This window comes from Crocodylus siamensis, chromosome 13 (genome assembly GCF_052110815.1).
Source record: "Crocodylus siamensis isolate JL-2025a chromosome 13, ASM5211081v1, whole genome shotgun sequence".
Lineage (NCBI taxonomy): Eukaryota > Metazoa > Chordata > Crocodylia > Crocodylidae > Crocodylus > Crocodylus siamensis.
Window position 1 is genome coordinate 37,540,846 of NC_143407.1, and position 260,557 is coordinate 37,801,402.

Sequence of the window (260,557 nt, forward strand, 5' to 3'; positions counted from 1 at the left end):
AATTTTCAAGGGCAGAAAGGAGGGACCGAGTAACTATAGGCTACTTAGTCTCACCTGTATCCTTGGCAAGACCTTTGAGAAAATTAAGGGTTACATTTGTGGGGGAGCAGTGGGTAAAATAATGCTAAGGGGCAACCAGCATGGGTTCACAGCAGGCAGATCCTGCCTGACTAGCCTGCTTTCATCTTACGACCGGGTCACAAAATCCTCGGATGAAGGAATAGAGGTAGATGTTATTTACTTAGATTTTACAAAAGCCTTTGACAAAGTGTCGCACCCAGTTCTGATAAATACACTAAAGAGCTGCAATGTAGGTTGGGCGGGCGGAAACTTGGCTTATGGGATGTGCCGGGAGAGCGGTGGCGGACGGGTCGGTCTCTACCTGGAGAAAGGTGGGCGGCGGAGCCCCCGAGGCGCTGTCCTGGGACCGGTGCTGCTCAATATCTTCATTAGTGACTTGGACAAGGACGTGGAAAGCAGCCTGGCCAGGTTTGCAGATGACACCAAAGTATGGGGGCGGTACACAAGCCAGAGCGGATTTGGACAGGCCGGGGAGATGGGCCGAACAGAATAGGAGGCAGTTTAACAAGGATAAGTGCCGTGTGTTGCACTGAGGGAGGACGAATCATCCACTCTCCTGCAGCCTGGGAGGGACCGGTCCAAGCAGCACAACTGCGGACAGGGATCTTGGAGTCGTAGTCGACTCCAAAAAGACCACGAGTCACCGGTGTGATGGAGCAATAAGTAAAGCACCCGCACCCTTTCTTGCATTAGTAGGTGCATCTCAACCAGGCCCAGGGAGGCGATACTCCCCCTCCATGCGGCACTGGTCAGGCCGCAGCTGGAGGACTGCGTCCAGCTCTGGGCGCCGCACTTCAGGGGGGATGTGGACAGCATGGAGAGGGGCCTGAGGAGGGCTACATGTATGGTTAAAGGCCTACAGAAAAAAGCCCTATGAGGACCGACTGAGGGACCTGAACCTCTTCAGGCTGCAGAAGAGGAGACTGAGAGGTGATCTTGTGGGCATCTACAAACGCATCGGGGGGACAGCAGGAAATAGGGGATACGCTGTTCACCAGGGCGCCCGTCGGGGTAACGGTAGCCACAAGCTGAAGGCGAGCAGATTCAGACCGCCCATCAGGAAAGATTTGTTACAGCGAGGGTTGCCAAAATCTGGAACAGGCTTCAAGGCAGGCAGTGCTGTCCCCTTCCTCGGAGGTGTTGAAGAGGAGATTGGCCGGGGTCACCCCCCTGCCCAGGGCGGGGGTCGGACTTGATGATGTAGTGGGTCCCTTCCAACCCTAAAATCCGTGAAAGCTGTGACTGTATCAAGGTCAAGGCCAATGTAGGGGCAGAGGCATGACAGAAGCAGGTAAGAAGCACGGTCGACCGGGTGCTCTTGGCCCCCCAAGGGTCAGCGAGTATGACTGGAAGGGAAAACATTGCCTGAGAGCATCTTTGTACACGCAGTGAGCAGACAAGCTGAGGTCTCCGCTGACAGGCAGCACGGGCATCTCTGGCATATCAGACGATACTGCCAGCGGCTCTGAACCCGCCGGGTGCAGTGCAAGAGCAGGGCAGCTTTGCCAGAGCAGCACGCAATAAGCTTTCCTGGCAGTTTGCCCCGGAGAGTGGTCCGTGCGAGAGGGGAGCTGCCGGACTGGGTGGCCACAGGTTACCCTGCTTCTGTGCGCTTGGCAGCAGGGGAAATACCCACCAGACAGGGCTGCAGGGAGCCGTCTGCCTGGGGCACAGGACGTGGGCTGCACCAGAGCTGTCCTCTCTCTCGGCGCTGGAGCATGTGTCTGCGGTAGGGGCAGACTACCTCCTGGAGCTGCTCTGTCCCCAGAGGCTCAGCCCGTGACCGGCCAGGCGTTTTGCTTGGCTCAGGCTCAGCGGTGCAGCATGGAAACCTGGCCTGGCAAGCGAAGGTTGGCGGACCTCCTCCGGCGGGCTTTGAACTAGGGTCATCAGGGGAAGGGGAACATGAAGGCGGAGGAAACATCAGACTGCCAGACCAAACAGCACCCACAACTACAGCCCAGCCCAGCCCAGCCCAACGAGCGAAGCAATCAAACAGGTAAGAGAGAGGGGCCAGGGTAACGCTGGGACGAGGGGGTCAGCACACACGCCCACGGGAGGCCTCAAATGCCTCTACACAAACGCTCGTAGTATGGGCAACAAGCAGGAGGAGCTCACCCTCCTGCTAGCCGACACCAGCCCGGACATAGTGGGGATCACAGAAACGCGGTGGGACGAAATGTATGACTGGGCGGTGAATGTCCAGGGCTATAGGCTGTACAGGAGGGACAGGATAGGAAGGAGAGGTGGGGGCACTCTATATCAAGGAGGAATACACATCCTCGTCAATTAGCAAGGAGCCAGGGGAGGGGCACACTGAGGTGCTCTGGGTTAGAGCACAAGGCAGTCGAGGGGAGAGAGACTTAACGGCGGGGGTCTGCTACAGACCTCCCAACCAGGGGGAAGAGCTCGACCAGGAATTCTTGGGTCAGCTCACAGAGGTGGCGAAGGCTAGGGATGTGGTAGTCATGGGGGACCTGAACTTCCGGGATATCTGCTGGGAAGAGCAGTCAGCCAGGTCTGACCGCTCACGTCGGTTCTTGGCCAGAGCGCAGGACCTCCCTCTAACCCAGGAGGTGCACAGCCCCACCAGGGGAGATGCCTTGTTGGACCTAGTGCTGGCCACGGGTGATGACCTGGTGCGGGGGCTGCGGGTGCTCGACTACCTGGGCGACAGCGGTCATCGCCTGCTGGGATTCACCATCCAGGGCAAGGTGGCAAAGGCCTCCAGCAAGGTGGTGGCCCTAGATTTCAGGAGGGCAGACCTCAATGAGGTAAGGAGGATAGTCGGGGAAGTGCTGAGGTCCCGGAGGGGAGGGGAGCCGGGTGTCCAAGGAGAGCGGTCGCTACTTAAGGAGACGATCCTCCAAGCCCAAAGGAAGGTAATCCCAATGAGGATCAAAGGGAGCAGGAGGGCACACAACCCTCCGTGGCTCACCAAAAGCATCCGGGAATGTCTCCTTGCTAAAAAGGAGGTGCACACCCAATGGAAAGAAGGGGTCATCACCAGGGAGGGCTATTCTGCAGTTGCTCGGGGATGTAGGGGGGCAGTTAGGAAGGCCAAGGCAGAGATGGAGCTGGGGCTAGCTTCCCAGATTAAGGACAATAAGAAGTCCTTCTTTAAATACGTAGGGGGTAAAAAGAAGGTCCCGGGTAATGTGGGGCCCCTGCAGGACGCATTGGGAAACTTGGTCGTCACACCAGACAACAAAGCTAACATGTTTAACGATTTCTTTGCCTCCGTCGTCCTAAGTAGGGGCCAGAACAGCCACCTCCCTGCTGGGCCCCCCTCGGGCCCCGGGGGAGGCACACCTGGGCCACGGGTTAGCGAGGATTTAGTTAGGGAGCTTCTGGAGGGGTTGGACGTGTTCAAGTCAGCCGGCCCGGATGAGCTCCACCCTAGAGTACTAAAGGAATTGGCCGAGGTCATTGCAAGTCCCCTGGCACGGCTTTACGAGCACTCGTGGTGCTCTGGTGAGGTACCAGAGGACTGGAAGAGGGCCAGCGTGGTCCCCATCTTCAAAAAAGGCAGGAAGGAGGACCCGGGAAACTGTAGGCCGGTTAGTCTCACCTCGATCCTAGGCAAGCTGTTTGAGAAAATTATGCTGGCACACATCCATGAGGGGCCAGCGGGGGACTGCATGCTGAGGGGCAACCAACACGGGTTCATCAGTGGCAGGTCCTGTCAGACCAACCTGGCGGCCTTTTGCGATCAGATCACCAGATCGTTAGATGCGGGGGTAGCAGTGGATGTCGTCTTCCTGGACTTCCGGAAGGCCTTCGACACTGTCTCTCACCCCGTTCTCATTCAGAAACTGGGGGACTGTGGTGTCGACACTCACAGTCAATTGGGTCGCCAACTGGCTGGAGGGCCGCACCCAGAGAGCGGTGGTGGACGGGTCCTTCTCAGCCTGGAAGGACGTGGGCAGTGGGGTCCCCCAGGGCTCGGTCCTCGGGCCCGCACTGTTCAACATCTTCATTGGTGACTTGGACGAGGGGGTAAAAAGCACCTGTTCAAATTTGCTGATGACACTAAGATGTGGGGGGACGTGGGCACACTGGAAGGATGCAACAGGCTACAATCAGACCTAGACAGGTCACAGGGGTGGGCGGACGAGAACAGGATGGGATTCAACACGGACAAGTGCAAGGTGCTGCACCTGTAGGAGCCGGCACCATACCTACAGGCTGGGGAACTCCCCTCTTGTCAGCACGGAGGCGGAAAAGGATCTGGGGGTCATCATTGACTCCAAAATGAACATGGGCCGGCAGTGTGAGGATGTGGTCAGGAAGGCCAGCCGCACCTTGTTGTGCATCCACAGATGCATCTCGAGCAGGTCCAGGGAGGTGATCCTCCCCCTCTGTGCGGCGCTGGTCAGACCGCAGCTGGAGGACTGCGTCCAGTTCTGGGCGCCACACTTCAGGGGGGATGTGGACAGCATGGAGAGGGTCCAGAGGAGGCCACTGGCATGATCGGGGGCAGCAGGGCAGGCCCTACAAGGAGAGGCGACAGGACCTGAACCTGTTCAGCCTCCACAGGAGAAGGCTGAGGGGGGTCTAGTGGCCTGTTACAAACTAGTCAGGGGGGAGCAGCAGGCACCGCCAGGAGTGACCAGGAATAACGGTCATAAGCTGGCAGAGGGGAGATTCAGGCTCAACATCAGGAGGCGCGACTTCACGGTCAGGGCGGCTAGGATCCGGAACCAACTTCCAAGAGAAGTGGTGCTGGCTCCTACCCTGGGGGGCTTTAAGAGGAGGCTGGATGAACACCTTGCTGGGGTTGTTTGACCCCAGTACTCTTTCCTGCCAGGGCAGGGGGTCAGACTAGATGATCTGCTCAGGTCCCTTCCGACCCTAGAAACTATGAAGGCTAGACGCGCTGCCCTGCATCCAGGCCTGACCATCCAGGAGGAATCAGGCACTGCCCTGAAAGCGTTTGTTGCCTCTGCCTTGCATTGCTGCAGCCGGGTCTGCAGAGAAGTGAGTAAAGCACAGGCAGGCAAAGCCCATGGCCCAGGTCACCTGCTTGCCTGCCACATCCCCACGTGAAGGGAGACAGCTGTGCAACTAGGCAGCAAACACGCCTGTGCGCCGTCTGCTCCCGAGGCTGACCGTGACACCACTGCTGCTTTTTCACTGCTCTTTTGCACTTTTTTCCTCTGCCGTCTTAAACGCGATGTCTGCCATAAGGTGCGGCTGCTTTCGAATAGCTCCCGCGGAGAGCACTTCACCGCCGGAGGGCCATGAAATGGGCAACTCGTGGTAATGAGCAGCGCTGCAAGACATGTCAATTCAGTTCCTCGCTTTGCAATTAGCGAAATCTTGCACTTCTCTTGCAATGCATGAATTTAAATGTTAAATGAAGCCTTAAGCGCCTCTTAACCTTAACACGTTTGCATAATTAGTTCTAAAACCAGCTTGGGAAGGCACTGCAGGGGACTTGGCTGCGCCAGCCCGGGATGGAGACCAGCTCCGAGGGCTCACTGCGGATGTGCGCCTGAGCCTCTTTGAAAGACACTCAAACCTCAAGCGGAAATAAAACAGCTTCCTGGAAGTACACGTGCGGGGCAGACTTCCCAGCTGCCCGACGGGAGTCGCTGTACCGGCGCCGCGGCCGCCCGCGCACGCCCGCGGGAGCCGCCGCCCGGCGCAGCGCCACAGGCCGCACTCCCGGGCTCCGGCGGCCGGGGCAGAGCGGCTCCTTCTGCCCAGGCCCCGCGGCGCGGGCACTGCGACGGGCGCAGGCAGCGCCGAGCGCGGGGGCCGTGCGGGCGACGGGCGCGTGCCGGGCAGTCAGCATCCGCGCCTGCTCCCGGCGGCAGCACAAGTCCGCCAGCCCGGCTCAGCCCGGCCCCCCGCCCCGGCAGCACCCCCGCAGCCGGCGGCTCTGCAGGCCCCGCCCCGGGCAGGGAGGGCCCGGCCCCGGCGGCAGTGCCGGCTCTCGGGGCTCCTCGGGGCGGAGCGCGCCCGGCCGGGGGGGCGGGGTGCAGGGGGCTGCCCCCAGCCCCGGGGGGGGCCCCGGCCGGAGCAAGGCTCTGCCCCAGCGCGGGGCGCAGGTCCCACAGCGGCCCCCCCCGCCACGACCGCGCGGGGCGGTGAGCGGCCCCCCGGGCGCGGCGTGGGGCCCCCGGGCAGCGGGGGGGGGGCTGCTCTGAGCGTGGCCGGTGCCCGCCCGGCTCGTGGCCCTTCGCCCGTGGGCACCTCGGGCCGCGCCGGGCCCGGGGGGCGCTCGGGCAGGCGGCTGCCCCGGGCCCACGCCGCGCGCGGCAGGGCCACTGCTGCCCGCGAGCCGGGGCTGGGCACGGGGCCGTGAAGCAGGGGCAGGAGGCCCCCGAGCCCCCTTCTCTGCCCCCCTCGGCCGGGCTCGCGGGGGAGCTGGCGCCCCACGGCAGCCCCTGCCCGGCAGCCGGGCCAGACCGGTCCCCACGGGCCGGGGGACGTGGCGCACGGCCTCGCCTTGTCCCCGCCGCTCCCGTGCCCGCAAACAACGTCCGACGTCTCCGGACTGGAGCGCGAACGAGCAAGTCCTCCCGGGCACGGCCGCCACGCCGGCCCTCGGCCCGCAGCGGCTGGGCAAAGCCAGAGCGAAAGCCGGGCCCGGAGGCCGCTGGCCCTGCGCAGCGCCAAACCCACGGGCCCTGCCTGACCGCGCGGGGCCTGGGCCACGAGCCAGGCCGGGCCACCGCCGTCCCGGGGCTCCCCTTGCCGTGGGGCCAGCGCGTGCGCGGGGCAGAGTCGAGGGGCCCAGAAGTGAGGCAGGAGTCCAGCTGGGGCCTGTGGAGCGCGGTGCTGGGCCCCTGGGTGCGGTGCTGAGGGCCTGGGTTCAAGTCCTGGCCTCTCCCTGTTTTGCAGCGAGGCGCCCTCCTCTTTCTGCAGCGGGGCCTGGCCGCTGCGCCTCAAGGGGCCCACGGCCGGAGCAGCTCTCGGCCTTCCCTGGTGCTCCAGCGGTAAGGGTGCTGCCCTAGGTGGCAAAGGTGGTGGGTTCCATCCCTGCCCTGGCTGGAGCCCTCAGTGGGTGCCTGTGACTAGGTGCACACAAGGAGGTTTGGGGGGGATGCCCTGAGAATGCAGGGTTTTTTTTTTTTGCACTTTGAAGCCCAGGTTTTCCTGGTGCGCCACAAAACCAAGGCCAAAAAAACCCGGCCGGCTGCCGGGTGGTTCAGGACAGATCCAAGTGGGCTACAACCTCCGGCCCCCGGCTCCTCGCAGCCAGCCCGAGCGCGCGTGCGCAGAGCCAGGCTCCGGGCACGGCCCCGCGCAGCACAGCCCCGGGGCAGGACGCGCCGCTCCGCGCCCGGACGAGCTCCGGGCCCCGCGGGGAGGCGGCTCCTCGGGCCCGGGCTGCACCTCCCCCGCCGGCGGGGCGGGGAGGATCGTCCCGCCAATCACGGCCCAGCCGGAGCGTGCGCAGTAGAGCCCGTCCCGCCCCGCCCCGCGCTTGAACCCGGGCTCCAGTCCGTGCTCAGGAGGCCCCGCCCGAGCGGCCTTGATTGACGGGAGCGGCTCCCCGCCCCCCGCGAGGCGCGGCGGCCCCGGGGCTGCACTCGGCGCCTGCGAGGAGCCGCTCCCGCGGGGCCGGGCTCGTCCGGCGCGTCCTCCCCGGGGCCGGGCGGGCAGGGGCGGCTCGTGCCGAGCGCAGGGCCCCCCCCGCCGATGGCCCCTGCCCCTGGGGGGGGGGTGTCCCCGGAGCCCGGCTCTGCGCACGCGCGCTTGGGCTGGCTGCGAGGGGGCGGGGGCGGGGGTCCGGAGCGCGGAGGAGGCAAACCCTGGTGCGGGCGGGACGGAGCGCGGGGCCTCGCGGCCCGGCCGCTGTGTCGGGGCGGGGAGTGTGCGGGGGCGGCCCCTGGCCTGGGAGCCCCCCTTGCTGCGCCGCGAGGCGGGGGGAGCCGCCCCCCCGGTAGGGGAGCCCACCCCAGCAGCTGCCCCGGGGTGTGTCAAGGCCGTGCCTGGCGGGGCCACACGAGGGGGGGGGGGCAGCTCCCCAGCCTGTGGCGCTGCCCCTGGGCCCTGGGGGGGGTGACGGCCCGGGGGTGCCCATGTGGTGGGCCCAGTGCAGGGGGGAGGCGGCAGGGGAAGCGGGGCCAGGGCAGGTGGTGCAGGGTGGTGGGGCGCTGCCCTGGGGCTGTGGGTTGAAGTCCCGGTGCCAGCAGCACTTTGCTTTTAAGGGCGGGGGGAAGGCCCCTATGACTGTTTGCCTGCAGGGCGGCGGGCGAGGCGAGTCAAGAGGGGCGCGGGAAGGGGCGCTGACATGCTGGCCCTTTACGGCTGGGTGGCTCGGGGCACTGCCGCCGGTGGCAGGGGCTGCAGGTTCAAGTCCCTGATCGGCTTGAGTCCCCTGGCTACCATCTACTACGCAACCGTTTCCCCCTCCGGCGCTTGCCTTCTAGCTGGAGCTCAGGGGTGATCGCAGTTGCAAGTCGGAGGGGACTTGAGGTTGTAGCCCACTTGGATCTGTCCTGAACCACCCGGCGGCCGGCCGGGTTTTTTTTTGGCCTAAACCAGGAAAACCTTCCAAGCGCCAAAAAAAAAGACCCTTGCACTCTCAGGGCCTCTGCACCTCCCCACAAAGCCTCCTTGTGCGCACCAAGGTACAGGCACCAGGGACTCACTGAGGGCTCCAGCCAGGGCAGGGATTGAACCCACCACCTTGGGCAGCACCCTTACCGCTGGAGCACCAGGGAAGGCCGAGAGCTGCTCCGGCCGTGGGCCCCTTGAGGCGCAGCAGCCAGGCCCCGCTGCAGAAAGAGGAGGGCGCCTCGCTGCAAAACAGGGAGAGGCCAGGACTTGAACCCAGGCCCTCAGCACCGCACCCAGGGGCCCAGCACCGCGCTCCACAGGCCCCAGCTGGACTCCTGCCTCACTTCTGGGCCCCTCGACTCTGCCCCGCGCACGCGCTGGCCCCACGGCAAGGGGAGCCCCGGGACGGCGGTGGCCCGGCCTGGCTCGTGGCCCAGGCCCCGCGCGGTCAGGCAGGGCCCGCGGGTTTGGCGCTGTGCAGGGCCAGCGGCCTCCGGGCCCGGCTTTCGCTCTGGCTTTGCCCAGCCGCTGCGGGCCGAGGGCCGGCGTGGCGGCCGTGCCCGGGAGGACTTGCTCGTTCGCACTCCAGTCCGGAGACGTCGGACGTTGTTTGCGGGCACGGGAGCGGCGGGGACAAGGCGAGGCCGTGCGCCACGTCCCCCGGCCCGTGGGGACCGGTCTGGCCCGGCTGCCGGGCAGGGGCTGCCGCGGGGTCCCGCTCCCCCGCGAGCCCGGCCGAGGGGGGCAGAGAAGGGGGCTCGGGGGCCTCCTGCCCCTGCTTCACGGCCCCGTGCCCAGCCCCGGCTCGCGGGCAGCAGTGGCCCTGCCGCGCGCGGCGTGGGCCCGGGGCAGCCGCCTGCCCGAGCGCCCCCCGGGCCCGGCGCGGCCCGAGGTGCCCACGGGCGAAGGGCCACGAGCCGGGCGGGCACCGGCCACGCTCAGAGCAGCCCCCCCCCCCGCTGCCCGGGGGCCCCACGCCGCGCCCGGGAGGCCGCTCACCGCCCCGCGCGGTCGTGGCGGGGGGGGCCGCTGTGGGACCTGCGCCCCGCGCTGGGGCAGAGCCTTGCTCCGGCCGGGGCCCCCCCGGGGCTGGGGGCAGCCCCCTGCACCCCGCCCCCCCGGCCGGGCGCGCCCCGCCCCGAGGAGCCCCGAGAGCCGGCACTGCCGCCGGGGCCGGGCCCTCCCTGCCGGGGGCGGGGCCTGCAGAGCCGCCGGCTGCGGGGGTGCTGCCGGGGCGGGGGGCCGGGCTGAGCCGGGGCAGCCCCCGGGGGCACGCGGCCCCGCGCCGGGACGAGCTCCGGGCCCCGGGGGGCGGCTCCTCGGGCCCGGCCGCCCCCGCGGGGGGTCCCGCCGCCCGCCACGGCCTCGCCGCGCGGGAGCACGGATTGGCGGCGGGAAGAGGTGGGCGGAGCCGGGCCCGGGCGGCCCCGCCCCCCGCGCCAGCGGCCGGCCCGGGGCATGGCCCCCCCGTGTGGGCACACGGCCCGGGGACCAGCCCCCCCGCCGCCCGGGGCTGCCGGCCCCGCCCCCCCCGCGCAGCTCCCGCCGCCGCCTTCCGCGGAAGGGCCCGGCCCCGGCTGAGTGTGGCTGAGCGCTCGGCGCCGGCCGGGCCCGGGGCACGACGCCCACTGGAGCCCGCGCCGGGCGAGACGCAGGGGCCGGTGCTCGCTCTCGGCGGCCGGCCCCGTGCTGTGACACCTGCCGCGGCCGGCGGGAGTCGGCGGTACCAAATCCGCGGCGCCCTCCCCGTCGGCGTTGCCACGTCCTGCCCCCCCCCCCCGGTGCCGACTCGGCTCTCCCGCGAGCGCCGCTGGGCGCAGGGTCTGGCCGCGGGATGGGCAGACAGGGTGCGGGGGTGGGGCAAAGGGAGCGCTGTGGCATCCACTGCCGCAGCCGGCGCCGGGTGCAGGTGGAGCTGGGCACCGGCAGCCCGGGGCATAGGGTGCCAGGTCCGTGAGCGCGGAGGCGCAGGCGGTCGGCCGCTTCTCGGGGCTGCCATAGCTCCTACTGGGCGGCATCCATCTGCAGTGCAGAGGGAAAAGGTCCCTGGCCCCTGCTCCGAGGCAGCGATGGCCGGGTGCTGGGCTGGGGCCTGCACGGGGGTGACAAGCTCACTGGCAAAGCTGACAGTAAACTGTGGGGAAGTGCGGCCACGCGTCGGGGAAGGCTGCTGATCCAGGTGGACCTAGACAGATGAGTTAGACAGGCAGAACCTGACGCTGCTCCATCCGGGGGGGAAACTCTGCACAGCTGTACAGGTTCAGTGGTGCTGCGCTACCGAGCACCGCGTCCGAAAGGGACCTGGGCTCATCACTGGCCATACAATGAGTATGAGCCACCAGTGTGGTGCTCCAGCTAGCAGAGGAAACAACACTCCGGCATGCATCAGCCGATGCGTCTCCAGCAAAACTCCGCAAGTCGTTCTCCCACCGTACTCGGCATCGGTGAGGCCGCAGCTGGAGTACCGCATCCAGCTCTGGGTGCTGCACATCAGGAAGGATGCGGAGAAGCCTGAGAGAGGCCAGAGAAGAGCCGCTCGTATGATTAGAGGCGTGAAGAGCAAGCCATGCAAGGAAAGGCTGACAGATACCAGGCGTGTTTGGCCTAGAAAAGAGAAGACTTTGGGGGATTTGGTAGCAGCTTACAACTATATCAGGGGAGAGCATCAGGGGCTAGGCAAGCAACCCCGGGGGAAAACCCGGAGCAATGGTCATAAACTCCTGGGAGAAGGTTTCGGACTGGATACAAGGAAAAGCGTCTTCAGGGTTCGTGTGACCAGCGCCGGGCAGACTCGCAGCGGGGCGGTGCAGGCGCCGAGCCTGGAGGCCTTCGGCAGGAGACTGGGCGCGCACCTCGCCGGGCCGTGTCCCCGCAGCCTTTCCTGCCCAGAGCAGGGGCTGGACGCGATGGCCGCGCGCGGTCCCCTCCAGCCTCTGCGAATCGGAGTCGCCGCTAGTCCAGGCCCTGGCCAGACCGTCCCGCAACGCCCCGTCAGCTTGCCCCCGCCCGCCCCGGCCCGCCGCCGGGAAAGCGGGGCCCGCAGCACCCGCCGTCCCGCTGTGCGAGCGCTCCCCAGGCCCCTGCCGCCCCCCATCTCCGACCTAAACCTACTCTGCCGCAGCGTCACGTCCTCCCCGCGCCACGACACTGAGTGGGCCCCTTCGCGCGTGGGCGCCGGCCGGCTGGCCAGTGCCCGAGGAGCGCGGCAGCGAACCGCGGCTGTGCCGCCTGCTCCGGGGAAGATGGGCCGTGTCGGCACCTGGGCGAGAAGGGGAGCGGGCAGCCCGTGGCTGCAGAGGCGCTGGTGGAGGGAGGCGCGGGGCTGCACGCCGGGACAGACTTGCCCCGGCGCTGCATCTTTCCTCGGGCATCCCAGGAGGGCAGCGGCCAGGCAGGGGCATAACCAGGGGGTGGGGGTGGAGCAGCCCAGCTGCCCCTGTTCAGAGCTCTCCCCGCGGGCAGCCGCTCCCCCCCTGCCCGAGGAGACAGGGGCTGGTGGTGCAGCTGGTGCGACTCCCCAGGCGGGGGCACGGCGCCCCGGGGCTTGGCACGGAGCTGCCTTGGGGCGCACACAGCCCCCGGGGCTTGGGGGCCCGGCCCCGCAAGGCGGATACGGCGGGCCGGGGGACTGTGCATGCCATCGCAGCCCGGCGCCAGCAGGGGGCAGGGCACGACCGGGCCGGATCCTCACCCCAGCCCGGGCCCGGGCTCCGAGACCCCTGTCCTGGCTGGCGTGGGCACAGAGGCCTGGCCCCTCTCCCCGCTCCCCTCGCCCAGACGCGGGGAGAAAACAAGCCCCAAGGTCCCGGGCAGCAGGAGGAGAGAGAGCGCCCCACCCCCGCCCAGGGCCCCCGCCCCCACCGCCCGGGACAGGGCAGAGCCCTTCCTGCAGCGCCAGACCGGGCAGCTCCGCCCCCCACGGGCACTAGTGGGGGGCTCCTGGCATGCCCGGCCCCGGCCCCGGCCCCGGCGCAGGCTCCGGCGATAAATACAAGAAGAGTTTATTGGAAAGGAGAAGGCAGCAGGCGCGGCCCGGAGAGCACCGCGGGCAGGGGCCGAGGAGGAGGCACATCCGCAGCCCCGCCGGCCCAGCCCGGAGGGCAGGCGGGAAAGGCCCCGAGTACAAGATATGGCTATGGGAGACCCCACCCCTCCCGCATCCCTGAGGCGGGCCCCGGGCCCGGCGGCACCCTGGCTCCCGCAGCGTCCCCCGGACCCCAACCCCAGCAGCACCCGGGGGCAAGGGGCCCCGGCCGGCCCCGCAACCCCCGCGCCGGTTAGCACCGTGCTGCGGGTGCAGCATGCGCCGCTGAGGGCGTCAGCACCCAGGGGCGGGGGTGCCGGCCCCGTCACGGCCCCAGCCCACGCCCGGGCTCAGGCCAGGATCTTCTGGGGGATCTCCACCGAGGCCCGGATGAAGATGGCGTCGTCGCGCACGTAGTTGCGCTTCCTGATGTCCTGGTGGGAGACGAAGCGCGGGTAGCCGAAGCCCAGCGCGCTCTCGTCCAGGGAGCCGCGCGCGGCGCCCGGCTTCTGGAAGTTCTTCCAGTTGGGGTCGGGGCGGAAGGTCTCGGTGACGTGCTGCGGCTTGGCGAGCGAGGGGTCGCTCTGGTCCAGCAGCGAGAAGGTGACGCGGTGCGAGAAGGGCCACTCGAGCAGGTTGTCGTAGGCGCCGGGCAGGACGCGGATGTAGACGGACAGGTGGCTGCCCTCGCCGCTCCCGTTGCCGTCGAGGAAGGCCGAGACCTGGAGCTTGTAGCCGTAGCGGTGCGTGTAGAAGGGGGCGCTGAAGGCCTCGTGGTTGCTGCGCGCCTTGGCCTCCTGCAGCCGGCGCGCGTAGTCCGGGATCTTCCACACCAGCGTCCCGTCGCAGCGCAGCGCCAGCTCCTCCACCTCGCGCCGCAGGTCCTGCAGCTCCTGGCGCTGCCGGCTCACCAGCGCCGACACCAGCCCCAGGTGCGCCTGGGCGCTCTCGTCCACGTGCCGGCCCATGGCCAGCTTGGGGCACTGCGGGCAAGCGGCGGGCGTCAGCGGGGCGCAGGGAAGGGGGCGGCGGGGCGGGGCGGGGCGCTGGCACTCACGCGGTGTTTGCAGCCGGCCTCCTTGAAGGGGCACAGCACCAGCGCCGTGCTGCACTGCTCCTTCAGGTGCCCGGGCAGGTCCTCCCTGGCCACGCTGCCCGCGCCGCACTGGTTGGGGCAGGGCACGGGGTAGCGCGGGCACTGGTACTGGTGGTTCTGGGGGCAGAGGCACGGGTGAGCCGCTCCCACCTCCGTGCTGCCCCCCCCCCCGCCCCGCCCCGCCGCCCCGCCGGCCTCACCTGGATGGTGTCGAAGACGAACTCCTTGGAGCAGTAGGCGCAGGGCTGCGTGCGCTTGGGGCACTCGGCCAGCGCGTGCTGCGGCAGCAGGCGCCGCGCCATGCGGGCGCCGCACTTGTTCTCGCAGTACACGCTCTCCTGCGGGCAGGCGCCTTGGTGGCTCTGGGGCGAGAGCGGCGCCGTCAGCCCCGCCCGCCCCGCGCCCGCCCGCCCCGCGCCCGCCCGCGCCCGCCCCGCGCACCTCGTAGGCCTCGCCGGTGAAGTCGGCGCCGCAGAAGTCGCAGCGCAGGCGGCGCTTGGCGCAGTCGTGCTGCAGGTGGGCCGGCAGGTCGCGGCGCTGCAGCTTCAGGCCGCAGCGGTTGGGGCAGGGGACCACGTTGAAGCCGCAGGTGTTGAGGTGGGCCTGGGGGGGCACAGGCGGGCATCAGGGCACGGGCCGGGCGGCGGGGCCATGGCACGGCACGGCACGGCACGGCACCCCCGCCCTCACCTCACCTGCAGGTGCTTGACCTGCCCGCTCCAGCGGCAGCCCTCCTCGCTGTGGATGCAGCGGATGGGGAGGCTCAGCACCTGCGACTCCAGCTCGGGGTCCGGGTAGATCTGCGGGAAAGGCGGCGAGGGGCTTGCAGCCGGCGTCCTGCACCCAGGCTCGCCCCCGGGGCTGTGTCCCTTGCCCAGCCACCCCTCTCCGCCTCCGGGGGGGGGGGACCGCGCGTCCCACTCCTGGTGGGAGCCGCAGCCCCGGGCCGCTCTCGGCACGGCTCCCGCCGCCTGGCAGGCCGCTCGGACAGCCAGACAAGCCGGCTTTGTTGAGCGACGGTGTCGGTTTCCCGGCGCTGCGGCACAAAGGGCCCTTGCTTTGGCGCTGGATCGGGCTCTGCCGCCCAGGCCAGGGGCTCTGCCAGGGACGGGCGGGGGCCGGGGCTGCCAGTCCCATCCGCTCGGACACGGGCAACCCCCGCACCAGCCTCCCTGCGCCGGGCAGACGCGGGAGCGCAGACCGGGGAACCCGCCGCACGGAGGCCGCAGCCAGCGCCGCGTGGCGAGGGAGCAGGCCCGGGCGGCGGGCACCGGGCCGGCACGGGGCCCGCCGCCCGAGCCCTCACCTTGGCGTAGTCGAGGGGCAGCTGGTCCTCGGGGCACTTGAACACGCCTTCGCTGCAAGGGAAACGCGGCAGTCGCGGGCGCTCGCCGGGAACCGGCCCCTGGCAGGGCAAGCCGCCAGCGGCCACGGAGCCACCCGGAGGCAGTGCCCCGCGCCCGGCCGCGAGCCAGGGGCGGCTTTGGGCAGGAGCCGCTCTAATCCCACCCGCGGCGTCGCCATCTGTCAGAGCAGACGCCCCCGGCAGCCCAGCCCCTCCGGTCCGACCCCGGCCTGGAGCGGCGGAACCGGCCCTCAGGGCCCTTGGCGGAGGGGCCTGGGCAGCACGGCCCACGGCCGGGGCTTGGGGCCGCCCAGCGCTGTCCGAGCAGCCCCGCCGCCGGACCCGGGACAGGCGGCGGCGCTGGAGGTGCCCTGGGTGCGCTGGGAGCCCGTCGCCAGGCTGGGGCAGAGCCGGGACGCGAGCGTCTGACAGCCGGGTGCGAAACACCCCGGGCTGAGGCCAGAGATACGGCCTGCGGGCCCTGGCTCCCACCAGCTGCTCCCCAGATGTGCCGGCAAGCGGATGTGCAGCCCCCGAGGGGGCTCCCGCTCCCCCGCGCTCAGCCCCAGGGCAGCCGGGCACGGGACTGGGACCACGGCCACGCACGCGCGTGCGGGGAGGCTGGGAAGCTCCCCGCGGGGAGCAGGAAGCAGCAGACGCCCGCCCCCCTCCCCAGCCGGCAGGGCCCAGGAAGGGGAGGCAGGGAGCCAGGCCTGGACCAACCCCAGCGCCCCCCCTGAGCCTGCCTGCCAGCCCCCGGAGGCTGCAGGAGCGCCGCGGGCATCCTGCCCCAGCCCGGCCTGCAGCAAGCGCGCCCTGCGCTGCCCACGACGCCGGGACGAGCGCCCAGCAGCTGCGCGTGGGGCCAGATGTTGCCCCGACCCTGGGCGTGGGAGCCGGCAGTCCCGGCCCCAGCACGCGAGGCTGGCTCCACATTTGCTGGCATCGCGGGGGCATCGCAGCCTCATTTGATGCCTGTGCCAGGGGCCTGCTAGCTCCCCGCTGCTGCCCTGGCCTGCAAATGCCCTGGGAAGAGGTGCCCTGGGGCTGGCCCCCTGCCCCGCGCTCCACGCCCAGCTCCGTGTTTGTTTGCGAGCAGGTTCCCGTGGGCAGGGTTGCCAGGTGGCTCCGACTCGCCCTGGGGTAGCAACGACCGGCGGTGCCACTTCAGCTGCGTGCACATGCCACGTGGCTGCCGGGGGTGTGCGATGTGCCCTGGGCATGGCGGGACCCCCCAGCTCGCGGGCCTGCTCCCGGGGGCTCTCGAGCTGCACGTACGTACAGCGCCGAGCGCACGGCGGCGGCAGGAAGGGTTGCGAGTGCCGCTGGGAGCCGGGGGCAAGGTCCCCGCTGCAGGGAGGGGCTGGACACATAATCCCCAGCAAAGCCCGCTCCGCGCTCATGGCTGGCTGGGCAGGGAATGTGCTGAGCCAGCACTTCGGGGCGGGGAAAAGTCCTTGCCTCTGACCTTCACCCAGCGCCGGCGCGGGCTCAAGGTGACGCCGCGCGGGGGGGCACGGCCCAGCCCCTGGCACCCGCAGGCCCCAGCACGCCCAGCTGGCGCATGGGCAGGGCAGGGCACAGCCGACCCCGCAGGCCTGGGAGCAGGGGCGGCAGCAGGAGCCCAGCCCCGCGGCCCCCGTGGGGGCACGGGCACGGGGCTGGGCCCCCTTCGCTCCGCCGGGGCTGCTCCTGCCCAGCTCGAGCGGAGCGGGCACGGGGCGGCCTCTGCCCGCCCGGCTCAGCGCCGCCGACACACAAAGGCTGAGCGCCGTGCCGCGCGGCAGTGCCAGCCCCGAGCCCGCGGGCGCGCGAGCAAGTGCCACCCGTGGGCTGGAGCCCGGCCCGGCCGGCGCTCGGCCCGGGACACTGCCCCCCGCCCGGAGCGGCGGCCCGGCCGCGGGGGAGCAGGAGCCCTGCGCAGTGTGCGCGCGCGAGCCACGCGGGGCGTCCCCGGGCAGGGCCGGGGCCCGCGCCGCCCGCGCCGCGTGGAGCCGGGGTGCCCCGCTCACGTCACAACGGGGCTCTGACATCACCGCCCTCGCCCCGGCAACCGGCGGCTCCCCCCGCGCCCGGACCCGCCGCCGCCGCCGCCGCCGCCGCCGCCGCCGCGCGCGCACACAAAGGCGGCCCCGGCCCCGGCCCCGGCCCCGGCCCCGGCCCCGACCTGAGGAACTCCTGCAGGCAGGTGTCGCAGAAGCGGTGGCCGCAGGTGGAGACCTGCACGGGCTCCCGCATGGCCTTGGCGCAGAGCGGGCAGAGCAGCCGCCGCTTCGGCTTCTCCAGGAACGAGTAGTCGAAGCCGGGCATGGCCGGGCCGCGCCGCCCCGGGGCCGCAGTGAGCCCGCTCCGCCCGGCCGCGCCGCCCCGCCCCGGCCGCGCCGCCCCGCCCCGCCCCGCGCCCTCGGCCCGGGGGCAGCCCCCGGCCCGCGCTCTGTGGTGCTCGGCCCGCGCCCGGGCGGCCGCGAGGGGTAGGAGGAGCGGCTCGGCACGGCGGCGCACCCTGCTCCGTCCCTTCCGCGGCCCCGCGCCCCGCCCGCCCGCCCGGCGCCGCGGCTCAGGTGAGGCCCCGTTTCGCCAGCAGCAGCAGCGCCGCGCCGGGCCCCCGTCTGGGGAGGAAGCGGGCTCGCTCCGTCTCGCTGCGGGGACGACGGCTCCCGGGCGAGCTTCCCTCCCGGCGGGGCGGGGCGGGGGCCCGCGGGCACGCCCCGAGGAGCCTCCCGCCGGCGGCACCAGCCTGGGGCCACGGGCCGCGGGAGCCCAGAGCCAAGCGGGCAGCGGACGCTCCCCGCCGGCCGGCCGGCTCCGAGCCCTCGTGCCGGGAGCCGAGGGCCGCCCGGGGCAGCGGGGCGCGGCCGGGGGTGCCCGCCGCGGCCGGCAGGCACCGCGGGCCTGGCTTGCCGCGGGGACAGGCCCTGGCTTGCCGCGCTCGGCGGCTGCCTCTCAGGCCCCGGGGCCCCTGGCTCTCCCCCACCCCGCACCAATCCTTCCAGCACCTGCGCTGGGCTCGGGGGCACGGGGGGGCGGTAAATACAAACTGTGCTGCGGCAGCCCCAGCCCCCAGGGGCCTGAGGCTGGGCAGTGGGAGGACAGAAGGGTGCATCAGTGTAAGGAGGCTTTACTGGCTCCCCCCGCTGCTGGAGCAGAGGGAGAGGAGCGCTGCTTGGCCCCAGGAAGGCGCAGCTCCTCAGGAACCTGCCCCGACTGGGGACTACAACTCCACCCCTGCCCTGGGCAGCACCGCCCTTGCTCCTGGGGAAAAGCCATGCTCCCCTTCCAGGCTCCCCCGCGTCAGAGCGTCCATCTCGCAGCCTGCCCCTGCCCTGCAGCTCAGGGAGGACGTGGAGCGAGCCGTGCTCGAGGAGCCCGGGAGCAGGAGAGAGAGCGCCCTGCCACGAGGGCCCCAGGCACACAAGGGTCACGGACACAAACCACTCCTGTTGCAAGCAGCTTAGAAAAGCACCACTTTATAGGCAGTGCCTGGCAACGAGCATGACAACAGCCCAGAGGGAAACACAACTGCCCTCAAGACCCTGGCCCTGTGCCCCAGCCTTGGCCAGCGTCACCCTCCTGGGGATGACAATAAACAAAGGAAGCGCCTGTTACTCGTGATGGCTGCTGGCTTCCAGGTGCCAGGGTGCCGGCCACTGAAGAGCAGCCGGTGGAGGCTGCAGCCGGCTTTACGCTCTGGCAGGTGGGGGCAGCAGGTCAGGCCCGGGCCCCTTGCTAGTGTGCAACCCCCGGGAGCTGGGGCAGCTGTTGGGGAGAATGCTCCAAAGAAGAAATAGACTTTGGGAGTAAGAAAAGCCAGGAGGTTGGTGCTGAGTCACCCTGTGAGGCCAGGACCATGGCAGCAGCTGCTCCCACGGAGCCGCAGACGCCGGCTGCCAGCCCACGCGTGGGGACGAAGCGGAGGCGGCGGCGGAAGAGACACTATGGCCCTGCGCGCTGGCACCGCACAGCCCCTGGCCCGGCTCTCTGAACAGTTACGTGGTCAGGGGCAGCCCCTGCAAGGAGGGGACAAGGCCTGTCCTGGCAGGCACTACCCCGTAGGCGCTCGGAGACGGGCGACCCATGGAGACAGCCCCCAGGGAGCCCGGTGCTCCGGGGCCTCTGCAGGAACGACAGGGGACCCAACGCTCAGTCACCGTCCTAGTGCTCTCAGGAGCATCCTCCAGCACAGCCCTCCGGTGCAGAATCCAGCCCCGCTGGGGCGAGCAGCACTGGCCCACGGGCCAGAAGTGCAGGGAGAAGCCTCCTGCAGCCATCTGGGGGGGCTGCAGCTCCTCCTCACAATGGGGCCGGCTCTTCTAGTGCCGCTGAAATGCAAAGGACAGAGCTCGGAATCAGGTGGGCACCATCCCCATAGCACCCGGGGGTGGGATGACTGGCAGTGTCCTGGGGCACGAGGCCAGCTGTCAGGCCTCCCGCTGCCCCGTGGCAGCACTCTGTGGGTAGGCGGCGCTGAGGGGCGGCTGTTGCTTCTGCAGCGTCTCCTGGGGAGGAAGGGACTGTGACCCCAGGGGTTGCACCCCCCACACAGGGGAAGTTGCAGGAGGGAAGGGCCTGGTTTCTGCAGTGCTGCCCCTGTCGTGTGCCCACATGAAACCTCCTCCCGACTCTAGGATCTGCCCGGTCCATGGTACAGGGAAGAGACGGGAGCAAGGGCTGGGCTGCAGGTAGCTGTAGTGCAGGAGGGACCTGGGAGAGCCCCTGCCAGGGCACAAATGAGGGCAGGGACAGGCCCAGGCCTTGGCCGCTGTCAGCGGCAGGGCACATTGGGCTCCCCTCCAGGCCGACCTAGCTCTCTCCCCCATGCTCCAGCCCCGGAAGGGCTGGGTGCACCGTGGCAGCTCCTGCCCACACAGCGATGCTGCCTTTAGCAGGGCAGGGGAACCACAAACCAGCGGTAGGTAACTGTCCAACCCACAGCGAGGGAACCGGCAGCCAGAAGAGCACCTCAGACCATCCCCATCCCGGCAGCTTCAATTACCCCTCCCTCTCCCTCCAACTGTGGCTGTTTTTGGCTCCATAATCATGGCTGGCAGCTTCCCGTGAGCCTCACCCTGGCCAGCCCACTGCTTGCTGAGGCACAAGAGCCTCAGACCTCCCAGGCTCTGTCCTGCCTGCGTCCTGGGGCTGGCTGGCAGGCGCTGGCAGGGCAGGGGTGTAGCGGTCACAGCATGCAGTGAGAAGGGGGGCCCACTCAGTGGAACCAGCGGAAGTGAACCAGAGCCCCTCACGGGTTCCTCCGGCCTCAGAGTGGATGGCAGGGGAAAAGGAGAGGGACTCCCAGCTCTTGGGGGCTTCCATGACCTGTCTGGGATGTCCCATCACTCTACCCAGCTACACAGGACGTGGGTGGTAGCAGCAGCTGCAGGTGCCAGGAAAACCCCAGAGAAGTAAAAATGGGAGAGGCCAAGTCATGAGACCACGAGGTCCTGTGATCACAGCATGAGCAGCAGAGCCTGGGCAGCCCCCACCCCTGTGCACTGCAGGGACATGGGCAGGCCTGCAGCTTTGGCGAGCTGAGCCGAGCAGTGCTCTGCCCACAATGCCTGGCCCTCTGCTCCCAGCAAGAACTGCACTCACGTTTTACAGCCAGCAGCGTGTTCCCGTGGCAGCAGGCGACTGAGGTCACCACGTAGGGGTGCGTCTCCTCCAGCTGCACCGGCCGGGGCATCCTGGTCTCCTCGTCCTTCCTTCCCAGGCGGCCCCTGGCTCCCTTTCCCCAGGTGTAGACCTCTCCATCTGCAAAGGACAGGTCTGTGCTGCAGCCCCAGCTCTCCCCATCTCCCACTGGGGCACTGCAGCTGCCCGAGCAGCCCCAAGAAGCCAAGCTTAACATGCCTGCATCCAAGCCACAGGCAAAGGCTCCCTGGGTCTGCTGCAGTGCCTGCCTCCAACTCACCTGCTCCAATGGCCACAGTGAAGGCATCGCCGCAGGCGACCATGGTGACCTTCACGGCTTGAAGCCCCACAACCGGGTAGGGCACACGACTGCTGCGGCAGGTGCCGGTGCCAAGCTGCCCATGCTGGTTGCTGCCAAAGGTGTAACACAGCCCGGAAGCTGCCAACAGAAATGGAGGAGTCAGGGGCTGGCTGTCACCTCATTGTGGGGCCCTCGCTGCTGCACCAGCCAGCCCTAACCCACCAGCTGGGACTGAGGTACAAGGGGCCCAGGGCTCACTGGGTCCCAGTCCTTCCTGGGGGACTATCTGGGTTCCAGACGAGGTATTGGAAAGAGCCTGTGCCCTGCCTGCCCAGCCGTGCCTCCCACCATGCCAGGGCTCCTCAAGCCACCCCCCGGCTGCCCTTACCTGTGACTGCGGCTGAGTGCGCCGTGCCAATGTCAGCACACACCATCGGCTCATGGAGCAAGGGAGCAGAGCGGATGCAAGTGAGGGCAGGGGCCTCTTCCACCTGGTTCTCCTGAGAAGGCTCCTCCTCAGCCGTGATGCAGTCCAGGCCCAGCTTGTTGAACCTGCGGGAGACGACCGTGATCTGGGACTGGCTGACCCCCACAGTGCCGGCACTGCTGGGGCCATGGCCGTGACGGTGCTGGGGCTGCTGGAGTTCTGCCAGGGAGGCTGAAATGATGCCTTTTCTGAGCTCCCTCCAGGCACGTGGTCACAGCAGGACACCGGGTTAGAGGGGCCCTGGGCCACTGCACAGTCCAACACTGGGGCACAGGGAGGGGCCTGAACAACTTACCGGTTGCTCCCACAAGCAAGGATGTGGCCACTGATGGTCAGGACCATGGAGGCATCAATGCCGCAGATGACTCCCTGCGCCTCGTGCTCCGACGGGACTGGTACCTGCTGTGGGGAATTGTGGGACTCCAGCGTCCCCAGCCCCAGCCGACCTGGCAAAACACGGGCCAGAGAAGCTGCACGGTGCCCAAGGAAACCCTGGGTGACTGGAGGAGCCCTGGTTGGGAGGGTGCAGCGGGGCAGGGCCCAGCTGCAGGGGGTTCTCAGCTGCTTCAATCCCCACCAGATACACCAGCAGCTTCTTCTCCGTGGGGAGCATGCAGGAGGACAAGCGATGACCCCTGGCCACATGCAGCAGTAGCGGTTCCAGCCTTTTACCATTATCCCCCCGGCCCCAGGCAAACACTTCCCGCTCGTTGGAGACAGCCAGGACATGTGATGCGCCACAAGCCACCTGCACGATCTCGTAGCCCAGCAGTGCCTCCACGATCTTGGGCTGGGGGGAGGGGAGAGAGCCACGTTAGGCAGTTAGCGAAGAGCTCCTGGCCCTGGAACTCGTCCGCCTCCCCAAGTAGCCTGGCAGTGCAGATGTACGGGGGAGAGGACAGCAGTGGGCAGACACCCAGCAGCACAACAGCTAGGAGAGGGCGAAACGATGGGGCAAGCCCGACCCTGGGATGAGTGCCAGGGACTGTCTGTGCCCGCTCTGAGCCGACACAACTAGGGCTGATTAAGGCCTCGTTGGAGACAGCCGTCCCCATCCCCCACCCCAACAGGGCCAGGGGCCAGCTTGTCAGCTGTTAGCTAGACCTCCCTGGAGGCTGAGGACCAGATGGAGAGCCCCCCTCCGCCCCTCCCCTGCTGTGACCCAGACTCAGACCTGACACCTCCCTTCCTCGCCCTCTCAGTAGAAAGCACCATTTGCCTATACACAGCCCCAGCCATCGAGCCCTTGTTCTAGAAGGAAATGGGCATGCCCCTCGGAGAGAGGGTCAGGGGGACACCCTGGAGAGGATCTTGTGAAGGAGCCCCTGGCTGGATCTCTGGGGCTGTCACCACCCTGGGAAGAGGGCAGGGGAGCAGCGTGTAGCTGGGCTGGGGGGCGGGACAGCGCCAGTGCGGGGTGCCGGTTGGGACACATGGCTCTTCCTCACATACTGGCCCCTTTTGACAAACAAGTTTCTCTGTGAACCGCAGCAGCTGCCGGCCTGAGACTGAGACAGCCAGGTGTGTAGGGGAGGCCAGGCAGAGGCTGGGCACCAGCCAAGAGCAACCACAAGGCAGCTCCTGACTTCCCCCGCCCTGTGCTCAAAGGCAGCATTGTGCAGTGGGGGGAGAGAGGCAGGCAGCCCCCAGCAGCAGCAGGGCCAGGCTGGGGGAAGGGCCAGGGCCTGCTTCTAGAGCAGGCAGCAGCTGCAGGGTGCTGCATGTGGGCTTGGCCAGAATGAGCTGCCACACGCGAGGGACCCAGCATTTCCCCTCCGCCCCAGTCCCCACCCCACACACCTGAGTCACGTCTGTGAAGTTCCCATGGCCTAAACAGCCATTGCTGCCACTGCCAAATGTCATGATGATCCCTCTGTCTGGGGGAGCAGAGCATAGCCCCTCAGTACCAAGAACCATGTGCTGGGAAGCATGCAGCGCAGGCTGGCAAGCATGGACCTCAGCCCCAGGGAAGGCTGCTGAGCCAGGCTGCAAGCAACACATTGGTGCCCAGGGCCAGTTGCTCTAGAGCTGCCCCAAAGCCTGGCTCCACTTCTGGGCTCAGGACTCAGGCAGCCACAGATGGGCTGTGACAATGACTGACACAGATGGGGTGGTGGATGGGAAGGCGCTGAGATAACATTATTCCAGCTGTGTACGCAAGAGCTGCTAATCCCACAGTCTGCAAAGGTGCTAAACACACAGGCCTATTCATTTAGCAGCTCCCTCCACCTCTGCGCAGGAGCCGCAGGAAGCCCTGAGCAGAGACAGGACAAACACATGCAGCCAGTTTGCCCCTGCAAGTCTCTCACATATCCCCACCCCCAGCAGAACTACAAACACGCAGTGCCCTGGGGCCAGCAGAAGGATTTGTGCAAACATCGTGCATTCCTGACTGGTGTCACGGGGCAGGCAGCTTGGAGAAAAACCAGGGGTTTGAGACCCGCGGGGGCTCCCAAAGCCCACCCCAAATGGGTCCCTTGCTGCAGTGCTGGCCCCAGTTTGCTCCTGGGGAGAAGCTCTCCCCGCCTCAAGGCCTTGGGGATCAAGGTGGGGAGGGCACTGCCATGATGTACCCTTTCTGCCCCGGTCACTTGGATGCCTCAAGCCACACAGAGTGCAAGGTGAGAAGGAGCCTCGCTCCAAGCATTCCAGGACAGGCATGGGCTCAGTGTGCGGGAAGTCTGGAGCCAGTGTGCAGCTGTCGCCTTTCGGGCCTTAGCTGGCTGGCGGGTGGTCTCCACATGCAGCTGATCTCTGTCCCTTGTTGCACGTTGAGACACGTCACTGAGTGGGGGCAGCTACTGCCAGCTCTGGGGCATACCTGTGAGGCAGGCGGAGAAGAGGTCACCGCAGGACACATGTTTGATGGTCACTCCTGACTGGCCTTCCAGGAAGCGAGACACAAACTGTGGCTGGAGCTGTTCCACGGCCCCTGGCAGTGAGGGCCCTCCAGCTGCGCCCATAGGGGGAGCCTGGCAGAAGGCCACAGGGAGGTCAGAGGCACGGGCCTTGCAGCAGGCCCGGAATGGGGGAGTGAGTGGAGGGTACACTGGATTCCCATGGCCCCTGCAGATCTGCCCCACTCACCTCCCACATGACCAGCCTGCCCGACTTTGTGACACCGGCCTTCTGGGTCCTCCCTGCTGACACCTGCACCACCTCTGTACTCAGCATGGGCAGCCGGAGCGGGGTGCTGATCCCGCTGCCCCAGGCATAGACAGATGACAGGGGAAGGGGGATTCCGGTCCTGGAAGAGCCGCTGCGAGCACCTAGCGCGTCACACACAAGACTGTCAGCCCTCCCCACCTCAGCCTGTAAAGTGGGGGCCCAAGGGCTGCACTACAGGGCTGGGTCTCAGTACCTCTGCCAGAGGGTTACTAGGGGCACAGGACAGCTCTGCCATCCGGTGCTGTCAGGGGAGAGGATGGGGACGGAGAATGAGAGCACGGTTTGGTCAGGGGGACTGAGCGGCATCGGCAGCCCTTGCTGTTCATGGGCCAGTGCCTGCAGGACAGCTCTGTGCTACCATGTTGCATCCCCATGACTCTTCTGACTGACCCTTGGGCTGTGCGAGTTGGAGCAGTAGGGAATGCAGGCTCTGGGGGACAGGGGTAGAGAGCCTTGGGGTGGGGTAAGACTGGAGCTACAATGCCTTACTGCTCCCTGCAGCCCCCACAGCATGGTCCTTCCAAACCAAGTCCTGCTGAATACACTGCACTGGTCTCACCCCTGAGCCTTGCACTGGTCACTCGTCTGCCTGCCCGGCTGTGGGTCACTGATGGCACTGGAGCCACGGGCTTCTCAGGCCTGTCAAACAAAGGCACGGCTTCATCCTGCTAGTACAGGGAACCACCCAAGCCCCAAGCCGCCCTGCTGCAAAGTGAGGGGGACCAGGGACATGGCCCTGTGGGTGCCAGCAGAGGTGCAGCAGAAGATGCCATGCGTGTCCTGGGGCTGGTCATGTGCTAGGCCCTTCAAGCCTGACTGCCTGGCTCAGCCAGTACCATGGTGCCCAGGGCAACTGCTCTGAAAGCAGGGGAGTACGTGCACAGTGTTAATGACTGGCTGCACCTGCCCTCCCCCTCAACCCCAGGCTCCATATGCAGCAATGCACCAGACACCAGGAGGATGAAGGGGAAGTGGGTCAACCCCCAGCTCTCAGTCTCCTCCCCACCCTGAGTGGCTGGAGGGAAGCCCCTTGCCAGTGCAGAGCTGTCTGCTCAGGGCCTGCATGCAAGGGCTAGCAGCATGGTAGCTGCGAGTGACCCTGCCCCTGGTGAGCTGCGGCAGCCTCCCTTGCCTGACTGACTCCCATCCCAGCAGCACCACTTGCCTCTTCATTTTGACACTGCCCACGTCGGTGTAGAGGTTCAGGAGTGGGCGGATGCAGAGGGCCTGGGCCATGATCTCGTTCAGAGGGGGCCGTCTGGAGGGGTCCAGGTGGAGCATGCTGAGGATGAGCTGCCGCAGGTCTGGGCTGTACTGATCGGAGACAGGCGCGAATGTCCCGCTCATGATCTTCAGTACCAAGGCGGGAAGGTTCTGGAGGGCAGGAAAGGGACACGTGGATGGCAAACCCTGGGGCCTGGAGGTGACAGGAGCAAGGCTAGGCCCAGAGCAGCAGGGCCATGCCTTTTGGCACACATACCACCACTCAGCCCCACACCCTCCATGACTGCCACCCCAACCCCCTTCCCCTGCCTCATCTCCTACTCTACCTTTTGCTCCCTGGCCTGTCTGCTGCTGTGCTCCCCCCTGCCGCATGCCATACAGCAGCTTCCCACCCCAGCCTGGGGCACAGCCTCCCCCTCCCACAAGCAGATCACAGTCTGATCAGACGAAGTTCCCCATGCCATGAAGAGGAGGTTTCCCTGCTCTGAGCATCACCCCAGCCCTTGGCCTTACTGCAGCTTCAAAGGCCCTCTTGAGACTGGCGAGTTCATAAAGCACGCAGCCCAGGGCCCAGATATCGCTCTTCTGGTTGTACGGTTTCCCTTCGCACAGCTCTGGAGAGATGTAGCATGGAGTCCCCACAACCTGGAAGGGGAGAGACCTGTATCATGGCACCGCAGGGCTCATGGAACAGAGCCACGCGCTTCCAATGGGAACATGGAGGGGCTGGGACAGGCCATAGCACCCTTGGCAGCAAGTGCTGCTCAGGACTGTGCCACCACAAGGCCTGCCTGCTGCCAGGCAGAGATGGCCTCCTGCTGCCCCTCTGATCCTGCGGCAATGAGCCTGGCATAAACCATCTGGACAGATTAGGTTAGATTAGACAGGGAATGGTACCAAAGCCTCATGCAGAGAGATTAGAGAGATACAGTGGGCCAGCAGGGCCTCCAGGAGGACTGCAGGCACTTCCAGCAGCTAATGGATCAGGCAGGCGGGAAAAGTGCCTGTGACACTCCCCCCCCGGGTGACACCATCTGCTGTCCCCTGCCCCCCCACATCGACTCCCAGGCCTTTGTCACCCCTCTGGGATGCTGAGCTACGGTGCAACCAGCCTGAAGCCCCACCTCACAGCACAGGGCGGATGTCACACCAGCCCTCTGCTCAGCTTCCTCCAAGGCCTGCCTGAGAACACAGTCCTGACTCCCACAGGGACCGCCCCAAAGCCCTCTCTTACCGCAGCATGCTTCCTCAACTTCCCTCCTCTACCAGTGCCAGGCAGCATATGCACCTAACAGCAACCTGCTCCCACACCGACCTCTCCCTGCCAGGCAACGCTCCCTTGGAGAGGGAGACAAGAGAAGGAAACCACACGACAGCTGCAGTTCACGCGTGGCTGGAAGTTGCTGGGAGGCCCAGGTGAGGACAGAGGCAAAAGAGCTGCGATCGACTAGGACAGAGCGCTCTTCACTGATGCAAGAAAATGGGACCTCAGTGAGTCGGGGAGCCAGACACCTGGCGTGTACGCTATCGACCCCTGATGGCAGCAACTAACATAGGCGGATCTAAGTTTCCAGAGAGGAGTGTGGGCCTGAGAAACAGGACCGCTTAGATGGAAAGACCCCGGGACCGGCCTGGGCGTGCACCCACCGTGTAGGCTTTGCTTTTGCTGCTCAGGATTTTGGAGATGCCGAAGTCCCCGACCTTAACGATCATGCGGTGCTCATCCAGTAGGATGTTCTGCGTCTTGAGGTCGCGGTGTAGGATTTGCTTGGTGTGTACGTGGTGCAGGGCCAGCAGGATCTGCACGAAGAAGTGCAGAATGGTGTCTTCATCCAACAGCGAGCTGCCCCGTTTGTGGATGAACTCTGCCAGCGTGCCCCCTGCAATGGAGCACAAAGAGCAGGCGGCTCAGTAGGGCTGGGCTGGCCCTAGGCCAGAGGCAATAGGACACAGTAGCAGCATCATAAATGCATGGGGCTTGCAGCCTCCGGATACAAGGCGCGAATTCCAGCTCTGCTCCTGGCTCATGCCAAAGGCAGCCCCCAGGCAGGCCAGGTGTGAAGGGACACATGCTCACTTGGGCAGCGGAGTCAGAGGCAGCCGGCTGTGATCCCTGCCCCAAGGAGCCCTGACTATGGATACCAGCATGCCTCCTCGCTTGCCCGAGAGGTGGGCAGGCATGAGCAGATCTCTACTGATTGCTTGGACCTACAGTCCAAGCGCGTCCAAAGTTACGTGCAACCGTGGACCGCACTGCATGCTCTCCACCGTGCCAGCGACTACTATGAAAGCAACAGAGCCCGGTAGGCACGACGCAGAAACCACCATGGAGGTTCGTGTTAGCGTACTGCCTGCAGCAGCTAGAGGAAGACTGCAAAAACCACATGAAATCTCAGCTGCTGAACGAGACGAGCCTGTTCTGCTGTGGGAGGCTCTCGTCATCGAGCAAACTCATGTGGCGTTTGGAGGGGCCCCATGGGGAGCCCAGGTTTCATGCCGCGGGTCTGCAAACCCTGCTAGAAGCAGTGTCGATTTGGAGGCTTTGCACTTGCTTGAACAGGCTCCTTCCCGGCTGCAGCGAAACCGGCCGGAAACAGAAGCGAAACCAAGAGCACCTAAATGAGAAGCAGGAGGTAGCGGAGCAGAGAGCAGCGAAACCTCTTCCTGACCCTGGAAAACCCGCCTCACGGCGTGCAGCATGCTTGTCGCACCTCGAGCAAAACCCTCCACGACAGGTGGGGCCGCGCCGGGTCCTGGGCACGGGGGGCCGCACCTGGCGCGTACTCCATGGCGATCATGAGGGCCTTGTCCTCCAGGAAGTTCTCGTAGTACTCGATGACGTTGGGGTGGCTCAGCAGCTTGAGCACCTGGCACTCGTTCTGCGCCGCCAGCCGCTCGTCCTTGCTCATCTGCTCCACCGGGATCTGCTTGATGATCACCAGCTTCTGGTCGGCCTTGCGCAGGCACAGGTGCACGATCCTGCAGGCGGTGCGGGAGGGGGCTGCAGCCGCCGCACGTGCCCCAGTGCATGGCGGGGCACGAGGTGCGGCGCGGCCAGTGGGTACAGCTCGTGCCAGCCAGCCAGCCAGCCTCCCTTCCCCTTCCCCCTCCCCCTCGGCCTCCCATCCCCCGGGAGTTGCCCGCCCCAGTGTCCCCGGGCAGGGGTGGAGGTGCTGACCCGAAGGCCCCCCTCCCCACCACACGGATCCGCTCATATTTCTCCATGGCGGCCCAGGGCCCCGTCTCCATGGAGACACTTCCGGGAGGCGCTACGGCGGCCGCGGGCGGACAGGCCGGGCCGTCCCGCGACCGCGCCAAGCTGGCAGGCGGCTCCCCGGCCCCAGCCCGGCCTCCAGAGCGGGGGGAGTTCATGTGCAACCCGCCTAGCGCCCTGCAGCCGCCGCGAACGCTGCCAAGGCAAGCTCCGGGGCCCTGGGGCCGGCCTGTGCCCCGCTGCCCCGGGCTGGGGGCGCCGATCGCCCCCGGGGGGAGGTGCACAGGAGGAGGAAGCTGGCGGGCGGCCCGGCTGGGACCCCGGAGGCCCGGGGCTGGGCTGCCAGGCAGGTGCGACTGGTTTTGGGGCACGTCTGGGGGCCGGGACGCGGAGCCCGGCGCAACCGCGCAAAGGACGGCGCAGAGCTGGGGCGCAGCGCCGTGCACCCGCGCAGGAGACCGGCCACCGCTCCGTGCCTCGGATGAGCCGCGCGGGCCCCGCCTGCCCCCTGCCGGCGGACCCAGCCGGAGCAGGGGCGGAGCCAGGGCGTGGGGGCGGCGCCACTGAGCGAAGGGAGGGTTGTGGGCAGAGCCGAGGCGCAGGGGCGGGGCCAGGCGCGCGGCGGGCGGAGCCAATGAGCGAGGCGGCTGCAGGCGGGGAAGGAGGCTGTGGGCGGGGCCGAGGCGCGGGGGCGGGGCGGGGCGGGCGTCGGCGGCGCACGTGGGCCGGGCCGGGGGCGGGGGCCGAGGCCGGAGCCGGAGCCGGAGCCGGCGTAGCGGCAGGGTCGGGCATGGCCCCGGGCTGGGGCTGGGGCTCGAGCTCGGGCTGGGGCTCGGCCGCGCTGGTGCTGGGCTCGGCGCTGCTGTTCCGCGCGCTGCAGCGGGCGCTCGGCCGCCTGCCGCTGCCCGCCCACGTGCGCGGCGACCGGACGCGGACCTGGCGCTGGCGCAACCTGCTCGTGTCGTTCGCGCACTCGGTGCTGAGCGGGCCCTGGGCCGTGCTGGCGTGAGTGCCCCCCGCCCCGGCCGCCGCCCGGTGCCCCGGCGCCGCTCACCCGCCCTGTCCCCGCAGCGTGCTGCAGGCCCCCGAGATGCTGACGGACATCGAGCGGCCCTGGTCCGCCTCGGGCCACGTCCTCGTCTGCTTCTCCGCAGGTAGGGCTGGGCCGGCGGGCGGGCGGGCGGGCGGGCCGGGGGGCCGTGCCCGGGCCGGCCTCGCCTCGCCTCACCTCACCTCCCTGCCCCCGCAGCCTACTTCATCCACGACTCGCTGGACATCGTGCTGAGCCGCCAGGCCCGCGCCTCCTGGGAGTACCTGGTGCACCACGCCATGGCAAGTACCCGCCCCGCCTGCCTCGCTCGCGCCCGGGCCCGGGGGTCGCGCTGCCCGCCCCTGCCCCAGCCTCCCCTGTCGCCCCCAGGCCATCTCCGCCTTCCTGTCGGGCACCTTCCAGCGCCGGTTCCTGGGCGCCGGGCTGCTGTCGCTCTTCGTGGAGGTGAGCAACATCTTCCTGACCATCCGCATGCTGCTGAAGCTCAGCAACGTCCCGGCGCCCGTGCTGTACCGCGTCAACAAGTACGTCAACCTGGTGATGTACTTCCTCTTCCGCCTGGCGCCCCAGGCCTACCTGAGCTGGTGCTTCCTGCGCCACGTGGAGCAGCGCGGCCTGGGTGCCTTCCTCACCGTCAACCTCTGCCTGCTCAACGTCATGATCCTCACGTACTTCTCCCGCCTGCTGCGCTCCGACTTCTTCCCGCACTGGCGCAAGTGCCCCGGGGCGGGCGGGGAGAAGAAGTTCCTCACGGAGTGAGCGCGGCCGGGGCCGGCCGGGGGCTCGCACACGTGTCCGCACCGACGTGCCTTGGGGCCGGGGCAGCCGCGGGCCCTGCCCCACGCGCCCGCCGGGCTCCCTGCGGCGCTGGGCGGGCGCGGAGGGCCTGTATCCCGGGGCTGGGGGAAGGGGGTCTCCTGCACCCGGGCGTGTTGCACACATTAAACACGGTTGTTCACCGCTCCTGCGGCAGCTCCCGTGTGTCCTTTCCCGGGGCGGTCACTGAGCCAGCGTGGCGGGGAGGGCACTGGCGGGGGGGTGGCCGGGGCAGGACTCTGCCCGTCTGCTTCTGCGCTCCAGCCCTGTTAGCAGGGCACGCGGCCTTCACCGAGGGCCTGCCCCTCACTTTGCCGCCTGCGCGTCCCAAGGACCTGCCTCTGGAGCGGTCTCTCCCTGCAGTCCTCCCTCGGGCCCGTCTCCCAGCCCCATGCTGACCTGCCCTGGACAGTGGCCCCTGTAGGGGTCCTGGTCCTGGGGCATGGAGCAGCCCCAGCTCACGCCATGGCTGGGCTGGGTGTGGTTGGCTCTTAGGGCAGCCGGGGCCAAGCAGCAGAGCTGAGAAACCAGTTCAGCAGCTGCCACCTCCTGCCCATCCACCCCCAGCAGCAAGGTGCCTGTATCAGGTTCAGCTCCAGGCAAAAGCCTGGGGGCTTCCTGTGCACTCACCCCCTTCCCTGAGGCTTGAGCCCAGCCAGGTGCCCCAGCCTGACCCGCGTGCCCGCCCGCTGCTGATCCAGGTGGGCCCGGCCAGAGCACTTGTAGCCACGAGCTCCTGAGGGCCGAGCTGCTCTGGGCATGCGGTCACTGCCCCGGGGGACATGCGCTTTGGGTAGCTCACCTGGGTCCATACGGGTGCTCTGGGCCCCTGGCCCTGGGTGAGCCAGAGGGGCTTCTTGGAACAACTCGGGGCTCCCCTGGGGAGGGTGAGACCACTGGGCTGACCTAGATGGGTCCCAGGGTGCGCCTGCCCCTGGCATCTGCAGGCTGCGGGGAGTGAGGGCTGGCCGTGTGGGGGAGGGGGTGGCCCTGGCAGCAGGGCTGGGAGAGCCTCGGCTGCTCCACGTGCATGGCGGGTTCCCAAAGCACTGACAGAGGCAGCTTTGTGCACTCTCTACCTGCTCCGCTGCCCGGCCTGGCAGGGCCCCATGAAGGGGGGCCCTCGTTCGCTAGCTGGGCATGGAGGAAGGCGTCTGGCTGTCTGAGAGGCAGGTGGAGGTGTGAGCTGCCTATCTCCACCTTGCCCTCCGCCTGGAGCCTCTTGCCCTGCTCCTGTGAGCCCGGCTGGGAGCGGTGGCAGGAGGCCAGGGGGTCAGGGGCAGAGCGCCGTGCAGTCACATGCTCTGCCCAGCCACCGGAGCAGGCACCACTTCCTTTGTGCACACATCCTCCTGCACAATGCAGCTCCGCGGGCTCCTTCCCTGCGAGGCTGCGGCCAGCATGCCAAGTGGGCAGAGCAGCATGGGGCAGCCTGGGAGCTTGTTGCACCAGGCTCTGGGCACAGCCAGCAAGTGCAGCACCCTGCCACTGCCCTGAGAGCAGGGGGCTCCCCGGGTGCCTCCCTTCCACCGGCTCCCAGCTGCATGGCCCCCTTGGTACCAGCGCTCTGCCAGGGCCACGACAGCTGGGCCCAGCTCAAGCTAAGCCATACACACCAGGATGCTGCCTTGGGTCAGCAGCTCCTGCCCCAGCCCTTCAACGTCTGCTGCTCAGCCCCAGGAGAGCTGCTCAAACAGGCCCGGGCCAGGACCACAGCCCCTGCATGCCCAGCTGCGGGGGCATGGATGGGAGGAGCCGCACACCCACCCCCTTTCCCAAGGGCAGCTGCTGGATCAGCAGGAACAGCCCACAGGGGGTTCCAGCCAGGGCTGCAGTTCCCCTGGCGAAAGAGAAGTGGTAGCTGAGGCCTCGCCCAGGGCTGGGATGAGCACGCACAGGTCCTGGAGCTCCTCCACTCCCAGCCTTATCCTTCATGTAATGGGGGCAAGTCTCACAGCAGGATCTTGCTCCCTGAAGCAATCTGGCATGTGAGGGAAGATCCCAGGGTACCTGCCCCCTGCCCACAGACAGGACACTGTGGTGTGCAGTGCCTGCACCTGCACGCTTGGCACCAGGGCCAACCCTGGGAGCTTCTGACAGCTGCAGAGCAAACGCAGTCCGCGGAGGCATGTCTGGACAGGCGTCACACAGGACGCTTCTTACTCAGGAATGGTTACTGCCTGGAGGTCCTCAGGCACTGGCTGCCAGGAAAGCAGCCCCAAAGACACGCAGCTCATCTGCAGCAGGACAGTTTCAGAAGCCCGCCTGGCAGCCTGGGACCCCCTGGAGAAGCACAGCATCCAACTGCTAGGGCATGGGGGCAAGTCTTCTTGTGAAGGCTGCCATGGAGCTGGCCCCAGCTTACAGGGAAGTCAAGCCTTCCACAGCTGCATGCTTGCACTGGCCAGTAGCCCTTGGGATCCACCTCCTGTTCACGCTCTTGAAGAAGCTGGCTTCAAATAAGGAGATCTGTGAATCCCTAACCCTAAACCCCTGCTGCCTGCTAGCAACAGGAGCTGGGCTGACAGCTGCCTGCACACAGGCCTGGGGCCCAACTGGGGGCCTGTGCTAGCACATTGCCCTGAACTTCAGTGAAGTTGGGCCCTGCCTGGGGAGAACAGAGGTGCCCCAGCCCACTGGCTTGCTCACTCGGGCATGGCATCTCCCATAACACATGAGCTTTAAAAGGCTCCAAGATCTTCCTTCTACTTCTGCTTGCACCTGATGAGGAGCCACTGGCCCCAGCAGAAGCATCGCAATGAACTGCCGTTCTGCAAAGATCCCTCACCCAGCACGCTGTGGCCAGATGAGGGCAGCAACAGCCGGCCAAGGTGTCAGAGCAGCCCAGTGAAGTGCCCTCACGCAGATTTTGAGGGGGGTCTGGCTGAGACTAAGGGTTAGGTGGGAACAGCATCGCAGTTCTGCTAACTTAAATCTTTCCCCTCCCAAAAAGAGAGATCACCCTGCCTTTCACAGCTTCAGCTCATAGTCAGAATAACACAGTAGTATTATTACAAATGAATGGATGTTGGGAAACCCAGCCAGGCAAAGACTGGAGCAGAAGAAACAGCCAAACGCAGGACAGGTAGGGCAGAAATAGCAGCCACACAAGGCCCCTGCCTGGGAGACCTGGAAGGGGCTGGCAACTTCGCCCACAGGCACCACTTCTCCAGGCTGGTGCCATCACTTCCCCGCAGAGCAGCTCCTGCAACCCCCCCAGGCAGCAGCCCCTTCTGCCTCCCCTGACCCAGCTTTGGGGCAATACTCTTTGCCACCGTGCCTGCACATCTCCCCTGATCCCTCTGCGATTTGGCTTCACCGCACTGAAACAGCCCAGGTACCAGCCTGCCCTCCACCCCGGGGCCTCTGCTGCGAGTTGAGGTCGCTCAGTCATGAGGCAAGAGCCTGCCTGTGGTTTTCCAGAGTTTATTAGCTACTCTGTACCGCTCTTGGTGGGCGCCGCTTAGATGATTCCAATCTAAAAGGAAGCAGAAGGGGTGACATTAGTGCGTTGCCTGGGCACAACGGGCCCCCACGTACCTCCCCAGAAAAGTTCAAGCCCTGGGCAAACAGCCTTCCTCTATGGCATCCCAGGTGCCCCCAGGCATACCATTGCTACCCTCACAGAGCACCTCCCTACGCAAACATCCCATGATGCTCAGCCTCCAGCTACTCAAGTATGTTGCATCCACTCCTCTCCATCTCGCCCTACGCAGCCAGAGGGGCATGGCCCCGTCTCCCTGGCGCTATACGTACAGCTTCTCCCTTTGCAAGAAGCACAAGATTCCCACGCCCTCCTGGCGAACCTCTGGGCTTTATGTTTCAGAGTTTGCTGGAAGTTACTTGAGCATCGTTCCCTTTCTCTAAGGAAAGCTAGAGAGACAGGCTGGTCCTTGCCAGCAGTGCTACGCAGCAGTTATTAGAAGGGCAAGCAAGTTACTCCTCCAGCTGCAAGTGCTGGGAAAATTTAGACAAGCAAGGGGTGGTTATACACCATGGGGCCTGGGCCCCACTGCCCTCCTCACCAAGGCCCCTGGATTGCAAGTGGTCAGAGCCCCAGATCCCCCTGCACGGGTAGGCCTGTGGTGTGCGTGAACTCCAGTTTTGCTGGGTATCATTACTTCAATCCAGGGAAACATCCAAGTGAATTAACTCTTACAACTCTGCCCAGTGACGAAGGCTGCCCAAAGCCTGTCAGAAACCCAGCTCAAGGAAGCACGTCGGCCACTCCCTTCATGCAAAAATTGCTTCTCTGCCACGGGCCACTGCAGACCCCATGTCACCACCAAACCGTGCAACAACTGCAACCAAGGGCAGGACAGAAAACAGCGTCATCCTCACCTTGTTGGCTACATCCAGCGCGTCATAGTCTGGAGCAAGACGAACATAAGCCTTCTTCTCGCCGTCGGGCCTAGAACAGGGGAACAAGTGTCAGTGCCCAGAGCCACAGCTGTCCGTCTGGCTGTACCGCACTGCCTTGCGCATCAGTGGTTCCTTTGAGAGCATCACGGGACTCAGCTGTGATCTACTTTACATCACCTGCACAAGGAACAGCCCTTCGCTGCTGGTCACCCGCTCACCCCAGGTACTAGGGTCTGTGCACCCCAGATGCATTAAAGGGCTTCTTAAGCCCCCGCCTGGCCCACCCACCCCTCCCAGCCCTCACCCAGGCTCACGCACCGAATCAACGTGTTGACTTTGGCCACGTCGATGTCGTACAGCTTCTTGACGGCCTGCTTGATCTGGTGCTTGTTGGCTTTGACGTCAACGATGAAGACCAGCGTGTTGTTATCCTCGATCTTCTTCATGGCTGACTCCGTGGTCAGGGGGAACTTGATGATGGCATAGTGGTCAAGCCTGGGGGGGGGCCCACGGCAGAAACGCTGGTTAGAAAGGGCAGAGCACCCCCAGCCCTACAGGGCCCGCACCGTAACCCCAGCGGCTGGGGAGCTCAGGGTACATCAGTCGCTAAAGCTGCAATCACGAGCTCTCAGGCTTTGGTCGCGTGTAATCATCATCTGTACCCCCAGCATCCTGTGCCAAGACATTAATTTGAACACGGCTTCCGCTGCCCCCCTCTAAAGCAACACGGACATTGCACAATGACCCCCGCACGCCCCAAAAACCAGCATCAGGCTAGAGCCCCGGGTGGCCGCGAGGGACAGGGCGGAGGGGAGAGGCACTGGCGTGGCCGTACTTGTTCCTCCGCGGAGCGCTCTTCCGGGGGTACTTGGGCTGGCGCCGGAGCCGCAGGGTCTTGGGCCGGCGGAAGGTGGGAGATGTGCGGATCTTCTTCTTCTTGTGACTGTGGACGCCTTTCAAGACGGCCTTCTTGGCCTTCAGAGCCTTGGACTTCGCCTCGGTCTTGGCAGGGACGGCTGCCGGGGGCAGAGCGGGGTCAGGGATTGCATCGCCTCGCCCCCCATCCTGACCCCCACTCGCCGAGCCTGCCACGTGGGCCTGATCCTGGCCCCGATCCTGCCATGCGATCCTAATCCTCGGCCCAAACTCCCCGTGTGGGCCTGATCCTGGCTCCAACCGCCCGCCCCCATGTGGGCCCGATCCCGGCCCCAGCCCCAAATCCCCCCATGTGGGCCGGACCCCCACCCCAAGATGTCCTGATTCTGGCCCCAGCTCCAACCCCCCCACCCCGCGTGGGCCCGATCCCGGCTCCAAACCCGCCACGTGGGCCCGACCCTGGCCTCAGTCCCGCCACGTGGGCCCGATCGTGGCCCCAGCCGCAAACCCCTCCACATGGGCCCGACCCTGGCCCCAGCTCCACATCCCGCCCCCCCCGGGGGCCCGATGCTGCCATGCGGGCCCGCCGCGCGGAGACGCCGCTCCTCACCCTCCTTCTTGGCCTTCGGCGCCATCTTGGGGAAGGAGGAGAAAGGGACCGGCGCGGCGGCCTGGCACGGGCTTATGGCCGAGCCGATCTCGCGACAGGACGCGGGGCAGGGCCGCGAGGCGCGCGGGGGCCGCCGGGAGATGGAGTTCTCCGAGGGGGAGGCCGGAAGGCGGTGGAGCATGCGCAGAGCGGCGGGGGGGGGTCCGTGCGCCCTCTAGAGGCAACGTAGGGCGTTGCTGGGGCAGGGCTGCGGGCGCGGGGCAGCCCTGTGTCCTGCACCGAGCACCGTGTCCTGCCCAATGCTCATGCATGCGCCGTGTCCCGGGTGCGCCCGTGTCCTGCACCGAGCACCGTGTCCTGTCCAGTGCTCATGCATGCACCGTGTCCCGGGTGCGCCCGTGTCCTGCACCGAGCACCCTGTCCCGGTCGTGTCCTGCCCAATGCTCATGCATGTACCGTGTCCCGCACCGTGCACCGCGTCCGAGGCGTGCCCCGTGCCCCGCGCCAGGCAGTGTGCCGGGCCGTGCCCGTGCCCCGCGGCAGGAGCGGGAGGCGCGGGCAGGGCAGGGTGCCGGGGCTGAGCGCGGCGGCAGCGCGCCCGCGGGAGCGGAGCAGGGCCGGGGTGGAGGAGCGGGTCCGCCCCACCGGGGCCCGCAGCAGCGGCCGGCCCGGGGGGTCCGGGCGCCACGTGCGGCCCCGCTGGGATTTCCGGGGCTCGGGCCCGTGCCCCGCCGGCGCGTGCGGGCCGCCCCTTCCCCGCGCGGCCCCGCCCCGCCCCGCCCCCGCCCGCCCGCAGGAGCCCGGCGCCGGGCCGAGCCCGTGGGGCGGACGATGAGCGTGCTGGCCCCGGTGAGGCGGGACCGCGTCGTGGCCGAGCTGCCGCAGGTGAGCCGGCGGGCGCGGGCGGTGCGGGGCCCCTTGCGGGGCGGCGCCGGTGCTAGCGGCGGGCGCCCCTGCCCCTGCCCCTGCCCCTGCCCCGCTGCAGTGCTTCAGCACGGAGGCCGCCCTGCACCCGCGCGCCGCTTTCCACCCCGGCGTGACGAGCGCCTGCCAGGAGCAGCGGACCGGCACCGTGGGGTAGGCGGCGGAGCGGGCCGCGGCCGCGTCACGGAGCAGGAATGCGGGGGAGGGCGGCGGCGGCGGCGGCGGGGCCCGGATGGGCTGCGGCCCAGGGAGTCTCGGGGGCGCCTCCCTGGGCTGGCTCCTGGCAGGGGGGCGCCAGGCAGCCGTGAGACCCCCGCCGCAGCCACGTGGCAGCGGGCGGCTCTGCCGGCCAGCGCCGTGCCCCCGCCCGGGTGCCTGCAGCGGCCGTCCGGCCCGCGGGGGGAAGGGAGCGGGCGTGACCCGGGACAGGAGCGGCGGTGGACGTGCCCCCTCCGCCCGGCAGCTTCAAGATCTCCAAGATCATCGTGGTGGGAGACCTGTCGGTGGGCAAGACCTGCCTCATCAACCGGTGCGTGCGGCCTGGGCGGGCTCTGGGGTATCCGCGAGGCCTGCTTCCCCGGGAGGCCGTGCGGGGCTGGTGCCCGGGGCTGCCTTTGTCCCGACCCGGCAGCCCGGCGCCGGCTGAGCCCCCGCGCTCCGGCCCAGGTTCTGCAAGGACACCTTCGACAAGAACTACAAGGCCACCATCGGGGTGGACTTCGAGATGGAGCGCTTCGAGGTGCTGGGCGTCCCCTTCAGCCTGCAGCTGTGAGTACGGGCCCCCTCGCGCTCGCGCCCACGCCCGCACCCGCCTCGCTGACCCCTGCCCCTGTCCCCAGCTGGGACACGGCCGGCCAGGAGAGGTTCAAGTGCATCGCGTCCACCTACTACCGCGGCGCGCAAGGTGAGGGGCTGGGGCTGGGGCTGGGCGGGCGAGGACGCCCCCCCAGGCCCGGGCTCCTCTCACCCCCTCTCGCCCCCCCCAGCCATCGTCATCGTGTTCGACGTCAACAGCGTGGCGTCGCTGGAGCACACCAGGTACGGGGCGGGGGCTGGCGCCGCGGGCGGCTGTCCCCCCCGGGGCCGGCCGAGCTCAGCCGTGAGCTGGGCCCGCACGAGCCCCGCACCCAGCCGTGGCTCCCCCCTCAGGCAGTGGCTGGCTGACGCCCTGAAGGAGAACGACCCCGCCAACGTCCTGCTCTTCCTGGTGGGCTCCAAGAAGGACCTGAGCGTGAGTGCGGGTCCCCCGAGCCAGCCCCGCGACGCCATCACCCCCTGCCCCTTTGCCCTTTGCCCCTGGCTGGGCGCGCGCCAGGCCTCCGCTCACGCCCGCACCCTCTGGCAGCCGCCCGCACGGTACAGCCTGGTGGAGAAGGACGCTCTCAAGGTGGCCCAGGAGATGCGGGCCGAGTACTGGGCCGTCTCCTCCCTCACGGGTGAGCTCTCAGCGCCGGGCGCGCGGGGGCCGGGGGAGCGGGGCGGCGCAGGGAGGCCGTCACCGAGCTGCGGCCCGCCGGCAGGCGAGAACGTGCGCGAGTTCTTCTTCCGCGTGGCGGCGCTGACCTTCGAGAGCAGCGTGCTGGCCGAGCTGGAGAGGAGCAGCGCCAGGAAGATCGGGGACGTCGTCCGTGAGTACCCCGGGCCCGGGCCCCCGCCCGCCGAACCCGGGGAGCAGCCCGCTGCTTGCGGCTCCTCTGGGCGCGCGCCCTCGTGGCCCCTGCAGCCGCCCGCACCTCCTGTCTCCTAGGCATCAGCAGCAACGACAGCGACTTGTACCTGAGCGCGCAGGGGAAGAGACCCAAGTGCTGCCGCTGACGGGCTGCGCCAGCCCCCGCAGCTCCGTGCCCCGGCCAGCGCGCGGTGGCCTGGGCACGGGGGCACGGCTGGCCCAGAGGAACACCGCCCCCAGGCTCGTGGGTCCTGTGCCCGCCCGGCCAGCACCGCCAGGCAGGCCGCGGCTCGGTGCCTGCTCCTGCCTGGCACGGACAGCTGCCCATACCCTCTGTGGCCTCTCCGCGTCCCCCTGCACTGCTCAGAGCGCGGGGAAAGGCTGCCCTGGCCTCTCCCATGGCTGCTGGGAAGCCCAGCCTGGGACCGCGGGCCAGGCTGAGCTGTGGGGTGCTTAGAAGGGCGGGGGCCGAAGCCCCTGGGCACAGCTCCAGCCTATTTCCTATGCAAATTAGCATGTCATTAGCAGGCTTCCTGGCTTCCTCTCTTAATAAAGTCTAAGCTTTTATTATTTAAAGACCAAGCTCCTACTGTGCGAGATGGGGAGGGGCAGGTGCCCCAGGCATGAAGTGCTGCCCGGATGGCTGGCATGGGACACCATCCCCAGGCACGCGGGGAGCCCTTGGGCGGGCAGACAGATGCAGGCAGGAGCTGCCCAGCGAGGTGGGCTATTCATGGAGGTCCACAAACCGGTGGTGCCACAGGAGCAGACGCCCCTGTGCCCGGTGCCGCTCCCGCGGGCGCATCTCCTGCCCTGGGCGGCTCCACGCGCCGGCCACGGGGCAGCACAGCCCCAGCACCCGGGGGGGGTGGCTCCTCTCAGGCAGTTGCGTTGGGTGGGCAGCAGGGATGGCATGGTCGGGGCGCCGTCGGCAGGGCCGGAGCAGCTCGGTGCTCCAGGCTGAGGCTCCCGTGCAGCCGGCCCCGGGTGCCGTCACACCAGGCTGTGCCTCAGCCCGAGGGCGCGGAACGACTCCAGCTCGTGCCGGTTGAACTGGGGCATCAGGTGGTCGGGGACGCAGTGCGAGCACTTGTACTGCGCCTGGATCCAGCGCCCGCCCTCGCTGTCCTCGATGCAGATGGCGGCCACGCCTGCGAGGAGGGGGCCGCGTTGGAGCCGGCCGCCCGCTCGGTGCCCAAGCCCCGAGAGGAGGGGCCCCGCCGGGCCTTCCTGCAGCCAGGCTGCTGCCCCTTACCGGCCGTCGGGACGCCGGTGCTGAGCCCGGGGCCAGGGGTCCCGGCCCCATCCTACCTGCGACGATGCCGCCCTGCTGCTCCACCAGCTGGATGGCTGCCTGCATGGTGCCCCCCGTCTCGATCCACTGATCCACCAGCAAGACGCGCGAGCCTGGGGAGGGGGCTCCATGTGCCAGGTGCCCCCGCGCCGGCCTGCCCGCCCCAGCCCCTCTCTGCCAGACTGTAGCCAAGGGCTGCGGGCCCCCGGGGATGGACGCAGCCCCTCTCCAGAGCCGCGGGGCTGGCTGCTACTCACCTGGGGTGATGGCGTCGGTCCTGACCTCCATCACTTTCTGGCGCGAGGAGTAGTCGGTGTAGGGGTGCGCGTAGGTCTCCACACACAGGTGCCCAGCTTTGCGGATGGCCAGGAAGCCCTTCTGCAGGGTGTTGGCGATGGCGGCGCCTGGACGGGAGAGCGCAGCGTCCGGGGACATGGGCATGGAGCGGGCAGCGGGGCCAGGGCAGATGGCCACAAGGACACTGCCCTGCCAGCCCCACGTAGCACCCTCCCCGGGGGAGCTGGGCCAAGGGGGCGAGGGGTTACCAAGGATGAATCCCATGGCGTCGATGCCAGCCACCAGGTCAATGGGGTCCTCCCAGAAGGGCTGCAGCAGGTCGGTGATGCAGTCCTGCAGGCCCTGGGGACGAGGCGGAGCTGCTGCGGGCTGGGCCAGAGCCACGCACGGGAGCCCCCCCGCCATGGGGCTCGGACCTGGTGCAGCAGCTGCCAGGCGAGCTGGGCCTGGCCTGTCCTGGCACAGCCTGTCCTACCCCCCGGCAGAGACCCCCTCCCGTGCCGGCACCCAGCCAGACCCCGGGGCCCTCTCCGCCCCGGGCCCTGCCCCGCTACCTGGTGGTTGCAGTAGAGCCGGGAGGGGTCGAGCCAGGCGTATCCGGGGCCCTTGATGTTGGGGGCCATGAGCGCCAGGTACCAGCCCTTGTCGCGGGTGTTGGGGATGCGCCACAGGTCCCTGGGCAGGAGGCGGCTGCTGGGAGAGCTGGGCTCAGGGGGTGCCGGCAGCAGGTGCCTCGCGCCCCTCTCCCGGCCGTGGGGGCAGCTTGTGCGGGGTGCCCACCGGCTGAGCCCCCTGGCTGGGAGCCACCAGCCTGACCCCCGGGGCACCTCCCCCGGGCCAGCCGGGCGCCTGGCCGAGCAGCTGCTGAAAGGCACACGGTGCTGGCCCCCTGGCAGGCCGAGCCACCCGGCACACGAACCGCCCGTGGCCGCGCTCCAGGGCAGGGTCCGCCAGCTCCTGGCTCCGGCCGACCAGTGCGGCCAGGCCCTCGGGCCCCCGCAGACACCGCCATGCTCACCGGTCACTGCCGGGGTCCCGGGGGCAGGCTCCCCGACTAGGCGGGGGCCTGGCTCCCCGCCTTACGGAGTCACGTGCCCAGCTCCTGCGTCCCGCCCTGGCCTAGGCCCCTGTTGCATTTCAGGCCTGCCCGCGCCCCGCGGCGCGGCTGGGAACGGCTCGTGTCGGCAGCTGCCAGGCTCAAGTGGGCACGTACCTGCCAGGCGGGTCCATGCCGTGCCCTCGCCGCGTTCAGCGATCGGGAAGGCAGGTCGAGCGCGCGGTCGCAGCGCAGAGCCGCTCCGTAACTGCATCCGGGAGAAGAGCAGCCTTCACGGACAGCAGCAGCTGGGATCGCAGCCCCAGCCCCCCCGGGCTCCCGGAGCCATTCACAATTCATTCGCCAGGGCACGGGCTGGGGGGAGGGACAGGACATCCTTCACCAGTCTGATGCGGGGGGCAGACGGGGCACCGGCTCGCCAAGGAGAGGGGCCGCCTGCCCCCCAGCCCTGTGGTCACTGCAGGGCACAGGGGCCGCCGGCGTGGCTGAGCCCCCCTGCCCGGGTCCAGGCCGCTGCGCTCACCTGGAGGTGGGGCGAGGCTCCAGCAGCTGCAGCCCCACCGGCCCCAGCCTGGGAGCCCTGGGCCGTGGCCTGGGAGCAGAGCGGAGCGGGGCCTGCCCTGGCATTTCCCTCCGCAGGGCAGGTGGCGGGGGCCACCTGCTCACGCTGGCCTGGGGCATGCAACAGGGAAGAGCAAGACAGCGTCAAGGCCCCTAGCTGCAGCCCAGCAAGGCCCTAAACGCCCCAGCAGCTCTGGGAGCTGGTCCCACGGCCCTGGGCGCAGCCGCGGGTGCGGCTCCTGGCCCCAGCCAGGCTGTGAGCGGGCCTGGTGCAGCTGTGCGCTGGGACCAGGGCCCGACGCGGGTCCGCCTGGGGGGGCGATGCCTGTCCCTGCAGGTGGGGCTGGGGGCTCTGCCCCCCACACAGCAGGGCCCGGCCCAACCTCCGTGCCCGGTGCACCTGAAAGGCTGCCATGGCCCCTGGGCAGGGGCAGACCAGGGCCCAGACCCCGGCATAGGGCTTTATGCCAGCCCCGGGGGGGGCAGACGGCAGGATGGAGGCACAGGGGCACCCCGCTTCTGGCACCGCCTTGCTTCCTGCCTGGCAGCTCAGCCGGGGCCCACCCAGACCGGGCACGGCCGTGACGCTGCCCCCGCTGCGGCTGGCGCTGGCGGGCCCGCGGAGCCGCCTGCCTGTCTCCGCAAGCCCGGGCAAGGCCGAGGCAGTCCCGGCGCTGCCCCCCACGTGGAGCCCCGCTGCCCGCGCCGTCTGCGCGGCCAGCTCCGCGGGGGCCTGGGGTGGTCCGGGCCCCGCAGCTCGGCCCGCGGAGCTGCGCCATGAGTCTGCATGGAGCAAGCCGGCGTGGGGGGTGGCAGGGAGAGGCGACATGCGGGCCAGGGTCAGCCCATCGGCCCAAAGGAGACGGGCGCTGGCCGCACATCGCCCAGGCGCGGGGGCCGGGCGCTGCTCCGTGCCGGGGCCTCAGCTCGGAGCAGCGGGTCCCGCGGCCAGCGCCCCACAGCTGCGCTTCCCCAGGGCCTCCGGGGTCGGGCTGCAGCGGGGGCGCTCTCGTGCCCCTTGGGTGAGGAGGCCGCGCGGGCGCGGGCGCGGGGCCGGCCGGGGGCGTGTTTGCGCGGGGGGGCCCGGGGACATCACCCCACCGCGGTGCCAGGGCAACCGCCCCGCCCCGCCCGCCCCTGGCCGCGGGCCCCGGCGCTTCCCCCTTCCTGGCCGGCGGCGCGGGGCGGCACGAGCGGGGCTCTGCCCCGGCGGCGCGACGGCGGGCAGGGGCTGGCGCGGCCCCGCGGGAGCCCCGCGTCCTCGGGCGGGCAGGGGCTCGGGGGCGGGGCGGGGCGGGAGACCCCTCCCCTCCCCTTCCCTTCCCTCCGCGCCGCGGGTTATAAGGGGCGGCGGCGCCGCCGGGGCCGGGGTGGAGGTGGCGCCATGCGGTGCTCGGCGCTGCACCTGCTGGCGCTGCTGGCGCTGGCGCCGGCGCCGGCCCGGGCGGGCTTCACCTACCCGGGCACGCTGTGGTGCGGCGCCGGCAGCAACGCCGACACCTACGAGCAGCTGGGTGAGCGCCGGGCGGGGCGGGGCGGGGCGGGGCAGGGCGGGCGCGGGGGGGCCGCGCTGAGCGCCGCTGCCCCGCAGGGGAGCACCGCGACACGGACCGCTGCTGCCGGGAGCACGACCACTGCCCGCAGGTCATCCGGCCCTTCAGCACGCGCCACGGCTACCGCAACCTGCGCTGGCACACGGTCAGCCACTGCGACTGCGACCGCCGGTACGGCCGGGCCGGGCCGGGGGGGCGGGGTGGGGCGCGGCGGGCGGGCGCGGGGCTGAGCCGGGCGGCGCGGTGCGGTGCGGTGCCCGCAGGCTGGAGCGGTGCTTGCGGCAGGTGAACAGCTCGGCGGCGCGGGCCGTGGGCCAGGCTTTCTTCAACGTGCTGCGGGTGCCCTGCTTCGAGCTGGCGCAGCGGGAGCAGTGCGTGGAGCCCTACCTCTACGTGTGGTGAGTGCGGCCCCCCGGCCCGGCCCGGCCCGGCCCCCCCCCCCCCGCCCCCCTGACCCCCGCCCCGCCCCGCCCCGCAGGTGCCGCCGCTACAGCCCGGTGGCCGTGGCCGTGGCCCGCGAGCCGGTGCGCTTCGCCGTCGGGGGGCCGCTCATCGACGGCGCGGGCCGGGAGCGCGGGCGCCGGCGCCGGAGGAAGCGGCCGCGGCCGCGGCCGCCCCGCCCCGCCGCCACGGCCCGGCCGGCGCGGGGGCGCAGGAAGCGCGGGAGGAAGGACCGGCGGCAGAGGAGCCCGGCGCCGCCCCCGCAGTGACGGAGCTGCCCGCACGCCGTGGCCCCCCTGCCCCCTCCCGCGGCCGGGGCAGCCCACGCCAGGAGGGAAGCGTCTCGTGTGGCACGCGCCGGGGCTGGAAGTGGATCCACGAGGCCAGCAGCGACGGGCCCTGGCGCGCCCCTGCAGCCCCCTTCCGCCCCACGGGGTGACAGGGCGCTACCCCCGCCGTACCCACCCTCTCCCGCAGGACCCGGGGGCTAGAGGCAGCCGCTGGGCCTGGGGGCTGGAAGCCGGGGCTGACTTCTTCCCCTCAAGGGCGCAAACTGCATCCAGCACCGTGCATTTGGCCGAGGCGTCTCGCCCCCCGTCCCCTGGCGGCTGCAGCCAAGCCAGCGCTCGCCCCCACCCCCAAGGCAGGCAGGAGGCCCCAAACAGTCCATGTCCCAAAAGTAGAATTTTATTGATAGTCAAGGGGAAAACCTAAAACCAAAGGCAGCCACCAGGATCTGGCAAACAAAGCGTGACTGGGGTCCCCGCCTGGTCTCCAGCACCTGTGGGGGGCAGCTCCCAGCCCCCATCCCAAACCCAAGAGAATAATAATAATAAAAAAAATGAACAGCAAAAGTCAGCCTGCGCGTGAGCCTGCCTCGGCCTACGCCAGCCCGGGGCGGAGGGGCACAGCCGTGCCAGCCCACAGGCGCCGGCAGAGCGGGTGCCTGGAAACCGGCTGTGCTCCGTCCTCCACAGACGCCGCTTGGTTCCCAGGTCGCCTTCCTCCATTATCCAGGGGCATTTGCATGCAAACAGGGCCTTTGTCTCCCAAGCTCGGCGCCGCTCCTGCTTCTTTCCCAGCTGCAAAACCTCGTGACTCCATGCAGAGGGTCAGGCAGATCGTGGGGAACAAAAGTCCTGCAAGGGAGCTGGCGGAGGACCATGGGGGAGCGTGTCGAGTAGCCTCCGGGTTAGAAAGGGTTCTCATCTCCAGCAGCGGCTCCGTGACGCTGCACGGGGCTGAGACAGGGATTCCTCCTCCTCCTCGGACACCCGGAGGCCCGGGAGCGCTTCCATGCAACAAAGGAAGAGGGGCTGTGCTCCCACCTCCGCCACTGCCCCTGCGGGAGGCCTGGCGCTTGGCAGAAATACTACTTGTCTGCCCTGTTCAGGGACAAATGGGCAGAGCGAGGGAGATGTGGGAGAGGCTTTCAGGCTGCATGACATCCTCCTGGCCACGACAGTGGTAGTGGTAGCGGTGCTTTGGGTACGAGCCTGTCCTCCTCCCGGACACGGCTACTACCACCCTTCTTTCCCCAAGTGACTCCAAAACAAACAGAACAAAAACAGAATAAATATCGTCCCAGGGAGAGGCCGAGCCCCCGGGGCAGTTGCACTTCTCCCTGGCCGGAGCCCTGACCCTACAGCTGCTTTGCTGAAACCCCCATGCAAAAGCAGCCACTGGGGCTTGGCATGGTGGCCGCAGGGAACCACGAAGCAGAGGCGCCAGGAGGTGGTGGGTGCTTAGCGCAGTCAGGGCAAGGGCGGCGAGGGCCGTGCCACGCCACCGGAGGGGCTGGTAACACGTCACTCTGCGCAGGGCATGCTTGCCGCCCAGGCTATGGAAGCAGGTTGCTGGGCACAGCCGGGGCAGACTCCAGGTTTTCAGCTGAGCTGCAGAAGTGGTGGAGCATGGCCTGGAGCAGAGGCTGCTGTGAGGCCCCTTCCTTTCCTATGAGATATACGCGGATATATACTGACGCCGGCCCTGCCAAGCCTGGCGCTGGCGCTGGCACGGGGGGTGCCGCCCAGTGTCATTTCACACCATATTATGCAGTATAAAACAGGAGTTGCGTGGCTAAGGAAGGGGACTTGCTTCCAACTGTTCTCCCTCCCCTCCCCCTTCCCTGAGAGCAGAGGGCGAGGGGCAGGTCCAGCCAGGCCTATCGATCCATCTCGTCCAGCAGTGGCGTCGCGTCGCCGGCGATGGACATGGGTGTGCTCTCGATCATGGGGCTGGGAGATGGGCGCGGAGTCAACCGCTGCTTCTGTTTCCTCCGCTCTGCCTCCTTCTCCTGGAGCCACTGCTCGGCCATCTTCCCCCAGTCGATGGCCGCATGACTGTTGGCCCTGGACAGATGGATGGACAGACAGGAGGTGAAAACTCTGGGCAGCATGAGCCCTCCAGGGCCCTTTCCTTTCTCTCCTTCCCAGCCCCTGGACAGGCTTTTGGGGCTGGGTGGAGGGAGCAGAGGTCGCAGGCCACGCGCGTGCCTCTCCCAGCACACCTGGCATAGCCCTGGGATAAAGAGCAGGGCGCGACACCCTTGGGCAGCCCCTGGCACACAGCACTGCTATCAGGTGAAACGTAGGTCAAAGCACTGAGGCCCACCCCCACAACCAGGTCCCCAGGAGACTCACTTGGGCTGCTGTCGCTGCCTGGAACTGGATGAGGGCTGCGATGGCGGCTGCGACTGCGTGGACTGCGGGGTGGTGCTGGCCTGGAGCTGATGATACTGCGGCGTTGTGATCGGCTGGCTGGGGGTAGTGTAGGAGTAACTGGGGGTCATCAGGGGGGTGGCCACTGGCTGCTGCGCCGGAGTCGTAAAGACCTGCGAGAGGACGGATGGACAGACAGTCAGCTAGTGCAGAAGTGCGGGGGCGAGGCGCGGCGTTGTCCCCCACGTAGACAGAACCACGATGGCTCAAGCCAGTCATGCTGGTCAAAGTGCTGCTGTACCGGCCAGCCCGGGTGTCGCGAACGCAACGTAAAACCAGGACGCAGCTGCCCTCACCAGATTCCACAGCTAAAAGTTTAACCGTAGACTTACAAACGCGTTCAAGCATCTCACACAGGAGACCACAGTGTGCCAGCCCAGGAAGGGTGGCACTGCAGGGGAATCTCCCCAGGCAAGATGCCTGGGGCAGGGAGAGAGGCAGGAGAGCACACCAGGCCCTTGGGTGCATCAGAGGCACGACTGCCCCCCACACAGGGCACTGCCTGAGGGGTAATACTAGCAGGACAGGGGGCTGGCGCATGTGCATACATGAGCGCTGGAGCAGCCTGCCCAGGACCCGGGAAGAGGGCTCAGCTGTGACAGGCTCTGCCCCGATCCCGAGATGAGGGACCCAGCCGCTTGGGAAGCAGGACTTGCTGGTCCAGAAATCCTGACAGCCCAAGGCCAGGCTTATCCACAGTCCCTTGGGGCCCAGATCAAAGCAATCCAAAGAGAAAGGTGGCCCAGCCAGGCACCTGCCACTCGTCTGCAGCAGCAGGGGGAGCTGAGGAGAGGATGCAGCCCCTCCTGCTGGTATCCCCAGGGTCTGGCACAACGGGAGCTGGGCAAAGCCGGGGGTACCAACTATGCAGTGGCCAATGCCTGTGGAGGCATCTGGGGGGGCAGATACGCTGCTTGCGAGCACCTGCCAAGTCTCCCCTGAAGCCATGCTCATGCAGGGGTCACTGGGGGAGACGACAGCCAGGCGGCACGTGCGGGACCTGCTTAGCCCTGCACTGGAATGAAAGCCCCATCCCAGCTCTCACTCGCTGCAATGTCCCTGAGAGGAGGTGAAGTGCTCGCCTGACCTAAGTCTTGGAGATTAACACCAGCCTGCAGGATCAGCACATATTTCCACAGCTAATCCTGCAGGCTGGTGGCTCTAAGCAGTGCATTCTGGAGCAGCCACGGGGGTCCGTGTCCCCCACCCCCATCTCTCTGCCAGGGCCCCCCCCGGCTTCGGTCACATTCCTCAGGAGCCGGAGCTGTGCTCCCAGTAGCCCCAGCTCCGGGGGGCTGAATCAAGGTGACCACCCACAGCGGCAGGGCAGAACACCATGGCCTACGCCACCCTTGCAGCGGCCAGAGATCCCTGGACCACAGAGTGTGTGGAGCTCCCCCAGGCAGGCTCCCCAGCCCCACCTACATGGTAAGCGCTGCTGCCGCCGCCGCTGCCACCATAGCCGTACTGGCTGGATGCCCACTGTGCGGGCGTAGCGTTGGGGTTCTGCCCCTGGCCTGTCACCGCAGCAATGGCACTGAACATCTGTGACGTCATGTTCTGAGGCAGGGCATTCACCGCTCGGGTCAGATCTGCAAGGAAGATGCCAGTGTCAGGGGTGGCAAATACCCAGGGGGGAGAATCTGGCTCGGATGCAGGGATGGTACGTCAGGTTAGACAGCACAGATCAGAACTCACCAGCCAAGTTGATGTTAGCAGGAGTAGCACTGATGGAGGCTGGAGTCCTGGTCCTGCTGCTGCTGCTGGGGGTGATCCCTGGGGCAGAAGATGACGAGAAAGAAAGGCATCAGTGGTGGAACTGCCACCAGGTTTGTTCATTGTGACCGGGGATTTTGAGCAGCTGCAAGCAAGGATCTTGTGAGCATTCACTGGGTGCAAATCCCATGCTGAGGCCAGGAGCAAGGGCTGGAGTGAATGTGAGGCCACAATGGGAAGGGCAAAACAGGCCCTGCCAGCTGCTTTCTTCAGAGGTGCTTCTAGATGAGGGAAGCTTCAAGCTAGTTCTCCGACACCTCTGCAAGGGGGTCTGACCCACAGGTGACCTGTGCCTCCCCAGGGCAGCTCCCTCCAGTGGACCCATGGCACCAGAGGCAGGTTGGGGGCTACTGCTTCTGTGCACCCATGGGAAGAGGGACTGTTTGTGCCCAGGGCTCTTCTGAGCAGTTTTAAGAGGCAACTAAACATACACACAGCCTGCTGCAATGTGTGCGTCTTAGCAGGCTGCCAGCAGACACAATACCCACTTCCACTGACCGAGACCAGCACCGTGAATGGGGAATGGAGCCAGGCTGTTGCCCTGTCTCCACAATGCAACTCCCTTCCCTGGGACGTGCTGTGAGCACGCAGGACTGCAGCCGCAGGGATCTGGGGGGTCACCTGGCACAGGGTCCTGGTAGTGGTCCTTAAACCAGCGGAAGAGTCCATTCACTGTTGGGAAGATCTGTCCCCGGTACCGGAAGCCCTCCGGCGTTACTGTCACGTACTCTATCCTGCGGAGGGAACAACATCACGTGCTGCTTCACACCGTCAGGGCCAGAAGCTGCCCACTGAGGTGACACACATCAGGCTTCAGCCCCCAAAGCCGGGCACTGGCTGCACCCAGCGGGCATGCTTGTACCACGCACCTGGGCTTGCCACGAGGCTGGTACCCCAGCAGGAATTTGCCAGGAAGATCTTTGCAGGCACTGATGAAGTACGGGATGAAAGTCGGCTTCTCTTTCTTTGTTTTGATCAGCATCTCTTCCAGCTTCTGCATACAGGAGGAGGAGCGAGAGACTCAGTGAGATACTGAGGGCTGTGCCAGAGGCAGTCTGAGGGCAGTAGGTGTGACCCCTTGGATATTCTGGCTCTCCCTGCACTCATCCCCGGGAACGCTGCTGTGCTATTCCAGCCTATGCTCCTCGCCTTGGTCTGCAGCTGGGAAGCAATTAATGCAGTGTCCCTGTGGGACCTGCCCAGGTAAAGCCTCCCTTTCCTTAATGAGGACTTGTGGCTAGCACCTATCTTGAGGCTAGAGAGCCCAGCCCACATGCAGCTTCTTGCTCCCTCCCACTGACCGGCTCACCTTCCTGTCTCCACCGCTGCAGTCCTGGTAGTACTTGTGATTCAGCAGATCCCTCGCGAAAGACGCCATCGGCTGGACGTAGCGGGCGACGATTTCATCCAGGTCCTCGAACTCCTGTGAACAAACATGGTGAAAAAAAAGCCGCTTTCATTCAAGCTGGGCTCACGTTCTTCCAGCTGCCAACCCTGCCCACTCAGTGCCAGCAATGTGCCCACAGCAGGGTGCCCCACCTGCTCCTGTTGCTCAGGGGCACAACCGCCCCATTGCTGCTAAACTACCTGGCTCCTTGTGGAGGTCCCAAATGGCTCCCCTGGCCTGCAGGAGGACCGTGCTGAGCCTTGTGGGGACTGTGCCAAATTAGCACTCACATCCCGTCAGCCAGTGGGGCACAGGAAATGGGCCTCTGCCTGGCTCTTACCTCTGTGTTTATCCAGAGAGTAGAGCCCAAGCTGAAGGCGTTCTCCTTGCCCTCCTCACGGATGTCCACGTGCTGGTAGATGCCATCATTCACCTTCCAGGTGACTGTCAGGTGGTTCTCCCCTTTGCTGCTGGGGCGGATAATGACGTCCCCTTGGTCCATGGTTTCCATCATCTTCTCGGCCTGCTTGAAGCTGATGTTGTGGAACGAGGGGTGGGCGATCACCCTCTTGATGTAAGCTATGGGACACGAGACGCACCATGAGGCTCCTGCATCACCCCCTGCTCTTCCCTGATGCAGGCTGAGGATGGCAGAGGAGCCCTGGCAGGGAAGACTCACTGGTGCGCTGCTGCTTCCTCTTCATGTCTTCTTCCTGCTTGTGGTCAGAGGCCTCCGTGTCAAAGTCATAATAGGTGTCCTTGGGCAGCTTCCACTCGTTGTTCTTATCCATCAGGTCGGATGTCCTGCAGGTCAGGTCCGCGCTGAACTTCTCGATGTCGATCTTCATGATCCGGCAATGGACGGTCATTCCCACCTGCAGGGGTAACAAACAGGGTCAGGCAGCAGGTGCGGTTCAGGGGCTACCTGCTGTAGTGTTGCTGTACTTGGATATGGTACAACAAACATACACAGGCCAAGGGCCAGCTTAACCCGCAGAGTCTCCTCTCCCTCTGAAACTGTTACAAGCACCCCGCCCCCCCGTGCTGGTGGTGAGGGACTGGGGGTCACTGGAGATCGGTGTCCCCAGGCACCGACTGTGCAGAGCACTGCTAAATGCACAGACTGTTCTCCCTTGTCTTCTGACAGCCCCAGCAGTGGCAGCAGCAAAGCTGGAACCAGGGGCGAAGGGACAAGCAGCAGGGCAGTCTGTGCAGAGGCCACAGGGCTGGGCTAGGAGGGGCTGATTTCCCAGCCTGCCAAAAAGACCCTTTCGTATAAGCAAGGGCTGGGCAAGCACACTGCAGAGACTGGGAGGAGTCGGACCTCCACGTGGTCTGGCCAAGCGGCCCGCAAGGAGGCTGCGGACCCGAGCAGGTCACTCAGGACCAAGGGGCCCTACAGATGGGCACTTCAGTCCATCTGGATTTTATGCTCACACGACTCTACTGCTAACAGCCTGCACCCCCGCTTGGAAGGAGTTGCAGCAATCTGACAGCCCTGCTGGGAGAGCAGCCACGAGCCAGGGGAAGTTAGCTGCAGTTCTTTAGAAAGCCTGAGACAAAGGCCAGCTCTTCACTGGAATGCCTTCTAGCCTCCCAGGCTCCGGGCCCCATTCAGACTGCCATAAATCCTCCTGCAGTACAGCAGGCTGAGTCACACAGTTCCCACCAGCACCAGAGGAGATTTGCAGCCTGGGAGAAGGAAGCTACAAGAACCCACGGTTGCTCCTGATTTAGGGCCCACAAGTGAATGCAATGGCTACAAAGATATACAGGGAGCAACATGATTAACGAACTCCACACCACCAGCCAGCTCGAGACGCCAGCCAGAGCTGAAGGTGGGGTGACGCCGTTCTCCTACCTTCACCCTCTCTTCTGGGCGCTTGACCACTTTGTCACTGAGGAATTTGGTTGGTATAAAGCCCGTGACCCCGTTGTCCAGCCGCGTCTTCACTCCAATTGCCTGGCCAGGGCAGGAGCCGCTGTCAAAGTGATTCCACACCTTCAGCAAGCAAAGGAACAAGGCACTCAGCATGGGGACACATTTCCAAAGGCAGCCCGAGAATGAGGCAGTTGGATGCTGCGGGTTCTGGCAGGGTCAGGGCAAGTGGGGGTTACACCATAGCTCCCCACCTGCAGCAGCCAGTCCAGAGACTACAGGCCGGTGGTGGCAGTGGGGGGGGAGGGTGGTTATCAAGTGAACCATGGGAGTGAGTGCTAGTGCTCCTGCACCACTTAGCTCCTGGCTTGGAGGTCTCTGCAGCCTGCATGGCCTGATCATTTTTCGATTTGAGAGCACAATACTGTTGTAGCCCAGGGCAGAGCTGCACATCAGAGAGGGCAGCCCAGGGCAGGTCTTAGACGGAGAAAGTGGGGGCCTGTCACCAAGAAACAGGATTCCAGGCCCCACGTGAGCTTGCTTGGAGCCCTGGGGAAGGAATAGCCAGCAGGCTGCTTCACTCCCCTCCAGGCTCACTAAGCCCCCTTACAGACACTAAGATTTAGGGAAGCAGGAACAAGCAGCAAGGGTCTGCTGGGCTTTAGTCCTACTGTATGGGGCTGCTGCGTACGCCATGGACACAGCTCCTACCTGGGAGCCCTGAGGCTTTGCGCAAGGCCCCTTGCTGCTGCACCCCGGGGAGCAGCCCACCAGCCAGAGATGTGCTGGCCACACAGGTTACCTCGCTGAGCTCTGGGAAATTGTCCTGCTGGCAGAAAGGGCACTGCCACAGGCCAGTCTCATCGTTCCGTATCGCCTGGTCATAGCTCTCCCCCTGCGGCCGCCTGTGCGCGATCCCTGTCACGTTGCTGATGATCATTTTCCCTGTGGAAGGAAGCAGAAAGCTACAAACTGGGACAGAACTGCCACGGAGAGCTCTAGTGCTGGCAGCACCCTGCCTGGAGTCCTGTCAAGCAGGCCCCCCTGGGGGCTAGTGGCATGGCTCAGGACTGCCCTGCCCTTGCGAACCACTGGTGGCTGTGGCATGGGGAAAGGCTGTGCAAATGGACTGGTTCCTTAACAAGGGGAGCCTGGTGTCACCAGACTACTGCAAGCTACAGCCCCTGCGCTCTCTCAGAGATCCTTGCTGCCTGCCCCCGCAGACTCGGTCAGTCAGGACGTACCGATGTAGAAAGTCTCTGGGGTTTCTTTGGTCAGCATGTTGAAGACTTCCTCCGTGTTCGGAGAGCGGTAGGGGGTTCTCAGGTCCTTGTACCTGCAGCTCAGCTCAGCTCGGATGTCGTACAGAGTGATGTGCTTGTCGCCGTAGCCCTGTACGTACGAGTTTCAAACATTTCTATTTCACACGGGGTGGCAGTCCCGCTAGAACTGCCCCAGGCCATGTGCACTGGAAAAGCCAAGGCTGGATGGGAGCTCTACCCCATGCCTCCCCCAGGCCAATAACCTCAGCACAGACCTGTCTCTCCAGCTCTTCAGCGAAGGCATCCAGATCCAGGTCTTTCAGGCGCTCGGGGTTTTCTAGGATCTCCTCCAAAGCTCCGGCGGGATTTGCATCCTCTGCTGATTCATCATACTCAAGGGCATCCACGGCCATTTTCCTTGCCCATTCATAGGTTTCAGGATGAACCCTGGACCCATCCAGGACCTCAATGTAGGAATCCGTGCTGGAAGAGGCAAAGTGGTGCATTAGCCAGGGACCTTGAGGGAGCCTGGAGCTGCGTTTGCCAGCCAGAGACCAGTAAGCAATTAGAGCAGGCTGCAGACAATCAAACAGCTGCAAGCCTAGAACTCCCAGGGAGGGAGCGTGGGAAACCCAGGCATAAGGGTTCACTGTTGCCCCATTCCCAGAAACCCCCTTCCAAAGGGGCAACAGGAAGAAACAGCACGGATAACACACCATCAGAAGCAGTGCAGTCCCTTCCCAGTGAGCTCAGGGAATAGGGTGCCTGGCTATAGATTTAGAAACTGGTTTGTAGCTGTCCCCTTTTGCCCACCTTGCCCTTTGGCTTGCTCACTTGAAAATGACTTGGTGCTCTCTACGTTTTAGGGCAAACTTCTACCAGTTTAAGAGCCAGCTGGATTCTTGTCCCATGATATTACCTTGGGTTTAGGGCTGTTAAAACTAAAGTCCACCAACTACGACTGTGCACTCAACATAGTTGAGTGGGTTACTGAGGGGATAAGGCTCAGGCCAGGGGAGAATGATTCCTGGGCTCTGGCTTCTCTTGTCCACGAAGGACCCCCAAGGCAGAGCTAGCAGAATCAGTGCTCTGCAGCACACACTGATCGGTCAAGCTGATGAGGGAAAATCAGACTAAGACCCTGTTAAAGTCACTGCTCTGGGGCTGAAAGCCCGTGGCACCAGAGGTCTTGGGTGTGTGGCCTCTGTATCACACAGTTCTTTCCAGCTGGCCCCAGGCACCATACGCCGCAGCACGTTGGGCACGCCCTGATACTAACCTGTCCCCCAGTGACGCTGTGTCGATCTTGATGAACCCAGCACAGTTGATGAAGACCTTGGGCCCCATGTGGCACATGGTGACCAGCTGAGTCCGGTTCTCCAGGCGCGTGTTGTTCTGTTTCAGTATCTAAGGGAAGACAGCGACATTACTCTGGCTGCCAACATGCACCAGGACTGTGGAAGGCAGGCTGACACTCAAGGCAAGCCGGAAGGGTCCCAGGCTGAACTAAAGGGTCCACAGACACTGAGTATGTGGCATAGCTAAGCCAGCTAGGGCTCATTTGGCTCCAGCCCCACTGACAAACAGGCTTCTCCAGGGCACGCTACATCCTGCACCAGGACACCCATGCTTCACAGCGTGAGGCTGGGCACTGGGCCTTTCACCTCCTGCTTCCTAAGGCATAGGGTTGTCCTGCGGCAAGGGTACAGCATGCCTTGATCCTACGGCAGCCGCAGGAGCTTACTAGGACCAGTAGATCCAATTCCTTACTTGAAGCGGCGACTGGCCCACACACAGCCCAAGGTCACTAGCAGTGCATCTGCACACACACTCAGCCATGCAGAGACACTGCTACCTGACAAGCACAAGCAGGAAGGGACATGGCTTGGGCCCTGGAACGGAGCCTGGAGCTCATTCGCGCACAGTGGCTTCAATACCTTATGGGCTCTAGATGACCCAGTGCAGCCCTTACCTTCAGCAGGTGGGTCCCCTTGCGTGGCCCCAGGCCACAGACATACTGCAGGAGGGCCTGGCTGTGGGGATGTGCGATGGCTCGGTTGACATCCACGCCCACCTCATTTACCCGGTTGATGAACTCACAGTAGAGGGCATTCAGCAGCTCCTCCTTCACCACATGCTCCTACCAACAGAAAGGGGTTCTCATCTTACGGATGGGCGCACAAGACAGGCCCCACTGTGCCAGATGCAACTAGATCTGCTTCTCTGGAGACATGCCATTGCCCCAAGGTGCAATGAGTAGGGATGGTCTTAGAGAAGCCCTGGCTGGTCCATCCAAGGGCAGGGAGCAGACGATTGTTGATTGCTAGTGGGGGAGTTGTGGCATTGGTTGGATCAGCCCAGAGCCTTCTCCTTGCTGCTAAACTCCCAGCCAGTGGCTTCTGCGAGTGACCAGAGGGCCCAGGTGGGACAGTTACCTGCAGAGGGTGCAGTTTCAGGCACAGGATGTCATCATCAGAACTGCAGACCTGGGCGAACTCAATCAGGGGGTCCTGAATGCGGCGAGCCAGGGAGACCGCCTGGCGCAGCAGGGGTGGGTAGTCCCGGAACTCATTCTGCAAAAGGGCAGAGGGACATGAGGCTTTCCCTGTAGCACCAGATTGCTACTGCCAGCCCCATGCAGTCCCCAGTCATAGGAATGATGATGCCTGCCAGCTGGGAGGGCTCAGGGCAGGCTCCGGGACTCTGCTACACCCAGAAACTGAATGCTCAGGGACAGTCTGGTTCCTCCCCATACCAGCCGAGTCACAGCAGCTGACCTCTGTCCAGTGTGCTAACAGGCACCTCAGGCACCCACCCCTGTTGCATGGTGCCTGTGACCGCAGGGAAACGCGATCAGAATGTCCGGCTTGCCCCAGCCCCAGCCAGACTGGAGTGCAGCTGCCAACAGCACCAATGTGTCTTCTGCTAAGAGAGATGGGCCTTCCCAGGGGAAGCAGAGGCCTCTGGAAAGGAGCCTGGGGAGGGCAGTGACTGTGGCCATGGGCTGCTGAGGCAAACAGCAGCAGCAGGTAGGTTACCTCTGACTTCTTGCTATTCATGTAGAGAATAGCCAGCTCGTTGTCTACCAGCTCCACCCCAATGGAGGACAGCTGCTGCCCCTGGTCCAGCTCGTGCACGATCCGCTTCACATCTTCCATCAGCATCTGGGCATCCCTGGGGAGATGTAGGCAAAGGGGTGAGAGGAGAACCACGCCAGGCATTAAAGGGAACCTGCTCATCTGAGCCGTCTACCTGGCAGGGATGTCAGCTCTCTAGCCTCTCATCCCCCCTATGCAAGTCTGGCTGCTGCAGCGTGATGCCCTTGGCACCACTGATCTAAAGCCAGCCAGTGAGCCCAGGGAGGGCTGGCATGTCTCCAGACAGTCTCATTCCAGCCTGCAGTGGGACCTTCCTTACAGAGGCATGGTGCTGTCCTGGCAGGCCTGGAAACCTCATCTACAGGGTGAGGGCTCAGCCAGCTGCCCTCCTCTGCCTGGTTGGGAGGAGCATGCTCCCATGGGTCTGGATTGACTGAGAGGTCCCACGGTCTGTGGGGTGAGCAGGCACTAGACTCAGAGCTGAGGGCCAACCTCCTCCCCCGCTTCAGGAACAATGTTGGCAGAGCCCTCTGCTCTGCTGCAGGAGCAACAGGAGGCCATTGGAGAGGGGGGTTGGGCACTGTAGCAGGGGACCCGGGGCATGCTCTGACCTGTTCTCCCCTGCAATCGTCACCACGTGAGGCTTCTTGTTGAGAAGGAATTTTTTCAGTGTTTCAATGTCCTGGGCCTGGAGCAAAGAGAAGGAGTGAGATGTGGAGCTCCCATGACTGCTGGTGGGCAGGACCTGTATGCTGTGCACCAAGCAGGATGCTCCTGGCTCATGCATCACAAACCCTGCCAGGCACGTGCATGCTGCTAGCCAGGACAGCAAGTGACCTGCACAGCTGCTTTGCCCCAGGCCAGCAAGACGACACAGCAGCTCAGCTCAGGGGAGTGGCTGTAGTAAGAGCTCAGATTTACAGACACTAGGTGAAGCCAAGACCCCCACAATCCCCACCGGGCTATGTTGATGGTAGGGCAGAGGGACGCGCAGAGCACCCTGTGCCTGCTGTTGCAGCTGCTCCTCTGGAAACACTGATATGCACAGCTCCAGACTCTGCAGGGAGAACAGGGCCAGCACAGCCAGATGGACTGTGACAACACATGCCTTCCTCATGCCACACATCCCAGGCCACTTGCTTGTAAGGGAGATGATCCCCAAACTCCTCCACTGGCAGCCAAACGACCTGCTCCCTGGTGGCCCTGCACTCCTGTTCTCCAGCCCAGACCATGCGCAGTGCTGTGCGCTGAAGCCTGCATGTACTGCCCACCTCCACCGCTGAGGCCCCTCTCACCTTCCTCTCCCGCTCTTCCTCCCGCCAGGCATTCCTCCTCTTTGTGAAGTATGGGAGGCGGAGGAAGTCTGTGACCTCACCCTCTCCATTCACAAGGGCACAGAACACAGGGTGGTCCCTGCAAAACAGATGGGTGCCAGTGAGCCTTGGCATGGGCCTTGCTCTGGCCACAGGTGCAGGAGCTGCTCTACTCCCCCTACCTGGCAGAGGAGAATGCAATGCCCAGCACCCGAATCCCCTTGCCCTGGTTTTCGTCCATGAAATCGTCGTCTTCCTCCACCTGCTGATCGGGGCGGTACGGTGCCACCTTCAGCCAGTTGTATAGCTTCCGGCTGCAAGCCTGACAGGGAGGAGGAGGGAAGAAGGGAGTGAGGACCTGTTCCTTGTCCCCAGGGTACTCGATTGTGGGAGGGGGTGTCTTTGGGTGTCACTGCTGCAGAGCTTTCCTGGCTGCTACAAGTCCGAGCAGTAGAGATGACAGCCCAAGCAGCACTGACCAGAGCAGATGGGCACATGCCTGGAGGCTAGCTTAGTCTGTCCAGATGGCTGCCTTCCCTCCAGGCTGCACTGGGTACTTTCCAGAGGTTCACAATCAACTCTCAGGGAGCAGCTCCCAGAGCACCCACTGAGCTGGAGGGTCTTGGGGAACTTGAGCCCAAAGCCAGGGAATCTGCCTTTCCCAAAGCATGCTGAGCCCCCTGCTCTGCCAGTGCAGAGAATCAGGCATGGTCTGGCACAACTCTTGAGCACATACTTGGCCCAGGCACTGGTCCCTGGTTTGTATGGAGGATTCCTCCTCCTCCCTGCCCTGGGGGAGAATAAAACTGACTCATGGACCTGTTGTCTCTCCCCGCCCCCTTGCTCCTTCTCACTGTTCATTTTACGCCTTGGCAGGAAACTCCCCATAGCCTGCTCCCTACTGAGCTGCCCCTGACATAGGTAAGCCCCAGGGCCACAGGCACTGGAGCTGGCACAGCTCCTGAGCACCTCTCACCTTGATGACATACTCCTTGGCCTCCACCAGCAACTTGTTCTTCAGCTCCTTGGCCATCTGCACGTAGAGGAATTGGTTGAGGGAGCGCTCGATGGCCATGGTGCGCTGACGGTTCCACTCCTGCACCTGGTGGCTGAACTCGTCCCGGTAGTAGAACTGCTTGATTTCCTCAAAATACGTCTGGTCGCTACCATAACTGAGGGACAGGGGAGAAGGCTCAGGACAGCTGCATGGCTGGCTTCTGGACATACCATGCCCAGCCCCCTGTGACACAGGCTGTATCCAGATACCCAGAGCTTTGTGCTCCAGACCCTGGTGCCAGGGCCTAGCCTATATCCCATCAGGACCTGCTCCCCCATCCCTGGAGGACTAGGCAGGGCGCATCTTGGGTGTTGCTCCCATGCATGCTTCGGTCTCTTGCCCCTTGTGTCCAGCTGCTGGGGACATGGGTTAGCACCTCTCTGGGGAAACTGAGCTTTGCATGATGTGCTGACTGTGCACCAGCCAAAGGGACCTCTCATCCCATGCCCCCCGCAGCGAGCAGGGACTGTGACAGTGGGATGCAGGTCTGGGCTGCCTGGTGCGATGTGGGAGCAAGGTAGCCCGGCCTGGACTCACCCCTCCACTCCTTTCATGTCGATGCTGATGTCGATGGTCAGGAACCCCTCCTCCTCAGCCAGGAACGTCTTCAGGAACTGGTCATCCCGCAGCTCCTTCACTGGCTTGTTCTTCAGGTACTTAAAAGAGTATGCGTAGTGAGCCTCGTCCACATCCTGACCAGGGAAGAAGGGAAGAGCTGGAACAGGCGCCCAGGCAGGCAGGGGGCCCGCATGAGGGTTTGTGTAACAAGACTGGTTCATTGCATTTGCCACCCCTTACTGTGGGCAAGTCGCTCCCTGGCTTCAGGCTCAGGTGCTGGCCCCTTTCAGAGCCCCTGCCTGTTCTGTGCTCCTGTCCTTACCTTCTTCCCTTTCTTGGTTGGTGCAATGTTGATTTTGGCCCTTTCCTGGAAAGTCTGCCTCAGGACCTGCCTGACCAGTGGCTCCCGGGCAATCTGCAGAGCCACCATGTAGCGGGCCCCTTCCAGCACGGCCTCAGGGCTTGGGAATTGACTGAAAACAACAAAATAATGATGTAAGAATACAGGATGCGATACGGATTCTGACCCCCCGACCCTGACACATCCCTGAAGAGCCCTGCACAGAGACACCCCTGTGCTGACCTGCACACATAATCCTTGGCCAGTTCCAGGGGCTCTGCAGGAAACTGTTCTGTCTCGTGGCGCTGATAACTGTCGCGGAGATTCTCTCCGAACTGCTCAGGCGTCAGACCAAATTTCTTCGCCAGGCCATCTGGGACAGAGAATGCCTTGGGTAAGCAGGGAGGGTGACACCCAGCACATGCTGGCCAGCCCACCCACCTCCGTGCCACAGACGAGTGGCTGGCTCCTCTGGCTGAGAGCAACTGCTGCAGGACATGGCACTGTACCCAACCTCCTGCCTCCAAGCCTGGGCACAGCAAGGTAGACAAGCAGGCTCACCCTGGGACCGCAGCAAGCTGCTTGTGGTTTCCCTGAGAACGAGATCCTTACCCAGCCCAGCAGCTTGGCAGATAGTGTACATATCCCTACGTGACGCCTGCTTCAACTCGGGCCCCTTCTGCTCCTCATCCTCTGCGTCCTCCCCTTCACCTGCAAGGGAGCAGCACAATTTTAAGTTTCCATGTGCTCGAGAACCTCTGGCCAAGAGCTCCCACCTCCTTGGAGCTCTGACTCTTGTGGTGGGAGCCCACAGCAGCCGGCCAAGGATCATTCAAGGTTTCCAGGGCCTCCCGTATGATGTACAGTTTGAAATGACAGTGCCTACAAACAAGCTGCACTGATGGAGAACAAGTGAGGACCAGAGCAGCTGAACTGTGGCCAGGCTCGCTGGAATACAAAACCGATGGGTGGAAGCTGAAATCCCTCACCCCAGACCAAAGTGCAGGGCAGTTGCAGCTTGTTCCATGCCAAGCTGTTGTGGTGCACGGCCTCAGACTCTCACAAAGGCTGGAGACTAGGAGGGGCTTTCTGACTATGACGGTGACCAAGTTGTCTAGGAGAACCTGTGAAATCTCCATCCCAAATTGGAAAGACACCTGGCTGGGATGGTTTAGTCAGGAAGGATTCTGCCTTGAGCAGGGGGCTGGACTAGATAGATGTGACCTCGTGAGGTCCCTTCCAGCCCTACTTCCCCACGATCCTAAAGAGGGTCCCTGTGTGGATAACTTCAGGCATCCACAGAAAGCCCAGAAAGATCAAAGTCTCATTTCAGAAGGAAAGGTGAAGGGCCTGGGCACGTGTTAAGTGTATAGGGAGAGAGGCACGCGTCACATCCAGCCTTTGAGTACTGCCTCTAAATCAGCTTCTCCAAACACCCCAGGATTAGGGGAGATAAAAGCCGCCAAAGCCTGAAACAAACCTTCTTCCTCTTCGCCGTCCTCCCGGATACGCTTCTGCTTTTTTCGAGCAGCTTTGGCTGCGTTCTGCATCTTGGGGATGTCGCGCCCATAGTACAGCAGGAAGTGGTTATACACGTCCTTCAGCTCGTCCATGGACTGCACATCCTTCAGCCTGTAGTGTGCAAAGCCAGCATGAGTCCCCCAGGAACAGGGCATGAGGAAATGGCTCCATGACTCATTAGGCAGAGGAAGCACCCAATGCCTGCATGCAGCATTTGTGAAATCAAGGCCAGTGACACCTTTTCAAGAGGACCTCTTTGACCCTGGAGTTACCCAGGGGACCTTTAGTTACTCAGTGGGTTCCAAGAACACCAGGCCTGTGTCTAAAGCTCAGGGACACTGCCCTGAATGCACCTGCAGTTCCAGGGGGAACCAGCGCACCGAGGCAGCTCCACTGCACTGCTGGGTGAAGTGATCCTGTTGTGGACAGGCAAACCCACACCAAGTCACTTCAGAACCAGAGACCATAGGCCTGTACCTCTCCATGTCGGTGGTATCGAGGGCCCTTATCCCATCCGCCAAGGGCTTGTCAGGGTCAGCAGAGATCTGCTCGTACTGGTAGGCCTGCATCTTTTCAAACAGGCGGGTCAGGTTCTGCTTGCGGATCTTCAGCTGGGTCCACTGCACACAGTAACAGAGGTAAGTGCGGTGCCCCTTGCAGAGCCCCCTGCCAAACGTGACTCTTTGCCATGCCCGTCCCCACTCCTGCCAACATGCAAGGGCAGTTCCTGGGCTCCCACTCAGCTGGAACTGTAAGCAAGTGTCAGCAATGGGACACCTCCAGCACCAGCTGAGCTGAGGTCTCATCATCACCAGTGGTGATTCGGGATCAACTCCTCACCTTCTCATCCCACTGCCACACCCTCCAGAGGTCGTTGATGTGCAGCTCTGGCTCCACGTACTCCTTCCTGTAGAAGGCGATGAAGGGGACCTAGGCGAGAAAAAAGAGCTGTCAGTGGCATGGAGGAAACACCAGCTCCTGGCAGCCAAGGGCTGAGAGGAAATGGCAGAGGAAGTGTGGAGGGGCGGCAGCAGCTTAATACTGCAGTGCATGCAGGGCTGTACCCAGTGTGGGAGTGCCTGGGAATCAGCAGCCCCTTTAACCTGTCCCCTTGTATGCAGGGCTCTGAGAGCATCCTGTTAGCTCTAGCCGTTCCCTTAATCCACCCCATTCCAAGGGAGAAGCCAGGCCAGCTCCTTCATGTCAGTGTGGAAGCATAATGGCAGGTACCTCAAAATGCTGATTCCTCATGAAGTTCAGGGCTTCCTTGATCTTCTGGATCGTGCTGGGCCCCTTGCGGCTGAAGCTGCTAGCCTGTCCGCGGTCCAAGTAATCACAGCTTTCCTGAGAAAGAAACACCACATGTCTACCGCCTCCTGCAGCCACTGTCTCTCGGTAACTGCAGGTGTGCCTTGTTGGGAGGACACAGCCCCAGGCAAGGGGGCATGTTGTCCCCAGATACCAGGCGCTCTGATTTGCAGAGACCTGTGGGGCTTAAAAGGAAGCTAAGAGGAAGTACTGACTGAGGCGAGAGCATGAGAGCAGCCTGTGGTCAGCATTAGCCTGGAGATTGGACTAGATGATCTTCTGAGGTCCCTTGCAACCCTAATTTTCTATGACTACTTCCTGCCCCATTGCACAATCTGAGCAGGATCCCCAAGGCCAAGCCTGCTGCAGGTGGGCAGTTCCCAAACGTCTGGGGAGAGGATTGTTACCTGCAAGGAGATGGTAGGTGTGGCAAAAGCATTCCTGTAGATCCAGTCCGCTTCTTCCTCCAGCTCATCGTCCTCTGCACTCTTCACAGGGATGGAGCGCAGCTGGAGGGAAACAGGGTGAATGGAGGAGCATGCGGCCTGATGCTCCCGAGAGGCTTAGAAGTGCTCTGCAGACTGGCCTCCAGCAGCTAATGGCTACGTTGGGAGCAGCGCTGGCATGCCAAGATCTGAGGCCCGGCTCCCACCTGAGCAGCACTTGTGGAAAATGCCTGTAGGAAACCCTGAGGTGTCCAAGAGGTACCGCTGGGCCCAAAGAGCCCTCCACGATCGCACCCTCCCCATGTTTTCCCTTGGCTGTTCCCATCACAGCCCCATTCACAATCTTGTCATCTCCACTGTGTGCTGTCAGATTCTGGCATTTCTGCCACCTCCTCTAGTCCTGGGCCTGCTCCACTTGCCACTGATGTCTGGCAGGACCCCAGCAGTCTGGGTGGGCCAGATGGCCATAAGGCTCTCTCCATGGAGCTCCCACATGCTGCAGCATTGATGTGGGAGCTGAGGGCCCCTCTGACAGCCTGGCTGCTTCAACCGTTCCACTCCCACGAAGGTAGGTGCATGCTCAGGGGAGGCTCAGGGCCGCCACTGCCAAGGTGGGAGCACAGCACAGGAAACACTCCCAGGGGAGAGCTGGAGCTAAGCATCAGGACGCAACCCACTCCCCACCCGTCCTGGGTCCTGTAGGACCAGGCTAGCGCAGCACGAGGAGACACCATGCAATTCTCATTCAAACAGGGGATTAAAACAGTGTCCAGTGTGGAGGACAGCTGGACAACTAGCTGCATGCACCTGCCTGCAGGGGCAACATGGGCCCCCAGTGGCCAGAGCACCATGGTTCCCTCTGCCTTTACAGCACCGGGGCATGGTGTCAGCACCCAGATCTGCTTTGGACAGCAAGGAAGTTCTGCTTTTCTGGGGGACCTGTCTGGATGGGGCTGTGGCAGCCCTGTGCCTTCTCTAGGGCACTGGACCCTATGCAGGAGCAAGGGAGCCCCTGATCTGCTAGCCAAGAGCTGTACTAAAAGCCCCTGGGTCGACCACTAGCCTCCAGCAAGAGACGAGCCAGATGCTGCATCACAGTCCCCTGCCCCTCTCACCTGGAACCTCTCGGGCATGTCCGTTACGCGAATCTCATTGTCCTGGTCCGTGAGGTGGCTGCTCTCTAGTTCACTGGGCTCGTACATCTCGAAGATGCTACGCCGGCTGATGCGCTTTTTGGTGGTCTTCTTGGGTCGGACACGGATCTCCCCTTCGGCCTCCTCATCCTCGTACTCGTACTCCTCCTCCAACTCCTCATCATACTCGTTGTACTTCTCAAACTCATCATAGTCAAAGTCCACACCGAAGATCTCTTGAGCTTCCTGCAAAGCCCTGGAAGGAGAAACACAACCTCGTTCAGCCCTAAGCTACCTGGAGCCCCTCCAGCTGGCTACGTGCTCCTGGCAGCCACGCTCTGGCCTTAGTGTCATGTCCAGCCCAGCAACTAGCTGGATGTGTGCACAGCTAACTGAGCTGCACTCAGGGCACAACTGCCACATGCAGCTGGAAGTGGTGGCCAAGACATGCTCGACTGCTTTGCTCCCAATGTTGGCAGAAGGGAGATGCTCACTCTCAGTTCCCTAAAAAGCAGCAGCATTGCAGCTCTGTCTAGGCTGCCCAAGGCTTCAGGGCAGAGACTCTCCAGCTGTAAAGGGAGTTTCCCCCCCCTGCACCTTGTCAGCAGGGGAAGAAATGCAGCAGGTGAACTGCAATTCTCCTACTCTGTGGAGAGGGGGCTCAGTGTGCTTAGTCGGGAACTCTTCCTCCAGACTACTGCAGACACCAGCACTGTCCCTGGTGACTGGCATTCAGGACCTGCACCTCCAAGCCACTCTGGGCAGGAGCAGGGAAAGTGACCTCACCCCAGTAGGGGGTGAAGAGAATGGGAGCAGTGCCCTGGGTGGCCTGGTACAGTCTAGGCAGGAAGGCTGCAGCCAGAGCATGGGGAGCAATGGGAATGTCTCAGCTCAGGGCTGGCATGGTGCCCCTGCAAGGAGGGGCAAACCCCCAGGATGGAGGGGAGATGGGGCCTGCATACACCTGCAAGCAGAGGCCTCCATTTAATCCCAGCAAGACTTTCTCTGGTGCCTCCTGAGGAGCAGCAGCAGCAGGGACAAGAAAAAAGAAACTGCAAGACCCAAGGGAACTGAGTTGAACCACTGGGCCCCCACCCCAGCCATCACTTACGCATCAGTATATCCAGGGAGCTTCTTCCGCCACTTGGGCTTTTTCAGGGGCTGCCCATCATCGTCCACAATGAAATCATCGATGTCTGCACATAGAGAGATGTCGTCAGTGCCTGCCAGAGCCCAGCCTGGCTTTGCCATACTAAGCGGCTGCTACGGATTGCTATGGTGACCAGGTACAACTGGCCAAGAGATGGTCTGGGCATCTTCGTCAGAGGGACAGTCTAAACCCTGCAGCTACCTTGACCAGCTGTGGCAGCTCCAGGGCAGAGTCAGTGGGGCCAGAAAAAGGCCAAGCCTCACAGGTTCGGATGTTAGTTACGGGTGGAAATTCCTGTTGGTCTCAATGCCACCTGTGCACCGGGCAGGAATGTGGGGCTAGTACTTGCAACAGGGAACCCGAAGGGGAGCAGTGCCACCAGGTGCTAAGGAACACCCTGAAAACCAAGACTCCACTCTCTTCCTTGGCAGCCAGGAGCAGAACCATCCCAGGGCAGGGGAGAGCAGATGCCATTAAGGCAGCATGTGGATTTGGGCTGTCTCAAGGCACAGGCTGACCCTACCTGTCCACCAGGAACAGCACTGCTAGGGAGTGCAGAGGCTGAAAGGGATCTTGGAGTCATTACTGACTCCAAGATGAACATGAACCGCCAATGCCAGACCGCAGCCAGCAAGGCCAGCCATACCTTGTCATGCATCCAAAGGTGCATCTCAAGCCAGTCCAGAGAGGTGATACTCCCCCTCTATGTGACTTTGGTCAGGCCGCAGTTGGAGTACTGCGTCCAGTACTGGGCGCCGCACTTCAAAAGGGATGTGGCTATCATGGAGAGGGTTCAGAGGAGGGCCACCTGCTTGGTGAGAGGGGAGCATGACAGGCCCTACAAGGAGAGACTGAGGGACCTGAACCTGTTCAGCCTCAGCAAGAGGAGGCTGAGGGGGGACCTGGTGGCTGCCTACAAACTCATCAGGGAAGATCAACAGCAAATAGGTAGAGCCCTTTTCTCCCCAGCACCACCTGGGGTGACAAGGAACAATGGTAAGCTGATGGAGAATAGGTTTAGGTTAGAGATCAGAAGACAATATCTTACAGTTAGGGTGGCCAAAATCTGGAACCAACTTCCCAGGGAAGTGGTCTTCGCCCCTACCTTGGGCAAATTCAAGAGGAGGGTGGATGATCACTTGTCTGGGGTCTTGTGAACCCAGCATTCATTCCTGCCTGTGGCAGGGGGGCAGGCTAGATGATCTGTTCAGGTCCCTCCTGACCCTAGCTACTATGAAACTATGAGATATGCAATGCCAGACCAGCAGCAGGGGAGCACCTGAGTAGTGAGCCAAGGCCCCTGCCACCCGCCTAAGCTCCACAGGCAAGAAGTGAAAACACTTTGTGCGAAGCTAGTCATACCTGACTCGTCTTCCTCCTCCTCTTCCTCCTCTTCAGGGGCAGTGAGGGGGGCTTCAGCAGCCTCTCCCCCGTCCTCCCCTTCTCCGTCCTGGAAGATCTCTTCGGCGATAGCTTCTTTCTCGTGCTCTTCCTTCCCATAATCCTCCTCTTCATCGTCCTCATCGTCTGACATCTTCCGCACGCGCCGGAACTTTTGCTGCAGGTGTAACATCATTGGGCTGTAAGGATCCTTCCCTCAACAGGCACCCTATCTGTGACTGCACCTTCTGCCAGCCCCTCCCAGCACCCCTGCCCCTGCCCCCTCTGCCCATGCTGCATGGCTGTAGTGTGGCTCCACAGGTAAAGGAGAAGCATGGCCCATCTTTTGGAAGGCAGCACCCCTAGGCTCCCAACCTGCCATCACTGAGGCACTGGCTGTCTGGCCTACAAGGGTGCCACAGCTTTCCTCCTTGCAGCAAGATGCACACAGCACCACTGAGAAGCACTCTGGTCTCATGCAGCATACTGATGCTGAGCCTTCAGGCTGCCCTAATGGGCCCCATGGAACAAGCTGTAGAGGAGAACTGTAGGCTGGGCTGGCTTTTGTGTAGTCAGGGCCACATAGGAGACAAGGGGGGTGGCTCCTGGAACCTCGTGATTCCTTTGCTGCTGGCGTGGAAGAGCTGGGACAGGGCTGCTGGACCTTTGCGCCTAAGCAAGCACTGCAGTGAGTACCCAAAACGAGTTGCCACTCTGTCCTGCCAGCTGGGTGAAAGGGAACTGGAAAGGCCCTCAGGTTGAGGGGGATTAGTGGGGGGGAGGAGAGGGAAAGACCCTTTGGACTCTGGCCCAGGACACTATGCACATACGGCTCCCCATCCTCCTTGCAGTACAGGAAGGAAGGCAACAATTCCATACCTCCAGCTTTACCCCAGCTTAGCAGGAAGTTTGCTGCCTCTTTTCCTTCTCCCTTCCTTTCCTAAACCAAGCACATATCCCAGCCTGCCGCACAAAGCATCAGCATGAAAACACCACTCACCCTTTTGACTTTGACACCCAGGTTCTCTTCAATGAGGTCAAAATCGTCATCTTCCAGTCGGTCATCAAAAGCTGTCACGAGAAAGCAGAGCATCATTCAAACTGCTGCGGAAGGTGGTGGCTTGGCCAGCCCCAGTGCTGATCAGGCCAGAGGAGATGGGCACAAGAGGAACCCCCAGTCCCAAGGAGCTGAGGCCCGCAGGCACTGTCACAGACCACAGCTCAGGCAACTTACTGCGCTTTCTCTTTTTATGGCCAACATCATCCTCTGAGTCCCCAGAGTCACTGGCTTCCTCCTCCTCCTCCTCTTCCTCATCATCATCATCATTAATGAACCCCTTGAGGTTACCCTGTTCATCTTGGTCGTCAAGATTCTCCTCCTCCTCTTCCTCATCTGTGACAGAGGACAAGAAAAGCTTCAGGGGCAGGCAGGAAGCCCCCAACCAGGCTCTAGGACCTCTCTCAAGGCATCCAGAAAGGGGATCCAAGCAGACGCTGCCCAAGTCAGCCCTTGACAGGGCTCAGCCTGGTTTAGGGAGCTGCATCTCTGGAAGTCTTACTGCTGACCTGCTTTGGACGAGCTGCAGATGCTCCTGAGCTGAGCTTCCCTGGCTGACAGCCCCTTGTTGCATCTGCCCGAAGGCTGGAGCCTGGGCTCTAAATGGAAGGCCTGAGACTCCAGAGCTCTCCATGGTTCCCCTGCCAGTGAGGCCCAGACACACACCAAGGCCTGTTACTTAGGGTCTGAAAGGGACAGGGGGCTGAGGCCGCTGGTGCTGGTTAGCTTCCCCTTCCCAGGTCACTAAGGGCCTCCGCAGGCTGAAACATACACTGGGAATAGGAGGTGCATTTTGGAGCCCCATGTGAAGGTGAGCACTACCCTGCTGCCATTGGCGCAACACACAGCCTGTCCTGCTTGCTGCACTACTGTGTTATCGTGTCATCCCCACTCAACAACCAAGGGGCAAGGCCACAGATACACAAAGGGCTGATGGACACAAGAAAGATGCTGACAGGCCCATACCGCTGCAACCGCACTCCTACAGAGTAGGTGTGCACACGAGAACGAAGTCCCTGCCACTGTAGCTTGGTGCAGTTCTGCCAGTAAGTTCCCCCAGGGAGACAACCACCAGGAGACTTCCCCACTGTCAGGGGATGCACTCGCCTGTCTCCCAAGAGACTGCAGCCTTATGTGGCCTCAGGACAGGCTAGACTTAGCATCAAGGCCTCCTTCTTTCTCTCTGGGCCTTTGGTGCTGGAACTCACTGGTGCTCAGCACTGGCACCAGGAAGTCTGTGCCAGTGCAGAGCATGCTGAGAACTCTGCAACAGGTGCTGGGCACGGGGCAGCTGAGACGACTCACCGTCATCATCCTCTTCTACGAGCTTCTTGGCGACTCTGGGAACCACCTCTCCGTCCTCATTGTACTCCTCCTCTGACTCCTCGGCTTCACTCTCCACAAAGTCGGACATGGCTGCAGTTCTGAAGGGACTCTTCCTGGTAATGAGGAAAGGTGGGTCAAACGCAGCCAAGGGAGCAGGAAACAATTTCCCAAGGGTGTAAGTGACGGCAGCAGGACTCCAAACCACTGCTGAAGGATGCAGAATGACCCATAATTTGCCCTGCACCAACACCTCCCTTGCCATGGATTATGCAAATCAGAGAGCAGCTGGGGGCTTGAGCTGTGTTCAGCTCAGCCTCGGCAAGCAAGAGACACCAGATCAAAGGAGCAGTCATGACAGCACCAAACTACCGCAGGTGGCAGAAGCAGGGCCCATGCGCAGCTGAAGCCATCTGTCTTATTTAGTCCCCCTGCTCATCCAGCAGAGCAGCACCGTGCTGGCACCGGCAGAGTGCTGCTTGATGTATGCAGCCCGAGCAATTACAGAGTTAGCAGGATTAGCCCTCACTTGGTTCCTGAGGTCCAGGGGAGCCTGACATGGCATCCTGCTGCCATAAGCCTATCAAAAGAGCTCCCCAAAGAGTGCCGGCAAGGCAGGCAGGGGGAAGGGGCCATTGAAAGGCCCCAAAAGGAACAGGACTTCAGGGAGCTGGACATGACATGGTGCAGAGGCCCCTGACACCACCCCTGCCCTGTGGTGAGCTGCTGGATGATATCACCAGAGCAGGGCAGGAAAACCTGGCAGGAGTGGCACCAAGGGACTGGACAAGCACTGGAGAAGATAGGACTTGGCTTGTGTGTGTGGCCCAGGCTTTGCCTGCCATCACCCTACCAGAGACCTTCTGGTAGCCCTGGAGGCCCAGAACCCACCCACACAAGGGAAAGCCACACATTCACAACACCGCCCTTCCCTCTCCTCCAGCTCCTGGCTGTGCAGCTCACACCCCTTTCCAAAGGCGAGTCATTTCTGTACTCCAAAAAGTAACCTCAAGACAAGAGAACCACCCAAAAACAGAGTCCTCCCTACCAAATTCCACTTCTGATGTGATGGGGAAAACACGGCCAGGAGCAGCTCAGCTTAGAAGCACAAAAGAAAAAAAAACGAAAGAAAGAAAGAGAAAAAAACCAATACACTAACACCCCAACGCACTGGGAAGGGTGTGGGGAGAGGAGCCAAGGGGCAGAACTCTGCAGTACCACAGGTGACAATGCCTGGGACACCCAGAGGCATTCAGCAGCACCTGCAGTCGCCTTCCCCTGCTGCAGAGAAAAGCAGCAGCACTCAGGACAACTGACTGCAGGGAAGGGCAGTCATGCCATGCATCTGGCTTGTGCCTGCCCCCAGACATGCTGGTCCCACACCTGCAACTGCTGACGGAAAAGCTGAGACCTTTTCCTCGCCTGTCCTTGGAGATCTGCCCCAAGCCTCTGCATGGCAACGCAGTGGCCCAGGTCTCCACGCAGGATCGCCTGCCGCAGACACAGGAAAGCCGGCCTGAAATCAGAGAAGCAGACTGCAGCTTGCATTCCGCAGGCCGGCACTGCGTGAGGACTGCTGAGCTCCCATTAGCATCTGTTTACAACGCACTAGAGATAAGGACAGGCACCACCACCTGGGGCTAGAACAACACGTCTCTGTGCCCAGACAGGCACCCTGCGGTTCCCATCCACGCACACATCACCCGTGCACGGCCCCGGGCATTTTTGCTGGACAGCCTGCACAGATATGCTTAAGTGGCGGCGGGTGCTAGCTAGAACTCTCTGCTCACTGTCCTCCCCCCAGGACCCCTTGTTATTAACCCATGACCTGCCCTCTTGGTCCTGTCTTTGCATCCTTTGTCCCAAGGACTCAACTGTCACACAATTAGTGGCCTCCTGCTAACCACTGAGGAAGGCTTGTAGTTTCCTGGTGGCAGCATCCTCTGCAGGCCAGTTTTGCTTCCAGCCTGTCTAGACAGCAGGAGCGCCTCTTAGCTCAGCTCATTTATCAACGCACCCAGCCTGTAGGTCCAGAAAAGCCACTCAGAGGCAGGTTTAGCTGCACCCAGCTCCATTACCATTCACTTCAAGGACAGCATGAGTGCCAACAAACAGAGATAAGCTTGGGAAATGGAGTGGAGCTGGGCTATTGCCATGGAGATGGGAGAATCAGACCCAGACTAATACTGCATTGAAGGGGGAAAGCTGCTCAACAAATCATAGTGTCTAAGTGACACTGGGCTGTGCAAGGTGGCCAAGAACAGGGTCTGCATCTCGAAGCGACTGTGCTGGAGACACTGGAGTGAGCCATACGGTGCTGTCTACTCTGGGGAACACCGAGACCCTAGAGATCCTGGGAAAATGTGCAGAAGGGCACCTCCCCCGATGGGCTGGTGGGGGATCCTGCTTGGGCAGGCACAGGAGACAAAGTGAAGCCCGAAAGGGTGTGCTGCAGGCCTGCTTTGTGACAGAGGTGCAGCACGATAACTGACACCAAGGAGGAAATTGTTGGCTTGGGCCAGCAAGGTAACCGAGGCCAGAAACACGTGGGCAGCTCAGCTAGATGGGTACGAACAAGCGGGGCCGTTTATTTGTTTAAAATATCTGGATTGCCAACCATCTGCTAGGTGCACCGAGAACAGGCTGGAAGTAACCTACCCACTGCCCAAGACACGCAGACGCAGGCAATGAAAATGCGCAACCCCCTGTTCTCCCTTGGAGTCCTGTCCTTCCCAACCCCAACACACTTTGCGACAAGCAGGAGGCTGAGCATCACACCTCACTTCTGGCTGGAGGCATTTGTCTTTTGCTCAGCTCAAGGCCATGCTGGCAGCTTTCCAGAGCCCACAGGCTGTCTCCGCCAGAAGGGAGCAGCGCACACAGCAGCTGCCTTGGCTTCCCATGCGCAGACTGGGTCAGGAATATTGCACCTGGCAGCTCTAGGGGCTGTGGATTATGTCCCAGGAGAGAGGAGGAAGGAAGCCAAGAGCCGCACCAGCCACCCCTGCTTTCAGGGGCATTAGACACTCAAGTGCCTCGGCAGGCTTGGGCACTAGCCCACCCCAGCCAAGCAGCTCTATTATTGTGCACAACTGCGTGTTGTTATGCACAACTCCACATACAGCTACAGTGCACAGCTACACGCTATTCTGCACAACTGCGCATAATGCTACGGTGCACAACTGCGCGTTATTGTGCACAGCTGCACATAATGCTACGGCGCACAACTGCATATTGTTGTGCGCAACTCCGCATAATGCTACGATGCACAACTACATGCTACTGTGCACAACAGCGCATAATGTTATGGTGCACAACTGCACATTATGGTGCACAACTCTGCATAATGCTACGGTGCACAACTACATGCCATTGCACACAACAGCGTGTAATGTTATGGCGCACAACTGCACATTATGGTGCACAATTACGCATAATGCCACGGTGCACAACTACACGCTATTGTGCACAACTGCGCATAATGCCACGGTGCACAACTACACGCTATTGTGCACAACTGCGCATAATGCCACGGTGCACAACTACACGCTATTGTGCACAACTGCGCATAATGCCACGGTGCACAACTACACGCTATTGTGCACAATTGCGCATAATGCTACGGGGTACAACTACATGCTATTGTGCACAGTAGTGCATAATGTTATGGCGCTCAACTGCACGTTATGACGCACCACTGCGCATAATGCTACGGTGCACAACTGAATGTTATTGTGCACAACTGCACATAATGCTACAGTGCACAACTGCGCATAACCCCCCGTGCTGGCAGGCGAGGGGTCTGCACCTGGGCCCAGGTCTCTGCGCAGCGCAGCGCAGCACAGCACAGCACAGCCCATTAGACCCCGTGTCTGTTGCCGCTGACACAGTCACCTGCAAGCGCGCAGAACAGGGCTCCGTCCCGGGAACACCCAGGGGCGCGTGGGGCGCCCCCGAGGCACGGGGGCAGGCCCACGCGACACAGCCCGCGCCTGGGGGCCGGGCGTGCCGTGTGCCGGTAGCGACGCCGAGCGCCTCGGCCGAGCTGCCCCGTCCATCCCTGTGGGGGCGGCGGCTGAGGCCCGTGGCCCGGGGCAGTGACGTAGGCGGACGAAAGGGAGGACGTGCAGAAACCCAGAGGCCTTCGGGAGCAGCGAGGCGGCCCCGTGTCCCCGGGGGGAGCTGCGGCGCCCCGGGACCGGGCCATGGAGGTTTATCTAGGGGTCGTAACACGACTCCCCGGCCCCGGGCTCGGTTGACAGACTCCGAGGCCTCGTGCGGCCCCCCTCGCGGTTTCCACGACACCCCCACCCCCGGTTTCCACGACAACCAATGCCCCCACCCGCCCCGCCCCGCGAGGGGACACGCTCGCAGGCCGTGGCCGAGGGGAGGCAAAGCGAAGCGAAGCGAAGCCGTCCCTGTCCCTGTCCCCGTCCCCGCCCCCGCCCGGATCTCCGCGCGCGGCCTCACCCGCCGCTCGGGGCCGAAGGGAAAATGGAGGCCTCCGCCGCTGCGGAGGGCAGACAAGCCGCGCCCTCCCAGCGCGGAGACAGCCTCACTTCCGCTTCCGGCCCCACCCCCACAGGGCTTCCGGCTCTTCCGTCCGCCGCACTCTATGGTTCCGGCGCAGCGGGGCCGCTTCCGCTTTTGGCAGCGGGGGCAGGATGCGGCTGCTGGTCGCGGCGCTGGCGCTGGCGCTGGGCGCGGCGGCGGCGGGGGGCGACGGCCCCGACCCCGGCGCCGTCACCTGCGGCTCCGTCGTGAAGCTGCTCAACGTGCGCCACAATGTGCGGCTGCACTCGCACGACGTGCGCTACGGATCCGGTACCGGCCGCAGGGGGCACTGGGGATCAGGGCCGGGGGGGACTGGGGGTCGGGGCAGCCGCACTGGGTGCCTCTGGGTGAGGGGAAAATCCCGCCCCCCCAGTACACATAGTAGTAGGAGCGGAAGAAATTCCTTCCCCACCGCACGTGGCAACCGGCAAAGCCCAGCTCGTCGTGGAGCCGGGCATTGCTGCTGAGCGCCACCAGCGATGGCGATCCCACGGTTTCCCTTTCGGTCGCTCAGGCAGCGGGCAGCAGTCGGTGACGGGCGTCTCGGCCGTGGACGACAGCAACAGCTACTGGAGGATTCGGGGAAAGACCTCCACGGTGTGTGGGAGGGGGACGCCGGTGAAGTGTGGGCAGTCCATCCGGCTGACCCACATCAACACGGGGAGGAACCTGCACAGCCACCACTTCACCTCGCCCCTCTCAGGCAACCAGGTGAGTCCTGGAGGTTGGAGCCAGCGGCTGCTTACACGCGCTGTTCCTGTTCTCTGCTGAGGGGCTCGGTTGGCCTTGACCTACACATTCCTGTCCTTAGCGAGAGGTTGGTGCTTCTGCATGGACGTGAACAAGATGAGTCCAAATCTGGCTGACAGCTGGACTGGTGCTTTCCCGGGCCAGCGGGATCATTCTTTTGCAGGCCTAGGGTAGGGGACAAGGTTGTGTGCTCTCCCTGCAGCAGGGGGAAGGGGAGGCTCTTAGTTACTGCTTTGGAAAGGCAGGTTCTCAGGGAAGTCCTACCTGTTTTCACAGCTGTGAAACTATCCTGGGGCTGAGCTGTGTTTCCAACTTGACAAGATGATGATGTTCCTGGGGCGGAGGGAGGAGTAACATGGGGGCATACCCCTTAAATCTGATGCACAGCCCCACATTCAGCCCCTGCTCAGGGTTTCAGAGCTTGTTTTCCAAGACCGCATCCAGCCCACGCCGCGAATAGGAGTGTTTTTGCCCTAGGCTGTGGCTAACGCATCAGCGCCTGGTACTCTTGTTGCATTTGTTCCAGGAGGTCAGCGCATTTGGGGAGGATGGTGAGGGAGACTACCTGGATGACTGGACGGTGGTGTGCAGCGGGCCGTACTGGGCACGGGACGGTGAGGTGCGGTTCAAGCACTCCTCCACTGACGTCTTCCTCTCCGTGACTGGGGAGCAGTATGGACGACCCATCCACGGCCAGAAGGAAGTGCACGGCATGTCCTACTCTAACCAGAACAACTACTGGAAGGTCATGGAAGGGATCTTCATGAAACCCAGTGAGCTGCTGAGAATGGATCCCTACCATTCTGAGCTATGACGGACCGCGCTGGAGCTTCCCAGCGTTGCAGTACCTTTACCGCAAGTGTTCAGCTCCTGTAGGGACCTTTCTGCTTCCAGGTGCCTTTGCCGCAGCTTTCGGTTGCTGGAGTAGTGGGGCACAGGCCAGCGAGCAGAGCCGTTGTTCCCCTTCTCTTTCCTTGCCTGGGTCTCATTATCCCTCTTCGTCCAGGCTCCATCTGTTGCAACAGGCTCCTCTCACAGCAGGTTCCCCACCCCCCCTACAGAGGTGCTAAGCCAAACTCTCCCACAGAAAAAGGGACCATTCGTGACTTGCTGTCATCACCTTGCAGTGAGCCTGTTCTCACTGTCACAGTTTCATTTGTTTGTCTCTGTAAGATCTGTATTGCTGACGTTTGTGCACAGACGTGTCCTGGGGACAACTGCTGACAGGGGCTGGGCTATAAAAGAATCTACTTCTCTAAGGCTGTATGCTGTTTTGTTCTGCTCCTATGTGCACTGAGACAGAATTGCTCCCCTTCAAGCATCGCTCTCAGCACCAGCTCCTGGGGGAGGGGTGTGGGTGGGTGGTGCAAATGGGACAGGGTCTCTGCTTATCAAAAGAACAGTAAAAGCAACAGCTCAGCCAAAAACCAGCAGGGGCTGCAAGATAAGAAGCTACACGCTTCATGTCACATGGGCTTAGAAAAAGAGCTGTGCTGATATCAGGAAGGGGAAGCTGGGCTGGAAGAGGGGCCAAGTGCGGGTTAGGTGGGTTTAAATGACACAACTGAGCGTCTTTTCCACGTGCCCCTCAGCGTTGTTCTGCCAGGGGCGGGGAGGGGGCAAAGCCCGGGCTCCTGTTACTAAATGCAGCCAGGGATGGTCATGCTTGCAGTGTCTGCCTGTGTTGGAGACCTAAAAGGAAAGATTCCCCCTCGGTCTCCGGGACACTGCATTGCTTGGGGCACTCTGGCTTGGCCTGTGCTCGCTGGAGAAAGCAGCCGGCTCTGGTGAATTCTCTCATGCATGGAGACCTCGTGTGAGGAGGAGGAAGGCTCCGGTGATGCATGGGCAAGGAGGGGGCAACATGCACAGCCAGCCCTTGGGAGGGTGGGAATCCCCCCTTGCCCGGGGCCCTAGCCCCCGGGGCAGGGCCGAGGGCCCCAGGGTGGGGGGGCAGAACCGTACAGCGACCAGCCCGGCCTCGGGGAGCCCTGGGCACGTGCTCCTCCTGTAGCCCCGCCCCGCCCCGCCCCGCCCCACGGCGCAGGCGCAGCAGGCGGCGCTCACTTCGGGGGCGCTCACGCTTGGCCCGCCCGCTCTCCGGGTTCGCTGCCGGTCGGCCCGCGGGCGGCGCCGGGCCCGTGGCGGACGGAGCGGCCGGTGCCAGGCGCGGGGGCCGGGCCGGGCCGGGGGGAGCCGCCATGCTACCGCCGCCGCTCCCCGCCGCGCTGCTCGGGCTGGCGCTGGCGCTGGGCGCGCTGCTGCTGGCGCGGTGAGAGGCGGGCGCGACCCCCGACGCGGGCTGCCCCGGCGTCTCCTGGGTCCTGCTGGGCCGGTGCTGGGGGGTGCTGGGGGCGAGGTGCCCGGAGCGGGGGGACCCGCGGCCACAACGTAGGCGTTGCGGGTGCCCGGGGCCGGCGCTGACCCACGCTGCGCCCGCAGGTGGTTGCTGTGCCGCCTGGCCGTGCGCTGGTGCCGGCGGCAGCTCCGCGCCGAGCTGCGGGTCGGCGGCTTCCTGCGGCTCCGCAACATCAGCCTCGAGTTCCCGCAGGAGCAGCGGGTCGTGGTGGGTACCGGGCCTCGCCCTCCCGAAAGCGGCGCGGCCGGCAGCAGAGCCCCGCTGACGCGCCTCTGTCCCCCACAGGAGATCGACAGCGTCTGGATCTCCAGCAGGCTGCTGAGCCACGAGCTGCCGTGCGTACCCCAGGGTCCCCCGCCGCCCCGCTGCTGGCCCGCGCGTGGGGGCCCCCGGGGGGGCCCTGGTAACGAACGGCCTGTCGCTGTCTTCCCATCCAGGCGCTACCTGGCGCTGTGCTTCGGGGAGGTGCGGATCCGCCTGGACCTGCAGAAGGCCCCCGGGCACCCGCCCCCGTTCCCTGCGGCTCCCGGGGGTGGCGGCAGCGAGGAGGGCGAGCGGGAGCTGCCTGTGAAGCCCTCCCTGTTGCGGGTCCTGAGCCAGGTGAGGCCCAGAGGAGCAGGGGAGCTGGGGGGCGGGGGTTTCCCCCCAGCCATCCTCACTGCCTCCTGGTCCTCAGCTCGTCTCCGTGCACGTGGACTCTGTCAACATCATGGTGCTGCACGTGGCCACATCCGAGTCGCTCTGGCACATCCAGGTCACCAGGACCCGGCTCCTGCTGGACAGCGATGGCAGGAGGTAACGTGGCGGGCAGGAGCCAGGGGTCAGCTGCCCGCAACCAGGAGAGCCCTGTCCCCACCTCTCGTGACCCCTCCTTGCTGGGCTGCACACGTCCACCACTTGGCCCGTCTGCCACTCCCCAGCTCATCCCCAAGGCCACGCAGTGGTGGTCCTGGAGCCCTCTCCCCAGGGACCTGAGCCGTTCTGGTACCCAGTGGGCCCTTCTGAGGGTGGGTCGGGTGCCCTCTGCCCAAGAACGCGCCGTGGCAGTAGCTTGGGGCTGGGGCAGCAGTGGAGGTGGGTGGGGCTCATCTCCCTTCTGCCCCCCAGCCTGGACTGCGAGGTGACCTTGACGCAGATGAACAGCAAGGTGCTGCGGAGCAGCCAGCTGGTGAGTGTCGGGGGCTGGTGCCCTGCGGCTGCCTGGGCCCCCCGGGGAGGAGGCCGGGGTTGCAGCTGGAGCTGCGGGAGGAACCGCACCATCGCTGCTGGCCCTGCCAAGCACAGCCTGGGCTGTGGCACCAGGAGACCTGGAGCCGGCTCCAGAGCGCGTGAGCTCCTCTAGTGGGAGGTGCCAGCTGGACACGAAACCTGCAGCACAGGACAGGGCAAGGCTTGCTCCCCAGGAGAGGCGGCAGGATGCCTGCGCTGGGTGCTGAGACCAGGCTGTGCCCAGGCATCGCTGGGCACAGGAAGGGCAGGCACGAAGCTCTGCCTTGAGCACGGCCTCCCCTGGGAGGTTGGCAGGCTCCTTGACTCCCCTCCTCCCCCCCCGCAGGACGACACGTGCCTGGCGGAGCTGGTGCTGGCGCTCTCCCTCTCCGTGCAGGTCAGCGTGAGCAAGCGGCAGCTGACAGGCGTCAGCCTGGGCGTGTGGACTCTGCAGGCCGAGCTGCACGAGGGGCTGTTCAGCAGCGAGCTGCTGCACTGGGCAGCCCGCAGCGAGAGGCGGAGCCGCGTCAGGGACCCACCTGCTGACCCTGCCCCAGGTTTGGCCCTTGCACCTGGGGGGCTGTGGGGTGGGGAACGGGTACCTGGGGCCCCCTGGGGTCTCTGCGGCCCTAGGGGTGTGGTGGGAGCTGGGATGAGGGTAGTAGGGCTGGATGCTTCCAGGGAGGAGTGGGGAGCTCTGGGCTCGATGGCTTATGACTGTGTCCCTCCCAGGCCCTGAAGCGGCTCCCACAGCGCTGTCTCCGCTGGGTGTGGGTGCCCTGCAGCTCATCCCCAACAAGGTGAAGGTGCAGCTGGAGAGCACCAGCGTGGTGCTGTCAATGAACAGCCAGAAGAGGTAACGGGGGGCAGAGAATGGGTCCAGTGCTTGCAGGGGCTGTTGTGCTACTTGTCCCTGGTGCCTGGTCCCTGCCCATCCTCCTTGGCTGTGAGCCTGTGGCAGGCAAGAATGCCCCAGGGGGCTCTGAGCAGAGCCAGGTGGGGGCTCTGGGGCTGAATGAGTGTGGTCTCGGGTGGGGGCAGCAGGCAGCTAATCCTTGGAGGTGAGGAGACTGCCAGCTGGTGCGCGCTGGGCTGGGGGGCAGGAGGCAGTGGTGCGGCGGGCCCTCCCCTCATGCCCTGCACCTGGGGCTGGCTGCCGCAGGCACCTCACGTGGACCCTGAAGCTGCTGCAGTTCCTGTACCAGCGCGACGAGGAGCAGCATCCGCTGCGCAGCTTCACGCCTGCCTCTGACCTGGACCAGATGAGTGTGGAGCTGCTGCTGGAAGGCGAGTGCCAGGAGGGCTCCAGGGCAGGGGCAGGGCTGGCTCAGCCCGGGGGGCTCTCGCGCAGGGACCGCCCCTGCTGGCCCAGACTGTCCAGTTTCACGTGGCGTGTGCGCAGTGGGTGGCTGCAGCCCTGGCCCAGCTAACCCACCGCTGCCCCTCTTCCTGCAGATGGCCTGCTGCTGTCCCAGAGCCGTCAGCGCATCGTGTGCCTGAGCTCGCTGAAGTCCAGTGTCCAGGTGAGTGTGCCTCAGTGCCTGCTGTGCCTGGGCTCCCTGCCCCTTGGCACCCCTGTTTCTCCACTGCCTGGTTCTGGCTCCATGTGTGGAGCTGGGGGATGGATCCCACTCTCACCTCCCTCCCTGCTGCCAGGTCACGGCAATCGACGTGTCGGCTGCTGTGCTGCTCAACACCTGCATCGTCCACTACCGACACCAGGAGTTCTCACACTGGCTCGGCGTGCTGGCGCAGGAGAGCCGGGGTTGCTCCCCGCTGCCCACCCACCAGGGCCGCAAGGGCAGGTGAGTGCCGTCCCCCGCCAGGGCAGCTTGGGGGTGTGGTGTGCACGTCTGCTGCTGGTTGTCCTGGGTCTGTACTGACTGCCCTGGGAGCCAGGCCAGCCATGTTCCTGACAGAGGGGCCTTCTCCAGGCTTGGTGCCCGGCAGGCTTAGCCCGCAGGGCTCTGTGCCGCTAACACTTGGTCTTTCCCCGCCCTGCGGCAGGAGCTGCCCCCAGATCCTGGCTCCCATTGTCTTCTCTGCCTCCCTGTCCAACGTCAGCATCTCGGTGCAGCTGGGGGACACACCGCCTTTTGCCCTGGGCTTCAACTCCATCACAGCAGGTGCAAGCAGCTGCTCAGAGACCTGGCTGATGTGGTTCAGCTACTCTCTCAGGGTTGGGAACAGGGGCTAGGGCTTTGCTAGTGGCAGGTGCATAATGAGGGGAGCCTAGCTCAGCCCGGGGTCCTGCAGAGACAAGCCTTATGGGCCTGGCAGATAGGAGGGTGACAGGAGTAGGCACCTTCCAGTGCATTGGCTGTCCATGTGGGGGCATCCATACCCAGGGACTGCCCCAGGAGCGGAGGTGTCTGGGTGGCCTACATGGCATGTGCTGGCCCAGCCTGCACTCACCCTGGCTTTGCACCCACAGACTACCAGCACCTGCGCCCCCAGACCATGCACCAGCGGGCGCTGCTGACCGTTGACCACCTTTGCTGGCGTGTGGGCCCCGACTCGCACATCCAGAGGGCCCTGCACCCGCCCAGCGCCCATGTCTGGGGCGAGGCCCTAATCCTCGACTGTTTCAGCTTGCAGGTGAGTACAGCGGGGGGGCTGTGCTCCCCTCCACCCCTGGGCAGCATGCACAACTTGGCTAGCTGCCACGCGTTCAGTGGGGCGGGCAGGCAGGACCTGCCCGTATATAATTGCTGGCCCTTGCCCCTGCAGGGCAGCTACAACCAGCCCCTGGGCACGTCCAGCACCCAGGCGGACACACTCTTCCTGGACTGCAGTCTCCGGGGCCTGCAGGTGGAGTCGTCGGACACCTGCACCGAGTGCCTTGCCAGGGTCCTGGCACTGCTGCGGCCAGGCCCTGCGACCCTGGAGTCCCCTACAGAGCCACCGCCTTCCCCAGGGGTGCCCTGGGGTCTGCTCTGGAAAGTGGATCTGAAGGTGGAGGACGTCAACCTGTTCACACTGGCCAGCCTAGTGGGTGAGTGATTGTGGTGCTCTGTGCGCCCGCCCCTGTCGGCTCCTGCCAGCTGCCCCCAGGAACTCTCCCTCCTCTGCGGGTCTGGTGTGCTGGGCCTGTCTGGGCTGCCCTTGCTGCCCCCTGCCTGCCCCCTTGCAGTCCCTCATGTGGCTTGGCAGGGGCTATCCTGGCTCCCTTGAGAAGTGAGTGCCCCCTGCCCTGGGGTGATGCCCCATCTCTGTGCAGGTGCTTTGGAGGTGAGGCTGGACACACTGACTGTGCAGGGTAGCGCTGAGAGCTGCACGGTTGGCGTCCAGGGTGTGGCGCTGGCCCTGGTCAAGAGCATCACAGAGAAGATGCAGCCATGCTGCAAGGCGCCGGCTGTGCCCAGCCCCGTTGTGAGCATCTCTGCGCTGTCTCTCACCTACCACAGCAGCACCCGCTCCCTGGAGGTAGGCAGGGCCCTGTCGGGGAGCAGGAGGCTTTGCAGCAGCTCAGGCCAAGGGAGGGCTCTGAGACCGACCTGACTGAGCCAGGGTGCACGTGGCTGGATGGATCAGGGCACTGGTGGCCTCTGTGCTGCCAGGTCCCGAGGTCGCACTCTCAGCTGAGGCCCTAGCTATTTTGGTCACAGCCTGTGGCAGGGCTGCTACGGGGCTGTGCGTGGGAGGTGGTCCTGGTACTGGGTGCTGTGCAGGGAGCAGGGAGGCATCTGTGCGGAGCGGGACTGGGCACTGTGCCTGGCTCCACGCAGTGCCCTCGCTCTCGCGGGAGCCCTGGGGAGAGCAGTGAGCCAGTGCCGGCTTCCCTCTGCGCAGGTGCAGTGTGGTGAGGGCCTAACAGCGTTGTGGAGTCCACCTGACCACATGTACCTGTATCAGCACGTTCTGGCTGCTCAGCACTGCTGCAACGTGCTGCAGAGCACCCTAGGCCCCCGGGACATTGCCCCAGGCCCCCCAGAGAGCCTTGGTGCAGAGGGGGCCCCGCTGAGGCGGCTGCACTCCCTGGCAATGGAGCTGAGCTCGGCCAAGCTCACGGCCTTCGTCTCTGCCACCAACTACATCAGTCTGGTGGCGGAACAGGCCTCGGCCAGCTGGCACGGCGGCGGAGCCCTGCAGGTGTACTGCCCCGAGGTGGCAGCTGGCTTCGATGGCCACAGCATCTTCAGCTTCAAGGAGGTGGAGGTCCAGCTGCTGCCTGAGCTGGAGGAGCTGACACTGCAGCGCTGCGCTTGCCCGGCCCTGCGCACCCTACGCAACCGCGCCTGGGTCCTGTCCTGTGCCATGGTGGCCGTGGAGCTCCCCTACCAGTACGATGTCTCCCGCACTCTGGACGCAGCCATCGGCGTGCAGAAGTGGCTGAAGGGGCTGCATGGGCGTGGGGGTAGCCCCATGCAGCCAGCCCTGCCCCCCGATTTGTTGCTGAAGATACAGCGCTTCTCCTGGGTCTTCCTGGATGCCGTGCTGGAGGTGAAGCTGCGGGACAACTATGAGCTGATGAAGGACGAGAGTAAGGAGAGCGCCAAGCGGTTGCAGCTGCTGGACGCCAAGGTGGCGGCGCTGCGCAAGCAGCACGGCGAGCTGCTGCCCGCCCGCAAGATCGAGGAGCTTTACGCCTCGCTGGAGCGCAAGAACATTGAGATCTACATCCAGCGCTCGCGGCGCCTCTATGCTAACACGCCCATGCGCCGGGCCCTGCTCACCTGGACCCTCGCTGGCCTCCAGCTGGCCGCCCTGGCCGACGAGTCCTTCCACGGCGCCCCCCGCGTCCTGGAACAGATGCGGGACCTGGATGGTGTCAGCCCGCTCCCTCCTGAGGGCCTGGAGCTCGTCACTCACTGGTGCCGCATGGTGAAGGGCAGCGTCAAGACCTTCTTTAGTGAGTGTCTGCTCCTCCTGGGGGGTCCCCAGTCCCTGCTAGGGTGCCCAGGGTTGCCGGCTGGGCCTCGTGGCTGCCTCTCCCTTGCTCCCTCGGAACTCGCTGCCTCTTCCCGCAGTGCGCATCCGCGACTACCCCCGCTACCTGTTCGAGATCCGGGACTGGCGGCTGCAGGGCCGGCTGGCTGGGGCAGAGCAGCGTGGTCAGGCCTGCTCCCGCCTCCGCCAGCTGCTGGAGCTGGGGGCGCCCTGGGGCCAGGTCACTGTCGAGAGGAACATGCCGCCCCTCAAGTTCTACCACGACTTCCGCTGTAAGTGGGCTCTGAGGCGGGTGCCGTGGGGTTGGGTCTCTGCCACGGGGGTGGCTCTGTGTTTGTTCGCTGAAGGCTGCAAGTGGGGCAAAAAAACCTCAGTTGGACCCAGTCCGCTCTTCTTTCCAGCCTCCACTTTGCCCCCGTGTGACAAGAGACGGGGAAAGGCAGACCTAGCGTCTGACCCAGGACACGACAGTCCGTGTGCTCTTAGTTCCATGTGTGGGCCGGGGGTGTGGGGGAGAGGGCTGTACCCACGAGCCCCAGTCCTTCACCGCTTGCACTGAGCTGGGTGGAGAGGCAAGCCAGAGGCTGGGGCTTGGCGTCCCAGCCCGTGGAGAGGGAGGAGCTCCCAGGAAGCAGCTGTGCTGAGCCGGTGCCCACCCCCAGCCGAGATTGCCCTGTATACCATTGTGTGGGGACCCTGCTGGGACCCGGCCTGGACCCTCGTCGGGCAGTGCGTGGATCTGCTCACCAAGCCCTCGGAGGATCCCAGCGCCCCCCTGCCCTGGTGGGATAAAAGCCGCCTGCTGTTCCACGGGGACTGGCACATGGACATTGAGCAGGCCAACCTACACCAGCTAGCCACCGAGGTGAGTTTTCCTGGCAGCCTCCTGCCCTGGACCCCGGACTGAGCCCATGTGGCCCCCCTTACCCCCAGTCTTGCCTCACAGGACCCCTACAACACCACAGAGAACATGCACTGGGAGTGGAGCGGTCTCTCTTTCCACTGGAGGCCCGGGCAGTTCGTCTTCAAGGGTGACCTGGATGTCAACGTGCGCACGGCTTCCAAGTGAGTGTGGCTGTGGGGCAGGGCAGCATGGGGCAGAGCCGGGCCAGGCCTGACCCCATCTCTCTCCCGGAGCAGGTATGATGACTGCTGCTTCCTGCACCTGCCCGACCTGTGCATGACCCTAGACCTGCAGTGGCTCTGCCACGGCAACCCCCACGACCACCATGGCGTGGTGCTGCGGTGCCCACAGTTCCTGCCCGAGGTGCCGGTGGGGCAGCTGCACGACTCGTACCGTGCCTTCCGCTCCACCAACCTCAACCTCTCCATCCACATGGACCTCACCCGGCCCAGCAGGGGTGAGTGGGGAGGTTTGGGGGAGGAGGGATGGAGATCTCCTGTGCTCCTCCTGCCGCCGAAGCACCCCGTGTTGCCTGTGGGCCGTGGATCCCAGGTGCCCGGAGGGCTCAGGTGCTACAGGCAGAGGTGGGGGAGCGATGCCAAGTGCTGTGTGTGTCCTCCCAGAGCTCTCCCAGCCCCAGATCCTGCTCTACAGCAGCACCCTGCGCTGGATGCAGAACTTCTGGGCCACCTGGACCAGTGTGACGCGCCCCATCTGCCGCGGGACGCTCTTCAACAACCTCAAGCCCAGCAAGAAGAAGCTGGGGCAGCACTACAAGGAGCTCTCCTTCCGTGCCCTCTTCCCCCAGCTCCAGGTGAGGCTGCGCCCAGCTGGGGATGAGCCGCGGGGGGCAGGTGAGGCGCTCTTGTCCGCGGCTGTCTGAGTGCCTGTCTCCGCTCCACAGGTGCATTACTGGGCCTCGTTTGCACAGCAGCGAGGCATCCAGGTGGAGTGCCGCAAGGGGCACATCTTCACTCGTGGTACTCAGCGGCTCATCCCCCAAGGTGAGGCAGGGGCCGGGGGCTGGCTGGGGGCGGGGTGGGCCGGGCCTCCAGCTCCCTGCTAACTGCTGCTCTCACTCCAGCGGGCACCGTGATGCGGCGCCTGATCTCGGAGTGGAGTGTCACGCAGATGGTGAGCGACCTGAACGCTGTCACCGTGTACCTCATGGCCTCGACCTGCGACGAGAGCGCCGACCACCGCCTCAACTCCCTGGTGAAGAAGACCCACCTGCTGAGCCTGTCATGCCTCATCTACCAGCGGCACAGTGCCCGCGCTGCCGAGGAGGTACCGCCCCAGCCCCTGTGCCCGCTTCGCTAGTATCACGTAGGGCAGGGGGATCCCGGAGGTGCGAACTACCCCATGACTCCAGCATGGGGAGCGGGGGCTGTTCCCCCAGGGACCCTCCAAGCACTTGGGGCAGGAGGAACTGAGCAGGGCTGAACAGCTGCCCAGTCAGCAGCCAGTGCTGATCTGTGCGGGACTTGTGGGCCCTCCATCAGGGTTCAGAAAAAGGCAGTGACCACCCTGCCAGCCAGGCCTGGAGCCCTGGTCCCCCGCCATGCTGCCTCCCCAGGACCTGCAGGGCCTCCGAGCCTGTTGCTGGAGTTGTGTAGTCAGGTTGTGGGAGGACAGGAGGGGTGGGGGGTGTTTGGCTTTGCTCCAACCCGCTGGATCCCACAGGAGCTGCCCGTCCGGGATGGGGACGATGTCTTCCATACACACCAGCTGCAGCTGGTGGACCTGCGCGCATCCTGGACCACCACGAACCGCGACATCGCCTTCGGCCTCTACGATGGCTACAAGAAAGCAGCCGTGCTCAAGCGGAACCTCTCCACTGAGGCACTGAAGGGGTTAAAGATCGACACCCAGCTCCCTGCTAAAAAGCTGAAGCGGGGCCTCCCCACCCCCCAGCCGCCCCCCCAGCCACGGGCGAGTGCTCCCAGCAACGGGGGCCGTGTTGAGAGGGGCTCCTCGGGGGGTGAGTGCACCCACCCTGGTCCCAGGAGCTGCTGAGCCTTGCTCTGCCAGGCAGGAGCTGCCTCCTCCCTGCCTCTGCCGGTGGAGCCCCTGCCCTGCCAGGCAGGCTAACCCCACTCTTGCCCCAGGAGCCTACATGCTGCAAAAGCTCATCGAGGAGACGGACAAGTTTGTGGTCTTCACAGAGGAGGACCCGGGGGCCACGGAGCAGCTGTGCGGCATTGCCGCCTGCCAGACCGATGACATCTTCAACCGCAACAGCCTCATCGAGCTGGTTAACTGCCAGGTACCTGGACCCCTGCCCTGCTCCCTGCCCCGTCCTCTTCCTCCCCTGGGCGCCGCGGAAAGACCTGGGCGCTGTTCCCGCAGCCAGTGCTCCTGCCCTGCTGTCTCCCCTGCCCCCATAGGGAGGATGAGACTAAGGGCTGTGCATTCTTCCCCTGCTGCCTACGGGGCCTGGGGGCGGGTGTCCCTGCTGGGCCGGCACTGAGGGCCGCTCCTGTCGCAGATGGTGCTGCGTGGGGCGGAGACGGAGGGCTGCGTGATCGTGTCGGCAGCCAAAGCCCAGCTGCTGCAGTGCCAGCACCACCCCGCCTGGTACGGGGACACGCTGAAGCAGAAGACCTCGTGGACCTGCCTGCTGGATGGCATGCAGTACTTTGCCACCACCGAGAGCAGCCCAGTGGAGCAGGAGGATGGGCAGCTGTGGCTGGAGGTGGGTGGCTGCCCTGTCCTTGTGTGAGCCCAAGCAAGCCCCAGCATTCCCCTGTACGAGGAAAGCAAGACCTGGAGCCCAGACGAGCCCCCGGCTAGGACAGCGTTGAGAGTCCTACCCCCGGCCGCTGGGGAAGAGCTTGTCCCCTTGCGGGGCTGGTGCCCAGGTGAGTGGGGTGGCAGGGCTGGGTTGGGCAGAGCATCACCAGTGCCTCTTCTGCCCCCAGGTGAAGAACATTGAGGAGCATCGGCAGCGCAGCCTGGACTCGGTGCAGGAGCTCATGGAGAGTGGGCAAGCCGTGGGCGGCATGGTCAGCACCACCACAGGTCAGTGCCCAGCATGGCTGGGCTGGACCCCAGGCTCCCTCCTCAGGGTGCTGAGGGCTCCTCTTTGCTGGTCCGTACAGCCGGGTGAGAGCTCTGGGGCCCTGCATGGGCTAGTGGCAGGGGTTGGGCTTGCATTTGTCATCCTGTCCTGCCTGGGGTCTGCCCCCTCACTCTGCATGCTGGGCGGTGTATTCAGCACGCAGGGGACGGGCAGCTCCGTGCCCTTCCCCAGCCGGCCCAAGGTGCGGCACCCTGACGGCTGCCCCTGTGCCTGGTCCCAGACTGGAACCAGCCCTCGGAAGCCCAGCAGACCCAGCAGGTGCAGAGGATCATCTCCCGGTGCAGCTGCCGCATGTACTACATCAGTTACAGCCATGACATCGACCCCGAGCTGGCCACCCAGATCAAGCCGCCCGAGATCCCAGCCCACCTGGAGAAGGAGGACCTGCTGAAGAAGCAGGAGGGTGCGGTTACAGGGTCCCCACTGGACAGCCCTGCGTCAGTCCATCCTGTCGCAGAAGCTGCCTGGGGCATAGCGGAGCTGTCTGAGTGGGACCTGCCAACCCTTCCTGATTTGGTTCTGGTTTTTGCCTGGTGTGGGCCCCCCAGCCCCTGATGTGATGCGCCCTCCCAGCTCTGGCTGTGGCTAGGGTCGCTGTGCTCCCAGCTGGCCCCAAAGCCCATCCCTCCGGTCTCCTTCCAGGTGCTGTGGACACATTCACACTGATCCACCACGACCTGGAGATCTCCACCAACCCAGCGCAGTACGCCATGATCCTCGACATTGTCAACAACCTGCTGCTGCACGTGGAGCCCAAGCGCAAGGTACCTGCAGGACCTAGGCTGGGGTGGAGGTGCAGGGCCCCCCTCACCCTCTGACATCTCTCCCTGTGCTGTAGGAGCACAGCGAGAAGAAACAGCGGGTGCGGTTCCAGTTGGAGATCTCCAGCAACCCCGAGGAACAGCGCAGCAGCATCCTGCACCTGCAGGAGGCCGTGAGGCAGCACGTGGCCCAGATCCGCCAGCTGGAGAAGCAGATGTATTCCATCATGAAGGTGCGGCCCCGCCTGGGCTGGGGGGCGGGGGTCCTGTGCCAGGACAGGCGGGCCTGACCTTGTCGCCCATCCAGTCTCTGCAGGATGACGGCAAGAATGAGAGCCTGCTTGACCTGAACCAGAAGCTGCAGCAGCAGCTGAGCCAAGAGAAGGCCACCCTGCAGCTGGAGAGCGAGGAGCTCAACATCCTCATCAGGTATCGGAGCCCAGCGGCAGTCTTCCTCGCGCTGCCCGCAGCCGTGCCGCCAGCCCTGGCACCGCTCCCAGGAGCCGCAGTTTCATGGCATCCCCTTGCCCGCTTGGCAGGTGCTTCAAGGACTTCCAGCTGCAGCGGGCCAACAAGATGGAGCTGCGCAAGCAACTCGAGGATGTGAGCGTGGCGCGGCGCACTGAGTTTTACTTCGCCCAGGCTCGCTGGCGCCTCACCGAGGAGGACGGGCAGCTGGGCATCGCCGAGTTGGAGCTGCAGCGCTTCCTCTACAGCAAGGTATCTCCAGCCTGGGGGCTCAAGCCGCCCCTCCGGCCTGGCGGCTGGGCTCCAACATGGGCTGCGGGTGGGGGCGATCGGGGCAGAGGCACTCATGGCTGTTCTGCAGGTGAACAAATCAGATGACACTGCGGAGCATCTCCTGGAGCTGGGCTGGGTCACCATGAACAATCTCCTGCCCAACGCTGTGTACAAGGCAAGCACCTGCCTGGGAGTGAGGCCTGGGACCCCCTCCCGGCCAGGCTGGGTGGGTGAGCGTCCCCGGGATGTGGGGGGTGCGTGCTGAGCTGCCCCTGTCCTCACCTGCCTGCGCTCCCCCCTGCGCCCGGCAGGTGGTGCTGCGGCCTCAGAGTTCCTGCCAGTCCGGCCGGCAGCTGGCGCTGCGCATCTTCAGCAAGGTGCGGCCCCCGGTCGGGGGCATCTCCATCAAGGAGCATTTTGAGGTGAGCGGGTCCTCCTGCGCTGGTGCTTGGCAAGTGCAGCAGGAGTCACTGGAGCAGACGGGGCTGAAGCCTCCCAGGAGCAAGGGATGGTAGGGGTTACATGTGGCCTGGGGTCCCGGTGCTGGATGCTGACTTGCTGCTCCTCCCGCAGGTGAACGTGGTGCCTCTGACCATCCAGCTCACCCACCAGTTCTTCCACAGGATGATGGGCTTCTTCTTCCCTGGCCGCACTGTGGAGGAGGAGGAGGTGGGCGACGAGGAGGACAAGTCCAAGCTGGTGACGACAGGTGAGAGCTGGCAGGGTGCAGGGCTGGGCGCAGTCCTGCATGCCCAGCTCCATGCAGCGCAGGCGCTCTTGCCTAGCAGAGCATGACTGGACCCCACCTGTGTGCGGGGACATTGGGTCTGGCGGGGACTCACGGAGTCTGGCATTGCCCTGGTGCTTTGGCCGTGGTCTGGGGGGGGACAGGGTGTGGAGCTGCTTGCAGGTGACCCATGCCAGAGTGGGCTGAATGACATGCATGTTCACAGCCGAACACAGGGTCACACAGCCAAGAACAGGGGAAGGCTCAGGGTGAGCGCCATGTGGGCTGTGAGCCAGGGCTGGGCGAGGCGAGGCGAGGGGGGAGCCGGAGACCTGTGTGCACAGGTGAGGCCATGGCCAGAGCAGCATGGCTCAAGGGGGTTGGCAAGCAGGCTGGTAGCCCGGGGGCGGTTGGCTGGTCCATGCAGCAGCCCCCCACCCTGCACTGATGCCCACCCACCTCCTGCAGGGATGCCTGTGGTGAAGCCGCGGCAGCTGATGGTGGCTGAGGACTCGCTGGGCCCAGGGAAGGGGGTCGCTCAGGGACTGAACCGGACGTCAGGGGTCAGGAGGTCGTTCCGCAAAGCACCCGAGGTACGTACCTCCTGCTGCTGTGTGGGGGCCCTCCTCAGGCTGGTGTCCTGCTCGGGGGCAGGCCTGCAACCTCCCCAGCCCCAGCTGCAGCATGAGGACCCCTCCCCACTAGCAGGCCAAGCCTGGTCTGTATGGTAAGGGCTTGGGCAGCGCAGCCACGTGGCAGAGGGGACCACGGGCTCGGTAAAGCGGCAGCTTGGTGCCGGCCTGGTGCCCCACTCCCTGGCTCCAGACCCCGTCCCTCCATGCGGTTCTGCCTGGCTCTGTCCGCAGCACCCCGTGGATGACATTGACAAGATGAAGGAGCGCGCCGCCATGAACAACTCCTTCATCTACATCAAGATCCCGCAGGTGCCGCTCTGCGTCAGCTATAAGGTCTGTGCCCCTCGTGGCAGGCATCTGGTGGGCCCTGGCTGAGGGGAGGGGACACAGCCCGGGCCAGGCCTTGCGGAGGAGTCGCACACCAGCACTTGTGGGGCAGCTGCAGCCCGTCTCCACTTGCATCAGCTCTTCCCCCCTCTCTTGTGGCCTCTGCTCCTGGGGGTGTGCAGGCCCCATTTGCTGAGCCCCGTCCCTGCGGCGTGAGGATGGTGGAGCCAGGCTTGGCCACAGGCTGCATGACAAGTCGAGTCTTCCCCTTGTACAGGGCGAGAAGAATAGTGTAGACTGGGGGGAACTGAACCTGGTGCTGCCATGCCTGGAGTACCACAACAACACTTGGACCTGGCTGGACTTCGCCATGGCGGTGAAGCGGGACAGCCGCAAGGCCCTGGTGGCACAGGTACGGGGCCCTGGCGTGGGGGACTGGCTGCTCCTCTGTCCTCGGCCCTGCCCAGTGCCTCTGGCTGGCAGCTCTGCTGCTTCCGCCCCCCCAGCCAGGCTGAGGGAAGTGCCCGGGGCTTGTGCGTGGGCGTGGGGACAGGTTGGGGAAACCCCTGTCCCTGTGGCTTCCTGGTGCTACAGGAAGCACTGGGGCCTGGCCTGGTGCTGCCAGGCTCGCTGGGACTGCTGCCAGGGCCTGGCCGGGGCCTGGCTCCCCAGGGGTGCTAGGATGTGCCCGGTACACGCCCTGCCCGAGCCCATGCCCCTACCTGTGCAGGTGATCAAGGAGAAGCTGCGCCTGAAGCCGGCGGCAGGGTCTGAGGCCCGGGGCAAGGCGGAGAGCAAGTCGGATGGGCCCGTGCCGCAGCAGGAGGAGGACGAGAAGGCGCGGCTGCTCATCGGCCTCAGCGTGGGTGACAAGAACCCGGGCAAGAAGTCCATTTTCAGTAGGCGCAAGTGAGGGTGGTGCCCAGCTGGTCGGGAAGGGGCAGGAACAGCTCTGGCCGCCTTGGGGAGAGGGGAGCGCAGCCCCTCCTCGCAGCTGGCCCGGCCCACGCCGCAGGGACTGTCGTCGCAGGGGTGCAGTTGGGCCGCGGCAGGCTGTCGGCGGCCTGCCGGGGTGGGGATGCCAGGCCCAGGCGTCCGCTCTTCGCACGGAGCCTTGTTTTTTTATTACGGGTGTATCCCGCGCGGCTCTCGCCGGGCGTGGCGGTGGCGGTGTCGGTGTCGGTGTCTCGGCTGGAGCGACCGTCCATGCTGCAGGAGTGTGTCCGCTCCGGCCTGGTGACTGTTGGGCAAGTGGGGACTGGGGGAGAGCATTTAATAAACAAGTTTTTAATTTGGATCTGTCTGCATCCTGGCATGATGGGCTCTTCTCTCTGGCTGCAGGGAGTCATGCCTGTGATCCCGCTGCCTCTGTGCCCGCTTCCCCAGCCTCGAGCGTGTGGCTGAGCTCCTGGGGTGGTTTTCCTGCTTGCTGTGTGCTGCAGCGAGCCTGGAGCTGGGCCCTGCCCTAGCCTGCTGGGGTTTGGTGCCAGGCTTACCCCCTCCAGGCCCTGCTTGCCTGGGCTTCCTCTTCTGCCTGGCCCCTGGGGGAGCTGGCACCTCCTGGGCTCCTACCCTGGGGGTTTCTAAGAGGAGGCTGGATGAACACCTTGCGGGGGTCGTTTGACCCCAGTAGTCTCCTGCCGCGGCAGGGGTCGGACTCGATGATCGCTCAGTCCCTTCTGACCCGATCTATGAAACTAGGAATCAGGCCGGCTCTGGCGGGGAGCTGCACACCCCTGCAGTTGGGACTCCCCAGCCCCCAGCTTCACCGCTCTGGGATTCCTCCCGCTGCGGCCGCTCAGCATCCCTGGTGCATGCTGCTGCGGGGGCCCGGGGAGCTGCCAGGCGGCGGCAAGTCTGGGTGGGGGCGCAGTGAGTGTAGGCCCCCCTCCTGGGCTGAGCCTGTCCAGTTTATCCTGGTGAGGAGCAGAGATGCTGCCACTGCATCAACCCGGGTGGGGGTGGTGGTAGGGACCATCCAGCTGTGAGGCACCCGGGCACAGCTGGGGGGGAGGCTGGCGGATCCCCTCTGTGCCCAGCACAGTTGGGGGGGGCAGGGGGCAGCTGTGCGTGGGGCTGGGGCCTGGCCATGGGCGGTGCTCATTATGCAAAGGGGCGGGGCGGGCCTGCATGGTAACGAGCCGTCCTCGGCCGCGGGGATTAGGGCATTTATGTAACGGTCCAGGGATTAGAGGGGCTGCCCAGCGAGGATCCTCCAGCCATGCGTTGTACGGGGTGGGCAGCAGGCTAGGGCGGAGGGGCATGGGAGCCGCCAGCAGCCAGCCCCAGGCGGCCGCCCCCCGCGCCGCGCCAGCATCGTTCACGGTCTGTCCGGGGGCAGGGGCTTGCGGGGGTGCAGCGTGGGGGCTGGGGACAGGAGTGGTCAAGTGGCTGTGGGGGGGCTGGGATCTCGGGGGGAATGGGGAGTGCCGTACCGGGCTGGCCCACCCCAGAGCAGGTCGCAGCAGGTGACCCCTGCTCCGCCGCTCTGCAGGGCGGCGGGGTGGCGGCCGAGCCCGCCTGGCCCCGCAGCTGGAAGCGCGCCCTGTGCCGTGTGGGGAGCGCCGTGTCAGGGCTGGAGCGGGTCCTGGAGGCCAGGCGGCACGCGGGGGCTGAGTCGCCGCGGGGGCCGGTCCCCACGGCCGAGCAGCTGCCCCGGCTGGTGCAGAAGGTGGTGTCGGAGTGGCCGCTGCCGCAGTGCGTGGCCCTCTTCCTCCCCGAGTTCCCCGTGCGGCCCCCCATCCGCCAGCAGCAGCTCAAGGTGCGGGGCCCGCTGGGCTGGGGGCGGTGGCGTGGCCCCCGGGGCAGAGTCCAGCCAGGCTCACGGGAGCCTCAGCCCTGGCTGTCCTGGCCCTCTCCTCCGCCAGCCCCTGGGGAGCAGGAGCCCGAGCCTCCTCGGCCCCTTCCCCGGCTCCGGTAGCGGCGGTTCTGGCCCCAGGCTCTCCGTCCGGGCCGGGGCCGGGGCCTGGGCTTGGGAGTGCCATAAAAACGTAAGGGGTCAGGTGCTTGCCTGTCTCCGGCGTGGCGCGCCAGCGGTGGGATGCGGACCGGGGGCTTTCCCCTCTTCCTCTCCCTTGCGGCCTGCAGCATTTGCGGTCCAGGGAGCTCCGACACAGAGGCTGTGCCCCGCGCCCAGTGCTTGCCAAAGCCCTTTCCCTCCAAGCACACATCCAGCCCCTTTTTTGAACCCGGCTCAATGGCTTCCGAGCTGTTCTGGCGCCAACCTCCACCCTCTCCTCCGGCAGGTCCTGGGCTTTGTGGCCAAGGGCTCCTTCGGCACGGTGCTGAAGGTGCTGGACTGCAGGCGGGAGGCGGTGGTTGCGGTGAAGGTGAGTGCCCGTCGCGCACCGCTGGGCCGGGGCCGTGCCGTGCCGTTCCTGCTTACCCGCCGTGCCTCTCGCAGGTGGTGCCCAAGGTGGAGGTGCTGCGGCGGGACACCCTGAAGCAGTGCAAGGAGGAAGTCAGCATCCAGGTACCTGCCAGGGCTGGGGGATGTGGGGGCAGCCGGCTCCTCTCCCTGGCTCCCAGGCAGGGACAGCTGCAGGCACTGGTGCCCCCACATCGGGGGGGGGCAGGGGCTGAGCCCCCCTGCGGGCCCTGCCTATTCCTGCCCACCCTGGCTCGGGTGCTCACGGGTCCTGTCCCTCGCTTGCCAGCGGCGGGTGCAGCATCCCTTTGTTCACTGCCTCGGGGACAGCTGGCAGGGACAGCGGCACCTCTTCATCAGTGAGTGACCATCTGTGGCTGGCCGGCGGGAGCTGGTCCCCTGCACGAGCTCCCTCTGTGCACGTCTGCCACGTGCTTGCCCCGCGCTAAGCCGGCAGCTGCAATCCCTGGATTAGCTGTGCTGCTTGCTGCCCCGCAGAGCAGAGGGGCAGGGGGCGGGGGAGAGCGGTGCGCAGTGTGGGGGTGACAGGGAGCCGTGTGGGACCAGGTCTGTTCCGCCTCCGGGGGGGCGGGGGGGGTCCCTTGGGGCAGCTGGCTCCACGGTGGGGCAAAGTCTCCAGCGCCGAGGCAGGGTGCGGGGCAGGGCGGCTGGGCTGCAGCGCGTTTGCCTTGCCCTGCGCAGTGTGCACGTACTGCAGCACCGGGGACCTGCACGCGCTCTGGGCCGCCTCGGGGCACCTGGAGGAAGCCACCGTGCGCCTGTTTGCGGCCGAGCTGATCCTGGTGCTGGGTGAGCGGCCGGCGCCGGGCTGCCCTGGCGCTGCTCCCGGGAGCCCCAGCACCGATGGGGGTTGCTGGGCTGTGCTTCCTGCTGCCCCCTTGGAGGGGCCGGCCGGACCCCAGGAGCTCCGCTGTGCCCTCCAGGTCGCCGGTGGGGGCTGCTCTGGGCTGGGCTGGGGAAGCCGGGGGGAGGGGACCGGGCTGCTGACGCTGCGCCTCCCCCCAGGGTACCTTCACGACCTGGGCATCGTGCACCGTGACGTGAAGGTACGTTGTGGCCCTGTCCGGCCCTGCCACGGGCCGGTGCCCTGCGATGCGGGTGCTAGCTGCCAGGCTCGGGTGCCTTGGCCCCACTGGCTCCCTCCACCCTGCTGGCAGGGGCACGAGGGGCCTCGGACCCTGCCACCACTTGCACTGGTGCCGGCTGCTCCTTCTGTGTCCTGGGCTTGGCAGCGACATAACCCGCCGTCTCCTCCTTGCAGATGGAAAACATCCTCCTGGACGCGCGAGGTGAGGCCCAGCGGCGCGCCGGGCCGGGGCTGGTCCCCTCCTCCCAGGGAGCGTGTATGTGGGTTGGGGCAGCGGGCGGGGAGGGGAGACCACCCCAGGATGGGGGCAGGCTGGTGATGCCCCCGCGCCTCCCTGCAGGGCACCTGAAGCTGACGGACTTCGGCCTGTCCCGGCACCTGCCGCGGGGGGAGCGGGCCTACACCATCTGCGGCACGCTGCACTACATGGGTGAGCCGTGGGGCGGGGGGCCAGGGGCCCGGGCTCCCCCTGACACGGCCTCGTCTCCCCGACAGCCCCCGAAGTGCTGAGCGGAGGTCCCTACACCCACGCTGCTGACTGGTGGTCCCTGGGCGTCGTGCTCTTCGCCTTGGCCACGGGACAGGTGAAGGCCAGGATGCTCCGGGCCGGCTGCGGCCGAGCCCGCGGGGCTCCGCGGGGAGCGGGCCAGGCGCTGACCCCCCTCTCCGTGCCCCCAGTTCCCCGCGGCGCCCGAGCGCGACCACGTGGCCATGCTGGCGAGCGTGACCCGGTGCAGCTACGCGGTGCCGCCGGGCCTGAGCGGGGCGCTGTCCCTCCTGCTGCGCGAGGTGAGGCCCGCGGCCCCTGCCCGCCCCGCGCCGCCCGCGGCCCCTCACGCCCGGCTTCTCCCCAGCTCCTGTGCCGCACGCCGCTGCAGCGCCCGCGCCACCTGCACCGCTTCGAGGCCCACCCCTTCTTTCGGGGCGTGACCTTCGACCCCCAGCTGCTGCAGAAGCACCCCGTGGCCGGGGCCGTGGCCGCGCCGCGGGCCCCGGAGACGGCGCTGGACGCCGCCGTCGCCTTCGCGGACTTCGACTGTGACCTCCTGGCGCCCCGCGGCCGGCCCCGGCCAGGCTGAGGGCGTCCTCCGAGGCTCCCGCGCCCCGCCCCTCCGGCCCTGCCGCTGGGCCGGACCGCCCTCCGCGGGCCCCGGCCCCGGCCCCGGCCGGCCGAGCAATAAACTTTCTTCTCTGTGGCTGGTGTGCGTGGCTGCGGCGGGGTCGGGGTGAGCGGGGCTGTTCCCCCCTTGGGTCCCGGCTGCAGAAGGGTAAGCTGAGGCCGGCCCCACCCCCAGGGGGCGGAGCAAGGCGGGCCCCGCCCCCGCCATGACGTGCCGCGGCCGCGGCCAATGGGAGCCGCGCGCTACGTTCAAACGCGGGGCGCGGCGCGGCGCGGCGCGCGGGGTCATGCCGGCTACGGACGAGAACCGGGACCGGGGCCCGGGCCCCTGCAGCCCGGCGGCCCGCGCGCCCCTGCGCGCCCTGCCCTGCGGCTCCTCCGCGCTCACCCCGCTGCTCCGCCGCCTGCGCCTGCGGGTGGGTGGGTGGGCGCCCCGCCCGGGTGGGGGGGGGGGTCCTGGCCGTGGGCCTCGCGCGGCTGACCCGGCTCTGCCCCGGCAGGACGACGGCGGCTCCCCGCGCACGCCGGTGGCCCGGAAGCCGCGGGCGCGCGCCCCTGGCGGGCCCCCCCCCGGGCCCGGCGCCTGGTGGCGGAGCAGCACGCCCGCGGCCTGGCCGGAGGCGTGGAGGCAGAGCCTGCCGCTGCCCGCCCCGCAGCGCGACGCCGGCACCAGCGTCACCCCGGTCTCGGCCGCCTCGGCGGGCACCGGCACCTCCCCGCGGGCCCTGCGGGAGCGCGGCACCAACACCTCCGGGCCCGGGCCCGGGCCCCGCCGCGCCAAGGACAGCGCGGCCGAGACCGACTCTCTGCTCTGGCAGTAAGCGCTAGCCCCCGGGCCGGGGACCGAGCCGCCCGGCGCCCCGGGGCTCCCTCAGCTCGGGCACCTCTTCCTTCCCCGCAGCTGTTTCCGGGAGCAGCTGAGCTCCGTGTCCCGCTCGGAGCTGGAGGGGCGGCTGGAGAGCACCCTCATCATCGTGGAGGCCCTCTCGCACCAGCTGCAGGGCTGGCAGCAGAGGCCGGGGCCGGCGCCTGGCGTGGGGCCGGCCGAGCAGCGCGACGTGCCCACGCAGACCGAGCTCGCCTGCCCTGGCGCGGTAAGAGGCTCTGGCCCGGCCTCCGGTGCTCGCCCCGGGTCTCCTGGCCCTCGCGCTCCCACCCCAGAGCCCGGCTCTCCGTGGCCAGGGCGGCTGCGACAGGAGGCTGCCTTTGGGCTGCAGCCCCAGCGGCACGCTGTCTCCGCAGCAAGCCGGGTGGAAGTAACGCGGCCTGGCAGAGCTGCCGGGGCCCCGGGGCTGCTAATCGCATCACGCGCCTGGCTGGGCGCGCGGGGTCACTGCTGCCCTGGTTACCCTTGCCTGGACGCACGTGCGCTGCAAGGGGGAAGCACTGCGAGCAGGTGGGGCCGTGCCCAGCTGGGTAGGGAGGTGCCCCCCGCCCCTTCCCTGCCAGGCAGCAGCCCTGAGGGGGTGGCATGTCTTCCAGGAGGAGCGGCTGTATCACGACCTGTATCTGGAGTCACGAGAGCGAGTCCAGGCCCTGCAGCGGCACCGGGAGAGCGAGCAGGGCCTGCAGCAGGCGGTCCAGCAGGCCGCAGGGGAGATGGTACGTGTCAGGGTGGAGGGGGGCAATTGCTGCGGGCAGGGGGCAGCGCGTCAGGGCCTGTTGCCTGCGCCGCCTGCACCTGGCGCTGCTGAATGCCCGGGGCCTCCTATCCAGGCTCCTCCAGCACCGGTGTGGGGCTGCCTTGCTCCAGGGAAGGGTGCTGTAGCTCTGGGCGGGCCGGACCCTGTGCACGTCAGGAACCTCTGGCCGGTGCCCGCGTCCTAGTAGCAGCCCTGGTGACCTGCTCCCTAAACCTGTGCCTAACGCCTCGGCTTCCTTCCCCAGCGATCCTGGGCCCTGGAGTCTCGGGCTTTCCTGGACTTCACAGCCACCTCCCTGCAGCATCTGCAGACCGACAGGCAAGCCCTGGGCCAGGAGGTGAGGCCGGGCCGGGCGCGGTTGCACAAAGGCGTTTTGCAGCCTCCTGGCTCGGTGGCCGCTCCCCGGAGTTGCAACGAGCAGGGGCCCCAGAGCCTTGAAACCTGCAGCAGCCGAGCCCGGGCCCCAGACCGGCATCTTGCTCGTGGCCCGCCAGAGGCTGGATCCCTGGGGCTCTGGACTGAGCTGCGCTCTCTGGGGTCAGGGGTCCCCCCCAGGGGCGTGGGGTGCGAGTCGCACCAGAGTCCCAGCCCTGCTCCCACCCCTTGGCCCAGAGCTCTCCGTCAGCTGTCGTCCCCAGCTCCGCTCGCACTCCCCTGCTCCCTCCAGTTCTGCCTTCTGCCTGGTAATTTTCCACCGTCTCTGATGTCTTCCTCGGAGGAGATGGAAAAACTGGCTCTTCCAGTCCTAGGCACGGCCTTCGCCAGCCCGTTGTTGGCCAAGCGCTCGCGCCCCTTGTCGCGGCCGGGGCGGGGGCATGCTGCCGTTCCCCCAGAGCCCAGCAGCTGCCCGGACGGCCCCTGTCCACACAGGGCTGCTGGGCCTGGGGGACCGCGTGTAGCCTCTCCAGCGCCTGGCCTCAGGGCCCAGGGCTGCTGGGAAGGCCTTGCCATGCCACAGGTACTGCTGCTTCAGAGGAGTTTTGCCTTGCTAGCGTTGCCCCAGGTCCTGAATGGCAGGGTGTGAGGGTGCACTCGGCCTGGGGCGCCAGCCGGGCCTGGTGGCAGCCTGTGGCAGCGGGCGTGAGTTGCGGGGGCTGGCGTGACTGCGGCCAAGGGTGTGCTGTGCCGGGAGCTCCCCTTAGTGCCCTGCGGCCCTTCTCACAGCGAGAGCAGCTGAGGGCCCTGCTGTCCCGGTGCCGGAGCTCGCTGGAGCGGGTGGCGAGCAAGCTGCAGCAGTGCCTGGAGGAGCGGGACGAGGCACGGCGCTGCCAAGGAGAGGCCCTGCAGGCCAAGGAGGCGGTGAGCGTGTCGGGCAGGGGCAAGGCCTGCGTCCGTGCTGGGGGCCGAGCAGGACAGGAGTAGCCCCTCGCGCCCCAGCCCTGCCAGGGAGCACAGCCGGGCAGTGGGTGGTCCCAGCCCCTGGGGGTGCTTGATGTCCCTGGAGGCAGCCCCACCTCATCCCCTTGCCCGCAAGGTCCCTGGCAGTTGGGAAGAAGCTGGGTGACTCCATATCCTCCGGGTGGGGACCAGCCCTGAGCATGTGATGGGGAGGGACCGGGGTGCAAGCCCCCCAGCGCCTTGGCTGTCTTCTCGGCCATGCCGCAACCTCTCACCGGGCAGCAGCTCCATGTGCCCTGGGGCCTGGCAAGGGCAGTGCCAGGGCTGCCATGTGCAGCTGGCACTGAAGCCCCATCCTTCTGTGCCTCCCCGCCCCACCCCAGGGAGATGCAGTCCTGGAGGAGCTCCGCTGCCACTCCAGCGCCCGCATCTGCTGCAGCGAGCTGGGGCTGGCGGCCCAGAGAGAGCTCTGTGCCCTGCTGGAGGGGGCGCGGCGGCACCAGGTGAGCTGGGGCGGGCTCCCTGTGTGTGGGCTGGGACCACAGGCCTTGCTGGAGATGCAGAGCCTCGTGCTGCTGGGCCTGGCCTCTCCTGGCAGCTGGCAGGTCCCTCTGTGCTCCCCAGCACCCCACACCTCTTCCCTTCCTGCAGGCATCCTGGGCCCTGGAGTCGGAGTCGTTCCTGGAATTCGCCACCGCCTCCCTCTTCATGCTGCGGGATGACCGGCGAGCCCTGGGCCAGGGGGTGAGGCCAGCTGGGGCACGGGGGGGGGGCCGAGGGGTTGGAGCCTCGTGGTCTCCCTGCATCTGTGCCCCGGTTCCGGGCTGCAGCCGTGGGCAGCCTGGCTGGCGGCTGTAAGGGTAGGGGCGGGAGCTAGGGGTAGCCAGCCTGGGGATGCGCGTGGTCTGAGAGCTCATCTTGCGCGCTTCCCCCCTCCCTCCTAGCAAGAGCAGCTGAGGGCCCTGCTGTCCCGGGGCCGGAGCTCGCTGGAGGGGGTGGCGAGCAAGCTGCAGCGCTGCCTGGAGGAGCGGGACGAGGCGCGGCGCCGTGAGGAAGAGGCCCTGCAGGCCACGACGGCGGTGAGTGGGTCAGGCCCGTGGAAGCGCTCCTCGCAGTTGTGGCCTCGGCCCAGCTGCGGCCGGACGGGGGCTTCGCCTCCTGCCCGACAGGCCAGGCCGGCGCAGTGCCAGGCCACGGTGCGGCAGCGGGGCTGTCGCCCCTGCCAGGGCTGCCGTGGATGTGCTGCTCCAAGCCTGGGGGGAGCAGCTGGGCAAGGGGCCGGCTGCGGTCCCCCCCACAGGTGAGCATCCGGCCGCGCTCTGTGCACAGGTGTCCAGCAGGCTGGAGGAGGTGACGGCGCAGCGGGAGGTGGCGCTGGCCGCGCTGCAGGACTCGGTCGCTCAGGTGGAGCAGCTCACAACAGCCAGCTCGCGTCTGGGCACAGGTGCGTTGCCCACAGGCAGTGTGGGGCTTGCCAGGGCTGCCCACACAAGTGTGTGGAGCCCGGTGCTCCTCTGTGCCCTGGCCAGGGGAGGCTAAAGGCCTTTTGCAGTGGTCGCCTGGCCTCGGGGTCGGTGGGCTCTGCCCTCCTGTGGGCCAGCAGCCGGGGGGAGGGTGAAGGTGCTGGCTGCCTGGAGCAGGGTGCCTGGGGCCCAGCGCGTGCCACCTGACCCCTGCACTGTGTCCTAGAGCTGAGTGCCACGGTGCGGGAGCTGGCTGTGGTCGAGGTCGAGCGGGACCAGCTGCAGGAGGAAAATGCCGGTTACGCCCAGGAGACGGCGTGGTGCGTGCCGGGTGGGCTGCGGGGAGGGAGCGGGAGCTCGGCATGGCTGCCAGAGCATCCCTGGGTCTTGCTGCACATCATCACCACTTCCTTCCCTGCTGCAGGCTGAGGCAGGAGCAAGAGGCCCTGCAGCAGGAGCGTGACGGGCTGCGCCAGGAGCTGTGGGAGATGACCGAGTGCCACGAGGTGGGGCTGGCACCATGTGCCACTGACTGTGCCCATGACGCATGCTGGGGGGAGCATGGCTGCCCAGGCTGAGCATGTGGCCTGCAGGCAGGAGCTGTTGGGTCTCCTGGGTAATGGGGCCTGGAGATGTGGCCCCTTGGAAGCCATGAGCCAGGTTGCCACCTCCCAGGCCCACAGGGATGTTTTAAACCAGGAGCGGGCAATTATTTCGGGCGGAGGGCCTCTTACTGAGTTTTGGCAAGCCATCGAGGGCTGCACAACAGGCAGCCAGGGGCAGATAAACGTTAATTTTCTAAATTTTTTTAGGGACCCTGTGGGCCGGATAGAATGACTTGGAGGGTCTCATCTGGCCCGTGGGCTGCATTTTGCCCACCCGTTTTAAACCGTGTGCACTGTCCACGCCCCTTCTGTGCCCACAGTTCATCGACCAGGAGAACCGCGTGTCCCGTGCCCAGCTCCTGGAGACGGAGCACAAACTGAAGTCCACGCTGGCCACCCTGCGGGAGCGCAGCATGCAGCACGAGGAGCTGCAGGACGCCTACCATGGCCTCAAGTACGGCTGTCTCTGCCTCGTGCCCCTGGGCCTCGGCTGTGGGGAGGGCAGGGGAACCCGCAGTGGGCTGTGCAGAGCGGCGTGTTGTCACCAGTTCTGGGCAGGCAGAGCCCCAGCCTGGCCCTGGCGCAGGGATGGGGCCCTGGTGTGTGGTGGTCCTGTGGGCAGCCCTGCCCAGCACATGTGGTCCTTGTTGTGCAGCTGTTCTGGCTTCAGAGATCCTGCCCATGTTCCCCCTTCAGTGCGCCCCACCAGCCCCGTGTCCCCCTGTCCCCCGGCACCACTGACCCTGTCCCTCCCTCTCCCCAGGATGGAGGAGAGTGCCCTGCGCCAGGAGCTGAAGGCCTGCCAGGCGCAGCTCCAGGACCTGCAGCTCAAGAGGGAGGAGGTCCTGAAGTCCTCGTCGGAGATCGCCCGGGGCACTGACCAGTTGCTGGGCCTTGCCCGGGCGCTGCGCGCTGCCCAGCAGGAAGAGGTGGGTTGGTGGCACAGGGCAGGGTGGGAGCAGCGCCTGGCCCCTATGGGCTCCACGCCATGGGCCGTGACCTGTCCCCTTGTCGCCCCAGGCTGACGGAGCCTCGTCTTGGAGCAGAGCCTGCACCCCTGCCCGCCAGACCCCGCACCGCCTACATACCTCCTTCGTGGGCAGTGTCCTGAAAGCTATGGCAGGGAAAGGTAGGAGGGAGCCACGTCTGTCCTGCTTGCACGGGGCGGGGGGTGAGGCAGCATCCTGGCTCTTTGCAACCCCAGCCTGGCTGGGCCAGCCCAGGGCCTCCAGTGGCAGCGCTGGCGAGGGTGTGCAGGTTGCGCTTTGCGCTCAGGATTGGTTCCTGCTGCCCAGCACATGGCCTCGTCCCTGCTGTGCTGCCAGGAGCGGGGGAGCAGTGCCTGGTGCCCACTGGGGTGGGTAGGTGCTGCAGACCCGGCCCTTCCGTGCTCTCCGCAGACCCCGATGGCGATGGCACTGGAGTCGGGAGCGCATTCGCCAAGGTCGAGCCGGCAGCTCCTCAGAAGCCAGCAGGTACGAGCACGTGGCCCCCGGGCAGTCCTCTCAAGGCAGCGCCCTAGCCCTGTCCACCTGCCCCAGGGGCCCGGGCCTCGCAGGCAGGACGGGCAAAGGTCTCAGCACTGCCCGTGCTCTGCGGGCCCTAGCCCGGGGCTGGTGCCAGGTGGCAATGGAGGTGCGGCTCTGTCCCCAGAGGCCGAGGCCGAGGCGAGCCTGCTGGAGCGCGTGCAGGAGCTGAGGCACACCATCGCGGACCTTGTTGCCGCGAGCAGCCTGGCACAGGAGGCCGAGCAGGAGAGAGCTCAGGCACTGCAGGCAGAGATGTGAGTCTGGCTCCGGCACCGCTGTGTGCACCTGTCACCTGGCGGCCCGTGCCCCCAGCCTGGCTCCACTCTGTCCCCCCTGGGCGCAGGTCCCATCACCGCAGGCTGCGCCAGCCCCCCACCTCCCCCAGCAGGGCTCATGCTGTGCTGAGCTCGTTCCTGGCAGTGCAGGGGGTGGCCCTAGGTCCGTGGGAGTCAGCTGGAGGTCCCCCCCCACCTCCTACAGGGCTGGGGGCAGCAGGCCAGGAGCACTGCAGCCTGCGAGCAGTGTCCCCAGCCTGAGCTCAGCCAGGCCTCCCCCGCCCCCCACCGCAGCGTGGACCTGAAGCAGCAGCTGGAGACCCTGGGGGCCGAGCTGGACGCCCGCGACGGCAGCATCGCCAAGCTGAACAAGGTGCTGAGAGTCAAGTTACAGGTGAGCGGGCGCAAAGTGGGTCAGCACCAGCCCTGGGGGAGAGCCGATGTGGGACACAGGCCCGGGCGGCTCATGTTGCACCGCACGTGAGGATCTGGGTAACTGGCTTTTTCCGTGCCCCGCAGCTACTCGCTGCTCCGGTTCCAGCCGCCTCTCCTGCAGCGGGGGGTCCCCTGGGGCTCCCTTGCCCGCTGTCCTGGGCTGACGCTGCGGTGCTGAGTCACGGAGCCGGGCCTGGGCCGGCCTCTGGCCAGCTGCCCACGCCCGGCTGCCTGGGGCTCCGTGGCAGACGTGCCAGTCCTGCCCTGGGGTCCTGGCCATCGCTGCTCCCCGGCAGAGCTGTTCCTGGCCCCAGGCCAGGGCCAGGCAGGCGCTTGCTCCCCCCATCACGTGCCCTGTCTGGGGGGAGCTGCAGCAGCACTGGGGCCCCAAGAGGCCAGCCCTGAATGTGGCCCCTCTCGGCAGAGCGAGAAGGAGCTGCAGGATGTGGTGCAGCAGCAGGAGGAGAAGATGTTGCAGCTCATTGACAGGAGTGGCGAGGTCACGGTACGCAGGCTGGGACAGAGGGGAGGGCTGCCTGGGGCTGGGCTGGGGGGGTCACGCGCAGCCCCCTGGATGCCACACCTAGTGGGGGCCAAGGCCGGGCCCCCTTGTGCCATTTCCTCCCTGTCTCACCCCCATCTCCTGTGGCCAGGGCCTGAAGACGGAGGTGTCTCAGCTGCAGCGGGCACTGCAGCGGGCCGAGACAGAGGCCAAGGTGCTGTGGGAGGAGGTGAGGGGCCAGCAGCCCCCTGCGGACACCAGCAACATCCAGGAGAAGGTCTGGTTGCGGCAGGAGGTGAGGCTGGCGTGGGGGCAGGGCCTCGGGGGTGGCCCACGTGCTGCTCCCCACCAGCGAGGTCTGGCTGGGCTGGGAGCCACGGCCTGACTCCCGGGAGGCAGCAGGGCCCTTCCCAGGGGAGGGAGAGGGCTGAGCAGAGGGTAGTGCGGAGGCCGCTCTCGGAGCCCCATGCGGGGCTGCCCCTCGCTCCCAGCTGGTGCCCGACTTGCTCTGCAGGTGAACAAGCTGCGGGAGCTGCTCCTGGAGAAGGGGAACGAGATCTCATTGCTCTCCAGCAAGTACCTAGAGCAGGTAAGGACCCCGGGGCGGCACCCCAGAGCCCCCTGCCTTGCCCCCTGGCGCAGGCCTGCAGCTGCCGCTCTCCCTTGCAGAGGCGGATCCTTGAGGGGCGGCTCCATCAGGTGCAGAAGGTGCTGAAGAGCCAGGAGGAGATGGAGGAGAAGGTCAAGGAGGTGAGGCCCTTCCTTGGGCCCCGGTGCGAGCTGCCCTTCCCCTGCCAGCCCAAGATGCTGCAGGTCAACCCTCCTGGCTCCTGCTGCCTTGGCGGGGCCGTGCCCATGGCTTATGCCAGCTGCAGGAGCCCCGGGCCTGCAGCAACCCCAGCCCCAGGAGGGAGTTGGCACCACTGACCTGTCCCGCTGCCGTCCCTGGGAATAGGGAGTGATGTGGGGCCTGCCTGGGCCTCTTGCTGGGGGCTGGAGCTGCCCCATGGCCTGGGGGCTGCAAGGGCAGCTTCCTCCCCTCCTAACCTGTCTCTTGCCCCCCAGGCACTGTCCTCCATTCCTGCCGTGGTGGCCACGAGCTCCCAGGAGCTGCAGGACGTGCTCCGGTACCTGGGCCTGAAGCCGGCGGCCGGCAGCGAGTGCCCAGCAGCCGTCCTGTAGCTCGCGGTGCCCGGTGCTCTCCGCGGCCCCCTGCCCTGGGCCGTGCCCAGCCCAGCTCGTTGCTGGTCCTGCCCGGGGGGTGTGCGGGGGCGGTGGAGCTGTACAGTCTTGTATCATAAATCTGTTTCTTCAATAAAGTGTCATGCCCGGACGTGCTTCCTGGGGGTCGTGTGTGAGCCGAGCGCGGGAGGGGGTCTGCCCTGCCTGTGGCCCGCGTGCCCCCTGCGCCGGCGGGGCCGGCCTCGCCCCCCGGCCCGGGCCCGCGCTCCTCCCGCCGCCCTAGATCCGCGGCACGGGGGCCTGGCCGCGCGGATGGCGGCCGCGGCGGGGGGAGGGGCGGGGGGCTCCCGCGCCCCGCCCCCTCCCGCGGGGGCTCCCCCTGCGCGCGCGGGGAGCGCCGTGTGGCGGGGGCAGAGGCGGGCGGGGCGGGGCGGGGCGGGGCCGGGGCACCGGGAGCTCGCCCCGCCCCGGTCACGTAGCTCTGCGGCACTCGCCGCCTTTTACAGCGCCCGCCCCGGCCCCGCCGCAGTCCGCGCCCCGCGCCCGCCGCAGTCGCTCCGCTCCGCGCCGCTCCGCCGGTGAGGGCCGGGCCGGGCCGGGCGGCGATGGAGGGACGGGGCCGGAGGGATGGAGCCGGCCGGGGCGAAGGGACGGGGCCGGGCGGCGATGGAGGGACGGGGCCGGAGGGATGGGGCCGGCCGGGGCCGGAGGGATGGGGCCGGGCCGGGCGGCGATGGAGGGATGGGGCCGGAGGGATGGGGCCGGCCGGGGCCGGAGGGATGGGGCCGGGCCGGGCGGCGATGGAGGGATGGGGCCGGCCGGGGCGAAGGGACGGGGCCGGGCGGCGATGGAGGGACGGGGCCGGAGGGATGGGGCCGGCCGGGGCCGGAGGGACGGGGCCGGGCGGCGCGGGGGCGCGGGGGGATGCGCTGCGCTGGGCGGCAGCCCCCTCGGCCGGGAGGGGCGCGCCGCGCCCGGGCTGCGGGGCTACCACCTGCCCCCCCCGCCCCCAGCCGGCCCGGCCCCCGCGCGCCGCGCCATGACGCACCAGCACCCCGCGCTCTCGGCCGAGCAGAAGAAGGAGCTCGGCGACATCGCGCAGCGCATCGTGGCCCCCGGCAAGGGCATCCTGGCGGCCGATGAGTCCGTAGGTGAGCGGGGCCGGGGGCCGGGGGCCGGGCGCGGGGGCGGGCTGGCGGGCGCGGGGCTCACGGCGCTGCCCGCAGGGAGCATGGCCAAGCGCCTCAACCAGATCGGCGTGGAGAACACGGAGGAGAGCCGCCGGCAGTACCGCCAGGTCCTGTTCAGCGCCGACAGCCGGGTGAAGAAGTGCATCGGGGGCGTCATCTTCTTCCACGAGACCCTGTACCAGAAGGGCGACGACGGCACCCCCTTCGTGCAGATGATCAAGGACAAGGGCATCGTCGTGGGCATCAAGGTGCAGGCCTGCCCCTTGTGTGCGGGGGGGGGGGGCACTCCATGCCCGGGCAAAGACGCCCGTCGCCATGGCTGCCGCCTGGTTGCTACCCGACAGGAAGCGGCACCTGTTCCCGTTGCTGGGAAACAGCCGGGCTGGGGGGTTTCGGGGCTGGGGGGTGCTGGGGCGCTTCACCCGTGCCCTTCCCCGTCGCCTCGCAGGTGGACAAGGGCGTTGTGCCGCTGGCCGGGACCGACGGGGAGACCACGACTCAGGGTACGGGCCTGGGGTGCAGGCACGGAGGCACTGGGTGCGGCAGGGCCGGGGGGGGCCCGCGGGCGCTGGCTGAGGGCACTGGTGTGCGGCAGGTCTGGACGGGCTGTCGGAGCGCTGCGCCCAGTACAAGAAGGACGGCGCGGACTTTGCCAAGTGGCGCTGCGTGCTGAAGATCAGCGAGCACACGCCCTCCGCCCTCGCCATCCTGGAGAACGCCAACGTCCTGGCACGCTACGCCAGCATCTGCCAGCAGGCGAGGCCCGGAGCCCGGGGAGGCGGGCGGCTGGGCGCCACAGGCCCTGCCCCCCCCCAGGCTGGCTCCATGCTCCGTGCTCGGCACGGTATGGCCCTGCAGCTCCGCGCAGCGTGGAGCAGCCTGTGGGCGCTGGGTGGAGGCACCTGGCACCCAGCCAGCAGGTTTAGGGGCAGGAGCAAGGCTGGCTGGACAGGGCAAGGGCCTGGCAGGCTGGGACTGCCCCATCTCACACGGCTACTCCCCCTGTCCCCTGCAGAACGGCATCGTGCCCATCGTGGAGCCAGAGATCCTGCCCGACGGGGACCATGACCTGAAGCGCTGCCAGTATGTGACTGAGAAGGTGAGCAGGGTCGGGGAGGGCTGCTTGCAGCAGAGCTGCCTGGAGCCCAGTGCCTGGTGGCACGTGGCCTCCCATGGCTGGAGGGGCTGGGCGCTGTGCCCTCCTTGCCAGGCGCAGGAGGGAGATGCTGCGGGCACGGGGGCTGAGCACTGGTGGCTGCGGTTCCAGGTGCTGGCTGCTGTGTACAAAGCGCTGAGCGACCATCACGTGTACCTGGAGGGCACGCTGCTGAAGCCCAACATGGTGACCCCGGGCCACTCCTGCCCCACCAAGTACAGCCCTGAGGAGATTGCCATGGCCACTGTCACTGCGCTGCGCCGCACCGTGCCGCCCGCCGTGCCAGGTACGCCGGCTGCTCCTGCTGTTGGTGCCCGCGTGGGGCTGGGCTTGGGGTAGGCGGAAGGGGAAGGCGACCCTCTCCTGGTCCTGCGGGCACTGTTGCGGGCAGCTGCCCGGCTCACCACCCGCCCTGGCTTCCAGGGGTCACCTTCCTGTCTGGGGGCCAAAGCGAGGAGGAGGCGTCCATCAACCTCAATGCCATCAACAACTGTCCCTTGGCCCGGCCGTGGGCCCTGACCTTCTCCTACGGCCGTGCGCTGCAGGCCTCAGCCCTCGGTGCCTGGCGCGGGCAGCGGGACAACGAGAACGCGGCCACCGAGGAGTTCATTAAACGTGCCGAGGTGAGGAGTGGGGTCGGGATTGGGATCGGGGTGGGAAACCCCCTGCTCCGTGCCTGGGCCACGGCCGGCCTGGCGCTTCCATGAGCCCCTGTGGCTGGCGCTGTGGGAGTTGGGCTGGGGCCGCGTGCTGATGTGAGCAGTGCCCGTCGCGGGCAGGGCTTGGTGGTCTGCGCTCCTTGTTGGGGGCTCGGGCCTGTGCCCGGTGTGGGCTGATGGGTCTCTCCGGCATCCTAGGTGAACGGCCTGGCAGCTCTAGGCAAGTACGAGGGCAGCGGAGAGGACTCGGGCGCCGCGGGGCAGTCCCTGTACGTGGCTAACCATGCCTACTGAGCTGGCCGGCGCCAGCCCGCCGCTCCCCGCCGCTCCCTTCCGTGTCTGCCACCACCCCACCCAGCTTTCGTCCGTAGCCGCCCAAGGAGCCACGTAGCCGCTCCGTGCCCAACTGCCCGTGCCCGAGGGAGGCGGCGTGGGGAGGGGAAAGAGGAGCTCACCTTGCTTGGAAGCGCAGACCCCCTCTTGTGCTTTGCCTGTGCCCGATGCCCTAGTGTGGGCGGGGGGCTGGGGCATCGCCCGGGGCTTCCTCTCCACTTCCCCCGCGAGGTGGCGGGAGGGGACCGAGCCCGGCAGGGCAGGGGTGACCTCCCCGGTCTGGGGCGAGGGCAGTGCTGCCCCCATGAGCAAGAGTGCACCTTGTGACGCCGGCGCTGGCCCGTGCTGCCTGCCCCGTGGCGGGTGAGCCGGCCCGCGGGAGCCACTTACTGCCGCGTGTGTTGTGTTCTCCGTGTGCACCCAATGTACCAAATAGTCTAACGAATAAACTGTAGAGGGTGACGCTGTCTGCTGTGTCCGTGCGGGGCCAGGGGGGTACTCGGTGGGGGAGGAGACCAGCATGAAGGCACCGGGGCAGGGCTGCTCTCCGAGCCCGGCTTGGAGCCTTTCTGGCCGGAGCTGGTTTCTGCTTCAGGTTCAGCCCTGCGTGAAGCCATCACTCGAGGGCTGTGCCCGGCCCCCACCCTGCCCATCCCCGTCCCGTCGGGGCGCCTGGGCTGCGGGGGGTGGTCCTGGCTGCAGGTGCCAGGCCGGCCTGTGGCATGGCCCCCAACCGCCTGCTCCCCCATCCGCACTGAGCTGAGCCGCCGGCTCGCAGCCTCCCCCGGCAGGGAGGGAGGGAGGCAGGGAGGGAGCGCCTGGGCCAAGCCGCTGAATCACGGCTCTGGAGCTGCCTCCAGACGCCCTTCATGTTGCATCAAGGACACGCGCGTCAGGACAGCTCAGGCGACTCCTGCGTCACCGTTTCGGGCACTGCCGTCACCGGGCCGAGCCCTGCCCCCTGGCCGAAGGCTCCCACGGGGGCTGGGAGGTCCCGACAGGCGCAGCCCGTTGCGCCCACCCGGGCCCTGGTGCGGTGCGGGGTGGGACAGGCTCCACTGCCTGCACCCTGCCTGCGTGGGGGCACTGGGACCCCTCAAGGGCTGGTCCTGCCCCAGTGGTGCGCGGGGAGGGGGCATCGCTGGCCCTGTACGGGGGCACCTTCATCCCAGGGCAGAAGGCATTGCCACCCTGGGGCAGGGCCATAGAAAAGGAACTGCTGCCCTATTGCAAAGGGGATCATTGCTGTCTGGGGGAAATACTGCTGGCCGGAGGAGGTGGGGCTCGCAGCTCCTTATGGTCTGCAAGGGTGCCCCCCCTCCGAGCCACGTGCCGCCCAGGCCCCGCCACGTGCCTCCGGCTGTGCGCAGGCGCACCTGAAATCCCAGGGGCCCGCGGGCGAAGCGGTTTTAGGCACCTCGTGTCCCTTCCAGGCCGCCGTACCGGCCCTGCCCCGCCTCCCCGGCGCTGATTGGCGCAGAGCGCTGTCGCTCTGCCCGGCCCCTGAAGCCCCCGCTTCCCTGTCTGCGTCAATTGGCTGCCCGCGGCAAGGTCGGGACCGGAGTGGCTGGCGTCTGCGCAGACCCCGCCCGCGCGCCCCGCAGCCCGGAAGAGAGATGGCGGCGGACGAGGCAGGTGCGGAGCCGGGAGGGGGCGGGGCGGCCGGTGTTCCTCCCGGAGCCCCCGGGGCCCGGGCTCGCCCCCAAAATCTGTGGGAGAACCCAGGCATCTAGCCCCCCCCAAATCTGGGGGAGAACCCATGTGTGTAGGCTATCAACCCCCCGTCCCTAAATCTGGGGTTGACCCCCGGCATCCGGGCTCCCCACCGCCCTAGATCTGGGGAAGACCCGCTGTGTCCAGGCTATCAGCCCCTCCAAATCTGGGGGAGACCCCGGGGCCCGGCTGGGGGAGCCCCCGCGTCGGGGCGGGCTGGCGGCGGCGCCCCTCACCCCGCCCCTGCGCCCCCAGAGAAGGCCCGCGGGAAGCGGGCGGCGCTCTGCTTCGCGGCCATCGCGGTGCTGCTGGGGCTGCCGCTGTGGTGGAAGACGACGGAGACCTACCGCGCCTCGCTGCCCGATGCGCAGATTGCCCGGCTGGACGCGCTGGCGGTGAGGGCCTGGGGCCGGACGAGGGGCCTGGGGCTCCCGGCCGTGGCGGGCGCGGGCGGCGGCTCCTTCCCCTTGGGGTGGGGGAGCGGGCGGACCCGGGTAACGGCTGTCTGCGCAGTTCCAGCTGACCGTGCCCGTCGCCGTGGTCTTCGCCAAGGGCTCCCTGCCCGCGGCCCAGCAGAGGCGGCTGCCCTTCGCTGAGATGCGGGAGGAGGAGACCCCCCTGAACCGTAAGCCCTGGGTTTCCAGTGACCGGGTGTTTTCTGGTGTTTCTTGCCTCGGTGCCAAGGCTGGAGCAGGCACTGGGTGGAGAGGGGCAGGGACTGCTGACCCACCGCCGCTCTCATGGGCACCCCTAGCCTGGAGGATCCTCGCAGCCAGGCCATGCGGAGCCGTGCACATGGGGGTGAGGCCGGTGAGCCCGTGGCTGGGTCCAGTGGCCTCACTCGCCCTCTCCCTTCCCCGTAGTGAGGACTAGTGTCACCGCCCGCTATGAGACCGCTTACCGGAGCGCCACGGCCCAGGAGGAGGCAGCTTTGGCCCTGGGCACAGTGCAAGGTGCGGGGACAGGGCAGCCCAGGGCATGGAGACCAGGGTCTGCCATGGTCCTGGTAGCTGGCTGTGCCCTGGGGGTGAGTGGGGCAGCCTGGGGAGTTGCTGTATGCAGAGGGATGTAGCTCTTTACCCTAGGGCCCTGTGGGGGGTGCATGCTGCCCTTCCCTCCACCTCCAGACTGCTGCAGGTTGCTGTGCTGGTGGCGTGCCGTGCTCAGGGGCTGTGCAGAGCTGGGTGGCCCCAGGGAGGGGGAGAAGCTGGGGACCCTGGGGTGGGGGCAGTGCGGAGGTCTCTGCCTGTGAGAGCTGCTGGTGGGGGTGCCCTGCCTTGGGTTCACTGGCGCTAGGGTGACCAATTCCCCCATCCTCTCCAGAGGCCGACGCGGCATTGCTGCCGCTGCAGGATGGCTTGCTGGGCTCGCTGACCGTCTACATCGTCCCAGAGGCCTCGTCTCTCCTGCCACAGGTACAGCCTCCCCTGCTGCTGGGAGCGCCCTGTCTAGCTGCTTGTCTTGACTGGGACCAGCCGGCTATACCTGAAGTCCCATCACGGGCTGCCCTCCCTGGAGCAGCTTGCAGCTGCCCTTGGCGTGACTGCAGTAGGTGGGAGCTTGCCCAGAGAGATCCCCTTGCTCCTGGCTCTGCCCAAGGGCGGTTGTGGCCTGGGAAGCAGCTGATCCTGGGTGAGATGCAGCTGCAAGACCTCCCTGAATGCTGCAGGGCAGGGACCCAGTTCTCCTGCCTCACGGGTTTCTCTGCCCCTTCCCTCCTGGCTGCTCACTGTTGGGACAGGTTCTGTCCTCATCCCTGTCTCAGGGACAAGCCTGAGGGGCTGGGGCAGGGGTCCCTGCAGCTCTCCCAGCCCCGTCATCCTGGGGTCCCCAAGGGCCGGCCTGGAATGGGTGGAGTGGGCATGTTCTGCCACGTCTGGCTCTCGCTGCCCTGCCTGGTCCTGTCTGCAGGGGGTCAGCGTGTACATCGGGAAGCACCGCAGTGCCGTGGTGAGGGGCCCACCGGCCGCGGGGGATGTCCTGACTGCGGTGAATGCTCAGGTGCGGCACATCGCACAGACCATGTCCTTCACCCCTGACTCCATCGCTGCTGCCCTGTCGGACCGTGTGCCCCTGGACAAGCTCGGCTTAGACACCCGCCGCCCCTTCAAGTCCAGCCTGGGTAGGGGCTGTGCCTGCGTGCCTGGCCGGGTGGGACGATGCCTTCCCATGCAGTCAGGGCGCTGCTCACCCGTGGGAATCCTGTGCCAAGCTTGCCTGGCTGTTCCTTCCCCCACGGGGGCTGTGGTACTGACGGTACTGTCGCCTTTGCCTGTGGCACAGGGCAGTTGTTGAGGCCCAAATGTTGCCCCTCTTGGTACTGGGTGAGCTGCAGCTCAGGGTTTGCACAGGGTGGCACTTTGGGGTGTGCTGAGGCTGGGTAGGGGGCACAGGGGCCCTGGTGCCAGTGGTCACTGTGTGACATGAACTGAATGGCATTGCTGTGCCCTGAGTGCCTGGGACGTGCCCTGTCCGTCCCCATCACAAGGGCCACAGTAGCAGCCTCCGTGCTCTGCCCCGCCCAGGGTATGAAATCACCTTCAGCCTGCTGAACCCCGACCCCAAGTCCCACGACGTGCGCTGGGACATCAAGGCTGCCGTCCGTGGCTATGTCCAGCCCTTCCTGGACAAGCTGAGCTTTGTGGCCAACTTCACTGTGGACTCACAGGTGAGGGCTGGGTGAGAGGGGTGGGCGCCTGGGCAGGTGGGGAGTGTCTGGAGTCACTCCTCTGTGCTCCTGTCCTGCAGATCCTGTACTACGCGATGCTGGGGGTCACGCCCCGCTTTGACAAGGACTCCTCCAGCTTCCTTCTGAGCGCGCACAGTCTCCCCCATGTCATCAACCCCGTGGAGGCCAGGCTGGGTAAGTGCCACGTGGCCTCCCTGCTTTGCTTCTGCACCCAGCCCAGTTCTACCAGATGCAGGCCGTGGTGCTGTGGCTGCTGGTCCCTTGGTGGGCAGGTCCCTGGGGATGTGAGGATGAGCCCAGGACAGTCCACTTAGCTCGGGGCCTGCGCGGATCTGTGCTCAGGGTGCCGGCACGGATGAGAGGTGCGTGTGAGCGGGTCAGGCCTGGCCTGGCCTCTGGTTGCCTCAGCAGAGGCAGAGCCCCTGTGAGCGGCTGGCCAGGTCCCTGGTGGCACCTGTCCCCGGTAGCACTGAGGCTCTTGCTGTCCCTCTCCAGGCTCCAGTGCCGCCTCGCTCTTCCCGGTGCTGAATTTCCTGCTGTATGTGCCAGAGCGAGCCCATTCCCCGCTCTACATCCAGGACAGGGATGGGGCCTTGGTGAGGACCAACGCCTTCCACAGCCCCCGCTGGGGCGGGATCATGGTAAGGAGCAGACCTTTGCCCTCTGCCGTTGGAGTGGAGCCTGTCCTGTAACAGCACGAGGGCTGTGGCTCGTGGCTGAACAGTGGGGCCTGTCCAGGGGCAGCATTTCCCTGGCCTGCTGCATGTGTTGTCGGGGCTTTGGGGCAGTGAGCCTGCTTGTGGCTTGCATGTGGGGCCTTCCACGCCACGGTGCAGGAGAACTGGGAACATCCCAGCAGCTTCTGCCTGGGGATAGCAATACATAGGTGCAGCTTCCTCCACCTGTGGGTTTGTTCTGCTCGCTGATGGATCCTGGCCTCTTCCTCGGGCACACGGTCTCAGGCGAGATGGGGCTAAAGAGTCCCCGGCTGTTTCCCGGGCAAGACCGTGCTGCTGGTGGCAGAGGGCTTTGCTGGGCCTAGGTTGGGAGGGTGCCCGTGCTGAGCTGCCCGGTGTGCTGTCTTGGCAGGTGTACAATGTCAAGCACCTGGCTGCAGACGAGGCCCCACTCCCACTGCGGGTGGACGTGGACATGGTGCAAGTGATGGAGGTCTTCCTGGCCCAGCTGCGGTGAGGACATTTCCCAGACCGTTGTCCCGGGGCTGAGCACACAGATTAGGGCTTCTGGGAGCCCGTGCTGGGCAGTGCAAGGCTGATGTGGCCCATTGGTGCTGCGGGGAGGAGGCTCCATGCCCTTTGTGGCCCCAGCTGGTCACAGATGAGCCATTCCCTGCAACGTGGTGGGTCACCTGGGCTCAGTCCTGCCCTTTCTACCAGCACGGCCGGGTGCAGGAGAGGCAGAGAAAAGCTGGTATCAACTTGTGCCCTGTCTTGGGCCGGGTACGTGACCGCGGCCGAGGGCTGCGCCCTCCCCTGATCTGCCCCCTCTGCCTCCAGGCTGCTATTTGGGATTTCGCGGGTGCCGCTCCCAAGGGAGTTCCTGGTGGAAAACCCCGGGAACGCAGGGCTGGCAGCCTGGGAGCTGGACTGCCTGCTGTGGGCCCGCACGGTGGAGAATGTGGCCACCGTGTCCACCACCCTGACCTCCCTGGCCGAGCTGCTGGACAAGATCGGGAACATTGTCATTAAGGACGACGTTGCCTCGGAGGTGGGTGTCATGACGGAGCAGGGCCCTGGCGCTGCCGCCCGCGTGCCTGGGGGCGATGGTGCTGGGAGTAGCTGCTCCGCACCAGAGGGCTAGGGCTGGAGCCGGTGCCAGCAGCCCCTGCAGCACCCTCGTCCCTGCTCCGCCCCCGGCCCCTGCTGGCGCCCCCGTGGTGAAAGCAAGCCTGTTGCTGGCAGAGGCGCGGCGGTGCCTGGGCTCGTGGGGCGGGGGGACCGAGCGGGGCACTGAGGGGGCGCTCCCGCAGGTGTACCGGGCCGTGGCCTCCGTGCAGCAGGCGCTGGGGGAGCTGGCCGCGGGGCGCCTGGGCGCTGCCTTCCAGGCCAGCAAGGAGGCGGTCACCTCCTCGGAGCGGGCCTTCTTCGACCCCTCGCTGCTGCACCTGCTCTACTTCCCCGACGACCAGAAGTTCGCCATCTACATCCCGCTCTTCCTGCCCATGGCCGTGCCGCTCCTGCTGTCCCTGGCCAAGATGCTGCGGGAGGCCGGGCGGCGCGGGAAGGAGCCCGCCAAGGCGGACTGAGGCCGCGGCGCGGGCCGGCTCCCGCGCCCCAATACACGTTGAAGGCGGACGGCCGCGCGTGTCCTTGCTGCGGGGCGGGGCGGCGGCGGCGGCGGCGGCGGCGGCTCCTCCCGGGCGGGCGGGCGGGGCGGGGCGGGCCGCGGGGAGCGGCGGCGGCGGCGGCCGGAGCCGGGGCGCGGGGGATTTGCGGGCAAAGGCGCTTAGGGCGGGCGGGGGATGAGCGAGCCCGCCCTCCGCGCCGACACGGGCTGCCGCAGGGAGCGGGGCGGCGGCGGCGGCGGGGCCATGAAGGTGAAGCGGAGCAGCGGGGCGGCGGCGGCGGCGGCGGCGCCCGCCTGCACCGAGGACGAGCTGCTGCGCAAGGCGCTCATCGGCCCCGAGGACGTGCTGGGGCTGCAGAAGGTCACGACGGGTGAGCGCGCTGCCCGGGCCCGGCGCCGCCGCCGCCGCCGCTTTGTTCCGCTCCGGGGCGGGCGCGGCCGCGCATCCGGCTCCGCGCCGCTCGGGCCTGGTGCGCGCGGCGGGGTCGCGCGGGGACGGGCCGGCGCTGCCCTAGGCCCCGGGGCCCGGCAGGACGGCGGTGCGGGGGCAGCGCTGCTGCGGGGCCGCTCGCGGCGCCTGCACGTGGCCTCCGCCGGCGGGCGGGCTGCAGCTGAGCGCCCCTGCTCCGTCCGAGCTGCTGCTGGTCGGGCGCCTGGCTGGCGGCCCCGTTAGCCCGTGTTTGCGTAGTCGGGCGGCAGCCAGCCTGGCCGCGCGGGTGCTGCTCGGCGCCGGCGGGCTGCGCTCCTGCGGAGAGCGCGGTCGGGCTCTGCCTGGGGCTGCCCCGGCCGCTCTCCCCGCTGCAGCGGAGCCGGCGAGGCGTGCAGCACCGAGAGAAGCCCGCGGGGCAAGGTACGTTGCCTTGCGCAGGGGCCTGCTCAGCGTTAGCTGTTGGCTTAAACTCTGCAGCCGAGCTGAGGAAGGTGGGCCCAGGTCAGACCCTTGGTGGTAGCCATGCCACCTGCCCCGGCTCTCCCGTGGCTCCTTTCCACGGCGGCGAGTGAAGCCTGGGCCGCCGTGAAGGACCGTGCCATTACCAGAGCCTGCAGTGGAGCCACGGTGGTCTGTAGGTGTTTCCTACTCTCTGGGGCTGCCTCCTCCGCTAGCCTGGCCTGCCTGCGCATTGCCCGGGCACCACGGTGGAGAGACCTGGCTCCCAGGCCCTTGACTGGATGCAAGGATTGGGGCGGGGGCTGGAGAGCTGGGGGCAGGCAGCCTCCGTAAGAGAAGCAGCTGCTTGACCACTGCTCCCCGCAGCGTGCTGGGCGCTGGCTGCCCTGGGAATCGGCCGAGCAGGTGGAGGAAGCTGCCTCTTCCGTGGGGGTGACTGGCACAGCCCATGAGTGCCTGGCACCAGGGAGCTGTGAACCGCGTGGCACAGGGACACTTGCTTCCAGTGCACAGATGCTCGTCTGGTCACCGGCACAAGCAAGAAGGCAGCTGGGCTCTGCTTAGCGTGCCCCGAATATGCTTATGATGGCAGTTGTCCTGGCTGTCGGTGTCCTGTCAGTGCGAGGCTGTCCGTGGCTGCCCGCTCTGTGCCGGGGGTCACGTCTGGGCCAACACCCATGTTCTGGGCTGCTTCGCAGGCTCGGCTTTGGCCTGGGTGCTGCAGAAAGCAGCTGCAGCCTGGGCTTGGCTGGTAGCTGGGCCCTTTCCCTTGCTGGTAGAGAGAGGAAAACTCTTGCCACTTGATTAACTGGGGATTACTGGAGTTGGGGGCAGATTGCAGTGATTTAGCAGCTCAGCAGCAGGACGGAGATGGTCTGTCTGCCTCCTCACAGCCCTTTCTGAGCAGGTAGGCAGCCTCCTGCTGGCTCTCCTGACTGAGGGCTCGCAAGGGCAGCACGCTGCCCACATTGCTGGTGTCCTGGCCTGGGCTGTGGGCTCCCCTGGCCGTGCTGGGCGTGGAGCTGACAGGTGTGTATGGGACTTGGAAGAAGTCTTTGCCTGACCTACTAGGGCTGATCTGCGAGGGTCCCGGGCACCTGCAAGTGGGCAGCCCCCAGGTGTGGCAGGGGAAGCCCAGCCCCGCGCTTGGTCGTGACCAGACTAGTCCCAAGGGTGGGTGAGGCCCCAGTGAGTGGCATCGGACTGTGGCCCATTACAAGCCCTCATCCACCCGCAGTCTGTCGTCGGGGTCGAGGCAGCGGGGCTGGGCTGGCCTGGCCCCATGGGCCGTGCTGGGGGCTGGAGCGGCAGGAAGCCCTTTGCCGTGCCCCTCAGGTGCACATCCGTGCTATTTCTGGCCGTTGCCCAAGAACTTCCAAGCGGATAATCTCCTAATCGCCAGCTTCTCGGCTTCATCTTCACTTGTCTTTGCCGGAGACCTGGCTTATGTCTGGGGCGCCAGCTCCTAAATAGCCACTGACCTTGTTGGATAAAGCACGTTAGGAAACAGGCTGGCATGACTGCCGGGATCTCTTTCCTCCCGTCACGCTGCCAGCTGCGGCCTCCCCCGCTGCACTGCTGCTCCAAAGGCAGCTGCCCCCCCTCCCAGGGAAGCAGGGGCACCCACGGGTGCTGCCCCCCTCCCAGGGAAGCAGGGGCACCCACGGGTGCTGCCTCCCTCCCAGGGAAGCAGGGGCACCCACGGGTGCTGCTGTGTTGCTGGGGTTGCAGTCTGTCTTTGGAGGGCAGTGTGGGTTGTTCTGCATGTGGCCTGTGCTGTGGGGGCCGGAGTCGTGTTGGGTGCATGGAGGAGAGTGGCGGTGGGGCAGAGGACCAGGGCCCCCTGGTTGGCGGGCTATGTGCACCACCTTGCTCCTTGACTAGAGGATGACGAGAGGCTGCAGCCCGGGGCTGGGACCCTCTCGGGTGTCTCATCCTTTGCCTAGTAGCACAGCAGAAACTCACTGAGCTGTGCACCGGGTGGGATGCTCCCACCCCACAGGCAGGCACCAGAGGCCATGACACGTGCACCGTCCCCTCCCCAGGGGCTCATCTGCGCTGCTTTCCAAGCCGCTGGAGTTATAGGACTCGGCGCTGAGCGAGAGACAGCAGCCCAGAATCAGGGCCCCAAGCCGTCTGCTCAGCGCTGAGCCAGCCGGGTCGCGGTCCAGCCGGGGGGTCCCTGCAAAAGGGAAGGAGCACAAGCTCCGCCGGGGGAAACCCCAGGAGCTGCACCGGTGCCGGAAGGCCTGATAATGCGGCACGGGGCGGGTGCAGCTGGGAGCTCTGGTTCGCCGATGGAGCTCTGCTGCACGTCTGGGCAGCGCCTGCCCAGCGTGTCGGGCCCTCGAGCGAATCCTCCGAGCAAGTGGGAGGTGCAGCGTGGCTGGCACACCGCATGGCTGGGCTGGGCCCTGGCGTGTCCTGCCCTTTCCTGTCTCATGGCAGCAGGAGGGGTGTCAGCGGCAGGTCTCGCCCGGGGTGCGTGGGCACTGGCATGCAAACATGCGGTGACGTGGACTTGTTTCTCTTCCTTCTTTCTCTGTGGAGTCCCCAGAGGTGGTTTGAGGGGAAAAGACGCTTTTCCCTCTCTGCAGCAGCGGCCGCTCACCATCCCCCTGTCGCGGGGGTAGGCCCGGTATCAAGGCGGTGCTGCCAGGCTGGGATTCCCCCTCCTTGCTGGTCCTGTGGGCGGTGGCAGGATGTAGCGGTGGAGTTGGAGGCCCATCTGCCCCAGGCCCGTGTCTGTGGGTGCTCTACTAGTAGTGTGCGTGTTCAGGCCAGGCTCTCACTGCAGCCACTGATGTGGTCCTGCAGCATGGTCCCGTGACAGCTCCTGGCCCCTTAACATCACCGTGTCCTGGCTCTGCTGAGCGGGCGGCAACATCCACGCTGCCTCAGTGCAGGTCCGTCCCCTTGCGCTCGGCCCGGGGACGGGAGGAGCCCGGCCCTCGCACTGAGGACCTCTGCGCGCGGAGGCAGCGGGGCCTGGTCCCAGCCGCCCGGATCGGTACGTGGGGCTGAGGACAAAGGAGAAGGTGTTTGTGGGTCCGGACTGAGGTCCAGTGTCCTGTAGGTGGGGTGGCCCAGCCACGTGCAAGGAGGCGTTGGCTGTGGGCTGGGGGCTGCCTCGGGCGGGTCGCTGTGCTCGCGTAGGGAAGCTGGGGCGGCTCATTCGCTTCCACCCTTCGTGCTGCTTCGGCTCAAAGGCCCCGGTGCCCTCCCCTCCCTGGCAGGCTGGCGACTCGGCCTCCTGTGCTGGCAAACGGCTGAGAGATGCAGCGCGAGAGCAGCTGGGAGGCACTGCCAGCCTGGCTGTGCCGGTCCCGGGGGGGAGCGGGCTGTCCGGAGAAGCCCGAGAGTCCCCCCGCCTCGAGCAACGGGCACAGCTGACTTTGTCCCTCCACCCAAGACAGACCCGGCGCTGCCTTCTTTCCGCGCCTCGCCCGGAGCCGGGCGCAGTCCTGCGGGTGTGACGTCCTGGCTAGCACCGAGGGCACGTGCCAGCAGCCCGGAGGGTGCGGGCCCCAGGGCCGAGCAAGGGACACGCGTGTGGAGACTTCAGCCGGGCTCCTGCCAGGTCCAAGCTGTTTCCTGCCCGGGGTCGTGGTCTTCCCCGGGCAGCGATGCTGTTCCCAGCAGGACTGCCATACGGCTGCCAGCTCCTTTGAGAAATGCCCATGCGTGGCTTTGTGTGCGTGGTGCCGTCTGAGTGCCATCTGGGGCTCAGATCGCAGCTTTTCTCCGCTCGGGAGGCAGGCGCCTCCATCCAGGCTGGTAGGAGTTAGGTCTCTGCCACGTCTCGGTCGCCTCTTCCCTCTCTCCTCCCGGGCGGTGCCCGCCGAGGGCTCTGGGAAGGACGACGTGGTCCCAGCACCGCCCCGGCAGCTGGCATCTCCCGCTGGGGGGGCATCCAGGCAGGCGTGGGGGTGCTGGTGCAGCCAGGCCTGCTTCACGGGCTCCCCTGGAAGAGGCAGGGCGGGCTGTGGTTCCCACCCAGCCGGCGTCTGCCCTCGTCAGCTCTTTGCCCGCGGCTCCGCTCTGCTCCCTCTCGTTTGGATGAGCTGCTGACATTGTTCCTATAGCAACCGCTGCTCCCAAGCAAGAGGATAAAATGGTTGCCATGGCGCTAGCTGGGGAAGGAAAACACACAATAATGAACTGTGGACAAACGGGAGAGCGGGGCTCGGGCAGGGCTGGCGGCTCTCGCACCCCTGCCCCTCCGCGCAGTGGGGTAAGGGGGGCCTGCCCGTGAAGCAGGGGCCTTTGGGACTGGCCCAGAAGACCCCGATCCAAGTCAGGCTGGTGGCGGGTTTGCACAGGTTGCCCACTGGCCCTGTGCTTTCCCACGGTACCAGCCTCAAGTGCAGGCGCAGGGGTTTGCTGCACCCGGGGCACTTTTAGTGCTAGGCTGTCTCTCGCTCCGGTGTCGCCAGGAAACGAGGACTTGTGCAGCCAGGTAAAAAGGCGACGGGCTCCCACGGGGCTTGTAGCAAGGCCCGGCTCTCCGCTAGGGAGACCTCGTCCTCCCAAAGCAGCAGCCATCGAGGGGCTGCCGGGGTCCCGTCTGCGCTGCGCTGGTGGCTTTGGGCTGATAGCATCCTTGCCAGACCCCATTTCCTTTGAGCTGCTGGTGACGCATTAAAAGCCTCCAAAAAGCAAGTGTAATGCCTCTGTTCCCTGCGCCAGCGGGCATGTCTGCAGAGAGGAGACGAGGGCATGTCGGCCTCTGCAGGCAGGGAGATGGCTGGATGGGGTTGCTCATAACCCAGGTGACGTGCACGGTGCTGGCCAGCAGCAGGGCAACGGCTGAAATGCAGATCTCAGCGGGCTCCTGCCGGGGGCCGTTGGGCGGGGGGGGCCGCCTGGCTTCCTTCGTGTGACCATAACGGTGGGCAGGATTGAGGGTCCGTGCACCCAGGCAGGCCTGTGCTGTGTGGCGGGGACGTGCCCAACGCCGTGGCGTCAGAACGGGGGGGGCTCGTGCCGCACGAGACGTGGGCATGTGAGAGCTGGTGGCTGCAGGCACCAGTGACACCCCCGCGTGTGCTGCGAGCTCCTGCTTGCCGGGTGGTGGGTCCGTGCCCGCTGTGGACCTGGGGAAGCAGGTGCTGAGTGAGGTGACTGACCCGCAGCAGTGGTGGGAGGGGAAGAGCTGGGACTGGGCTGCTGAGCGGGCTGTCTTATGTCAGTCTTGCATGTGCCCATGCACCAAACCCATCGGGATTTTGCTGATATTAAGGCATTGCAGGGGCTTGCCACCGTGACCTGAATAGTGACAGCCGGGACCTGAATGGTAATGGGTAGGGAGCCACAGAGGTCCTCTTCTGTGACAGCACAAGGTTGATGCCCAGAGGCTTGGCTTCAAGGCAAGGACAAGGTGGGCAACCGTGGTCTTCAGCCCGTGTTAGCCCTGCCGGAGGCCTCCCTTCCAGCTGTGCGGTCCAGCTCCATCCCGAGAGCAGGGGAAGGGGTGGCAGCTCTGGCCGTGGAGGGCGCTCGGGGAGAGGGGAGGCGAGGCAGCCCCGTGCCAGGGGCAGGGAGGGGGAATCTCTTGTTCTATTTAAGTGAAGGCGGCTTAATGCCCACAAAGCTGCTTACCGCTTGCATTCTGCCAGAGGATGGCTTTAGGGAGGGGCAAAGCCTCTTAAACCGAACAGGCCAGGAGGTGCCGGCCCCTCGCCAATGCCCCGGAGAAAGTGGGTCCTGAAAGCGCAGGGCCAGGGTTGCAGCAAGGTGACAGCCCCCCCGGGCCATGGGCAGAGGCGCTGTTCACCTGTCCCTTGCATGCTGGGGCCTGCAGCCCTGCGGGGCGCAGCTGTGTTAGCGAGGGAGGGGGCGGGAGGCTGGGTGCAGCCACCCCCGCAGCTGGCCGTGACCCTGCGGCCGGTCTTTCCCTCACTGACTTTGCACGTCCTCTGCAGATTATCTGTGCACCCCGGAAGAAAACGTTTACAAGATTGACTTCACCAGGTTCAAAATCCGGGACATGGAGTCCGGCACGGTGCTGTTCGAGATCACCAAGCCGCCTGCGTCCGGTGAGTGCCGCCCGGCGCCGCGTGGCTGCAAGTGACCCCTCGCTCTCTCAGCCTCGGGCTGCAGGCCCTTCCCGGCACAGGGACGAACAGGGCAGCTCAGAGCCCGGTCCATGTAGTTGAGAATAAAAGTCAGGGTCTGGAAACCCAGCTGCAACAGGTGAGGCCAGGAGAGATCAAAGTCCCTTGGTGGCAACTCAGCTGCATAGCTGAAATGTCAGTCCCTGCCCCGTGTATGGCAGATGCAGGCCTGGGCCCCCCTGCTGCAGTTCCTCCCATGCCTTTCCCTGTCACTCGGCATCTCTCGCAGAAGCAGGGAAGAAAAGCGTCTCCAGAAGCAGGCTCCGTGGGAAGGAAACGGGCCGTGACCTGCTGTCAAACCAGTGGGGAAAACAACAGACAACATACATGGTTTTGCTTTGCCTGCTATCACTGCTCTTCCTTGTTTGTCACCGCTGGTAGCAACAAAGATTCGGGCACCCGTGTGAGGCTTTCAGTTGTTCCCTTCTAAACTCCCTGTTCCCTGCACGTCAGACCAACTTTTCTCCCTGTTTGTAGATGGGGAAACTGAGGCACAGGGCTGAAATGGCTTGTTTGAGGTCAGGCTGCTGAGTACAACAGCAGCCTCTGGGGCTTGCAGGTCTTAATCCTGGGTTCAGACCTGTAGGCTGCTCTTCACAGTCTGCAAAGCAGCTCAGAGGCCTGGGAGCCTGAGGAGTGCTGGGCCTTTGCGAACAAAGCACATGGTAGGCAACAGTCTCAGCCGCTCCAAACTGAACTGCTCTGAGTTTGCCTGGGTGTGGGGGGACGTGAGCTGCATCCAGGGTAAGGTCCCTAGTGCCACGGAGGACGAGGCAGCGAGCGAGTCTGTGCCGGAGGGTTCATAGTATCTCATTTATCCTGCTGTTTTGGCCGAAGCCTCTGGGGTTTTATAAATTTCCTGCTTATGCCAAACCTACTCCCGATGAAGCCATCATGTTATATACAGCCCTGACTGCTGCTCTAGGGAGACACCAGTTCGCCTCCACTTCCTAAGCAGCGCGTTCGGCAGCAGGGAGCCAGGAGAGCAAGTCCAGCTCGTTCATGCGGGAAGCGCAGGAGCTGGGCTCAGCAGCTTCATTGGGAGAACCAGCCCCTTGCTTGTGTGACAGATGGGTGATTTCGGTGCGCTCGGTTCTTCCGCACGTGGTCGCACAAGGCTGGTCCCCCACCAGCAGTCTCCCGGCAGACGCTGAATGGAAAGATGTGCCGTGGCTGTGCCACTGCTGCAGGGCGGCCATGCCAGACCTCACCCCCTGAATCCTCCCTCCCAGCTCACCGCTGGCAGGCCGTACCCACCTTGTGCAGAGAGCCAACCGCTCTGTGCCTCAGCTTACCTGTGCCGTATTTGGCTGGGGTCCAGCAATGTGGGGGCAAGCTCCGGGGGTCTCTGTGGGGAAGGGCCAGGCAGTGTAGCAGGCCACCCCGTGGCAGCCCAGGTCAGCCCGCTGATGGAGAGTTGGTTTGTGCCTTTGCAGAACGTGAGCACAGTGATAAGAAGGATGTTGACCCCAATGCCGGCCGGTTTGTGCGCTATCAGTTCACCCCGGCTTTCCTTAGACTTCGGCAAGTTGGAGCTACGTAAGTAACTGGCACCTGGGGCTGGTGGACGCGTTCGGGTTGGGGCGAAAGGGTCGTTGATCTCCATGGTGGATGGGGCGAAAGGGTCGTTAGCTCGCTCCTTGTACCAGAAGGGTTATGTGCAGCCCTTGGATTCCTCACGTCCTGTGGTGTGAGCGGTTCTTGTATGCTATGGATGAATCTTTTCCTGTTGCTGCTGTTTGAGAAAGAGGTCTTCCTTTCTCAAGGAAGGAAGTGTACCTCTGCTCCGAGCGTGTACTGGGTTCACACAGTCCCTGTCTTGCACTAAGCCATTCTAATTTGCTTTCTCCTGCACTCTCAGTATTTGTTCTCCCTACTTTAGCATCTACAAACAAGTAAAACAAACTAGGAAGTGTATGTGGCCCAGCGTGCTCTTAAATATGGAACAGCTAACTGGCTTTGGGAATTGATTGTTCATGAGAGAGCCCCATTTGGTTCTTATTGGAGATGGAGAAGCAGGTCATTGGGCCAGGATGGGGCTGGACCTGTGTGAAGGGAAACAAAGGGGACATTCACTTGTGCCTGAATTAGATCAGATTAAGAGCTTGGCAGCCATTGTCATTATGGCATTGGGCCTGTAATGCTATAATTAAATGTCAGCTGCTGTTTCCAGCACAGGCCTGTTTTTCAGCCGGAAAGAAGCCATCAGTTTGGATTCTGGTCAGACTGCAGCTCAGCAGACTCGGCCTCAGAGCGGGGCTTTTCCCCAAAAGGTGGTTTAGGTGAACTTAACTCTTACCAAAGACAGAAGCAGCAGCAAGGTGATTCCAGGGTGTAGGTGCCTGATTGAAATCCCAATGAAAGGCTCGGTTGTAAAATGAGAATCTGGAGGCTGAATATTTCGAGCTTTGGGAACCTGCTGCCTCTTGATGTACCCTGGCCAACGCTGCTACGCTATGGGTTGGTGGGGACTCCTCATCCCCAGTGTTTGGGACTGGAGAGCCACGTTGTTTACCAGCTGACACCCCCCTCGTTATAGCAAATATTCATTTTAGGTTAGGGCAGACGCTGTTTGCACAATAGGATTTACCCATCATACAGTGTCGTATATCCCAGAGCCTACACTGATAGCACCTGGGGTCAGGTCAAAGCCAAGACTTGCCTACACAGGAGGTCACTGTTCCAGCTTTCCTTTTCTCTCTTCCAGGGTGGAGTTCACAGTAGGGGACAAGCCCATTAACAACTTCCGCATGATCGAGAGGCACTACTTCCGGGACCAGCTCCTCAAGAGCTTTGATTTTGAGTTTGGGTTCTGTATCCCCAGCAGTAAAAACACTTGTGAGCACATCTACGAATTCCCACAGCTCTCAGAGGATCTCAGTAAGTCCAGTCGTGGGTTTGCCTGGAGGGATGTTTGGAAGGGGTTTTAATGGGAGAGTCCAAGCCAGCGGAGAAGCACCTGTGCTAACCCATTCATTCGCTTATGCCAAGTCATGGTCAGCCACAGTCATGGTGAGCCGTAACACAGCTCCTGGCTTGCAATGGGTGAAGAAAATTTCACTTTGAGGGAACCAGAGCGGTCTTGCTGTTCGGCAGATATGGACACCTGCCTGGGAAGTGGCCAGGCGCTGACAGGCACGTTGTCAATGCAGCATGTAGGGTTTACCTATGACGCATTGCACTGATAAAGCTGAAACCTGTCGGGCCCTTTTAGACTTCACCCTTCATTTGCCTTCCCTTTCCCAACCTTGCTGCCGTTGGTATTCGCTGCCTCTGTGTATTGTAGCTCATGGCCATGTGTGTCAAAACACTAATGCAGCAGTGGGTTTAAAACACGCTGATTCCCTGCTGCTTTGCTGCTGCCACGGTTGCTGTTTTATCACCTTTAATTCCAGTGTAGGTGGGGAGTGTTTTGGGGTGGAAACCATCACTTGCTCCCTATGTGATGCCTTTTTGGGATAAACCTCAATCATGTCAGAGCCCTTCAGATGCTCTTAAAAGCAAATCCAAATAAAACAGCACTGTGGCTGAGAAGAGCCTATGTTTCCCATTTTACCCGCCTCCCTCCCAAACGTTGTCCCTGTCCGGCAGACGTTTCCCAATCACAGTCAGATCAGACTTCCATTTTGTGGGGCATCTTGAGAATGGCTTCAGTGCAGCTAAAGGTCTGAATGATTTTGCAATCCGTTGCCGTTTCTTTAGCAGCCCGTGCAGCTCAGCTGTGGAAATCAGCATTGTTGCACTGTTCATCTAGAAGATGGAGTCCAGGCACGTGGAGCCATGGCAGTCAACAGAAAACTGCTTCTGTGCAGAGGCTGGGTGGGGTAGCTGCATGCTGCCACTTTCCCAGTTGCAATCAGATCAGACTTGCTCAATTTCCCTTTTTTTTCCTACTGTCTGTCAGCTCTATAAATTATGCTGACCTGAAAACTGAGCTTCATTCTTTTTACTTCTGTCAAGATAAGACTCCAGCACTAAGACTTTTCAGCAGCTAACAGTGATTGAAAGAGAAAACATGCACACGCCTCTAGAGCTGCATCGGTTGCAGTTTTATTGGGGGGAAAACCCTTTGCAGAGGATCGGGGCAATTTGCAAATGTTATAAGCATGATGCAGTCACTAGCAGTAAGTGTTGTGCATCAAGACAAGGTGTTAGAGATTGTTAAAATACTTTTAACCATTTGTTACAACCTCTACCAACCACTTCAAAACTGGTAATAGGAGTCGTAATAGGAAGTGTGACTGGCTGGTGGCCTCTGCAGTGCTCTCGGCCGTGCAAACGTCTGATGCCAGTTATGCAAATGGATGTGGCTGCACAAAACAGGGGCTGAATGAGAACAGCACGTTGCGCAGCATTGTTCATGTACCGCCCATCCCCTGTGCTTGGGAAGGAAGGGGTTTCATGGGTAAAGCACTGGGCTGGGTCTCGGGAGATCTGGGCTGACCTTTTGCACCTGTTACAGATTTCCTGCATGCCCCCGGGCAGGGTTTCTGTGATTTAGGTGCCCACCTGTAAAGCAGGGTTGCCAGATCCTTCTTCCTGGGAGGATGTGTGGATTAGCCTGTTGTTGCTCATCATGGACGCTAAGGAAAGGGAGCTGGACAAAGCACGCTTTGTCGTGGTTCCTTGCTTTCGGCGCCTATCCTATCCCATGTGCTTTTACCCATCTGTCTGCATTTGCTGATGGAAGCACCGGCTCTGGGATGTTTTTCAGCCGTGAGCTAAAACCCACCCTTTGTTTTGCAGTTCGAGAGATGATTCTTCACCCCTACGAGACGCAGTCGGACAGTTTCTATTTTGTAGACAACAAGCTGGTGATGCACAACAAGGCGGATTATTCGTACAGTGGAGGACCGTGAGCGTGCGGTGGGGAGCAGAGCTGCGCTGGCCTTCCCTTTCCTGTAGAAATCGTCAGGGATTCCAACACCTTCCTCCAGGTCGCCGAGCAAGGATTCAGGAACCAAGGATGCTTTGCTATAGTAGGAGTTTCAGGACTAAATTTGCTGAAGTCTTTCCTCTTCTCTGAGCTTTGAAGCAGAACCCGGTTCTTCAACGACTCTCCATTCAGTGTGACAGCAGTGAGTGATCCCTGGTCACCAGTGTCTGGGGCTCTGGGTCGCTCCAAGTGACGATGGCCCTATGGCGCGTAGTTGATCCCAGTCTGCGAGTTCCTTGCCGAGACTCTGCAGATCCACGGCCTCATTGTTAAGCCTCTCTTAGCACGTGATTGCTCTCGCTAGGAATGCAGCGTGGGGGAGCCCGCGAAGGGGCAGGAGTCTAACGCAAATGCTGAGACGCGCATCGCTGTCTGATGCTGTTCAGGAATTCCCCAAGGGGTGCAGTCGTACAGCCAGTTGCATTTGCACGTCCAGCTAGAGATGTCTTGCTGTCATTCTGGGAAAGAAACTGTACCTGTGACATTAGAAAGGCCATCTCTACATACATAGCTTAGCAAAAGTTCCCCCTCTCTCTGAGGGACGTGTCCTGTTAGATAGATAGCTTCAAAACAAGAGAACTCACATTGGAGGATAGTGATTCAATGAAAGGCTCTTTTTTTTAACCAAATACTGCCCTATTCTTCTGCTTCTGTTAGAAGCCTGGCGTTGTCCTTTCATTTCAGCTCCGGCGTTCACTTTGCAGAGTAACCAGGTTAAGAAGTTGATGCTTTTTAGTTCTGTTTAGCTTTACCAGGCAGCTGATACTGAGCCAGCCCCTGGGCTAGGCTCTTCCTGCCCACATCAAACTCCTTCCTTCTCTGGCGAATACAGCAGTAGGCACAGCTGTATGGGTCGTCAGGAAAGAGGTTTTATTTCTCCAGGGTCATTGGAGTGAGTGTACTCTCCGGTTTCCTTGTTGTGTATAAACGTAAAGGAGTTTGTGATCCTGTGTGCTGCTTTCCTCTTTCTGCAAAAAAGAAAAAAAAGAAAAGAATAAAAAATCCTTTGCACCAGACCTGATCCATCCCGTAGAGACGACGAGTTGCACAACATGGGGCTGTGGTGGCTGTACTGTAGCTAGCACTGTATCTTCACTGCTGGTGCCCTGTAAAGAATTAAAGAATCACTTTGCACAGCTTTATTACACGGCCTTTTGGAGAAGGGGGGCAGGGAGTTGCAAACCTCAAACAATACCCTAGAATAGCTGAAAATCACTGAAAAAGTGTCACGTGGAAAGGTGTTCTTGTCCTTTGCTTCGGCCCTTTTGTCTGCTAATGACTTGTGGTCATGAAACCCTTACTCAGAAGCTCAGTTCCCTGGTGTCAGAAAAATACAGCTGAAGCTTGTAGATATTTCTTGTAACTACTTGGTGTCTCCACATCTGTGAGTTCAACGGAAGGCCCCGCTACCCTGAGATGGGTGTGATTGTCCTCATTTCGATAAAAGTCTGTTTCCTGTTGTGAATTAACACCTTTCCCATCACAGCCTAATTCAAACAGGAAAACTAGAGGCCCTTCCCAGCGCCGTGCGAACAGGGAGGCTTTGTCTGAACTGAGGGTGCTGTCTCGGGGCCGGTGAAGAGATTAAGTGTCGTTGTTTGTCTTTGGTTGGTTTGTTTTTCACTTTTGACAAATAATCCTGTTTTTTAAGGATATTGTAGCAGGTTAGGATACAGCACAGCATTTTTTTTTAAAATTATTATTAAAAAGCTTAACTGTAGGCCAAAGCGTGCATGGAGAGTTCACTGATTTAACAAACTACTACCTTGCAGGATGAGGCCCATAGTTATTGCAAGCTTTTGTCTCTACTCTGTCTAGCCATAAAATCAGCTGGTGTCTGCTTATGATGGTTTCAAGGAGCTTTCCTAGTTACTTTTGTAATGTTCTAGTGATTATTAGTCGATCATTTGGTAGCACAGTGATTCATCGCAAGGTGAAAACCAGTTTACAAAAAGTCTCTTGAACAGGTTAAAATCTTTCTTTTGCATCAAGACTGTTAGACTATGTCACGCCGAGAGGTTTCCAAAACTCCTGGAAATACTGAAGACTTTAATGTAGCTCTTGAAATATTAATACGTAAGGAAATATGTTAATTGATTTGGAGGCAGTGGAGAATATAGTCGGCATCGGTCGACAGTACTTTCCAGTGTATTAATATCTTCCGCCCCCCCGCTGTTGTCATTAACCTCTTCTGCGCTTGATCAATATAGCAGGGGCACGCGGCGAGTCTGCCTGCCCGGCGCTGCCAGACACCTACATTTCCAGCAGCAGGGAGTTAAAATGTCACCATCTCTGCCCACGTTGCGAAAGTGAGAGTTGTGCCATTTTTGTGCAGTTGCCTCAAGGGAGGGGCCGTCAGCAAGGATCCTCTTTGAATATGAACGCTGCAACAAGGCAATGTGGGGGGGGACCCCACTGAAGTCCTTAGCCCCCTGCTCGTTATGGTTATTTGTCGACCTTATTTTTTTTTGGCCAGTTTTCAAAATACTCCCTGCCCATGCTTTCTCCCCCCACCACCTATGTCCTGTAAAAAGCGGAAGTGACTTAGTACTGTAGTTTGTGAGCATGTCTGCCTTCATCACGTTGTGAGAACAAGACCCGGAGAACGGGTCCTCTCTTTCCAGCAAGGTGCAGAATGGATTTCTTGGTGCAGTGCATCGTATTGCAAGGGGGGAGTTAAGCATAAAGGAGAATGAAATATTAATGATATGATTCAGGGACTATTTGAGTAAACTGTGATTATGACCTATATTCAGGGGATCATGTTTTCAAGCTAGCAAACCATCTGAATGTGATCCGTATAGAAACGTTTAAAAGCCAGTTTGCCCAGCCCTATACACCAAAATGCTGTAAACCTTTATACAGACTGGGGGCGGGGGGGCGTTTCTTCTCAGCCACTTAGTGGAGTAAATTATTGAATTTATTCTACTATCTTTTTGCTTTGGTTTTCGGTTTTTGTTTTTTTCATATTTTTTCCCCAAAAAAAGAAAAAAAGAGCCTCCACTGCTGATATAACAAGAAAGCCTGATGCTTTATGAACTCTAAACCAGCATGTAGGAGTGTAAGAGAGAGCATTTTCTCTTCCCTTGTACTGTTGTTTTAACTGGTTAAAACTCATATTTACTGAGAGCTGTAGACTGTTAAAAGCTTTTAAAATAATCTAAGCTTACTACAGAAGTAAATGGCCATGGACACCGAGCATGTTCCACTTCTTTTTCTGCTGCTCACACAGAAAAAGAGTGCATAATATTGAAACAAAGAGTGCACAGCAAGAAAATGCACACTAAAACTTCAGAGGATTTTATATCATAGTTTTAGTGCCCTTTATTGAAAAATACTTTGGTTTATCATTTGTGTGGTCCCTAGAAAGTTCTTTGTTAGTCTCCTGCTGATTAGTATCCCAGATTCAAATATTAGTCCATACCAGGTTTGTGCTGGCATTGTGAACCCCAGCTTTCCAGGTGGATGGTGCATTCAGGCTGTGCTCCCAGCAGTCACCAGATAGTGTCATTAATGACCCTTCTGTCCTTTCCCCAATGCCCGCGTTTGACTTTCAAAACAAGTTGTATAGCCACTGTATTGGGAAGTTAATGCTATCTCAGATTCAGCTTTCCAACAGCATAAATTATCTAAATCTATTGATTTCTGGTGAACATGGGCTGTTAAAAGTCAAATGAAAGAAAATCTCAAAGCAAGATAAATCAGTAATAATTGTATTCAAGACGACCTTCTTTTAGTGATTCTCTTACTTATTTTGAACATATTAACTTTGCAAAACTTTTTGGTTCTTTCCTGGAACATGACTTAATGTTATGTCCGTGGTTGTCTTAAATGAAGTTTTGGACTCTGAATCCCTGCTGTTGCTCATAATGAAATACCTCTTTGAATGAGGAAACACAAATTATGACTCTGTGATATCGTTCTGACCAGACAAGGCAATTGGCTCTCTCTTTTCTAAGTCTTTCAGTTTAAGTTCCTTGGAACTATGTTTTTCAAAGTTAATTCAAGCAACAGGGCAAATATTTAACCCTCTACTGTATGGTCCCATGTTTCATAACCTATGGACTACAAAACAGAATAAATCCTTTTGACACGGAAATACTTCTAAGCTCTGACCTTGGATCAGCGACCTAAGAGAAGAACCTTCCTGCCGATGTGTCCTCTATTCGGCAAGCGAAAGGATTTGTGCATCAGTTGAATATTCCATTATCATTGGCTCAGAAGGACTTGGAGCCTTTCTTAAATGTTGGAAATCTCCTCCAGTCAGGTTCAAAAACAAGGTCGCAATCTCTCTTTCCCAGGAGCACATCACTAACGGGGTTGGCTTCTCTGTCAGACCTTTGGGCCACATGTTTTTGCCACTCCTGTATAAGTGTTTTAGATAGCTGTAACCTAGAGGAGTGGGCTGCAAGTCCCAAAATACAGTTCTTCATTGCGATGCAAACTGTATATTTACATGGATACTGCCTGGATATTAGCTGTATACTGGAACTTAACCATGGTGTACTGAGCTGTGATACAATTCCAGTTTTTATGAATTGGATGTAGCCCCTGACCACTTTCCAGACTCCAATGCAGCCTTTGGTTGAGTAAACTTAGATCCCTTGCACTGTTACAAAAATCGACTGAGGTGTGTGGTTGGGTTTCTATTAACCTAGTCTTTAAATTAACCATTGGGGCTGGGAATTGGCTTAGCTGAACAACACTTACTTAGCCACAATAATACCACTGGTAGTAGATGTCATGCCTCGTACATATTGCAATACCGGCCCTGCAGAAATTAAGGTGTCGGATGGTTTCAGTCCACCGGGTCTGACTGCTAGCCGGATTTCCGGCACTTGTGCTAGCCTAGGGGGAAGTGGGATGGATGCGACCTCGTAACTGCCCCACGGGTGTCAGTAAAGCGGGGCTCAGAACTGTTAACTTGGGTTAGGGACTTTAAGGTCCTGATAGCTTTAAGGTATTCTTTGTTACGTGAAGAAAAGATTGCAATCGTTTGTAGTGTCTTTGTGTCTCGAACGCACGTACTGGTCAAGTTCGCACAACTGTGTTCATGTTCCTTGGATTCCTACTGAAGCTTCTCTGCTAACTCCCTACACGTCCCTAAACATGCAATACTCGGGGGACGTGACGTGATAAGCTGTGCATGGGACACCGGCTGGGTTGTCTTGGGCTCGCAGCACAGTCTCTGAGCAGGTGAGCTTGCGTGTGTTCATCTATCCATTCGCCTGAGTTAGTGAACTGCCTCCCTAGAATCACTGTGCTAACGCCTACTGTGATGTCTGCTTTTACCTTAATGCTACACCGAGGATACCTGTCTGAATGTGACAGTCTGACTTCTTTTGCATAGAATTACCTTGGATTGTCTGTATTAAAAATATGTATTTATAAAATTTAAAAAAAATCTATTTTTGGTGGAAGGAACTAGGAATCTAAGCATATTTCCAGGGGGATGATATTAGTAACATTTTTATCAAATTCATTTTATAAATCTTTGTATCTTGTAGTGACCGGACCCACTTTTCGTTAGTGCATTCAGTGTAGCTGGCTTAGTAACAACGCAAAGCATTGTCATGCAGGAGACCTGGGATTTGGGGGAATTAGGATCTTTTTTTTCTTTCTTTCTGGGCCAGGAAACTAAGCAAGTTGCTGGAGAAACAGAGCCCTTGGCAGGCAGTTTCTAGTTTGCTTTACTTGTTTGTAGATGCTGAAGTGGGTAGCACGAAGACTGAGAGTGCAGGAGAAAGCAAATTAGACGGGCTTAGCATCTCCCTACAGGGGTAGGGCAGGGACTGTGCGAAACTAGTACACGCAGTCAGTACAAAGTGAGTTCACTTGCTTCCAGCTCACTAATATTGCCAGTCAAGTCCTACGAATCCCCAGGCTAAAGAATATGCTCAAACATTTCCATTATTTTGGACAAGGGTTTAAAAATGTGTAACTACCATTAGCAAGTGTTTCTCCTCCTGTAACACGTTGCAAAATGTAAATAAAGAAATAAAAGTAAATTATTGATCCTATAATGGTGGTGCCTTTTTGTACTTTGAATGTTGGTCCGTTTTATGGTTTTAATGCATTTTAGTATGGGGATGGTTTTATACCAACATGTTTATTAGGAACATCTTAATTAAAAAAAAGAGCAGTTTTGGTTTGCCTCTGTGGAAGGGCACAGCAGTACCCGAAAGCTGGCTTATGTTCCTCCCAGCTATACAGTAAGTCTCATAACAGATAGCACCCCCAAAAATCCTTGCTCTTCTCTTTAAGTATGAAGGAATATTTGGTGGATATCACAGGGGACTGGTTAAACATGAAATAAAATATGGTAAGTGAATACAGGGTAATTTTCAGAAACCGGTGACCTGGGAAATGATCAGACTTCGGGCAGAAAGAAAATAATAGAAGAGTCCCCAAGAGGCTGCCGTGCATAGGAAGAAGAGACAAGCACACGGCCAAAGTATAGGCTGCCGTGCCAGTCTTGCACTAATGCAACACTGCAAATGTGGGGTTGCAAAAGTCTGGGGAGAGGTCTCCTCCAACAAAGTCTGTACAAGGCTTTTAGGGGTGGCTCTCGCAGGCCTGAGCTCAGTGTTTGACTACAAACTCTCCAGAGGAAGCAAAGTTTAGGTCTGGAGTGACTGGATCTGTGATGTCTTGTAGAGCGTGTTTGTGGAGTGCAGTTTGGGGCCCAGACGTGCTGTGGCAGTGTCCCTCTAGGATTTAGCCGCTGATGGGGAGGAGCCGGTCGGCAAGGCGTGCGGCGTGATGAGTATGCTGCCAATCAACAGTCGTCCGCCTCGTTCAGGTTGCCTCGCCTCGCACACCTGCCTGGAGGCATCCTGCTCTCCTTGTGCCTCGCACACCTGGGTGCCGTCTCCTGCCCTCTTCCAAGTGGGGAAAGGAAATTGCCTTCTGGTTGCTCTAAGGTTGCCCCTGCTTCCTTGGGAGAAACTGGGCAAGCGTGGGGGGGATATGTCTGCCCAGCATCTTCTGGCCCAAAGCCTTTCTCTGCACTGAAATACCTTCCTGAGCCATAATCTCACTCCTCCGAATACGAAGCCTTATCAGGTCACGGCTGCAGCCTACGCAAAACTGCTTCTGCCTGCCTTCAAAGGAGGTAAAACAAAATTAATTCACTCCTTGTGATAAAGCTGCAAGAGCAGTTTCATATAATAGCTTTAATAGTAAAACCTTCTCTAATTAGATGTCCCCTGAAACAAAAATGAACCTGCACGTGGATTTGATGATTTTCTGAGTGAAACTTTGCCCTCTCCCCAGAGAGTTTCACACGATCTGAAATGTTTCCATGTTCGCTGAGTGATTTTGGAAATGGATGTTTCAGATGCACGTGCTCTTGTCTATCCCTGCCTAAAGGTAACATGGGGCTTAAAATAAAGTCACCATGGAAAAATGATCTTCATTAGCCTTAGACTATTGTTTCTTTAATTTTATTGGAAGTTACAGTGTAGCATTCAACATGAATATCTTTGTAACTAATACACATTATTTAGCATCAGTTCACAGTCCAAGTGATGGTGCGTGTGGTTATTAATGCCAGCACAGCTGAGGGGAACTGAATTAAGACTCCTTGGACTATGGCAATATACATATTTTTCTTTCATTTTGGAAAATATAACCCAGACTTGCTTTAAATTGTTTTGTTTAACAAAATAGTTGGGGTTTTTTAAAGAAAAATTTATAAATATAAAGCAGACTGTTTCGAAGTCTTAGATACATAACTCAGCTGAGATACCAATGATGCATAATAGCATAGAAAACAAGTGGCAGAGGGCCGTTTCCCCTCATACTCTCGCTTAGATAGCAGAAGCAGTAGCTAAACAAATATAAGGCATAGTTTCAACAACAAAATGATTTTTCATTTGAAAAAATAAAACGAAATATTGCACTGATGGATAAACTGAGGGCAGATCAATTGAGTTTTGCTGCTCTTCAGGATTTATACAGAATAAATGTGAGTTTTAAGTCCCGTAAGGATTTGGCAAGTGAGAAATTCTTCCTTCTGAATGTGCTTATGGAGCCTAGCGCTGAATACTTAACACAGTGTATACAAATATGTTGGAGAATGGGAAGAAAACAAACCTTTCTACAATTCACATGTATTCAAGCACTACGTATGGGGAGTTTTTTTAGTATTACAAATGTCACTTTAAAAGAAAATTCTCAAAATCTCTTGCTCCGGCTTGCCCTTCATCAGCATCACTGACGTTCTTCCTATTCCCTTCATTGAATCATTTTCCAGGTTGCTGTGGATCCCAGCATTGGCATGAGAACTGGTTTTTAGCAAAAGCAAACAGCATGCACTTCTCTCTCTGCAGGATCCAAAGCAGGTTTGTAAATGCAGAAGGACATTATACAATGCAGCAGTTTTTATAAACAGTAATTTAGGACAAGAGGTGAATATAGGCTGTATAGTATATTTAATCGAGACTACAAGGGGAATTTAGGTAAGTAGCGGTAATTGCACTTGGGTGAGCTCCAAACACTTTTGAAAACTGAGAAAATTTAGTAATGAAGTCGTGTTTTATTTCATGATAACATCGTTAATCTAGAAGAAGGAGCAAACTGTTAATTAAGTCTGTAAATGAAAATACCTGGGAGGAGTTGCAAGGATAGAAATCATGCACAGGTAGAGAAGGGATAAGGACAAACAGTGATTTGTTTTACAAAATGTCCCTACTACAGCTGTGTGGGAAATAATCCCCAAATCTCCTGCAGCTGCAGAAGGAAACCTGGAAGGTGGCTGTGCTGGAGGACTGGGTGTGAATGAAATCTAGCAGAGGTAGTTAGTTCACTTTACCAAGAGAAGCCGGAATGCTAGAGGCCGCCGGGACTTTGCCAGTCGAACAGGTTTGAAATGGAGACTGCTGATTCATCCTGGAAAGGTGGCAGTATCCCCAGAGCGGCCCTCAGCAGGTTTCAGGGTGAGATTTCAGCTGGCGTGCGGGGTCAGGCGAGGAGCAGCCAGTAGCCCAGTGCTCTGAGGGATTTGTGCCCCCCCTTCCCAAGCAAAGCCCAGCGTGGCTTAAAAAGGGAACAGAATACATTGCACCCAGGAGTAGCAAGAGACCAAAAACCACATCACAAACGTTGGTGCCTCCCTGTCTGCAGTGCTGCGTTCCCGGGGTGGGCAGCTCGTGGCCTGGGCAGCTTGTGTGCGGCATGTGGCAGATCCGGGAGGGGACTGGCAACAGTGACAACTTCAGGAAGGGAAATTCAGGTTGGAGATTGGGAGGAAATTTTGGCCTATGAGAGTGGTCAAGCGTTGGAGCGGGCTACCTAGAGGAACTGGAACCTCCATCCTTGGAAGTTTTCAAGAACAGATTAGACAAGGCACTTAGCTGGGATGATCCTGCTCTGAGCAGGAAGCTGGACTAGATGACTTTGTGAGGTCCCTTCCAGTCCTGCTTTCCTATGATCCTGTGACAGCCGGAGCAGAAAGCAGAGCAGCAGATGGGGCAGGGGTAGGAGACTGGAGTGGCGCTCAGGGATGGCATCGGGCTGCTTTGTGGCACACACAAAGCTTGGCCCTCGCTGCTCTTTTCTGTCCTGTGCACCTCGCTGCTAGGTGGACGGGCAAACTGAGGATACTTCAGAAGGGATGAAAACAGTAAGCAGGTTTAGGTTTTTGCTGCACCCAGACCCCAAAAGCCAGAGTCTATGTTTTGCTTTAAGGTGTATTTTAATTCTTGCTGACTAGCTAGTCCTACAGGATAATAATAATAATAATAAAACACTCGGATAACATAGCAAGAAATATTAGAACTGGAGACTTCCAACAACGTGCAGGTGAGCTGCATGTGTCTGGGAAGGCGTGGGGTTTTCTCCCCACTCTTTCTGGACAAGCGCGTGTCTGGGGGGGTTCTCACCTTGTGGGACTGGCTTCAGGATTTCTGAATGGGCAGTCGGGATGCCTGTTAAAACCATCGATCACAATCGACGGATTTTGTCATATGGTGCAAGTTATTTTGGGAGGTCAAATTAGGCAGGCTATGTGGTGCTGCCCAACTCGAGCTCTTCTTTGTCCGCTGTTGCTGTGGGTGCAAACACTTGTGCTTGGGATAAGCACAACATCCCGTAATTCCTTTAACCATCCTTTAATCTAGGTGCAGCTCACCAAAGCCTTTCAGGAATTATTTAGGCCAGCACCTGAAAATGGGTATGAACATGTTGGGACTATTAGGGGTGTGAAATGAAGTCAAAGTTTTCAGGATTGGATCCTAAGTTCCTTGCTCGCGAAACAGGTACAAGTTACTTTCTTCGGCATGTGCGTGATCTTGGATGTGTGTGGAGTTTCTCCCTTCTGAACAGTTTCTGATAGAGGCAAGGTTTCTTGAATGATCTTTCATTCTCAGTGCCAAGTTAAAACCGCCTACACCCATTCTCCAAAGCTGTCTTGTGCAAGCGCTGAGGGTGTCTGCCTCTGAATCATCCCCCTGCACTATTTTAAACTAATGTAGCCGATCTGCTGAGCAACCTGCTAGCTGGGGATTTCTTACGAGGACACAATAGGAACTACGGCTGTTTTGGTTTTGGGCTGTCTGCATGTGAGAGGACTACCGGCCACACCAGCACAGTCGTATTGGTCTTGTGAACTGTGGTGAGATGAGGAAGGGAAGAGCCCTGTGTTGCAGGGCCTGGGTCCGGCTCCCTGGTGACCTTGGACAAATGCCTATGGTGCGTCCCTGGGGGGCTGCTGTCATGCTCACCCAAAACCCTAAAACAGCAGTACAGGCACTAGGAGCGGTTATCCCTTGCGCCTGTTCCCAATCCCTCTGCTGGAGCGTGCCTGCAGGTGTCCCTGGAGTGGCTTCACTTCTGCATTGCCAGGCCTGGGGCATCTGTCCCCAGGTCCTCTTTTCAGCAGGCCTGGCGTGGCAGCGTCTTGTTCGCTGCTGCCTGTGGGCTTGGGGTAGGTGCTAAGTTTGTTGCACAGCCCGTGCATAGAGGTAACGAGAGGATGAAACCCCCCATGCTTCTGCCAGGGGCACCAGGGCTCGGTGAGTGGCCATTTGTGGGGTCTTTATTAGGGTGCCAGGAGAAGAGTTGGGAGGGGCTCTGAGGAAGTGGAAGATTTCACAGGGGAGCTTTGGGGAGAGTAGGTGTGAGGGCTCTGGAGGTGTCAGAGGGGGAGGGAAGCCTGGGTGCTTGAGGTGGGGTCTGCCAGTGGTGCCTCCCAATGCACTGAGCACCAGTTGCATGCAGGGTCGGGCAGCCCGGTGGAGAGCAGAGCCTGGGCCAGGGTGCAGTGGCTTCTCCACCCAGGGGACAGGTGAGGGCAGGATGTTACCCCAGCTACCAGTGTTGTGCATCTCCACCCGATGCCCCTGCACCCCCAAAGTTGCCCACACGCCCCAGGACGCGTGTGGCCAGGTTAGACCCTTGGCATTTTGCTTAAACATTGCAAGCATTTGCACTCCCCAAGGCAGCCCCCCAGAGAGACCCCCGGGCATTCCCAGGAAGGAGGTGGAGTGAAATGGTTAACAAGAGCTGAGCTAGGTGCAAATTGCATGACAAGTTATCAGGGGAAAAACTCCTGGATTTTCCCAGGCTATTTGCAGACCTTCAAGGGGGCCAGAGAAAACCTGTGTACCTGAAACCCTGCCTTGCTGCAAAGCCACCTCAGCTGGAGCAACTGATGCTAAGACTTGGTCATTTCAGAATGAATAAAGCAACCAGCTCTGCAGGTAGTAGTAGCTGCTTGCTGCTGTTGTGTTTGGTCTCCATAGGGCAGTTCCTTGGGTTGCTTATGGGGAAAAGGTCCTGAGTGGAAACCTCTTGAAATCAATGGGGACTTTTTCATGGGGGTATTTAGAGATCCTGATGACACTTTTATATTCTCAATATTTCATAAATTGGAAATGAGTGTCCTCAAGAGGAGAACGTGTGATTATGAGAGCAGGGTCTGGTCATGTATTACCCAAAGTGTCTATTTTTAAGTATTAAAAAACTTGCACCAAACCTGCAATTTAAATATCAGCTAGAGATGACTAAGTACTTTAAAATAATTCTTAAAATTCGATACCAGAAGTGTTCAGTGATCTTAGATTTCTTTTTAGAAACATTATTGGTTAACCTATAAAAACACTGAGATTTCAGCTGTCTGCCCCTGTAGACATCCTGATGGTGATGATTATTAATATTGTAGTGAGGGACAGGATAAGAAAGTATTTTAATAACATAAAATGTATACTCTAAGAAAGACGTGTGTTCTCTTTGCTTTCCTGTTTGGGGCAACGCTTCCACGTCCAGTCTTCTGGGGGATGTAGAAAAACCCTGTGACCGGGGTTTCGGCAGTCTGGGCAGGCCACTGTCCCCAGGTTGCCTTCCCCACTATTTTATTAAAACGTCTGCCGTGCACTCCTCTATCAATGATCAGGTCTGATCGCTGGACAATGCATTTGGCATTGAAGTCAAAGTCACCACTTAGAGCTTTGTCACCACACCGAAATTCTGTGTGTAAAGAAAAGGATGTTTTATGGCATGTGTATTTAATGCAGATATTCTCTGTCTGTGCTCTCTCGGTGTATGTAGTAGGCTGGATCCCAAGATTGTGACTCTCCTGCTGTTACTGAAGAGCTGCTGTCAGAAGGTAGGAAGGTGTACTGAAAATCTTAGTAAGAGATGGCAGTTTTTAATTGAGCAGCCTTCTGTAGACGGAGCAGTTTGCACCCAGAACGCTGCTTTGGGGAACAATCCACTCACATTAACTGTGCAGGCTTCTGCGTGAGTGCATATGCTCTTTCCATGAAGCTATCACCAAATGAATCTTAGTAGTCAAAGCATCTCCCCAAGAATGCTTTTGAAAGCCTGATCTGTTGTACAGAGCATTCTCGGTTTTCAAATGGAAGCCACAATAATGACCGAGTTTATGTAAAACACTGCAGAATAGTATCATTGAGATATCATATTAGATGCACAAAGTCGATGTGATGCTTGCTGCCAGACACAAAGCATTGCAAGCTCTGAAGTACTTCAAACAGATGCTAGCACTTTTGTAATGTTCTCAGTACATCATCTGTGATTAGGCATTATTGTAAACTCAACGAAGTCTGAAATCCAGTCCATTTTGACTTGGTGCTCTTTAGCTGAAATAACTGAATCCTAACCAGCAACAGTATCCAAGACAATAGCAAGGAAATGAAGCAATTATAGTCTGAGTACTAAAAGTGGAGTTCTTTATTAATTTTATGTCTGTAATATGAAGTTTATTATGGTTTCAAATACTTTTTCACTTACTGAACAGCAGGTTAGATATAAAATGTGAAATTTTACTCGCTATTAATCTATAAAGCCCGTTAGTACTTTCAAATGGCTGAGCTATTGAAGTGTAAGGAATTGCTAACACATCCGTGACTGCCTTTTCTACAACTATTTATGAACCGTATTGAATGTGGTGCTTATTGTGTAGTTAAACACATTACTGAAAAGTCCTAGCCAGGTGTGGGGCTGGATCATGTTGGCAGCCATTGGTTCATGGAGGTTAACTCCTGGAAGGGCCCTAGATCCTCTCACTTCTTGTCCATCAACAATCATTGCACTTCACGCAGTTCCCCTTGTACTGAGCCCAATGCCTTGGGGGTGATTACCGCAGGTGTCTAGAAGAGCATCTGTCTGGCTTGAATCTGAAGAGGACCGGAGGCAGGAAATCCATTCGTTCATTTGGATGATGGTTAATCACCATTGCTTGGAATATGGCTAACTTAACTTCGGCTGTTGTGGCATCTGCCTCCAGCCAGGTTTCTTCTTCTGTCCGTCGCTGGGAAAGAAGAGTCTCTTGGCACTTATTCTTTTCACGCTGAGGATGTACTTTCACAGCGTCGCCGCTCGGTCTTCTTGATCAGCTGGATAGACTGAGTTGCCAGGCCTCTTCTCCAGCCTCCCAGCTGTTTCGATAGCTCTTTCCTGCAGTCTTTGCATTTTCCAGCCCCCTTGCTGATGCATGGACACCAACCCCATCTGCGATGGTCTGGCATCAGCCTCACTGAGGCATATCCAGAGGTAAAATGAGCCTCTTCCTCCCCTGCACATACACGTAGGGATCTTAATAGTCCCCTTTTTGTCCCCGGCACTGACCACTAGTGTGGATTTGCTGGTCCCCTCTGCCCCATCTCTGCTCCCCAGGCCCAGTTCGCACTCAGCAGATGCGCTCTGCCTTCCTCCTTCCCAGGGCCCTGTCTGCGTTGAGGGTGAGACCATGTTGAAGGCTACTTCTTGAGCTCTGTCACTTATCTGGGTCTCCCTCTACTTAAGAAATGCAATTTTTTAAAAATGAGGATGCTATATGGTCCTGGGGCAAATATTTTACAATAATCTAAACATGTTCTGTCCATCTTTATGAGCCAGACATCCAGGCTCATCAGAGAATGGAATTAGGCTTGTTGGACCAGCTTTCCCTAAAATCACTCATCATATCCCCTACAAAACAATGGAATTATGGTAAACACTACAAGTTTCCTCTGATTTATTTTATTTTATTTTATTTATTTTGGCATCTTTTGAAATTATTGCTGTATGTTAGTTTGTGAGGAGAGAATTCGAAGGCAAAGGAATGTTTTTGGTGTACCAGGTCTCAACTGAAACACACGATGAGAGTGTTAGGTGAATGTTACAGCACTACCAATGATATAAAACAGCAGTTTGTGTTGGTGGACAGTCACAAATTAGATAATAGTTTCCAGTCTTTGCCCTAAATTACCCCTCATAATATGAGGAAAAAACCCTATTTTAATCCATTGTTATTTTACAAAAGGACTAACCAGAGTCACTATTTCCTTGTGTAATGATATCAGTATCATTAATGTTCTATAAATAAATTACAGCAAGGCTAGCCTGCCTTGATTTGGTCACAATATATCATGGGATCATCATGTGAATATTCATGGAAAAGCCATGCAAGATTATGGGGGTGTTGGTTGCAAAGAACAATTTTTCCAACTATTTAGTTGGTCTAATAAAAGAGATCACATTTACCCAAAGAACCTTGTCTGCCTGTGCAACATATATGCTATTTTTCCTTTTGCTTTTGATATGCCCAGGTTTTTTGCACAACCCCAAGAAAGTGTTGACTACCTTCAACTTATGAGAAAGCAGCAAGCACTATAGCCCCATAGTCAGGGTACACTGGGGCAAATGCTCCTCTTATTTATACTTGTAAATATGAGTGTTATAATTTACAATATGCGGAGGAATTGCTAGACCAGTGATTCTCAGCCGGGCGACTGTGGCATCCTGGGGTGCCTTGAGATCCTTTCTAGGGTGCTGTGGGCTGTTGCACAGTGTTAAGTGTGCAAATGTGAATCACAAATAAATCCAAAAAGATTTCAAACAGGAACCCATGATGTCCGAAACATGCCGACCTGTTGAGGGCTTTGGGTGCTTTGCAACAGAAACATTGCTCTATTATTTTTTGATAGCTGGAAAACGTAGCGCTGACATTTTCGAAGGTGCTGCTGCATTAATAGCATGTTGTAAGAAAAGGAGGAGTTGGCTCTTTCAAAAAGATCCTGTTGTTTTTCACGTCTTTGGAAGCTTGAACATCAAATGTCTTTCTCCCTGAAATTTGTCCTTTTCCTTTCGGGACACGCACCTTTCTTTCTCTTCACCTGTCCTGTCCAGCAGAGTTCAGAGTTGCAATGAATATTGTCATTACTTTGGTTTTCTGCCATGGATGATGTCGGCATGGCTTGGGGAACTGTATTAGGGAGACAGCAGAGGGAGCACGGGAGCACCGGGATGGGCGGTGGGGTCCACGGTTGTTTGTCGTTTCTGTTTTGCAAAAAGGCAGCTAAAAAAATGTTAGTGCCTTTCAGGTCTTGGATGCAGCAGCTTCTTCACTGGCTCATGTTCCTCCCCAGATTACATATGTGATCTTTTCAACCCTTAAGGGCAGATTAAACCAGGCCAGAAATCCCTCGGCTGTCAGCACAAATTGGGTGATAGTGCAGCAACTTTTAAAATAAGTTTTAACTTTCTCTTTCCCCCCAAACGTCATCTGCGCAGTGTGCAAAAGCTCTGGAATTTGAATGTAATGGGCTACGACTGATGTGTCATCGCTCCGCCGAAGGATAACCAATGCATCACAAATCTGTGCTTAGAAATGGGACTTTTTTGAGACGATGCTTTTCTAGTAAGTGTAGAAAAGCTTTGTTAAACGGCACAAAAATGTTTGCTCCAGACGAGAAGCTGCCAGTCTCGCGGGGTTTCGGAGCCTCTCGGTGGCCTGCTGGAGTCACGGAGGGCCACCGCCTAGGCCTGGAGAGAAGCTCTTGCTTTGTGCCATGGTGCTTGCTGTGCTGCAGTGACCTGGTCCTGCCCTGGACGAGAACCACCGCACTACAGCATCTGGACACTGCACGATCAGCTTGCTGTATCTGCAGCTTCTTCGGGTGCAAGAGCTCGTTCACTCCACTCCCACACCCCTAGTCCCTGCTGAGCATCGACGGGGGAATGAGTTCAGCAGCTTGCATCTCTCCGTGGCTGCTTGGATGATGATGGGAGTGCCGGTCGGACTTGTCTGTGCCCCGATAGTCTCAGAGGGACACGTCTGCACGGTGCATTTGGCCTGGGTTCAATGCTGCTCCTCAGCTCCCTCTCGTCCACACAGGAAAGGGTCTAACGTGGGCTTCGGGGGGCCGTGACCCTGCTCTAGCTGGTCTGGTTCAGCTCAGGTTGGCAACTTGGCCACTTTGTGCTGAGTACCCAGGCTAATCAGTGGGTGTGCTAATAGTCCTCCGGTGATATCCCACAATTTCTTCTGGGTTGCATTTTCTGTACTGTTTCCTCTGTTCTTCTGCCCTGACTCAGTGTTTGAACTCACTCCTTTTTCTCTGCCTTTCCATAGCACAGCATCTGAGAGAGTGCACTGTGCCTCTGCCTGTGGTCCGTAGATTTGATTCCTGAATGGCATGCTCATTAAAAGTTCTTGCTCCCAAATGTAGTTCACTTTTACCTTTGGTAGCTCCACCTGGGGTTGAGCACTGTTCTCGCATCGCTGCCACGCGAGCAACTTTCCCTATGCCTGAAAGCTTGTGAAGAACCATTTTACCGATGATTCAGCTGGCCTAATAAAAGAGATCACATCTGCCCAACGAACCTTGCCAGCCTACAAATGCGTTCGCAGAACGGCTGAGCGTAGGGGCTGCAAATAGTCAGGGGATGTCCTAGCATGCGGCTAGTTCAGCACTGCTGCAAGTGCTGTTTCACAAGTCTCGCATGGGCAGGACGTCACGGCGGAGATGACCCACCCGCACTGGCAAGCCCAGGCCAGCTTTGCAGTGAGATGTACCCCGCGATTCTTTGGAGGAAGACCTGGATGCTGAATCTGGTTGCACCGACTAGACCATCTGAATGTGGCATTTGGGCATCCCTTACTACCCATAGAAGTGAGTTCTCTCCTGACAGAATAGCAAAGGAGAAACTGGGGGTTTCCCCTCTTATGGACTTCGTATCAGAAAAAAATTCATCCGCAAAGGTGGTATTCTGTCCAAAACGCATGTGTATACGGGAGTAACGCCTTGCCAGCATCTATCACTCCCTTCTCTTTTCCTCTTCCTAAAACAAATGGGATGATTTTTAGGGAGTGTTTTTTCCTCAGCTGAAATGTTTTAAAGTTCCTGGCATCACATTTTTCAAGAAGCATTTTATCTTGTTCAAATACAAATATATTCAATAAATAGTTACTTTATAAAAAAAACAAAACACCATTGTACCTGTGGTTTTTTATGTGCTTATGTTTGTGTTCTGAAACATCTGGATTTAAATGGTGTCTATTCTCCTCCGGTTATCCAGATGAAAATGAAGGAATAAATGGGCACATCTTCATGAGACACTAAAAAAATGCTCAGTAGACTAAGCGTTAGCATGTCATGGCAAAAGCTGTGCTAATGTGCCGTAGAATTAGTCTACCATGCATTAGTGTCACTAAAAGGGCATCTGCTGGTGCTACTGCATAATAGTGCCGGTTGCTAGTTAGTACCTGCTAAATTTAATGCACAGTAACTATGGTGCGTTAATGCAGGTGTAGACGTGCCCAATAGGTATCATTTTCATCCAAGTCAGGGGTCAAACTAATTGTTAATTTTATTTTATTTTTTTTAAAAACAGGTTTTGATTTCTTTACAGTAAAACTTGTGAAACTTCCCAGTAAAATATGATTATTGCTGTATATTTTTTTTAAGGATACTAGTCCTCTGTCTTGTAATGTTTGCAAGCTTTTAAATGCACACGTCTTTTTGTCAAAGACCAGTGCGTGTTTTTGAATACATTTTTAACATGCATTTTCTGTCATGGTCTGCAGCAGAAGGCATGGACATCACTGACTTGAGAGGTATTTCTTGGGAATATTTTTATTTTTGTTTGCCTTGACTTACATGTTCAATCGCAAGAGGCTCCCATACAAATATTTGACAGCTGTGTGTTTTCTTCAGCTCATTTTTTATTTCGGGAAGATGCAGAAAAGCTGCCGGTGCCTTTTTGGCCAGCCTCGATTTATCTTTAAACTAGCAGGCCATGTGGGTTTTTTTCCAGCATTTAATATTCTCTCTTACAAGTAGGCTTAGAGAAGGCTTCTATTTCCTGCAGGCCAGCTCTCGAAAAAAAGAGCGAGTTCTTACGTGGCTGGACACGGTACTGTTTTATTTTAGCTGAAGGTGCTACAGTGTTGGGACAAAAATAACAGCAGGTAGGTTGGCTTGTGGTTCACACTAATGCTATGGGCTTCGATCCAGGATTGCTCAAGTAGGGTGTAGACACTGCATCCACTTCCATAAATGCCGAGTAAAGGGTGGTAAGCTGGAGGTCAGGTAAGCTGGCGTGGGGGGTGCTGCTGCTGCTGCCGCCATCCACCTGGCAGTGTGGAGGCAAACACTGGGAGGGGGCTGGGGAGGATGAGATGAGAACCAGGGGGTCCGCAGCCAGGCTGTCGTCTTTCAGCTCTTCCCAGAGATTTCCTATAACAAAACAAAACGCTCCGGGTGAGCTTCTGCTTGTGTCTGCACTCATGGTCCTTTAGGCAAGGGATTGCTGGTGGGTGTACCCCTCCCGCCACACACACCTGTGCTAAAGGAGCCAGAACGGGCTTTTCCCCATGATTTGCCTCCATGACTAATCCCAAAGTGGCGGAAGACAGACCTTCATCGAAGAAGAGTTCCTAGCTCGCTTTTCAAATGTGGACAGACATAACCTGGCTGTCAGCTGGAAGAGGCACCAGCTGAGTTGCAAGCTGCTGGGGGCGATTTATGGGGCAGATCTACCAATAATGTTGATGCCCAATCTGCAGGCCTAATTAATCCAGCTGCATGTGCAAATCAGTTTGGTGCACATGCAGGTTGCCAGACTGTGGGCTCTGCATCTTTAGAAATTTTAAAGTCTGGGCTAGACAAAGTGTTGGCTGGGAATGGGGTGATCTAGTTGAGGCTGGTCCTGCTATGAGCAGGGGTTGGACTAGATGTGACCTCCTGAGCTCCCTTCAACCCTCTTTGTCTGTGATTCTGTGATGAGCAAAGATTGGAAATGCTGCTGAGAATGTACCCGCCTCCCCCTTTCCCCCTGAATGACAGAGTACAAGGGTGACACTAAAGAATAAGTTTAATCACTGCATCAGGGCTGTAGCTTTCTGCTCAGTTTTTGTGCAAACTTCTATGGAAAAGTTTGCACAAAATCAGCAGAGATTTTCTGTGGCAGGGGGAGCTGTCACCACGTTTGCACCCACAGCTGTTCTGACATACCCAGTGCCAGTGAAGGCAGGGTTTGTAATAAGTCTGGCTTGTTACTGATAGATAGGGACCCCCAGTTATTTGAAAAAGGAGATAAGGCAGAAGGCAGGCGTGAAATGTGAGCTCTTGCTGCTTGTACCGTACAGATGTGTGCACACACATGCATTCACTCGGCCGTCGTGGATGCAAACACAGGATCCCAAGCACGTGGGTTCCTTCGCCATTTGGACCCACCAGTGTTGTCCATCGACTTAACCCTACTGTCAGTGGAGCTAGAACAAATTGCTGGCGTTGCCCTGTGCATCTGCACGCTCTCCTGCTGCGCGCTGATTTTGCTGCATCTCTGTGAAGGGAACTTGCGTGCCTGTTGTCCTGTGCAAAGGACAAGAGCTACGTATGCAGTAGGAAAGTTGCGGCCTTTAATCTATACCTGTGTTACCTATACTTGGTCCTTTCACTAACTGTTTTTATCCTTTGGAAGTGCCTGATCCAGGTTTGAGCACCACAGCCATTCAAAAGAACTAATGTTTTGCTAGGAGGAGAAATTTTGGTGACAGCAATATATAATTAATCCTTTGGGAGAACTTGATCAAATTTAGGAAGTCCATTCAGGGCCCAGCCAAATCTCTGAAGCGCTACATGGGGATAGATTGCACTTTTTTGAACAAAGACGTGGAAGGTATTAGAATATAAAGGATGAAAGGAACCCAAAATTTTCTACGTAAAGCATAATCAGACGTAGTCATGTCTCCTCACTTTTATGTGATGATCTCTGATGTGCGTTTAGTAACTGTGCTTGGGTACTTTTCTCTGGGGAAATATATGTGGAGATGTGGAAGACGGAGTTTGAGAGACTCACTGCCGTACGCAGTAGAGGCAGAGATGAGGGCGTATAAGCTATTTTTCTAGCTCTGAGTCTATTTGTCTTGTCTTGGAAACCTTCTTTATTCATTCCTTGCTGCAGGAGATGGTGAAACATCCTGGACTACTTTTTGGGACCGTGGGAAGGGCAAGTCAACAAGGACAGGGAAGTGAGACCCATAAGTCTACTCATAGGTGTTTTTGGCTGTGTTCAGGGCACTGGGGAAAAGATTTTGTGTGGGTCAGATCTCCTTTGGCAATGCACACAATGAGCAAGCGCACGTCAGTGGAAGATGAGGCACTTACCTTGGAGATCAAAATCAGTCAGGGATGGATTAAGGGCGTCGATGTCATTGCTCAGGTCGCCGTCTTGCATGAGCGTGTCCTGCATCGTTCGGGTCGTGGACTGCTCTGTCAGCATCTTCATGCCATGTATAGGAGGGGTCTGAGCTGGCAAGGGGGAGTCCTGGGTGGTGCTAGGCTGTGCCCTGAGTTCACTTTGGGTATCTCCAGAAGGGAATATGGTCTGAGGGATTCCTGGTGATTGCTGCATTAACGTAGTCGAGATTGGAGGAAAGCCCTGTGATGATGCATAGCACGAGGAGTGGTGCCCTCTGAGCAAACTTGGTAGTGGGTTCTTGGCACACAACGGTCCTGGTGGATGAATAGCATGCAAAGACTGTGGGATAGCAGACGAGAGGGACGGGTCACACAGGGAGTGGGGCTGGACTAACATCTGTCTGGAAACGCCCGATGAACTTGTGACACCATTTGGATTGCAGGCCATGACGGAAGGCCTCAGCTTGTCCATCTTCTCTCCTATCAATGTGTCGAGCTCTTCTAAAAAGAGAAATGGAACAAAACCAAGTTACAATGTGACTCTTTGCCAGGTATTGCCCGCTCTGCATTGAGGTTGTCCCCTGCTCGGGGTGCGGCTAGGATTTTAGTGATGCTCCTGAAATGGCTGTACAGGACGTGGTTGACGTGTCCCATTAGCAATGTTGGGAACAAAGCCAACTCTTATTTTATCCTTAGACTTTTTCTGCTTTTCCCGTCTGCCAGCCACTTCCTAAACAGGAGGACCATTTCCCTTCCCAGCATCCAAATCCTCTTCTATTGCTTGAGTCTCGGTGTATTTATGCTGCGTGCCCCTAACAAAAGGGTCTGTGGGCCACTGCTTGACAATGAATGTGTTGGGCTATTACTGACCTGGCTTGGCCATACTCTTCCTCACAGCGACCGGATCTTTCCTCTTCCATTTCTGGAGCTCTTCCTGCATCTTATCGATTTTGGCGGGATTCAGTGCCCACAGACAGCCTTTCCGAGAAGAACTGCCTGACTTATTTTCAACTTTCTCAAAGCACTTGTTCAAGGATAAGTTATGGCGTACAGAATTCTTCCAGCCGTCCGGAGCTGTCTGGAAAAACCAAGTCAACCGACGGTTAAAAGATTCCCCCACCTAGCTTCCTCTGCCTCCAGGTCTGAACGAGAAGCTCAAGAGTGGGTAGCTCGGCATCGTTTTAATGAAAATAAAGACCTGCCACCAGAGTGGCTGGGCAGAGAGAGTGACCAAAGAAATTAAAACTGAAAGAGGACCATCGATTCACATTGGTGTTTTTTTTTCTCCAAGGGATCATTACGACATCATCCTAATAACAGATATGCTCTTGTTTTAGACCCATTTATTTTTAAAGGACATAAGCAAGGATTTCTCTCTCTCTCTGTATGTCTGTCTGTCTCTCTCTGGGAATTTGTTCTGGGAGGTAATGCAGAGCCCACTCTCAGGGACCCTTTCCTGAGTGGCATTTTTCAAGCCCAGTCTCGTGGTTGATTACTCCCATTCTCTAGCTATGTTTGGATGAAGTATAGCTACGTGGTTGTGTCGGGTTGGTAGGAAGTGATGAAAAGAATCATCATCAAACGTGCTCATACAGAGCTTTGTGTTGTTCAAAAGACCTCGCATCTAGGAAGGCGATTTATGCCTTATTTATACAAGAGATTCCTGGAACAACCCCAGTTCCCCTCGTGTCAAGCTGGGGCATTCAGTCCCGATGCACAGAGCTGTGCCAAAGCTACAGATGTTTTCCAAAACCCACTGAGCTCGGTGAAATGGCCCCTTCCCCCACAGTCTTGACTTTAGCAGGCTTGGAATCAGGTCCTGAATCACTAATCCATTTCTTGCCATGGCCTAGCCCTTTCTTTGCTTGCCTGCTCTCTAAGTACTGAGTAGGTTTTGGCAATGAGCTTTACAACATCATCGCTCCAGGCAGTAGGCTGCAGGTCAGATTAAAAGGCTGAGACCAGAATAAATCCCTGATTTGCACATTGCAATACCTAGAACTGACAACTTCTTTCGGCCAAGTGCTTTTTGCAATCTCATCAATGCAGGTACAGTTCTTTTCTGTTGATAGTTCTGTTATTTCTTTCTCTTGGAACAATGGTAACCACGCACAGATGATCAATATGTGAAGACAATTCAAAATGGCAGGGACGCTTAGGGAGAAATCCCCATCATATTCTGACTTTGCAGGGGAGTGGCCCTGGATATTTCGACAGCGGATTTACCAGTGACAAGAAGGATTAAATGCACAGCTCTCAACACGGTGTTATGTAACCGAGTTATGCAAAGGAGCCGTATCCCTGGTCTGTTTTATCCTTGGCTACGCTCTATTTAGACTTCATCTTATTTTCCAACTAGACATCAAATGGGTGTCAGCATGCCAATGCAGGTGTACAAAAAATACTGTGTAGCCAAGGGCTGAGTCTGAAGTCATCCAGATGAGATGAAAACAATTTCAGAACTTGACTATTTTGGGTTAATTTTTCTCATTATTTTTTAAGCTGGCTCTTGAACCTGACAGTTCTTTCGGTTGAACAATACAGGTGTTACCTCAGCAAAACAAAGCCTTTCATTTTTATTCAAGCACTCTCCAGTTAATGAGATAAACAAGGCTCCCTCCTTGCCTGGGGGAGGAATTCGGTACTTAATTATGGAGACTGGGAACAAGGGGAATGATGATAAAACTTAGTGCAGAAAACAAGTTTTCGGTGCTGTTTAGATTTGGAAACAGGCTGCTGCAAAAGAGAAGGAAATGGTTCTGCCTGGTGCTGCTCGTACCCAGAACTATTTCTGCTGGTTGATTAATAACTGCTTAAAGGGAAGTGCAAGCAGAGTTCGGGACCATCCCCCCGGGCAAGGGCCCGAGCCAGCAGGCTGCAGAGGCTTCCTCCAGTCCTGCGCATCCTGTATCCATTGAAGGGGAGGCGTTGTGCAGCAGCAGGAGGCAGGGAGGGTGCACGTGCCCTTGGCAGCATGTGCCCGGTGCTCAGGGCCTGTCTTGGGCGATGATGATTAGGGTCTGCAACCCAGGTCTCCCGGTCCCCGGGCCAGTGCTGTAACCACAAGACTATTAACAAAGGAGTGGGCATCACCATCTCTTTGGCGTGAGGTTTTAAAGAAAAGTGCCTGTAGCTGTTGTGTTTTGTACTGGACCCAGTGCTGTGGGTGTGTGCACTGAGTGTGCTCTCAGCACACGCCCTGGATCGGGCCCTTCGGGGATAGAGGTACCGCTCCTGCTGGTTTCTGGATCCTGGTGGGGCTTAGGTGGGGGCCAGGCGCCGACCTGCTTAGACAATGGAAGTCGTGGGCACGGTTGGCAGGCAGAGCGGCGAATGCCTCGGGAAGTTTCAGGCTAAAAAGGGAGGTGTCTGATGAGTTTCCAGGACTGCTGAGCAGAAGGGTTTTGCATTGCCGTTTTGGACTTGCGCACTCAAAGTCCACTGGAGTCCCGTTTGAGGCATCTAAGTCCTTCTTGGGACCTGGCTGATAGCGACTGATAGCGTTTTTGTTCACCTCGAGGCCTTCTAAAGCTGCAGTGTCTGCAGACGTGGTGCGTTAGCATCCAAAACCTCCTAAAGCCTTTTTTGTGTTCAGCTGGGAACCACCTAAGACCTGTTCTGGATCTTGCTCGGTAAATACAGAAAACAGAATTGCACCCTGCCCGGTGCCTGCCACGGCAAGAGTGGGAAACTGGAACTTATCAGCGTGCGGCTGCTGGAGGTTTGAGATTCCTGCTTCTATCGGGAATCTAAATGTGCTCTTCCCTGGCTTTGTTTCAGGACCACTTAGTGGAATAAAGAGTGATTGCTGAGAGCACCAAGCGTCTAAGTTTAAGGAGCCCTGGTGTTGAATTGCTGCAGATTCCTTTCATTACAACATGAATCAGTCATAGAAGTAAGTACCTGTTAACAGAAACCAGCAAAAATGAGTCAACATCCCTTCCCTCTTATAACTTGCTAACTTCCACTCTTTTGGCCCGTGTGATGTCATCATCGGTTTGCTATTTTGCCAGTCATCAGAGTTTTGCGGGCGAGATGGAACTTGAAGTTCTACAGTTAAAAACAAGCCAAAAAACTCCCTTTTATGGGGGGAACTACTTTATCCACCATTAAGAAGCAAAAAAAGGACAGAAGCCCACCTTTTTTCATCTTTGCAGGTCATGCTTAGCTTGCTACCAGCCAGGGCTCAAGTGAACAAGAAAGACGTTCTTCTGGAGTCAGAGGTGCTTGGTACTGAATGATGTCATTTTTGCAAAGAAGCAGAACACCAGATTTTATTGCTGGCCCTGTCAATTAGGGATTACCTGTCTGCCTTGTCCCTACCTCGCAGAGCTAATTAATGCTTCTGCTCAGCAGGAGGGAAGGCGGGAGTGGCATGTGCTTCCCAGAGGTTGTCAGAAATGGCAGGGTGTGTGCTGTGAAGTAGCTCCAGAGACGTTAATGAGGGAGGCGAGCAGATGGGTCTGTTCTGGAGCACGGTGCCGGGAGAGGAGCAGGCTGATCTCTGATATTCTGGGCAGGGGAAAGCCATCCTCAGCGCTCTGGCCAGGGGTCAATGTGCACCGTCATCCTGGTCGCTAAAGTAAGGAGCGGTGACCATCGAGGTGAAATCGGACCCCCGTAGGGGAAGGGCTGAGTGCAGAATTTGGGTGATGGAGAGGAGGAGCGAGCCTGCCGGTACAGTCCCAGGAGACCACACCCTTTCTAGCCTCCCAGCCCATGGACGGGATCTCCAGTTTCCAAGACTGAGTCTTTGGTTAGTCATGTTAACTACTGGACGGGAACAAAAATACCACAGAGAGAAACCTTACTCAGCTTGCTCTCTACAGACCCATTGATCCAGACCGTCCCTTGAAGTTTAAAGAGTCCTCTGATCTTGCAAAGCCCTTTCTCGTTACATCTAGCTCTCAGGAGAAGGGAGAGGTACTTCAAAGAGCAGTTCTGCTTTAGCTGCATGGATGTTTTTTCAGGACGTAGGAGTTGGATCACTCTGTTTCAACTAGAAATGAGACTGTTGCATCAGAGAGACTGAATTTGCTGTTGCAGCGAGTAGAAGTTAATTGACTGGGGCTTGTCATTTAATGTCTCCCAGCAAGATCCCATGTGCATTTTGTACGTGCTTTTCCTTGGCTCTAATTGCTTCCCCACCTATCGGTTCCGCGTTCTGTAGTTACCAGAAATTTCTAGTAGCAACGACAAAGTTTTCTTTGCCTGATTTCCAAGGGGAATCGTCGAATTAGTATCTTGAAAGATCCCAAAGACAGCAGGCAATGCAAAGGGCAGAAACCTATTGTGCAGAGGATTCCCCTAGCTGAGTATGGACTGGAAGTAACTGCAGCAGGTTACCCACAAATAAGTGGTATTATTTTTCTCACTTTTCTGTTTCTTTTAAGAGTTTGGGGTGAAACTGTGGAACCAGACAGCTGTCAAACGGACTAGCGTGCAAAGCGGTTCTTCCCCCAGAGCGTGCGCTTGCCCCTCTGTGTAGTTCGGTGTCTGCAGCAAACTCAGACTGATCTTGGGGGAAACCTGGTCCTGACTTTCTTTTTCAATGCCTTAGTGGAAGGGCACGAGGGTTGGAGAAAAGGGCAGCTCCAGAGTCGTCTCGAGTGGGAGGGAAAGGCTTACATGAGGTATCAGAAATGGCTCAGCCTCTCTGGATGCAGGGAGAGCATGCATTTAGCTGTGTCTTTGTGGAGAGGATGGGTGTTACCCTGAAAGTGTGAGCTGTGTCAGGAACACACTTTACCACCCAGAGCAGGAAGGTAGACTTAGTCAATCTGGATTTTTCCTGGCCTAGGAAACCTCCTATTCATGTGAGTAGAAGCAGCAGTGGGTTTGCAGACTGTTTCTTCTAGTCATTTCAGGCAGTTTCTTCTGAAAACAAATCCATCTGGTGCTGTTAGATTTGCAGAATGTGCGTTTTGTTGTATTTTAAATGAATTTCCTTTTCCGCTAGAAAGGCACTGCATTTCTTCTTCCATGCACCAGCACAGGCATCGGATACAGATGGAGTAGTCGAGGCTGAATCTTTTTCTCCCGTTCCCTTGCGTCTAACCACCAGCTGAGTAGCGCTGATTTGCTCAGCAGGCAGCAATAGACTAAGGAATAGTTTACGGGAGGACATAGATGCACTACATCCTGGAGAACTCTCTCCTCCTCTTCCTCCTTCATGCTATGCTATATCCATCCCTTCTGCCCTTTCACCTTCCTGTGGGTCGCAGTTTCATCTAGCTTCACTGCGAGTTACCACTTCCTTCCTATATTGCTTCAAGAGTTTTCTTCTTATGCCATAGAGCATTTATGTTTGAGTTCCCTTTTTACCATTTTGTGTGGTTGTTTTGTTGGGTTTTTTTAAACCTCTTATTTTTCTGCATATTTATTCTCAATAGGAAATATTACTCTTGTTGCTTTCATTCCCTCTTGGGACTTGCTCTGTATTTCTACCATGGTTTTTTTTGAAGCATCAACAGATATAAAGCCTGGTGCTGAATATTAAAGCCTTTTTTAAAAATCTAATTGTAATCCTTCTCCTGGTATTGTCCCATACAGTACTCCAGTGGGGGCCAAACTTTTTTGGCAGGTGTGCTCCAAATGAGCCCTGCACCCTGCCTGAGTGCCACGTCTCCTTCCCTTGCCTGATCTGCTGCTCTGCTAACTGCTCCTTGCCCTTTTTGACACCGGACTGTCTGCTCCCTCCTCGGCCTGCTACATGCCAACACGCAGACTGGCCGTGCCACTTGTGACGTGTGTGCTGCAGACTGGCCACCCCTGCAGCACTCATGTAGCCTGTGTAAGCCCAAGTCGTGGCCTGGGCAATCATTAGACTCAGGGGCTAGGAGAAGTATAGCCCAGCACTTGTTAGATATTACACCTGAGAGCTACATGCAAACAGCCCGTTTCAATGGAGAGGAGTAAAAGAGGAGCTCACCTTAAAATAAGGGAAATGTTCCGTCATGAAATTGTAAATCTCGCTGACCGGCAGGCTCCCTGTCTTGCTGTTCTTGAGTGCCATGAAGATCAGGATGCTTTGGGGATAAAAGGACAGAGAGAAAGCATTCTTGACAGCTAGTCTCACACGAGTTGGCTTTATGTGGGTTTTCAGAAACAGCAAAATTATTTTTTAGCACTCGCAATTCCTCTCTGGCTTTCACTGCCATAAGATGAACCCTGGTGATTGCAGGGGTTACCATGGCATTGCATGCACAGGATCTGCCTTCAGTGCAATTATATCAGGGGAAATCTGTTGCACCACACAGTAAAATGATACCCCAGGCCTGAGCGGTTAGTTTGGGGGCTTGTGCCGCTTGGTGGGTTTTGTTGTTGTTGTGTCTTTTTAACGCTGAGCTCAGTAGCTCCAAGTCGGTGGTTTTCAACCTTTTTTTCACCCTTTGGAAATTTTGAATGGAAGTGTGAACTCCTCTGAATTGTAGGTGTGGGCATTCGCATACTTTTGATTGATCATAGTCATCTTTCACGGACCCCTTAGACATCGTCTGCGGACCTCCAGGGGTTGGCGGGCCAGAGGTTGAAAACCACTGCACTATGTGGATAAAGGTCTCAAGAGGAAAGTCAAGTGGTGATTTTTCATCACTCTTTGTCACATGTACGTGGTCAAATCAGGATGTGTACAAGCACCCACAGTGACAAAGGCTGCAAACAGATGTTGCACTTACCTGGAATACGTCATTTTATCCCAGGACAAAGTACAGTTGTACAGATGTCCATGCCAATGTCCCAGGATAAATCCTAAAAACATTTCCCAGATAAGAAGCAGTAATGCTTTATCCTGGGATGTGCAGAGCACAGCTGTACAGATATCCTGGGACTGCATCACTGAATCAATGACAGGAAAGCGGCAGTTCATTCAGCCGTTTGCTAAACCCTGATTAGACGGGCGACCGTGTGTACACGCCAGTGCTGGGATACATGCAGGGACAAATGCAACATCTACTCCTAGCTACAGTCTGAAACCTGAGGTTTCACTGCACTGCCTCACTCTGTGCAGACAACACTGATGCCCTTGGGTTTAATATTACCGAAGAAGGAGCAGACAAAGGGCATTCACGTTTCTACAGGGAAACATTGTTTGCACCTGTTCAAAAAGACCATGATACATAACTTATGGTTTTACTTATATGTGCAGGTGCATAATTTCCCCATCTCTCCTATTTCTGGACTGACCCTATTCAGCAGGAAAGAATTAGCACCAACTCGCATGCCGGAAAGGGTGACCAGTGGCCAAAAACTGCACACAGAGGAGACTGCAGATGCCCAGTGGCACCTCTCAGGTACCTGAAGGGCACTTAGGTCTCTCTTCCATGGTGGCATGTGCACCCCACTGGCACGCACCAGCCCCTAGAGCTGGATGGATGGAGCAGGACCACACTGGGACACTCGGCCCTATTCAACGTCCTTAGCCCTGTTCTGATGTTATTTTTTTTTTGTTTTACATGCCCAAGACTCTGCAAAATGCTCATTGGCTTTTTTTCTGCCTAATGAACCTCTTGTGTCTTGGCTCGGAGGCTGGGACATCTCCTGATAAATGGGAGCAAGTGCGTTTTCACTTGTTATGTACCGAGGACAGGCTGTGTGCAAACTGATGTTTCCCCAAACTGTCAGACTTGAGCAAACCTTGTGTTACCTGTAGGAGTAGATCGGCTTTGGATATAGAGGCTGGTGGGACTCTTGGCTTCCTTGAGGAGCGATCCTCTGGTAGGGGTACTGGGACGAAGAGAGATAGGTCACAGGATAGCTGCTTCCTGGAGAATACTGGTGTACAATAGGAGAGAAACCAACTGGCTTAGAAACTGAAGAGGCAAAAGGTCCTTGAGGTGTTGTCTTTATTAATAACAGCAATGGCATGTTATTTGTAAGGACCCCTTTCCCCCACCCATCCTGGTGTCACACAGATAAAGGGAATGCTATAAAGTGACCTTGCTAAGATGGAGAAAAATATCAAAACAGCATGGGATGCTTAGCACAGTAAAGTGCACTACGAAGACTCATCCTCTAAAGTCAGACGTAAGATTAAAGCCATTGAAGTACGTTACAGACTTAAAAGAGGGGCTCAGCTGCATTTTTTGGTTGCCTTTGGTTAAAGCAGTGTAGGGGATAAAGACAGAAATCTAGTGGAGCAGAGCTTGTACAGCGGGGTCAGCCCAAGGCCATTACTGTTGGCTGACTTTGGACATCAAGGTAAAACTTTGAATGCATTAATGATGTCAGCGCAGGCAGGAAAACAAACGCACTAAAATGCGCCGGGCGCCGAGGTGCTCTATCCCGTCCAGCTGCAGAGCAAGACGCAGAACCTGAGCTCTGCGCGCGCTGCCCAGGGGGCCAGGCCAATCCGCGCACCCTTGTCCTTGCATCGCTTCCACGCGCCGTCCCTCCTTGCCCCAGGAAAATACAAACCGGGCAATATTTCAGCCCTGAAAACTTCCATAAATTCTGTCTTCAAGGGCTGCTTGCCTTGTCCTCCTGTGTTCAGCATGGTTAGCAGGGAAGATTAGGTATTTATATGGTAATTTGGGTTTTTATTAGCTTCAGTGGCTCCTTTGGAAGGAAAGGAGACTGAGCTGGAATTGGCTCTGATGTCATCACCAGAAGAAAGGACTGGGCGTTTTAAAGACTATTTCTGTTTTATTGGTTTCATTGCTCCTATTTGAGGGAACTGGGGCTACAGCATGGTCTTGTGCGATGGGCTCGTGCTTGTTTTACAGTGGCAGACCTGGCACGAAGGGGTCGGTGTTTTACGCTGGGTGGGTGTCTTCAATTAGTGTCGCATGTCTGCAGTTGTTTTGAAGTGAGGAAGGTGGTGGTTTCTCTGCTGGGCTACTCTGCCCTGCGCTCGGCAAAGGGGAGGAGAAGCAGTTTCATCTCGTGGACAAAACTGACAAGGGAGCGGATCTGTTGCCTCTCAGCGTGGCGTGGAGAGCCTTCTCTGGCTGGTTTGCTGGTTGCTCAGCTTCAGTTCATAGGCAGATAAGGTTATTTGGGTAAATCTGACATAGTTTCATCGCTGGTCAGGTCGGAAGGGACCTGAGCAGCTCATCGAGTCCGACCCCCTGCCATGGCAGGAAAGAGTCCTGGGGTCAAACGACCCTGGCGAGGTGTTCATCTAACCTCCTCTTAAAGGCCTCCAGGGTAGGGGCCTGCACCACTTCTCTTGGAAGCTGGTTCCAGACCCTAGCCGCCCTGACCGTGAAGTCGCGCCTCCTGATAGCTAGCCTAAAATAAAAATATCTTTTATTAGACCAACTAAAAGAATAATAAAGTAATAAAAGATATGGGATTGACCCAAAGAACCTTGTCTGCTTGCGACAGTGACAACCGACCCCCCCGGGACAGCTTCAGTGCAGGGTCACCCGGTTGTGATGGGGAGGCTGCTCTGCATCATGCATGTTACTCATCCGACTGGCTGCCCTGGCACGACTGGGGTGGTAAGTCTGCCTACTACAGTCTAGGCTGCCGTGGCCTCTCGCTGTCCTCGGGGCTCTTGTCCGTGTTTCCTTAGCTTTGCCCAGAGGAATGAGAGAGGCACAAGTACGAAAGCGCTACCAGAAACCGGGTGCGTGGGGAGGGCTGTCACGGTGCCGGCCTGCAGGTGGATGGAGACTTCCCTGTGGTGCGGCGCTTGTTGCGTCTTGCCCAGCTGCTCCCAGAAGGCGTGTTGCAGCCACTGCGCCGTAAGGTTTTGGTTTTTAATCCAGTTGATGCCAATGTTTAGTAACAGAGCTGGCATCGAACCAAGAGCGAAAGGGGAGGGGTGTGTGTCCACATGGGGAATAAAGTGGAAAAGAAGAGTATTTGGGGCACACAGATTCTCTCCCTTTTTACTTTTGCAATGGCCTGTGCAGAGCGGTGGGAAGGTGCGCAATGCAGCTGGCACGCTGCAGCCAGGTTGGAGGGGCTGCACTGCAACTTCATAGCTGCAACAGAGGTTTTCCCTTAAATATGATTTTTGAATCTTCTCCTCCCTCCCCACAAAGGGAAAAAAGAAAAACAATACATCTGTATCAACGTTGTTGGCTTGTGACTGTGATCGAGACCACTTTTCTAGTGAATTTGAGATCAATGGCAGGAGCTTTTCATGGACTGTGACAGAGGAAGGGGTGCTGGTGATGATGAGGGATTTTTCATTCCTTTTTTGTCACTTGGTAAGAAAAATGTTGCCTATGTTAGAGTTCAGGCTAGGTTTGGTTAGGTGGCAGCTCCAGGGATGAGCCTGAGAAGCAGGAGCCGGGCAGCAAGAGGAAGGTCCCTGCCCAGGCTTCCTGACTTAGTCCCGGTGTGGGGAAACCCTTTCTTCCTCCGTCACACCTCCCAAAGCTTCTGCTCTTCCAAACCCTCCCTGCACTTGTGCACTTCCCAGGCCTGTAGGAAGAGCATCCAGCTCCTGCAGAGCTGAGGTGCAGAAATAGATGGAAGAAGCAGGAATACCAAGGAGGAGAAAATGTGGTGGGCATCACCCCATCCTAGCAGAGAGCCCCTCTCCCGCTGAGGATTTGGTTGCCAGAGGTGCACAGAGGTGCCAACCAGAATGGGAAGCCCATTGGGCAAGGTGTTGCGCAGACATGCACTGAAAGATGTCTCTGCTCCCAAGAGCTTATACTTTAATGACTACCCGTGGGATGGGTGGGTGCAGCACACAATAGAGGGAGTGGAAGTGGAGGGAAGAGGAGAGTAACAGTAATAGGATGGAGCACATGGCTTGCTGTGTGCAAGCCTTGGTTCCCAGGGCTCACTGCGGCTCACCCAGCTCCCACCCCGCCGGGGCACAGGACTCGCAGGAGTGCTTGACTACTTAAACCTGGGTCTTTAAAATGATTTTCTAAGCTTATTAGTGCTCAAGGGGGCCATATCTAGCTGTGATGCTCAGGAAGAACAGACACAATTCCCAAGGTCGGATGGAGCTGGCACGTAGCTCTTCCACCGGGCTACCATACCGGTTTTATGTGGCAGTCGCTGCAAGAGAAGACACAAGCAGCACTGCTTTCCCATTTCTACCACTTAATTTTTCTGGCAGCACCTAGGTTTTAAAAATAATTTGGATCTATTTCTTCTCGATGCCATTTTTGGAAGGAAAATGGGAATATTACTTATTCACTATCAAATTTCCCCAGCAAGTGTAAATTTAGCCAACACTGTTAGCTTGTTCCTTGAATATTATCTCCAGTCTGCAGTGGGAAATGCAGTTTGTCCGCACGGCGCACCTACCTGCTGGAATGGGTGCGAGGAGCAGTACGTCTCTTGCACCTGAGGCTGGTAACAGTACAGACCAGGCTGCCCTTCCAGTGACAGGCCTTTAAGGCTGACCTCTGAATCCTGTTGAGATATATTATTGGAGGTGTAATTGGGAAAATGCACTGCATTTTAATCAAAATAAGCTGGCTAGTTACTGTCTTAGCCTTTAGACATTTTCTCTGCTTTTCTTGACTTCCTTCTATGCTTGTTAGAAGTAGAAAACATCATGCATTAGAGCCCCGACAGTAAGCATCTCATCCATCATTTTTGTGGAACTACAATTTTAAAGGAGAAGACCATTATGATTTTCTAACAAAATATGAAAAGTCCCAATGATAATTCCTTTTGCCTTTTGCCTTCAAGTACTTGAACAGTCATCCTGAGCTCATTGGGTCCCTCTCCCCTTCAGGACTGCTGCCACTTGTTGTTAGCGGACGGTTCGCACAAAGCTGGAAGGAGTCGCTGGGAAGAGGAGAGACCTAATGGTGCAGCTGGGGAGATAACCTTGGGAGAGTTGGTAACAGCGGAGTCACTACTTCCCTGTCACCTGTGCATTATGCTACGAAAATTGATGCACCGGTTTGATCAGGGCCTAATGAGTGGGTATAGCGTATGTGCATTTGAATAAACATAGATCTAACAGGCCTTAAGCAATCCTGGCCGCTTGCTTAGGCCAGACATTTAATCTGCTTCTATCGACTATTACAATTCAACAGGATCAGCCTCTGCAACCTAAGCATCTCTTTCTGTTATGTCTAATTATCACCAAGAAATAATCAATAATATTTTGGTGTGGCATACCAGAAAACGCTATGGTCCCCTGATGGCTAATCCTGGCTTGAGCGTATTTTAATCACTTGGCACTTTGCCCAGAAATGCTAATAGACATGTGAGTGATAAAAAGGTGTCTTTACTTTGGCTTGCGCAGGATGAGAGGGATAGCCAGGGTGAGATGGCCAAACTGATTTGAGATTTTAATTCTGAAAATTGTGCAAACTACAAATTGAAAAAAAAATATTAAAAGTCATTATTTGCAGGTTTTTAGAATTCAATACCATATTCAGTTTTCAAGTGAGTTCAGACACCGTTCAAAATCAGGGTCGTTGTTAGGAGTGTTCTGCTTTATTATTCTTATTTTTATATAACACCAAAAACACTTTAAAAGTATTTGAAAGGGTCAGCAGGCTTTACGTATTTCCTAATAACTGCTCTTTGATTAATCTTAATACTGGGAAAACTTGCTGCAAATGTACGCTGCCCGAACCTCCTTTAGAGGGCTGTGATCTCAGAGTTCCCTTAAATTAGCTGACTGCATCTATTGCGCTAGCGTCGATCGCCACAGAACTGCAAACGGTGAGCGTGCCGTCTTGCACGCTGTGCAACAGAAGAGTTTTCCAAATAGAAGTGACCTCAGAGATGGGCCTTCCTGCATCCAAAATGTCTACTGAGATGCTAGACTTCCCCGCCTCCTCTTACTACCAATTAGTGATTGAAAGCTAGTCTTGGAAAAACTGGCATGTAATTATAGCAGCGAGGAAGTAACCTACGCTCGTGGAATTAGTTGCAGAAGCTTTCCTACCCAAGAATCAATACTGGGTGGGGAAAGCTTAGTGGGTTTTAGCTGTTATTGAGAGGGTGACAGCCTTTGGTAATGCCCTGTCTTAGGTAACTGGACCGTGGGCGTTAGGGTTCTCATCCGTCAGGGCAGTGATTCTCAACCAGGCACCAGGAGATCCTTGTAAAGGTGCCACAGGGTGCTGCGCAATAGGAGGACTGTTAGGTGTGCAAACACCTACACATGATTCACAAGATAAACCCGGAGATGTCAAATAGGAATCCACATAGTGTCAAAGCCATTCTGCCCTGCTGCAATCTTTCTGAGATCTTGGCAGCAGAAGAACAGCTCTGGTATTTTTTTTTTCTGGCCAAAAAATGAGTGAACTTCATTTTTGAAATGGGGTGCTGCTAAATTCAGAAAAGATCTTGAGCCTAAAATATTTGAGAGCCAGTGCTTTAGTGTCATGCACACATCTTGAATGTATTTTATCCTTTGATTGTTTTACTCTATGCAGGTGCTTGTGTAGGAAGGGCAGGAAGTTTAGGAGCACACTGGGCATCCAGGGGGTTGATTGCCACAAACGAACAGGCTTTTCAATACCACTGCCCTTGTCTGTAGCAGGATCTCAACGGGGTTTAAACATCATTGAATTAGGATGCGTTTGTTAACATCCCTTCTTCCAGTGCACGACTATAGGAAGGAGAAAGGGAAGGTCGTAACAAATGTGAGTGTGGCCAATGCACACATCCCTGTCTTGGACACTAGTTGCTTTGAGAACTTCCAGCCCCTCAGCAGCCCAACTGGTGACAATGATTGACCTGTTGTAGAGAAAGAATTGAGTGTTTTGGGTCCACATAATGGATTTCTAGGCAAATGATCTGTGTCCATGGATTTTTTCTAAGAGTTAGTTTTAGCTGGGGAAAAGGTGTAGAATAGGGAACTGCACCAAAGGAATTGTTTATAGACATTAACCTGGAACAAGATTAATGGTGGGGTTATGCCATGGAAAAGAGAGCTGTTTGCAAAAGTTGACCTGGACCGTGCGAGCAGCCCTGGGTCATAGAACAACTCACCAAGGCTTGAGTGCTGGGATCTTGGCCCCGGGTGTTGTACTGGAGGCTGTTGCACCACGTTTGCTCCGTGGAGATGTTGGGAACGTGTGTGGGAAAGGCCTCTGTCTCTCCCGTGCCTGTAGATCCTGGCAGCTCTTCAAAAGTCTCAACGCTGCTTGCATTTTTGAAGGCATGGTCATCCAGAGCGAGGGCTTGATGGCTTTCTTGGAAGACCTCCTCACTGATCTGCCTCTTGTAAGGATGGAAGGGGTTCCTGGTGCTCTTGAGGAAGCTGCTGTAGGTCCCGGCCGTGTTTTCGTCGTAGCTATACCTTCTGAATTTGTCCAGACTGTGGGTGGTTTTAAACTTGCTCCTCGCAGCGTGGATGGCTTGGCTGGCAGGGAATCTCCCGTGAAGTGGGTCGTGGGCTGGAGAAGAGGGGCTGGGGCTGTGCGACGAGTCCGAACCCTTCCTTTCTGTCCTGCTGTCCAGATCGTACGCCTGGCAGCTGAAACTGGGATTATCCTGCAAGGCACAAGTGACACCCATTTAGGAGGAGGATTTGGTTATTTTCCAGTCCACAAGCAACTCGCTGGATGACTAAGCCTTAAAGAAATGTCATGCCAAGTATTGCTCCTTTTCCAGGTAAGCGTTCCTACCCTTTTGGTGCCTACTTTAATCAGTCTGATTTCTGAGCCTGTTGCCTTGGACGGAGAAAGAAGAAACTTGACACAGCAACTGCTTAAGCTGTCTATCAGGCTTGTGCTTTTTGGAGATGGAAAGGAAAAGGCACATCTTACTCACAGCTTGCTGCTCTGGGGGGCTGGAGTCTCCCTGCATCTGCATGAGGTCGTCTTGTTGGTCGCCGTTCAGTGTGTCCGAAGAAGGGAACTTAATACTGGCTTGGTCCTGAAGCAAGGAAACCATTCCCAAATCACAGCCTGATTAAAAAAAATCCTGTGGGAATGAAACCAAACCATTAATAAACAGGAATCTAGATCTGCTCAAGTGGGTGTCTGCTGGGAACGGGCAGCCTCTCGTGTCCTGTTTAGAGGTCTCGGGCTCCTTCCAGCACCCTGCAGCGTAGCCGGGGCCGGTCTGACCGATGCTCGGCGTGGCTTCCTCTCCATCGGAGTGCACCCGCTCCAAACCGGGGCCTGTGGAGGAAGGCCTCTGATCCAATCGAGAAACCAAAGCTGTGACTACTCATTCCCTGAACGTGCTACAGGATTGCCAGGACCTGCCAGCTTTTCATTCGTTTCTACTCAGGGAGCAGTGTTGTGCAGGAGCTGGCATCCGGCTCCGACTCCGCGGAGAGACTATATGAAGCTAGCTGTGCCATCTTACGGTGGTGCGTGTATGCCTGTGGGTCGTGGGTCGTTCCCGGGGGCTCTCGCTAGTGAAATGCCCCTGCCCGTGGGGCAAAGAAGGGTAGCAGCAGTGCATTGCCTGGATGAGGGGGAGGTCGCACACTTTAGGTACCCCTCACCCACTGCCTCCTGCTGCTTCACGTGATTATATTGCACCCGAGATGTGTAAATGCCCAGTCTTGCTTAACCGTGTGTTGTGCCACGACACCACCTCCTTCCCTGTCCTTTGATACCATTTTGTGTTGAGAGAAGTGAGTTTCATTTTCTCGTGTCTTGTTTTCTTCTCTGGGACCTCGCAGGTCTCCTTCTTTTGACTTCCCTGGCAGTCTCGCCTGCGCTAACAGCAAAGGGCACCTACATACCGCCACGTTTCCCTATAGAGAGATCTTGCGATCTCTCTTCTCTGGTGGGGCGCTGGAGCTTGGATTGCAGATGCACATGTTTAAAATGTTATCCTCATGTGAAAAGGATGTCTTCAGAGGGTTTGCCAGTGCTTACGTGGCTGCTAGGGAAATGCCTGAAGGGTTCATTAGATTTGGTTAAAAAAGTTATAGTGTTAAAAATGTGAAAAATGTCTTTTCCCTTTCTAGTTCAAAGTGAAAACTATTTCACACAGCAGGTCCATTGAAATGTACACTGCCCCAGGGGAAGAAACAACACGGGGTGGAAATCAAGGGTGAGGCTCAGAAAGAGTGGTGTTAGCTCAAGTTCAGAAGTGTCTTGGGCACAGGCTCATCCCCTTCTCTAGAGGCTGACGGGGAGGGAGACGGTGGGAAATGCTGACTGCTTGAAAATATCAAGTAGCTGTAGGTGCTTGACCCTAACAGTCCTTTCCCTAATATCCACTTACTCAGTTGACTGGGGAGAGAAGGCTGACCTGAGATTTAAGTGTGAAGTTTGACCCCGTTACCTCCTCTTGCAGAGCAAAAATTCAGAATTCAACTAAAACAAGCCCAGTCCAACCAGCACCCTATGTGCAGTGGCTGTTACATGTTCAGTGCCATGGTCTGAGAGTCGAAACCATTTGTGTTCAAAGGGATCTTCCATGAGAAAATCCAGTCTCCTTGTTCTGGGGAAGGCAGCGCCCTAACACCAGCGCCAGCCTTGAGAGAGGCAGAGGTCTTTGCGGGTGAGTTTTTACTGGACCAACTGCGTGGTTGGGATAAAGGTAGGTGAGCTTTCAAATGCCAGATGCTCTTCATCGGCACCGAGCTAGCCTCATGTCGGCAGCTCGGAAGAGCAGGATTTCTAGCCCTGGTCTGATGCAGCGACCCCGGGCAGGCCCGGGCCAACTTCAGAACAAAACCCTGGCCCTTTCCGTGGGAGGTGCTGATGCCCCCCTCCTTATACAGCTGGAGCTGCTCGCTCCTCCATAACTGCCCCATGGCTTGCTTTTGTTTCTCTTATTTTCTGTATCGCTAGTCGCTGGCAGTCCTGTTTTCCATGTAGATTCATCCCGTCCTCTCTGCTGACTTCACACCCTGCTGCTGGCTATCCTTGCACTTGGGTTACCTGTGCAAAGCACACGCGCAGTACTCCCCCTCCCGGCTCCCTGGCAAACAGATCACACGCTTTCTTCTTACTTCTTCCCTTGGGTTTGTGTGCAGAGATTAGCCGGACTAATGATGTTTAAGGAGCTGTAATAAATTCAGATTTTAGGAACATGGGTAAACTCAGGTAAATTGAATTAATGGAAAATTCTGTTGAGTGGAAATTATCATCTCTTATTTATGAGCTCGGTACAGATCTGCTTGCTTAATAATAATTTATAAATAATTTTCCATGTATTGCTGTGAAACACGAGCGTGTGCCAAAACCAATGTTAATTGAAGGACCCAGAACAAATTATTGTAGGTGGCTGCTGGAGAAGCATAAAGATCTCTTTCCTTTTGCCTTCACTTATTGTGGCAGCGGCACAGTATAAAACAACCAGACCTAACATTTTTAAACAGCAAGTTTATGCCCAAGAACCCTGTGGGTAGCCTAAATGAACAGCAAAATATTCATATATAAAAGGCTTTGCTGTGTTTTTGTTTTGTTTAAATTGCACATTTATCATTTTTGAAAATGGGGCAATGGGGGAGGCTTGCTTTACTCCTAAGGTATAATACAATATGGAGAAAACTGGGATTTTTTTCCCCAGGTGGTTTAGATTTTAGCCAGGGGAAATCAGACCTGTTGCTGGAAAGTCCCATTTAAGAGGAAAAATATGATCGGGGGCCAATGACAATAAGCAGGTTTGACTGTGTACAGGGCAATAAAACTGACACAGCTCTTCTTGGGAGTGAGGGGACCCAGGGGAGGATGTGCGCTCCCCAGAGATGGAGCTCATCAGGAAAACAATGCCCCTTTGAGTTTTAAAAAGGTATCTTGTTATCCTAGGTGTAGCTGAAACCATTTCTCCAAATCCCCTGTCATTTCTGCTTTTGTAAATGTTGCATGACAGTCCTAAGCTCCCCAGGATAAGATAATTATCTAAAAAAAAAAAAAATTAAGAAAAGAAAGTGAGAAACTGTAACCTCAGCTGAGTGTTGGGATAAGCAGGGCAGCAGCAGCTGATCTATTAGCTTTGCATGACTGCAGCCGCCTGGCGCCAAGCCACCGTCGAACAATCCTAGTGTTTGTGTCTTTCCTGGACATTGGAGGGCACTCTGCCGGCGACACACTTCACCAGAGCTCGGCACCGGGCCGCTGGAGCACTCAGAGCCGTGTGCTACTGTAAATGCCTTCTGCATCCCCGAGGGCTGAGATCAGCTTTCATGGGAGGAAGGTGTGTTTGGATGTTCACCAATTCGTAATTCATTCCCCATGCTGCCTGCCTTAGGGAGTTTACTGCTCCTTGCTTGACACCGGCTTTTGTGATCTATCTCTTTTTTTCTCTCCCCCCTTCCCCAAAGCACTAAATCATCCCTTTGCTCGCACTGATGCCCTTCAGTCAAGGAAAGAAACAACTGGTTGGGATTTTTTTCTGGCAGCCTTTGCTACGCAGGTGCTCAGCCGGGCCACGGGAGGGTCCGGTGCCACTTTTCCGCTGAGTGACAAACCAGCCCCACATTTCACCACGTCAGAAGCAGCTCCCCGCTCTGCGTTTCTTGGCCGGCAGGGCAGGGGCAGTGGGAATCGGAGCTTTTCCAGACTTGGCACCGTAGGCGAGAGCTGTTGCTCAAGGTCCCTCCCAACAGACCTGCGCTGGGAGCTAGGGATCAAATTGGCTGGTGGTTTTCTGTGCTGGGGTGCGAATAGGTTCTGGACTTCAGTATCCCCTGATGTTCGTCTTACTCATGTCCTTTCTATTTTTTGAAAGAATTATGTTCTTCTATTTGGGCTATACCAACTTATCCTTCAACCAGACCTTCTTGCTTCTGAGTCTGCTTATGATCTTTCTTCTTTTTATGACACTGCTGTAGGATACTTAAGTACCTTTTTATGTTGCCTCTAAGAGTTTAATTTATTTCTTTTTGACTTCAGGCTCTTATGACAAGGCCCTTCATTCAAAAACAGAAAGTGCTACCTCTTTCTACAGTTTATCATAGAATCACAGACAATGAGGGTTGAAGGGAGCTCAGGAGGTCACAACTAGTCCAGCCCCTGCTCCAAGCAGGACCAGCCCAACTGCATCATCCCAGCCAAGGATTTGCTGAGCCGGGTCTTTAAAAACCTCCGAGGATGGAGATCCACCACCTCTCTGGGTAACCTGTTCCAATGCTTCACTGTCCTCATAATGAAAGTTTCTCTTAATATCCAACCTCAACTTCCCTTGCTGCAACTTGAGCCCATTGCTCCTTGTCCTGCCATCTGCCCCCACTGAGAGCAGCCCAGCTCCGTCCTCTTTGCAGCCCCCGGCAGGGAGCTGAAGGCTGCTATCAAATCCCCCCTCGGTCTTCTCTTCTCCAGACTAAATCAGCTCAGTTCCCTCAGCCTCGCCTCGCCAGTCCTGTCCCCCAGCCCAAAACCATTTTTGTTGCCCTCCACTGGACTCTCTGCAACTTGTCCACATCCTTTCTGTAGTGGGGGCCCACAGCTGGACACAGGACTCCAGATGTGGCCTCCCCAGTGCTGAATAGAGGGAAGAATCGCTGCCCTCGACCTGCTAGCAACGCCCCTACCAGTGCAGCCCAGGATGCCCTTAGCCTGGTTGGCGACAGGGCACACTGCTGGCTCCTATCCAGCTTATTTCCCACTGTAAACTGGGCATGTTTAGTTTAGTTTAGTTTCACTCTGCTGATTTTGGGTATGTCCATCTCCTAATGCCACTGAACTGAATTGTATCAGGGTTGCCATTATGCAGCACCTATAACTAGCTCCCTCTTGAAATAACTCTTAGGACTAAGTTGAGAAATGCCTCTGCTCATATACCACTTGTTCCAAGAAACAATTATTTCAGCCATGAAAAAATCTGCCCTGTGTCATTGTGACATTTGACCAATTTACATACATGTAGTTGAAGCCCAGACTTCAGGATTACTTCATAAAGGATCACATTTAAACCTGGTCATGTGAGCTGATACATAATTAAGGGAAAATTAAAAAAAAAAAAAAAAGATCTTGATAAATGCTAATTGCCAAACATGATGGTTGACTAGCAGGATACTGCAGGGATTGAGTTTAGGCACAATCTCATTAACTGTCTTAATTAGTGATTTGGGAGGAGGTAGACTACATATTGGCATTCCCAGAGTACACAGAATTAGGATTAGATGGGATCATGATATTTAGGAAGGGGGTTGGGTACAAAAAACCTGATGGAGGTCTCGATGAAGCAGCTAAACAAGACTCATCTTGGAAATCTCAAAGAAAGGGGAGAAACCTGGGTTGCAATCCTGCAGAAAGGGATTAGAAGCGAGTTTGTTGCACTATGAAACAGCAGAGAAGGCCACAGCATTTCTGGGTCTTGTAGTCAGCGAAAGCGGGTCAGGGAGATGCTGTCTATTTATTCAGTTTGGAGGAGATTACACTGGAAGCACTGGGAGGAATTTGTATAACCTCAATGCAGAAAACTGCTATCACATCTGAGAGAAGCTCGATGATGACCAGTTAAAATGACTAGAAGGTCAGAGGACCTGAATTTTGAAGAACGCACTGAAAGGAAATTCATACAGGTCAGTTAAAGTATGACAAGGGAGAGAAATGCAAACTGGCTATGGGAATAAGCACTGATGGAGAAAGAGAATGATTTAGTTAGGTGTGAGGGGTTATGACCAAGAATAACGAGATCCAGTAAGCCGTATGAGAAAACTCTCCTGGTTGAAGTCATGTTGCTTCATATTTTCAAAAGTAGATGAGACTAACTGCAAAGAATGCTATTTAGTTGTTCAATTATTTAGCACTCTTTGTGTATATGTATGTGTGTGTGTATGTGTATATGTAAGTGTGTGTGTGTGTATAATATATATATATATTCCAGTTATCATCATTCACATTTATTTGCATAACGCTGTCACGGGCTCCACTATCTGAAAGCACACCTTCCAAAGCCCGTGTTGTGTGGCACTGCTCTATTGTGGCTTCTCCATGCACCTCTATATCCATGCTCTGCCCATTTAAAATTTGATTTAAAACCCAAGAAAACTGCCTGGACCCGAGCTGTATGCACCCTAACAGTGATTCAGATTTACAGTCAGTAATATCAGTCTGTTCTTATTCTTCTGTGCTGCCAATGAGTGTAGGAACAAAACTTATCCATCCCCGCAAAGGTCTCTGCCTCCAAACATCTCTGAAAGTCTACCAGAGAGAAGATTTTTATCATCTAGTTTCAAGTTTACTGTTAGAGCGAACTAGTTTGGTACGCAGACGTATGGAATTACTGCCTCTCGGTAAGCACTTTCCCCTGGCAAGCCTGGGCATTGAGGGATCGCAGCATGCTAATAGAGACAACAATCAGGCTCTCACCACACACAGACTCTGTCAAGGCTGTTACAGGCTGTTCTCAAACACTTGAGTTTATACTCACTGGAGGGGGAGGGCACTCTCCTACTTGGAGAGAAGAGGGAGTTTTCTTTACAGGTGTTTAATGTGCTGCAGGTGCATCTTTTCTAAACTGTGCCCCAATCACCTGTGCAGCAGTCTGCACCCCCCTGTTGTGCCCTTGCTCACAGCCTGGTGTTCAAAGAGGTAGATGTAGGTCTTGCACTGAATGGCACAGCTCTTTGCTAATCTAAATTGTGCTCCATTGCATGACCACTCCTTGTTTAATTGGTTTAACATTGCTGAACCCAGCTATCTCTCTCTAGGATGAGGTTTAATCTAGGCATCCTAGTAGGGCTCCATCTCTGGAGTCATGTGATTACATCAGAATCTCAACTTTCATTTTCAAAGCATATTTTTAGTCCTTATAGGTATAAAGAAAGTTTGGAAATGGGACTGAATGGTACCAGGTGAAGCAATGTCTGCCTGAGTCTGAAGGCAGCCTGTAACAATAGCCCTGACGTGTGCGCTGTTGTCTATATCCTACTGAGATGACGATTGTCATGGGCAGGGTTTTGCTAACACCGCCCCCGACAGAGGACTTTATATACGTAGCAGGGTAACAGAGATGATTTGCCCCCACTGCTGGCAGAAGTCCGGGGAAAGCCCCGGCACTGGCCTTACAAAGGGGACCCCTTGCTACACCCCTGGTTCTTCTGGGAAGTGCTGCCTTTGTCACTGGGACCCCAGGTGAGCTCCACAGAGCACAAGGCAGAGCCACAAGGAGCCTCTAGACTGCACGCATCCCATCTGGCTTCACCTAGCCAGCTGCTTCACATTTTTGTGGTCACCAGTGAAATACTGTAAGCCAATGCGATGTTTGGATAAGGTGTATCATACAGTTTTGAGTTGTGGTAGTACAGGAGCCAGTCTGATGTGGTTTGGTTAATCCCAATGACAGAGGCAGGGTTTTGAATGGCTGCATTTGGTGGGCTTTTTGGAGGGGGTAGGGAGGAGGACGAGTTGTAAAGTGGACGTGCAGCTTGAAATTTTTGATAAAGATAATGAAACATCACTCAGTTTTAAATTGTTTGTTAACAGAAGACTTTATGACCTGCAAGCCATGCAGGAGGTGGACCTAATCTTGGCCAGACCTCGTCTTGCCTCCATTTGTGATTTCCTATTTCCATTTCTCCATGTTCGACTTCTTGCTCCTCTGCAGTTTTTCTTTTTCGGGCTGAAGGGACCTGCTCCATGTGGTTCCCTCCCTGGGGGTCATCTGTGTCTGGACCATCTATCTTTCTCAGAGCAGGCCTTTCCCTCCTAGAAGGTGTTATAATACCTGAACTGGTCCCTGCCGCTTTCTCACCTTACTCCCTTTTTGGTCCTGGCTCTGCTTCTTTCCTTGTCTCCTTTTCAGAGAGGATGATGGTAAAAACCAAATTCGAGATTCAACTTGGGTTGTTTTTTTTTGCAGGGGGAAGTGAAGAGCTGGACTTTGTAATGTCTTTTTGATTACTCTCACTTCTTTGTTCCTTGTTTGTCAAGTCCATTTCCCAGCACCACTTCTGCAGGCTTCCCAGCAGGGCCAGTGACCTTGTTTTCTCAATTACTTAGCTATTCTTCCAGAAATGTAGCTCATCAGATCTGTTTGCTATGCTGCAGAAACTTTATGGCCCCAAGAGATTGCACACACTGGGCACGTCTACATGTGCAATTAATGCTATTTGGCTTTACTGCCCAGTTGACTAATTTATTGTGCAGTAAGCCCCTGCACGTGTAGATGGTGATGCTTTACTGTGCAGTAGATTAGTCTACTGTGCAGTAATGCATCTGGTGTAGGCACAGTCACTGTGTAACATGCTTCAAACTGAGTATAATGCAATGTTCATAGTATTTTAACATTTATGCAATAAATGTTAGCAAATATACATTTCTCCCAGAATCTAGAAGTGCAGACTGCAGGGTTGCAAAAGCACTGTTTGCTCACCTGCCTTACACATGCAGTATGTTTGATGCCGCTAAATAAATTATGCGTTGCCCCAGAATACAATGCACGCAGAAGTAAGTGTGATGCGTCTGTGCTAACAGTGTGCCAGGACCTTAACTTCCGTACTTGTAACGGCAGCCTGGCTGCCCCTTGAGCCAGAATCCCCGAGTGCAAGGCTGTCTTGGTTAGGGGTAGAGTCGTCGCAGCCTGCTTTCTGCCTATGAGACATATCGGGGGAAGTACAGCGAGCCTGGAGTACACTGCACCCTGGCTTTGCTCAGTTCACAGATGGTGCTGTGAGGATAATTGCTCTCCAAAACATGCACGCGGTGGAAATGTCATCAGCATCATATTCACTCAACTACTAGGTTACGTGATGCCCCTTTTCCCTACGCTGCTTCTGGCTGGCCTAGCTGGGTTGCGGCCTCTTGGGGCAGGGGTTGCCCGCCACTGTCAGCCTGCTGGAGCCCCGTTCTTGGCTCATCCTCATCCTACGTCCTTGGAGCGGATGTAGGCGTCTCAGAGCAATTCTGTTCTACCTGTTCAAGCCCTGAAAATCCACATGGTAGGTCGAACTATAATAAACAGGGTGAATAAGAAGTTCTGTCTCTACGGGGAGCTGAGGGGCTACATGTAATATGATGTAATCAATCCATCCCCTGTGGGCAAGGATCTCGCATCAGTCATGGGGACAGGCAGCGCCGGCTGTTGAACAGTCTCCTAATCCTTTCCAGCTTGCTTCTCTTGGCGAGTGAGTCACACTCAGCTCCCTGTGACTTCTGAGTTCATCTTGGGATCTCATGCCATCTTTTTTCCTTTATGAGGAAGGTGTGTATGATGATCCACCCTAATGGTTTCTGTTGCTGGCTGTGGCAGCATGTTTTATGTTGGGTGTGGTACGTTCCCATTTTCTCTGTTGTGCATCTCCAGTATTCACCTTGCCGCCCCACCCGTGGCCACTCCCACCTCCCACTGGGAATTGCCTACAATAAGCTCTGTAATTACCATGACTTGATCGGAGAAACGGATGGGGAATTTTATTTGTATGGTTCTGAGCTGAGTCTGTTAAAATCTTGAGAAACTTGATTTGCTGAGCAGCGAAAATAGGAAGAGTTGAAGGCAGCAGAGAAGTAGATTGTGATGTTACCCACGTCAGGGGCTCAAGGTCCAGGGCTGCTAAACCGTGACATATATTTGACCTTTAGTTCTTGTCCTCTGTAACCTGCTGTCTCTGAGTGATGTCTGCAGTGAGGACTTCCACCTGTTGCAACTGCAGGGACCGTACTAGTCCCTATCAGGGACTGCCAGAAGCTGCTACAAATCCTAAAAACTTGATTATTAAAAAAGTCAAGCCTTTAACATCTGAAGATGTCTAAATAAATCTTGTTTGCTCCTGCCTTTTTGGTCCACTTGCTGTCTGTTTAGAATGGAAGGCCTTCAGAGAAGGAATAATGGTCGATCCTTGTGTATGAGATGTAGGCTGCCTTTCTTCGCAGAGTTCCTCTGTAGGTGGCCTGTGCTAAGTAGCATTATGGAAAGCAAGGGTAAAGGCTTAGCCACAGAGCAGGGAGAGCTGCGTCTAGATAGCAGAGGGAAAATGCACTTGTTTGTTGAGTTACCTCCGCACTGCTTCACTGAAAGCTCCAGGTGGGCTGGACACTCGGCCCTTTGCCCACTCGCTCTTGTCTAGTCTCCAGCTGATTCCCAAATTCTCGGTCTCTCACATACTGCTTCCTGTGTGCTATCAACAAGAAGCTTTTTTTTTACAAACCCTTTGTTGTTATAAGCGAATTTCTTATTGTTTTCTGGAATTCCCCGTTCCAACTTACTGTAAAACTCATTGCAAAACTCCATGAAGGGTGTATGTATATTGTTTCATCTAACAGGTGTTGCAAAACAAACTGGGATCCTTTCCTGAGTTCTGCCCATCTCTGCCTGATTAGAAACACATTGTTCAAGGTGGCGAGAAGAAATTGTTCTGTTATCTTGGGGAAAGGTAGTTAGCCTGCTCATCTGGGCTTGGTGAGTTTTCAGTGCCGCCCCTCTGCTCCTGAAGGGTCAGAAGCTTTCCTATCTGTTTCTGGCTTGGCTGTCCCCATTAAGAAGGGTTGTCTGAAATGGAGAGCAGCGCAGTCTCTCGAAGGGTGACAGGGTTTGTGGATGAAGGGGAAGCAGCGGATGGTGGTACACCTTGATTTTGCTGGATCCCACTACATATTTTCATAAGTAATCAAAATACAGTCTAGATGAGATTACTGTAGGGTAGGTGCATAACTGGGTAATCATGCTGCCAAGGAGCAGTCATCAGTGAATGGCCCAGTTTCAGATGGCGGCATTGAGTGGGATTTCTCAGAGGCCTGTGCTCTGGGAAGGAGTCTGTAGAGACATTGCCGCAAGACTTTAACAGCCTCCACCCCTCCATCAAACTGACTCTGGAATACCCCACCCATACTTATTTCTTGGGCGACACCGTGAAACTTTCCAATGGCTATCTCATCGCAATACTGTATTGTATTGGAAACCAACTGACCTCTACGCTGCTGGCTTTCAATCTCAGCTACATCTAGCTCGGCATCGCAGCCCCATCTGCTCTGATGCCACCGGCCAAGATACACACGCCTCTGGGATCTAGAACGGGGTTTCCGACACTTGCAATACAATCCCAAAACCAATGTCAGCCAAATCAACGGAGCCAGACTCAGACCCCGCTCTGACCTGTTTCCGTACCAACCTCTTGACAAGGACAGTAGCATCCCTCCAGTTGTCACAGCCCTGGCCTAAGTGCCTTAGACATGTCATTATGACCCCCAACTCCTCCTGGAAAACTGTCGTCCTAGGGGACAAGACTGTCCTGGCTGACAGCCTCAGACGGTACCTCCAGCAAGCCACCAGCCCTTGCTACAGACCCATATGCCAGCTGAGCCCCCTCATCAACACACACCACGTCATCACTGGACCAAACCGCACAGATTATAACATCCAAGGTTCATTCACTGCTCCTTTACTCTGCCCATGTCATACACACCACTGCTTGCTTAAAGTGCACCTTTGCTGTCTGCGTTGGCCACATGGGGCAATCCCTGGACTCAACCGGACTGAGCATCGATCCCACATCAATTCCAGAAACACAGAGAAGCCCAGAAGAGCACTGTAACCTGCTGACCTCAGAGGAGCTGTCCTTAAACAGAAGAACTTTAAAAACCAGCATGACCCCGGAATCACGGACCAAGAAAGCACTCGCGAATTGGATTGAGTTAACCATGATCTCGGCAGAGGTTGGATTCTTGTCCCATTATCTTGTTGTTACCTGCAGTGCCCTTCAAGGTGTTAATTGTCTCGTTCATCTCAGTTGATGTAACGATCCCACTCTTTACCTGCCTTAGCAGTGTCTCCTCCCTCTGTCCCGTTCCCTTCTATATAAACCCCTTTCTTTCTGCCAGTCCTTTCATAGCATCTGACTAAGTGAGTTGTCACCTGTAAAAGCTGCTGCTTCTCTGAACCAGTTAGCATTTAAGGTGCCATCCTGCCCTTCCTTCTGTCTGACTTCAGACTAACGTAGCTAACCATGTCTCTGTCTTAATTAATGACTTGGAGGACGTGATTACTGGTAAGTGTACAAATCTATGGATGACACCATGCTGGGTGGGGTCACAGATATTTCAGAGGTGAGGATTAGGGTTCAAAATGACCTCAATAAATTGGAAAAATGTTATGAAACAACTAGGACGAAATTCAGTAAGGGCAGGTGTGAAGAGGCACGGTCATGAGTTGGCTGCAGCGGGGCAGGAGAGAAGCTGGGAGTTTGGGCGAAGTGCAAGCGGGGCAAGTCAGCACGTCACACCCTTACTAACTGCATCCTGAGAGGTTTTGGCAGGATTGTTGTATAGGAGGCAAGTCTTCCGTTCTGTTCGGCACTGGGGAGGTCCCACCCAGAGCACCGTGTCCAGGCGCGGGCACTGCGCTTCGAGAAGGATGCGGCCAGATTAGAAGGAGTCCAGGGGAGAGTAACACGGCTGTCAGGACACGAGCCAGGCTCCTCTTCCTCCTCCCTGTGCTTCGCCACCAGAATTTTACGGGGCCAGTAATTGCACCTGCTGTAAACGGTGACTCTGGATGACAAAGGTGTTGCTGAGGTCATCATCAGAAGACAATAGTTTTACACGTGTAATCCAGGCAGTGTTTTGGCTCACTCCGTATGGCTGGAGATGATAGAAATTCCAGCTGACTTTCAAGGGCTGGGCTGTTTCTAGGACTGGCAGCCAGAAAAAAAATACTGCTTGCTCCATGAACTGAAAATGTCAGATATGGGAATGATTGAAAGACGCACACAGCCATACCGGTATGCTTCGCATTAGGGGCTGGATCCTGGGCCACACATCTGCTGTTTTGCAGCGTTTTTTTAAATTTATGCATCCCAGGCCAAATTAGGGAAAATTAATTCCAAATCCTGGAGTTCAGGATCATAAGTGGCCCTACTACTGGCAAACATCCTCCACCCGCACCTGGGGCTTCAGCTGTTCCCCACACCTTGGGCGGGCATCCTACTGGCAGGCCCAAGCCCGGAGACTCGGGGTTCGCATGCCCCTGAGTTTTGCTCGCCCTCAGCCCCACGGCCCCAGGCTTGGGCATCTCAACACTATTCTGAGGGCGACAGCCGCGTGTTCTCGCAGCATTGCGGGGAAGTGCTGCATGCCTGCGTTATGGCAATGCAGAACAAGCCACTCCTCTACAAACGTCCATGTCCCCATCTCCCAAAACAGTCAGAGAGCAAGTTACAGTATGGTACCAGGCGTCTACAGCTAGGCTTCCCTGCCTGGCTGCTTCATTGTCTTCCTCAGAGAAGCTTGCATAGCTCTACATTAGAAAATGAAATCAGGCAATCCACAGTGGTCCTGAAGCACTGTAATTTGGACACAACTAATGTATGGCCTAACAAGAGATGTCCTTGGGGACAGGGGCGTAATAGGAGAGCACTCCTACTTGCAGCTGTTATTAATGACTGAAAGTTTTTAATATGTTTTTCCCAAAGCATAAGGGTCATCTTAAACGATCATAGAGGGTGTCACAGCTTCACAGAAGGAAGGGGCCTCGTGAGATCATCGGGTGCAGCCCCCTGCTCTGGGCAGGAAAGACTGTGGGGGTCAGATAGCCCCAGCAAGGGGTGACCTCAGATGTCTCCTATCTTGCACTCTGCTAATTGCAGCTTGTGGCCAGGTGAACATGAGATCCCAACAGCACTTTCTGCAGCCTGGGGTGCCTGAGCTGTTTCCAATACAAGCACAGCAGAGGTGACGGACAACAAATGCAGAGTGCGAATAGGAGGACAAACGCTCATCTTAGCTTTTGGGACCAGAATCTGTTCCGCCTGTTGAGCCGTGGACCGCGTGCAGGCGTCCGAGTGCAATTCTGCTCTACCTGTTCAAGTCCTGAAAATCCACATGGCCTCTACTTTTGTAATGCACATCATCTGACCTTTAGGATCGAGTCACAGAGCAGCAGCAAGGATGAGGAGGACCCACCCACCTTTTGTATTCACCGGTTTTCACAGACGTGAGCAGGGTGGGATAGGATCACATGTAGGCACCAAAGTCCACCGAGGCACCTAACAGGTGGCAGAGAGTCTGGGCCCTGATAAGCATTTGTTCCTAAAACATGGTTGTGGGATGTCTGAGCAGTGTTTGCTGTTGTGTTAATTTACCCGAGCAAATTGACAATTAACTGGAATTACAACAACAGCTCAAGTCCAGACCAGCCCAGGTGATCTCGGTAGATGTAATTTCCAAATCACAAATATCCCAGCTGGAGCAAATGCCAGGAAAATCTCGGCTCAGGGAAAGCGTTTGAAACCAAAAGCTGTAGAGAGGAGAACGCGGATTGTCCTGTCGGGTTAAACATCTCACTTTAGGATTTGAGTCTGTCTTGGGCCACGTGATGGGAATGGCTAGATGATTAGGAACCTCTAATGCAAAGACAATGCTTTGCTTTGGTGTGCGGTTCCCACAGCTGACTAAAGCATGCGGCTCAGTACATTGTTTCTGACTCATGGTAAGGAAGAACGGGCAAAGTGCCATGGAAAAGGCAAAAGCAGGGGATGGAAAACTAGGGAACTTCAAAAGATAAAGAACTGTTCTCCCTCCTGACGGGGATGAAATGCTCTGGTATTATCCTAGTGCTTGCACTGGCTCGGGCACAGACTCTGTCCATCCTACCTGTTGCGCAGTGTCACGCACATGCATGGTGGTATCTAATGATTGCTTCAGTAAGCCATGCTAGTTATAGGATAAAACCACGGAGGTGCAAATTGGCTCGGAGGTCCTGACCAAACCCTGTGACTATCTATAAATTCAATGCAAAAGCCTCGGTGTCCTAATCTACGGGATAGACACGTCGGGAGTTGTCCTGCTTGGATATAGTCTCTATCCCCCCACTCAGCAGCCAGCAAAAGAGAATTTTATGGGAAAAGCAAGTGGTTTTCTATAACCACTTTTTTGCCCAGCACGTTTCCAAAGCAATCGTTGACTCAGGAGCTGCACTCTTTTTGTGCTTGGCTTGAAGACATTTTGGGCCTGACGTAACTTTGGTAGGAAGTATTAGGGGATAAAGCCCTGAAAATTGGGCCCAAAGAGTCACAAATGGGTTACTCCACATTAGTCGTGGGGACATTCGTGTTGGTAGATTAGAAGCGGCCACGGCAGTTTGGAGAGGTCTCGCAGCAATGTCGGAGGATGGTGTTTCTGGGTATCGCACAATTTGGGCATCCTGGGCAACCGGCCCCAGGCCCTCGTGCCAGGCTTGGGGGTCCTCGTCTGCTCTCCACTCCCAGGCACCCTCACCTCACCTGCAGCTATGTTCCCATATGGAAATCTGGGGCATATGTGCCATTAGTTAATTGCCTGCAATTACAGTAGAGCTAATAGGGCACAACCAAGGAGGAGTGTGAAGAATTGTAAAATGCCATGTGAGACTGTCCCATGTTTATGCATTAAGGAGCACGTCTGTCCTGTTTGCCAAAGGGAGAGCGTGAACTCTGTTACGGGAGAAGAGTTGGTGCAAGGAGCAGTGACACGACTATGCACCTGAAGCTATGTTAAGTTAGCTCACAAAAAACAGCAGAGCTGTTTACCCAATACGTTAATTTGACACGCTGGAAAAAACCAAGGGTTGTTAGGAGAAATGTTGCTTTGAGAAGGGCTTTGTATTGCTCTTGTGTTAATGGTCAACTCATTCTTCATCTAAACTACATCTTGCCCCATTTGCTGCGCCCAGGCACAGAGAGGTCTGAGCCGCAGGGCTCGTGGCCCATGTTGAGGTTTCTTGCAGGGAATTAAGCCCAGGGCCAAGGGCTATCAGCCCAGGCTGGAAGAGGAAGGTCACTACAGAGGTAGAACGGTTTTCTCTCCTCTCTGCAGCCTGGCGCGTGAATGGAGGTCAGCGCCTGGCCATTGAACAGTTCCAGATTGCTAGTAAATAATTTCCTTTGCTGAATTGCTTGCATCCCTGGGAGAACAGGTTCCTATCTAATATTTCTGGCGTCCTACCATTTGCCCACAGAGGGGAATGTTGCAGGGACCTGCCCTGGCAGGTCTGGTGAACCAGCAGGTAGAGCTGTAGGGCAGAGCTACCTAACCCACTCGGAGAGCTTGGCATGGAAGTCGGGAGCTGACCATAGCTGGGCTGCCGAGGGAGGCTCTTGCAACTGGGTGAGGCGGCAGCACAGAGGAGAATAAACTGGGTTAAAATGACCCTGTGTTGAACATCATTACCTGGCTCTGATGGGACAGTGCCCTACTTTGCTGCAGTCATCACGAGCACTGGGCAGTCAGAAGGAGGGGATGCACTGCAATAGCCCCGTCTCATCCAGGCACCTTAAATCAGAGAATCGGAGGAAATGAGGGTTGAAGGGAGCTCAGGAGGTCACATCTAGGCCAACCCCTGCTCCAAGCAGGACCAGCCCCAGCTACATCATCCCAGCCAAGGCTTTGTTTACCTGGGTTTTTAAAACCTCTTAAATGCTTTTCATGTGTCAGTGAACTCTCATCCCCTTCCCGGTGAGACTGGGGAGGGGATCGCTTTGCTAAGCGTGTTTTTAACAGCACCCTCCAGGACTAGGTAGCATTTTAGGGCAAGAATTGAAGAGTATTCAGGTGAATATTCAATATTCAACAACATGCAGGTGGCACTGCTTGAAGGATACAAGTAAATGGAAGATATTTAAGTTATTGATCCTTATTTCCTTTGGGGTGTCCTAGAGGGTCGATAGGCAGTTAAGTAGACATGGTTCCTGCTCCCTTTCTACCTAGAAACAGGATGGAGAATGGCTTTATTCCTTTTGTCAGTAATATTTGATTTTCTTGCAGATGCTGATTAAAAGGGAAAATGTTTTCAGGAAGCAGGGGGCCCTGCAGCAGCAAAGGGTCCCAGGCAAAGCTTCAGTGCCAGGCCCCTCTCTTCACTAAAACCTAACTGTGGTGCTAAGTCAGTAGTTGGCGGCTGTGGTAAGTCCTTGTCGACAGAGGTGAGGAGTTGTGATTCTTGTGGATGGGAGGAAGCTGGTGAGGGGACTGGAAGTGTCTGTGGGGCAAGAAAGGAGATGTCTTACCAGGCCAAACTTCCCAATCTTTTCCTTTTTTTGTGGCAAGTGGCATAGTACCTCTGATAAACTCAAAGTGGGGAAGATTTTGGCTTTAAGACCCATTTGAAGTGCCAGCAGCACAATGTCCCTGAATACCAGGCAGGGGTATTGAGTCTAGATTCGCTCAGAAAAAGGGGTAGCGCTGACTGCATCGCTAGCCCCACTTCCTCTGGTTGTCCCATGGTTGTGGTGGTTTGGGGTCCTGCTTCAAGACCTTCATAAGTAATGGAAATGCCTTGGAAAGGTAATCGATCTCTCCGAAGGTCTTTTCCGGGTGCAGGAGGGCAGAGAGGGGTGTTTATCCAAATCATGCCTAGCAACTCGGAAGAAGGCCACAACCAGGAAATTCCCATCTGCCCAGGAGTTGCCTCTGTGAGCTCCTTCTGGGATTTCATTCAGCGCGGTCTGGTCTCATGCCCACTTCCCAAACAGGGTCTCCCCGGCTCCTGATCCACGTGGATGCCATGGGAGAGAACTTTTTTCAACTAAAAAATATCACATCTACGCAAAGAAGTTTTCCTGCCTATGCCTTAGACCAACACAGCTACAACCAAAACCCAGTTCACAGCACACGGCTTTGGTTAACCTGTGATTTCCAGGGGCTTGAACCCATCTCCTTTTCTTCTTGTTCCCATATTCGCAGCATTGTTTTTGCAAAGAGGGTAGCATCCTCCACTGGGGTGTCCTTTCAGCTTGCCCTCTCTCAAATACTGAGCTGGGGCTGAACAGTACCACTGCTCTCTTGGTACCATAATAATGAAACTAGGATGTTTCTCCTCTATTTCTCCATTGAGGTGTTTTTCCTGCCCTTTTTAATTCCTGCAGCCCCCACGTCTTATAGTAAAATACAGTGCTTTATTCTGTTTTTGCCAGGATTATGTCATGCCCATCACCTTGGTAATGGGAACCTGCATACACTCTCCTGCACATGCAACGTGGTGTGAGATAAGTAGCAAACATGTGGCCCTGATTATCTGATGGGCAACACAATATTCCCCTAGGTCTGAGTACACGGATTCCTGTCTGTGTGCAAACAAACCGGCTCCTTCTCGCACTCTGTCTGAGCAGCTGGGAATGGGGTTAGACGCTCAGATTACATGATTCTAGGTCCTCGCTTCCTCGCATTAGGGCATAACAATCCTGCTCATCTTCACCCCGTCAGCAGGACTGAAAGGGAGGCAGCCACTGACCCACCTCTGCGGAGAGGGCACCGGTTGTGAGCGGCCAGCGCGCAGAACCTGCTGCTCTGCGGCTGCTCCAGACATTTACCTCCAGACATTTACATGTGTTTTGCTCTCTTATGCTCTTAAATAGAAAATCGTTTTCAGCTTGAAGCTGACCCGGTGTATCCAGGCTTATCTGAGTGTTCAGATCTGGAAGGCCCTCCTTAGAAAAAACCAAACCAAAATATTTATATGATACCTTTGGAGTCCATCTAGATTTGATCTGATCAGTCACCCAGGAGGGCCAGAGATGACCGGTGGCTACTTGTTACATGTACATCCTTTGCTTAGTATCACAAACTGCTTTTTCGTGCTACAACTCTGTCTGCGGCTGGGGGACAGCTGCGTACGCCATGTGCGCTTTAGGGAAGCAGAAGCAAGTTCCAAATTGCAGCGTTCAAAATAAGTTGTTGGGTTTTTTTCCAGTGCATCCAGATGGGCCTGAAATCTGTGCCCATCTGGCTGTCGTTGAAGGCATGTTTCCTTTCAGACTAGGATGAAGTTCAAGGAAAAGTTCACAACTGCCACCCCGAACTGCAAAGCACACCGATGGCAAAGCCAGCGGGATTGGACTCAAAGCAGGGGTATGGAAAAATGATCGCTTGCCTTTACACGATGTAGTGCTCCTGGGTTGGATTTAGTCTTGGGGAGATATTTAAGATAAATCATTCTCTAATACATCCAGGCATGAGAGTTACCTTTTTTTCTTTTTCAGTGAACACCTCTTTTTCTTTCCTTGCAGTTTCTTAAGGTCTCTTTCCAAGCAATCGTAAACCCCTCTGGACTTTCCTGAGGCTAAAGCAGCTAGTGGCCTAGGTGCAGTTGGTACAGACTAAAAGCAGCTCACTCAGATCGCTATTCCCCTTGGGACATTAGCTACCAGCCTTCCCTTTTCCCACCAAAGGTAAATCGGTCTCTGCGCTTACCTGGTGTCTACTTGACTCTTCCCCTCGTAAGGCTTCCCACTGCCAGACCTAGCCTCAGGGGAATGGGCGCAAGTGGGGACCTTCCACGCCGCTCAGCCTGGAGTGCTTCAAAGTCAGCCTTGGGGGCTTCAGGTTAAATAGATGAGCCAAGGTGAGGGAGTTCTGCTCCCCTTCCGCTTGGCTTTCACGCCTGAGCTCTAAAAAGCTGTATGAAGTTGACTGAGGTTTCCTTTTACCTTTCTATCCAAGCAAAACGGCGTTCTGCTGCCCCGGGATGGGATGAGGTCATGCACGCAGCCCCGTAGCGAGAGGGGAGGCTCAGCACTGCCGAGCCTCTCAAAGGCTGGAAAGCTCTGATCTTGCATCAGGTGAGAGAAGGCAGCTGGGTGAGCAAGCCAATAATTACGATATCAGCTCCTGTTAGCCTCAGGGAAACCTGCGTTTAATAAGAACACAAAAATGACTAAGCGGCAGGTTTTTTCCTCCTAGTTCTGCAGAGACTCTTGGCAATTCAGGGGAGAAGTTAGACAGACGTTGAATGAATCTTAAGCCAGCTGGCGATGGAAATTTTCACCCTTAGCCTCTTTGGTTTCTTTTGACCTGACGTGACCACCTGTTCCTGGGCTTCATAAATCATTTTTATCCAAAGACAAAGACTAGAAATGCCCTGTCCTGGCCTGAACACCCCCCTGCCACTGGCCAGCATTTGGTTGTCAGGAACAGGGTTCCTCTCTCCACCCTTCAGGCAATCTGGTTTCTCCTTGCGAGGGGCACTATGGCAGGACATTGGCACACGCTGCACCGGGTGAAGATGAGAGGACTTTACAGGGCAGGTGTCCTCAAGTCGGGGTTTCTTCCCCCAAGTGAGTGCATCAGCACCAGAGGCAGAATAGTACAGCGGGGCAGGGGTGTGCATCTGTGCGGCAGTGCCCGCGTGTATGGAGAGTGGTTGGCGTGGATCTGTGCGTCCACGTGGGGTGACAAGTGCGGGTCCAGGAGCGTGGGTTTCTTTCTGCTCATGAATGCGAGCGTCCCCTAGAAAAACCTGGAACATATCTCCCGCAATAATGCTTACCTACCTCACAGGGTGTTGTGAGGATTAATGAAAGTTTGTAAAACACTTTGAAGATGAAAAGCCCGGTATAAGTGCTAAATCTACTATTATCATTCCACAGAACAGCAGAAACGTCTTCGTGGCCCCCAGGCCATTCTGCAGGCTCGCTCCTCTTTATCTCCCACTATTATGGTAAGATCCTGAACGAGATCTTGAGGTTTTGATAAAGCGTATGCACTGTGCCACAGAGGCCAGAGGGAGATTCATAGATTTCATAGACATCAGGGCTGGAAGGGACCTCGGGAGATCATCGAGTCCAGCCCCCTGCCCAAAGGACAGGAAGTCAGCTGGGGTCATAGGATCCCAGCAAGATGAGCATCCAATTTACTCCTGAAGGTGTTCAATGTAGGTGCTTGAACCCCCTCCGCTGGCAGGCTGTTCCAGACCTCGGGGGCTCGGACAGGAAAGAAATTCTTCCTTATGTCCAGCCTGAAACGGTCTTGCACGAGTTTGTGACCGTTCGACCTCGTCATCCCTTGGGGCGCTCTGGTGAACAGACATTCCCCCAGATCCTGGGGGTCACCCCTGATAAACTTATAGGTGGCCATCAGATCACCCCTGAGCCTGCGCTTTTCCAGGCTAAAGAGTCCCATGGCTCTCGGCCTGTCATCGTAAGGTCTGTTTTCCTGACCTCTGATCATGCACGTGGCTCTTCTCTGGACTCTCTCAAGCTTCTCCACATCCTTTTTGAATTGTGGAGCCCAAAACTGGACGCAGGACTCCAGCTGCGGCCTCACCAAGGCCGAGTACAAGGGGAGAATGACGTCCCGGGATTTGCTCGAGAAGCATCTATGGATGCAAGCCAGCATTTTGGTCGCTTTACTAGCCGCAGCATCGCATTGCAGGCTCATGTTCATCTTGTGGTCAATGATGACCCCCAAGTCTCTTTCTTCTGTAGTGCTAACCAACGTAGCACTGCCGAGCCTATAAGGGTGCTGCAGGTTTTTTCCCCCCCCAAGGTGGAGAACCTTGCATTTTTCGGTGTTAAACACCATGAGGTTCTCGTCCGCCCATTTGCTGAGCTTGTCCAGGTCAGCCTGGATCACCCGCCTATCTTCTGGCGTGGATGCTTTGCCCCAAAGTTTGGTGTCATCGGCGAACTTGGCCAGTCCACTCCTGACTCCAGTGTCCACATCGTTAATGAAGATGTTGAACAGGATGGGTCCCAGGACAGCGCCTTGAGGGACCCCACTGGTCACAGGGCACCACGATGAGTGACTGCCATCAATCACAACCCTCTGGGTCCGACCACGGAGCCAATTTCCCAGCCAGCGGATCGTGGTGGAGCCAAGGCCACAACCGGCCAGTTTGGCCAAGAGGTGATCATGGGATACCAGATCAAAAGCTTTTTTGAAGTCAAGATATATGACATCAATCTCTTCTCCCTTGTCCAGGTGATGGGTCACCTGGTCATAGAAGGAAATGAGATTGGTGAAACAAGACCTACCCGCAACAAACCCGTGCTGGCTGTCCCTCAGGATGTTAGCCTGGGCCAGTCCCTCAAGGATGGCCTCCTTAATAAACTTTTCTAAGATCTTCCCCAGGATAGAAGTCAGGCTAATGGGCCTGTAGTTAGCCGGATCCACTCTCCTCCCTTTCTTGAAGATCGGCACCACATTGGCTTTCTTCCAGTCTTCGGGCACTACACCAGCGCGCCAGGAGTTTTCAGAGACCCATGCCAGGGGCTGGGCTATGACGCTCGCCAGCTCCTTGAGTACCCTGGGGTGCAGGTTGTCAGGGCCGGCTGACTTGAAGGTATCCAGCTTCTCAAGGTGTTCCTTCACGAGGTCAGCACTGATGGAGGGTAGGGGATCCCCATCACCCGGATCCCCCTGTCCCATAGCAAGCATGGGTGTCCCATGGGACTGATGAAAGACTGACACAAAGTACCTATTTAATAGGTTGGCTTTTTCCTGGGCATCAGTTGTCAGTTGCCCCATCTGGTTTAGCAGGGGTCCAACGTTGCCCTTGCTTTTCCTCCGGCTCCCCACATGTCTGAAAAAGGACTTTTTGTTGTCCTTGATGCTTGAAGCTAGCTGGAGTTCAGTTGCAGCCTTGGCTTTCCTGGTTTGGTCCCTGCAGGACCGGACCAGCACAGAATAATCCTCCTTGGAGGTGAATCCCGTCCTCCATCCTTTGTAGGCTTTCCTTTTTAGCCGCAGGAGGTCCGCTAGGTCCCTGGAGAGCCAGGAGGGCTGCTGTGCCTTCTTGCTGCCTTTCCTCCGTGTTGGAACAGATTTAGCTTGTGCACTGAGGATCGCTTCCTTGAGAAGCAACCACTCTTCTTGAACTCCCCTCTCCCTGGGGTCACGGTCCCTGAGGGCCTGACCGACTAGCCTCTTGAGCTTGTCAAAGTCGGCTTTTCTGAAGTCAAGGACTTCTGTGTTGCTGACTGATGGCGGATGGTGAAGGTGATCAGCTCGTGGTCGCTGTCACCCAGCTTCCCATCGATCACTAGGTCGCCAATTAGGTCGTCCCCCGTAGCCAGTACCAGGTCGAGCGGCGCTTTGCCTCTCATTGGCCCATAGACTTCTTGAGTCAGGTAGAGGTCATCCACGCACGAGAGAAAGCTTTGCGCCCGCTCAGATTTAGCTGAGTGATCTTCCCACGAGATGTCCGGGTAATTGAAGTCACCCATGACAACCAAGGTCCTGGAGCAAGCGGCCTCAGTCAGTTCCCGGGCGAACTCCTGGTCAAGCTCGGGACTTTGAGTGGGAGGTCTGTAGTAGACTCCCACCGTTGTGTCCCCTGTGCCGAATTCCCCACGAATTTTTACCCAGAGGGTCTCTAGCTGTCCATGCCGGTCGCCAACATCAGCTTGCAGGGACGAGCTGGCAGAGGACAGTGCTTGTACGCTTTGAGTCACCTAATCACTAGGGATCCTGGTTTTCTCTGATGATAACAACAAATCCCCCATTTTCAGGTCAAAAAAAGTAACTCAAAATCCACGTTTTTTTGTGATTAAAACGAAACACCACTAGTATATAGACATATTTATAGTGGTGTTTCAGCTTGATCACAGAAAAATGTGGATTTGGGGTTACTTTTTTAACCCTCAAATTGGAGATTTGTTATTTTCTTTATCTAACTATTGTGATTAGCAGGGATCCTGGTTTTCTCTGATAAAACCAATCAGGGCACCCACATGCCATCAAAAATAAGAGGGCTGGAACAGGAACTATATTTTTGTCTCCCAGAAACAGACACGGGAAACTGCTCCACATTGGTTTTATTAAATCAAACAGCAGTGTTTGAGACTCTGGACTCCAGGCTTGGAGTGTGCAGGATGTGTGCAGACAGCAAGCCTGAATCTCAGAGGATTTGCTCTTTCCTGTCTGCAGACTCTCAGAAGACCGTGCTGGACCGGTGCTTCTCCAAGCCAAGGGACGTCGCATTAGTGCTTGGCAGGATCAGATCTGCAAAGCGGGTTGGGAGGTCAGGAGGTGTCTGGTCATGCTCGTTTCAGTGCACCCGGATCCTGCAATCTCCTTACCTTCTCCCTGAAGGTTTGCCTGTAGTGCAGCCAGAGGTGCAGCTTTTGAGAGCACCTGGCTGGGCTTGGGCACCGATCAGCTCGGTGTAGGCCAACTGGCTCCACAGCCACCCCACCTCTCGGGCAGGCGCACAGGCCCTGCTGAGGATGGTGCTGTTGCAGCTACCCAGAATGGGTACCCAAGACAGCTAGTGCAGAGATCCTTAGGTGTGGCTACACAAGCTGCAGGCACACCCTGCCCGCTGCGTAGACATGCCATGGATGAAAGTGAACCAGTTGTTAGTTCACCCAGATAAGGGAGCAAGAATGCTCTTGAGCAAGGAGCAGCTCTTAGAGGCATGGAGGTGTTGAAAGCATTTGCTCAGGTGGCAGTGGTTTCTCGTGCCTTTTCCCTGTGGCTGCGTTTAAGGTCAGAAAGGATCATTGGCTCGTGCGGTGTGCGCAGCGCAGGATGTTAAGAAACCTCCGTGTTCAGCTCAGTTAGACTAAACTGCGCACTTTGGGTGGCTCCCGACGGCCACTGCCCATCGCCGCATCCAGAGGCGACTGCTGTCGCGAGCTGAGCTCAGACCCGCTGCTGGGGACTGCCTCGGAGCAGGGCTCGACGTGGCGTGGGCTGCGCTCGTGCAGTTGCTCAGCGCTGCCGGCTGGTGCTTCACAGCCTGAACGTTCGTTGTGGGGGAAAAGGAAACCCCTGGGCTGCCAGGCACAAAGGAAGCATGCAGAGCGCGAGCCACGGCCAGCTACCTCTGGCTGAGTTTGTTGCTTGAAACAATAGCTTTGCCAGGTGTGAACTTCTGTTCTTGGTGGGGTGTTAACTGAGATGCCCAGTGGAAGTTATTAAAACATCAACCCTGGTAGCTCCTTGACTGTTTAGAAAGGAGGTTAAGAGGGAAGTGAGCCTGTGGGTCTTAACCACGTGTCCTTTGGTGCCAAGAGAGGGTGGCGCTTGTGAGGGGACATCCACTTATTTTCCAGTGTCAAGAAGTAGTGAAGCCCAAGAAACCCCAAGAGCGTATGCTCATTTTTAACATGGTCTGTGAAGGGTGCTGCTTCCCTCGGCCATCTCGGGTGCATGCAGGCAGAACTGGCAAGAATGGCTGGTTTTTTTTCCCTTTTTCCTGATTTGACCCCGTCTCAGACTTTGGGTAGAGCAGGTAGTCCTCTCCGTGCCCCAGGCTGCAACGAGAAGCTGAGACCTGTGCCCAGAGCACTAGGTACAAGTCAGGGTAGTGACAATCAGCTCTTCCCTGGATTGCTCTTGGAGCCCTTATCTGCGCAGCCACCTCTCACCTGATTGTAGATGCATCGGGACACGTCTGGCTGCCAGTGCCCTGGAGCTCTCCCAGTGTCACTGTGCAGCTTGCTCCCCTCATGTCCCACCCAAACCCAGGCTCAGGTGCCTGATTTAAGAAATCATTTAATTGAGCCCCGGGAAAGTATTGTTAGTTTTGCAGCATTTCCTTGCCTTCAGTTTTGTTTTGCAGGGCTTGCACGGGGCAGATGTACCTCACCGTGACTCTGTGGGTAGGATTTGAAAAATAATTGTCAGATCGAAACGTGGAGACAAGGTGCTTTCAAAAATGACTAACGACAATCTAACCAGCTCTTCTGCCACCTTGAATAGGAAAAGTGGCCTGGGATTTCTCCTCTGGGATCACCCCAGGGGAGACGCACCAGGGTGTAACGTAACCATCTGCTATACTGCCTTGAAATAGCAGTCGGGGCTTGCTCTTTATCTTATGCGATATCCCTAGGGAATACACACCTTGGATTGACTTGCATACAGTGCAGCCCACTTTGGGCCCTCAGAAATAGCTCTGAGTGTGTCTATCTGGCAGTTTAAAATCCCCAAAGAAACACACTTGTGAAAGGAAGGTGACGGCGCTAGCACCCCCTGCTCCCGCATTCATTCTGTTCTAGTTCCCTCCAAACTTTCCCCCTCGGCTTCTTTCTTTGGCCTTGTGGTTACGGCAGCTCAGGCACCAGGGAGGGTGGCCATGCTCAGTGGGAAGACTGAAGGATGAGATCCCCCAAGAAACCAGATCTGCAATGTCGGGTCCAAATCTGGCACTTGCATCGCAGAGGTGGTGGTTCATACCTGTGGATCTTTTTGTCTGTTAGTGGCTTCATCTTAAACAGGAGAGAGAGGAAGAGCATAACTTTCCAAAAGACTGAGATGGTTAATTAGGCAATGTTGCTGTCCGGCTGTGGATCTCATGTCTCTACCAGTGCAGCTGCCCCTCCCAGCCAAAATTGCAAAAAATCAGTCTTTTCCTGCAAGCTTTTGGCTCACACGCCCTTCATCAGGCTCAGGGAAAGTTCAGGATCGTACAAGTACCCTACGGGTCTGCTTTCTTACCCCAGGCTCCATGAGTCTTCTAGCCCCATTAGTTGCTGAATAATAGGTGAAGGTCACGGTCGTGGTTGTGGTTGTGTGACCTGGCACCGAGACCGAGAACTTTGGCACCAGAAAGGGAGAGACCTGCTAGTTTGCCCCACCTCTCCTCCCACCCCTGTGCTCCTTTGGAGAAGTTTCTTCCAAGGCCCAACCAGTTTGATGTCCTGCTGTTATGTTCCCATTTTCGAAATGAGGTAACTGGTTTCCTTTGAAGGGGCAGGAGGGAGTGTGAGAGTTTTAAGAGCAGCTGCAGCTACAAGTGAGGCCTTTATGCCGCGAGTCCCTCATATTTGGTCCCACCACTGTGTAAATACACATATCGCTATGTGTACCTGCGTGCACAGATACTGACTGGGGAACAGCTGGTGAGGCTGCAGTACTGCAGGGAAAGACCTGGGGGTTGCACTGGATCATAAGCTGAATATGAGCCAGCTGTGCAAAAAAAAAAAAAAAAAGTCAACAAAGCTGCATACCTTCTAGTTCCCAGGCTGTTTTCCTGTCCTCATCTTCTTGCCAATTGTGTAATTTTGTTATCACAAACCCTGCAGCATCCTTTCCTGTGTTGTGACTGAAGTGGAACCAAGATTTGCCTGGGAGTGACACGTGACATTGCTCGCTGTGTGGATCGCACGTAGGTGGAGGTTATTTACGTTCCTTTCTCGTTTTGGGCCACGAGAGGTGCAGACACAGCATGGAGCTGATGAAGAAGTGCTGTCTGTTGGGGAAGCCAGGCACAGACAGCTCAGCTCGGCTTTCCAAATGCACCCAGCTTGCAAGTCACCTATGGACAAAGACTTGGGTAACTGAGGAATCTGACCTCCATATTTCCAGTACTCAATATATTTCTGGGTCTGTGGGTGTACCAAAGGATAGTACAGGCAGAGGGAAAAAAAATTGTGCACCGTATTCCTGTCTAAACCACAACTTGGGGCCAGGTTTGTAACCGGTTAATCGCATGGTTGGCTCTAAACAGCATGACTAATGTTCACCCACTTATGGCAGTTTACAGTATTGTGCTCCTGCCAAAGGCTTAGACTAGCACATGGTTGTTTTCCTGTAACTGGCTTTTTTTCTTTTTGAACCCCTACCGCACCCATAACCAGTAAGTCTAGTCCCTCTTCTTCCTTTATCAGACATACTTGGATGTTTCAGACTATGCTGGTGCATATGTATTGTTGGCGCATGTCTTCAGGCACCCGGAGCCCTGGCAGCACTGTGGGATTGCTGCCAGAGTTTCCCAGCAGGCACCGGCAGCAGCGCGCTCCGATGTTGTGATGAGTGTGGACACAGCCTGGCTCCGAGGGTTGGGCCGGGGAAAAAAATCCTGTTGCACGAACATATTCTCTTGCACTAAGAGAAGCTTAGGAACAGGTTGCACAATCGTGCTTGTACTGTGGTGTCAAGAAGCAAGACAGGCAAGGTTTTAAGATGACCACTCTAGGTCTGTGTCTTGGGGAGCAGCTTCTAGTACACACATCCTTTGGAAGGGGCAATGGGGAAGGGAGGGGATTGCCTGGGGCACTTCTGGGAATGCAGCCCTGGGATGGACCCAAGCAACTCTGGTGTCACCGTGTAATGGCAGACGGGGCCTGGGAGTGAGGCATGGGGAAAGCCTAGGATGCAGTGTTGCAGCTGGCTTGGGTTTGGGGAAATTTCTGCCTTTTGTAGCCTTAGCCAGGAGGTGGTGGGATGCATCTGACAGCCCATGCCCTGCGCTGACAAGCCAAGGGTCACACGCACAGGCATCAGACCCGATTTTGCTCTTGTGTGTGCACAGGCTTCTGTTGAAGTGCATGGGATTTCACATGAGGCTTTGAGGGCAGCATGTGGCCCATTTCAAGCCCCATGGCTGGAGTTTGGTGTCCCCAGGGGTCAGAAGCCTGCTAGGGAGGGTTCCCCTTGCTTGAATTCCCCCCCACTTTATTTTTGCTCCAGACTGGTGAGCAACACGAGACCTTAAGCTGGCAGACAGCGGCTGACATTATGATCTGGAATCTGACCTTATTAGAAACTGGAAAAGGATTCAGTCAGAGAAGGGCTGAATGAATCGTATATATGCAGAGTCCTGCCCCTTAGGAATATTCCTCCCTTCTCAACTGAAAGCAAATCGTAGAAAGTTCAGGCTGAAGGGAGCTCAGGAGGTCACGTCTAATCCAACCCCCTGCTCCAAGCAGGACCAGCCCCAGCTACATCACCCCAGCCAAGGCTTGGTCTACCTGGGTCTTAAACATCTCCAGGGGTGGAGACTGAGCCACCTGTCTGGGTAGCTTGTTCCAGTTCTTCACCACCCTCCTCGTGAGAGTTTGCTCCTTGTCCTGCCATCTGCCCCCACTGAGAACTGCCCAGCTCCATCCTCTTCGCAGCCCCCCTGCAGGGAGGTGAAGGCTGCTGTTCAATCCCCCCCCTTGGTCTTCTCTTCTCCAGACTAAATCAGCCCAGTTCCCTCAGCCTCTCCTCACCAGTCAAGTGCACAAAGCAGGCTCCTGACTGGGCCCGTGAGATCACCAGAGGTCTCGGGAAGAAGACTCTGCTGCTGCTGGAGGAATGGAGCCAGGTCAGGAATCGGCAGCAGATGTTTTCCTTTGTCCATAGATTGAGGGGTGCATTGGTCTTCCCTGAGGAAGAAGGAAGGAGGAGTATGGACAGGGCAAACATCTGCACTCACCCTGTGGATACCGACGTGAAATGTTAAATAAATATTCAGCATTGTGCGTGAGAAGGGCTGGGTGCCTGCAGAGCCGGGGAAGAACGGGGCCATGTTCTCAGTCAGGATGCTTGGTTAGGGGCAGCAAGATCTGTTTGTCTGTGAGCACATTTAGAACCATGCAAACCTGGGGTTTTTGTTCAAAAAGTATCAGAGTAGGAGGCAAAGTCCCAGATGGGGCTATGGTGGGGAGCTGCTCACTGAAGATCCTGCCTGGCCGACGAGCAGTGTTGCTCTGGAAAGAGAAAGACTTGGGTGAGGGAGAAAAGCTGACCCAGGCATTAAAACAGAGTCTGTGAGATGTGGTCCCCGCATGGGAAGCCGATCCAGAAGGCAAGTAGCACCGGCCACGGCTTGGAGGAGTGCTGCAGGGGCAGCTGAGGTCTCACGCATGTTCCAGCATTATTCGTTTTAGCGTCTCGAAGAAGAGTCTGTGCCTTGCTGCAAGGCCTCCAGTTCACTCGGTGCAACCTGGCAGGTGTCATGGGAGCGGGCCAGATGCAGCCTCTGAGCCTGCTTTTGGTGTGAAACCAGAGGTGCAGATCAGGAAGTCTGTGAAGTGGGAGCTGGGGCTGAGTCCCGTTGGGTCCCTTCCCACCTCGAGGTGCTCTCAGCGGTCTGAGATGCTGGTGCTGATGCTGGCCACTACTTGCTGCCCTTCACGGAGTCTGCAGCTCGCGCTCTTCTCAAAACATGAATGTCATGAATCTGCAGGCCCAGGGAAGAGAACAGTAAGGCATCGGAGGAGAGAGGCTCTCTCTCTTCATGGCTGAACTGGTGGGGAATGTCCTGCCTGAGTTGGGTTTCCAGGTTGTAGCCGTTTTGGTCCAGAGGAAAAAGCAATCAGGACTCGTAGTAGAGGTGATATCTTTTATTAGACCAACTAGTTTTCAGAACAGGCATGAAAGTCCATTCACAGCCCGAGGACAGCCGCTGTCCTTCCGGGACCAGTGCTGTCTCTTTTGCAGAGGACGTTTCGCCCTGGAGGTTGTGACACTGCTGGCATGTGTCCGTGATAACTTGTCTCCGTCGGACTTTCAAAGGATGTGACAATTTGTTACCTCCCTAATCAACGCTGTGTTACGTTTGTAATGAGGGTTATTATGCAGGGAGGTGCCATTGATGCAACTATTTCTTCCGTGGCACCTGAACACCTAAGTCAAGTCTAATGAACAGAGGTGTCTTCTGAAGACAGGCTTGAAATGAATTCAGTCCTGTGCTGGGCTTGGCAGTCCTTTCCCAACCACGACGTGAGCTTCCTTAGGCAGAAACTTTGCTCTCTCCGACGTCTAGCCCAGCGCTAAGCAGGATGACAGAGCGCTGCAGTGAATGCTGCTGTCTCCCTCCCGTGCAGTCCCGTCTCCCCCATTCTGCGCAGCACAGCCCAGCTCCATCCAAGCAGCTGCAGAGGGACGTGGAGGCCTGAGCGACGGGCTGAGGTAGCGAGAACCTCCCTGCACCGGGCCTTGCTGATGACACAGTTTTACTGCTCTGCACAGCTTTACCTTCAGTGAAATCATTGTCAAAAGCCTGTCCCAGCTTAGCTGATGAGTTGGTTGTATCCCTGCTACATCACACGCTCCATGTGGCAAAACACGTATATTCATAGTGCTTCTCATTGCATGCTCCGCTCCAGCGAGCACTGAATCGTGTAACCTGCTACTGGGACTAAGGGAAAGAGGTGACTTGGAAAGGAAGAGAGCCAGGAAACTAGCCCAGCCTTGTTTGCAGACACTAGTGTGCTCTGCCCTGACAACCCAGAATTGGGCTGCTTTTGTAGCTTGAAAATGGATTTGACTGTTCCTGGTGACAGAGGCCTTTTAACATGGTCAGAAGATTTATTCGAGAACTTGCTGTCCACATAAGAAGAAATCCATGGAGAATATCACTCCGATAGTGATGGAAAATCAGTGTTTTTAACGTAGGTTCCTCTGTTGCCGCTTCTGGCTGTCCACACGAGCTGGCAAGTCCCCTTCGCAAGGAGCCAGCCCGGCTGACCCCTGCGTGCACTTCTGTAGCTCTGTCCGAGCATCCTGTGAAGCTAAAAGCCCCCCAGTGTGGTTTGTATAAGATGTCTTCTGTTCTTTGCAAACCAGTGCGACTCCAAGGTGACAAGTCACCACCATTTTTTGATGCCGCATTTCATTTGCCACCAGAATTGAGGGTGTCCAGGCAATGCCAGCAAGTGCCATGGTGCATTGCGGAGTAAAAGGAAGATGAGCAAAACGCATAGCGCACAAACCAGTGCCATGTCTTCCTGTGTCTTAAAGGACCTGCAGCGGGGCTAGGAAGGCGTCAGGATTTGGCTGACTCACGTATGCCCCCATCAGGGAGCCACGTAAGAGCCGATCTTGCTGGAGCGAGGGAGCCGGGAAAGTTCTGGGCTCCCTCCCTGCGGGGGCTGTGCGGCAGGGACGGGAGAGCAAAAGTGGCACGGATTCAACACGGTGGTTGGAAAGAGGCTGCATACTTGAATGCACCTGGTGCAGAGGAAGCCAAAGATGTCAGTTGCCTCTCCTTTCCCCTCAGCGATCTCCTGTTTCTGCTACAGGTGTGTGGTTGCAGTGTCAACAGAACCGCGGGTTTACTCCTAGGCGATAAGCTGCGCGTCGTCCTTCACGGTGTCCCTGCCAAGCTGCAGAAGCACAACCCCTGAACTCCTGCCCTTCCACGCAGCCTGCACGCGCCCGCGCTGCCGGGTCTGCAGAGGGTACAGCGTGCCGGGCGGTCCCCTCTCCGCGGCACGGCGCGGCCTGCCTGGGCTACCTGCTGCAGTGCAGCAGGGCTGGGCATCTCCCCTCAGTGCGCCTCGTTCCCAGCATGCAGGGATCAGTTCTAGGCCCGAGAGATTTCCGTGGCCTACGTGGCACTTCGCTGCATGCTGAGACTGGCCGCAGACAAGTCGGTGGGTGAGCGGAGATGCCTGTCCACTGATTATACTCGGGACCTAAATGGCTGCTACTGCCAGTAAGCCACGCAATGGAGGTCCTGAGCGATCCAGCCTCTAAAGCCGATACCAGCAAGGTCGCTGCTCTCCACCTGCTGCCCCGGCGGTGATCTCCGGGGGCCAGGCGGCTCTTTCAGCGCTGTTTGATCAGCTCTGCAGAAGAGAAGGGAAAGGAAGAGCACAGGTGCGAGGAAGCGTGAATTGTGCGACTGGCTTACCTGCGATGTAGACAGGTGATTTATGATTGCATATTTCATGTGGCAGGAATGATATTGCCAGAGGTTGGAAGGAGAGGAAAACACACACTTGCTTCAGGGGACAGACATCTTACAAATAATGAAAATCCTTTTGAATTTTCTGGCAAGTCTCATCAGGACAATCCTCCAGCACGGGGGCAAGATAGGCTTTCTCTTGCGGCTCCGGCTGAACCGTTACTGTTTGTCCAGGACACGCTGGCAGGATACCTGGGAGAGCTGGAACAATTTCCTTCTTCTGCTTTTGTGCAGGACTTGCCTCTCTGATGCTGTCTGTGCGGATCCATCCTGCTGTGGACCTTCCTTATGGAGGCATTTCCAACCACTTCTTGCTTTGCTTTGTTAAAACAGCAAAACTCACAGTAGAAGCCTGATTTCCACGAGATTTTGCCTGTGCCAGTAGTGGCGTGAGTCGCGTCTGTTCGGCTGATGCAGATCGGGGTGAGAGGGCAGGACCATCGCATTGGTTGCAGGGTAGCAGTCACTGGGGATGGGCACGAAGCTCATTTCACGATTCTGCTTTCATGCCGAGCATTGAGCTAAGGGAAAGTCGAGGAAATTCCCATATCCCCGCATGGGAGGTCTGAGAGCAGGGAAGGCAGGGAGAGGGAGCCGACAGGGCAGCTCTAGTAGGGGCAGTGCAGCACAGGAGGAGCTGGAGAGGTGTTGGTAGCATCAGCTATCTGCAGGTATCAAAGTGTATTTTATTGCAGCCCCTGGAGCTACCAGTCAGTGCTGGGACTCAGTTGTGTTTCATGCTGCGCAGATGCATGGAGACAGGGTGAAGAACGGGCAGCATATGAGTTTGGTATAACAGGGCTGACCAAGCCCTTGAGCAAACTCTTCTGTTCCTTCCCTCCTCTCTCTCCTGCCCACTCAGCTTCTCCCTCCGGCTTTGACTCAGGTTTTCTTCAGCTGAACTATCGCTCTGTTTCCAGCGCAGCAGATCTGCTGACAAGGGTTAGCGCTGTCTTCTCGTCACCCAGCGGACTCCCCTTCCAGCTGGTTGAGGGGAACTGCACAGCCCGAGAGCGGATACGCTGCAAGACAATTTCCAGCCACGACAGGGTTCATTGCACAAGGCTCTTTCTCTCTCCCCTGATGAGCAGCTAAATTTTATGTTTTCAAAGTCTGTTGACAAGATTAAAAGATCAGTAACACTAAATGTGTGTTTAAGAGGAGACCATGCCCTGCGCTGGCCGTGGCGATGAAGAACCATTAGGCCGCTATTATTTTGGACAGCCTGTGATCACTGCGTGCAAACCATTTCATCTTCAAGCTTTGGCACTGTGTCACTATTCATGCAGCTCCTGAAGTGCAGTGCACTGTAAGTGGTTTTATTGCCCCGTGCTGGAAAAGGACTGGGGTTTCTGCAATTCCTTGTTTGGTTGTAGTTTTGTACTTCTCAGTTCAGTGCAATGCAGTTTCTCATCCTCCCCCGCTCCCCTCCGCACTCTGCTATCCCCTTGCACAGGACATTCAAAACAGCTTTTATGGTTCGAGATGCACTGGAAGTGAAGACGCTGCTGACGAGCAGCAGGCAAGGGCAGCGAGTGTCAGCTTCCCACTTGTGCCACAGACGTACTGCAGCCACCGTGTCTTACCTGCGCGATGAAGGGACGAATGAGCAGGGAATTGGTTCCTTTGCTAAGGAAGGGATCGGTTTGGGTTGGGAAGGGTGTGTATGTGCATGCACGTGTGCGTGTTCTGTAGCTCTTGGACAATAATGCAACATGTAATATTGCAGTGAATAATCACAACAGTGCTATATACAGCTGTATACAATGTGATAAAACCTCCTGGCTCTGGGGAGAAACCCCCCTGCCTGGTGCACGTGCTTTTGCCTCTTTGTTCCCTTTGGATGGAGCGGCCTTTGCTACTGTCTTCCATCTCTGATGGAAGCAGTCTGTGCTTCCTGCCATTCATTTTGATGGTTTTAATTCCACCTTTGTTCTGTGTCTCTAGGACATCATTAGCCGGGATCCTGGTTATCTCCGATTTTTAAAAAAATCCCCAATTTTCAGATTAAAAAAAGTAACCCAAAATCCACATTTTACATGATTAAAATGAAGCACCACTATATGACTATATATTAGTGGCATTTCATTTTGATCATGGAAAAATGTGGATTTTGGGTTACCTTTTTTAATCTGAAAATGGGGATTTTTTGATCAGAGAAAACCAGGCTCCCGAATCATTAGTCTTCCTTGGCACCACAAGCTTGGGGGCTCCAGTCTGACCTCTCATTGCCCCTGCATGTCCCACACATCTCCATCTTGGTCCTGTTATTCCTGATCCTCTTGGCTTGTGTTCTGTGCTTTTTCAAGGTGCTTTGTTTGTGATTTTTTTTTCTGCCCCGGGTATTGAAGTTTTGTTGATACCGCTGTTTAGGAAGCAGGGGCTTGAGAAACATCCAGGTTTCAGCTTCATGTTGTATGACAGTTGTTACTATATATTTAGTGCTGTTGGGGTTTAATTTGGAGGGCAACCTGATTTCCCCCCCACCCAATAGGCATCAGGTTGACAAAGTTACGTTTGGCTCTTGCTCTTCTGGCTTCAATGCCTTCATCGTCCCACCTGTTTTGCTCATAGCACAGTGTCAAGATGTGTGACATAGCAAATATCTCCCGTTTCAGTCCCAGAACCTGTTGTCGCTGTGCTTGCTGTGTGCCGATCCCCTGGTTTTAGAGTGCGTGGTTTTGATTTCCAGTCCCACTCGCTGTGCACAGGTCCGGAGGCTGTGCCCCAGGAGGCAGATGTCCTCTGGAAAAGTTGAGGCTCCCTCGCCTCCAGGTGGGAGTCCACTGTGTTCCCGTTAACTGTTCCACGTATTCCTTGCTACCTGGTTCGTGGCCGGGGGAGGGACGGGTGGCATACGGTGCTCCTGCTGACATCAGTAGTGACTTCATGTGATTGTGAGTTCACTGCTACATGCTGCTTTATATGTCACGTTTTTGTAGTGGCTCTGAATGATGCTCAGATTTCCAGGGACCTCCTAGGCATGTGCTGTCCACCATGCTCCAGCTGAAGCTGGGATCTGAAAATGTAGTGCAAGGGGGCGGCACGGAGGGGCTGGTAATTGCTCTTTAGCCAGCCGTGCACTGAAATGCCTGAAGGAAGCTCCAGGCGCACATCTTTCCCTCTGTGGCAGGGAGAATCGAGCCGAGGGTGAATCTCTGGGGACTTCAGTGCATTGCCTTGAGATGTACCTGCTTGCAGAAGTGAAGCACGGGGCGCAGCTGACTTTCCAGTTCGCGTAGCTCCTGCGGCACCCACCACGCTAAGCAGGCCCCGGTCCTCCGTGTCTGTGTAACGTCCCTGTGCGGGATCAGGCTGTGGGATTGCTCTTCCCTCCCTGCTCTAAACTTTTTGGCGGTGTGGCTTTGCCTTCAGACACACAGTGCATTCCACCCCGCACGGGGCAGTGTTTCTGGACCTGGCCAACCTGTGCCTGGGCATCATTTGTGTACCACTCCACAGACTGTTTTTGGATCTTTTACGGTGAAAACTACTGTCTAAATGGACGATCTTTGTACTGCTTTATGAGCTGGCATTCATGTGTGTGCCATGTGCAGTGGACATGTGAGTGTGTCCACGCCCAGGGGATGTGGGAGTGTCAGGGGGAGTTCTTCGTGGTCCCCTGTGTAAACGTGCGTGTGCCTGCCGCTCCATGGATGGGTGTGCGTCTGTACAAGGCCAGGCTCAGCACTATAACTCCAGGGAAGCGAGAGGAGGGGACCGCGAGCCGCCTGCTTGCTGGCTGGCAGATACTTTGTGGGTTTGCGGTGAACGCGTGTTTGGGGCAGACAGGTGGGCACCCCCTTTCCTCCGCACATTTTGCACTTGCAGCTCTGGGATGAAGTAAGCTTGGTGTCACACCGTGCTGCAGCTGGTGCTGAAGAGGCAGGGTGCCAGAGCGAGGATCGACCTTCGGTGGAAAGCAAGATGCCCCCCTCCCCACCCTTCCTTGGGCTCCCGCAGGCGAGGACGGCTTTGCAGGTGGACTGGGCTGTACATCCTCTCCCGCTGTTGAAGCACTAGCTGCTTTGGGCCCTGGGGCAGGGCAGGGAGCCGCGCAGGCTGGCTGGCACATGCCCATTTCTAGCACACCTGTTGCCACCTAGCGATGAGCTGAGCCCAGAGTGTTTATTTAACACCTGGCGCATTTGGGGCCTCCCAGGGGCGGATCCGTTCAGCCCTTGTCTAGCAACTCCTCCCTTCGGCAGGTCTGTCTTCTGCAGCAGGCCGCACGCCTGGGCTGAGAAGGCTGCCGGCATCCAGAAAGGCAGCAGCAGCTCGGGGTTCGCCTCAGCCTGAGTTCTGCCCATTGCCCAGCTTGTCTCTGTCCCACTATGCACAAACGAACTGGTGTGTCCTTAGCAGGACAGGCCACACCTGTGTTAGCCTGCAATCTTAGCGGGACCTCTTCTCCACCTGCGCTATTAGCATCAAACCTACCTGACCATGGGAGATGGGGCCGGACCTGTCGTGAGGTGGCAGCCCGGGCAGAAAAGCTGACCAGAATGCAGACATTGCACAAAAGTCCTTTACTTCAGCTGACACTGAGGAAAGAAAACTTTCCCCACTCTCAGGAGAACACGACTATTCCAGCTGTGGCCTTCAGAGCTCGAGACGCCTATCGACGGCCGCAGGACTGAAACCAGCCGCCTGTTCCCGGGAGCTGCTCTGGACCTGAGCTACGGACCGGTCAATAAATAAAGTACAAAGCAACAGCGGGGGCTGGACAGAGCTCTGATCTGTCCCTAACGGCTGAACGACACGCTTTTAGTGTGCCAGTGGTAGAGCGCATACGCACGCTCAGGTGCACATGGAGCTGTGTGCACACATGGGGCTTTACAGTTCATTTCAAGGGCATGTGCATGCACACGTGCTCACACACGTGTGCACACACACCAGGTACCATTCCTCTCTCTTGCACAAACGATCTTGTTGCACTTGCTCCTCTTTCTTTGCTCACTCAGTGCTGGATTTGGCAGGTGAAGTCGAGAGCAGATAGATGGGCTGGGAGTGGGGGGAGGGGGTACCTTTCCCATCGGTTCTCTGGAGACAAGCGCAGGGGTTGCACGGTGCCAGGCTACATCTCACGGCTGGTGTAACCCTTCCCCTGCGTGCTGCAGAACAGTCAGGTGACTCCGTGGCAGTTCTTGTTTGGGTGAGTTTGCTTCTAAATGACGTGTCTGCTTCCACAGATGTGGCCTGTCTCATGTTTCTACTGGCTCAGCAAAGCTTACGTAGATGGGGGTGGCCTCCTCGGCAGCTGTTGGTTGCCCTGTTTCTCCGTGTCAGTGGCAAGTCGCTAACGTGCTGTTTGCCCAGGTCGGGAAGGTGTGGAGCTGGAAGAAGGAGTAGCCCCAGGTGTTGATGGACAGGGTGATTGTCAGAACCCCCAGTATGTTGAGCATGAATCCAGCCTTGGCCTAGGATTGTGAAGACATGGAGTTGTTGGCTGAGCTGAGCGACCTCTCCCACCCTGCTTTTCCTGGGGCTCCCAACCAAGTTTGGCACCGTGTCCATCCACGGGCCTGCTTTGCATTGGTACCTGGAGACCCAGGGGCAGGTCTGGGTCCTTTGGTCCATGCACTAGTGAGTACGGGAGGATGAACAGGCTACTGTGCTGGGCTTCCCAGCCAGCCTCAGCACCACTAGCAGCAGAGCTGGTGAGTGCAGAGCCCAGCCTGGGGTACAAGACTAGCCCGAGACACCGGGGAAAGACGTGGGTGCCAGCATGCGTGGAGCAAGGGTGGCTGCACTTGGGCATGCCTTCAAGGGTCGTGGTCACAACAGATGGGATTATCACCATTGCGTGCAAGGTGCATCTCAGTGCACAGCTAGGTGGGGAGGGCAGCGTCAGCTGAGATGTCTTTACGCTGCATTTGTGCAGCACTGAGTCTGGGCTTCGGCAGCTGGACCAGCCCCTGCATTCCCGTGCTGTGCATGGTACCCCTTTTCCTAGCGTGCCCTGCCCAGCCCTCCACACCAGATGTGGAGGGGTGTAACCGTGCTCCCCAGCACTGGAAATGGGAAGGGATATTTCTTCCAGCAGGATCTGGGAATTTTCAGGCAACTTGATACCTCCCTGGCTTTGTTGTTTGACAGAAAGGGGTATTTTTATGTATAGCAAATCCAATATGACCTGGCCCAGACTTTAACCTGCCTGATTTCCTGCCAAAGATGTCATTTGCATCAGGGGAGCTGGGCTCTATAACCCGGCTGTCGGGAGAACTTTGAGTTTTCGTGCGCTTTGGACCAAGTCACTGCAGAGGTCTGGGACCATGCCCGAATCCCAGACTTTCTCTCCCAGAGAAATACCTGCTGGGATGTCTGTTGAAGTGGTAGGGTCAGTTCTAATGGAGTGATCTCTTAGATCAGCTACAAATAAATGAGTGAGAGGGCTCTTGTGCAGAGGCTCACCTCCTCCTGTGCTATCAGGAGAAAGACCGCCGACCCAGCTGCAGTGGCAGGCCTGCAGTAATCGGGACGGGGTGTCTGAGGCTCTGCCGAAGCACTGCAGAGGGGTTAGGACCCAAAAGCTTGCAAAGAACTTTTCCCCAACTATTTAGTTGGTCTCATAAAAGATATCACTTCTACCCAAAGAGCCTCGCCTCCCCACCGTTTGCCCGTGGGTCTCGGCACCACCGCGCCGTTCTGTTTCCCATCCGCTCCCTGCAGCTCCGGGGGCAGCTAAGAGACCTAGTCCATGCAGTTTCCTTGGCTGGTTGCTGGCAGTCCCTTTCTGGGCCTCCCTCAGGTCACAGCGAGCCTGCGCTAGCTCACACCTCTACATTTTTTATTCCATGTGAGCTTAGCAGGGCACCCAGGGTATGACGCAGAGGCCAGACTCTTATCCCAGGAAGCTGGCTAGAAAAGAAAATGCAAGCCAGGGAGCCATATAACTGCGAACGCCCGGTCGCGCTTACCATGTCCAGAACCTTGAGCTGGCCGTAGGAGAAGACGATGGCGTTGGGCGGGGTAGCCACTGGCAGCATGAACGCGAGGGATGAAGACAGCGTGCAGGGCAGCATAATGTAGAGAGGATGGAGGCAGATAGCTTGAGCCTGCGGGACAGGGAGGGGAAGGTGGTGTCAGCTTCGATGCCCTCCGAGGCCATGGGCATAGCGAGTCTGTCTGTGCCTGGCAGCGACATGAGCTCTGCCCCTGCTGCCGGTTTTTTGGGCCTGCGCTGGACGCTCCTCATCGTTTCTTTTCTGGGGGAAGCTAGAGGGTCCTATGACCGGCTTGTGAAGGGCCGGATCCTGACTGGGGCACTCGGCCACTGCTGGAATAGCAATGGGGGTTGAATCCAAGAAGAGTAACCCAAGTGAAAAATGTCATCAGGACCAAACCCATGGGCAGCTGAAAGAAAACTCTGGACTCAAGGGGAAGTGCCTGGGGCACGCTACGGCTCAGCGTAGAAACGAGCAGAGCTGGAAGAGGCCGCAGGAAGTCATCTAGTCCGTGCTGTAGCTTTGAGGCATGGTGGAGTGCCTCTGTCGGTCCCACTGCCTTTCACCAGCACTGAATTATTCTGGAGAAGTTGAGCTGGGTATTTAGAAGACACCTGCACGTACACACGTACGTGCCCCTTCACCCTCACTAGCATTGCTCGAGTACGTGACCTGTCCGCTGCCGGCCTGTTGGAGTTGGAAGAATCGAGCGTGCCAGAGGCTTTTCTGCCAAGAGCAGTTTGCAAAGGAGGGACTTACCATTGAAGCCAGAATAGGAAGGAACAGGGTGGTGGTAGCCACATTACTGGTGCATTCAGTGAAAGTGGCAACCAGGAGGCACAACAGCAAAGCAATGGCGGCATGTGGGATGTTCTGCAAAGGGGTCAGCTGGTTTCCCAGCCACAGAGACAAACCAGACTCCTGGAAGAGAGGGAGAGAGAGCTGTCAGCAGAGCCGGGCCCTGGTCGAGCGCCAGAAGAGAACTGGCTCGCGGCAGGGTTCCTGGCCAACCGCACGGGCGCCGCTTGCGGTGGTCCCCGCTGCAGCTCTGCTCCCGGCAGAGGCACAAACAGGCCTTGTTCACAGACAACAGGAGGCAGCGGGCTGGAGGCGGACAAGCGCGCCTTTTCATACTAATGCCTCCCTGATATAAAGGGAGTCTTCCCCCTTTCCAGGCTGTTCGGGGCACGAGTTGCCCTGACATCCTGATGTCTCCTTAGAGGTGTCCAGGCAGCGAGGCTGCCAACACGGGCTGCTCGACAGTGCCCACACATGCTGCCCCCCGACAACCCTCGCTACACCCAGTATCCCACTGCTGCTTCCTGCACGTGTCCATGATCTCGTCTTTCCACTTTACCAAGGCAGTGGACACTTGTCCAGATCTCGTCCTCATCCCATCTCAGCTGCTCCAGCTACTAGTATCCCCACAACACGATCTGTTTGGCTCCTCACCCTTCAGTCGCCTCATTTCCCCCCTTTGGTTCCCTTTTCTCCACTGCTTCTCAAATTCAGCTTGCTCTCACTCATCAGATCCTTTGTGGTCTCATCCTGCTCATGTCTTATGTGGTATCAAGCTGGGGTACTGGCCTTTATTTCCTATGAATCAGACCTTCATTATAAGAACCAGTACGTTTTCTCCCAGGTCACCCTTGATGTCTGCGAGTAGGTCCCCAGACAAGTCTGCGACACGCTATATTAGTTCTCTTCTGCTGTAATGCCTACGAAAGGCCACGGCAAGTACACGTCTGGTGTGCTGTTACCGCTGCTTCATTACACTAATCCCCACCATCTGTTTGTTGTCTCCAACTATTGTCTTCTGTCTTATGCTGAGATTATAAAATCTCAAGGATTAGGGCCGCCTTTCTCTTGGGAATGTGTACCTTCCTCTCACGATGGCGCCTAATCCCTGTCCGGGGTTCCAGCCGTTACCGCAACAAAACTAATGGCTCATTCCTAGGAAGCGCTGTCTATTCGAATCTGCACTTCCTTGCATTCAGATGATGTCAGGGTCAGCTTTCCAATATTTATTTGCTAAAATCGGGGAGAGAGGAATGGGCTACGCGTTGTCTGGCAGCTCAGCTGAGTCTGCTGCTGCTCGCCCTTCACCTGTGTGTCACCAGCGCTTAGAAAAAGCCTTCTGTCTTAGACTGTTCACTGTATTGTGCCATCTTCCTCCAGGACTTTATTTGTCCACGGTGCAGCCAGACTTTGATAAAAGTAATAGTGGCTGAATTGGGCAGGGGAAGTGGATGCAATGTATACCCCCAGCTCTAATGTCATCAGGAGTCTGCATCGGCGGGGCTGGCGGCTGCGTGGCTGGAGCACGTTGCACAAAGGCAGCGCTCAGCAGTAAAGAGGCTTGAAATAGCTAGTGCTTCTCACCCACCGTGGCACTGTTGCGCCAATACAGTCTCAATGTGTTCAGCCCTGCCTCCCCCTGCCCCTGTGTGACAAGGGCAGAGGGCGGTGGCGTCCCTCCCTGGCTCTAGCCGAGAAACTGGATGGTTTGTGCGGCTGGGGCGGCCCCTAGCGTCACACGGGGATAAGTAGAAAAGGAGAAAAACAATATCCCTGAAACATGGAAGATGTTGTAATTAGCTGTTTTGAAATGAAAACTTCACAGCTGAACAAGAGAGAAGCAAAATTCAACATCCTGCCCATCAGGTATCGAGCCTGCTTCTGCCTATCGTCTGTGCTTTGCATGCTTACAGAGCAGCCCTTTTTAAAGTGGGCTGTCATACCCAGGGGATCCCTGCCATCTTTTAACTCCCCTGTGCAAGATGAAGTTTCATTTCTACCTGGGAGAACTTTTATAATCTTTGAATTCTCCTTAGCCTGCGGAAGGGCGTTTGGGCCTGAAAGCTTGCAAAGAAAGACATTTTTCCCCTGCTATTCAGTCAGTCCAATGAAAGATATCGCCTCTACCACGAGAGTTTTGCTGGCCAAAGAGGCGTGCATGAGGGCAGATGTTTCAGATAGACCACGTTACCTCGCTGCCTTTGGCCAGAGCAAAGCCGCCTCCTAGCAGAATGACGATGTTCCAGGCCATCTTCTCATTAATGGTCTTCCACTGCAGGAGGGGCGGAGGCACTCGGACCTGCCCTGCGCTACCTGAAATCCAAAGCCATGGCATCAAGCTGGGGAAGGGAAGCTGCATCCTGGAGCGCAGCCCTGAGCTCCCTCCTGAGCGCAAGGGGAAAGAATAAACTGCGGCTGCGTCCATGGGGCCGGGGCCGGGCGGTTTCCCCTGCGTGTGCCTCCCCTAACACAGGGCAGTGGTGCCCTAATGCCCCATCACAATGGCAGTGTCCGATGCTGGTAAAGCTCCCTGCCTCTTGTGTTGCCCCTGAGAGCAACTGGAGGGAGATGGACTTTAGGCCAAGCAGCGGAAAATGCTTCCCGTCAAGGAGATCAACTACACTGTAGATCTTCCTCTCTGCAGAAGTGATGACAGCCTTGTCATTTCAGAGCAGGCTGCAGGGAGCTTGCCGGGAGGTGGTGGGGCAACCAGGTGTATGGGAACATACCCTCGGAGCTGTTAAATGCTCCTTCCAGAAATCCCTTGTCCCGTCACGGGCCCTCCGGCCTCAGCACCTTTTCTGTGTCATTCCCTAGTGACTTAACCTACGTGAAACAGTCATTCTGCATGATCAGAGCAAAGCCCTGCAGGAAAGTCCAAAGGGGTCTGAAGACGTGTCCCCTGTTTTGCTCTGTGGGATCTCTTCAGTGCTTTCAGATCCCCCTGGGTATCTGCGGTGCAGGGAAACTCACAGCATGGGTCTCATGTCTGAGCTGGCTCTTACCATTTTCTTCAGCGTGCCTAGAATTAGCACGAGAGAAGCAGCTGGGAATCTCCGAAGGGATTATGAACATCAGAAGCGAAATGAAGATGACCACTGTTGCATCCGTGACATAACTGCAAGAGAGGGAACAGGAAATGAGTCTAGGCGCGTGTTTTGGGAGTGCGGCGGGTGAGGGAGCAGAGGCAGCACTATTTGGGGCAATGCCTCACACCTAGGTTTGGCATGTTATGGCTGAAAGCTAGAGCCAGAAGCTACATGAGGCTTACTGCAGCTGGGAACAGAGATCCCAGGTTGTGGGTGACAAGCCGGGTAATCCACAACACCATACCTAAAGGGCATTTGTACATGCCACAGTGTTTGATCCGTGTTTGACCCTAGTCTTCAGTGGGCTCTTTAGGTTAGCTACCTTTTGCCATCCTTGGTGAAGGTATAAGTTGCCCAGCCTGGCATGAAACCAGGGTCTCTGGTAAACCAAAGCAGCACCAGTGCTACGAAGAGGAACAAGACAGCGATTTCGGAGAATTTCATGGAGCCCAAGTTCTTATGCTCCTCCTTGATAACGGCGTAAGCCATTCGCTGCTTTGTCTTCTCAGAGGTGTTTGAGGTGCAACCAAAATTCTTTGCAAAGCTAGAAAGAGACAGAGAAGCAAATGTCAGAGCAGTTTCCAAAGTCGGCCGAGCTCAAGAAAACAGATTGTATTGGAGTCCAAATTCTCGGACAGCCAGGGTGTATTGGTGGCATTTATTATTTCTGTTATCATAGCACACTTCCATGGAGCAGGACAGTGCATGTGGGTGCTACGAAGAGGCACCAGAAAGTTGCTCCCTGCCCCAGGGAGCTTAACATCCAGATGTAGGCAACATCGAATGCGTATGGACAGACAGAAAAGCACAGAGCAGCGCAGAGGCACACTCTTCCTGGCACCATAGCCAAGGAGACTTTTAAGGATGCATTTGATGGAGAATAATGAAACAGGGGCAACCAGCGTGCACGATGCACAGAGAAGAGTCAGCAGAGGGATGCAAAGGAAGGGGTGGTGGGGCCCAAGGGACAGGCTAGATGATTCGCTGCCCCTGGGCATTGTAGTGTCTCCGGGGCAGGATCGGTGATGCCTCGGTGAGCACGTGCCACTTACTTAAACCCCAGGAAGAGGATCTGGAGCCAAATCCAGGAGAGAAACAGCAGCAGGAGCATGGTCGGGAAAGCAAAGGTGAACCAGGAGGCGAAGTTCACGATGTTGCCGTTTTCAGGGAAGAGCCTGTCAACACAACGGGTGTCAGCACCACGGCTCTGCCCCCACCGCTGCATTGCAGCCGGTGTGCCGGGGGCGGGGGTCTGGGGCCAGGCCAGGGGGCACCCTGTCCTGGCTCTGCCTTCCACTGTGTCCCCCCCTCACGTATTATGGCCCTGCAGTGGCTGCAAGTTGGCCTTAGCCACAGTTACAATCAGCAGCCCCAGTCCTAGGGTCCAGCCAGACTTACTCGTCCACCTGTCCCTTCATCACCAGGTTGGGGGTGGTCCCCGTCAGGGTTGCAATCCCGCCGATGCTGGAAGCGTAACAAACGGAGAGGGACATGCCCTTGCAGTTCTTCAGGTGCTTCTCCTCTCGCAGCCGCTCCTCCTCCTCTCGCAGCCGCTGATCGTCCTCCACCGTCAGCATGTGCCCGTTACCTGGGGGCAGAGACCGAACAAAGGAGGTGAGCAAGCCTGCTGGACGGAGGGGGCCTGCCTGACACTCACGTCCTGCCTTGGCATAATAGGCCTGCCGTGGTGAGGCATGGCAGCTGGACATGGTCCCAGGGCCCTGTCCCCTCCATGGCTGTATTGCCCCAGGCAGAGAAAAGCCCAACGCAGTACCTGACGGCACCGTGGGCAAGCACCAGCACCTGGAATTAGGAGCCGTGCTTGACCTGAGGTGGGGCAGGGGGAGAGCGGGGAAAAGCTCAGGAAGCTGCAACAGAAATGCAAAGCCCTGGGGAGCAAAGCTGCCCACGCTGGCGCAGAGCACTTGCAGTCCTCACTCGAGCGCCAGAGCGGGCGGAAGAGGAAGGCAAAGGGGAGGCAGCTGCTCGGTCATGGGCACCAGGGTCAAAAGGGACCATCAGGATAGTCTCCTCTGACCGCCCGGTGAGAAACAGGCCGAGGATGTCACTCAGCCGCTCCTGAACGGAGTCCAGTGGCTTGTGGCTGAGCCGCGGGGTATTTTTAGAAAGGCATCTAACTTGATTTCGAGACTTCACGGGACAGAAATGTGATACATCCCTAGGCAAGCTCTTCCAGCAGCTACTCGCCTGTCTGCAATTTTTATCCTGTCCCAAGGCTGAATTTTTCCAGTTTCAGCTTTTGGCAATTGGGCGTTGCTATGCCTTTGCCTACACGCAGGGCCGTCTGGCATCAGACATCTCTGATGCATGTGGGCACCAAAAGTACTTTTCTCCCTTCTAAACTTGCAATTTGGAAGCAGCACCACGGAGGCAGGTGGAGGACGAGAAGGCATCCAAGTCCTCCCGTTACCTGAAGGAGACAACACCCACGGCTCCACACCTTGTTTCTCTTTGGAGGCCTCCGACTTTTCTGACCCCTCCTGCAGCTCAAAGGCTTTATTGATGCTCTCAGACGTGTGCTGAATTGGGCCTGCCTCCACTTCTGACTTGTGCAGCTGCTCCAGTACCGCTTGTGCGATGGGCACCATCATGGCCGTGGTGGCTGTGTTGCTGATCCACATGGAGAGGAAGGCAGTGACAACCATGAAGCCCATGAGCAGCCTGCAGTGAAGAGGGAAGGTCATGTCAGAAAGTGAGGGCACGAGGCCTTCTATCTATTGCCCCTGCCACCCAGCCTCTGCCCTCCCTTGGACACAACAAAGATTAAAAGCATCTCCTGCTCTCTCAGTCCATGAGCACACAGGGTTTACTTGTACGTAGGATTAACAACTAGTCCACCCTCCCTCTCAGGGTGACAGGAAGGCTAGAGGGGCTTAGGAGAGGGTGGAGGGGCAAGGCTTCCATGCTAAAATGATGTATGTGGTGTAACGAGCTCAACGGCATCCCTTTGTGACTGCACTAACGACCCCTTGGGCTGATCTCCCTTCTCCAGTTCTGCCTTCTCGAGCTGTAATGCCCTGCAGATGCTGTTCAGGCTAGGCTGTGCCATGGGCCTTGCTGCAGCCAGACACCACTCGCTGCATCCCCGTGTGGCCGTGCTGGGGTTTTCCCTTGGGCCGATGTCCCTGCAAGCCCTGGTGAGGTGCATTGCCCCCCTTTACCACCAGTGGGGACAAGTCGGTCTGAGTTTCTGGCCTGCAATGTGGATCCCACGCAGAGCTCCAATAGAGAAGGGGGGCTGTTGCACCAGGGATTGCCCAGCGAAGCCAATGTACCAGCAGTGTGGTGCTGCCCTGGACACGGGACCAGAAAGGTGAGGGATGGGAATCCCCAGAAGTCTCCCCAGTCACAGCCCCCGTGCCCCAGGTTTGGCCAGTGCAAACCTGCTCCACTGTTGCTTGGAGGCGTCTGGGCAATAGAGAAGCGAGGCCAGCTGTGCTGAGCAGACGAGCTGCCCGCCTGGTCTGGGATGCAGCTCCCAACAGAGGCCAGCGTCAGATGCTTGTGTGCAGCCTCCGTAATGCATCCATGTATCATGGGAACTCCTTTTGGAGCCCAGATGGGGATCGGTTTACACCGTGAAGTAAGGAGATTATTTGATCCTATCTTGTAGCTGCAGACATAAAAGCCTGCTCCTTGTTTGCCTCTTACACTGCTACGTGCCTCCTCGGCAGTGGGGGTCACCAATTATAAGCTGCATGTGAACTGTTTTGCTTTTTTCCCATTTTTTTTCCTTGGTGCATCTCTTGGGACAGGGCGAGCTGGCAGGACCATTTCACTCCCTCCATCTGTCTCGTAGACCGCTCTCTTTTTGCTTTACAGTCCCCCTTTCCAAATCAAGTGGGCTCAAGCTCTCCCATCTCTTTATGTATGGATGCCCTGTTGCCCCCCCCTCCAGGCCTCCAGCTGTTCACACAGAGCTTTTCTGTGGTTTGGTGTTTGGTTTATTGTTGCCCCTTCCCCGCAGTCTCCTGGATGGACAACTTTAAGCATAGCCTGTGCAGTCAGTCCATATGGAAGTGGAAAGGAAGAGAGGAGGTTGCTGTGTGTGTCAGAGGATCCAGCGGTTCATTACCCAGCTCCCAGCTCCGGGTAGCACTGGGAAGGTGTAAGACAGCCCCTAAGGGATGGCCCCAGATGAACAGCAGCCCATGTGATTTCCCAGCCTTTCACTGCCAGATACCTCCCTCACCCTGGCATGCGTGTGTGTCAGGTGCACACTCACAGGGCAGGCCTGACCCCGATGATCAGCAGGACCCGCAGGGCGATGCGCTTGTGCAGGTTCCAGTGCTCCACCGCAATCGCCACCATCAGCCCCCCGATGAAGAGCATGTTGGTGTCCTTCAGATACTCCATGCAGACCTGGAGGGCAAAGTGGGAGGGGACAGCACTGCAGACAGCAGGACAGACGGTCGGACAACTGAGCTGCCGGAGGGCCGTGTCCAGAGATGCTGCCAGCCTGGCCACGTGCCCCAGACAGCTCCCGAGAGTTTTCCGGCTCTGGGGAGGAGCTGGACACGGGTTCATCCCGGATTCCTGGCTCCACGGGAGCGTCCATGGAGGAAGCCTTGTCCCTGAAGGACAGTCCCACAAATTTCTCCCCCTCGCCCCCATGAAGACACCTGGTTCCTACCGACTGGTGAGACCGAGACAGGCAGATGCCCCAGGAGAGGCAGACTGACAGACGTGCTGATGTGGCAGTGCTGCATCGCTTACTTGGGTCGAATCCATGATGTCCATTAGCGGGAACAGCAAGACGGGGAAGAGGGCTGTGACGGCCAGCGGCAACGCTTCTGTGCACCAGAACAGGGCCATCAGGATGATGACGTAGCCGCATCGTGCCTCCTGAAAGAGGGAGAGCGCTGGAGCTGCCGCTGGGACTCGAGTCCTTCTCTGCTCCTGGGGATTCAGTCCCAGGCTGCCTAGACACTTCCCCAAGGGCAGGCCAGGTGTGGAGAGGGGGACACAGTACTCTGTTACCTTTTCAGGGGAGAAGGAAAGGGGCCAAAGTGTGCTGGCTTTGTGAGGGACCCTTTGACAGGGAAAGACCAGAAACTTGCACAAGGAAAAGGGGCCCGGCAGTGACTTTGAACCCTGCCGAGATAAGAATCAGGCAGTTTCTGAACAACTCTTTTATCTTGCTGATGACAGCAACTACTTCTTGAGTTTCTCGTCTCCAAATGATTGAACAGTTGAGTTAGTTATTGATGTAGTCACGGCCCCTCTGGTTCGCTTTTCTCCCTGCATATTTTAAACCAGAGCCTGGATGAACTCTGTGGCTTGTGGCACAGCCTAGATTCCTTGCGTTGTAAATCATTATATGTCTTTTATTTTTGTTTGCTTTTTTCTTCCACCCACCACAGGCTTGAAACAGGCTTCCTAGCAAACTACCATCACAGCTCGGTTTCAAATCCTAGTCACTTCGGCTGACCGATCTGTGATGGTGCTTGGCTAGCTGCTTTTGTTACGCTTATCGAGACGAGGCTCTTCGTACAGTTGTTAAGCAGCTAGCCAAATCCCTATAGTGCTTTGCTAGCTATCCAAAGGGCCTTGAGCCTTTTAGTCAAGGTATCTAGTTTCAGAATTATCTAGGAAATTTTTTTGCCCTTTACCCTGAATCATATCAGTTGTGCAAAGGTAGCACATTTATGCTTCGTTTTCTAATGGCAGTGGCTCGTCAGCACAGCCTTTTGCCATCTACAACATTATCCAAAGGCTTGTGCCTTCTCCTAGAAAAGATGATCCCCAGGTTCACATGCTATTGTTTCTCGAGGGGATAGGGGCTTACTGCTGCTTTGGAAAATAGCTCCTTATACTTCCCTCAAAGCCCAAGGAGCACAACGTTTTGAAGGCCCAGCCGTCTGCTTCCAAAGAGCGCAGCACATGACTGAGGCCATGTGTATACATAGCGGTGGTGATTTGTGTTTTTCAAGTCAATGTTTCCTTCCTTTTGACTTGCAGGAAAGCCTTGGTCATTATGTCTTGCTCTTGTAGACTCAGCAGTTCATGTCAGGCTCTCTTGGTAACTCTCAGCTGGACAGGCTAATGACTGAAGGAAATCCCCCTGCTTTTTTTGGAGCTAAGAGACTCCCTTGTACTTCCTGCTTAGCGAAAATCCCTGCAGGGGAAGGTGGGAGCTAGCCACGCCAGCCCCAAGAGGCACTGCTTGGCCACCGCAGAGGAGGAGCTTCTCTCCCACGGCTCCCACCGTTCCCAGTCTAGGCTGGGAAGGGCCATGTTTAGACTCCTGGAGGACAGAAGTGTTCAGTCTCTCTCTTGATGGCCTAAGAAATCCTTGTAGCTGCTGCCAGCCATGCCCACTGTGATGGAGGGACCAGCTGCAACCCACCCAGTGGTTCCACGGAGGGACAAAGACCCCTCTGATGGAAATAACCTCTCCCAGTCACTGCCAGCTTTGGCCGCGTTGGGACCAGTGACCTTACAGTGGGAAGTTCCAGTTAACGGCAGACACCTCTCCATTGGGCTCTTTAGGTTTCTGTTGTGATTGGGTTTTTTTGCCACTTCACTTGAGCAATCAAAAACGGATTGCTCTCATGACTTTCCTTTAGGTCTCTGTGTGTCATGATTGTTGCCCTCAGGGCACTTTCTGGATGGCAATTTGTATGCATTTATGTGGGGTCTTGAACAATGCACCTCTCTGTGCTCCCGCAGTGTAAATAGAGAACACCAGAGGCTTGGGTCGTACCCTGGATCAGAATGGCAGGGTGCTTGCTGATGAAATATTTGAACAATGAAGTAAGGCTGTAAATCAGTATTAGTGGAACTCAGATCGTACAGAAAAAACATGACTGGAACGCAGCCGGTACACACAAAAAATAAATCAAATGCTGAGGGTTCAAAAAGGATGTTCCCTAACTGCCCTTAACTCTTATGCGGTGTCTCTGTCCACCTGTTCTCTGGAGACATCTCTGAATCATGTCAGAGATTATCCATATACCAGCTATTCCAGCAAGTGCCTCCTTGGAACAGCAGACAACGAAGACTAAGTTCTTCAACCAAGGTTTTCGAAAGCAGTTTATAACGTGGGGGGGATGCATGTTCTGGATGTGTCAGGTCGGGTACCAGACTAAGGCATCCAGAATCTATCATTGCAGAAGTACAGAAAACAACCCCAACAATCATTTGAAGACTGCTTAAATGCCTTACAGTGAGAGGCTTAAAGAGATCGCTGCGAGAATTTCAGCAGAAGGAAGACAAAGAGGTGATTGTATTGTATTGAATAAGTACTTCCCCAGGTATCAAATGGCAGGTACTAAAGAGTTTGTTAATCTAGTACTGAATACAGTTTATAATCTGGACAGGCATAACAAGAACCAAAGGGCAGAATCTGAAGCTAGGAAAATCCAAACGAGACATTACATTTCTACCCATGGGAATCATTAACCCTTGGGATGGACTGCTGAAGAGCAGTGGTTTCTTCATTCCTTGAGGTTATCAGATCAAGGCTTCACGCTTTCCTGGAAGTTGTGCTTTAGCCAAGCAGGAGGGATTGGGCTCAGTGCAGGGGTTTATGGGCCTGGGTACACAGGAGCCAAGACTGGATGAGCTAATGGCCTAGTAGTTTACAATCCGTTCTGAAAACCTTGAGTTGCCTGTATACCAGGCCCCATTTGCTCTGTGGCACGTTAGAACCAAATTCCCAAGTAATATGAATAGAGTCTATCATTGTGAAATACCTTTCGTTCCCATTTTGCTCCCCTACACGTGCAGGACTATGGCATAGGGTTGAAAATATTGTTCACTGATGTAAAATGTACCAACGATTTGTTGTTCCAGACTGCCTGCACACTCAGGCACTTATTTACATTGCATTATTTTACATTGGGGTCATGTTTTTAAGATCATCTCTGCAACCATAAGGTCAAGAGACTAGACGGAGATTCTCAAAGGCTGGAAGGGTAGGCAGGTAACCAACTGCCATTGAAAATTGGTGGACGCCAAGCAAGAATTTACACCTCTGATCCAGCCTGACCCATTTCTAGACTCTCTGTTGAGGGTCACAAGGTAAAATATTGGTGCTTCTTGCTGTCAACAGGCAACTGAAGCATTTCAGTTTCTGGCTGGAGTGGGGCCTGCCTTTGGGTGAGTGCTCCACTTAGGATGGAAGCAGTGCTTCACCGTCTCCCTCTACAATATAATTATCTGGGATGGTTCTGGTGGGAACGCAGCTCAGGATTTCATAATTCCCTATAATTTTACGGGGAAAAAATGCTCAAGAACTTTTCAAAAAACTGAAATAGTCCCTGTTTTTGTCCACTGGATTATAGAAATGTCCTCTGGGTAGAGATGACACTTGAAAAGCAGCTGAAAAGGAATGCCTGAGGCAGTCAGGGGGCTGATAGATATTATTGGGTTTAATTCAGCAAAGCACACAGGCAAGTACTCTGAATAAAGCATGTGCAAAAGCTCTCTCCAGAATTAGGGCCATAACGTGAAGTGGGGTGCCTGTACCTGAAGGCACGTCTACACCCCAGAGAGACTTTTCCAAGCAGCAGCATGCTCCAGTGTGCAGGGCATGGGCACCTCTGAAGCCTCTGCTTCCAGTCGGAGGCAGCCTGCCCGGAGCAGCACGGTGGGCATCGCTGCCTGGCACACTACATTTGCAGTGTTAACTCGCCCTTTTCCCATACATGAATGGGGCCAGTCCCCTGCAGGATCCTACCCACCATCACTGGGCTCCCAGGGCAGGGTTGGAAAGGCAAGTCCTCAGTAACAAGCTATGGGAATTAAGCAGGGACGAGGCGCCTGCTCCGACTTGGTCCTCTCATTTCCGAGGAGCCGTGCTGTCCCGACAGCTTGAGCACAGGTACGAGGGCTCTTACCTTGGTAGGAACGACCAGCGGCAGAGGGAGAAGCACTATAGGTGTCAGCAGTACGATCAGGTAATTCCTGTACGCCAGGATCGTTCTCCCCAGGGTTGCCATGGTGCCGGTGCGCGCCCCGGGCTGAAAGGTACACAGGTCTGTTCCTGGGGTTTATATAAGGGCTGTGAAGCAATTACCATTGACCCTAGCAGGTGGGGTGTTGTTTTTGGAGCCGCAATCAATGTGAAAGGAGAGAACAAGGAAGAACAGACCAGGAACTTTCTGAAGACAATCCTTCGGATGCTGGTTAATGCAGCAGAGGAGTTAACTCCTTGTGTGCAAACAGCCCCACTTCGCTGCGCAAGAAGAGGGGCCACAGGCCCACTCCAGTGTCCTGCAGCAAGACATTTTGTGCTCATTCTTTTGCTGGCAACTGGAGTACAGCAAAAGGCCGGTAAAAGGGGTGTGCTGCGTAGGAAAACATCTTGCCTTGGAAGGGAGATGGAGTAGCCCTGGGGAAGGGAAGACTCTTCCTCTGCGCTCAGCCTAGTGTTTTGTTCTTAAAAAGCTTGGAAGGATTACAGACGGTGGCCGTGTGTCGTGCTCCATGTGGGGGTTGGGAGAGGATGTACACGTGATGTTCTTTCTCTGAAAGTTTAAGGCAGGTGCAATCAGCAGGGCTCTGGTGACAGACAAAATCACTGGGGCCGAACTCAGGTCACCAGACACCCATCGTTCCCTCTCCAGGGATGGTATCTCAGCCTAGAGCCTGGCAGCAGAAGCAGGGAGGTGCCTAAGGCCTCCTACACAGCGGTGCTGTGCACTTCCCCACCAAACCTTGGGGTCTCTACGTGGCAGTGCCGCAGCCTTCCCAGAGTGGCAACTGCCTGCAAGGTTGGGGGCTGGAGGTCATCACCTTCCCACTCCCTCTCCCCCTGTGCCTGATCAACCCAGGAAGGGTTTGCCCATGGTGCAATGAGCTGCCCTCGGGGGTCCTGCTGTGCATCTCTGCTGCCACAGACCTCTGAGTGCAGCCTTGGCACCTTGAAGGACTGAACAGGCATTAGCCACTAGGCAGGGCTGTCAAGACGTTGAGAGCACCAGGCTTTCGAGAGGCTTCCAAGATGCAAGCAGAGAACGACCCAAGCTCTTTCAGTTCAGTCACCAGGAGGGAATGTTTCATGACCGTAGCACGGGACGATGACACGGTGACAACCATGGTGCAGGAAGATGTCACACCATGCTAAACTGGAGCAGCTTGTACAGGAACAAGAGCAAATGGCACCAGAGACCCAGACAGGGGTGAATGCAGTAGATGCCGTCGATCTGGCGGGTCTTCATGCACTCGCACGCTTCCAGCCTTCAGCGCTTCCTGGACCAGGCCTGCATGGGTCCTTGTTATAAATTCACGAAGGTCGGGGACATGTGAGCAGTTCAACTTCTGAGTCAGCAGCTGGAGCGAGTCATACAGATATCTGCTAATTGTTGGTAGGTTTTGCAAACATACACCTCCCAGGCAATAAGGACAGTGTCTTGTTGCCAGCCTTGGCCATTTGCAAGGGGTTTAGGCCAAGCTGCAGAAGTGTGGCTAAGCAGAAGGCCCCAGAGCCCGTTTCGGAGTGATTGCAGCATGAACCGTTGCAGAAGTGACAAGTAGCTTGGTTAGCAAAGTGAAGGAAGCCATCTCGGTGTCTAACTAAACACAGTTAAACAAAGCACAAGGCCCGAAAGGAGACATTGTAAGGGAATGCAATACATTAAATAATCCAGATACACTGTATCACAGTTTTAGTTTAAACTGTTAATAGTGTTGATTGATGTAAGCAAATGTGTCAGGTGTTATTTTGCTTCAAGAAACATAGTTTTGTTAATTTGTAAAAACAAAAGCAGCCTCGTCAGAAACCCCCACAAACCGAGGTAAAGGAGAACCAGGCTCGCGTTAAACAGCATTCCACAATGGGGAAGGAAGAGAGAGAAGAAACCGTCCGTTACTTCCCCACGACATGCATCCCAACTCAGCGACAGTGTCCACGTCCACAAGAGATCTGTCTGGTTCAGTCCAGTTCCAGAAGTTTCACTGAAACAAATTGAAACGAAACCAATCCGAGATCATGTATTAAATATCAGAACCAGCCATCTATAAATATATTGGGCATAGGCTGGAGGGAAATTTAGAAAACTCAGCAAATTCAAGAAAACCTGCTGCCAGCCTGTGCGCCACCCTCCTCCCCGCTCCCCCCAGCTGGCACGAGTGAGTCATGCTGTCCCAGGGAGCCACATAGACTTTGGGATAAATGTTTGTTTTTACCTTTTAATGTGCATGCAAATAAAAGGTTGGGTTGTAAACCTGTTTCTACCTCTTTTATCACTAGCCTACCCACAAGGTTACCTGCAATCTAGGTAACCATCTACAGAAATTAAGCCACAATGGGCTGGATTTGCTACTGGTTATAAACCAGCCTAGCTGAATGTGTAGTGGCACAGGTGTGCACCAGCAGAGACTTTGGCCCAGCTTCTGTTCAACTAACATTACATCCCAGCAGGTTCAGGTCTGAAATCTGGATCTGGGCACAACCTTCACTGCAAGCTGGACCTGAGGCAGAGGTTCAGGACTGGGCCTGGGATCACGGGCGGTGGCTATGTTTTTGCACAGACAGTGCTCCAGAAATACTGGCAGGAAAGTGGTTCTGGTGACAACAGCCTGATTTTTACTAAGGGAGCACAGGCAGAAAGGAAGACAGCGTCACACTCCGGGAGCTTTGAGGGGGCTTCATTAGTGAGACTGAGGATAAAGTAACAAAAAGGTGCCCAGGATCTAGACCGTAAGCAATAAAGTGCCCCCATGTGACGCTGTCTCAACCACCCACAACCTTTTTCTCTGAGAGCCGGTCTGCACTGCAGCCCAGGTCCTGTAGTGAAATGGTGGGATTAGGAGCCAGGGAACAAATCCCTGAGCTGCACAGGAGGAAGGTGTTAAATAATTGCAAAATGTTGTTACCTTGGACAGCTGTGCTCTCACAAGGCCAAGGTGAGAGCGCTCTGGCAGGAATCAGCAGGTGACCTGTTCCTGCTCTGAGTTACTTCGGGGACCCCTGTTCCCAGTAATTGTAATGGGTTGCATTTCCCAAGCTTGAATTTCTCAGGAAACATGGTGGTGGTTTGTATAATATTGACAAAAGCTGCTTCCCTTGCATTAAAAATTAATCTAATTGGGCTGGGCACTGGGAAGGGGGCTCAAGGACTGGGCAGAATTGATTTCAGTTCAGCTTGGGTCCCTCCATAGTAATAACCATAAATAAGGGGCAGGTATCTAATTGTACAAAGGGGCATTGTTACCAAACTAAGAGTCCATAATGGAAAAGGGATTTTTTTTTCTAGAAAACAGTCTCATCCAGGAACAGTTGAGAACAGCAATTAAAGTTAATAACAGTGCTCTCATTAGGAAACCGCAACAAAATCTGCAATTAGGAAAATATTGTCCTGGAGCCCCTGCTCCGGCTGACGGGCGCTCTGCACAAGATCCAAGGGGGTGTGTGCACACGTGGCTGCTTCAGGTTGTCCTGCTCCCTTACGACCTTCCAGGCATCCTCAGCCCCTGACTTAATTTCTGTCAGACTACCCAGGTTCCCATGTCTCCAGTGGCAATGCGGATGGAGGATGGCCGCAAGCAGAGAACGGTGCTGGTGGCTCTTCACTGGCAAAGCACCCAGGCTCAGCAGCTGGTAAACTGGGGTTGCAACTGTCTTCAGCTACCAGACTGTGCCCTCAATTCAAGACCTGTGTATGTAAGAGGAAAGATTAGATCTTTATCCCCATTATTCTACCTTGTACTTCTAGTTCGTAAGCCTAAAACCATGCTCTTATTCGCAGGCCTCTGTGGGCAGCAGGAAGGTCTGTTCGCAGCCGCAGACAGAAGTGACTGGGCAAAGCAACCCCGCTCTTCCTCCCTTCCCTCTCCCCTAGCAGCTCCGCACTCGCAGGGGTCTCTTTCCAGCCTCTTATTCACGCAGGTGCCTTCAAAGCCCTGGGCAGCAGGAACAAGAGCACCACCCAAGCTCGTTACTATCTGATGGCACCAGGAAGTCACCTCCCTGCAAGCCGACCCCAGCTGCTGCAGTCCGCTGCACCAGAAAGGCTCGCAGGGCAGTGACTTGCTGGTGCCATCAGATAGTAGAAAGCTTGGGAGGTGCTCTTGTTCCTGCTGCCCAGAGCTCGCAACCAGTGCCTGAACACTGCCTCTGCTTTGCAGGGAAAACAGCAACGCGGACCCAGAACTGGCCGTTCTGGCTCAGGAGAAAGTGGTATTAGCTGCTGTGCATCAGGCAGGGGCTAAGGATGCCTTGACCAGGCCTTGAATTCCCCCCATTCTTTTTGCTGGACTACCGTGGTCCACGCAGAAGAAGGCGGTTTCAAGATGGTCAGTAATGTGCCCCATGAACCAGAAGCAAAAGGGCCTTGATTGGGGGCTCTGGAGCCCTGCCCTGTTGTGAAGGGCAATCAATACTCACCAGCACCAAGGAGGACCCCGGGGGAGGGGGGACGTGCCAGGTGCTGCCCTGGCCCCAGCCGGGGTTTCTCTGCTATCTGCAGCGGAGATGCATGGATGCGGGCAAGCAGAGCCTGTGGCCCAGGTCATGGGCACTAACCAGCTTGCACTGTAATACCACTCGTATGGGAAAGCCTTCACCCGCCCCGTCAGGGCCACGTGGCTTCTGCCACCAAGCAGGGCTTCCCAGAAAGCTGACAGCGATACCTCCACCACAAAAACCTGCGCTTTGCAGCTGCTCAGCGCTGCACTACCTGTCCCCAAACAGCACCGAGCACTAGGTGCACCGTGCTATGGGCGATGCGCGAGAGCCTTGCCTAGGAGATCGACCGCTCTTGGCAGGTCTGCTACTTGCATTTTCAGCAATCGATAGTTTGTTGAGTGGAGATAAAAGCCACAAAGGACTTTTACCCAAGTAAATGAGCTCTCACACTTGCTCCCCAGCAATGAAGGTGAATGTGGTAGGATGCTATTTTTAGTTAAGCAGGGGCACATTTTGCTGCATGATGCTTTAAAAGGAAATACAGAAGTGTCAGTAAAATGCCAGGGGTTTCTGCTCAACTTTGTGACTAATCACTTTTGCCACCAAAGGGTGCAGAGGGGGAAACCGCAGGTACGTTCCTGGTGGCAGAGCTGCTGATTCAGATTTCTGCTTGCTGGGGTCATTAACTGATAGGCAGCTTGTAACAAACTCATTCACTCTTGTGAATTTTATGATGAGCTTCTTGATGATGCCTCATTTTCCTGCAATCCTGTTGAAGATTAATCAGTTAATCGCCCCATTGACCAAGGTAAAACCTCAATAAACTTTTATCGGAGCAAAATCCGTGTCCTGAGCACTCAGATTCACTCCGGAGCCCGGCGCTGCCCTGCAGCACAGGGCTGGGCCCGAAGCCGGCGGCGGCTCGTGCCCCGAGCTGGCTCTTTGTCGCCCAGCCGGCGTAAAACGATCTGCCGCGTGGCCCAAACGGCGCCCGGCTCGGCCAGCAGCAGCGTGCCTGGAGCCGGCCCCCCGCCCCGCCCCGCCCCGCCCCCGGGGGTCCTGATTCCCCGCTGTCTGCGGTCTCCTCGGCCCCGCCGCCGCCCCGCGAGGGCAGCGTGCCCGGCCGGGAGCTGCGTGCGCCGCCGCCGCCGCCGGGGGCGGGCCGGGGCCGGGGCCGGGGCCGGGGCCGGGCGGAGCTCGCTGCCTCTCCGCCTCCTGCCCGCCCGCCCGCCGCCATGGCCGAGCCGGGGCCGGCGCGGCGCCGCGTGACGGTGGAGCCGGTGCTGGTGCTGGGCACGGCGGCGCTGGGGCTGCAGGGCCCGCTCTGCACCCAGTACCTGTGGGAGCGCCTGGGCGCCCCGCTCCGCTACAACGGCAGCGCCGCGCGCCCCGCCTGCAACGCCAGCGCCCGCGGGCCCGGCGACGCGCTGCAGCAGGTGAGCGCCGCCCGCCCGCCCGCCCGCCGGGGGGCGCTGCGCGCACTGGGGGCCCGCCGGGGGGCGCTGCGCGCACTGGGGGCCGGCCCGCCCGCCCGGCCGCCGGGGGGCGCTGCGCGCACTGGGGGCCCGCCGGGGGGCGCTGCGCGCACTGGGGGCAGGCCCGCCCGCCCGGCCGCCGGGGGGCGCTGCGCGCACTGGGGGCCCGCCCGCCCGCCCGCCCGCCGGGGGGCGCTGCGCGCACTGGGGGCAGGCCCGCCCGCCCACCCGCCGGGGGGCGCTGCGCGCACTGGGGGCCCGCCGGGGGGCGCTGCGCGCACTGGGGGCCCGCCCGCCCGCCGGGGGGCGCTGCGCGCACTGGGGGCCGGCCCGCCCGCCCGGCCGCCGGGGGGCGCTGCGCGCACTGGGGGCAGGCCCGCCCGCCCACCCGCCGGGGGGCGCTGCGCGCACTGGGGGCCCGCCCGCCCGCCGGGGGGCGCTGCGCGCACTGGGGGCAGGCCCGCCCGCCGGGGGGCGCTGCGCGCACTGGGGGCCGGCCCACCCGCCCGCCCGCCGGGGGGCGCTGCGCGCACTGGGGGCAGGCCCGCCCGCCCGCCCGCCCGCCGGGGGGCGCTGCGCGCACTGGGGGCAGGCCCGCCCACCCGCCCGCCGGGGGGCGCTGCGCGCACTGGGGGCCCGCCGGGGGGCGCTGCGCGCACTGGGGGCCCGCCCGCCCGCCGGGGGGCGCTGCGCGCACTGGGGGCCGGCCCGCCCGCCCGGCCGCCGGGCGCTGCGCGCACTGGGGGCCCGCCGGGGGGCGCTGCGCGCACTGGGGGCCCGCCCGCCCGCCGGGGGGCGCTGCGCGCACTGGGGGCAGGCCCGCCCGCCCGCCCGCCGGGGGGCGCTGCGCGCACTGGGGGCGGGCCCGCCCGCCCGCCGGGGGGCGCTGCGCGCACTGGGGGCAGGCCCGCCCGCCGGGGGGCGCTGCGCGCACTGGGGGCCGGCCCACCCGCCCGCCCGCCGGGGGGCGCTGCGCGCACTGGGGGCAGGCCCGCCCACCCACCCGCCGGGGGGCGCTGCGCGCACTGGGGGCAGGCCCGCCCGCCCGCCCGCCCGCCCGCCGGGGGGCGCTGCGCGCACTGGGGGCAGGCCCGCCCACCCGCCCGCCGGGGGGCGCTGCGCGCACTGGGGGCCCGCCCGCCCACCCGCCCGCCGGGGGGCGGTCCCCAGGCTGTGGTGCAGCCCTGCCCCCGCCCCGAGGGAGCCTTTGGGGTGGGTGCTGGTCCCTGCCCCATCCAGGCTAGGGGGCTGGGCGGTGATGGTGCCTCGCTCTGTCGCAGGAGGTGGAGACCCTCGTCTCCCACTGGACCCTCTACCTCAACCTGGGAGGCTTCTTCGTGGGCCTCTTCTCCGTCACCCTCTTCGGGCCGTGGAGCGACCGCGTGGGCCGGCGCCCGGCGCTCATCCTGCCCGCGGTGGGCATGGCGCTGCAGGCGGCCGTCTACCTCCTCGTCATGTACCAGCAGCTGCACGTGGCCTACTTCCTGCTGGGCCGCGTCCTGAGCGGCCTCCTGGGCGACTACAACCTCATCCTGGCCGCGTCCTTCGCCTACGTGGCGGACATCAGCGACAGGAGCTCGCGCACCTTCCGCGTGGCCGTGCTGGAGGCCTGTCTGGGCGTGGCGGGCATGCTGGCCAGCGTGGCCGGCGGGCAGTGGCTCCGGGCGCAGGGCTACATCAACCCTTTCTGGATGGTGCTGGCCGTCAGCCTCGCCGCTGCGCTCTACGCCGCCCTGTGTCTGCCGGAGTCGGTGAGGCCGCGGCAGCCTGCCAAGCTGTTCACCCTCCGCCACTACGTGTCCGTGTACCAGCTCTTTGCAGCCCCGGGGCGCCACAGAGCCCAGCTGCAGCTTGCCCTCTACTCCCTGGCCTTCTTCCTCATCGTCACCATCCACTTCGGGACCCGGGGCATCTTCGTGCTGTATGAGCTTGGCTCCCCGCTGTGCTGGGGCCCCGATCTCATTGGCTACGGCTCGGCGGCCAGTTACCTGGCCTACCTGAGCAGCCTAGGGGGGCTGCGGGCGCTGCAGCTGTGCTTGGGAGACGCTTGGGTGGCAGAGCTGGCCTTGCTGTCCAACATCCTGGGACTGGTGGTGATTTCCTTGGCCACAACGACGGCGCTGATGTTCACAGGTGATGCTGGAGCCCTGCCTCCCGGGATCAGTCGTGAGGCCTAGGTTAGGGGGAGGAGGGAGAGGATGGCATCCCCGGGGAGATGCAGACCGGCAGGGAAAGCAGCCCATGTGGCAGCTCCCTGGAGGTCAGCCAGCCAGGAGTGAGGCCTGGCTCTGCTACCACCCTGAAAAGCCATGCAGGTTGGGCCCTTGGGCGGCCCATGGGAGCCAAAGGACTGTAAGGGGAGGCAGGCCTGGGGTGTGTGGGGAGCTGGCGGGCAGCAGTATGGACTGCAGTCACCAGCTCTGCAAACCTGGATGTGTCTTATTTCTCACCCCAGGTTACGGGATCCTGTTCCTTTCGATGGCAGCCACACCAGTGATCCGGGCAAAGCTGTCCAAGCTGGTGGATGAGAAGGAGCAAGGTAAGGGCAGGGCCCATAGTAGGACCCGCTACATCCAGACTGCTGATGCATGCTCGGGAGCCACCTTGGGAGTGTGCGCTTCAGTCTCAGCCTCTTCTGGCTGAAGGGGGTCAGCTCCCCTCAAGCCCTCTGCCCGCACCCACGGCCATGTCCCTGGCCTTGAGCAGGGCTGCCCCTTTCTCGGCACTGCCAGCCAGTTCTCTAGGCAGTGGCCCATGCAGATGAAGCAGGAGTCAGTTGTGTTTGAGCATGGGGGATGGGTCACTGAGCTGCTTTCAAACCCTTTCCCTAGGAACAAGCCTTAGATGGGTTAAAAATAAACCCTGCACACAGAAGCAGTCCTGGCCCAGCTTTCACTTCAGTAAACCAGCAGCAATTGGAAGAAGCTCAGCATTACTAGGCAGATAAACCACAGGGTGTGGTGGGTCATCCTCCTCGGTGTGGCGCCAGGAAGGGCCCGGCCAGGCCTCTTCCTCCTCCACCTTGCTCTGCAGAGCCTGCTGTCCTGCTGAAGGACACGTGAGCTGGGGCTGCAGGGTGCGGGGGGACATGAAACAGCAAGTGTCTGGACGTGTGCAAAGCGCTGACTCCTCCAAGAGCTCTCCTGTGTCCTCTGCTAGGATGAAGCCAGTGTGAATGTGATTGTGAGCTTACAAAAGGCAGCATCTCTGCCATGTTGGTTGTGTAAGGAGTGATAACATGCTTGGCACAGAGACAGACGGAGATTGCCTCTGCCTCAGGGAACTGACAGTCCCTTCAGGTGTGTGGCATCCTGTGCCCGGGCAAGTACTGCTCAGATAAGGCAGTGGCGTTTTCCTGCACATGGGCTGAACTTGGCCCGTCATAAAAAACCCCCCAAGGATTGGAAGGGACCTTAGGAGTCATCTAGTGCAACCCCCTGCTCCAAGCAGGACCAGGCCCAACTACATCATCCCAGCCAAGGCTATCTAGCTGGGTCCAAGGATGGAGACTCCTCTACCTCTCTCGGTGACCCAGTCCAGTGTTTCACCACTGTCCTCATGGGAGAGGTTTTTCCTAATATCCAGCCTAAACCTTCCTTGCTGCAACTTGAGCAACTGTCATTTCAGGCTGTGTACAGAGCACCCGTCTCCCTGGCAGACATCTATCCCCAGCCCCTGGCGCTTGTGCTGCAGCTTGAAACAGGCAGGGATATTTCAGTAGGGCCCTGGACATCCGGTGTGGAGGGAAGAGCCTCCGGGGAGCCACGCGGCTGACCCCTGTCCATGGTGTCTCTGCCAGGTGCTCTCTTTGCCTCTGTTGCCTGCGTGGAAGGACTCTGCTCCCTCATAGCCACCGGCGTGTTCAACTCCCTGTACCCTGCCAGCCTGCACTTCATGAGAGGATTCCCCTTTCTCTTTGGGGCCATCATTCTCCTCATCCCAGCTGTCATTATCGGGTAACTCGGCCCCCCACTCTCATGTAGACAGCACTGTGCTGCTTCTCCAGCCTTTTGCAGGGCAGTGATTTATGATGGGTTGTTATAAGGCTTGCTCTGAAGGGTGACTGTAAGGGGAGGTTTACTCGCTGACATGCGAGTCTCGGTCCTGGGACCTGGATTGAAGGTTGGAGCGTGCAGTGGGTGTAGGTGCCGCAGGGCCCGGTGCCTGGCCCAGAGCAGGACCCGGGGGAGGCACGTTGGCTGCTTCTGCAGACCAAGGGGAGAGTTGGGTGTCTCGGGGGCAGGTTGCAAAGACCTGCACTATGAGCCAGGAGGTGCCTAGAGCCAGCTCCTCGCACAGGCATGTATGGACTCTCACCCCCTCTCTAGCGGAAGAACCTGGGTCTGAGCTGCAAGGCAGCACCTCTGTGAGCTCCAGCCAGGAACCAGGAGGCCTCTCTGAGGGCAGGTGCCTCCAATGCTTGCCCTTTCCTGCATGCCCCCGGGGAAGCGCTAAGCCTGTTGGTTCTCTCCTAGGTGGATAGAAATCTTGGCCTCAGAGCCCGAATACGGTCACTTCACGGATGCTGCCTCGTCCCCGACGGAAAGCGAGGCAGTGCCACCTCCCAGGCAAATAGTAGATGCTGCTGAATGAGCCAGTTGGCAGCAGCTCTGGACTCTGCTAGGAAGACTTCACAGACTGCGACCCATGGGTGTCCTTGGAGGTGGGCAGTGCCATGCAGCTCGACGGAGTAAGAACTGAGGTCTGCTGGTGGGGATGCCTCTGTGCTGTTGTGTTCCCCCAGTCTGTCGGGGAAGATGCAGGGGGCTTTAAACATGGAGTAGGGATAGGGACTAGCACCACTTGCTCACAGGGGCCACAGGACAAGTCACTAGCTGGCCATTCTTGGGGGGGAAATGGGGCAGGGGGAGCTCAGGCTGAAGCTACAGACCAGAGCCCGGCAACGCATCTGTACTGGGTAGCAGATGATTGATTCCTTAGCGTGAGTGCGACCCACACCACTCACTCCTCGCGCAAGGCAAAACTGGCTCTGAAGAGGGCAGATGTGGAGAGCAATGGGTGGACTGTAGAGGGAGGCAGCTGCCTGCACCTGAGTAGCAGAAGCCATCTGGCTGGGCTTTTGCAGGGTGGTATTCACCTTCCCCGCTGGGAGGAGAGTCCCATGGGAGTGCTCTCAGCTGCCAAACTGGTGTTGGCCTCAGGGGAATGTGTCCCTAGGAGAAAAGGATTCCTCATGTGAAGTGCCAAGGCAAGCAGCCCCGGGCCTTGCTCCCTTGCAGCCCAGGGATTCAGAGCTGTTAATAAAATCTTGTTGACTCCTTGTCACATCCATCACTTGCACAGTAATAAATTAGCAGGGCTGATTAAAAAACAAAAAAAACCCTTATGCAAGGCCCCAGGCACATGCTGTACTGTCTGCTAAGCAGTTTACCTGCAAGGACAAGGGTTCTCCAGGGGGGAAATAACCCCTGGTTCTGTTTTATAGCCAATAAACGGTGGCCTTGGCAGCAGTTATTTCAGATCATTTTCTTTCTTGCTTATCTCTCCATCATGCTTTTGCTTCCCTCTTGGCTCGGTAGCACTGGGACAAAGGAGAGGAACAGCAGCTGGTGCTGATCCGTGCTGATCTGCCAGGCCCCTGCGAGGGTCCAGAGCTGAGGGACCCTAGGTGACCACAGAGGCCTCTGTGGGCTTGTCTCCGGGTCCTGGAGGGGAGCGCGCAGCAGCAGCTGCAGCTCTGCCCATGGGTCATGCATAGTACTCGCCGCACTGGAGTAGCTGCCCCCTCCTGTCAATGGGGACCACTGCTATTAGCACGGAAAGGGGGTTGCAGGGCAAGAGCCAGCTCTGATTCTCCCCAGTCTCGCTAGTTCAGCACATGGACAAAGGGGTGATGGGGAGACCTCACCCTTTCTGTGAGATCTCTACTCGGCCGCTGCATGCTAGTGACTCGGAGGGGGGGGAGCTGCACTGTCCCCTCCCCTGGCCCAGCCCTGCCTCCTGGCACTGTTGGGGTGGCTCAATCCCTGGCACCCAGTGTGTGGGCAGGGGAAACGTGAAGTCCTGTTGACGGAAGAACAGCTCCTTCTGTGCAAAGTTTGTCTGGGCTCTTCTCCCAGATTGACAGGCACGCAGCCTGGTGCTGAGTGGCTGCTACAGGTGCCTTGGGTAGCACGAGCCTGGGAAGAGACAAAGCATGAGATCTTTGGGCTGTCTGGGCCAGCAAAAGTGCCCTCGTATCTGAATACTGTGCTGGCTGGAGGGCAGAAGCCAGGGGCAATCGTGGCTGTAGCTTCCCCCAGGACTGCGCATCACGTGTGTGCACCATGGCCGTGGAGGGAGGAAGATGCTAAGTCCCCCTGCCCATCCTTGCCGCTTCCATGGGGCATCCTGGGCAGAACCAGCTGTGGCACCTTTGCTGGGTATTGCACAGAGCCATCCCGCTCATCTCCATGCTGCCCTCCTGCCGCCCAGCCGGGGACGTGCGGCATGTGTGCTCTGTCCTGTCTGTGTCTCTCCCAAGGGGAGCTGAGCTGTCTGGTTGTTTCCCCCAGCTCGTTGTGCTGCTCCGGGGAAGACCAGGCAGATCAGAGGCATGGGTGCTCCAAGTGAACCCCAGGGAAGCTGGGCAGAGTAAGGTTTGTCGTGGCCCTTAGCCCCAGGGACCAGCACAGCACAGCTTTCCCTTCATGTCTGGGGGGCGACTGCAGGTACCCTGTTGGAGCTGGGCTTTGTCAAGCCCCCAGACAACTGGCTGGGGCCACAAGAGTCCCTGAGCTCAGCTCAGCTTCCCTGAGAAGCAGCCCCAGGAGCGGAGCCAGGCCTGATGTGTCTGCAGTAACCTGTGCTAGTGCAGTGCCCCCTGTGCTCCTTGGGGTTTCCTCCATGCCAAGGACCCTCCTGCTCTCCAAGCCCCGGGGCACAAGGTATGGACAGCAAGCTCTGCCCCACTAATGGGGCACCAACCTCTGCAGGCCGGTCCCAGCCCAAAGCACCATGAGCCAGGCTCACTTCACGCTGGGCTGGGCAAGACTTCAGTCCAGCCTGCAGCTTCCAGGAAGGCTCCACCAGACGTGCCGGGGGCCGAAGGCCAGGCATGCAGGTGCTGCAATATTATGCTGCCAATGAGCAGAGAGCGGAAGAGTGAGACCCCAGCACGGTCCAGCTCCTCGGTGCTGTGCAGCGAGGCCCGGGGCACAGCGCAGAAGCACGTGTCAGCCTGCCTCACACTGGGCTCCCCACTTGCCCCTGGCGCCCAGCATGTGAGCGGGGAAGGGCACCGGTGTGGCTAGAGCAGCGACATCACCTGACCTTTAAAAAACACAAGAGGCATTTGGCAAAGGCCCCTGGGAAAGGCTCTACCTGATCTCCAACAAGGTGCTATAGGGGACTGGCAGGGTAAGGGCACGACGGGGAGATACAGCTTATCCCGCGTGCAAGGCCACGAGGAGGTAGGAGGGAGCCCGCGGCAGGGCGGGGGTTCTGCTGGGGGACCGGCTGCGCCTTGCCTGCCACTCGCCTCCCGTTGGCACTTGCGGTGCTGCTCAGCCACCAGTGGCAGCGATGTCCCCCCATGTCTGGCAGGGGCACTGGCGTGGGGCTGCAGCAGCCGGGGAGCTGGAGCTGCGGGGTGATGGAGCCTGCCGGCAGTGGTCTGTAGGCACAGCATAGCGATTCCTCCCTGCGGCTTCGCCCCAGCCCTACTTCACGGGCACCTCTCTTGGCCCCGCAGCCTCGGCTGGGCAGTGCCTGCACCCTCCCGAGTGGGATGCCTGGGGGCCGAGGAAGGCCGGGAGCAGGCTGCCCTGTCCTGGGACAGCAGCTGGGCCACTGGCAGTCTAGGCCGGCTCCATTTGTACCAGGTGGGGAACGCCAGGGCTGGTTTTGCAGAGCCAGCGTGGGGGTGCCCCCAGCCAAGTGCCTGTTCTCTTGCAGTGTCCCGCAAGCCAAGGGAGCAGGCAGGGTCCTGCGCAGGGGAAGAGCAGGGTGCGCTGTGCAGCGCTGGAGAAAGGGAGGTCTAGAGGGAAGATCTGGCCCCGCAGCTGGTGGCTCGGGCAGCGCTAGGTCTGTGCCAGGGGTGGCACGCACTCCAGGCTGTTCTCGGAGCCGGCGGAGGAGTCCCGGGACGAGCGGCCCTGGAGGAAGCGGATGATCTTCTCGATAGTGGCATCCTGGTACTCGTGGGACCACCTGCGTTTGTGGGAGAGCAGACTCAGCTGTGCTGTCTGGAGAGTGTGGGAGATGCCCCCGGTGAGCTCAACGTGGGGCTGCGAGAGCCGCGGGGACACCCTCTCTCCACTCCTGCATGGGGGCCCAGCCTGGCAGGGAGCGGAGCTTGGAGAACAGCTTGTAGGGAGCTGGGTAGGGGCAAGGGAGGGCTGGAGGAGAGCAGGGGCCTGAGGGCCGTCCAGAGTCCCCAGAGCCTGACGTGACAAGGAGAGGCAACCATTTCGGGGGGACCAGGAGAGGTGTGCGCACCGGGGGAGCAGGCAGCTGTGTCCCCCAGACCGCGTGTCCAGCCCTGAGCCTCCCACTAGCCTCCGTACCCAGTTTTAGCCATGTTTCCCCCCCCCGGCTCACTTGATGCCATTGAATTTGAGGACGGCCCTCATGTCCTCAGGGAGTGTCTGTGGGTCAGGCCACTCAAAGTGGTCGGTCACGGGGACGATGTTCTTCCCACAGTTCAGTGCTGTCACAATCTCCTGGGGAAGGGAAGGGGCAGAGCTCAGCCCATGGCGCCACGGCCTCCTGCCCTATACTCCCGCGGTGCCACCCAGGGAAAGGGCCGTGGAAGCGCCTGCCTCACCTTGTGCACCCAGTCCTTGCACTCAGGGTCTCCCATGCACTTGTCCAGCGAGCCCGGGGAGAGCACCAGCACAAAGTTGCGGGCGCTCGTCACGCTCTGGATCAGCTTGTCTTCGAACTTCCCAGCCTCCAGCTTCTCCACGTCGATGAATGCGCTGAAGCCGTGCAGCTGCAGGTGGACCTTCAGCAGGCTGGAGCGAGGGAGACAGGGCATCACCAGGGTACCCTCCAGGCTCCTGTCCTCCAACCCTGCTCCAGCCACGTCAGCTGGAGGCACCAGACACGGAAGCACAGGGAGCGGCTCCCACAGGCCAGGCGCAGCCTTTGAGAGCTCAGCCACTCTCCCAGCCCCTTGCAGCAGAGCAGGATGTGGGCACCCAAGGCTGGCACTGAACATGGGGGTAGGAGTGGGCCTTGCACCCAGGCCTGTGCAAGGGGAAGGGGAAGGGACCCACCAGCATTCAGGGAGGCAGAACGGGGCTGAATCCCCCTCACTGCCCCTCCAGATGCTGCTCCTTCCCCGTGTCCATGGAGCATGCCTGGGGCAGTGTGGGGTCACTCACCTGGGCTCAGCACTCACCCACCTGGCTAGCTGTGACCCTGTGCTGCGCCGGTAGCTGATAAAGACATCAGGCCCATTGGAGGTGGATTTGCTGCAGGGCAGTGGGGAGTGAAGCATTTCTAGATGCAAGAGGAAACATCAGCAGACAGTGAATAGTGACCCCCAAATGGCCATGCCCGTGTGCCCCCCCGGCTCTGCCCTGGCAGGCCCGTACCCCTGGCAGCACAAAGGATGCGGATGCGGTGGAAGCCCAGGTCGATGTGGCAGTCCTCCTGCAGCTGCTGCTCGGTCACGCGGTGCAGGAAGTTGCGGTCGATGCCGCAGGTCACCAGGTTGTACGTGTACTGGCGGAACTTGGGGTCCACATTGCCCAGCCAGTCGGCCAGGTTGCTGCGGTCGCAGGTGCAGTAGTTTGCATACGTCTTCAGCTCCACGAGCTCCCGGAAAAACCTGGCAACACAACAGAGGAGGGCAGTGCCCGAGGCCCGGCGTCAGGCGGGCACCAGTAGCTCCTGCATGGACACGGCTCATATTTGGACAGAGAAAAGGGTGCCCAGGTGCCTGGAGAAGACGAAGGTGGACAGATGGATGTGCAGGCAGCCGGATGGCTGTGGCAACATCAAGGGGCAGAGGATGCCGTGCAGAAGCAGAAACCTGGGTGAATCTGCAGCTTTGTATGCACCAGGCCCCCAACCTGCTCCTCTGCATGCCAAGATCCTCCTCTCAGCCCCATCACCCCTTCCCTTGAGTGCTGTCTTCCCTCCGTCCCCTGGAGCCAGCATCCCCCTGGAAAGCAGAGTCTGTCCTGGCAGGGACCCTTCCCAGGAGGGGGACACTGGGAGGGTCAGGGCTTCTCTCCCAGCCCAGGCTCCCCGCTGTCTGCTTTGCAGAGGAGAGTCCGAGGCCTCTCCCTGGGCCCTGGACGTGTGGTCACTGCAGTGCGAGCTGCCTGAGCCCTGGGCTCCTACCTCTTGCGGGTGATGCTGGAAGCCATCCCTAGGTCCCCTTGCAGGTCCATCTCCGTCAGCTTAAGCAGCAGGTCTCCGTCCACCTGGTGATCCTACCGAGAGGGAGGGGCTCAGCGCCATCGCTGGGGCCTGTTACAGGGGGCATGTGGGGCAGGCAGTGCATGGAGGGGAGCGGGCACCCTGGATTGTCTTTACCGTCCAGAGAGGGGGAAGCCCTCAAGCCCATGCCAGCCCCTGCAGGCCCCTCTGCTCCGGGGGGCACTGACGGGACGGTTGGACGATTCCAGGGCTTCTCGGTGAGGTACGGCCCACGCCCCGGATGCCTGAGCAGGGCTATAGGGCATGCGGCCAAGAGCTGCTACCTCTCCTAGACCATCCCTGCCAGATGGCTGGGGTTGGGCGTAGCTCTGTTGCTCTGGGTGGCAGTGACTGCAGATTATAAACTGGTGCAAGTCAGACCGTGTGTGCACGCGTGTGTGTGCACGTCCCCCGTGGACCGCACCCTACCAGGAAGCGCTGGCAGTACTGGTTGAAGCCGATCTGCTGCAGCCAGGTCTGCACTTCGAGGGGCTTCCAGCTCGGGACGAGGGGCAGGATCCGGCACGGCACCTCCTCGCCCATGGTGCGCAGTGCCTTCTTGGCCAGTGCCGAGACGGTGCCGCCAGTTGAGTAGCACACGAGCCGCTTCAGGCTCTGGGTAGCCCCAGTCTCGTTGAAAATCTGGGGGCGGCCAAGGGGGAGGGTCGCAGCCGTGCTCACTCCCAGCCCGCACCCCCGGGTTGCTCCGTGCACCCCGCTCTCATGACAGAGCGGGGAGGCCCTGCTCTTGCAGAGGCCGCCCCACTGCCACGCTGCTCTCCCAGCCCAGCCTCTACCTGGGTCGTCTTCTGCCGGGTCTTGATGGCGGCCTCGGTGCAGAGGTAGAAGGCGGCGATGCACTGGGCCTCCAGCCGCGAGCTGTCCAGCAGCGGCACCAGGCGTTGCAGGTCGTTGGCCGTACGGCCCTGGCTGTTGTCGCTGCTGCCCAGCAGGTCGTGGGCAAACTGCTCGGGGTCCAGGGAGGCGATGAAGGGCTCCACCAGCGCCAGGGTGCCCGAGCTCTCCACCTCCCGCTCGATCTCTTTGTTGGTGGCCAGCACAGCGATGGCCAGGCAGGCGTGCAGGCGCACCAGCTCATCCGCCTTGGAGAAGGCCAGCGGGAAGAGCCACTCGGCCGCCTTCCTCTCCACCATGAGCCGCTGGTTGGCCTGCCCGCCGTACATGGCACAGTTGGCCAGGGCCATGGCGCAGTGGCGCAGCACGATCGGATCAGTCCCACGGCACCAGTACAGGATGGCGTCCAGGCCGCCATCGGAGATCAGCTGGCTGCACGTGTCCTCAGTATGCTTGAACATGTGCTCCAGGATGCCCGAGACGCTGCGGGCCAGCTGCGGGCTGTCTCGCTCCTTGGCCAGGTTCAGGATCACACCCAGGCCAATCCGGGCAATCCGGTCCCTGGCAGGGGGAGACGCGGCACGTTGCAGCGGGTCAAAATCGGGCGAAGGCACAGAGGATGGTGCTACCAGGGCCTCCTGGCTCATCCGGCATCAGGAAGCTGGTGCCGGCCCCATGGCCCGTGCACCTGCCCCTGTGGCCTGGCTGCCAGCAGCAGGAGAAGGGGCTGGAGAGAGGCCATGGAGAGCTCCCCGTAGCCCAGGACACAGACACGCAGGAGAGATGAGGTCTGTCGTGAGTGCCCCCCAGGAGCCAGGCCACGCAGACAGGGGAAAAGGGGTCTCAGCCTTGCTGCTGCTGCATTTCGTGGGTAAGAAGCTCCTGCCTGAGCCCGTTTCCCTGCCGCATTGTCTCTGGGCTGCGGTGGGAGCCCGCTGCCAGGGGAGCGGGTTTCGGTGCAGGGCCCGGGGAGGTGGAGGTGCTGGCTCAGGGGCTGGCGGGGCTGGTCTGCAGGCTCCTGGGCCCAAGCCCAGCCCACAGCCGGGGGCCGCACAGACACACAGGGCTGGAGGCTGGGACTGGGTCTGCCCAGGGTGCAGGTTGGGCTGGGCATCCCCCTGCCCCGCAGTGCCGGGAGGGGTCTATCACCAGTGCTCAAGGGAGCTGCTGGAAGGAGCGCTCATGGGACGCGGGCCAGGCCAGGAGAACGGCAGCTCCTGGAGCCAGCAGGCGCCTGCCCCGTCGCACAGACGCACGCCAGGCCCGCTTTCCTGGCAGGGCCCTTCTGGGAAGCTCTGTGCAGCTCACGCTGGCCTTGAGCTCAGCCTGGCAGTGAAAAGCAGGGACGGCTCTGGACAGACGATGCCCCCGGGGCCCCCCAACCTGCCTGAGGACTCCCTGGGGGTCTGCAGCCTATTTGGGGAAGGGGTGTGAGACGTGTCCTGCTCCCCGTTCCTGCCCCTGCCTCTCAGGGGACAAGCTCCTCCCTGCGCCTGGCGCCAGGGCTCAGCAAGGTCTGCCAGCCGGCAGAGTAACGGTGCAGGAACCAAGGCCCTCCCAAAGCCCGGGTCTCTGGGTGGACAGTCTCCCCGGCTCGGCCCCCGGCCCAGGAAGTCGTGTGAGCTCGGTGCAAGGCACGAGGGGCCTGCAGCCCTCTGTATCGTTGCGCGTGCCCGGCGCTGCCCAGCCCGCTCTTCCCGAGCAGGGATCTGCCCGGGCCTGGCCTCCTCCCTGCCGGGTCTCTGGAGCCTGGACAGGCTCGGCTGCGCCCTGCCTCGGGGGTGGGGGCCCGGAGGGTGGAGGTGCACGGGCGGCCCGCAAGGCTCTCGGGCGCCCTCTCCTGCGCAGCGGCCGCTGCCGGAGTCAGCGCTCGGTGCTTGGCCCTGCCAGGATGGGGCCCAGAGGATGCCCTGGCACTGTGCACCGCACAGCACCCTGCGAGCGCGCTGTGCAGTGAGGGTCGGGGGTCCCCGGCACCCTGCGGAGGCCTGGACACTGGTCAGCATGCGGCACAGGCCAAAACACGAGGCAGGATGTTTCCTCGGGCGCCGTCAGGCCTGGCCACCGCCTGCCCGGCTCCTGCCCTTCACCCGCTCACCTGTTCTCCGCCACCAGGATCTGCTCCAGGAGCTTCCCGGCCTGGCACTTGGTCTCCGGCTCGGCGGTGTGCAGCAGGCTCAGCAGCAGGTCCAGGCCCCGCTCCAGACGGATCACGTCGCACAGCGCCTTGGCCACATCCCTGCCCACCGTGGGGATCACCCAGGCCTCCTCCACCAGCTGGAAGATGGTGGCGATGGCCCCTCGCAGCTGCGCGGGGCCGGCTGCTTGCTTCAGGGAGGAGATGGCCGAGTGCAGCTCCGGCAGGATGCGGTCCAGAGCCGCCCGGACATCCGTGCTCACCCCGGGGGACACCTCCCGGGCGCCCCCCAGCCTGGCCCACCAGCCTGCCGGGCTCGCGTCCTGAGGCACGCACAGCCGCTCCGAGGAGGACATGGCGAAGAACTGGCACAGTTTATAGGCAGAGACCAGGAGGGTGAGAACCATGGGCATCCCCTACAGCAGCATCCCCGGTCCGCCGCGCCGGCAGCACGGGCTCAGGCTGGCCAGGGCTGCTCTGCCAGCGCAGGAGGGCGGGCAGGAGCCGGGCGGGGTAGCAGCCGCAGTGCTGCGCGCGCGTGCCCGCTCCTCTCCGCCGGGCGCCCAGCACCCCTGCTTCCACCTGCCCGGCTCCTCCTGCTGCCCCCCACCCCGGGGGTGATGTCACCTCCACAGGCCCCGCCCCCCGAGGAGGACCTGTCACCATGGCAACAACATCTTAGGAGGAGGAGGAGGACAGGGCTGGGAGCCTGGCCGCCCTCAGCCCCAGCTCTGGCCTGTCCCGGCCTCGGGCGCTCCTGGCACCACTGTCCCCAGACCCCCGGGCTGCCCAGCCTGGGAGGCGGGCGGGCGGGCGCGGGGGCCAAGGCCTCGGTGCGAGGATGCAGCCCGGCCTCGGGCACGTGGGCAGGCCGAGCCCAAGTGAACTCCCGATCCCCGCGCTCCCTGGCCTGTGATGCAACACCCGCGGCCGGTTATCGGGAGCCGGGCGAAGGTGCTGGGGTCATGTTAACCAGTAGCTGGAGCGGGGCAGGCTGGGAGCAAGATACACAGCGCTTTGTTTGCCTGCTGCGCTGCGGGCAGCAGTGACAGTGCCCCGCGGCTGAGCCCCGCTCTGCTTGGCTGGGACCCGGTGGCACCGCCGCCCCGCTGGGGCACCCTGCGGGCCCGCCGCACATGGCTCCCAGACCGCCGTGGTGTGGTGGTGGTGCTTGGGGGTGTCTCATCACCAGTTCAAGCATTCGTACGTCCCGAGATGAGTCCCAAACTCCTGGGGTGTGAGCGACGTGGCTGCTGGCTCTGCCCACCCCTACCCTGCCAGTCTTGGGGCCTTTCGGGGCTGCCTCCAGGTCGGGTCTGCAAAGCTCAGGGCCAGGGCTGCGCGGGCAGCTGTGCAGGGCTCCTGAGCAGGGTTCGAGCTGCTGGGGCGTGGAGGGGCCGTCCTGCTCTGGCTGGGGGCTGCCCCCGGGGTGGGGAGGCTTCGCGCCTGCACCACACGAGGTCTGCTCACGGCTGCCCCCGAGGGTCCTGCAGGCCCCAGAGCCCGGCGCTGCCTGCACAAGGCTGGGGGCTGGGTGGGCAGCTGCGGTGGCCACGCTGACCTCTCTGTGTTTGCCTTCTCCAGGCTAAGCAAACAGGGGGTGGCGCAGCAGGGGGTGGCTCCCCTGCCGCACCAGCCTGCCCCAGCCGGCCAGGTCAGAGGCTCCTCGTGCGCCATGGGGCTGCTGCTCCCAGCCGTGCTGCTGGGCCTGTTCGGCGCGGCACTCACCGCCGAAGGTGGGTTTTGCTTTCCTTCAGCCGGGCCAGCCGAAAGCACCGCCTGGTCCCAGCGGGCAGCCAGGGTTGGGGCCAGAGCCCATGGACTTGGGGACCTGGGGCAGTGGGATACTGTGGTGGCCCAGGGAGGGCAGCCCTCGGCTGGGGGGCATGTCGGCAGGGTCATCACCGGTGTGGTGGGGCACTGGTGGGGACCCCCCGTGTCGTGGGGCCATTCATGGGCAGGGCCTGCCGCAGTCACCCCCCTGGGGCGGGTGGAGGTGGAGGGGCACAGAGGGTGCCAGCCACGTCATTCCTGCTGCCGGGTCCCTTCCGGTGCAGAGTCGTGTGTGGGGCGCTGCGACGCTGGCTTCAACTCCAGTCTGAAATGCCAGTGCGACCCGCTGTGCATGTACTACCAGAGCTGCTGCAGTGACTACGACACTGTCTGCAAAACCAAAGGTACCTGCTGCCACCCCATGCCCCGGGAGCTCCTGTGTGGGCAGGGCCCTGTCCTCCCTTGCAGCATGCAGGAGGCAGCGGCTTTGGCTGGAGACCCACGAGCGTCAGCTCACGCTGTGGGCACCAGTCCAGCTGCTCTGGTGCCCATGGGCCAAGCTCCTGGAGTCCCTGGGACATCTGCAGCAAGGGTCCACGTGTGCTTCCCGCAGTGACCCGCGGGGACGTGTTCACCTTCCCGGAGGACGACTACAACTTCTTCTACGGCTCCTTCGACCAGGGCACAGGGAGCCCTGATGAGGCCACGACCTTCCCTGCCCCAAGCACGAGTGAGATGTGGACTGAAGAGCCTACGAAGCAGTGGGAGCTGAGCACTGATCCGAGTGTGACCACCGAGGCACTGCTGGGTACAGTGGAGGGGCAGGGCCAGGGCCAGGGCCAGGGCCAGGGCCAGGGCCAGGGCCAGGGCCAGGAGCAGGAGCAGGAGGAGACGTGCAGCGGGAAGACCTTCGATGCATTCACCGACTTGAAAAATGGCTCCATCTTCGCCTTCCGAGGTGCGGGGTTGGCATGGGTGCTGGGCATGGTGGGCAGCATCCCCTTCATCTGGGGGCTTTCCATTGCAGGGGGTGGCATGGGGGCACCCTGTCCCTGCTCCAAGGGGATGGGGTGCCCACATCGGTGGCAGTGCCATTGCAGCTAGCCCCTGCCTCGAGCCTGCATGCACAGACTGTAGAGCACCTGCTAGCCCAGGCATGGGGGTGGACACCCCAGGGCAGACCTGAAATGTGCGCACGGGGGCTCCCATGCAGGGCAGCCAGGTCCTGCCCCAGGTAGCGGGTAGGGAGGTGGCTTGGGGGCAGCAGAGATTCTCTGTAGAGGCAGATGCATCCCCCAGGAGCATGGGACTCCCAGGAGGAGCTCCCCCACAGCCCGTCCCCTTCTCCTCCCAGGTAAATACTTCTATGAGCTGAATGAGACCAGCGTGGTGCCTGGATACCCTAAGTTGATCCGGGACGTCTGGGGGATGGACGGGCCCATTGACGCTGCCTTCACCCGCATCAACTGCCAGGGAAAGACCTACATCTTCAAGGTGTGCGGTGGGCAGTGGGCAGGGGCCAGGGCTTTGGTGCCTGCTCAGGAGGGGTGTGGGTGAGCCAGCTGGGGCTGGGCAGAGAGGGCAAGGCTCAGTGACCCCAGGGGCCAAGCTAGACGTGTGGCAGCATCCTGCCCCTGGCTGAGCCCACTGTGCCCCCCAGGGCAGTCAGTACTGGCGCTTTGATGACGGTGCCCTGGACGCCGGCTACCCGCTCAACATCTCACAAGGCTTCGAGGGCATCCCTGATGACCTGGACGCAGCCTTCGCGCTCCCTGCAGAGAACTACGCCAACAACGAACGCGTCTACTTCTTCAAAGGTGCGTGAGACGCCCCCGGCCCCGGCCCAGCCCTTTCCTCCCCGACCTGGCGCGGCCTGGCCTGAAGCACCACGTGTGGTCTCTCGCTCCCAGGCAGGCATTACTGGTCCTACGAATTTGCTAAGCAGCCGACCTGGAAGGAGTGCGAGGAGCAGGAGTCCCAGTCGGCCGCATTTCGGCACTTCGCCTTCCTGGTGGGCACCGACTGGGAAGATATCTTCGACATGCCCTTTGGCCACAGCAGCAGTAAGTGCAGGGGGCCCGGGAGGCCTGGGGGGGTGAGCTGAGCCCCCGTCTGCATCCAGGGCCAGGACCGCGGCCGTGCGGGGGGAGCAGGTGCTCGGGTGGGGTGGGGTGGGGGCCCCGGTGCACCACAGCTGTCTCGCTCTGTTCCCCGTCGGCACCGTCCTCCTCCAGCCCCCGGCTTCCTCCCCGGTCCCCGTGCCGTAGGACGCGTCACTGAGTCGTGGCTGCTGCTTGCTGTTTATTCCTGCTGGGGACAGCGCTGGGGGTCTTGGCATCACCCCCCCCCGGGCCAGTCCCCGCGCAGCAGCCCCGTCCCCAGGCCAGGTGCTGGCCGTGGCGCCTCCGGTCTTCATGTCTCCTCTGCTGCCGGCAGGAAGGAGCAGGGGCCCCCGCCTCATCAGCAGGGACTGGCGGGGGTTGCCCAGCCGCGTGGATGCCGCTGTGACGGGCAGGATCTACCTTGCCCCACCCTCACCCAGCAAGTCACGGAGGAGGAAGTCGCGCCGGCAGCGTAAGCAGTACCGGCGCTGGCCCTTCTCCCGTGGCTGGTCCTCCCGCCGCTTCTGGCCCTGGCTGCAGGACGACTCTGAGTCCTGGGAACTGGACAGCGACTGGCTGTACATGGGCACCCAGTGCCAGCCCGTCCAGAGTGTCTACTTCTTCGTGGGAGGTGGGTACCGGGATGCGTGGCTCCCAAGCAAGGCCTGGCTTCCCCGGAGCCTGGTGGGCCCTAGCAACCCCTTCCCCAAGCTGTGCCGCTCTGTGCAGCCCTGCGCAGACCCTCAGCTGATGGGGGTGGGCAGGAGGGAGCGGCACGAGGCCCTGCCTCACCCCGACCCTGCCTGTGGTGCAGATGGGATGGGTCCAGGGGGCTCGGGACCCTCGGGGAGAGGCCAGCCTGGGCTTGGTGGGGCCAGCACTGCGGGCTGGGCTGGCTCCCAGCTGGGAAAGGGGCATCTGAAGCACTGCAGGCCTGTGCCGCCCTGTGACGTGGGCTCCGTCCCTTTCTTAGACAAGTACTACCGAGTCAACCTGAAGACCATGCGTGTGGACTGGGTGCGCCCTCGCTACCCGCGGCCCATCGCCCAGTACTGGCTGGGCTGCCCCCAGCTGGAACTGAAGCGCGCCTGACGGGGACCTGCCGCCCCCTTGGTGCCGCCCCAGCTTCTGCTGGAGCCAAATAAACAGTGAGTTGAGGCAGTGCCGCGGCTGAGTCCGTCTGTCCGTCCATCTCCACTGGGGGCTGCAGGTCGCTTGGCCGTGCCTGGAGCCATGAGCGCTCCCCTGGCACCAGCAGGGCCCGTGGCCCTCCGTCCAGCCTGACAACGCGCCCGCCTGGACGCAGGCGCTCTGCAGAGGGAGCAGGGGTCTGTGTGCAGCGTTGGGCGCCGGCTGCATGGACCCAGTCATCACGTCCAGCCAGTGCTCAAGGCCTCTGGCCGGCGTCCTGGCCAGCAGAGCTGGGGCCCAGCAGGCTGCAGTATTGCGTCCACTCTGGCAGCAAGGCCAGTGCCTCTTCTAGCCCTGGGGCAGCATCTGCTGCGGCCAGGAGACAAGGGTCAGCGTCCTGCACCTGGCCCCAGCCCCAGCTCCCCCAGCTCCTGGGACCTGCCAGGAACTTGAACTTGTGCCTGGGCAAAGGGGTGTGACCCAAAGTCACGTAGGAGTCTGGGAGCCCCATTGCCAAGGAGCTGCCACTTCAAGGCCCCACCAGGGCTTGCCTCCAAGGCTGCCGCCACCTCCCTTGCTCACGAGTGAAGACCTCGTGGGAAGCACCCAGCACCTTCCTGGGCAGATGAAGCCCACCGCAGCCTCCTGCTCACCTTCCTGCCCTGGCTCCTCAGGCCAGGGGGGCGCCGAGGGCACAACCTGCCCCTGCGGCGGGGCTGGAAGCATGGTGCCCTGAGGCTGCTTCAGCGGGCGCTGGTCAGCGGCACTCCTGCCTCTGCCTGGGCTCCTGCCAGGGTGGGACGGCAAGCTCGGGGTTAGTGGCCGGCTCAGGTCCTGGGATGCTCAGCGAGGCCCTACTCAGCCCCCCATGATCTCAAGCCCTGTCTCTGCCCTGCCTTCCCTCGGCCACGTCCACACGTCAAGCTCTGGGCACCCTCAATGAGGGCACGTGTCCCTTTTCCCCTGTTGCGAATGCCCCCAGTAGCCATGCCCACGCCATATGGACTCCCCCTCAGCTCCCCCATACTGCAGCTGTCGGGCACTTGCCTCCTCCGCCAGCGTGGCTGGGGGTCCGTGGGGCGCTGCCGGGGCCAGGGCGAAGCGCGGTTCTTCCAGGGGCTGGGCTGCCGGCCCTGGGCCCCGCTTGCAGGAGTGAGCCCCTCCAGCACCGGCAGCTCCACCAGCGGCTGCAAGGACAGGCCGGGCGCTGAGTCTGCCGTGCCGCCCTGCCTGCTCCGGGGCGGGGAAGGGGCTGCACCAGGGAGCTCCGGCAGGGCCCTGCCCAGCGCTGGGGGCTGTAGGGGCAAGCACAGAGTAAAAGGGTGGGGATGGGGTCTCAGTCCCTGCCGGGGCGCAAGTCCCTGGGGGTGTGCCAAGGCCAGGGGCATCAGCATGTGTGAGGACAGGGCAGGACTGTGCATGAGGCGCAGCTGCAGCCCCTCTGTTGCCCGGCCTTGGTGCTGAGCTGGCCGTGCTGGGCCCTACCACCCCCCGGGCAGCTGCAGTTGGCAGCGGGGACAGCTCTCAGCTTGCACCGCCCTGGTGCAGCCACGAATGGCATCCTCTAGGGAGTCCTGGCGCACTGCCTGGGGGGCCGGCTGCCCCGGGGGGGTCTGTTGAGCTGAGGGCTGCAGGGGGGAGCAGTCGCGGGGCCATCAGGCCTCCACCTCATCTGGAGAGACTCACATGGCTGGGCAGGGTACAGGGCACGAGGCCAGGGCAGGAGACGTGGGCGTCCTCCTGGGAGCATGGGGCCAGGACACAGCAGTGGCGGCCACGGAGCAGTGCGAGGTGCCTGGAAACACGCAGGGTAAGTGGGGACGTTGGGGAAGGCAGACCCTCTGCCCAGGGAGTGCAGCAATGGCATATCAGCACCTGCCAGCAGTCCATGGGCACCACGGGGGTGGGGGTTTGCATCTTCCCCCGGTGCCCCCTCCCTGCCCTGCAGGCTCCCCAGCTCCAGTGCCATCCCCTGGTGAGGTCCTGGATGACCAATCGCCCTCCCTGGCCATGTGGGCAGAGCAGCAAGCAGCCTGCAGCCTGTGGGGCCAGCCGGCCTCCACCCATGCAAGAAGGTGCTGTCCCAGGCTAGGTGACGGCACTGGCAGGTACCTGAGCTCCTCGTTCCCCACCAGCAGGTCTCGTAGGAGGCTGTGCCAGCCCATGCCAGGCGGCCCCTGTGGGACCCTGCTCGGCCTGGGAGTGCTGCCTGTGACGGCGGGCCCGTCTGCAAGGAACACGGGCAGGTGGGTGTCAGCGCCATGGCCGGGGCCTGGGCCAGCCCACAGCCTGAGGTGCCCCAGTGCCAGGGCCCCCTGCCCCAGCCATGCGCACTCAGGGGAGCAGTGAGGGCACCAGGGGCCCTGCCCGGTGTCCTGGGCATCTGCAGCTGCCGGTGCAGGGTGAGGTTTTCTTCCCTCAGGGCCCGGATCTCCTGCTCCAAGCTCTGCAGTCGCCTCTCCCGGGAGGCCTGGGAAGCCACAGGTATGCGGGTGAGAGGAGAGCGTCTTCCGGCCAGCGGCACCTCCCACCCTGGGCACAGTGCCGGCCTTACCCGTGTTGCCACCGGCCGGCTGGGGACCCGGAGGGCCCTGCTGGCATAGCGCAGCGTGCTCAGCGTCTCTGGCAGGCACCGCGAGGACGGGGAGATGCAGGCGACCTACCGGCGAGGAAGGAGGTACAGGCTTGGGGCAGTGAGGTTGGGGGAAGCAGTGGGATCACCAGGCCTGTGACCCCAGGCGCAGATGGGCTCCTACCATAAGCGTGACCCCGGCACCGCCCAGGGCATCGGCCAGCAGCTGGGTGAGCTTGCTGTCGCGGTAGGGGACGTGGGCATGACGCCTCTGGCCCTCCGCCAGCCGTGCGATGCAGTGCCCTGCAGGGAGGACCAGCCCGTCAGCCCCTTACGTGCCCCAGCTGTTCCCTGCCCCGTGCTCCCAGCCGAGGCTCGGGGCCTTACCCAGGGCCAGGAGGCTGCGGTTGATGCTGTTGGCTTCCCGGGCCAGCTGCCCCACTGAGCCGGTGTCCTTCACCCTCTCACTGCCGGCCAGGTCCACGAAGCGCAGCGCGCCCCACCGGCCGAGGCAGGAGCTGCTCCCTGGGCTTGTCTGCAGGTGTGGAAGGAGGTTGGCTCCCTGGCAGCCTGTGGTGCCCGGTGCCAGGGGGTATTGGGGCCTGCTGTGCTCCCCCCTGAGCAGGGGGGAATGGATATTCCTATGCGTCCCTCCACGGTGCCCCTCTGCTGCACCGCCGAGATGTGCCCACTCACCGCCTCACCGCGGGCGTGCAGCTGCACGGTCAGCAGCGCGTGGCTGCGGCTCGAGTGCCTGTTCAGTGCATGTGCGGAGCTTCGCCGCCGCTGTGTGCCTGCAATGGGAGGCCCTGGGGAGGAAGGGCTGCTGGGGGCTGAGCTGCCCACCCAGCCTGCCTTCACCGATGGGCAGGAGCCTACAACCACCAGCCCCGGCCACAGCCCTTTCTGGGCTCAGGCTGGCCACTCGCGAACCCGATGCCTCCCTGCAGGCCACGCTCAGTGCCACTGGCCCTGCCCAGCCCAGACCGCCCCCGGTACCTTCCTGCAGCAGGTCCATGATGGTCTCCAGGCCCTCGATCTCCGTGCTGAGCAGTCCCTCGATGTAGAAGCCCCGTGCTTTGCTCCAGCGCAGGGGCAGAGGGCAGGGGGGTCCTGGGCTCAGCAGGTCCCTCACCTGGGGCAGGGAGGATGTGGGGTGGGGGGGATGTGGCTGGGATGTAGGGGTCTGGGCTGGCAGTGGGGATGCGGCAGGGCGGGCTCCTACCTGCTCATTGTAGATCTCCACGTAGGATGCACTGAGGGCAGCATCAGGCCTGCGGCACTGGCTCCGCTCCAGGAGCCGGGCGAAGGAGCGCTGCATCAGACCCTGGAGGCTGGGCACCACCTGGCCCTTGCCCTGCAGGGGAGAGCCACGGGGTGCCTGCTGTGGGAGTGCAGCCCAGCACTCCTGCCCCGGATCTGGGCATGGTGGGGCCTCGCGGTGCGGGTGGCAGCAGGAGGGGGCTGCACTCACCTGAGCCGGGGGCCCTGTCAGTGTGTAGGTCTTCCCCGAGCCTGTCTGCCCGAAGGCAAAGACGGTGCAGGAGAACCTGGGGAGCGGGGCAAAGGCGGCTCAGCCCCTGGGGGTCCTGCAGCAGCCTGAAGCTGCACCTTCCAGAGCACAGGTCAGCAGGGCCGGATCTGGCCGGGATTTTGCCACAGCATCATTGTGTCATCCCTGGGGGCGGGCAGGTGCTGCCGGCTGTGGGGAGAGGGTGCCTGCCAGTGCAGTCCAGAAGCTGCTGGAGCCATTGGAGGGGGCGAGGAGGCCCTGGCAGATGCGTGCACGGCTGGGGGGAGAGGTCGGGGGCAGGCAGGGGTCCGTGCATGTGCAGGGTAGCACAGGGTGCCCAGGCAGGGGTCCTAGCCCACAGCTGGTGGTGCGGAGACCCCAAAGGTGGGCGCTGGGCTCTCACCCATCCACCGCCAGCTCAACGAGCCGCTTCATGCCGCTGCCCTCAAACACCGTGGCCTGGTCCGCGCCGGCGTCAAACACTGCGCCGAATCCAAATGCAGCCTCCTGCCCTGCCTCCCGCACCTGGCAGGGGAGAGAGGCCTGGGCTCAGGGGCAGCTCGGCCTGCCGGCTCCGCGCTGCGGGGGGAGGCACTCACCGAGACGGTGTTGTTGCCGGGGCAGCGCACCGCCTGCCGGTCCCCTCTGCCGCGCTCTGCCCGGCTCAGCGGCCGCACCCTGCCCGGGGGAATGGCCGCAGTCACCCGAGGCGCTGGCCAGGCCCCAGCCCCAGCCCCTGCCCCTGCCCCCACACAGCCCCCACTCCTGTGGAGCCCCATTCCAAGTCCGGCGTCTGCCCCACCTGTGGCCACAGGGACCTGGGGCTGCCCACACTCACAGCTGGCTGCCAACCTGGGTCCGCCAGCACACGCGCCCTGCAGCTGCCCCGGCCCTTCTCCCTTCTGCGTACCTGACCACCACGCAGAGGCGCGTGGCCTGCCCCTGGGTGGGCTCTGCCAGCTCCTCATCAGGGCGCCTCGGGAAAAGCAGACAGCACGGATGGGCGCGATGCCTTGCACTGGTGCCAGGGCAGGGACAGCTCCAAGACACAGCCCCGACGCCCCAGCACCCTGCACCTCCCCCACTGCAGCCCTAGCGCTCCCCGGCCTGGGCACGGGACTGCTGACTCTTCCGGATGGAGGGGATGGGCCCAGAGCACTTGGGATGGAGGCCCAGCCAGCTGTGCGGCCCTCTGCCTCCCCCGCGCAAGAGCAACCCTCCCAGCCATGCCTCCGGGCCCGCAGGGGCCTCCCCCTGCCTGGGACTCTCCCTTACCGGGCCTGCTGGGCTGGCTGCTGTGGCCTGGCCCCTGTGCCCAGCCCCGGCTCCTGGCCCTGCTCCGGCTCGGACATGGCTCCGTCCCCAGCTCTCTACACGATGAAGTCTGCAGCGCTCCAGTGCTTGGCTGTCCCCTCCCCTGCAGCCTTTCCCGGCCAGAACCGACCCCAGCCTGCCCAGAGCTGCCTGAACGGAGCCGATGGTTAAACATTCACCTCTGCCAGCCGTACCACCCCTCAGCCCCTGCTCAGGCCTGGCAGCTCCGGGCAGGCTGGGAACGCAGCCAGCAGCTGGGAGGCTCCAGGAGGGCCCGGGAGGGAGTGAGGGGCAGTGCCTGCTGGGTGCTGGCTGGGAGCCAGCCCCGTCGCATGCCAGCTGTGGCTGCGCCATGCTGCGCCCCTCCAGATGGCTGCGGGGGAGAGAGGGGGACTGACCCTGGGGTCAGCTCTGAGCCGGGGCAGGTAGAGCAGCGGGGGCGCCCCTGCTGAGGCTGGGCTGGCTGGGAGCAAGGCTGCCAGAGCCCTGGTGCGGTGCAGTAGGAACCAGCGGAGCAGACAGAGGCTGGTGCCCCCTCCCGTGCCCTCCTCGGTGGTGGCTGGGGGCCGGTGCTGCTGCCAGGGGCTGGGCTGGGCTGGGGCACGCTGCACTCGCCTGGGCCTACCCCGAGCCGCTGCCTCCACCTTCCAGCTGCTCTGCTCAGCCGGAGGGCAGGGAGGGGCACCGGGCTGGGCTGAGCGGGCTCTTGCCCGGGGAAGAGCTGGAGCCTGGAGGTGCCGGCGCCTCCCGGAGCAGAGGCTGCCCAGAGCCCGCCATGCAGCCAGGGTGGCAGGGTCCACCTGCCCGGTGCCTGGACCAGCGCTGCCCGGGTCCTTGTGCCAGAGCAGGGAGGTGCCCCGTGTGTGTGCACGCGCATGTGATCAGTCGGGGCAGGCGCGGGGCTGAGGCGCGGGGCGCAGTGCGGGGCAGCACGGCCCCGGGGGCGGCGGGCCCCGCGTGCCGGGCACAGCCCCGCGGACAGCCCCGGGCCCGGCGCGGCGGGATCGAGGCCCCGGGGCGGCGCCAGGCCCGGGGGAGGCGCCGGCGGGATAAAAGGCGCGGGCGGCGGCGGGCGCGGGCAGACGGCGCGGAGCAGGCCGGGGCATGGCCGCGCCCGGCCCGCTGCGGGCCTTCCCCGACGGGGCGGCCGGGGGCGGCTCGGGGGCAGGTGGGTGCGGGGCTCCCTCGGGGCGGCGGGGGCAAGGAGCCGAGCCCGGGGCGGGGCGGGGCGCGGCGGGCGGCCCGCGCTGAGGGGCTGTGCGTGGCGCAGGGCTGTGCGGGGCGCCGGGCCGCAGGAGGAGGAAGCGCACGACGTTCAGCCGCGGGCAGCTGCGCGAGCTGGAGCGCGTCTTCGCCGCCCTGCCCTACCCGGACATCGGCACCCGCGAGCGCCTGGCCGAGCTCACGCAGCTGCCCGAGGCCAAGATCCAGGTGCGGGGCCGGGCCGGGGCCGGGGCCGGGGTCGGGGTCGGGGCCGGGCCGGCCCGGGCTCACGGCCGCCTCCCCGGCCCGCAGGTCTGGTTCCAGAACCGCCGCGCCCGCAGGACGAGGAGCGCCGCGCCGGAGCGGCCCCGGCCCCAGCCCCAGCCCCGGCCCCGGCCCCGGCCCCGGCCTGAGCCCGTCGGGCCGCAGCAGGAGGAGCCGCCGGGCGCGGGCGCGGGCGCCGGCGCCGGAGCCGGGCAGACCTCGCTGGCCCGCACCTCCGACCTCATCTACAGCGCGGCGCTGGTGGCCGAGCTGGGCGAGGAGTGGGCGCGGACGGGGGAGGGGGCGGCCGGGCCGGGGGGGCTGGCAGCGGCCCGGCCCGGCAATCTCCTAAGTGGGGGCGCGGGCGATCAGCGCTAATGCCAACTAATCTTCCCGAGCGGCACCTTAATCTGGGCCCGCGGGATTCACCCACCTAATCCCACGGGGCGGCCGGCCCCGCCGGCAGATTGGCACGTCTCAGAAATATTAAAGCACGTTGTTAGAAGGGGCTTAGCCGACATCAGAACATTAATCAAGGCGGGGAGCTGCTGGCACGCTGCCGGGGGCTCACCCGGCCCTGCCCTCCCTTTCCCTCCCCTCTCCCAGCTTTGCGGACTGGCCCTGCGTCTCGCTGGTCTCTGAGCCTGCCTGGCAAGCGGCTCCAGGCGCTCTGGCTTGCAGGGGCCAGTGCCAGGGTGCAGGTGGGTGCTCTGGGATGGCCCCCGAGGCAGTGCAAGTCTGTCCAGGCCAGACAAGGGTACTGCTGCAGGGGATCAAGTGGAAGCAGGCCAGGGCATTGGCCTCCAAGCCACAGCTGCCTGCTGCAGTGTGGTGCTGCTGCTACGAGTCCAGTCTACCACAGCCCCTGGGCTCTGCCCAGCCTGGGGCAGGGAACAGAGCCCAGGGCAGGCTTCCTGCAGCTGCCTGTGGGACCAGTTTTTCTCTTGGCAGCTCACTGCCCGATTCTGTAGGAGTCTGTGTCACCTCAGGGTGGCTGAAGGGCCAGGGTCCTCCTCCACTGAAGCTAAAGGGAGTAGAACAGGCCCCTGAAGGAAGGAGGGAACAGCCAGCTGCTGGGGTGTAGCTGGTATCAGCCTTGCCCACTTGGGTTTCAATGCAGGGTCTGCTCACTTCTTTTTTTTTTTTCTGAGACAGGCTGGCTGTGCAAACCCATCAGCTTTCCTGAGATGGAAGACCCATCACAGCACAAGACCATGTAGTGACAGGGTCAGCTTGGGGGATGAGGGCTTGTGTTCTGCTCCTTCCTGGCTCCCATTCTCATTGCTAAAGGCTTCTGACATTTGTAGCCCAGCAAATAGGATCAACAGGTGCTAGAGTCTGTCCTTCTTGCAGCCAACTCTTATGCTGCAGCCCAGGGGTTGGGTAGGCAGCAGGTCATCCTGCGAGGGTCCCTGCCAAGGGAACAGCTGATCTCAGGAAGAGGTGAGCTGGTGGGAAAAGAGGCTTACTGGACCCAGCACAGCTGCAACACTGTGGCTTTGGTCCAGAGGGCAAGCCAAGCTTTCCAAACAATACAGGAAACTGAGACACTGGCTGGAGCAGATGACAGCAAGGTAAGCGCACATCTGCAGAGGGAGAGGCAGGACTTGCCCTGAAGCCCGGTCTTGCATAGAACAGGGAGGAAGTGGGCGATTTCCTCCCAGCTTCCCCCTCAAACAGCACGAGGGATTTGGGGATCTTCTGCCTCCCCCAACCCTGTTGCAAGCCCCCACACATGCTGCTGCCCCTGCCTCTAGCCTGACTTGTGCAGAAGCAAATTGCTCACTTTGTTTTTTCAGAAGCAGGGTTCAACTTTATTAACAATGGGAGAGGTTCCCTGAGCAATCCCAACCCCCCACTCCCAAGAGAATGGCAAACAGCTCTATGAAGTGTCAGGCAATAGGCAGGTAGTCAGCCTGCACAAGTGGAGGGCTGGGGCCTGGACTGCCTTCTCCTTGTCCAGGAGCTGCCATGTGCAGAGGATGGAAGCAATGCAGTTAACACAGGAGGTGGGTCAGTCCTGAACAGGTTTACACATCCCCCTGTCCCTAAAGTAGCAGGGTGGGATTCAACCTGTAGGAAGGAAAAGCATTTGCAGAAACCAGGTGTTAAGACCTCTACCCAAGATGGAGCTGGCCCTGACATGAAGGGAGCAGGGAGAGACCCAGATACCCCAGGTAGTCTCTAACAAGGAGCAGTAGGAGCCAGAAAGAGGCAGAGTTCATCTCCTGCTGCTCCCGGGGCTGTGTGCATGCTCTGAAAGGTCCGTGTGGACATCCTCTTCGAGGCTGCAGGCACCAGTCAGTGCACCCAATGCCTCAATTCCAGAAAGGGGGCAGGCAGGGAGCGCAGTGGGAGGAGAGAGACTGTCCATAGAAGCAACACCAGTTGCAAGGAATTCACAGTCCAGCACCAGGCATGTTTGTGGCCTTGATAATTAGCCCACAAGGTAGGAAAGTGGCCTCCAGCTGAAAGATCACAGAATGTGGTGGAAGCCTCCACTACAGTTCACCAAGCTCCCCTTCTATGGTCCTCACCATCACATACATTTCAGCCAAACCGACCACCGAGGCCACTATTACAGCTGACAGCACACGCTGGGGGCAGAAAGAAAACCTGTTAGTCATACTGCCTGAGTGTGCCAGGCAGATTCCTGCTTCTGAGAGAAACTGCATTCCTGCCACATCTGCCTAACCTGCCCAGAGCCAGCCCCTAGCAAGTCTGGGAGTCCTCAAAAAAAGAAGCCTCTGCTCACTCACCGCTGCTGTCTCAGTAAAGATGTACTGGCTGCCCAGGTAGGTGCAGGCGAATGCAGCTGCCACAGTGACAATGAAGTTGAATATGGTGATGATGAGAGCTTTCACTGACCTAACTGGAGAAGGAAGAGAGAAGAGGCTGTTTTTATTCCGACTTGCAAGCACCTCTGTCTGTCACCTGAGATATAAATGGAAAAGGGGGGCTGCCAGCCAGCTGGAACTAGAAAGGAAGCAAACTGACTAGTCTCACTTCACTGGCCATGCTGTTTGGGGCCAGGGTAGCAGATCTCACATCTTTCAGGGGACTTTCTATCTCCTCCAGACTTTGATCCACTAAGACTTCCTATAGCCCTTCACCTTTTGACAAGCCAAATATCTGTCCCATGATTTATTTACTGTTAAGAACTACAATTGGACCGTCTTGTTGGTAGGTTGCATATCTTTACATTTAAGAGCATTTTGGGAAGCCTCTGGCCCTTTTTGGAGAGGGAAGGGGATGTTCTCTGAAAACAGGCAGGCGACAGCATTTACTCAGCTTTCACCACTGCTTTGCTACCTGACTTACCCTGCCTTCCCAGATCAGCCAGAGTCCCATCCCGGTGCACATCCTAAGGGAATAAGGGAAAAACAGAAACACAACACTTAGATGTCTGTCTCCACTAGGAGTCTAGGAGGAAACTGTCTCAGCATGGCCTCCTACCCTCAACCCTCCAACTATATCGTTCCCTGTGTGCGCCAACTGGAGGGCTGCTTGCAGATTCCATCCTTTACAATACCAATTTGGCAGTTTTTTGTTCTTCTTGACAAATGCATGAGCGTCAGAGAGACAGTGTCTGCCTCCAGAGCGAGTCTGGAGCCTAGCAGGAGTTCACAGGGGACCTACATGAGAGAGGTCTCCTCTGAACTCCAGGATGCTTCTGCCTCTGAGCTATAGACTCAGATTCACTAAAAAGCTGGGTGCTGTGGCTGGCTGCACCGACACTTACGGCAGTACCACAGGGTTAAGTAAATCTATGCAGCTAATGGAGAAGAGAGAGATCAGGTTTATTTTTCTTTGGCAGCCTCACTGGTTTCCCTCTGACCTGGCAATTGATGTTTCTTGTCATGCGCCTGTATTCCTCGTTGGCAAGCTTAGCCTTTATCTTCTCCAGGCGGGCAACCAGCTCTGGATTCTGAAGAAAGAGAATAAACATGGAAAAACTAGACTGAGAACAAAGAAGCCATCTGTGTATTTTTGCACATTCCTTAGGTCCCTGTTTCCTTTGTGCTTACAAGCCTCAGCTACGAGACGCAGACCCTGGGGCCCATACTGCCTAGCTAGTCTTGATATTGCACTGGCCAGCGCAAGGTCAGAGCTCACCTTCTCCCCGAGGGGACAATCCCACCCTTGTTACGTACCCTGGGAGGCTTCTCCACTTCAGGAAAGTCGATCTCGCTGCCTTCTAGCAGCTCGTGGAGGTACACCGGATTCCCTACAAGAGGAAAGGACCTGCTCACTCCTTATCGATCAGGGCGAGCAGCGAACCTTAGCATGTGACACCTCCCAGCATCACCGGGTTTTAAAAACACTCGTTGTGGCCTCCGAACGTATCTGTGCAGCAGATGGGGGGCGGGGGGCAGGGCTGGACAGACTCCACGGCTCAGCCGGGCCAGGGGTTCTCACCCTTGTTCTGTACCGGGGCCCAGTCCGAAGCACCGATGGCCAGCGCCCCTCGCTCCCACCCTGCTGCCCCTCCCGCATGGGGCTGGGGGCGTGTGTGGGGCAGGGGCCCGGGCAGGCTCCTGCAAGAGAAGAGCGGCAGTCGCCCCCATCCCGCGCCGGTTTTCTCCGTTAAAGGGCGCCCTGGTGTTTACAGTTTGTTCGCCACGCTCCCGTATTCTTGGCACCCGCGGTTGTGTCCTGACCCGAGGGTTGGGAAGCGCTGCCTCAGTCCCCGGAGCGGCCCTGTCCCGCCAACCGAAGCCCGCACGGGCCTCCCTCCGGCGGTGCTCACCCGCGTCCTGCAGCGCGGCGTGCAGGCGGCGGAGCAGCGCGAAGGGCAGGACCGGCCCGGCCCGCAGCTCGGCGCACAGCGCCCGCGGGACCCCGGCGCGCTCCAGCTCCCCGCCCACCGCCGCGGCCCGCGACAGGCGCCGCCCGGCCCGCACGGCGGACGCCATCTTGGCCCGGTCATGTGACCGCCCCCGCTACAGCCACCGGGGGAAGCCCGGAAGGACCGTAGAGTGCGGCGGAAGTGACGCGAGGGCCGCGCGCGGGCCAGGGCAGGCGGAATGGCGGGTGGCCCGGCGCGGCGGGGCCTGGTGGCGGCGCTGGGCGCGTGTCGGGCGCGGGCGGTGCCGGTCTGGGGCGGCCGCAGCCTCGCGGGGCTCGGCGGGGCGGGGCCCGGGCTCGGGGGCGGGGCCTTGCCCGCGCAGCCGCGGCGGTGTCTCTCGTCCCGGTGAGGCCTGGTGGGTGGTGGGGTTGTCTTTGTGTTTGGGGCAGCTGTTTTGGGGCCTGGGGGTGTCCGTGTGTCTGGGGGGCTGTCCGTGTGTGTTTGGGGCAGCTGTTTTGGGGCCTGGGGCTGTCCGTGTGTGTTTGGGGCAGGTGTTTTGGGGCCTGGGGGTGTCCGTGTGTCTGGGGGGCTTTCCGTGTGTGTTTGGGGCAGCTGTTTTGGGGCCTGGGGGTGTCCGTGTGTCTGGAGGGCTGTCCGTGTGTGTTTGGGGCAGGTGTTTTGGGGCCTGGGGCTGTCCGTGTGTGTTTGGGGCAGGTGTTTTGGGGCCTGGGGCTGTCCGTGTGTCTGGGGGGCTGTCTGTGTGTGTTTGGGGCAGGTGTTTTGGGTCCTGGGGGTGTCCGTGTGTCTGGGGGGCTTTCCGTGTGTGTTTGGGGCGCTGTTTTGGGGTGTCCGTGTGTCGGGGCCAGTCTTTGGGGGTGCTGTTTTGGGGTGAGGGGTGTGTCGGGGGGAGAGGGTGGGGGTGCCCATGTGTTGCTGGGGTAAGGGGGTGTTGGGGTGGGGCTGGGGCTCACGCCGTGCCTGTGTCCCCGCAGGAACCGCGCCGAGGGCAAGGTGCTGGAGACCGTGGGCATGTTCGAGGCGCCGAAGCAGCACGGCAAATACGAGACGGGGCAGGTGGGTGCGGGCGGCTGGAGGCCCCGGTCGGTCGGTCTCCGCTGTGTCGGCTGCGGTCGCTCTGCCAGTTTCCCAAGCGCTCTCGCCGGTGCCGGGCAGGGCCGTGGAGCCCGCGCGCTGCCAGCTGGCGCCTAGTCAGCTCGGTGCTGGGGAATAGCATCTGCAGCTCCAGCCTGCGCTCGCCCTGCCCTGCCCGTGGCTCCTGGCATTTGGGCATCAGCCAAAGTTTCGTGGGGCCAAGACACGGTTCTCTCTTGCCCCAAACCCTTGTCACCATCGTCGTGGGGCAAGAACCCTCCGCAATGCTTCATCAGTCTTGTTGCAGTAGTAATCTGCGCCTCGACCCCTTTCCTCTCTGCTTTGCTGCTGCTCCTGCCTTGCTCGCCCAGCGCAGACTCCAATTCCTGTTTCTCCTTTTCAGCTCTTCCTGCACAGTGTGTTCGGATACCGCGGGATTGTTCTGTTCCCCTGGCAGGCCAGACTGTATGATCGGGATGTCACTTCCCCCGTCCAAGACAAGTAGGGTTCAGATTTGCTCGTTTTCTATCCTAGTGTTGTCCTGTGCCAGCCTTTCCCTGTTCTGTGCAGTCCCCAAGGCAGGAGCGGGGCAATGCCTTGAGTGTGCAGTGGCTGTAGGAGAATTGGGTGGGGTCTGTGCTTGGAAGAGAAATCACTTAGGTTGTGAATTTAGACTGGGTTGTCAGAAGGGCAGAGGTTTCAAGGAAGGCCATATGCTATTTGTGCCTGTTAAAAAAACGAGGGTCAAATGGCTCCCTCTGCTCTCCGCAGGGTCGTTTGACACAGGAGTGATGTGACATGGCCAGGCTGGCAGAGCTTTTGCGTGTAGGCGAGGCCCAGATATGAGCTCGGTGCTGGGGGTGGAGTCTTGTAGGAGCAGGACGGGAAAGGTGCTCTCGAGCTCAGCCTGCGCCTTTCTGTTTAGGAGCGAGAATGCAGCGGGTCACGGATCTAAAGAAGTTAAAGGGAAAACTCACACCTACTACCAGGTGCTGATAGATGCTCGGGATTGTCCGCACATAGTAAGTAACTGCAATAAGTTTGTGGGTGCCAAGGGACTCCTCACCTGTGTGAGTTGTCTGGGCACAGACAGCAGCTGATGGGGGGAGCATCTTTTCTGTGGCTGAAGTTGTCTACTCTGCTGGGAATGTTTCGGGGACAAACTGGTTGTTTGTCTGGTCACTGTTCTTCTGGGGAAGACAGGCAGGAGTGCCGAATCATCGCTCTTCTGCATTAGACTGATTCCTCTCCCCATGTCCACTTCCTTGGCTGTTTGCATGATATGGGTTGGGAGTAGCTACAAAACCCTGTGGGTTTGGGTTGCAAGTCATTCTAGGAGAATTAATGTGGCAGAGGTGTTTTGACAGGAGTTGGGTGTGCGTAATGAAATGGCTGGAAACTAATGTGGATTTCTGTGCATCTGTGGTATTAAATTGCCCTTCTTTAGTCTCAGAGGTCACAGACAGAAGCAGTTACGTTCCTGGCAAATCACGATGACAGCAGAGCCCTCTACGCCATACCAGGTAAGGAAACATCTTCCTTGCAGATTCTTGAGGCATCTAATAGCTGTGGCTGGAGGCTAAGTGTGCTGATGCAGGGTTAACAATGAGGTGCTTTTTCCTGAGCTGGTCGTGAAGGAAGCTAATTTCCTTGCTCAGACTGCTCTGGATAGTTGCTTCATTTCATGGTGTTTCATGGTTTACTTCGGCTTCTGGTTTAGGTTTGGACTACGTGAGCCATGAGGACATCCTTCCCTACAGCTCCACTGATCAGGTGCCCATTCAGCATGAGCTGTTCGAGAGGTTTCTCATATATGACCAGACAAAAGGTAACTTCCTGCTGCTGGAAGTCAGGCCTTAGTGAAGGCCAGGAGATGAGTGCACTAAGAGGTCTTTGTCTTGCCTACAGTGTCTTACCGTGCTCCAGTACAGGAGCCAGGAGGTGGCTTTGTTCTAACAGAGTCCATTCAGGCTGATCACTGCATCCATTCAAGGAGGGGGTGCCTGGGAGCATCTGTACCTGGTGTGTGATGTGGTCGTCTCTTTTCACTCCCTGCAGTTCCACCTTTTGTAGCGAGGGACACGTTGTGTGCGTGGCAAGAGAAGAACCATCCCTGGCTGGAGCTCTCTGATGTGCACCGGGAAACCACCGACAACATCCGGGTCACTGTCATCCCTTTCTACATGGGCATGAGGGTAGGTCTGACACTGGTCATCCTCTGGTCACTGAAGCTATGCCCAGCCTTTCCAGGGTGGATACCACCTCAGAATCAGGTCTGCAGCCTCACTTGTTGGAGGACCTGACTTCTTGCCACACTTGCAATTACAAACAGGTGTCCCAGCATGGAAAGGTGAGGAGGGAAGGGTTGTGGACAGCTCCCCCACCTCATCCCGCTTGTCGCTTGTGACTGTGAAATGCCTTGGATGCTCTGTGAGAGCAGCTAGCAAACAGCAGGCGAGAAGTTTCACCGTGGGATCCAAAATGAACAGCACTGATGATACAGACCAAGTGCAGGTGAAATGGCACCAGCACAGTCTGCTCTTCAGTGACACTTCTGCCCGCAGCCTCGCTCTGTGGGGTGTGACACTAGCAGGGTATTTCTCTTCTGTTGGCATTAATGGGAGAGGGTTCCCCGACCCAGGGCTCTCTGTGTTCCGCAGAAATCCTTTGTTTCCTCGTGTTGATTCAACCGTACTGTTTGGGGAGCAGAAACCAAAATAATAGCGTTTGTGCTAGCCAGCTGTATTTTTATGGGATGGTCATCCGGGACTTTGCCCATGGAGATGTCCTGCTTCATAATAAAGAAGTTGTGAAGTCATGCTTGTAAGGCAGCTGCAAGCCATGAGATATAGGTCCTGATGGAATCAGGGTCTTGGTGCCACACTGATGTACAGCTCCTCCGACTGGGGAGTCAAGTACCCAGCACGAGGTAGAGTTAGGTGTCTCCTAGCACTGACGCAGGTGCCAGTGTCCCATCAGACCCCTGTTGCTGAGGGGTCCTGTAGGGCTGTCTGGTCACAGTCCTACTTGCCGAACACGGGGCAGGGCCAGCAGGCAGCTGACTGGGACTAATAAGGACTGACTTGGGGCAGCACCTTGTGCTGCATTCCCATGTGGCTTGTCTGTGCCTGGCACTATGAGACAGTGTCCTCTGTGCTTGTGCACTGCTGATAGCTGAAGGGCATTCTCTAAAGTCACTTCTTTCCTTTGACAGGAAGCCCAGAATTCACATGTCTATTGGGTAAGTGCTGCTCAACACCTTGGGGAGGGAGTTTTGTTGCTGTGGGGAAATGTGCCCTACTGCTGTCATACTTCTTGGGGAGGGAAGCTCTGAGTTGGTGATTCCCAATACCCATGTTATTAGCTACTGGTAGCTCGCTCTGGCTGTTGCTAACTGACTGTCTTGTGTCCAGTGGCGCTATTGTATCCGCTTGGAGAACCTTGACAATGAAGTGGTGCAGCTCCGAGAACGGCACTGGAGGATATTTAGCTTATCTGGCACCTTGGAAACTGTCCGGGGCCGAGGAGTGGTAGGACGGGTAAGCACTGCCTGGATCCTGTTGTGAAACAGCTTGTCCTCAGGGCCACTTCTCTAGGGGCTGAGTCTCCAGGATGTCACACCCAGAGGCAGCAGGGAGAGTGTGTTTTATGGAAGAACCTATGAGCAGTTTTTCCCAGGCTGTTCAGTGTGTGGGAAAGAGCTCAGCCAGATGTTTGTCTCTGGACATGCAGTCATCTAACCAGGGCTTGAGATGGGATGGTAGGTCAGGGAATTGCAGGTGTAAGGCTCGAACTGCCTGGGTGGTGATGGCCCTGAGGGCTGCAGGAGGTGGGATGGGGAGCAATTGCCAGGTGGCTTCTCATAGCCAGCAGAGATTTGCAAAGCAGATTTTCTGTCAAGAGCTGGCTGAGGAGAAATCGAAAGGTGCTCAATTAATGCATGGGGTCTGTATCTCCTTAGGAGCCAGTCCTATCCAAAGAGCAACCAGCGTTCCAGTACAGCAGTCATGTCTCCCTGCAGGCATCCAGCGGCCACATGTGGTAAGCAACGTGCGCTGTCGTGGCACTGGGAGGGCTGCACTACAGAACCGCTCACGACCTGGAGCTGGCAGGGCTCAGAAGTGGGTAGGGGTGGGAACAGACTAGTGGCTGCCTATCTGCAGGCTAGTCCCCGGTGGCTCCAGAAGTCTCTGCTGGCCTGAGGTTGGCGTGAGCTCTGAACTGGTTCCTGCCTCTACCCCAGTGTGTGCCAGGCTCAGAAGGAGCTGGAGCCTTTCCAGCGTCCTCCTCCTATGTTTGGTTCTCCACCATGTACTATGCTGCATGCAGAGGTTGTGGCTTCAGGCTGATGCATGCATAGCGAGTTCTGCCCTCAGGCTGCTTGTAGGGAGCCTGGCTTTACTGCACTGTCACCTTTCCCAAGAGCCAGGCTGTGAAACCCTGTGTCCACAAAGAGACCCTGCAGAAGCCAGTCTGCATCAGCACAGCCCACCTTTTGCTGACTACCCAGCTGCAGGCTGCTGGTCTTAGTGCCACAGCTAGGAAATTACTGCATGCCTGGACCTGTTGGCAGACTCGATTGAGATGGGTCCTGCCCTGGTCTCCTGTGGGTGCCTAACTCATGCTAAGACTTCATGCAGGCTACCTGAGTTGTGCCTGCCCCTCCTAGAAGCCCATGGGGTGGTGCAGCCTTTGTGTGTTGAGAATGCACTGAACTGCCCAAAAGCCTTGTCACAGGTGAGCTGCCCTGGTACAGGGATGTGTTCCTGCCACTGGGCTGGACCTAGAAGGCAGCCACAGCCCCAGGGCGGGGCAGAGCTGATGCTTTTGCACTGCTGCCCTGTGACAGCCTGTGTTCACAGGCCGGCCTGTCTGGTCTTTGCCTTGGTCCTGCAGGGGCACTTTTCGCTTTGAGAAGCCCGACGGCTCCCACTTCGATGTGCGAATCCCCCCCTTCTCCCTGGAAAGCAACAAGGATGAGAAGACTCCCCCGTCCGGTCTGCACTGGTAGAGTCATAGAGCGCGGACCACCGAGGAGCACGGAGCCCTGCTCCCGAGCACAATGCAGCCAGGACGCAGCATTTTGACACCTTTAAACCATTCTGTTCTAACCGCTGTCTCAGGAGAGTGTTTTGAACTGTGGCGTTGACTTGCTCGGGCTGCATGTGAGTGGTATAAGTTGTAACAGTTGCCCGTTCCCTTTGTTTGCGGTGCTTGCCAGGGCCTGAGCTGGCATCTGAGGGCCTGTGCTCCTGCAGCAGTCAGGCCTGGTGCTTTCCCAGCCTCCTGTGAGTTCTTCAGCACGTGAGGTTTCCCTCTAAACTGGCCCTCCTAAAGGCAGGCAGCCACTCTCCTCCATGCCCCAAAGCTTGCTCGTCTGTCCCACCTGCCCCAGCTAGGCCTATGCAGAGCTCAGCCAGCTCAGCTCACACCTCTTGCTTTGCAGCTCAGTCCCAGCAGTGGCTGAAATGCAGACATTTCCCTGGGTGCAGTCCTTGCTGGTGCAGTCTGCTTGCTGCTGTCTGGAGCTGCATTCTGAGCAGAGACGCTTGCTGGGGCTCAACTTGTGCTGCTGCTGCGTTGGTTTGGTGAGAGCCAGAGCATGGGGGGGCGGGCAGCAGGTGCAGATCAGGTTGTCACTGCTCTTTGCATGCTCGGAGATGAGCTAAAAGTCATAGGAAGGAGCCCCCCCCCGCTGAACTGTAGAAGTGTGTGCCTCGCTGCCAGTGGTGAAGCCGTTTCCCTGCTCATATGTAACTGAGAGTCCCCACGGCTGTGGTGCCCTGGCCTGGTGAGTGCTGTTGGGACACGAAGGTTCCCTCCTTGCAGAGCTGGGGCCACCGCCTGGCTTCAGTGAAGTGGTGCCCAGCCTGCTGAGTTCTAGGTCCTAGCACGTGGGCTGTGACCTCCTCGCTGCAGTCTGCATGCTGCTTCACTTGCTGCCTGGAGGCAGGTCTGCATTCCCTCTTGGCTGGTGCCTGCATAGAGCTGTAGGGGTTTGTTTTAGGATGTGAAGGCCCTGCACTGCTCTCCTAGCCAGGGGTTGTCTTTCTGCAGCTGGGTCTGGGGGTCTTGGCAGCCCTCTGAACCTGGGGCAGATTTGCAGGAGCTTAGGGCACAGTGGAGAGACTCTTGCATCGAACCTGCTGATGGTGACCTCAGGCGCTGCCTCCCCGTGCGTGCTGAGACTGGAAGCAGGCATGGGTTTGCAGAGTGCACAAGGATCAGGCTGCCTGCAAGGCCAGTCTCATCCTGTTTTTCCCTTCTCTGCCTGCTCTGGACCCCCCCCCCCAAACTGACTCCCCGCTATGAAGCCAGGCTGTGTCTGGAGCAGAAGGGTTTTCCAGCAGAACTGGTCACAAAGCTTCTCTTCCCCTGCCCTCCCTGCATGCCTGCTAGTGGGAGCTGCCCTGAAGTAGGACTGGTAGAGCCCAGAGCCCTCATCCAGGAAAAGCTGCATCTTGGCACTCCTCCCCCTTGAAAAGCCCCCGCATAGTACCTTTTTGTGACCTGTTGCTTTCTCTGAGCAGTCCCCTTTTCTGCAGAGTCTCAAGGGCAGCAGGGCTGCTGTGGTTGTTTCCTCTGAACAACCACCCTTCAGAAACAGCATGGCTAGTGACCTGTGCTGTGCCCCAGTAAGATGAGTGGGCCGAGAGAAACCAGCTGCTTACAGGGCTGCGGTTTCCTCCCTTTCATCCCTTCATTTCCTGACTTGTCTGTTATCAGACATGGCATGTGCATCCCCTGGGGTCCTTATGGGGGAAGGTAGCGGAGCAACAGGACTGGCTGTTGCTAGCAGGTAGCGTGAGCGTGTGTTTGGCTCCTGGTGTGTGTTCTTTTGAGTTACAGCAGTGGGTGGTTGGCAGCACCTCACCCCGTCCCGTGCTAAAGCCCCTTGGGAACAGCCCTTTGGGAGGCACTGTCAGCAAGGCAGGGAACTGGCAGCTGCTCAATGGAGAGTGGAGTAGCAGCTGCCCTGCCTGTGCCGTGGGCTGTTTGTGCATTTGTTCGGTCATCTCTCACGCTGGGTTTTTGGGCTGCCAAGAGGTCTAACCTTGTCAAGAGCAGAGCAGGGGGTGCCCCCATGGAGGGTTGTGCCTGGGTGTTTTTTGGGGGAGTACAACGTTTGCCCTGAGGCTGTACCCAGGGGCAGAGCACTGCTGGGGCTCCAGTCAACCCAGTAGTGTGAGTTCAGGGCTGGCTGCATGTAAGTAGGATCTTGGCTGACCAGCTTGTGCTCAGGGGTGATGCAGCCCAGGGGCCCTTGCATGGGTCGGTTTGATGGCTTCTTCCCCCTGGGGCTAGTGGGGAATGGCAGAGCTCGGGGAGCTGCAACCAGGCTCGCAGAGTTGCACAAGGGCTGGCTTCACTGTCTGTAAATACCTGTACAAATCACTAGTCAATAAAGCATTGAAGGAACTGGTGCACCTGTGGCTCTGATTCCCTGCGGGTGCCCCCTCCCCACTGCGGTGCTTTGCTCTGGCGCCTCTGCCCAGCAGGTTAGGCTCTGCAGACCCTGACTCTGTCAGTGCCCTGCAGCGATGCCAGGGCCCTGACCACATGGCTCAGGGTTTGACTCCAGCTTGGAGCTGTTGACACTATGCTGGTTCCCTCCTAGCTTCCTGCATGTCCCACCTGGAGGGACAGAAACTAGTGTCCTGTTTGTGCCATCAGTCCTGGGGAAGTGTCCTTTGGCCATATTGTGTCCTTGGGAGAGCTCTGAGGCTTTTAGGAGCGTTGGGTTTGCCAGCCAAGGGAAGAAAAACCTGCTCCAGCCAGTATGTGGATACCCAGAGATTCCCACTAGAGTCCTTGCTCCTCTGCTCGGGGTCAGGTTTACTGCCCAGTTCGGGGTCAGGAAGGGATTATTCCCAGGCCAGTGGTGGCATTTGGGGTCCGGGCCCTGCAGCTTTGTAAGGGTCTGCAGTGATGACTTCAGGAGTTTCTTGGGTAGCTGGGTGCCATGAGTGCAGTGCACTGGCTTCCATGGCCAGGGGCCCCTTCTAGTCTGGTGCGCTTCACATCTTACCAAGCTCCTGGCTTGCAGTTGGGAGCAAGGGAGTTGTTCCTTTAGTGGCTGGAAGGTGAGTATAAGCAGGGCCATGGACAGAAATGAGTCTGCTCTCTGCTGTCAGCTCGGCCAGACCGCAGGGAGGGAGAACCAAAGACTGCTGCTGTGGCCCTTAGACGA

At 59.4% G+C, this 260,557-nt stretch overlaps 25 protein-coding genes and 2 non-coding genes across 53 annotated transcripts in view; 15 read left to right on the forward strand and 12 right to left on the reverse strand.

Moving 5' to 3' along the window:
* Positions 1–12,583: 12,583 nt before the first annotated feature.
* On the reverse strand, positions 12,584–17,598 carry TRAF4 (TNF receptor associated factor 4). 3 transcript variants are annotated; one of them, XM_090025021.1, is made up of 7 exons: positions 17,231–17,598; positions 15,025–15,076; positions 14,414–14,518; positions 14,160–14,321; positions 13,919–14,080; positions 13,680–13,835; positions 12,584–13,605 (listed from the first exon to the last, which is right to left on the reverse strand). In XM_090025021.1, exons 1-7 carry the CDS (start codon positions 17,371–17,373, stop codon positions 12,973–12,975), a joined length of 1,413 nt encoding a protein of 470 aa, XP_089881147.1. In that variant the 5' UTR covers positions 17,374–17,598; the 3' UTR covers positions 12,584–12,972. The 3 variants fall into 3 exon arrangements, with proteins under 3 accessions (XP_089881147.1, XP_089881146.1, XP_089881148.1); XM_090025020.1 differs by lacking the exon at positions 17,231–17,598 and having other exon boundaries at positions 15,025–16,548; XM_090025022.1 differs by lacking the exons at positions 12,584–13,605; positions 13,680–13,835; positions 13,919–14,080; positions 17,231–17,598 and having other exon boundaries at positions 14,186–14,321; positions 14,409–14,518; positions 15,025–16,548.
* A 916-nt stretch (positions 17,599–18,514) lies between these two features.
* On the reverse strand, positions 18,515–29,290 carry NEK8 (NIMA related kinase 8). Of its 2 annotated transcripts, XM_090025018.1 has the most exons (15): positions 29,053–29,290; positions 28,648–28,853; positions 27,522–27,754; positions 26,388–26,519; positions 25,816–26,024; positions 25,210–25,289; positions 24,570–24,751; positions 24,304–24,454; positions 23,283–23,359; positions 22,155–22,272; positions 21,778–21,928; positions 21,384–21,547; positions 20,975–21,133; positions 20,656–20,814; positions 18,515–19,382 (listed from the first exon to the last, which is right to left on the reverse strand). In XM_090025018.1, exons 1-15 carry the CDS (start codon positions 29,244–29,246, stop codon positions 19,354–19,356), a joined length of 2,244 nt encoding a protein of 747 aa, XP_089881144.1. In that variant the 5' UTR covers positions 29,247–29,290; the 3' UTR covers positions 18,515–19,353. The 2 variants fall into 2 exon arrangements, with proteins under 2 accessions (XP_089881144.1, XP_089881145.1); XM_090025019.1 differs by lacking the exon at positions 29,053–29,290 and having other exon boundaries at positions 28,490–28,726.
* Positions 29,291–29,461: 171 nt separating this feature from the next.
* TLCD1 (TLC domain containing 1) lies at positions 29,462–31,102 on the forward strand. The gene is made up of 4 exons (XM_090025024.1): positions 29,462–30,093; positions 30,160–30,242; positions 30,338–30,420; positions 30,509–31,102. The coding sequence occupies exons 1-4, from the start codon at positions 29,570–29,572 to the stop codon at positions 30,896–30,898; spliced, it is 1,080 nt and encodes a 359-aa protein (XP_089881150.1). The 5' UTR covers positions 29,462–29,569; the 3' UTR covers positions 30,899–31,102.
* A 3,265-nt stretch (positions 31,103–34,367) lies between these two features.
* RPL23A (ribosomal protein L23a) lies at positions 34,368–36,962 on the reverse strand. Its single transcript, XM_090026541.1, has 5 exons — positions 36,804–36,962; positions 36,153–36,333; positions 35,636–35,812; positions 35,297–35,366; positions 34,368–34,433 (listed from the first exon to the last, which is right to left on the reverse strand). The coding sequence occupies exons 1-5, from the start codon at positions 36,826–36,828 to the stop codon at positions 34,419–34,421; spliced, it is 468 nt and encodes a 155-aa protein (XP_089882667.1). The 5' UTR covers positions 36,829–36,962; the 3' UTR covers positions 34,368–34,418.
* LOC149854345 (small nucleolar RNA SNORD42) lies at positions 35,435–35,500 on the reverse strand. Its single transcript, XR_016439074.1, has one exon. It is a non-coding gene; the product is annotated as a small nucleolar RNA SNORD42 (small nucleolar RNA).
* On the reverse strand, positions 35,911–35,980 carry LOC149854346 (small nucleolar RNA Z17). The gene has a single exon (XR_016439078.1). It is a non-coding gene; the product is annotated as a small nucleolar RNA Z17 (small nucleolar RNA).
* Positions 36,963–37,000: 38 nt separating the features above from the next.
* RAB34 (RAB34, member RAS oncogene family) lies at positions 37,001–39,945 on the forward strand. Of its 4 annotated transcripts, XM_090026527.1 has the most exons (10): positions 37,013–37,688; positions 37,789–37,880; positions 38,191–38,256; positions 38,394–38,495; positions 38,567–38,631; positions 38,714–38,765; positions 38,877–38,958; positions 39,073–39,163; positions 39,248–39,355; positions 39,475–39,939. In XM_090026527.1, exons 1-10 carry the CDS (start codon positions 37,113–37,115, stop codon positions 39,540–39,542), a joined length of 1,302 nt encoding a protein of 433 aa, XP_089882653.1. In that variant the 5' UTR covers positions 37,013–37,112; the 3' UTR covers positions 39,543–39,939. The 4 variants fall into 4 exon arrangements, with proteins under 4 accessions (XP_089882655.1, XP_089882652.1, XP_089882656.1 ...); XM_090026526.1 differs by having other exon boundaries at positions 37,006–37,688; positions 39,248–39,943; XM_090026530.1 differs by lacking the exon at positions 38,191–38,256 and having other exon boundaries at positions 37,008–37,688; positions 39,475–39,942.
* On the reverse strand, positions 39,935–42,349 carry LOC149854348 (uncharacterized). Of its 3 annotated transcripts, none has more exons than XM_090026538.1 (6): positions 42,201–42,349; positions 41,542–41,677; positions 41,236–41,329; positions 40,948–41,094; positions 40,708–40,803; positions 39,935–40,547 (listed from the first exon to the last, which is right to left on the reverse strand). In XM_090026538.1, exons 1-6 carry the CDS (start codon positions 42,215–42,217, stop codon positions 40,390–40,392), a joined length of 648 nt encoding a protein of 215 aa, XP_089882664.1. In that variant the 5' UTR covers positions 42,218–42,349; the 3' UTR covers positions 39,935–40,389. The 3 variants fall into 3 exon arrangements, with proteins under 3 accessions (XP_089882664.1, XP_089882662.1, XP_089882665.1); XM_090026536.1 differs by having other exon boundaries at positions 41,542–41,680; positions 42,201–42,334; XM_090026539.1 differs by lacking the exon at positions 40,708–40,803 and having other exon boundaries at positions 41,542–41,680; positions 42,201–42,335.
* Positions 42,350–43,866: 1,517 nt separating this feature from the next.
* PROCA1 (protein interacting with cyclin A1) lies at positions 43,867–45,098 on the forward strand. 2 transcript variants are annotated; one of them, XM_090026532.1, is made up of 4 exons: positions 43,867–44,119; positions 44,197–44,303; positions 44,422–44,556; positions 44,637–45,098. In XM_090026532.1, the coding sequence occupies exons 1-4, from the start codon at positions 43,990–43,992 to the stop codon at positions 45,036–45,038; spliced, it is 774 nt and encodes a 257-aa protein (XP_089882658.1). In that variant the 5' UTR covers positions 43,867–43,989; the 3' UTR covers positions 45,039–45,098. The 2 variants fall into 2 exon arrangements, with proteins under 2 accessions (XP_089882658.1, XP_089882659.1); XM_090026533.1 differs by having other exon boundaries at positions 43,874–44,119; positions 44,197–44,329; positions 44,637–45,000.
* Positions 45,099–45,285: 187 nt separating this feature from the next.
* Positions 45,286–69,442, reverse strand: SUPT6H (SPT6 homolog, histone chaperone and transcription elongation factor). The gene is made up of 36 exons (XM_090026513.1): positions 69,290–69,442; positions 68,162–68,320; positions 67,928–67,998; positions 66,910–67,105; positions 65,509–65,593; positions 64,380–64,653; positions 63,226–63,327; positions 62,741–62,854; positions 62,351–62,440; positions 61,988–62,130; positions 61,470–61,621; positions 60,602–60,700; positions 60,233–60,362; positions 59,972–60,122; positions 59,629–59,783; positions 59,011–59,206; positions 58,217–58,356; positions 58,017–58,134; positions 57,333–57,409; positions 56,662–56,797; positions 56,059–56,196; positions 55,596–55,763; positions 54,903–55,030; positions 53,899–54,106; positions 53,606–53,753; positions 53,164–53,306; positions 52,344–52,484; positions 51,162–51,357; positions 50,823–51,061; positions 50,405–50,518; positions 49,965–50,089; positions 49,717–49,829; positions 49,018–49,095; positions 48,745–48,911; positions 47,242–47,432; positions 45,286–46,950 (listed from the first exon to the last, which is right to left on the reverse strand). Exons 1-36 carry the CDS (start codon positions 69,396–69,398, stop codon positions 46,764–46,766), a joined length of 5,181 nt encoding a protein of 1,726 aa, XP_089882639.1. The 5' UTR covers positions 69,399–69,442; the 3' UTR covers positions 45,286–46,763.
* A 4,481-nt stretch (positions 69,443–73,923) lies between these two features.
* On the forward strand, positions 73,924–75,870 carry SDF2 (stromal cell derived factor 2). The gene is made up of 3 exons (XM_090026540.1): positions 73,924–74,131; positions 74,376–74,572; positions 75,138–75,870. The coding sequence occupies exons 1-3, from the start codon at positions 73,972–73,974 to the stop codon at positions 75,423–75,425; spliced, it is 645 nt and encodes a 214-aa protein (XP_089882666.1). The 5' UTR covers positions 73,924–73,971; the 3' UTR covers positions 75,426–75,870.
* Positions 75,871–76,692: 822 nt separating this feature from the next.
* Positions 76,693–91,543, forward strand: BLTP2 (bridge-like lipid transfer protein family member 2). Of its 2 annotated transcripts, XM_090026512.1 has the most exons (39): positions 76,695–76,883; positions 77,054–77,177; positions 77,256–77,305; positions 77,408–77,570; positions 77,647–77,765; positions 78,078–78,138; positions 78,526–78,736; positions 78,912–79,035; positions 79,342–79,466; positions 79,635–79,702; positions 79,836–79,984; positions 80,187–80,305; positions 80,614–80,777; positions 80,910–81,174; positions 81,400–81,605; positions 81,972–83,031; positions 83,150–83,341; positions 83,732–83,934; positions 84,016–84,134; positions 84,210–84,430; positions 84,597–84,787; positions 84,878–84,977; positions 85,058–85,260; positions 85,657–85,954; positions 86,082–86,239; positions 86,462–86,668; positions 86,895–86,994; positions 87,276–87,458; positions 87,698–87,819; positions 87,894–88,049; positions 88,124–88,245; positions 88,356–88,536; positions 88,646–88,732; positions 88,869–88,979; positions 89,131–89,266; positions 89,753–89,877; positions 90,151–90,252; positions 90,524–90,658; positions 90,977–91,543. In XM_090026512.1, the coding sequence occupies exons 1-39, from the start codon at positions 76,813–76,815 to the stop codon at positions 91,157–91,159; spliced, it is 6,714 nt and encodes a 2,237-aa protein (XP_089882638.1). In that variant the 5' UTR covers positions 76,695–76,812; the 3' UTR covers positions 91,160–91,543. The 2 variants fall into 2 exon arrangements, 1 of the variants encoding a protein (XP_089882638.1); XR_016439036.1 differs by lacking the exons at positions 90,524–90,658; positions 90,977–91,543 and having other exon boundaries at positions 76,693–76,883; positions 89,181–89,266.
* Positions 91,544–91,654: 111 nt separating this feature from the next.
* RSKR (ribosomal protein S6 kinase related) lies at positions 91,655–96,022 on the forward strand. Of its 7 annotated transcripts, XM_090026523.1 has the most exons (12): positions 91,655–92,571; positions 92,741–93,007; positions 93,492–93,575; positions 93,650–93,718; positions 93,903–93,972; positions 94,316–94,423; positions 94,640–94,680; positions 94,896–94,923; positions 95,062–95,151; positions 95,217–95,305; positions 95,400–95,510; positions 95,576–96,016. In XM_090026523.1, exons 1-12 carry the CDS (start codon positions 92,377–92,379, stop codon positions 95,798–95,800), a joined length of 1,377 nt encoding a protein of 458 aa, XP_089882649.1. In that variant the 5' UTR covers positions 91,655–92,376; the 3' UTR covers positions 95,801–96,016. The 7 variants fall into 7 exon arrangements, with proteins under 7 accessions (XP_089882649.1, XP_089882651.1, XP_089882646.1 ...); XM_090026525.1 differs by lacking the exon at positions 95,400–95,510 and having other exon boundaries at positions 95,576–96,022; XM_090026520.1 differs by having other exon boundaries at positions 95,217–95,510; positions 95,576–96,020.
* Positions 96,023–96,032: 10 nt separating this feature from the next.
* Positions 96,033–104,964, forward strand: SPAG5 (sperm associated antigen 5). Of its 2 annotated transcripts, none has more exons than XM_090026514.1 (23): positions 96,033–96,257; positions 96,342–96,658; positions 96,743–96,935; positions 97,324–97,443; positions 97,729–97,821; positions 98,649–98,783; positions 99,206–99,325; positions 99,474–99,566; positions 99,767–99,901; positions 100,152–100,266; positions 100,512–100,605; positions 100,710–100,791; positions 101,211–101,344; positions 101,654–101,819; positions 101,911–102,019; positions 102,291–102,365; positions 102,526–102,673; positions 102,989–103,088; positions 103,554–103,634; positions 103,783–103,926; positions 104,146–104,220; positions 104,301–104,381; positions 104,697–104,964. In XM_090026514.1, exons 1-23 carry the CDS (start codon positions 96,048–96,050, stop codon positions 104,811–104,813), a joined length of 2,937 nt encoding a protein of 978 aa, XP_089882640.1. In that variant the 5' UTR covers positions 96,033–96,047; the 3' UTR covers positions 104,814–104,964. The 2 variants fall into 2 exon arrangements, with proteins under 2 accessions (XP_089882640.1, XP_089882641.1); XM_090026515.1 differs by having other exon boundaries at positions 102,544–102,673.
* Positions 104,965–105,234: 270 nt separating this feature from the next.
* ALDOC (aldolase, fructose-bisphosphate C) lies at positions 105,235–108,618 on the forward strand. Its single transcript, XM_090026531.1, has 9 exons — positions 105,235–105,391; positions 105,827–105,964; positions 106,040–106,251; positions 106,452–106,506; positions 106,599–106,759; positions 107,019–107,102; positions 107,271–107,445; positions 107,583–107,782; positions 108,017–108,618. Exons 2-9 carry the CDS (start codon positions 105,853–105,855, stop codon positions 108,110–108,112), a joined length of 1,095 nt encoding a protein of 364 aa, XP_089882657.1. The 5' UTR covers positions 105,235–105,391; positions 105,827–105,852; the 3' UTR covers positions 108,113–108,618.
* A 1,056-nt stretch (positions 108,619–109,674) lies between these two features.
* PIGS (phosphatidylinositol glycan anchor biosynthesis class S) lies at positions 109,675–114,868 on the forward strand. Of its 2 annotated transcripts, none has more exons than XM_090026516.1 (12): positions 109,675–109,786; positions 110,120–110,259; positions 110,378–110,489; positions 110,728–110,817; positions 111,188–111,279; positions 111,776–111,986; positions 112,390–112,532; positions 112,613–112,727; positions 113,049–113,194; positions 113,643–113,743; positions 114,071–114,281; positions 114,544–114,868. In XM_090026516.1, the coding sequence occupies exons 1-12, from the start codon at positions 109,768–109,770 to the stop codon at positions 114,817–114,819; spliced, it is 1,656 nt and encodes a 551-aa protein (XP_089882642.1). In that variant the 5' UTR covers positions 109,675–109,767; the 3' UTR covers positions 114,820–114,868. The 2 variants fall into 2 exon arrangements, with proteins under 2 accessions (XP_089882642.1, XP_089882643.1); XM_090026517.1 differs by having other exon boundaries at positions 109,773–109,912.
* Positions 114,869–114,948: 80 nt separating this feature from the next.
* Positions 114,949–132,818, forward strand: UNC119 (unc-119 lipid binding chaperone). 2 transcript variants are annotated; one of them, XM_090026534.1, is made up of 5 exons: positions 114,949–115,231; positions 121,674–121,787; positions 123,302–123,404; positions 124,573–124,745; positions 126,612–132,818. In XM_090026534.1, exons 1-5 carry the CDS (start codon positions 115,036–115,038, stop codon positions 126,722–126,724), a joined length of 699 nt encoding a protein of 232 aa, XP_089882660.1. In that variant the 5' UTR covers positions 114,949–115,035; the 3' UTR covers positions 126,725–132,818. The 2 variants fall into 2 exon arrangements, with proteins under 2 accessions (XP_089882660.1, XP_089882661.1); XM_090026535.1 differs by lacking the exon at positions 114,949–115,231 and adding an exon at positions 115,240–121,129.
* Positions 132,819–145,130: 12,312 nt separating this feature from the next.
* On the reverse strand, positions 145,131–182,982 carry FOXN1 (forkhead box N1). Of its 3 annotated transcripts, XM_090025315.1 has the most exons (10): positions 182,633–182,982; positions 179,615–179,716; positions 163,392–163,544; positions 162,609–163,112; positions 159,951–160,058; positions 156,376–156,503; positions 154,663–154,759; positions 148,602–148,809; positions 147,699–148,232; positions 145,131–145,766 (listed from the first exon to the last, which is right to left on the reverse strand). In XM_090025315.1, the coding sequence occupies exons 3-10, from the start codon at positions 163,512–163,514 to the stop codon at positions 145,516–145,518; spliced, it is 1,953 nt and encodes a 650-aa protein (XP_089881441.1). In that variant the 5' UTR covers positions 163,515–163,544; positions 179,615–179,716; positions 182,633–182,982; the 3' UTR covers positions 145,131–145,515. The 3 variants fall into 3 exon arrangements, with proteins under 3 accessions (XP_089881441.1, XP_089881442.1, XP_089881443.1); XM_090025316.1 differs by lacking the exon at positions 179,615–179,716; XM_090025317.1 differs by lacking the exon at positions 179,615–179,716 and having other exon boundaries at positions 182,869–182,968.
* Positions 182,983–200,077: 17,095 nt separating this feature from the next.
* SLC13A2 (solute carrier family 13 member 2) lies at positions 200,078–215,463 on the reverse strand. Its single transcript, XM_090025185.1, has 12 exons — positions 215,262–215,463; positions 211,135–211,263; positions 210,644–210,780; positions 208,859–209,079; positions 207,796–207,985; positions 207,450–207,572; positions 206,720–206,941; positions 206,314–206,426; positions 205,500–205,621; positions 203,270–203,431; positions 202,484–202,621; positions 200,078–200,983 (listed from the first exon to the last, which is right to left on the reverse strand). Exons 1-12 carry the CDS (start codon positions 215,361–215,363, stop codon positions 200,849–200,851), a joined length of 1,794 nt encoding a protein of 597 aa, XP_089881311.1. The 5' UTR covers positions 215,364–215,463; the 3' UTR covers positions 200,078–200,848.
* Positions 215,464–218,893: 3,430 nt separating this feature from the next.
* On the forward strand, positions 218,894–226,722 carry SLC46A1 (solute carrier family 46 member 1). The gene is made up of 6 exons (XM_090025078.1): positions 218,894–218,965; positions 220,777–221,208; positions 222,528–223,380; positions 223,703–223,786; positions 225,047–225,203; positions 225,723–226,722. The coding sequence occupies exons 1-6, from the start codon at positions 218,894–218,896 to the stop codon at positions 225,838–225,840; spliced, it is 1,716 nt and encodes a 571-aa protein (XP_089881204.1). The 3' UTR covers positions 225,841–226,722.
* A 1,836-nt stretch (positions 226,723–228,558) lies between these two features.
* On the reverse strand, positions 228,559–235,206 carry SARM1 (sterile alpha and TIR motif containing 1). Of its 2 annotated transcripts, XM_090025307.1 has the most exons (9): positions 234,575–235,206; positions 232,419–233,037; positions 232,051–232,263; positions 231,544–231,635; positions 230,790–231,025; positions 230,598–230,694; positions 230,015–230,204; positions 229,789–229,910; positions 229,131–229,398 (listed from the first exon to the last, which is right to left on the reverse strand). In XM_090025307.1, exons 1-9 carry the CDS (start codon positions 235,024–235,026, stop codon positions 229,269–229,271), a joined length of 2,151 nt encoding a protein of 716 aa, XP_089881433.1. In that variant the 5' UTR covers positions 235,027–235,206; the 3' UTR covers positions 229,131–229,268. The 2 variants fall into 2 exon arrangements, with proteins under 2 accessions (XP_089881432.1, XP_089881433.1); XM_090025306.1 differs by lacking the exon at positions 229,789–229,910 and having other exon boundaries at positions 228,559–229,398.
* A 991-nt stretch (positions 235,207–236,197) lies between these two features.
* On the forward strand, positions 236,198–239,649 carry VTN (vitronectin). The gene is made up of 8 exons (XM_090026089.1): positions 236,198–236,349; positions 236,671–236,790; positions 237,000–237,344; positions 237,741–237,880; positions 238,047–238,203; positions 238,297–238,449; positions 238,823–239,119; positions 239,462–239,649. Exons 1-8 carry the CDS (start codon positions 236,289–236,291, stop codon positions 239,578–239,580), a joined length of 1,392 nt encoding a protein of 463 aa, XP_089882215.1. The 5' UTR covers positions 236,198–236,288; the 3' UTR covers positions 239,581–239,649.
* Positions 239,650–239,656: 7 nt separating this feature from the next.
* Positions 239,657–245,116, reverse strand: KIF12 (kinesin family member 12). Of its 5 annotated transcripts, XM_090026087.1 has the most exons (16): positions 244,980–245,116; positions 244,615–244,680; positions 244,108–244,382; positions 243,666–243,741; positions 243,417–243,548; positions 243,191–243,326; positions 242,888–243,000; positions 242,579–242,726; positions 242,376–242,494; positions 242,174–242,278; positions 241,954–242,089; positions 241,732–241,846; positions 241,306–241,414; positions 240,667–240,914; positions 240,273–240,406; positions 239,657–239,985 (listed from the first exon to the last, which is right to left on the reverse strand). In XM_090026087.1, exons 3-16 carry the CDS (start codon positions 244,137–244,139, stop codon positions 239,876–239,878), a joined length of 1,713 nt encoding a protein of 570 aa, XP_089882213.1. In that variant the 5' UTR covers positions 244,140–244,382; positions 244,615–244,680; positions 244,980–245,116; the 3' UTR covers positions 239,657–239,875. The 5 variants fall into 5 exon arrangements, 3 of the variants coding, with proteins under 3 accessions (XP_089882213.1, XP_089882212.1, XP_089882214.1); XR_016438970.1 differs by lacking the exon at positions 241,306–241,414; XM_090026086.1 differs by having other exon boundaries at positions 239,657–240,406.
* Positions 245,117–245,747: 631 nt separating this feature from the next.
* SEBOX (SEBOX homeobox) lies at positions 245,748–247,077 on the forward strand. The gene is made up of 3 exons (XM_090026090.1): positions 245,748–246,186; positions 246,289–246,449; positions 246,534–247,077. Exons 1-3 carry the CDS (start codon positions 246,123–246,125, stop codon positions 246,861–246,863), a joined length of 555 nt encoding a protein of 184 aa, XP_089882216.1. The 5' UTR covers positions 245,748–246,122; the 3' UTR covers positions 246,864–247,077.
* A 1,194-nt stretch (positions 247,078–248,271) lies between these two features.
* Positions 248,272–251,501, reverse strand: VMA12 (vacuolar ATPase assembly factor VMA12). The gene is made up of 6 exons (XM_090025590.1): positions 251,236–251,501; positions 250,640–250,713; positions 250,324–250,413; positions 249,807–249,849; positions 249,245–249,357; positions 248,272–249,082 (listed from the first exon to the last, which is right to left on the reverse strand). The coding sequence occupies exons 1-6, from the start codon at positions 251,399–251,401 to the stop codon at positions 248,987–248,989; spliced, it is 582 nt and encodes a 193-aa protein (XP_089881716.1). The 5' UTR covers positions 251,402–251,501; the 3' UTR covers positions 248,272–248,986.
* Positions 251,424–259,785, forward strand: POLDIP2 (DNA polymerase delta interacting protein 2). Its single transcript, XM_090025589.1, has 11 exons — positions 251,424–251,679; positions 252,267–252,348; positions 252,770–252,867; positions 253,292–253,388; positions 253,814–253,889; positions 254,087–254,194; positions 254,425–254,561; positions 255,581–255,607; positions 255,780–255,905; positions 256,328–256,407; positions 257,263–259,785. Exons 1-11 carry the CDS (start codon positions 251,513–251,515, stop codon positions 257,375–257,377), a joined length of 1,113 nt encoding a protein of 370 aa, XP_089881715.1. The 5' UTR covers positions 251,424–251,512; the 3' UTR covers positions 257,378–259,785.
* Positions 259,786–259,898: 113 nt separating this feature from the next.
* LOC149854367 (tyrosine kinase receptor Cad96Ca-like) overlaps positions 259,899–260,557 on the forward strand; it is a 6,512-nt gene continuing 5,853 nt past the window's right edge. Inside the window, exon 1 of the mRNA XM_090025588.1 lies at positions 259,899–260,557. This exon is cut by the window's right edge and continues 411 nt beyond it. The gene's annotated coding sequence lies outside the window, so the exon portion shown is untranslated.

Excerpts from the sequence above, each read along its gene's own strand:
- RPL23A (XM_090026541.1), bottom strand. The coding sequence starts at position 36,828 with ATGGCGCCGAAGGCCAAGAAGGAGG. Across the intron at positions 35,813-36,152 it reads AGCGCTCCGCGGAGGAACAA|GCTTGACCACTATGCCATCA; the intron begins GTACGGCCACGC and ends GCCCCCCCCCAG. Across the intron at positions 35,367-35,635 it reads AAAGTCAACACGTTGATTCG|GCCCGACGGCGAGAAGAAGG; the intron begins GTGCGTGAGCCT and ends CCCCTGTTCTAG.
- ALDOC (XM_090026531.1), top strand. The coding sequence starts at position 105,853 with ATGACGCACCAGCACCCCGCGCTCTCGGCCGAGCAGAAGAAGGAGCTC. Across the intron at positions 105,965-106,039 it reads GGCGGCCGATGAGTCCGTAG|GGAGCATGGCCAAGCGCCTC; the intron begins GTGAGCGGGGCC and ends CGCTGCCCGCAG. Across the intron at positions 106,760-107,018 it reads ACGCCAGCATCTGCCAGCAG|AACGGCATCGTGCCCATCGT; the intron begins GCGAGGCCCGGA and ends TGTCCCCTGCAG.
- SUPT6H (XM_090026513.1), bottom strand. The coding sequence starts at position 69,398 with ATGTCCGACTTTGTGGAGAGTGAAGCCGAGGAGTCAGAGGAGGAGTAC. Across the intron at positions 55,764-56,058 it reads TGAAACTGCACCCTCTGCAG|GAGCATGTGGTGAAGGAGGA; the intron begins GTAACTGTCCCA and ends TTCTGTTGGTAG. Across the intron at positions 50,519-50,822 it reads CTCTCTGGATAAACACAGAG|GAGTTCGAGGACCTGGATGA; the intron begins GTAAGAGCCAGG and ends GTTTGTTCACAG.
- SPAG5 (XM_090026514.1), top strand. The coding sequence starts at position 96,048 with ATGACGTGCCGCGGCCGCGGCCAATGGGAGCCGCGCGCTACGTTCAAA. Across the intron at positions 99,326-99,473 it reads AGGGGGCGCGGCGGCACCAG|GCATCCTGGGCCCTGGAGTC; the intron begins GTGAGCTGGGGC and ends CCCTTCCTGCAG. Across the intron at positions 100,792-101,210 it reads AGATGACCGAGTGCCACGAG|TTCATCGACCAGGAGAACCG; the intron begins GTGGGGCTGGCA and ends CTGTGCCCACAG.
- VMA12 (XM_090025590.1), bottom strand. The coding sequence starts at position 251,401 with ATGGCGTCCGCCGTGCGGGCCGGGCGGCGCCTGTCGCGGGCCGCGGCG. Across the intron at positions 250,714-251,235 it reads CGCCGCGCTGCAGGACGCGG|GGAATCCGGTGTACCTCCAC; the intron begins GTGAGCACCGCC and ends TTCCTCTTGTAG. Across the intron at positions 249,850-250,323 it reads CAAGAAACATCAATTGCCAG|GATGTGCACCGGGATGGGAC; the intron begins GTCAGAGGGAAA and ends TTATTCCCTTAG.
- RAB34 (XM_090026526.1), top strand. The coding sequence starts at position 37,113 with ATGCGCCGTGTCCCGGGTGCGCCCGTGTCCTGCACCGAGCACCGTGTC. Across the intron at positions 37,689-37,788 it reads TCGTGGCCGAGCTGCCGCAG|TGCTTCAGCACGGAGGCCGC; the intron begins GTGAGCCGGCGG and ends GCCCCGCTGCAG. Across the intron at positions 38,632-38,713 it reads CTACTACCGCGGCGCGCAAG|CCATCGTCATCGTGTTCGAC; the intron begins GTGAGGGGCTGG and ends CGCCCCCCCCAG.
- KIF12 (XM_090026086.1), bottom strand. The coding sequence starts at position 244,139 with ATGAAGCGGCTCGTTGAGCTGGCGGTGGATGG. Across the intron at positions 242,495-242,578 it reads CCGCAGCCTCCTGGCCCTGG|GGCACTGCATCGCACGGCTG; the intron begins GTAAGGCCCCGA and ends TCCTCCCTGCAG. Across the intron at positions 241,847-241,953 it reads TGCCCTCACTGCTCCCCTGA|ACGGGCCCGCCGTCACAGGC; the intron begins GTGCGCATGGCT and ends TGTTCCTTGCAG.
- TRAF4 (XM_090025020.1), bottom strand. The coding sequence starts at position 16,020 with ATGCCCCCGCGATGCCAGCAAATGTGGAGCCAGCCTCGCGTGCTGGGG. Across the intron at positions 14,322-14,413 it reads GGCAGGTCAAGCACCTGCAG|GCCCACCTCAACACCTGCGG; the intron begins GTGAGGTGAGGG and ends GTGCCCCCCCAG. Across the intron at positions 13,606-13,679 it reads AGGCCGGCTGCAAACACCGC|TGCCCCAAGCTGGCCATGGG; the intron begins GTGAGTGCCAGC and ends GCTTGCCCGCAG.
- LOC149854348 (XM_090026536.1), bottom strand. Across the intron at positions 40,804-40,947 it reads GACCGACGCCATCACCCCAG|GCTCGCGCGTCTTGCTGGTG; the intron begins GTGAGTAGCAGC and ends CCCCCTCCCCAG. Across the intron at positions 40,548-40,707 it reads GCAGGGCGGCATCGTCGCAG|GCGTGGCCGCCATCTGCATC; the intron begins GTAGGATGGGGC and ends CCCTCCTCGCAG.
- SLC13A2 (XM_090025185.1), bottom strand. The coding sequence starts at position 215,363 with ATGGCAACCCTGGGGAGAACGATCCTGGCGTACAGGAATTACCTGATC. Across the intron at positions 207,986-208,858 it reads GGCCTCCAAAGAGAAACAAG|GTAACGGGCACATGCTGACG; the intron begins GTGTGGAGCCGT and ends CTCTGCCCCCAG. Across the intron at positions 203,432-205,499 it reads CTCTGGCCAAAGGCAGCGAG|GAGTCTGGTTTGTCTCTGTG; the intron begins GTAACGTGGTCT and ends CCTCTCTTCCAG.
- SARM1 (XM_090025306.1), bottom strand. The coding sequence starts at position 235,026 with ATGCCCATGGTTCTCACCCTCCTGGTCTCTGCCTATAAACTGTGCCAG. Across the intron at positions 231,026-231,543 it reads TCCAGCATCACCCGCAAGAG|GTTTTTCCGGGAGCTCGTGG; the intron begins GTAGGAGCCCAG and ends TTGTGTTGCCAG. Across the intron at positions 229,399-230,014 it reads GCAAGGACTGGGTGCACAAG|GTGGTCCCACGAGTACCAGG; the intron begins GTGAGGCAGGCG and ends CCACAAACGCAG.
- FOXN1 (XM_090025316.1), bottom strand. The coding sequence starts at position 163,514 with ATGGTTTCCTTGCTTCAGGACCAAGCCAGTATTAAGTTCCCTTCTTCG. Across the intron at positions 160,059-162,608 it reads ATCCCAGCACTCAAGCCTTG|GATTCAGAGGTCAGCCTTAA; the intron begins GTGAGTTGTTCT and ends ATATCTCAACAG. Across the intron at positions 154,760-156,375 it reads AAGCCGATCTACTCCTACAG|CATCCTGATCTTCATGGCAC; the intron begins GTAACACAAGGT and ends TTATCCCCAAAG.
- RSKR (XM_090026519.1), top strand. The coding sequence starts at position 92,377 with ATGGTAACGAGCCGTCCTCGGCCGCGGGGATTAGGGCATTTATGTAAC. Across the intron at positions 94,681-94,895 it reads TCGTGCACCGTGACGTGAAG|ATGGAAAACATCCTCCTGGA; the intron begins GTACGTTGTGGC and ends TCCTCCTTGCAG. Across the intron at positions 95,152-95,216 it reads CGGCACGCTGCACTACATGG|CCCCCGAAGTGCTGAGCGGA; the intron begins GTGAGCCGTGGG and ends TCTCCCCGACAG.
- VTN (XM_090026089.1), top strand. The coding sequence starts at position 236,289 with ATGGGGCTGCTGCTCCCAGCCGTGCTGCTGGGCCTGTTCGGCGCGGCA. Across the intron at positions 236,791-236,999 it reads CACTGTCTGCAAAACCAAAG|TGACCCGCGGGGACGTGTTC; the intron begins GTACCTGCTGCC and ends TGCTTCCCGCAG. Across the intron at positions 238,450-238,822 it reads GCCCTTTGGCCACAGCAGCA|GAAGGAGCAGGGGCCCCCGC; the intron begins GTAAGTGCAGGG and ends TGCTGCCGGCAG.
- UNC119 (XM_090026534.1), top strand. The coding sequence starts at position 115,036 with ATGAGCGAGCCCGCCCTCCGCGCCGACACGGGCTGCCGCAGGGAGCGG. Across the intron at positions 121,788-123,301 it reads CACCAAGCCGCCTGCGTCCG|AACGTGAGCACAGTGATAAG; the intron begins GTGAGTGCCGCC and ends GTGCCTTTGCAG. Across the intron at positions 123,405-124,572 it reads CTTCGGCAAGTTGGAGCTAC|GGTGGAGTTCACAGTAGGGG; the intron begins GTAAGTAACTGG and ends TCTCTCTTCCAG.
- PROCA1 (XM_090026532.1), top strand. The coding sequence starts at position 43,990 with ATGCGGTGCTCGGCGCTGCACCTGCTGGCGCTGCTGGCGCTGGCGCCG. Across the intron at positions 44,304-44,421 it reads GCAACCTGCGCTGGCACACG|GCTGGAGCGGTGCTTGCGGC; the intron begins GTCAGCCACTGC and ends CGGTGCCCGCAG. Across the intron at positions 44,557-44,636 it reads GAGCCCTACCTCTACGTGTG|GTGCCGCCGCTACAGCCCGG; the intron begins GTGAGTGCGGCC and ends CCCGCCCCGCAG.
- POLDIP2 (XM_090025589.1), top strand. The coding sequence starts at position 251,513 with ATGGCGGGTGGCCCGGCGCGGCGGGGCCTGGTGGCGGCGCTGGGCGCG. Across the intron at positions 253,389-253,813 it reads CTCGGGATTGTCCGCACATA|TCTCAGAGGTCACAGACAGA; the intron begins GTAAGTAACTGC and ends GCCCTTCTTTAG. Across the intron at positions 255,608-255,779 it reads AGAATTCACATGTCTATTGG|TGGCGCTATTGTATCCGCTT; the intron begins GTAAGTGCTGCT and ends TCTTGTGTCCAG.
- TLCD1 (XM_090025024.1), top strand. The coding sequence starts at position 29,570 with ATGAGCCGCGCGGGCCCCGCCTGCCCCCTGCCGGCGGACCCAGCCGGA. Across the intron at positions 30,094-30,159 it reads GGGCCCTGGGCCGTGCTGGC|CGTGCTGCAGGCCCCCGAGA; the intron begins GTGAGTGCCCCC and ends CTGTCCCCGCAG. Across the intron at positions 30,243-30,337 it reads CCTCGTCTGCTTCTCCGCAG|CCTACTTCATCCACGACTCG; the intron begins GTAGGGCTGGGC and ends CTGCCCCCGCAG.
- BLTP2 (XM_090026512.1), top strand. The coding sequence starts at position 76,813 with ATGCTACCGCCGCCGCTCCCCGCCGCGCTGCTCGGGCTGGCGCTGGCG. Across the intron at positions 83,032-83,149 it reads CAGCGTCAAGACCTTCTTTA|TGCGCATCCGCGACTACCCC; the intron begins GTGAGTGTCTGC and ends CTCTTCCCGCAG. Across the intron at positions 83,935-84,015 it reads TACACCAGCTAGCCACCGAG|GACCCCTACAACACCACAGA; the intron begins GTGAGTTTTCCT and ends CTTGCCTCACAG.
- PIGS (XM_090026516.1), top strand. Across the intron at positions 111,280-111,775 it reads CCTCGTCTCTCCTGCCACAG|GGGGTCAGCGTGTACATCGG; the intron begins GTACAGCCTCCC and ends TCCTGTCTGCAG. Across the intron at positions 112,533-112,612 it reads ACTTCACTGTGGACTCACAG|ATCCTGTACTACGCGATGCT; the intron begins GTGAGGGCTGGG and ends CCTGTCCTGCAG.
- SLC46A1 (XM_090025078.1), top strand. The coding sequence starts at position 218,894 with ATGGAGGATGGCCGCAAGCAGAGAACGGTGCTGGTGGCTCTTCACTGG. Across the intron at positions 221,209-222,527 it reads CCGGCGACGCGCTGCAGCAG|GAGGTGGAGACCCTCGTCTC; the intron begins GTGAGCGCCGCC and ends GCTCTGTCGCAG. Across the intron at positions 223,787-225,046 it reads GGTGGATGAGAAGGAGCAAG|GTGCTCTCTTTGCCTCTGTT; the intron begins GTAAGGGCAGGG and ends TGTCTCTGCCAG.
- SEBOX (XM_090026090.1), top strand. The coding sequence starts at position 246,123 with ATGGCCGCGCCCGGCCCGCTGCGGGCCTTCCCCGACGGGGCGGCCGGG. Across the intron at positions 246,187-246,288 it reads CGGGGGCGGCTCGGGGGCAG|GGCTGTGCGGGGCGCCGGGC; the intron begins GTGGGTGCGGGG and ends TGCGTGGCGCAG. Across the intron at positions 246,450-246,533 it reads TGCCCGAGGCCAAGATCCAG|GTCTGGTTCCAGAACCGCCG; the intron begins GTGCGGGGCCGG and ends CCCGGCCCGCAG.
- NEK8 (XM_090025018.1), bottom strand. The coding sequence starts at position 29,246 with ATGAACTCCCCCCGCTCTGGAGGCCGGGCTGGGGCCGGGGAGCCGCCT. Across the intron at positions 23,360-24,303 it reads CTTCTCCGCCTGCCTCACAG|ACAGAGGGATCATCATGACA; the intron begins GTATGCCCCAGA and ends CTGCTCCCCCAG. Across the intron at positions 21,548-21,777 it reads CTTGCTTGTGGGAGCAACCG|GTTCAACAAGCTGGGCCTGG; the intron begins GTAAGTTGTTCA and ends CGTCTCCCGCAG.
- SDF2 (XM_090026540.1), top strand. The coding sequence starts at position 73,972 with ATGCGGCTGCTGGTCGCGGCGCTGGCGCTGGCGCTGGGCGCGGCGGCG. Across the intron at positions 74,132-74,375 it reads CGACGTGCGCTACGGATCCG|GCAGCGGGCAGCAGTCGGTG; the intron begins GTACCGGCCGCA and ends TCGGTCGCTCAG. Across the intron at positions 74,573-75,137 it reads CGCCCCTCTCAGGCAACCAG|GAGGTCAGCGCATTTGGGGA; the intron begins GTGAGTCCTGGA and ends CATTTGTTCCAG.